The sequence below is a fragment of the Heteronotia binoei genome, chromosome 10, assembly GCF_032191835.1.
Source record: "Heteronotia binoei isolate CCM8104 ecotype False Entrance Well chromosome 10, APGP_CSIRO_Hbin_v1, whole genome shotgun sequence".
Taxonomy (NCBI): Eukaryota; Metazoa; Chordata; class Lepidosauria; order Squamata; family Gekkonidae; genus Heteronotia; species Heteronotia binoei.
The window spans coordinates 76,150,736-76,439,093 of record NC_083232.1 but is presented as its reverse complement, the minus strand read 5'-3'; the positions used below and the strand labels follow the sequence as shown (position 1 = coordinate 76,439,093).

The 288,358-nt window shown below is 40.9% G+C and overlaps 1 protein-coding gene across 5 annotated transcripts; it reads right to left on the bottom strand.

The window, feature by feature from the left end:
* Nucleotides 1–73,710: 73,710 nt before the first annotated feature.
* ARPP21 (cAMP regulated phosphoprotein 21) lies at nucleotides 73,711–226,968 on the bottom strand. Of its 5 annotated transcripts, none has more exons than XM_060247596.1 (20): nucleotides 226,640–226,968; nucleotides 224,818–224,981; nucleotides 224,073–224,114; nucleotides 223,307–223,390; nucleotides 219,531–219,675; nucleotides 217,055–217,133; nucleotides 214,640–214,699; nucleotides 213,292–213,432; nucleotides 181,850–181,958; nucleotides 179,381–179,482; nucleotides 167,002–167,039; nucleotides 165,294–165,347; nucleotides 161,108–161,340; nucleotides 151,913–152,143; nucleotides 148,797–148,960; nucleotides 145,151–145,255; nucleotides 136,780–137,043; nucleotides 118,796–118,922; nucleotides 81,307–81,458; nucleotides 73,711–74,502 (listed from the first exon to the last, which is right to left on the bottom strand). In XM_060247596.1, exons 2-20 carry the CDS (start codon nucleotides 224,941–224,943, stop codon nucleotides 74,245–74,247), a joined length of 2,514 nt encoding a protein of 837 aa, XP_060103579.1. In that variant the 5' UTR covers nucleotides 224,944–224,981; nucleotides 226,640–226,968; the 3' UTR covers nucleotides 73,711–74,244. The 5 variants fall into 5 exon arrangements, with proteins under 5 accessions (XP_060103579.1, XP_060103582.1, XP_060103581.1 ...); XM_060247599.1 differs by having other exon boundaries at nucleotides 118,796–118,924; nucleotides 136,785–137,043; XM_060247598.1 differs by having other exon boundaries at nucleotides 161,111–161,340.
* Nucleotides 226,969–288,358: the final 61,390 nt, after the last annotated feature.

Below are 288,358 nucleotides of genomic sequence, written 5' to 3'. Positions count from 1 at the left end.
AGCTTTAACATTATATTGCTGTGTACAGAGCCAGTGCCAGTGTGATACAGTGCTTAGAGTATGAGACTAGTGTCTGGGAGACCCAAGTTTGCTAGGGATGCCAGTCCCCAGGTGGGGGCAGGGAATTTCCTGATTGGGGGGGGGGGACTGCAGGGCCCCAACAGTCACCACTTAAAAAGAGTGGGTGCTATGTGCGCCTACCCCACAAGCCATATATTTGCCACAAGCCTGTAAGCCAAAATGCCCTCAAAACAAGGTTGGGGAATTGACAGGTGGGCACCTGGCTTAAAAAGGATCTTTTAATCTATGTATATAGGATACATGTCCAGAAATTATTGCTTAAAATTACCAGGGACACTAATTAAGTAAAACAATTAAAATTTACTCCAGAAAAATATAGACACACATACTCATAAAACATACATACAGTCCTAAGAAAAATAGAGAGAGATTCAAAGACAACACAAGGATGGACAAACAAGGTGATAATTACTGATCGTAGTCTTCAAGGAAGGCTCCAATGGCGATGAACGAGGACTAGGGAGAGGGGACTCTCAACTGGCCAAGAATCGGGGATGTATCTAGACAGCAGAACTGGGGTACTGCTAGATGCATACCTGTGGGGAGCTGGGTCACAGGTTATAAGGACTACCTTGAGCCCTTAGGGGATGGGAGGTACAGGGGCGGATGACAGTGGTCAGCTGGCACATGACCTCAGAAAAAGGGGAGGCTCTGCAGTGACCATAAGGGCTGGACTTCTGCAGTAGCTGATAGCCAGTTAATTGGCATTCCCTGATTGGATGCTCATAGCTAGCCAATGAGCAGACTTGGCCTTAGTTACCTGATTGGACTTCCAGGTAACAATGGGCCAAGGGGGAGGCTCCAGGATGAACGTTAAGGGAAAGAATGGGAAAAATTATTAAGGTGGGGGAGTACTTAAGTCTATCAAACTTATCTGAAGAGATGACAATAGATGGCTAAATTGCTACCTAGGTAACACCAGGTCTATACAAAGAAACTTGGCTCTGGGTGAAGATGTTCTTCCTCCTCTTCGATCTTCTACTGGCACCAATCTTTGTCTTGAGTTCCGTTGGACAAAGGCTTAGGTGGTCTGACAGGATCCACGCCTAAAATAAGCTTGATGGTTTTATGCATAGGGGGCATCTGTTGAGTACGTGAGCCTCCCGCTTTGCTGTTATGGAGTCTGGCACTGCAGGAAGATAGCTGCTGGTGGTTTTAGCCTTCCAAGATGGATTCTATGGTTGAGGCTGGAGATCGCTTGCCTGAACAGTTCCTGGCGGCGCACCTCAGAGGTCTGAGAGGAGCAGAACAGAGCACAGCAGCTCTCATAGCTGAGACAGCTGGAGAAGTTGCTAAGAATTTGAGTTTTGAAAGACTTCATTCTGAGGTTTGTGGGACTGCCTAAAATTCTGAGTTGTGATAGCTGGGGAACTGCTCTTTGTTTGGTTGAGTGGGCTAAAGGTGAAAGAGATTGAGAGTGATTGCTGCTGATTGCTTAGGAGTGCCTCTGCTCCACCCTCTTTGCATTTTAAGCTGCGCCTTGCCAAAGGGCGAGAGCTAAAGGGCTCTTGGCCTGTGGCTCTTGGCCTAAAGGCTCTCTAAGGACCAGGAACCCAGATCCCTGATTTCCTTGTTCTCCCAATAAGGTAAGTTGACCCTTTAGAAGGGGAGCCACTTAAACAAACAGCATTTAAAGAGGACTGTATATATATATATATATATATATATATATATATATATATATATATATATATATATATATATATATATATATATATAATGAAGATAGAATGCCAGCAGGGGGGTGGGGGCTTTCCAGTGTTTTGCACTGAGTGTCACATGTACGACTATCTGCCCAAAGGACAGAAGTCTTGGGTGTGTGCTCAATGCAAGGAGCTCCTGGTCCTCAGGGAACGAGTTCGTACCCTTGAGGCCGAGGTGACTGCCCTGGAGAAGCAGAGATGGTCAGTTAAGCACTTGGGGAAGACTCTCGGGGGCGTATTAGATGAGCCCCGCTCTGAACGTAGCAGCCCCGTTGCTGCCAGAGAGCAAGAGGGTCGAGAGGGAACAGGGCACCGTGCTGAGGATAAGGGGAATGCGCCCTCAGAAGGGACCTCTTCTTCGGTTGGTGAGTGGGAATCCTTTTGCGCCAAGGAACCATCCCTGGGCAGGGGGACGGGGGGGGGGGTTGGTAGTTGGTGATTCGATCTTTAGGCAAGTAGACAGCTCGTGGCGAAACCGCGTACTGACCGTATGGTGACTTGCCTGCCTGGTGCGAAGGTAGCGGACATTACCCTGTTGGCACCAATGATGTGGGGAAATGCAGTCGTGAGGTCCTGGAGAAAAAATTTAGGCTGCTAGGCGGGAGACTTAAGGCCAGGACCTCCAAGGTAGCCTTCTCGGAAGTCCTACCTGTTCCACGTGCAGGGCTGGAGAGACAGGCACAAATTAGAAGTCTCAATGTGTGGATGAGACGATGGTGTAAGGAGGAAGGGTTTAAGTTTGTTAGGCACTGGGATGCTTTCTGGAACAAGCAGGAGCTGTACAAAAGAGACGGTCTCCACTTGTCCCCAGATGGAACCAGAGATGGTCTCCACTTGTCCCCAGATGGAACCAGGCTGCTGGCGCTTAAAATCAAAAAGGTGGCAGAGCAGTTTTTAAACTAAATCTTGGGGGAAAGCTGACAGGAGATTAAATGTCTCTGGTTCGGGAGGACTCATCTCAAAGAGATGAAGGGTTGGCTGCTATTTTTCTACCGGGTAATGGATCAGAGTTGTCCACTGTGATGGTGACAAGCAGTATGGACTGTCTGACAGAGTCCCAAGATGGCAGGAGGAAGGTGGCGGGCCTAGCTTGCCTGGGAAATTATAGATGTTTGTATGCAAATGCTAGAGGTGTTTGAAGTAAAATTGGTGAATTGGAATGCTTAGTGTTGGGAGAAAACATAGACATTGTGGGAATTTCAGAAACTTGGAGGAATGAGGATAATCAGTGGGACACGGTGATTCCTGGATATAAGTTATATCGGAAGGATAGGGTTGGAGGTGGGGTGGCTCTGTATGTTAGAGAGGATATACAATCCAGTAAGACTGAGGTCAGAGAATTAGATTCCCTTTTAGAAATGCTTTGGGCTGAAATAGAGGGCCCAAAAGGAAATTTAACTATGGGAGTTTGTTATCGCCTACCAAATCAAAAGAGAGAGGATGATTATAATGTGATGGAAGGCTTAAAGATAGCGGCAAAACATAAAAACTGTGTTGTAGTAGGTGATTTTAACTACCCGCAGATTGATTGGGTCAATATGTGTGCTGGTCGAGAGAAAGAGATTGAGTTTCTTGATGCTCTCAATGACTGTGCTATGGAGCAGATGGTCTCAGAACCTACCAGGGGTGGGGCGATCCTGGATTTGGTCCTAAGTAATGCCCAAGACTTGGTGAGAGATGTAAAAGTGATTGCGCGGCTGGGGAGCAGTGACCATAATGTTATTGATTTCACCGTTTGTATAAATAGGGAGTTGCCCAAAAAGACCGCCACAACCACGTTTAACTTTAAAAGGGGTAAATTCTCTGAGATGAGGAGGCATGTGAGGAGGAAACTGAAAGGAAAGGTAAATATGGTCAAAACCCTTGGGGAAGCTTGGAGACTATTTAAAACTATAATCCTAGAAGCTCAGATAAAATACATACCACAAGTTAGGAAAGGCACAAACAGGCATAAGAAAAGGCCTGCATGGTTAACAAACAAAGTAATGGAAGCTGTAAAGTGAGATTAGTAAAAGGGAACACAGGCTGTGGCAAATCAAATGCAAGACTGTGATCAGGCAGGCAAAAAGGGACTATGAGGAGCATATTGCAAAAAACAAAAAGACCAACAATAAAAAATTCTTCAAATATATTAGAAGTAGGAAACCAGCCAGGGAGGCAGTGGGGCCGTTGGATGACCATGGGGTAAAAGGATTACTGAAGGAGGATAGGGAAATGGCTGAGAAGCTGAATGCATTTTTTGCCTCCGTCTTCACTGTGGAAGATGAGAACTTTTTGCCCGCCCCAAAACCACTAATTTTGGAAGGGGTGTTGAAAGACCTGAGTCAGATTGAGGTGACAAAAGAGGAGGTCCTACAACTGATAGACAAATTAAAAACTAATAAATCACCGGGTCCAGATTGCATACATCCAAGAGTTCTGAAAGAACTCAAAGTTGAACTTGTGGATCTTTTGACAAAAATCTGTAATCTTTCATTGAAATCTGCCTCCGTTCCTGAGGACTGGAAGGTAGCAAATGTCACCCCCATCTTTAAAAAGGGTTCCAGAGGAGATCCGGGAAATTACAGGCCAGTCAGTCTGACTTCAATACCGGGAAAGTTGGTAGAAAGCATTATCAAGGACAGAATGAGTAGGCACATTTATGAACATGGGTTATTGAGGAAGACTCAGCATGGGTTCTGTAAGGGAAGATCTTGCCTCACTAACCTGTTACATTTCTTTGAGGGGGTGAACAAACATGTGGACAAAGGAGACCTGATAGATATTGTTTACCTTGACTTCCAGAAAGCTTTTGATAAAGTTCCTCATCAAAGGCTCCTTAGTAAGCTTGAGAGTCATGGAGTAAAAGAACAGGTCCTCTTGTGGATCAAAAACTGGCTGAGTAATAGGAAGCAGAGAGTGAGTATAAATGGGCAGTCTTCGCAATGGAGGACGGTAAGCAGTGGGGTGCCACAGGGCTCGGTACTGGGTCCCATGCTCTTTAACTTGTTCAGAAATGATTTAGAGTTGGGAGTGAGCAGTGAAGTGGCCAAGTTTGCAGATGACACTAAATTATTCAGGGTAGTGAGAACCAGAGAGGATTGTGAGGAACTCCAAAGGGACCTGTTGAGGCTGGGTGAGTGGGCGTCAACGTGGCAGATGCAGTTCAGTGTGGCCAAGTGCAAAGTAATGCACATTGGGGCCAAGAATCCCAGCTACAAATACAAGTTGATGGGGTGTGAATTGGCAGAGACTGACCAAGAGAAAGATCTTGGGGTCATGGTAGATAACTCACTGAAAATGTCAAGGTAGTGTGCGTTTGCAATAAAAAAGGCCAATGCCATGCTGGGAATTATTAGGAAGGGAATTGAAAACAAATCAGCCAGTATCATAATGCCCCTGTATAAATCGATGGTGCGGTCTCATTTGGAGTACTGTGTGCAGTTCTGGTTGCCACACCTCAAAAAGGATATTATAGCATTGGAGAAAGTCCAGGAAAGGTCAACTAGAATGATTAAAGGGCTGGAACACTTTTTCTAAGAAGAAAGGTTGAAACGCTTGGGACTCGTTAGCTTGGAGAAACGTTGACTGCGGGGTGACATGATAGAGGTTTACAAGATAATGCATGGGATGGAGAAAGTAGAGAAAGAGGTACTTTTCTCCCTTTCTCACAATACAAGAACTCGTGGGCATTCGATGAAATTGCTGAGCAGGCAGGTTAAAATGGATAAAAGGAAGTACTTCTTCACCCAAAGGGTGATTAACATGTGGAATTCACTGCCACAGGAGGTGGTGGCGGCCACAAGCATGGCCACCTTCAAGAGGGGTTTAGATAAAAATATGGAGCAGAGGTCCATCAGTGGCTATTAGCCACAATGTGTGTATATATAAAAAAATTTTTGGCCACTGTGTGACACAGAGTGTTGGAATTGATGGGCCATTAGCCTGATCCAACATGGCTTCTCTTATATTCTTATGTTCTTACCTTCTTCCGCTTCCAAGGCCAAGATTGGGATCGCACGGAGCGACTGGAAACTATCTGTTCTGGTTAGCCCTCCTTGAGAGACACGGAGAGCTGCTGCAATGTTGTGGCTGTTAGTACTCATAAGTCCAGTTTGGTAGACAAAACCCACATTATCCTGGCAGATGTGTGTGAATTGAGTCTCCAGGCACCTTGGCAACCAAGCGGGTCACTACGATGTTCTGGAATTAGGGGTATTTTTCTCACAAGCCTGCCAATGTCTCCTCAGATGAGGACAAGATGGAGGAGGCTTGTGCCCTGACTTATGCTTTTCAGTTTCCCCCTACTGGCGTTGACACTTGGACTACTGGATACCAGCCATTTGACCCCCAGACTGTGTTTTGACTTTGTGCTTCATCTTTCCCTTGGTTACCTGCCTGAACCCGGACAGCGGTCAGTGGAGAAAAGAGGATTCCATCAACATTTAGGATACAGCTGTGAGAACGAGTCTAGTGTCATGGCTGCCCATCTACAAAATGCCACCCCATGTTGTACTTCACAGGCAGATGGTGAGGTGCGTAGTTGCCCCATCTGCATCGGCCACAGACACAGAAACACACACAGTTAAGCAAAATAGCCTTGCCCCAAGCGTTTTTCACCACAAGTATTACTGTGGGATTTTTGTTCAAGGAAGATTGGCAAAATTGGACTCAGAAGAGGGGTTCAGTTTTTGTTAAGATTTATACGAAGCATAACTTTTTAAGATGCAAGTGTCTATTGGTCAAATTATGCCTTAGATCACATTTATTGCAGCGGCTTGCTAGCTGAGATAACAAGATTATTAGGCACATGAGAAACTTCAGTCAGAGAGGGTCATTTCCAGTAGTGCTCAGCTCTGCACTAGTACGGGTTTAATTTAGCACTGCAAAATTGCCATGAAATGTAAACAGTCCCAGACACAAAGTCCACTTTATTTGCCTACGCTCCTGGGCTTGACAGGAAGAATGAAATAAATTAATGATATTTTATTCACCTGTCAAAAGGAAATTGCTCAGCCCAGCTGGGTGAGCAAGCAGAGGTTTGTTAACGCTGCTTTCACGGATGAGCTGCAGACCCTCAGCATGGCGTGATACTCTTCCAGCATTCCCATCCACAGATTGACCATAATCAACAGTCTGTGTTGCTTGTTCTTGTTGTCTTCAAGCCTAAGATAACTGGATGGATCCAAAATTGTGTATGGCTTTCAATGTAAGGTATCAAGTGCCTGCACAGATCAAACGGAACTTGGAATGAGATTTATCTATGTGAAAATGAGATTATTCCTGCCCATTTCCTTTGAGCAATAGAGACCAAGATACATGTAGACAGGTAGGTAGACAGGCAGCTCACACAATACATCTAATATTTTTTTTTTTACAAAGAACTGTCTGAAATTTGGTCTGCTAGTTTGAAGTAGCATGGATTTAACTTAAACAGTGCAATCCTCCTCCTTGTCCTTTATTACATCATTTGACCAATCATGTAACACATTTACATGTAAAAAGTTCAAGGCATAAATAACCAGATAAAACAATTTAAAATTAAGATCTAATTAAAAAAAAAAGTTTCCAAGATCTAAACATTACCAAACAGAATCTGGCTACTTGATGAGTAATCTTAGTATTTTTATCGGATAAAAGATAATCAAGTGTATCTTTTTAATGAAAACAGAGATTTTATCAAAGAATAGAATAATAATCTCATCACATGCCTTCTCCTAAAATTGGCAGCTAAAAACATGGGCTCAGTGGGTTCAAGGCCTCTTAGCAAACAAACAGCTCAAACCTAAACGGGGTAGGGGTGTGTGTTTGCTTGCCATCATTGCAGCCAATTTATGGAAACCCTGAAGCGTTTTCAAGGTAAGAGATGTTCAGAGGTGGTTTGCCATTGCCTACCTCTGTGTCACAAGCTTGGTGTTCCTTGGTGGTCTCCCATCCAAATACTGGCCAAGGTTGACCCTGTTTAGCTTCAGAGATCTGACAAGATTGGGGGAGCCTGGACTATCCAGGTTAGGGCAAATACTCACCCCCTGCTAATTTATTTTTGTTTACATATTTATACCCCATTTTCCTGCCTAATGGCAACTCAACATCTGTCACAGCATCATTCTTCCCTCCTCCATTTTATCTTCACAACCCCTCTGTGAAGTAGGGTCAGGTTCAGAGAGACTGGCCAAGGTCACCTAGCAAGTTTCCAATACAAAACAGGAAACCGAATTAGTGTCTCCCAGGTCATAGTTTGTAACTCCGACTTCTACACTGTGCTGGCTTGACTCCACTGGACTTAGAAGGGTGTTACCATGCTGAGGATCACACTGAAAAATTCCCATCTCTTATCACAACTTTTTTTGATCTGAGCCCCATGGTGCAGTGTGGTAAGCTGCAGTACTGCAGTTCAAGCTCTGCTCAGGACCTGAGTTTGATCCCGGCAGAAGCTGGGTTCAGGTAGCCGGCTCAAGGTTGACTCAGTCTTCCATCCTTCTGAGGTCGGTAAAATGAGTGCCCAGCTTGCTGGGGGCAAAGTGTAGATGACTGGGGAAGGCAATGGCAAACCACCCCATAAAAAAGTCTGCCAAGAAAACATTGTGATGCGACGTCACCCCTGAGTCGGAAATGACTGGTGCTTGCACTGGAGAATACCTTAAAAAAAAAACAAAACCCTTTTATTACAACTTTTAAAAAATTGGTCACCCTGTAAATTTTAAAACACTGTGAACACTGGCAAAAGTGCCCTTCATGATTCCATCCTCTCCATCAAGGATCCCCATAACCCTGCCTGACATGGAGCTAAAAATAAGCCCCCACCCCTGATTTTATAATGCCCTTCTATTTCCCAGTACTGCTGCCCTAAATATGTCACCACTATCAATTAGGGAGTTTCTGACATCCAGCCCTCCCTTCTCTACTCCCAGATCATTTGCATGCTCGAAGTCAATTGGGCAGAAAGATTAATCAGAAGTCTTCAGAATAGTTATATTATGATTTTTAACAATCGCACTGAAGAAATATTCAGCAGCTGTCATGGTAGCCATTCATTAAAATTAGGGAAGCAGATCGGTAACAGATAATCAATGCTGATTAGGAACTGCCACCTAGAATCAGAAAATGTTTGCTCGTTATTTCCTAGCCTTATCTGATCCTTTGTCTCATCAACATTCAGCTGCACAGCCAGAGTATAGAGAGAAATTCTGAAAACACAGATGAGACAGGAAAGGAACATTATTCTTATCTAAATGGGAGCTAAATAGGAGTCAATTGCACCTTTAAGACCAATGGGTTTAGCATATGTAATGAGATAAAAAAACAAAACAACATCTCTGTTCAGTCCTGGGAACGTGTTTGTTCCAAGTTTCATAATAGTTTGTAATTCAGCAATTCCTCTCTCCATTCTGTTCTTGAAGTTCTGAGAGTGGGTTTAGCATCTGTAATGAGATATAAAACCAATATCCCTGTTCAGTCCTGGGGAGGTGTTTTTTCCAAGTTTCATAATAATTTGTAATTCAGAAATTTCTCTCTCCATTCTGTTCTTGAAGTTCCTTTGCTGTAAAATAAAGCTACTTTGAGGTCACCCATTGAATGCTTTGGAAGGTTAAAGTGTTCCCCCACAGGTTTCTCAGTTCTGTAATTCCTGATGTCAGATTTGTGTCTGTTTATCCTTTGGCGGAGAGTTTGTCCTGTTTGCCCTACGTAGAGAACTGAAGGGCATTGTTGGCATTTAATGGCATATATAATGTTGGAAGATGAGCAAGTGAATGAGCCTGAGATGGTGTAGTTAATGCTGTTAGGTCCAGTGATTGTGTTTGTGGCAGCAAAGTTGGCACTTGGGTTTACTGCAAGCTCTGGTACCAGTGTCCATGCTCAGATGAGATGATGTATTGTTGTGGGTGAGGAGTTGTTTGAGATTAGAGGGCTGTCTGTGTGCAAGAAAAGGTTTACCCCCCAGTACTTTTGAAAGAGAGCTGTCACTATTCAATAGAGGTTGTAAGTTATTGATGATACATTGAACTGTTTTCAGTTGAGAGTTGTGTGTGACCACTAGTGGTGTTCTGTTATTGACTTTTTCGGGTTTGTCTTGTAACAGGTTTTCTCTGGGTATCATTCTGGCTTTGTTAATCTGTTTCCTGATTTTATCAGGTGGGTACTTTAGTTCCAAAAAGGTTTGTTGTAGATCCCTCAGGTGAGAATCTCTGTCAGCTGGATTGGAGCAAATGCGGCTGTAGCGTAGAGCCTGGCTGTATACAATGGATCATTTGATATGTTTGGGATGGTAGCTGGAGGCATGCAGGTATGACTCCTTTTCCTAAAATCCTCAGCCTGAGGTAACTACTTCACTTGTCCTTATAGCAGGGCTTGACTGCTTATATATTTTTAAACTAGAAAAACTATGTTGTAGTGCAACTATTAGAAAAAATATTAAAGGACCTATAAATGATGCGAGAAGTATGCCAGCACAAATAGAACTGAGAGTAATTTGTATATCCAGAACTTTTAAACTGATTTAAAAACAATGAAGCCTATTCAAGCATTCTTTTGTTAAGTTGAAAGCTGGTTTATGGTGTATAACACTGGTACTTGCATACTTCTAAAGGCAGGTTTGTTGTCTTGTTATTTAAGTCATAACAAAAAACCAATTTCCAAAGCCAAATTCACCACTTCTTTATTAATGTCAATACAGGTAGCACTGGGAAATCTAAGTCAATGTCTTAAACATTTTATAATCTGTAAATCCTATGAAATGAAGAACTTCTGAAGAGTTTTCTCACAGAGGTAAATGAAACCTAGATGAGTCATATTAAAACCAAATTTAATACCTGAGACACAGAAAAAATATACAGAAATATAAACAGGAAAAGATTTACGTAATTCAGAGTTATGATTGTTGATTGGGCAGAACTGCAATAATATAAACTTACAAGATCAATATTCACCTTTACCCTTTTTTTATTCATTGCACACAGAAGAAAGAGTATTCTAGCTTTTAGAAGTCCTCATTATTATAGTGCTCAAGTAATTCCATTATTATCTGCACAGCTGACAGTTTCAGATGGTTGCCATATTGGTCTGTAGTAGATTCAAGTCCAGTAGCACTTTGAGAGACCAAGATTTGTTAGGTATAAGCTTTTGATGAAGGAAGCTTTGACTAGAGTTGACAGGTCCAACTTAGGAAATATCTGGGGGCTTTGGGGCTGAAGCTGGGAAACTTTCCCATTCCAAATAAATGGGAAATACAGCAGTGCAGTTCCCCTGATACAGTCTTCATTTCCTCCTCCTTTTTTTGCCTTCAAAGGGTTCCCCAGCAGTTGCACTTCCACTAAATGAAGTGATTGGCAAGAGGGAAGGAGTCAGGAAAGGGGGAAAGGCTATGAGGACTTTCAAGGAAGGGAAAGAGGAAACTGTAGGGAGAGAGAAATAAAATTTCCTCTGCAAGTCTTTATGGGTTCCCACTTGTATATTGTAATAGCCAAGCGGCCAAATCAGAGGATACCTAAATCTGGAAAATAGACGTAAATGGACAAGGCAGATCTCTCTATAAACCTGAAAAACACCCCAGGTTTGCAGCATGAAAAATAATCATATGAGAAGTTTAAAAAAAATATTCCCTCTGTGGCTATTGCTAGACAGCCACAACCAGGATAGGACCCTTGTACTATCTGTCATGCTTAGTTTTACCATGTAAGCATGTAACTGCTTTTGCTTAATTTAAACAGATAGATCAAACACTTTTCCTACCAAAGCAATGCTAGGTTGAGTCTCCTGCTAATTACTTTGCCACATTGTCAATAAATCAGTTGCCAGGTTAAAAAGAAAATTAATGTGGTCAAGTGTAAGCATTCAAGCCTGAATGGGCAAACAGCACTTCCCCTTATGGTCTTCATCTCTTCAATGAAAACAAGTGGACATCCATAGCTTTGCTGATAAGTGATTGATACAACAGATTAACTACGCCATTTTAACAAGTCAGTTGCCCAACATTAGTTTTTGTAAAGTGTCTGATTTCAAGATACACTGGGTTAATATATTTGATAGATAATTGTCTTTTTACTTTAACAAATGCCATAGTTTAACAAATATGTTTTGAAGAGGATTGAAGGATTTTGAAGCATACTGCCTGTTAGAAAATACACTATTCTCTACATGTATCTGCTTATTGCAGAGACTTGGTTATTGGACCCTGCTCCAAAAAACCATTTTCTACAATCACAGAGAGATGTTGTATCAACAAATGTCACTTCATGCACAAGGACAGATAGATGGGGTTCTTAGAGGCTCAGAAAACATTCTAACATAGCACTGACTACTAATATAAATTATCATGCATTGACAACCAGGGATACAGTTTCCTGCCCCACCCATACGAGCATGATGGGGCATTTCTTTCAACTTTTCTGACTAAAACCCACTGTATTAAATTTTAAGGGTCCAGCTGATAGAAATGGTGCAGCACAATGCTTAAAAGGAGGGCTTTTTTTGAACAGGAATGCACAGGAATGCAGTTCCAACTGACTTTGTGTTAGGGGTGTGTGGCCTAATATGCAAATAAGCTCTGGGCTTTTCCTACCCAAAAAACCCTAGTTAGAAGTGCAAAGCTATGACCTGAGTCCTCTAATTAAAATGCATGCTTAGAGTTTGTGCTTCTGATTTCCCCCACCTTGCTCTTAGTTTTTTAAATCAATCCAAGTGATATTTTGTTCTACTTTATGACACTTCTTGTGAGAAGCTGGAGTATAAATCTCTTCTGTGTCAGTACTGTCCAATTCTCACTTCCAGGGATTTTGTTGTGCTCTCTGAAGCCATGTAATTGTGAGGGGATGTGGCTGTAAGCAGCAGAGTCAGTGGGCACACAGAAGGAAAAGGCACAGGTGTGTTGTAATGGTATGCCAGCTGCAATCACATAACACTGTGCAGTTCCACCCCCCCCCCTTTAAAAATGCCATGGATTGAATGTGCTTATGATCAGGCTCCTATCTTTCTTTCATCCTGAAACTCATGGTGGTGGAAGCAGGCATTGAAGAGGCACAGACTTGCTTATCTTCAGCAAGGCACCAGTGTTATGCATCTTCCTCTGGAACCTTTTTCCTGGCATCTTGTTGCAAGCCTGGCATCAAAACATGGCCTACTCAGTCAGTTGCTGACCAATAAGAGCTGCCAAGGGGCCCACTCCCAATTGCAGCTTCTGCCAATGAGAGAGGGAGTCTTCCTCCCTCCTTCTCATGCGTCTTCCTCTGGAACCTTTTTCCTGGCATCTTGTTGCAGACCTGGCATCAAAACATGGCCTACTCAGTCAGTTGCTGACCAATAAGAGCTGCCAGGGGGCCCACTCCCAATTGCAGCTTCTGCCAATGAGAGAGGGAGTCTTCCTCCCTCCTTCTCCCCCACCCCAGCTTTGCCAATGATGGAGCCCAGGCTAGCCCAGTCTTATCAAATCTTGGAAGTTAAGCAAGGTTGGCCCTGGCTAGTATTTGGAATATCTTCAAGGAATACCGGGGGTATGACACAGAGGCAGGCAACGTAGCTATCTTTGAGTATTGGTATAGCAAGTTACTTGAAGCCAAACCAGAACAGTGCTTTGGGCTTTGTGTGGAGAGGTCAGGGTAAGTTCAGTGGAAGGTGGTATGAATCAAAGGGGCTAGCCATCCAAAAAGATTATACACTCTTCTGTGAGCAAAACCTATTTCATGCTCAGAAGAAGAAACAGATGCTTTTATAGTGATACATTGGTGGGAGGAGATTCCCATTTGCCATACTGCAACCCAGGAAAGTGCAAGTGAGGATAAATAATAGGGGGAGGGGGATCTGCATGCACTTACAAGACTTGTGAGAAGGACTGCAGGCTAGAAATATATATTTTCTTTTACATTGTTTGTCAGAGAATAAATGGCTTTTCAAGGCATTTTGTAATCTTTAAAGACTGTCCAATAATATAGAAATGCCAGATAAAATGGGTAGTAGAGATGCCCCCTTCAGTTCTAATACACCAGAGAAATAACACACGATCTCTGTAACTAAGGTATTGTATATCCAAACAAGGAGAAAGATGGATAAGCAGTGGCAGTAGAGAAGAAAGGGACTGTTCCAAAAGGAAAAGGGGCCCACAGTCATAGTTGTTTTTTTGGCCAGGGCCCACAAAAACCTGCAAACAGCCTTGGTTATTTAGTAAGATTTTTGCCCCCTTTGGAAGTACATAATTATGTCAGCCTAAATTGATGCCGCTCTAAACAGGTTCACTCTCTCATTGAGAATGAGCCATTCTCAAAGTCTAGCAGCTTGAGGCCCCTCACTCTGATGGATTTGTTGTGGACCTCTAAACCCTCCTCTCCTTCCTCATTGGTCCATATCACACAGAAAGTCCCTTTGCATGTGCCCAGTGGAGGCTTTCATCATCTTGCATATGTATATGCTGTCAAGTCACAACCAACTTATGACAACCCCAGCAAGAGCTTTCAAGGCAGGTGAGAAGAAGAGATTGTTTGCCATTGTGTTCCTCTGTAGAGTTTTCCTTGGTTGTCTCCCCTCCAAGTACCAACCCGTCTTAGCTTTCAAGATCTGATGATATGTGGCTATACAATACTATTCCACATCCCTTAAACAGCAACCCTTTAAAGGCAAGGTTAACCAAAACATATTGTCCAAGCATTTGGCTTTGGCCATCGCTCAGCAGGCCAATTTGGCACCCAGACTTGCAAGTGAGGGATGGAGATACCAGTAGAACCTTTCCTTTGTTCAGCAAGCTGCAGTGGGAGTGGTCAGCTCCTTAACACTGTGAGCTCTATGAACTCCTTTCTTTCAGTGAGGGGGAACCTGATTTTTCTTCTTCTTCCTGTCAGGCAGTCCCTGTCCCTGTTTCCCATTACTGTTTTCACATTAGCCAAATAGCATGAGAAGAACCCACGATCTGCCCTCATAAAGGACTCACAGACCCTCAGAAGTACCAAAGCAGATTCCAGGGGTTCCTGAACTGCAGTGTGAGAAACATTCTGAAATTCACAGATTTAACCTATTTTTTTAAAAAAGAGTCAGCTGTATGAAACTGTCCCCCCCCCCAAAAAAAGTTAGCATGTGGCTGAATTAAGAGGACACTGTTCACTATAACAGAACTCTAGCAATGGGCTGGCCACATATTCTTTATAGAACTCAATTGAATTAGTTTTGCTTCTTTTCTTCAGCAAGTAGTTTTTTCTGGAAGTATTCTGTGATGGCCCTGTTGACTTTGTGCATTGTCTTTGACAGAAACATTTCACAATGATATATGAAATGAAACACATCAAAAATGCATTCAGGTCTCTCAAAAATGAGGGTTTATTTTTTTTAAAAAAGTATATATCAACTAGAAGTTTGAAGTTTCTTCCTCTTCATATCTCTTCTTATCCACTTTTCCAAAACCTGCTAATTTGCTGCTTGGGAAAAAGAAAATAGTAGCAGGAGACAAGCAAGTATTTTTATTTGGGTTTTAAAAATATTCATATACAGAAATCAGTAATAAGCAATTTTAGAAGAACGCAGTGGGTGGCAGCTGGCTGGTAACCTAGGCAACCAAGAGAAGTAACTAATAAGGAGCTGAGAAAGGATGGGGAGGGTACACTGATGTAACATGAGGAAAGAGAAGTGGATTTCTGCTGAAGATACGCAACCTCATGTCAGAGGCAAAATAAGCCTTTATAGGGGCTTGCTGAGTAAGTCCAGCCTCCAGTATAAAGCTGGAATTGTGTGAAGCCAAGAGAAGAAAGAGCCCTATCATCTTAGGAGGAATGGGCACAAACTGGGAAAATGTGATTTGGTTTGTGGTATGTGGCATGCCTGATTCATGAACCACAAACTCACAAACCTTAGAGACTAAATGAACTGGTTTGGTTTGTGAGGTTTGTGATATAGTACAACCCCCCCGCCCCCGTCAAGTGCTAGAGACACCAAACATGCAGGGAATTTCTGGCTGACTTTCCTCTACCTGCCTTCCAAGTTTGGTGAGGACTGGATTTCTGAGTTACGGGTTCCCAAAGATGGTGCCCCATTCTCTATTGTTCCCAGTAGATGAAGGTCAAACCAGATAATCTCTTACTAGAAACAAAAGGTGGGGGCATTTTTACAAGTCCAGTAGAGCCAGTGCAATGTGCCCAGCAGAACTAGTGCCACTGTTGCAGTGCAAACCCAACAGGACTAAGGTCAAGTGGAATGGCAGCCCCTAGGAGTAGCAGAAGTGTTCTGGAAGTGGAATGATGGCCCCTGGGAGTAGGAGAAGTGTTCCGGGGTTGAAGTGACCCCCCCACAACTGGAATGGCAGCTCCTGGGAGTAGCAGAACTGTTTTGGAATAGGAGTGAAAGCTTCCTGTTCTCTGTGACTCCAGAGTGGAATGACTGCCCCTGGGAGGAGCAAAGTGTTCTGGGACTGAAATGACAGCCTCCTGGGTGGATTTACAGCTCCTGAGAGGAGCTTCTGCTGTTTTCTGGGGCTGTAATAACAGCCCCCCAGAATGGAATAATGGCTCCTGAGATTAGAATTCGTGCTCTGCATCTGTAATCACAAACCATAGTGTGAATTGAAATCCCTTACATTTTAATTGATGTTTCTTAAAGGTGTGTAGTTAATCCCCCATCAGCTCCACCTAAATACTGGCCCTGCCTGTCAGCTGCTCTGTTTCCTTGAGGTCATGATACTAGTGTCAGTCATCTCCTCTGTTGACAACTATAAATCTTGGCCCTGTCCCCTTTCCAGTTCCAGTGTCCAGTTCTGCTTCCTTCCTGTCCTGGTACAATGTGAATCACAGAATCACACAAGCAGGAGATTCCAAGCCCAGCAGAACCAGTGCAATGTACTAGTACCTAGCAGAACCCAGTGACACTGGCAATGTAAGCAAAAGGAGAACTAATGTCAAACCAATGAATCCCTGGAGTTACAATGTGCAGAGTACCCAATATAACTCAGTGCCACTGCCATTCCATCTTAAAAGGTCTGCTCTCAAAGCACAGAGTCACACACACACAAAATCCAACCAGTGGGGTGGGGTGGGGTGGTTTTTTTTTTTTGGCAAGCTCTGTGCAAGAAAATGGGAAGGGAACACAGGAACCAGGGCAATGGGGAGGGGGAAGCTTTTGAACCTGACATGACAAGTTTGAAACTGACCAGAGTGTTTCCAAGGCTGGAGAACTCCAACTCTTCTCATTGATCTGAAGTTTGGTAAGCATTTTGATGGAGTCGAGACTGTCTGGAAATGTATTCATTCACAAACCCACACAAACCTCCACAAACAGCTTGAAGTTCATGGAAAGTTCATGCCGGTTGACATGCCACAAACGTCACTTTGTGAACCATGAACTGTCCAAAATTTGTCACATTCGTCAGCTGGTTTGTGCCTATCTCTCTTCATGTGACAGAACTGAGAGTATGAGCTGGCCTTGTTAGCTAAGAAGGAACAGAAAGGTTGTTGCGAGGCATACTTCAAACAAAATGATTGTGAGGAAACACCAACAAAAATGGGAGGCAGGAATGTTCTGGGGAAATGGATTATTTCCCTTGTCCCTTTTCCTTTGCCTTTGTTGGTCCATTGACTTGCAACTTTGATATCAATTGTTGCATCAACTGTTTGACACTCAGTGAGTGGGTGGGAGAAGGGTGTGTTACACCTCAAACAACTTTTTATTGGGGAATATTAATATTTCTTAGCTCAAAATGGTAGGCCTACGAGAGGTGAGGTGTATGGGATCTATGTCTTTGTCTACGGAGATAGACCACTGAAAATCCTTTGGCTAATAATGGATTTTATTATAGCATAGGGTTTCAAATAGTTACATCCCAATCAAACAATTTCAAGCATACAAGAGGAATACAAGAGGTTAGCTGAATAAGCAGGATGGGGGAGGGTGATACAATACCTAGATCTTGCAGGGTAGACTCAGTCAGAGGAAATGCAAGGCTTCTGGAGGGAGATTTCTCTTGAGAGGAAGGGGGGGTGAGGGTAGGAAGGGGGTGGAGGAAGGAGAGGATGAAGGGATTCCCTTTTTCCCTTTCTTCCCGTGCTTCCCTCGCTTCTTGCTGCGCTGCCCCTTTTTCCTGTGCTAAACCTGACAGGTTGGTTTGTCTGTTTTCTAGGGTAAATTACGTCACATCACTCAATTAACCTACCCAATGAGGGGGCAGAGTGTCACACCAATGGAAAGTTGGAGTGTCATATGTGTAATATCCAATCAGAGACCATTCGTATCATAGATCCATACCCCAACATAGGCATTTTAATTACACTGGCCAAATGACTTTATGGCCTTGTTTTTCCCAAAACTGGTTCCTTTGAAGCTTCCCAGAAGTGATAGATTTCTCTCTTAGTGTCAACCATGGATGGGCATCCATCAAGTGGTCAGGGGACTGGCTGACTTTGATGGCCTTAGCAATTAATTAAAGAAAAATAGAAACTTTGTTAAGAGTCAAAATTGTGAGATCAGTTTACAGGTTATACCACACATTCACAACAAGAGGCACTAACCTTTAACCTTCCTGTTTCTGCCATCTTGTCCTGAGGATTACCAGATACAAGCCATTTATTTGTGTTGGAGGTTTCTTGGGTCATTCTTATTTCCTTATGCTTTGATAACAGGACTTTTTAAAGGTTGCCAAAAGTGAAGGAATTTTTATGGCACTGCCCACCAGTCTCTCTGAGCCTGAAACTTTTTCATTCCCAGGAGCAGAAAGATGGACGCTTCTCAACCTTTCAGCTGGCCACATGTTGTTCTGGCTTGTGAACCAGAATCACATTACAGACCTGCTTTGGGTCAAGAAGGAACTGGATTTGTCTCCCTTATGTGCAAGAAAGACCATTCCAATTCAAATGGGCATTGCTGTATCCAATTAATATTCTAGGGTTACATTGCAATATCACATTCCAGGGGTGCATGGCTTGGGAATAAGTACAGGGGTGTCTTCCTGGGTATCAGGTGAGCAGGGGTGCAATAGGAAGAGGGTGAAAGTGAGTGAGGGTAAGGAAGGGGGTGATAGAGGGCAGCAGTGGTGAACGGTAGCAGTAGGCCTTGCCAGAAGCCCTGAGCCTCAGCTGTTGCTGTCCTCTCAGGATATGCAGCTGCTGACCCTGATAAAGCTGCTGCAGTGTCAAACAGCTAACATAGTACTGAAATGGTATGAGAATCCAGAAATTAGTGTTACAGATACTTACAGTCCCTAGAGGTGTTTGGCACTAGCCAGAACACAGCGTACTTTAGAATCCTGTTAGTGCTGCCTCTGGGATGACCCACCTGGATGATTAGACTAAATAACCAAATTGAACATTGGACTAAATCCCACCTTTACTTAGCCAATAGCACCTATTACACACATTTTAGTCAAACCCACTGAACCTCTGCCAATTCTGCTTGATTAGCTTGACACTTCCAACAGTTGTTCATCAACCTTCAGGGGTCAGTTCGCTTAATTAATGAGCTGGAGAAGCTGTTTCATCAATTTGCTTGCAACTGACAGCAATACAAAGAACAACTCTTTGTGAATTCAACTTGATTCCTTTCATTCTCAGTGCAAATTACGAATGAGCTAATTTATACCAGCTGTTTCAGATAGCACATCTGTTTAGCTAACTGATCTGGCAATGATATATTTCAGCATGGAGGTATGGAAAAGGAAGTAAGAACCATTTCCAGGTCTTCATCTGAATTTGGCTTGCTCTCCTTTAATGCTGCCATTAGCCTGGAACAATATTCACTTGCAACCCCTTGTAGAAAAGCAATCAAGCCCTACAAAATTATGTGTCCCTATAAGTGCCAGCCTATTGTAATCACCTTTAAAGGCCTTGAATCTTCCCAATTCAATTTCCCCTCACAATAGGAAGTAGTGAGTTCCATAGAAAGCTCAACAAAGTGACAAGCATTAAAAATGACTTTGGCAAAATTGACGATGGTTGCATTCCAGCACCACCGTGAATGGATTTTTCTTCCTGGCTGTTGTGCATTCAATTGGGCAGGTATCCTCTTGGAACTGGTGGCCTTTATTTCCTATCAAATAAATGAGAACAATGACACAGCGAAGGCTTTTATGTGTTCCTACTGCACTTGTGCCATGCAGGATTTCTACAAAGCAGGCCTTCTCAACAGGCCACAGTCGGACAAGATGGCTTTCTCATAATGTATTACCTCTTGAACACCAACAGGGGATGTTATTGATGGTCCCACAGCCTGCTTTTCCCCCACGGTTTTGCAAATTGTTCTATTGTCCACAATGCTCTCTTCCATCCTTTTCAAACTCAAGGACTTGCTCAGCATCACTCCATCCTTAGAGACTCATGTTGAGATAGAAATATTTTGGTCCTTCAGAGACTCATAAACAATTTGCTTTTTTAGTTATGCACACTTACAGTACTGTAGAGTTCAAGACATCATGTTTCCAATTAAGACCTGTTTTGCATTATCAGATTTTCATTTATGGATATTCCTCCCCAGCCCTGCTCTACCACTGAAAATTCAGAGCTAAGATTAGAAAGAGATTAGAACTGTAGTCAAGTGAATAGCCCCAGAGGACACCTTTAGTCCACTGAGATTATTCTTGTAGGTATCACCTGCTTTTATTGCACTGTTTTTACCTGGTAATTTACTTTCTGTATTATTCATAGTTGACTTGCCTTAGATAGTTTGTAGTTCACATTGTAATCCTTGTCCCATTGCATTGTTCATTCCTAGCCCCATTGTAGTCATGTTGCAATCCTAGTCCCTTAGCATTGCTCATTGGCTGTTTTATGTTGTTTGATTGAACTGTTTATATCCTGTGTTCTGCCTAGCATCTCAGCAAAAAAGGCAGGCTTAGAAATATCTATCTATTTATTTATGCTTTAAGAACATAAGAGCATAAGAGAAGCCATGTTGGATCAGGCCAATGGCCCATCCAGTCCAACACTCTGTGTCACACAGTGGCCAAAAAAAAATTATACACACACACTGTGGCTAATAGCCACTGATGGACCTCTGCTCCATATTTTTATCCAAATCCCTCTTGAAGCTGGCTATGCTTGTAGCTGCCACCACCTCCTGTGGCAGTGAATTCCACATGTTAATCACCCTTTGGGTGAAGAAGTACTTCCTTTTATCCATTTTAACCCGACTGCTCAGCAATTTCATCGAATGCCCACGAGTTCTTGTATTGTGAGAAAGTACTATACTTCTTTCTCTACTTTCTCCATCCCATGCATTATCTTGTAAACCTCTATCATGTCACCCCACAGGCGACGTTTCTCCAAGCTAAAGAGCCCCAAGCGTTTCAACCTTTTTTCATGGGGAGAGTGTTCCAACTAGGGATGTGCATTCGGTTCGGCCGAACCGTATTTACAGCCGAATCAGCACTGATTCGGCTGTATGCGGAATAGGCTGAAGCCGATCCCCATAGGCGCCCATTATACGGAAGCCGAATACGGCTCGCCGCATACTTACGAATAGCTATTCATAAGTATGCGGCTGTCAATTCAAAAGGCGGCAATTTGCCCATATCTTAATTTTGTGAGAGGACTTTTAAAAGTGCAGTGTCCTTTTACTTCTCCTGATTTGGGTGGCTTGGATTTCTTGGGGTTAGGGTGAAGGGTTTTTTTTGGGGGGAGGGGGTGGCAAAGTTCCTGTATTGTTAAAAGTTAATTTTTTACTGTTTTAAAAGTATTCAGTGTTTGATTTGTTGCTGCTGTGTTGTGCTGCTGCTGTTACTCTTTTCTTTGGGTTCTTGGGGGGGTGCTGTTTGGCCTAATTTCCATTGTTTAAAAGGCCACTTTTGTCCCCTTTTTCCTGGTTCTGGTTTTAGGGGGGGGGGTGTTGTTGACTTATTTGGCCTGAGCTTTCTTGTTGGTGAAAAGGCCACTTTTTTAACACTTGGCCTTTTGTGATTCTGCTGGTTTTGTTTTGGTTTTTTTAAATTGCCTCTGGTTGGTGTGGGGGTTGGTGAGGGTGTGTGTGGGCTGGGTCACTTTCTTGTTTTTATAGAGTAGATTGTGTGTTCTGTGGCAGGAAAGCTGGCACCTGGGTGAGAGACCCAGAACCAGCAGGTTTTTTGTGGTTGGCCAGCTCTCCCCATGTTGTTTGGGGCAGGGCTGGAGAGCTGGCATCTGTAGATTGTGTGTTCTGTGGCAGGGAAGCTGGCACCTGGGTGAGAGACCCAGAACCAGCAGGTTTGTTGTGGCTGGCCAGCTCTCCCCGTGTTGTTTGGGGCAGGGCTGGAGAGCTGGCATCTGGGTTTGCTTCAGCCAGGTCTGCAGAGCAGACCTTGAGCAGATTGTGTTTTGTGTGGCAGTGACATTGGCAACTGGGTTTTATATTGCTTCCAGGCCTGCCCTGCAGGGTTAGAGTAGATAGAGGGATGTAGTGCATTTGGGTCCTATAGAGATTCTCTGATGTGGTTAGGTTTGGCTTTGGGTGCCCCTGGTCCAATTTTTTTTGGCCTTGTGGGTTTTGTGTGGGACAGTGCCCTGAAGCTGCACAGCAGTTTGGGGGTCTCTCCTCAAAACCCCCTGCTCCCCAGAGCCACTTTTCCCACGACAATTACAGTGAGGAAGTGGCTAATTGGGCTTTCCCCATCATTGTTAGCAATGGGCCTTTTGGGGAGCCCAAAGACAGGGACCCCCTGGCCCAATCTTTTTGGGACTTGGGGGGCTTGGAGGGGAGAGTCCCCTGAAGGTCCCCTGCAAATTTGGGGGCTCTATCTCAAACCCCCTCCCCTCCATGCGGCTTCAAATATACCCTATTTGCCATTGATTTCAATGGCCCATAGGGTATAATAGGGCCATATATTCGGTAATAGCCGTGCATCTACCGTATATGCGGCTATTCCGAATGCGGTATTCAGGAGTATACGGGGATTCCGAATTCCCCCCCCCCCCCCCATATACTTCCGAATCCGTGTCAATCCGAATTTTTTTTTTTTTTGCACATCCCTAGTTCCAACCCTTTAATCATTCTAGTTGCCCTTTTCTGGACTTTCTCCAATGCTATAATATCCTTTTTGAGGTGCGGCAACCAGAACTGCACACAGTACTCCAAATGAGACCGCACCATCGATTTATACAGGGGCATTATGATACTGGCTGATTTGTTATCAATTCCCTTCCTAATAATTCCCAGCATGGCGTTGACCTTTTTTATTGCAATCGCACACTGTCTTGGCATTTTCAGTGAGTTATCTACCATGACCCCAAGATCTCTCTTGTGGTCAGTCTCTGCCAGTTCACACCCCATCAACTTGTTTTTGTAGCTGGGATTCTTGGCCCCAATGTGCATTACTTTGCACTTGGCCACACTGAACTGCATCTGCCACGTTGACGCCCACTCACCCAGCCTCAGCAGATCCCTTTGGAGTGCCTCACAATCCTCTCTGGTTCTTACCACCCTGAACAATTTAGTGTCATCTGCAAACTTGGCCACTTCACTGCTCACTCCCAACTCCAAATCATTTATGAACAAGTTAAAGAGCATGGGACCCAGTACTGAGCCCTGCGGCACCCCACTGCTTACCGTCCTCCATTGCGAAGACTGCCCATTTATACTCACTCTCTGCTTCCTATTAATCAGCCAGTTTTTGATCCATAAGAGGACCTGTCCTTTTACTCCATGACTAAGGAACCTTTGATGTGGAACTTTATCAAATGCTTTCTGGAAGTCAAGGTAAACAACATCTATTGGGTCTCCTTTGTCCACATGTTTGTTCACCCCCTCAAAGAAATGTAACAGGTTAGTGAGGCAAGATCTTCCCTTACAGAACCCATGCTGAGTCTTCCTCAATAACTCGTGTTCATCAATGTGCCTACTCATTCTGTCCTTGATAATGGTTTCTACCAACTTTCCTGGTATTGAAGTCATTTATTTAAAGCATTTATTAGCAATCTTTCTTCCTTGTGGAACTCAAGGCAGTTTATAGTATAAGTAAATACATACATGAATAAAACTGAATGTAAATAATGCAGGCTGTATTTTTGCATCATATGCTATAAGCAGAAATCTTTTACCACACTACCTTTTATTAGATAAATTGTGCTTACTTGGAGAGAAAGGGAGAAAATACAGCCAACCCTATCAAGTTGGGTGGGATAGAAACATCATTCTCAGAGCTTAGTTTTACCACAACCTAATGGTGTCTACTAGCTCCAGAACTGAAGTGGTGTAGTGATTAATAGCTATGAGCCAGTAAATCCATGGTTCAAATGTCAGTTCATCCATAATCTCTCCAGATAGTTTAAGACAAGTGACCTTTACTCATCTATAATATGGGAATAATGATACTGGTCTGCTGTACATAGCTTTTAAAAAGATCACTGGGATTGTAGGAGTGCGGCCATGACTCAATGGTACAGCATCTGCTTGGCATGCAGATGTCATAGGTCCAATTCCTGGCATCTCCATTTTAGAAGATCAGGTCGTAGGTTAAAACAGCTGCATCTGAGACCCTTGGGAACTGCTGCCAGTCAGAATAGACAGTATTGACCTTGATAGATCAAGGGTCAATAATAAGGCAGCTTTATGTGTTCATGTATTCCGTATAGGTACAAAGATGATGATACATGAAGGAAAGGTGGCATGGCAAATGAACTTACAATCTAGAACTTACATGGCCCATTATCACGTGACTTAAAACTGTTTCAGTATATGCAGGCTAACTCAAGATATGTATTTATCTGAGCATAGACCTCCTACCTCCATTTATGGTTTGGATATACACTTGCCTACATCACACCAGCAGCACATGTGAAACAAAGGCTTAAGCAAAATTTTGAACTCCCTATTAACTCCTTCTTGCCTTTCTCTTGACTATCTCTGCATGTTGCTTTAAGCAGCAGTTTCTATTCTGATTATAACTTTGCCAGACATTCATACAGATGAACCCCCAAGAATAAACTTCTGAATTCTGACCAGTTTAATCACAAATTGCTTGACATTCAGATAATTTAGCAGAGGTTACCATCTCTGTCTTGATTAATTACAATTTAGCAAAGCTTTTGAGCCTCTATAGTGAGAAATTTATGGGTTGGGGTTTTTTGGACCCTTAAATTCTGAAGTCACAATGCTATAGTGAGCAGGGAATGGGTTTTGACAAGATGTCTGGATGCATCTGAATGGTGTCAGAGGGGTCTGTTTGCATAACTGCATTGTTTTCTTGCAAGATTAGACTTGTTTTCTTCTTTTAACCCCAAGTGGTGTCTGCCACTGCCTACATCAGCAGTATTTAAAAAGACACATAGTTTAAAAAAAAATATTAAATTCAGCATAACGTTTTGAAGTTGAGACTTACTGCTTCAGTGTTTCCTTATGATCTCAGCCAGTCCTTCAATGAGTCCTTGTGATGGCATTTGGTTGAGGACAGCTATGCTTTACATCTGGCACTCCCACACCCACTCTCACTTCCCCACAAGATAGCAGCGCCACAGACATGATGCTATCTTGTTTTTAGAAAACGGAATGTTTTTACAGTTTTTTAAAATTGATTTTATCTGTTTCTGAAATGTAAATGACTGTGAACCACCCTGGACTTGGCCATTGGGAAGGGTGGTAACATTTTTAAACTAACAAACATGCTCATGACAAGCTTCACCAGGGAACAGGAAAGCCATCCAAACAGGGGCTCGCCTTGCATGCACTTGAGGGAGTTTGATCGAGTTAAGTCCACTTAGCAAGCATGCTTGATACAAAGTTTTTTGAATGCCCAAATTATATCCTACCAAGGGGGGGGGGGTCAAGCAGAGTGCCAATTAATAATCAGAAATGAAGCAAAAGTGCCAATTAAATTCATCTGTCTTTAGTTTGAACATTAGAATAAATCTTTGGCTAATATGTCCATTTTTATGGCTGTACCAGACATCTTTATAAAACCCAAATATTCATCTCTAATCTTGAGGCATGAAATAGGCTTGATCCATTTTTTATTTTGCTCTTTACTTTCCATTAATGAATCTTTAATCACACAGATGGGGAAAGTTAATAGAAAAATTAATGAAAGTATAACATCAGAACAAGTGAGATGGAATGAATAGCAATAGGGAGGATACCAGCTGCAGCCTTTTTGTTGATGGCCCACAGTTTATGGTTCATAATGTCTGATCACAGACGCTCATTTTCTACAAAGGGCTCACATTACACGGCATATAAATAATCTAGTAGCATGTTTGTAATATACTGGAAATCTAATAAGGGATATTAATAAAAAGTGTTTAGTGCATCACAGAGCCTGCCAGACTTTGATCCATTCTGCTTCTTGCCACTTTTGTCCTGGCTAGCTTTCCCATCCTCTCAATAGCTCATTTTACAAGTTCACTTACCCACATTGGAGGACTTTATTAATTCCTGCGGATACTTTCTTCATGTTTGGAATAGGGCCGCTCAACAACCATTCAAAACTTAACTCTTCCACGATGTGATTTTTCTATAGGTTTTGTTGGCAAAATAGAAAGATCAGCCAGGGACACATTATGGGATCAGCAACAGAAAACAAGTATTCTGCCAAGATAAAGATCCTGCCCCCAGACCAACTGTTGTCTGATGTAATCTGTTGTACAAAAATGATGAGGCAGATGCAGATGAGCCTCTCCATTTGAAGTATAAGAGTGTTCAATGAAAGTTGGCTGGACATTGCCATGAAGAAGGGATGCAAACCGGATGCATATCCACATATGTATGAACAATATGCATGGATTCTTTCTAGATAGATCCAGGTGGGCAGCTGTGTTGGTTTGAAGCAATAGAACAGGCAATCATCAGACAATGATGAAGCGTGCATGCACACGAACGCTTACATTCTGCATAAAACTTTGTTGGTCTTAAAGGTGATACTGGACTCCAACTTTGTTCCATGGATTCTCTCTTGATTGATAAGGATGACTAAGTGGCCAAAAACATAATTTCAAGGATTTGAGGGAGATATGTCAGACCTACACAAATGTATCCATTCATTCAGTTACAGCCATTCTGAATAAACAGTTTAAAGAAACTGTCATAAAATTGGCTTCAATCAAAATGTCAATATAATTTTCTAGTATTGCTGGGTGAAAAATGTTCAGAGTGAGTCACTGAAATCTATTTTCAGGATCTGAATGTCTGATGTCAGTGTGGTGAAAAGCCGAAAAACGTTAACTCCTCTGAAATGGAAATGCTCTTTTCCAGTGGGTGTTGCTATGAGCTTTGCAGTTACAAATCTGAAGGGTCTGCCAGTTGCAATACAATAATTAAACATTGCTCACCTCCTTAATAGAAATAAAGAAAAAGCCTTGAATGAATCAGGTGTCATTTCCCTGTTTTTTCTATTCTAGATTTTTTTTGAGGTTGTTACCATTTTGTATGCAGTAAAATCAGGGCTACCTCTTATCAGTAGCTTGACCAACTAATGCTTAGTTGATTCATCAGTGGTGTCCAGTATTAACTGATGAGGGCAAATTTTAATTAGTGGTGTTGAAAATAAGGATATTTTTGTTTTGTTTCTAAGCTCCTCTCCTTCTTTGGTCTGGGTATTTTACTTTAATAAGGAACGAACAATACTGTAAATGAATTTTTTTTTCACAAGCACAGTCGTTAGGATTATATATACATGTATATATTCCTAGTGAGTTCTGAAGGGTAGGGGGTGGGACTTTGCCTTCCATTCTCCTCCCAATTCCTGCCCTGGTGTGCCAAACTTCCCTTGCTGTCTGCATTCCCCTGCTTGCCTGTTGCACTCCAAACTTCATCCCCTATTCAATTCAGTCTACCTGTCAGAACTTGGACGAACTTCAGACGAGTCCAATACTTGTTACAAGTTAGGATCTTTATTGAAGAACTACAGTACTAGAGCGACTAAATAACAGTAATGACAACTACTGGCAGTTGGTTACATTTTATGCCATCAGCAAAGCACAATAAAGCAATCATTCACACGGTTTCAAACAAGCATTTCTTCTTCCCAGACTCTGTTATCAGAAAGGAGGATGCCCCCCTGTTGTGAAGGCCAAACGGCCTGTCTTCAAAGGGCACCTGTGGATGTTAAGCAGAGACTATCTGTCGCCTGCTCTACTGCCCTAAATATTTGGCATAGCACAGGGGCCAGGGTTAATTGCAGTGGTCGGGCACTTTCTGTTATTACTAAGGTACAGCATGGAGTCGGTTTGGCTAAGCTACATAAAGCAAAAGTTACAAGTTCTGACATACTGCCCCCCCTAAGCTCTTCGGCTTGGGCTTGTGTGGGTACAGTAGGTGAAACCTTTTCAGTAGTTTCTGGGCAGACACATCGCTAGCTTTCACCCATTCATCACAGCTCGGGGGGAAGTATTTCCACCTGATAAGGTAGTACAGCACACCCCGTTGGACTTTGGAGTCCAGAATTTCCTGCACTTCATGGTGACTCTGACCCTTCACTATTGTCGGAGGCGGCTCCGGGGGGCGAGGATGGAATGACGTAGCTCCAGGGTCTTTGCGAAGAAGGCTGCAATGAAAAACAGGATGGATCTTACTCAAGGATTTGGGCAGCTCTAACTCCACAGTCACTTTGTTGATAACCTTTTTTATTTTGAATGGACCCAGATACTTCAGAGCGAGTTTGCGACACCCCTGCGGGAGGGGCAGGTTCTTTGTGGATAGGAACACTGTCTCTCCCTCTTTCAATTCCCATTGGGGGGCACGCTTTTTGTCAAAGTGCTTTTTGTATTCCTTTTTTGCCTCCTCCAGGTTTTCTTGAATCACCCTCCACCCCTCTCGTATTCCTTCCCACCATTGTTGGCATGAAGTGGGCTCCGGGGACCCGGATGGTAAAGGGAGATTAGGGAACGGCTTCCCTTCATAGCCATTGACTATTTGGAAAGGGGATGTTTTGGTGGAACTATGAAGGCTGTTATTGTACCCATATTCTGCAAAGGGGAGTAGTTCCACCCAATTCGTTTGCTGGTAGTTGATATAGCATCGCAGGTACTGCTCGAGAAGCCCGTTCACCCTCTCCGTCTGTCCGTCTGCGGATGGTACGCGGAGCTAAGTCCCTGCTCAATTCCTGCCAATTTGCAAAACTCCCGCCAGAAGTTGGCAACGAACTGTGGCCCGCGGTCACTAATGACCTTCTCTGGGAATGAGTGTAGGCGGACCACGTGATTAAAAAACAGCTGGGCCAATTTCTTGGCTGTGGGGAGTTTCTTGCAGGGGATGAAGTGGGCTTGTTTAGAGAACGTATCCACTACTACCAGTATCACTGTCTTCCCTTGCGATGGAGGAAGTTCCACTATGAAGTCCATCGACACTACGGCCCAGGGGCGGCTCGCGGTGGGGAGTGGAACCAAGTGGCCCGGTGGTTTCCCCCCCCTCCGTTTAGACATGATGCAAGTGGGGCAGGCGAGCACGAATTCAGAGACATCCCTTTTTAGCTTGGGCCACCAGAATTGTCGGGTGATTAAATTGAGGGTCTTAACATACCCGAAGTGGCCGGCTAGGCGGCCGGAGTGACTTCGCTCCAGGACCTCTTTTCTTAAGGACTTAGGCACGTAGATTTTCCCTTGGTGAAACCAAAGCCCTCCTTCTCCCTTTTCGAGCCCCTCTGGTCTCTCTGTTCCCTCTAATTCGGCTTCTGTAGCGAAGCGGTCCTTTTGTGGTAGGTCGGGGGCCCCGGTCTGCTTTCCTGAACGGGTGGTGACCCCCCCCCCCCGCGATGGCGGAGGGAGGGATGAGGGAATCGATCACTTCCTCCCTCTGGCTCTCGTGCTGGGGCATGCGCGATAGTGCGTCAGCCAAAAAGTTTTTTGTGCCGGGGATGTGTTTCAGCACGAAGTCGAATTTGGCAAAGAATCCCGCCCACTGGATTTGTTTTGCAGTCAGTTTGCGGCGGCCGGTGAGGGCCTCCAGGTTTTTATGATCGGTCCAAATTTCGAAAGGGACTCGGGCTCCCTCCAACCAGGATCTCCATGTTTTGAGGGCAAACATTACTGCAAAAGCTTCCTTGTCCCAGACCGACCAGTTCCTCTGTTCATTTGAGAATTTGTGTGAGATGTAGGCACAGGGACGGAGTTCCCCCTCCTCGTTCCTCTGCATCAATATGGCTCCCACGGCGACGTCGGAGGCGTCGCATTGCACCACGAAGGGTTTTAATTCGTTAGGGTGAGCCAGTATTGGTTCAGAGGTGAAGAGTTGTTTGAGCTCTTTGAAAGCTCGGTGGCACTCCGGCGTCCATGTTAGGCACGCGCCGGGTTTTTTCGCCTCATCTCCTTTCCCCTTTGTTTTGAGGAGTTCCGTGAGGGGGAGCATTACCCGGGCGAATCCCTTAATGAATCCGCGGTAAAAATTTGCGAACCCGAGAAATGATTGTAGCTCCCAATCTAGAACCGCTTGAATTTTGGCGGGATCCATTGCTAGTCCCTCCCCCGACACTCGAAATCCCAGGTAATCAAGCTCTGTCTGATGGAACTCACACTTCGACAGTTTAGCATACAGTTTGTTTTTGCATAAGGTGGTCAACACTTTTCTCACCAGGGGCACATGCAATTCAAGATCTTTAGAATAGATAATGATGTCATCAAGGTACACTACCACCCCCTTGTACAAAAATTCCCTCAGTACTTCGTTAATGAAATTCATGAAAACCCCCGGCGCCCCCTGAAGCCCAAAAGGCATCACCAAATATTCAAATTGTCCCATGGGTGTGTTGAACGCCGTTTTCCACTCGTCTCCTTCTTTAATCCGCACGCGAAAGTACGCGTCTCGGAGATCGAGTTTGGTGAATATTTTACCCTTGGCCACAGTGTTCAATAGGTCTCTTATCAGCGGGATCGGATAAGCATTAGACATGGAAATCCCGTTTATCCCGCAAAAATCTGTGCAAAGTCTAAGCCCCCCATCCTTTTTCTTGCGGAATAGGACCGGGGCGGCGTGTGGGGCTGTGGCCGGTCGGATGAAACCCCGCTTCAAATTTTTGTCAATGAATTTTCTCAGTTCGGCCTTTTCCGCCCACCCCATGGAATACAGCTTTGCTTTGGGTAGTGCCTGCCCAGGGATCAGTTCGATAGCACAGTCTGTAGGGCGGTGTGGGGGGAGTTCGTCTGCTTCCCTCTCACTAAAGGCTTTCCTCAAGTCCCTGTACTCTTTGGGGATCGACCCTATTTCCTCCAGGGTGAGGCAGAGTCTCTCGTTCTGGGGAGGTGCCTTCAGGCCCCATTCAGTTCTCCAGTGGTGGTGTTCGCACCGCCAGTCCGGGAATCGTACAATTTGCTCGGCCCATCGAATGTCCGGTTGATGCCTGGCCAGCCACCCTGCTCCCACCACCATGTCAAAGGAGGAAGACGGGGCTATGACGAATGTTTCTATTCCCCAGTGCTCCTCCGTCCCTACAGGGGTAGCTTGGGTTTCTAAGGTACAGGGTTCCCCCCTCATAGTTGACCCGTCCATCTGTTCAAACTGGATGGGGTGGGGAAGCGGGGATGTGGCCAGTCCCAGCGCTTCCACTAGGCGCGGGGTGATAATGTCTCGGGTGCACCCAGAGTCAATCAGGGCGCGGGCGTGCATAAATCTCTTGAGGTTGGGGTTCAGGAGGGTGACTGCCATGAACAATAACCCCCCGGTAACTCTCACCGTTAGTAGTGCCGGCGTTTCTTGGACCTGCTTTGCGGCACCGATTAAAGCAGGTCGCTGTCGTTTCCCGCCGTCTCTTGGTCCCAGGACTCCTCGCTGGACTCCTCTATGGTGGTAACATCCTCGTCAATCGCCAGGGAAGTGGCGACGGCGCCCCGACTGGGCTCCTTCGAGCGACCGCCTTTCTTCTTCTGTGCGGTGGGTGCCGGCTTGGGTTGAGTCGGGGTCGGCGTTGGTCTCACCGGGCAGTTGGCAGCTAAATGATTCGGGTCCCCACATCTGAAGCACTTCCGCGCCGTGGCAGTGGGGGTCGAGGTCGCGGGGGCCTGCTTCCCTTCCGTTTTACTGGGAGAGGGACTCGGCTTCCCCCCTTTCTTGCCTCTCACCAGGGGCACTGTTATAATGTCAGAACTTGGACGAACTTCAGACGAGTCCAATACTTGTTACAAGTTAGGATCTTTATTGAAGAACTACAGTACTAGAGCGACTAAATAACAGTAATGACAACTACTGGCAGTTGGTTACATTTTATGCCATCAGCAAAGCACAATAAAGCAATCATTCACACGGTTTCAAACAAGCATTTCTTCTTCCCAGACTCCGTTATCAGAAAGGAGGATGCCCCCCTGTTGTGAAGGCCAAACGGCCTGTCTTCAAAGGGCACCTGTGGATGTTAAGCAGAGACTATCTGTCGCCTGCTCTTCTCTTCTCTCGGCTTGGCTTCGCGAACGAAGATTTAAGAAGGGTGCAATAGTCCACGTTTGCTGCAGGCTCACTGGTGGCTGACAAGACCAATGTGGGACAGGAAGGTCCGGCCACAGCGGCTGCAGGGAAAACTCTGATTTAGGGTTGGTCCTGTAGCAGTGCGATTCTTCCTCAATCTCGTTCAGGGTGCTGCCGAAAGATGCTTTCGTCTCCGGGTTAGCATCAGGCGACCAATATCCTGAACCGCCTACATGCAGGATCGGGACTGCGGCTTCCAGTGGCACCTTCCACCTGCCGTTTCGCCCCTTGCCTATCGCTGCAGGACTTGATGCGTTGTGGGTTGTGTGTGGCACTTTCTGTTATTACTAAGGTACAGCATGGAGTCGGTTTGGCTAAGCTACATAAAGCAAAAGTTACAAGTTCTGACACTACCTCAAGGCCCTCCTGCTACTGCCTGACTTCCCACAAGCCTTACCTTCCTTGCACCACCAAATGCCCTTGCCTTGTCAGTCTGCCTTATCCTCGTGTTGCTTATTCTTCAAGCAAAACTGCTGCAGTGCCGTCTGGATTACTGTTTGGAAACTTTCACATCAAATTCTCCCATAGACTTTAATGTTAAACATGGCTGTCTTTCATTGCCTTAAAGGGAGAAGGGCTTATTCTGTGTTTGAAATTTGGGAGTCTAGATGTTCCCTGGGAAATCGGCCCCTTCCCAGCCGCACTGACAACGTTATAGGCTGGGGGGAGCAAAGTGCGGGAGGGAGGCTGAATCCAGCTTCCCGGCCATCTGGGTGTTAGAGGAGGGGGCCTGGTGTTGGGGCTACAAAGCCCCGGCCCCCGCCTGTGTGTCTCAGTTCGCTCGTGGCTCTCGGCCTACCCACCCTCCCTGTGCAGTACAGGTTTCACCGGTCGCCTTATTAGGGGCCAGGTAGGATTTTTTTCATTTTCACAGAATTGGCCTGTGTGAATTTGTTTTTTGCCTACCTTGTACTGCTTGACAGTGTAGGGAGTTTGGGAGAAGTTTGGTCGATTTGGTCGCTTGGCAGGATGAGGTATTGGCTACAGTCTTTTCAGGGGAGCACCTATGGCTCTGCTCCAGTGGGTGCAGGTGGTCTGTATGAACGGTAGATGGGCTTTACGGCTCAACGCTGGGAGTGCAGATCACGACAAAGCCTCACCAGGGCGGATCTTTCCTGAGTGATTGATGCCGATAAGGGTGGAGGTGGAGTTTGGGCCTGGCTGCTCAGCACCAGTCAGACGATATTGGCCTCGTGCTGGGGCAGGGTGGCTCGCCCTTCTAGGACAAGGCGGGGTCCTGTGTTTTGACCCCAGTGCTTGTTCTTGTAGGCCTATACCTCTTGCCATCCTTATTCGTTCAAGTTATGTTTTAATAAAGCGGTTTTTTATCCAACACACTGTGTCAGCCTCTTCATTCTGACTGGGGGGGGGGGGGCAAATAATTCGGTCACCATGAGTTCTGTCCAGTTTGGATGAAAAACCATAGAGGTAGAGACCTAAGAAAGGCCTAGTTCCAAAGGCCAAAAGTTTTCTTACTATTTTAAACATTAGAAGATTTAATAGTAATGGAACTTCATTTGTTCAGGGTCTTCCTATAAGAATAAGTTGTACTATTTTATTTATTTATAGTTCATATTTATTGTTGTTTTTGGTCTTTTGCTTTAGTCCTGCCATGTGCTCTCTCCCTCCCCTCCCTCCCTCCCTCCCTCCTTCCTTCCTTCCTTCCTTCCTTCCTTCCTTCCTTCCTTCCTTCCTTCCTTCCTTCCTTCCTTCCTTCCTTCCTTCCTTCCTTCCTTCCTTCCTTCCTTCCTTCCTTCCCTTTTAATTGCAGCTATTTCATTTTATGGTTCTGAATTACCATAGATTATTCTCTTGGGCATACTGAAATGCACTCCATTTGCAGAATGTCATGGCAGGTTTGTGGAGATTCCTTGTGAGTAGAGACAGTGGGTGCGTTCACACACAATAATGTGTTTTGCAATTGAATTTTTACTGTGTAAGAATAGCGAAAACCATTTGCAAATAGTTGCTGTGTGAAAGCACTCAGTGCTTATGTGGAATCCATTACCCATTTTGAGAGGTTAGTTTTATACTAAGCCAACAGCCTCTATTTTTGCTCCTGTCCTGGCTGCTTTCCCATTTGTTTTGCAAATTCTCACCTTCTAAGTATTCTTGTGGGTAATGATCTGAAGTATCATCAAAGTTACTGTTAAATATATTTCAGAAGCTGTGAAAATTCACGCTAAAGTTCTGAAGTCTCTTAGTTTTGGATTGTGAATTTTAATTATATTTTTTAAAAATGTTTTTCTCTAATGCTTGTTTGCTTTGCAGGTTATAATTCCACTAATTTTATTCAGATGAAAAACACATGAAGTCTTTTATGTAATGGCTAAACTTTACCTCCTTTAGTGTTACAGAGGAATATTTTCCTGTAACAGTTAAGTTCAACAGCCACCGGGCTTTTTGGATGGGTCCTGTACAAAACATATCTATATCTGAAGTCATATGAAGTGACATGTGACTTAGTATGAGTAGTTATAGGTTTCCCTTTCCAGTGGTAACTGTGGAGCTTATATTGTTTAGTTACAATTTACACAGCCATTGATTGTCATAACTGACAGTTATAACAGTGTGTTCCTTCCTCAGTGGTTTACATCTATGGAGCTGAGAACCAGCCCTTAGTCTCTAAGCACCAGTGGACATTCCTTGTAAGTAGAGACAGTGTTTATGTGGAACCCATTAACCATTTTTTTGCAATTTTTACACTAAGCCATTCTCTATTCTTGCTCCTGTCCTGGCTACTTTTCCATTTGTTTTGCAAATTATCACCTTCTAAGTCAGGGGTGTCGAACTCATTTGTTATGAGGGCCAAATGTGATATAAACGAGACCTTGTTGGGCTGGGCCATGTCAGGTTGGGCCAGGCTTGTCAGGCCAGGCCATGTGTATAACTATTTAAGATCAGGTAGCAGAGATAAAAACTTTATAAAGCACACAGACGAACACAATTTTTTAAAAAGACCCTTAACACATGCTTAAAATATTAGCACTTGTTGGTATTAAAGGTGCTTTCTTTGTATCTCTTCCATGGGATCCAGGGAACTGGGCAAAGGAAGCTCTGGCTCTTTCCTTTCTTTCTCAGGGGACGAGAGAAGAAGAGGCTTGGCTCAGTACCTCTGCTGTGCAATTGAGAGAGCCTGGAAAAACAAGCTCTGCCTTTCCCCCTCCCCAAGGGAGGAACCTCAGTCAATGGAGAAAATAGAGGTTTTGCTTTATAGTTCCTGCGCAATTGAGCAAGGCTTGCAAAGCAAGCTGTTATGTAAGGAAACAAGAGATAGGGAGAAGAAAGCAGATGACAACCAGTTGCTCAGGGACCTGATAGGAGCCCTCCGGGGCCTGATTTGGCCCCCAGATCATATGTTTGACACCCCTGTTCTAAGTATTCTTGTGGTAATGACCTGAAGAATCAAACCAGTGGCAGTTTCGGACTACTCCTCTACAATTAGTCAAATAATTGCATTTCCAAGGATAATATACAGAGTATATTAGAGGTGCAGTTTGTTGGTAGACCAGAGTGGGTGATAGAATATTCACTTTTTGTAGAAGGTGTGTTCAAAATGGCTGAACAAACAAGCTGTTGTTCTGTTATTGAGGCCTTGTGGCACAGACTTCTTTGTGAAAGACCAGATACTTAACACATAACACTAAGTTTTGAAGTCCCTTTGGTTTTACTTTCTTGATTCATTATATATAATTGGAGGCTTCAGTCTGAGAATAATACCTTTGGTCATTTCCTTCTTGTTTTGGAAATAGTATTCATTTTCTGTAATAATGAAATAGCACCTGTACTAAACTTAAATATAACTTGCTTAATATGTGGGATAATAAGGCTTTACTGGAGTGAACACATTCCATAATGGCATAATATATCCTGTCAATTATGTCTTTCATGACATGAATCATGAAAGCAATAAGCCACGATCTTGAGTTCCAGTGGGTGGCCTCTGTGACAGCAGGTGTAGTTTTTCCTTCAATCCCTGTCTTTTAGGACTCTGATTTTGCTCATCAAGAGAATGCGTCATGCAGCTTAGGTTGAATCTATCTGCACATCACATTTCCATTTTTGAAATTTTCGGAACCTGCTCTCTGTGGGGAAGTTTGAGGGAAGAGACTTGAAAATTATATGTCACAAAGTTGATACTATTTTAGCCCATCTTTTATCTGAAGTGACAGGGTATTTTTTAAAATCTGTAGTTTTAAGCAAAATGTATGGCCTCACAAGAGCTGGGAAATAAGGGCAAGTTCATATAGGCATTGTCTTCACTCAGTAGCTATAGGGAGCAATCCTAAACAGGTCTACTCAGAAGCAAGTCCTATTTAATCCCAAGAGGGAATGGGTTAGGAAATTTTTGGAGTATAGAAACCTTTCCTTGGACTCTCATTCCTACCAGGTTCAGTAAAGAGTTGGGAAATGACTGGCATGAACCCCATAATTTGAGAGAGAGAGAGAGAGAGAAACGTGTTCCAAAGTGAAAACCATTTATTAAAATTAAAACCATAATGCAAAAATCTTCCAAACATATAAGAATCTGGTATGCAGCATACATTAATCCATATTCAATACTTAAACATGGTGCACAAATCTTTATAAAAGGATATTCTTTGGTGTTTCTGACTCAAAATCCATAATGAGGTTCATAACAACAAAGAAACAAGAATAAAATCACATATTAAATACCTTTTTCCATCCATAATGTGATGAGTATCTGACATATCTGATAAAACCCAACCCCCATCATACAGTAAGACATAAACTTACAAGTGGTTTCTGCTTGCTGCGGGAGAGCAGTGCGCCAACTCGTGGCTCCACAGCAGCTTGTGCGAAAATGAAGAGAAGCACAGGGGGCAAAAGGGCTTTCCACCCAGAACAAGCCCTAGTGTGAAATCGGTATTAGTTAAAACAGTACTACGAGGGTCAGACTATTCTGCCATTTTCTGTACCAGTGGGTTGGGAAGCTCTTAGACAAATATCACTTCTTGAGTTCCTGAGGAGCCTGGCAATCTAGTGTTTAGGCTTTGGAGCTAGTACCATTGATACAGAAAATATAAACTATTTTCTAGGACATGGGCCACTTGCTTAGAGACAGTGCACCACATCTGTGCTACAGAGGGTCATGGGAGAGAACCAAAGTTTCTAACAGTGAACAAATGTGAACAAAATGGATGTATTATACATGTCTTCAAGTCTCCTCATTAAAATTCCGCTATAGAATGCTTATTACATTTGCAGAAGCTACTAAATTGGGAGGGATAGCAAATACAGTAGAAGACAGAATCAAAATACAGAATGATCTTGATAGGCTAGAAAATTGGGCTAAAACAAATAAATTGAATTTCAGCAGGGATAAATGTAAAGTTCTGCATTTAAGTAGGAAAAATCAAATACATCATTATAGGATGGAAGAGGCTTGTCAGTAGTTTGTGAAAAAAGGATCTAGGGGTCTTTGTGCACCGTACACTGAACATGAGTCAGCAGTGTAATGAGGTGGGTAAAAAGGCAAACATGATTTTGTCCAGATCATGTGAAGTGATGGTATTGCTTTACTCTGCTCTGGTGAGAGCTCACCTGGAGTATTGTGTTCAGTTTTTGGGCACCACAATTTGAGAAGGATATAGACAAACTGGAACATGTCCAGTGGAGGGCAACGAAGATGGTAAGGGACCTGGAGACCAAGTCCTATGAGGAAAGGTTGAGTGAGTTGGGTATGTTTAGCCTGGAGAGGAGACGACTGAGAGGTGTCATATAGAGGATGGTGCAGAGTTGTTTTAAATTGCCCCAGAAGGTCAGACCAGAACCAATGGGTTGAAAATAAATCAAAACAGTTTCTGGCTGAACATTAGAAATAACTTCCTGACAGAGCAGTTCCTCAGTGGAACAGGCTTCTTTGGGAGATGGTGGGTTCTCCTTCTTTGGAGGTTTTTAAACAGAGGCTAGATCTGACAGCAATGCTGACTCTGTGAATTTAGGCAGATCTTGAGAAGGAGGGCAGAGAGAGGTACTTTTCCTGCATTGTGCAAGGGATTGAACTCTATGATTCTATGTTAGTCAATAGGGTTTACTCCCAGGAAAACATCCTCAGAATTGCAGTCCAGCCTATTAAATGATGGCTTATATCCATTAATTGACTGTCACAGGGGTGGGTGACCACCATCCATTCCCCTAGTTCCAGAATGGGTTATGGTTTTCTGAGGCTATCTATCATTTCTTTCAGTGAGGTTACCACAGAATGAGCTGAGTGTGGCCTCCTTCTGTTCCCATTGACATCAACAGAGCTCAAGTAACACAAAGGAGTTGCCATTCATTCTGTTCCCTCATCCAGGGCAAGGGGGGGACACAGGAGGCCAGTTTTTCCAGGCCTCCATCAGACTTGGCCTGGCTTCATAGCCCACAAATCTTCTCACCATCAGGCACTGAATTTTTCTGCAGATTTCTTTGAGGACAAGTGTTCCTCTGTGCAAAACTTATGCATTATTTTGTATTATCAGTCTGTCTATGTTGATCTGCCTCTTGGAAGATAACGAAAAGTCCTGATCAAATGCTGAGAAAAACATGAGCTAATTTATTCTTAAATTGCCTGCAGCAGTGGAGCTTAATTTACACTGGTCACAAGCATGCTAGTAAGAATAACAGATATAATTGGGGAGCGGAACTGTCACATTTCTTTACTCTAATTCTCAAGTAGACTCCATCTCTTTCCTAAGAGCATTTCTCAGCCTTCCTTCCAATGTGCAACTGATATCCTTTAATTAACATGGGGCTGAGATATCATCCTGGAGTTTCATGATTGCAAATCTCTAGAAACTGGGGGGCTGGGAAAAGTATACCTTATAAGAGATGCAAAGTTGGAGCTTTTTTCTTGTGTGTTTCATTCAACATGTCATTTTGAATTAGAGCAATGGAATCCAAATTCAAAACATTGCCTAGACTACTTTTTAAAAAGTAACTGAAATCTGTAAAGCCCCTGCCATATATGAATGTCAAGTATTTTTTAAAACTACAGCTTTGCAAACAATACTCCCTCTAAGCTGTAGAGTCCTGTGAGCTACTGCATAAATTAGTTCACTCCGGGGCCATTTTTCCTGAGCCAAGACAAAAATTTATGAACTGGAGGCTAAAAAACTGTGAGCTAGCTCACACTAATTCACACTAATAGAGAGAACACTGTTTACAAATATGCTGAAGGTCCAATGGAAGATGGCAACAAAGGGGACACACCAAGGTAGAGTAAGGGGAGGAAAACAGCACCAAAGCTCTTCCCTTCATGCCCTATTCTTGGCTGCCTAAAGTAGGGTAGGAAAGAGGGACAGAGAAGGCACACACATGTATGCACACACGGGTGCAAAGCATAGCATGCCAGAAGCATACATATATACACCAGTCTTGAGTTACCATTGGGACTGTGATTGCACTGGCTGTGATCAGAGCTGCTCACTCTCACCATTGGATAGACACTCCCTTTCCACCCTATTGTGGCACAGTGCACAGGATTTCCTGTTGGACAGACTTTTTAAACAGGGGGCTTGAGACAGGGCTGCCACTTTAATAGTCAGTTTTCAGTTTCAGGGAGAACAGCCAACAGGAAGTAATTAGTTTTGGAGAAGAACATGTGTGCATTTTCACACCTCCACAGAGATGCCATTAGCTGGAGATCTGAACCAAAAAAGAAGGATCCTGGCTAAATGAACTCAGCATCTCTGGGGAGCTCCCTCACAGAAAGTAAAATCACATTAGGAGGGTATGCAAAAAGTAAACAAAATTGTTGGGAGTATGATGATGATAATAAAGCAAAGACAACACTCTGTTTGTGTCAGAGATGCCTGCCGTTCCACCGAGTTGTTGTTTCTGGCTCTCGCTACTGAAACATCTGAAAAACTTCCCAGTCAAGTTTTCCTGTGTGTTTTCAAGGTGGGTTTTGCACACAATAAAGTTAACCTTGTAAAATGAATTAAAGGTTTATTATTTTACTAAAACAATAATCTGCTATCCAGTACAGTCTCATCAGGTTAATAACAAGAAAATAAGAAAGCTTTCTAAAGCTTTCATGCCTGCCTTACAGATGGCAAATCCCTTACAACATTAAAGCTTTCCATCCATTGCAGCCAGTCATAACAAAGTATAGCATAACCCTTACTAACCTGCAACCCTTACTAACCTGTAGCTCTTAGCCCCATAGAGTCAGGTGGTCTTTCTCATCCAACCAAAGATCTTATTCTCAGGAACCTTCCCAAAGATGGTAGTTTCTGTTCCTAACTTCCCCCTCCAATCATGTTACACAGTTAAGTACATCCCACAATGTACCACATTCCTCTGTCCTGCCTTGAGGGAGATAACAGTGATGGTAATGCACAAATCTGTAGGCTGTGTGTCCCTTTCCAATTAGGAATGCACAGGTGAAGTCCAAGTGAGTGGGAGAAATTCTAATTTTTTTTATAATAAGCAGAGAGAACAGCACTAAAGCAAACAAATTCCAGAATACTGGGGAGCTCTCTAAAAGAAACAGGGAATACAGAGAGTTTTATACCCGAATTGATATAAACAAAGGGGGAAAAAATACAAAATCACAAAATTGGTCAGCAAGTCTAGAAACCCATTTGACCTGGCACAGCCCCATGGCCAGAATTGGAAGAATTGGGGGGGGGGGGTGATTTTTTTCAGGGGGCACATAGTGGCCCCAACCTCCATGGCCTTCTCTCCTACCACCGCTGAGGAGGAAAGCTGCCAGCTCGCTGCCATACAGTCTCCCCCCTCCCCACAGCTGCCCCAAGGTGATCCCTTTCCACCCCTCTTCCAGCAGCTCTGGTAGGGAGCCACTCAGAGGTTTAGATACGTGCCGCACAGTCTCCTGTCCTTACTTGTAGCATGATCCAGCTAGGAAGCCCGGCGGGACAAGGGAGGTGTGTGTGTGGAAGGCACCACCAAGTTGCAACTGACTTCTGGGGCTTCAAGACCTCCAATTTGGATTTCTTCCTGTCGGAGAGCGAGCTGAGGCTGCCCAAATGCAGCTCCCACTCATACCATACCATACCAAACCTTTAATGGCATAATAGATTCAGATAAAAATACACAGAATATAAAAATTTAAACATTGGAGATAAAATCAAAATAAAACCGAGCTTACAGATACATTCAAACATGGTCAGAATTAAATTTAAGGATGTCAGCCAGAAATTTTGCCACAGCCTCACTAACCACCCCCTCAGTATCACTCAATAAATAATAACAGGGTGGCAGAATAGACAAATCTGGAGAAAAAGAAAGCTTGCCAAATAAATCTTTACGGAGGTTATGGTAAAAAGAACAATCAAGCAATATATGCTGGATTGAGTCAGGGGTATTCGCTCCACAGGAGCAAAGTCTGTCGGCTAAAGGGACTCGCTGATATCTCCCTTGTAAAACTTTGGAGGGAAACGCGTTTAGTCTGGCCAACATAAATGCCCTGCGATGACAGCTCCCACTCTCACTTGGGTGGCCAGCGAGACCAGGCCAGAAAACCCCTGCAGGCAAACAAAACCTCTCCACTGATCCCCAGCCCCGGACTGCAGCCGGGACCTCCATTTGTGTGCGCCAGCCTACCCTACCCTGCCCTGTCTGCAGTGGAGCCATCCGCCCCCTACCCCTGCCGTCCCACTTGAGGGCCAGAACAACCTCTTCTTGCAGGCGCCCTCTAGCCCAACGTCAGCCCAATGTGGAGATTAACTTTCAGTTCTGCTTGCTGAGGGTTCAGAGATTTCTTCCAGCCCCTAAGCAAGCAGAAGCAACACGGAGTTTAACTTTTAGTCCTGGGGGCTGAAAGTGCCCTGTTGTTTCTGCTTGCTGAGGGATCAGAGATTTCTTCCAGCCCCTAAGCAAGCAGAAGCAACAGGAAGCTTAACTTTCAGTCCTGGGGGCTGAAAGTGCTCCGTTGTTTCTGCTTGCTGAGGGGTCAGAGATTTCTTCCAGCCCCTAAGCAAGCAGAAGCAAGGTGAAGCTTAACTTTCAGTCCTGGGCTCCGAAAGTGCCCTGTTGTTTCTGCTTGCTGAGGGGTCAGAGAATTCTTCCAGCCCCTAAGCAAGCAGAAACAAGGTGGAACTTAACTTTCAGTCCTGGGCGCTGAAAATGCCCCGTTGTTTCTGCTTGCTGAGGTTTCTTCCAGCCCCTAAGCAAGCAGAAGCAACAGTGTATGATGACGGCAAGAGATTTCTTCCAGCCCCTAAGCAAGCAGAAGCAACAGTGTATGATGACGGCAGAATGGAGAAGGATGCAGCCGAGGCACTGGAGGCTGTTTAGGAGCCCCAAGTCAGGGGGCCCCGCCTAGCAGTCAGAGGGCTGTGCCCCCACAGGCCCCCTTGTAGCTACGGGGCTGACCTGGCATTTTTCCATTGGGTACCCTAAATTCAGATTGGATTCCACTCCTTTGCAATTGTTCATACATTAAAGAAGACGTGGAATCATCAACCTAAACACTGAGACCACACGCTGCCATACATTTCCTTTGGCTGATTGTAGCAAGCGTGTACCTCAAAGGGATAGCATCCTCTCTTGGTCTAGGGCTTGCTCAGCATTTGGCCATTATCACAGCTCAAAGGCCTTGAATGGCTAATTGCTTTAACAAGTTGTGCTAAACAAACTCTTCTGCAGAACTGGCCAGATAGGGAAAAGAATGCAGTTTCGATTTCAGGCAGAGGTCCAAAGAGGCTAAGGCTAACTCTAAGGCTGTGTGGAACTCTTTCCATAAGCCATATAAAATATACTAAGAGCCTAGAAAATGACTATATAAGAATATATTTAAAAGCCGGGGTGTCCCCCAAGTCCCCCCTCTTGGTGCAGGAGCCATTTATAACACACCAAATCTATCCTGCTGATGTTCTGCACACCGTCGAGCAACCCATCTTTTTCTTACCTGGAGTTCAAGACTTTGGGGTATAAATTCTACATAAAGCTAAATGCAACAGGAAAGCATTGAATACAGAAGCATAAGCCAAAAAGAATGAAAATGATCAAAACTATAAATACTGACAAAGCTTTAATGCCTACTCCTAATCCCCTTTAATATGTCCCTCTGAAGCTGGCACATGTCTGTGCCACAAATGCAAGTTTACTTGATGCCATGTTCTCTGTGAAGCCTTTGGTATGGGGTGTAAATCTGTATAGTGAGTACAGAATATTATAACATTCTTCAGATCTGAAGGGACTCTCCATAACTGTGAGGCACTGAGATCACAGACACCTGTGAAGTCAACTAGGCCTTGGAATCTTCATGTTAAACCTTGTGAGGAAATTAGGGTGCTTAGCATCAGAGTTTGCATTCTTTAATAAACTCTTTTTACTTTATAGGAAATTCAGACTTAGTAATGTTGCTGTTTACAAGCAACTTCTCTGCCTCCATTCCTCATTTTCCTTAATGTATTTTCTGAAAGAGCACACTGGAGCAAAACCTGGTCCGTGTACATAAACAGTTTATTTTCAGTGTCTCTTTTCTTTTTGCTTATTATTGGGGTCAGAGCTGCTCAGCAGAGCACAGGGAATCAGTGAGAATTTGTTCAAATCCTGAGTGGTGAATTTTCCATCAGGAGACATTTGTGTTTGTGTGGGTTTCATGTGCTAACTTTGTTATCTTATACATTGCTGAAGATTCCCTCCTGCTGGCCAAACCTTTCATCCTGATACTAACTCTGTTTTCATGCTGTTAGCTCAGAGGCTTCCATTATGGTTAAAGTCAAAAGTCCACAAATATGGTTACCAGCTTGCCAGTGTGTCAACCAGAAATTTAATTCTGGAGATCAGCAGGAAAGCCTTTAGGATGCTGTAGATGAGCCATAAATTAAAGCTGCCAGCAACACGGGGATCCTGGTGACTGTTTCAACATGGTGCTTGTTGATCTGGAATGCAGCTATGTCGGAGACATTTGCTACTCATATATACATCACCTTGTCCCCTGTGAAGATCTGTTAGGCAGTGGTTGCAATGTGGAGGAACACTGAAAGGAAAGCAGTAAGTCCCACCAAGTTTAAACCAAGTGGATAACTACCTAGCCCAGTCTAAATCTTGGCTTCCATCCTTATAGATTAAAGCTCTTTTTCTAGCAGGAGTTCCTTTGCATATTAGGCCACGCCACCTAATGTAGCCATTCCTCCTGGAGCTTACAGTAGGCCCTGTACTAAGAGCCCTCTAAGCTCTTGGAGGATTGGCTACACCAGGGAGGCATGGCCTAATATGCAAAGGAGCTCCTGCTAGAAAAAGAACCCTGCATAGTTACAACACAGTCAGACTGTCTTTGCATTTTGAACCTGTAACAATTGTGGTCTTTGGGCTGTTCAGAGTAACAATGACCTGCTATGTTTTGTGAACCTATACCTAGCTCCCATTTGAAACTTTGATCTAGTGATTTAGTTCAAAGTTTGCTGTATCACCTTAAATGATATCAACTGAATGATACAACCAGGACTTTTTAAAATAGAAAAATCCCAACAGGAACTCATTTGCATATTACACCCCCTGACATCATCATTGTTTTGCACAGTTTTTCCCCCCAGAAATAGCCCAGCAGGAACTTATTTGGCCACACCCCCTCATGCCAAGACAGCTGGAACTGCATTCCTGTGCATTCCTGCTCAAAAAAGCCCTGGATACAACTGATATTGAATATATATAGAAATATCAATATATAGACATATCTGCTGAAGAGAAGTGTATGTGTATAAAGACTTGTGTGTTTCTTTTTTAATAATTATAATGACTAAAAATGAGGGTGTCAATTTTTTTTTGTAATGAATATAAACATAGAACAAATTCCACATCTAAACAGCCTATAATGTTTACACCTATGATTTTAATTCATCTTTTATTCTTTCACTCTTACCTCTCTGTGACTCCTGGTTTCAGGAGCCAGTCTTTTCCTAATAAAGGCATAAGTTGTGTTCCTTAAGGAGTGAGAGAAACCCTGGGTTTTCTTGATTGGCTGTAAACTGCAGCTGCTAGCATTACATACATGTGTGAGGTACTCCAATCCTGAATGATATGGGATAGGACTTTGTGTTCTGCTCTCCTCTCAATGTCTGCCCTGTCTTGCTATATTTTGCCCTGCAGGGTGTGTTCCCTTGCTTTACTGCTGGTTAAGTCTTGTCCAAGCAAATCTGCTTCCAGGTCCTCCTGCTACTGCCTGCCTGCCTGTTTGCCCAACTTCTGCCACCAAATGCCCTTGCCTTGCCAGTTGGCCTTTTGCTCATGCTACTGTCCTTCAAGCTGAGTGGCTGCAGTGCCAGCTTCCCTCACTGCACACTGCTGCTGTTGTATCTCTGTGTCTGAAATCTGTTCCATTTCCCCATAGTTTTATTTAAAACATGGGTGCTTTCAGTGTCTAAACAAGGGGGAATCCTTTATAGTATCTGTCTGAAATCTAGAAGAGTATGTCCTAGGGGAGTGCTACAATTCTCCTGAGCAAATCTCAGTGTATCTTCCGTTGAAACCAGTGGAAAGTAATCATGAAATAGATTTACAGAAAGGAAACAACAATAGCAAAAGAAATAACAATAAAACAAAACCATACAAAATAATCCAATAATGTAACATTCCCTTTTGGAATTCATAACAAGAAACAAAAGAAACAAAGCAAACAGCCATGAACACAGGTAGTATATATGGAACAAATATACTCTATAATTGGTAAATCCTGACCTGACACTCCAAGGTTAAAAAACCCAAACACCTGGGGATGTGCACTGTCAGCAACCAGCTTTTCTACCAGTGAAAAAGAAAGCATGCATCTTCATAGATTGCCTGGAAATGTTATGCTGAGAATAATGGAACTGTCGAGAGAGCCTGCTGATGCCTCCTGGAAGATCTGTGCTTTGACCCTGGACTGTGTTTGGACTATTCTTATTGCTTCTCCCCCACCCCAAGTGCCTGCCTGAACCTGAACAGGAATCTACATATATGAATGCCTGTGAAAATAGGGGTGATAAGATGGATGAGAACTAAATGAGAAAGAAAGAAAAAGCTGGCTGGATCCAACCCAAATGTTTCTAGTCATGTTAAAACTGTTTCATTCAACTTTAGGCAAAATCTGGTAACCAAAGAGGAAACCCTTTGTGGATTTCCTAAGCAAGCCATGAATATTTTGCCACAGGAAGAATCTTCCAATTGGCTTTGGATTTTAGCTTTAGACAAAAGCTGTGGCAAGGAAGACCTTACCTGCAGTCACTGTTTGCAGCCCTGAGGTGGGGAGCACAGTAGAAGATGGCACTAACTGCTTTGGGCCAGCTGTGTAGTCTGCTGCTCTGGGAGAGGGAGCTATCAGGCAGCCTAGGATTGGCTGCCCAGGCCTTGCTGACCAGCTGCTGAAAGAATGGGGCCATAACCCCAGAGCTGTTGGTCATTGCGCTGCCCCCTCCCCCATTTATGCAGCTGCCAAGAGAAAGAGTTTGCCAGTATTCAGTAAAGTTGTGGCCTTTCTTTTCTAGCTGGGTTGGTATCCTGTGTAGTTCCTTCTGCACATTTCACACCCCTTCCTTTGCCTAGCCCATGTGCCTGCAATCCAGTGCCAATTCTATGCAAACAGCTTTCAGTCTCTACAGTAATTGGTTCATCTCCTAATAAATGCATTCAATATATATTCATGGCTGAAGTAAAAAAAACCAGAGCCCTCTGCTGAAGAAACGTCTGTCTTCTTGGCTGCTGAGTTGATTAAAGAAACAAGGGAGAGATCCCCATAGGATGAAGTTTTTTCTCCCAATGGAGAAAAGAACTGCCAACAAAGAAATTTCCTTTATTTTCTGCCCCAGGAGAATTGCAGCAGATTGGGAATGCCAACCCAGCAGGTGTTCACGTTATGAATAAAATTGGGGAGCAGTACCTGGATAAATGTCCATTCATCTGTAACAGAATTTCTCAAGTGCATATGAAGAATAATCAAATGTACATAGATTATATCTGTGTTCACTTTCACATAGGAACAGGGCTGTTAACAATCCAGTTCTTTGAAAGGAACATATTTTTGTGGGTAAAGAGGCATAACTACATCTTTCTTGCTGAATGAAAAACTGTCTTGCCTGGAACCTTCCTCTTTCTCTTTACACTTGCTGAGTCACAATGTATGTTTTCACCTGGGGTGAAACTTTCTACAGCACCCAAAATCTGATTTTAAAGCAACGCTAGCAAGATCTCAGACTGCTGAGGGCCACAGTCATAAGACAAGCTCAAATTAAGCAGAGGAAAATTTTCTTAGATGTCCTTCGACTGCTAAATGTTCAGAGATTCTGCCAGAAAGGAAATGAAAGGGCTGCTTTTTTTTGTTTAGCAGGAATGCATAGTTCTGGCTGGCTTGGTGTCAGGGGGTATGGCCTAATATGCAAATGAGTTCCTGCTGGGCTTTTTCTACAAAAAACCCCTGTGTGAAATAATAGTGACATCAGGGGGTGTGGCCATATATGAAAATGAGTTCATGCTGAGCTTTTTCTACAAAAAAAGCTCTGGTAATAAATAAGTGCCTAAACAAACATTTCCTTCCAGTGTTAGGGAGAAACACTTATTGGAAAACCATCTTTCTATCTAGTGTCCTCATACTGGAATTCATGGCAATTCTTTCTTCTGTCTGAAAAGATTTATGTATAGTTTCCAATCCAGCTAAGATTTTCATTCAAACATTTTGAAGTGATTCTATGATATCTCGCACCAAGTATGAGTCTGGTGTGTGTGTACTCCAAAGGGAGTTCTGGCCATCACATTCCTTTTAAATGCCATCGTATTGGAAATAATGGAGGATAGGGGCACCTTCTTTGGGGGCTCATAGAATTGGATCCCCGGTCCAATCTTTTTGGACTGGCAGCACTTACTCATGGTGGCAGCATCAGGGCCTTACAGACACCCAACCACATCATGCCCTTCTCCCACACTAGGCAGAAGTAACAAGGAGGGTTCAGCGTTGGGCCTGACTTTAGAGCGGACCCCAATCCCAGACAGTGAAAATGGCTTCACAAGATCATTCACTAGTGTGTATTCTCAGTTGGGTGTAGAATGGATGGTCGTATGAGAAACTAGATGAATACTTCAGATCATTTTTTCATCCCACTGGATCTATGGGGAATCCATGCAGTAATTCTAAAAGCAGAACACCAGCTCAGCTAACAATGTACACATTACACCTAGGCATCATGCACATAAAAGCACTCGTCAAAATCCATGTGTGGTGACTTGGAATGAACAATGGTATAAGAAAGAGTCATGAGAAAGTCAGATACCTGCCATAACATCTCCAAAGGAACCAGATTTCTCCTGCAAAATGCCATAATATATAACAGTCAGGGCTGGCGCTGCCACTAAGCAAAATAGGTGATTGCCAGTCTTTTTTTTTTTTTTTGCCAGTCTTTTGGAGGTGCCAAATTGGGTACTCTCCCATGTGACTTGGTGGCATTCTTAGTGCAGGGGGGTGCCAGAAGTTAGCCTTAACTAGAGTGCCAGACAGTCCTGAGTGCAGTATAAAACAACTCTATCAAATCAAGATACAAGTGGCAGTGACCTTGATTGCCACCAGATGAAGATGTCATCTCAACTACAGATTCTGTGGGGGAGTTTTCACAATAGCCTTTCTTGTGAAGTGAATTACTAATGGTTCCTGCAGTCTCTTATTTGCCTTTCATTACCTATAAAAGACTCTGATTTTGAAGAAGGCCTTTTCCAAAGACGCTGAGCTCTCTAATTTTCAAGGTTCAAACCAGAGAGAAGAAAAATGAAATAGATAAAACCAGCTGACAAATACTTAGCATTTTGATCTCTCTCTCAGAAAATCAGTAGAAGATTTCTGAAAACAGGGGAAAGGAAAAATAAGAATGTTCAGCTGGGAAAGTTTGAAAGCGGCATTTGATTTGTTCCTTCAGGGTTATCGTAGGACTTGAAAGAAGACTTCCTGCTGTCTATTTCAAGAATTCTGGGCCTGCCTTGGTTTTCTTCTTCAGTCAACTTGTAACCTGCCAAGGTCTGGGGGGAAAAGGCTGATGCTATGAAAAGTAACTTTTTACAAAGGAACATTGAAGGATCTTTCTTGTTGTGCAGAATTTCAACCTCAGTGTCCAGGGAGGCCTGTTAGGCACCTTTAAAGAGAACGAAGTGTGGTAAAAAATGTATGAAGTAACCAGCAGGTGCCAAGTATAAATCACACAGATTTTTGTTTTTAGCGTTTGAACAGATATGTCCAGGTCCTGAACTTCTGATTCATATTAAAGGACCATGGAATTCTCAGATGAGTTGGGAAATGATAGCATTGTTCCTATGTTTAAATGGTAGAAACAATACTATCTGTACTGGCTCATACCCATCATTTAATGTGTAGGATCAAGTGTTGTCTTCTATCTCAGAATAAACCTTTATAGATGAGCATACAAGCTTCATTACTTCTAATGGAGAACAATTATGGTGTAGTGGTTATGAGCACAGACTCTAATCTCCTCCACATGCACCTGCCGATGTGACCTTGCATCACCCACAAGTTCTCATAAAGCTGTTCTGCTCAAGAGCAGCTCTGGGAGAGCTCTCTCAGTCCCACCTACCTCACAAGGTGTCTGTTGTGGCAAGGGGAAGAGGAAGAAAATTGTAAGCCACTCTGAGACTCTGAGTGAAGGGCAGGGTATAAATCCAATCTCTTCTTCTTCTGATATAAAATTCTTCAATTGGGGTCATTCTATAGATTCAATTGTGAATCATCAAATGTTGTTAATTTGATTGCTGATGGGTGTTATTGATTAGAAAACTGTGAGTTGTGGTAAGCAGGTCATTTTCTGCCAGATTGTATTATATTAAGTTTCAGATGAACAGCAATCTAAGGATACACATAAATTCAAAAATGATGGCCATGTAAAAATGATATCCTTTAATTGCTTTGAATATTTAAATGTTTTCATATGATACATGAGACAGCCTATAGCAGGAGTGGCCAACGGTAGCTCTCCTGATGTTTTTTGCCTACAACTCCCATCAGTCCCAGTCATTGGCCATGCTGGCTGGGACTGATGGGAGTTGTAGGCAAAAAACATCTGGAGAACTACCATTGGCCACCCCTGGCCTATAGTGTTTCTATGATTTTTGAGGCTGAGGAACTCTCATGAACACTAAAATCTGCTCTGAGTAAATTAGAAGTAAATTTACTGATGTCTATTCCATTTCTGGGAGGGAAAGTGGCATGGTATAGCCCAGTCTTGCCAGATTTTGGAAGTGAGGTGGGGTCAATACTTGCACAGGAGACCACCAAGGAAGACTCTGCTGATGAAAGCCATGGCAAACCATCTCTGCTTAATATCTTGACAAGGAAACCCTTTGTTGGGGTTGGTATAATTTGGTTCTGCCTTGACAGCACTTGCGCAAGTATTCTATTACTACACACCAGTGCCACAGCCAGTTTGGTGCAGTGGTTAAGGGTTTAGACTCTAATCTGGGAGAACCATGTTTGAGTCCCCATTCTTCCACTTGCAGCTGCTGGTATGATCTTGGGTCAGTCATAACTCTCTCAGAGCTGTTGCTCTCAAGAGCAGTTCTCTGAGACCTCTCTCATCCCCATCTACTTCACATGGTGTTTGTTGCAGAAAGCGGAAGGGAAAGAAAACTGTAAGCCACTCTGTGAAGGATGAGGTATAAATCCTATCTTCTCTTGTCCTACACTTATATAAAATTGACTGAACTACATAAAGCAAAAAAATGGGATATGAAAATAGTTTATACAAGTAAATAAATTTGGGCTGAGGAAGACTTTTTAAATTAAAGGCATTAAAATGTAATCTTTGATATATTCAATACATTTTATGTATAAAACATAGCTTACTGGCATTAGGATTTAATATGCAGTAATAAGCAGATTTTTTAAAAAATGATTTTTTATACAAATTGTATACAATTATAAAAGCTAGCAGACTAGAGATTATTTACGAATAGTTAATATAAGAAATAGAAACATTAAACCATGTTTGGAAAAGTTACAGCATAAAAACAATTATGTTAAATACAGTAAGGTAGCTTATAACATCAAAACCCAATTAAGTGGGGGAAAGCCAATTAGAATGAGAATAGAATTATTAGAAATTATTAAATGTTAAAAAAGGGCTAGGATAACAAACAAACATTTAGAGCTCAAATACAGAGCTCTAAATATATTTCCCTAAATATATCATTTGGGAAAATATTATTTTTAAGCAATTCCAAATTTTTTAAGCACCAGTGTGATGTAGTAGTTAGAATGCTGGACTGGAAGCAGGGAGAGCTACTCTCTGTCCTAAACCATACAGGGTGACCTTGGGCCAGTTCATTTCTCTCATTTCGACCTCACTTGCATGGTGGTAAAGATAAAACAATGGAGATTGTGCATATTGCCCTAAACTCTATTGGGAAAGAACAGGATAGAAATGTACAAATGAAATATTTGGAGACATTGTAAAGCTAGCCAGCATAGTTAACTAGAAAACAGCTCAAGCCAAGGAAAAGTATTGTCTTTCTTCTTCCAGTATTGCCCTCCCCCGCAAAATGTCTCTAATGACCTCCTCCTATATATATATATATATATACACTATATATATATATACTATATACTATATATATATATATATATATATATATATATATATATATATATATATATATATATATATATATATATATACTATGCATAACATTCAGATCCTTGAAGATGGACCAAATTTTAATTTGCAATTGATCATTCCTCTTCCCCCACCAGCAATAAGCAGATTTTTTTTTTAAAAAAAAAATACAATAGCATCAAATCAATAGGATGCCATTCCTGAAATGTTTCTCCTAGACATAGTATAATTTTGTTTATGAATAGGATATAGGACTATTTGCACAAATCAAATTTACCTTTGCAATGTAAAAAACAAATCTGGTATGAAGTAGTTGCAACCACAAACTTTCATGGTGCCCCTTTTAAGATGAAGCACATTTCAGCTGCTTGCAGCAGGCACCATTCATTTCCAGAAGCTATGAATACCACAGTTACCATGGCTTGTCATCAAAACACCATTGCCAATAATTGACAGGGGGGACCACAAAGAATGTATTTACATGCTGTTCCTCATAGACGGCTGCCAGTCAGATATATAATAAGTTTAATGAGGTCTGTTGCATGCCTTATAGTAGCTACTGAAGATGAGCCTCTGGAAAGGAAAGCAGAAAGTGATTTATTGCTTGCAAAGTCTATGAGAATTGTTGAGGTGCTGGTGTAATACCTTTCTTAGACTGTGAACACGTGAAAATCTTGTTCGTTTTATCTGTTCTTTCTTCAGAGGCTTCATGGGTCTTAACATGCTTCCTGTTCTCATTGGTGAGCAGTTAAGTAAGTGGGTTCTTTAGGTGGGATCTATCCAGCTTTTTCACTCCCATTCCACTCTCTTCTCAGGTTTCATGCTTACCAGCAAAGGGGACTCTTCTTCCCTTGTTATCCTCAGAAAACTTATTTGTATCCAACCCTTTCAGTTTTATAACTGTTGTTCTTACTACACATGTTTAGGTAGGACTTATGGATGGTGACCAGTTCTGTCACATGACATTATGGACAATGGCTTGGATCCTAAGTGCCGTGTTTGCTTCTAAGAGGCATCTGTGCTCATCGAAAAGGAGAAGGGTGGTTTTTGTCATTTTCCTGCTCTCACCTCAGTGTCCCACTTTGATGTTCCTGGGGGGTACACTGACCCATAGGGGCACAATTTCAGGGAAGACTACAATGGGTGGCATAAAAATTACCATTTATGGTGTGAAGCTCTGCTAACGCTACATGTAATCCAAACCAATCTCTTCAGTTCCTGAAAAATCAAATATTTCTGCCACAAAGACTTTTTAAATGGATTCCTTGCTATACAAACTCATTTTTTCCACAAACTGAAGATTTCCACAGTGAAAATGAGACTCCTAACATGCACATCTTATGATATGGATAAGTTCAAGGCAGTGTTCCCTGTAAGCTGAGTTAGTGTGAGCTAGCTCACAGTTTTTTTAGCTTCTCACCCACACACTTTTGACTTAGCTCAGGAAGGATGGCCCCATAGCAAACTTATTTATACAGTAGCCTAATATCTCCCTCACAACTTTAATTACAGTAGTTCATGAAGTAGAATATTTGCTCACAAGATTCCACAGTTTACAGGAAGCATTGGCCCAAGATTATGTAATAGTTTCATAATTTCCTTTTTTTCTATATATATTTTTTCATATGTGGCAACTCTCAAATATACTGGCAAAGGAATTCCTCTGTTTATCTGGTTTCTCACTATGCTTCCAGTTGGCTTATAACATTGTTTGCAAAAGAAAGAGAGAAAGAGAGAGAGAGAGAGAGAGAAGCTGTGATATTGTGAGACTAGGTTTGATGATAATGCCGTCATTTTTTATGCATAATCTATAAAAGAATCATAATCACAATAACAAACAGTGCTTGGGGAACAGACTTAATTTTACAGTTCTCAAATTGCCCATAAAAATGCTGGGGTGTTCAGCCATTTCCTGTAAAATCATTTTAGCAGTTTGAAGCACAGCTTGGGCATCTTCATCGTAATCTCCACAAACTTGACTCATTACCAACATATTCAACCCATTCTATCCTTTCTTTGCAAGTTTTGTTGTCACCTGCAGAGTGGGAGAATTTGTTATGCAGCCTAGAGGCATTTTATATTGGGTTGGATCTAGTCAGCTTTTAAAACTGAATTTCACCCAATTTTCCTAACTACTACAGCCCTCATCTTGCATGGCTTTTGTCCATGCAGGTCCCATGATTCCCACTGTAGACTTTTTTTTTGGTGGTCAAAGGGGATTTTTCTTTTCTTTTTCTCCAACAGAAAAGCACGCAAGATCCAACCCATTATTCTAAGGGTCTTCACTGGTTCTCTTTTGCAGTTATGGGATCTAAACATTTTAGTCAAGTTCCTTGTTTAGTGTGTTTCATCTCTCTTCTTTATACTCTCTTCCACATAATTTTATTAAATCAGGCAAAACTACTGCATCACATGGCTGAATGGTGTGGATCTCTACTTCCAAGTCCCTTGCCTTGTTACAGTAACAACCCAACATTTTGCTTCCAGTGTTATCATGTCATCAGAGATACTTTGTTGTTCAGTCATACTATATTGGACATTCTCCTTTACAGAGAGAACTGTAGCATTAAATAATGGATTATTATGAATTGAAGTAAAATATCTGAAACTCCACCCCCACCCCCATTGTTTTTATTACATGGTTCTGGCCAACACTCATGGTGGTTTGTCAAAATTAAATGTTGGTTAACTTTCTTTTTTGCCATCTTTTTGCCATTTCTAATGGGGTACTACTACATCCATATTCATGTCAGCTGCATACTGTAGAAATGTGGCAAGCCCCCCCCCTCCCATCACAATCTTCATAAAAGTTCTGTGGGTCAATTTTGGAGCAGTAGGTAACACATCAATATTTCTGAATTCTCTAAGATGACTGGCTAGTGAAACATAACTTGCATTAAATTACATATCAATGGGGTTATTATCTGAGCAGCACAGATCATTGTCATTGAAATCCTGAGAAAAGATGTATAATGTCCCACATGTAGATATTGGCTATTATCACCCAGAATTAGTTCACTGACTTGTTTAAAGAGTTTGGGAATTCTATTTACATACTTTGTGTGATGGAATCGGCCCATTTTGACCTTCAGACCCAGTCCCGTAAACTCCCTTTTGGGTTGCCAACTCCTGGAGGGAGATAATCATCTTCTTGCCACTTGGGCACACTGCCATCACCTGCTCAATTTAGGGGTTCCTGACTGAGAGGAACAGGTCTCCCAATCCCTCTTGCCAGTTCTGAGGCCTGGCCTCAAGGTCCTCTGCCAACCCAGCACCTGGTTATCACAGAGACCAAAGTCCTTCTTTGGGAGACCCCTGGAGGATTGGCACCCTTGCCAACTTCATGCCTTTCCCCCTTCCCTAGACTCCCTTCTTACAGTAGCATGGTCTAAGGTGGTTGGGGAAACTATGTGGTACAGAGGGACTCCTTTAAACAAACATAACATTTATTTATAACATACAACCATTTATAGGCATTTTTAAAAAGTGAACAGAAGCAACAAACCATAGTAGGAAGAAAAAATATGCTCCTTCTCTCCCTATTATACTACTTGCCCTGACCATATGTTCTCATCTAACTGATCTCTAAGACTGAACTCAAACTGACTGTTTTCAACTTACTGTTTCTCACCCCAAATCTCTAATATATATTGCAGTTCCCGCCCAGGAACTGGTCTACTCTCCTGCAGCCTTCTGGGAGACCAGCCTGAAAGACTTCCTGTCTCTCTAAGAGGCCTCCTCAGAATTGCTGCTTCCAGACAGGAGGGGAGGGGGAAGGAGGAGGAGACTAGGCCCCAAAGCCTGCCTCCAGTTAAATACAGGCCTAAAATGCCATTTCTCCACACTAACCCAATCCAATCTAATCACACTTTTATTGGCATAAAGAAAAGAGATATACAGAGACTTGTCAACCAAACAACAATCAGATATGTCTGTTCAAAGCATAAAAGGCTAAACTAAGATTAAGATCACAATAAAACCCACTTAGAATAATTTTTAAAAATTTAAGCCAAGAATTTGGCAACAGCTTTTGTGATATCAATTATATTGTCATTTAATAGGAAACGGCAATCAATCCTATTTTCTTGAATGTAGGACGGTAAGAAAAGACTATCTAACTGAATCCAAAGATGTTATTTTGCTAAATAACTCCTCTGTCAAAGGAAGCCTTCCTTTGTCAGAGAAAGAGCTGTTTTTGGTGAGAGAAACTTTCTTGTATTGGAGAAAGCATTTTATTTAGTAGAAAGTAGTCTTTGGGTCCAATCCTATGCTTTATAATGGATCCAATTCTGTTGGAGACAAAAACCTGCATTCTAGAGTTCAGATGGGACTTAGAAAGCATGGGAGAGATGTCCAGACCACGAAGTCCAACTGCATATTATTTAGCTATACAAAACAAGGACCACAAACCTACTCAAGATGACTGCAGTTACCAATATAGAATGCTCTAAGCCAGAGTGCTTGATGGTGGCCTACCTTCCACTCTTTAGGAAGAAGCAAGACCTGGACTTTTTCAAATCAGTCCAAGGCAAACCTTTTCTAATGGAATAAGCAAGATTCCTAATGTTGACATGTAATAACAGAGAAAACTCCTTCAGTCCATGCGTTGCTACATGCCCTCATAGTTAATATCTCATTTCACAGCCATCTTTACAAACTCTCATCCTTTCATTCTAACCCTGGATCCCTCCTTCAGTCCTGCTAGTCCAGGATGCAAAGTTACGTTGTAGATATAAACACTTCTTCAAATCTGTGGCATATACATTTGTCTGGACAACACAACCAACAACGCGGAAACCTACTTCAGAGGCACTAGTGCAAGGCAAAAGTCTCCCTCCAATATTCAGCCCTGACCCGAACCCAATATTAATACCTCTGTCAGCTTGTTGTTAACTCTTGCTCCAAACCTAACTCTTCTCATATGACCTCCATGCATGGTATAGCTTTCCTTAGTAAATCACATCCACCCAGTATTGCTTTCAGATTTAGTAATATCTGCTGGTGAAAGACAGATAAGACAGGCCAATGACCCAGCAATTTCTGATGCCAACTTCTGCAGACTGCAGCTGTAAATACTTTCAACTAGGTCCTCGGTTCTCATTGTTCTCACATGCCAGCCATCAAGTGTAGAGAAATTAAGATATGTGCATGCCTTGATGTCTGGAAATTAACATTGCCAGCTGACTAAAAAAAATTTACTTGACTGATCCTGTGTTTTTAATAGTAGCTTGATAAACAGCTATTGGCAGAGATTGCTTTTTGGCAGCATGGAGATTGAAGTCACATGCTAATGCCTGCATATTGAAAGCACAGATTCTATGCTCCACTGAAAAAAATTGGCAAATTTACTAGCAGCTAAACCTGTGACAGACTCCACTGAAAGGTATTCCATACAAGAGTGATAGGAAAGTCCAAACTCTCCAGGGCGGTGGCAGCCCTACTGTCTCCATAGCCCTACTCTGCATTTTTGGTTGGATCCAGCCAGCTTTTCTACTGGTGAAAAAGGAAGAAGTGTGTCCTCTTTGACCACCCAAAGAAGCTGTATTGAGAACCATGGGACCTGCATGTACAAAACCCACGTAGGATGGAGGGGATGTAGGATGGAGGGGAAGGCGAGATGGAGTGAAAAAGATGGCTGGATCCAACTCATTGCTTACATACCACTGACAAGCCACTAGCAGGGATGCAGAAATGCCTTCTTTAGATTCAGCAGCTAATGTCTCACCAGACTGGTTAACTGGTTATGATCCAAAAAACCCAAAAGAACACCTTGCTCAAGAAAACATGAACGTGTACCCCCCCCCCCTTCCAGCAGCTCCACAACATAAATCAATTTTTTTGTTCTCAATGAATTCCCTGGTCTGGTTTGTATTTAATTTGAAAAAAACTGAATTAATTAATTAGATTTCCACTGGGTGTCTGAAAATTAATCCAGCTTTCCTGGATTAATTATGAGAACCCTGTGTGCACCTAGGTATTTGAAAAAGGTCTTTCTGGCCTCCTGCACTCTTTCCTTCTCAACAAATACACCCCCCCTCCCCTCCAGCAAGCATAAAATAGAATCCTCACAAGCCAACATTTCAGTAAATGCCACATCAGGTCTTTCTTTTTTTTAACAAAGGACCAAGAATAGTGGCACTGATATCAACTGTATTTGTATATGTTGCAGTCCAGAGTGTATTCCTTCTATAAAATGTGGGTTAGAATGCACATTTGTTGAGCCAATGAGTTTTAAAAATTTTTGTGAATATGATTTCATGAAAACAAATATGTAATGTGAAAATCACAGGGAAAAATTTGTCCTAGACTTTAATCTGGATACCAAGTCTTCCAGAAAAAAGAAAAGGGCAAAGTGCACGGGAGCAATGAAGATAATTGAAAACCTTTCCAGCAATTGTCATCTAAAAATACAGAGATCCTCAAACTTGCTTATCTTTGGGCACCCCTGGAAGTGAGGCAGCAGGGTGACTGACAGCAGGAGGAGTGAGGAGAATATTTTCCCAGGCAGAACATGCCAGGAAAATGCTCCATTCACCTTCCTCAAACATGGGTGGCTGTCGGAAGCTCTGGTGGGTGCACCAGTGCTCACAGGCTCCAAATTGGGGAAGTCATCGTGTTAGGCCTTTGCAGGGCTTTTTTTTCTGGAAAAAGAGGTGCCAGAACTCTCAAGAGGGAGATGAAGGATGTGCCTCATATAGAGCTACCAACCCCCCCGATCCGGGCGGGGGAACCTCCCTCTGCCTCACTGGCGCAATGACATCACCTGAAAGTGACGTTCAAAATTGCGGTGCCCATGCGGAGCCGCTCTAGGCGTTTCCAGGAAAATTCTATGGTTTTCCCGGACGCTCTAGCCATTTGGGAGGTAAAACTCCATGGTGCAATAGGTGCCATAGAGTTTTAACCTCCCAAATGGCTAGAGCATCCTGGAAAACCATAGAGTTTCCCCGGAATCGCCTAGTGCGGCCCTGCATGGGCACTGATATTTTGATGATGTCACTTCTGGGCGACGTAATTTCGTCACGCAGCTCATGTCATGTGCACAACTGTCTCCCGCTGGGGGATGAAGAGGACTTGGCAACCCTAGCCTCATGAACTTTTAAACATTTTTTTTTATAATTTTGTTTCCACAAAGAGGTTCTGGAAGTCTATTCCACCATGTTCTCCCAGAAAAAAAGCCTTGGGCCTTTACTATTTTCATTTCTGAGATAACCACTTCCTTCCCTGAGTGTGTTTTCCAGCACTTGAAAAGGTTGGGGGAAGAATGAAAGCATCTTGTCCCAACATGCTGTGGACCTTTTTTAGACTTTACAATGATGCTGTTGTTCTTGGAAGGTAATGAAAATACCATCCACAGCTAGTTGGTCCATAGTGGTAAACAGGGGTCATTTTGTAGAAAAATAGGTGGTGGAGCTCATTAGCATAACTCATTAGCATATGCCACCCCTCCCCCCACCAGCCAAAAGCAACCTGATTCAAGAAAGGCGAGCCCTGGGTGAGCGAGTCCTGCTTGGGCTGGCTAGAGATCCAGCCAGCCCAAGTAGGTCTCATTCACCTGGGGCTTTCCTTGGCCACCCACCCTCCCCAGTCAAAAGACAAGCAAGCCACCCACCACCCAAAATCGCATAAAGTGATGTGGACTTCTCCAGGAGTTAAGGAGGGCTGCTGGGGGGTATGGCAAAATTCCTGGTGCCTGGCTGGCTGTCCACTCTCCTAATCCAGGGATTGATATGCAGCTGCACCTACTATTCAATAAACAAGGTAGGTGGGGAGGAGGAGGGGGAACCCTCAGAAAGGTTCAAGAGTTGCGCTCCTGTGAGCTCCTGCTGAATTCAAGGCCTGGTGGTAAGTAATATTTGAAACCTAAAACAATTAAGCTCGGATTCCTATGCAGCTCTGACTCTCAGTGGTGAACTTGGCCCAATTACATTTGGAGTTCTTTCTTTCTTTATGTTATAGCCTGCTTTTCTCTTTGCAACATGGATTACCAAAATAACCCAATACAATCAACAGCACAGGACATCCAATACCCTGTGCGATAGGCTCTAATTTATAGAAATCTGGAACCAACCCAATAAAATGGGAATACGGGACAGGAGACTCATGTATGCCACACTTGTATTCTTGGGGAAAGGGTGGAATAAAAATATGAGAAAGATAGTTGGAGCTAGGTCAAATTACCATCTTCTGACTGACTTTCTTTCACTTACATATGAAAGAGAATAAGTACCACAGATTACATCTACATGAAAATCCCTCCAGAATCTCTGGTTTCACATGCTTTGCATACTGGAAATTCCCAGTGTGGGTGGGTTAGTTGTATGTATTCTAGGATGTTCTAACCTCCTTTGGGGCATTTGAAGAACTGTTATAGGATACAGAAAACAAGACCATAACACTGATGTCCCACATACATACATGGGAAGCTTTTATCACCTCAAAGAGGAGCTGTGTACATTATAGTTATAGTCATCATCTAATAGTTATTGTGCTGGAAGAAGTCCAAATAATTTTCCACAACTGGTTGGTCCAATGCTGCCTCCTCAAATATATTGCTCTGCATTCCCTTCGCAAGAAGAACAAGCTTCCCGAATACGCTTGACCTCCGAACAAATGGTGGATCAAGTATCGGCCTGGAACTCTGCAGAGCAGCCGGCTGATTTTATTCTGGCTGGATATGTGACAGATGCTCTCATGCGCTGGCTTCTGTGACTGGCTGCAAGGTCACAGAGCTGTCTGTCTCAGACTGTCAGTGCACAGCACCATTTGCAAACTCAGGGAGAATGTAAACAAAAATTGACTGACAGGAATGTACATCTGTTCAGTCAGTCACTGGCGGCAAATAACATTTTCTGGCACCTGGGAGCCATTGACAACACTGAGGCAGGCCTATGAGTCAGGCCAGTTAGAGAGACAGAGAGACTGACCTGGTGAGGCTGTGCCTACTGCTTCTTTTTTTAAAAAAAATTATTTGAATGATTTATATTCCATCCCCTCCCCCCCAAAAAAAGGCATACACAGATAAAAAATCCACACATAATTAAGAGGAGCAAAATGAAAGTAAGAAGCAACAATGTTAAGGAGAATATCAGTACAAAGCCTATGTGTAAAAAAAGGAGAACTTCAGTATAATTAACTTCCATTTACAGCTCAATTACCATTAATCAATATCAAGCTATGCCAATTTTAACTGGCGCCTACGGGCTGAGTTAGAAGAGAACGAGAGACCTGCTCACAAGTTTCAGCGAATGCACGTACAATATCTGTGCGGTGTACACTAGTTTTTTACTATATGCATTAAGCAATTCTCATTTTAACATTCAATGCAATGTATGATCGTGTGGTTTAAGAATTGTTCCCCATTTGCATTTGTACATTGAATGTGTTGATGTTTTGTTACATATAGGATATCAAAGATAGAGTTGTTAGGCACATAGAGGGACAAAACCTGCTGAGGAAAAATCAGCATGGCTTCTGCAGAGGGAAAGGATTCTGTAAAGTGAAAGACTTCTGCAAAGGGGACTCCTGGAGATCTTCTGGAGTTCTTTGAGAAAGTGCACAAGCTTGTAGACAAGTTCAGTGTTGGTGTGAAGTGATGCACATTGGGGCAAATCCCAACTTCAAATATAGGCTAATGGGGTCTGAAGTTGTTGATTTGAAGAGGGAAAGGGATCTTGGGATTGCAGGGAATAGCCTTATGAAAGCCTCAGCCCAGTGTGCTGCCACAGTGAAAAAGGCAAACTCTCTGTTAGGCATTATTAGGAAAGGGATTGAGAATAAAATGGCCAATATTGTAGTGCCCTGTATGGATCTATGGTGAAGCCTCACTTGGAATACTGTGTATAGTTTTGGTTACTGTATCTTGAAAAAGGACACTGCAGAGCTGGGAAAGCTACAGAAGAGGCAACCAAGATGATTAGGGGCTTGGAGCATCTTCCCTATGAGGAAAGGCTGAAGAGTCTGGGACTTCTCTTTTTAGAAAAGAGATGACTAAAGGGGGGGAATACAATAAAGGTTTATAAAATTATGCACAGGGTGTAGAGTTGACAAAAGAGAATCTTTTTCTCCTTCTCCCAGAATATTAGAATTTGAGGGCATCCAATGAAACTGATAGTACATTCAGGATGGGAAAAGAAAATACTATTTTAGAGAGTGATTAAAATGTGGAATTTGCTATCAAAGAATATAGTGATGGCCACAGGAATAAACAGTCTGAGTGAATGTAAAAGTGATGTGAATGTAAGAGAATGCTGGTGAAAAATCTGTTGGCCAGGTTGCTCCGACTGGATGAGAATGACCAACTCATTCTGTTGTCATACTGTCTTGGAAACTGGTGAAATAGACATAATTTGTAATCTAGCATTGGAAATAGTTAGCATTAATGTGCTAGAAATTATTGAGATTTCTTTTTGGGAGAGTTTGTCCTCTTGGGTTGAGAGGAACTAGTGGAAAATTTCTGTTTAGGAGGAGGAAAATATCCTTGTGGGTTGAAAGGAACAGTGAAGTTAACGTTTGGAATTTTGTTCTTCTTTGGAGACATTTTTTTAATGTGTACAGCATTTGTCCTCTTGGGTTGAGAAATCTGTAATAAGCCAAAATGGAGTAAACTGTGTTGCCTTAAAATCTTCTTTTTGTAGCTGAAATAAAAGTAGTTAATATCTGGATTCCATGGTGTTCCATGCTTCCTTTATGCTAAAAATAAAAGATTCCTTGTAATTCAACATTAGCCTGGGAGATCACAGGTTAACAGAGAGATATAAAATAATTGTGTTTGGGGTCATAAAAAGCTGTGTGACATTATATCTGTAACATCTCACTCATACATGCAAGACACATGTGTTGACCTGCCTGTGGAAAAGGAAATTGCTTTTTTATGGCAAACAGTTTCTGATCATTCTGGAAGCTGACATACAGTGGAATTTAACAGAAGTTTTTTGAACCTGTAATATGGAAAGTTTGGCACACAATTGCTTGCAATAAATTGTCATAGACATAATAGGGGAAACAACATTGCATACAGGGATGCGCAGCCAGAGGCTATGTTTGGAGAAAATGAGCAGGAAAGAATGCTTTATTCTTATCCCACCATTTAATCTGATACTCAGCCAGGCCACATTGACAACAGCATTATTTTCAAACATTTCCAGATTTGGGCTTTTCTGCCATTCCTTTCCCAGACTGAGCAATCATGCAGTTGATGAATTCCTTCACATTATCTGGTCCTGTGTAGCCTGAGGTTTCATTATGATGAAAGGGCATTGCTAGTACATGATACTGATTTTTGACACAGTTGCTCTTTCTTCCAGTCTTCACTGTGCTTTCATATTTCCTCTATCTTGGATACCTATTGATTCTTGAGGGACTAACGGTTCAAATATGACAGAGGAAGTTCTCTAAAATATGCAGAAACTGTGCTGTTATTTGGAAGCACCTTGAATGGGTCCTGTAAATTAACTGGCAACTGGTGAAGGAGGAGCCAACACTGATTGGGGCGTTCTCTTCTACCTGAGCTGTTCACTAAGAGATGGGCTGTCAAAACTGGGTAACAACAAGAGAAGCCCCTCCCCTGCTCAGCTCAGGCAGTCACTAGAACTGTATATGTGGAAGAGGGAAGAGGTGGGAACCCACACTGATGTATTTGGACAAATATAACGAATAAATGTCATAATATAATGAAAACAAAAGAATTCTCAGCATCTCTCTAATTACAGATTACCAAGGCAAGAGGTATGAAAAGCAAACATTTTGTTTGCATTAGCTGGGAGTCAATTACAGAAGCAGAGGGAAAGGGTCAGACTCAGGAACATAGGGTAAGGCTCCCCCCACCCATATAAAGCTCATGAGAAAAATGCAAAGGCTGCTCACTACCGACCATAGAACTATAGGAACACCTTCAGAGAAGGTGCATGACTTTGTTTATGGAGGAAGGATTGAATTATCCAGGGGGGGTTTTTTGTAGAAAAAGCCCAGCAGGAACTCACTTGCATATTAGGCCACCCCCCTGACATTACCATTGTATCCATCCCTGGACCAAGTGAGGCCAGATTATGCTTTACACGGATGAAGGCCTTCTCTGTGGCAGCCCCTAATTTATGGAATGCACTTCCAGAGGCCATGAGAGCCCTGTGGATCTCTCCCAATTCCGCAGGGGCTGTAAAACTGATCTTTTCTGGCAGGCCTACAGTAACTAGTGCATGAGGAGCTGCCACTAGTATGTCGCTGAATATTACCATTCATCAATCAGACACCTAATAGAGCAATGCAGAGAATTTAGAACTATAATGAAGCTAGACCGCCTTTGTAAGAAATTTTATAGCACCATTTTTAAGTTTTAAATTTATAAATCGTTTATATGTGTATCTGCTTTTAAAATCATAAGGTATTGTTATTGTTGTGTTATGATTGTGAGCCGTCCAGAGTTCGTGTGTGGAGAGGGCGGCATACAAATTTAAGGTAAATAAATAAATAAATTTCACACAGGGCTTTTTATAGAAAAAGCCCCGCAGAAACTGATTTGCAGATTAGGCCACACTCCCTGACACCAAGCCAGCCGGAACTGCATTCCTGTGTGTTCCTGCTAAAAAAAAGCCCTGGAATTATCTATGTGAGAGACAACCTCTCAATCCCCTTTATTTCCTGTAAAAACATGAAATGACTGCTCCATTCCCCTGATCCAAATTGCTTTCTTCCACTGCTATGCTGGACTGTACTGGTTGTTAGATATGGGCTGCCCTAGGGCAATTTTATTTATTTATTATTTAAAACATTTATTAGCTGCTATAGGTTAAAATACATAAAATCAGGGCTTTTTTGAGCAGGAACACACAGGAATGCAATCCTTGCTGGCTTGGCATCAGGGGTGTGTGGCCTAATATGTAAATGAGTTCCTGCTGGGCTTTTTCTCCCAGCAAAGCCCTGCATAAAATAAAATACTAAAAAAAAAGCCAACCCAATTTGAAAATCACAATTTAAGATTGCTGGACAGTGTAACCAAAGGAAGTCACAACGACTTCCTAAAGATTGAAAGTGAAGGGCCTAGGTGCTCTTCCCTGGGGAGGTTGTTCCATAATCATGAGGGTCACTGAATAGGCTCTCTCTCATGATTGATGGGATGGTCAGGAGGGCCTCTCCTAGTGACCATAATTCCCAGGCAGGAACATATGGGAGTAGATTGGCCTTCAGATACCATGGCCTCAAGCCATGTAGGGCTTTGAAGGACAACATCAACTCCTTGAATGGGGCTTGAGAGTGGATTGGTAGCCAGTGTAAGGGCTGTGATATTGGGATCACATGCTGCTGATAGCACTGACTAGCAATCTAGCCTCAGTGTTCTGCACTAACTGTAGCCTCCAAGCACTCTTGAAGGGTAGCCCCAAGTAACATGGATCACTGTGGCTAGATCTGACTGAACCAGGAATGGGCACAGCTGATGCACTAGCTGAAGCTGGGAAAAAGCACTTTGAACTACCACCACGGCCTGTTTTTCTAGGGTAAATACTTTGTTGAGTAGCATTCCCAAGCTGCAAATTCAATCCAAGACAGAATAGAACTGAAGTCCCTGGTTTGCCTTTCTAATACCCTAGAGATCTCTTCCAGAGACTTCATGTAGATACTAAATAGCATGGGAGATGCAAGCAGCTTTGGTCCCCACTGAGAACAAGAGTGGGGTATAAATTAAATAAATAACTAATCACCCCTGTGGAATCCCACAGGCCAATGGCCATAGGGCAGAGCAGGAATCCCCCAGTGCTATCTTCTCAGACTGACCCTCAAGATGGGACTCAAACCACCATAACATGGTACCCCCCCCCCAGTCCCAGTGCTGAGAAGTGCCTCAGTAGGATACTATGATCAATAGTATCAAAAGTTGCTGAGAGATCCAGCAGAACTAGCAGGGTCATAATGCACATCTAGTTTTCAGTAGAGGTCATTAGCCATCATACCAAACCTTTAAGGGCATAATAGATTCAAATAAAAATACACAGAATATAAAAATTTAAACATTGGAGATAAAATCAAAATGAAACAGAGCTTACAGATGCATTCAAACATGGTCAGAATTAAATTTAAGGATGTCAGCCAGAAATTTTGCCACAGCCTCACTAACCACCCCCTCAGTATCACTCAATAAATAATAACAGGGTGGCAGAATAGACAAATCTGGGGAAAAAGAAAGCTTGCCAAATAAATCTTTACGGAGGTTGTAGTAAAAAGAACAATCAAGCAATATATGCTGGATTGAGTCAGGAGTATTCGCTCCACAGGAGCAAAGTCTGTCGGCTAAAGGGACTCGCTGATATCTCCCTTGTAAAACTTTGGAGGGAAACACATTTAATCTAGCCAACATAAATGCCCTGCGATTACTTGGAATGGTTAAGTCTGATAGATAATTGGGCATTTTGCCACAGAAAGCATAGAGACCTAAGAAAGCTGGAGAGCAAATATAAGGGTCAGTTGGCCGTAATTTCGTTTCCTCCAATTCCCACAGTCTCAATTTAATACATCTGAAGATATATGACTCATCAGAGGTAGAAAAATCATCTACCTCTAACCCCAATTGATTGAGTTTGGACAGAAGCACTGCTGTCCAGGATGAAATATATGGGTCTCTTTTCATACAATCAAGAAGGCTGTTAGGATCTGTTCTAAAGTGTTATCAAAGATTTCAGGTTTTCACGGCTGGTAACATCATTAGGGTTTGTAGAATCTTTCGGGATCAAGTGCCATGTTCTACTGGAGAAAGTTTTCCTTCCAGACGTTTCGTTCTCAGCTGCGGAGAACATCCTCAGTGGCGTTGCAGCCGGAGCAGGCGCTCAGACCTTCTTGGCTGCTGTGCATTGAGTGGAGCCAGGGCTGCTGGAGAGCTGCTATTTCTAGGCTGGAGGGGGTGTGATGAAAGGGCAATTGGTTTGTGGATGTGCCCATTGTTTGGTGGGGCTTCCTGGAAGGGTAGTGATAAGGAAACTGGCTGTTGAATGTGACCATTGTTCTGTGTTAATTGCTGGGAGGGTTGGAAGGGGTTTGAAGATAAGGAAGATGGTTGTTGACTGTGCTGATTGTTCTGTGGAATTTGCTGGTTGTTCTGAGACTTTCTGCAATTTATAGTCTGTAGGGTGTTTTGCAGAGCTGGGTACCAAGATTGGTGGATGAAAATGCCTTCTTCCTTTCTGTTAAAATTGTGCTGGTGTTTGTAAATCTCAATAGCTTCTCTGTTCAGGCGGGTATGATAATGTGAGACCGCAGAAAGGACTTCAGTTCTTTCAAAGTGGATGACGTGGTCTCCTTCTTGAAGTGCATGTTCAGCTACAGCTGATTTTTCTGGCTGAAACAAGCGACAGTGTCTCTTGTGTTCGGTGAGACGGGTGTTGATACTGCGTTGGGTGGTGCCAATGTAGACTGCACCACAGGAGCAGGGTATTTTGTAGACTCCAGGGGTTGAAAGTGGATCTCTCATATCTTTGGCCAAGCGCAGCATGTGGCAGATCTGTTGTGTGGGCTTGAAGACTGTGTCAACATTATGGCGTTTGAGAATTTTGCCAATGCGGTCGGTGACAGATTTTATGTAGGGCAGGAAGGCTGTACCTACATTTGTGTGTGGCTCGGGATTATCATACCTGCCTGAACAGAGAAGCTATTGAGATTTACAAAACGGGTCTAATCACTGCCTCCTTAACCATGGGTGGTATGACCCCTGCTCCCTACCAAGCATCTACCACTTTCCTTGCTCACTTGGCCAGCTCATCCAGCAGCTTTTATCAGCCAGGAACATCAAGGGTTGAGAGCACAGGTGGTAGGTCACACCTTTCCAAGGCCGAGTAATGTGATATCATGGTAATCTGAGTGCTGTTGAGTCGTCTGTTTATAAAATGTTTTTATTGTATTTTATTGTTTTATTATATGTTGTACTCCGCCCTGAGCCCTACGGGGAATGGGCGGAAAAGAAATTTTCTAAAATAAATAAGTAGCAAACTGAGCACAGTAAGCCAGCATGTGGCCAGAATCCAGTTCCTTGAACCTATGATGTAAAATCCACAAATGGTGGCCCTGCTCATGCCTTACTAAAGAATCATTTTTCTCACAGCCAGGCTCAGTTTCCAAAAGCCAGTCAGGTAGGGAACAAATTTACTGGCATTGGTCAAGCACAGTTTTTTTTTTTTTTAAGCATGTGGTAATTGGGTTTAGGTCATGTTGTCCATGAAGCATCTATTTATTTAAAATAGAAGTCCCACCAGCCTTGAGGCTCCCAGGGCTGGTGGAAAGGCATGCAGGCCAACCTGAACCTGCTTGTGTATTGTGCAAGAACTGAAATGAAATGATTTCTTCTGCCTGCAAGGAGATTGATTAGAAGGACAGATTAAGTGACAGTTTCAGACTCTTGAGAATTTCATCCCAGTTGGGTAGAGAACAAAAGGGTTTCAGGCAGAAATGCATTTCCCACTTTAACAGATGGAAAGAAATCTAGAACAAAGAATCTAAACAGGAGCAAGAAATCTTGTTTAAAAACTTAAAGAGATGACCCAACCACAACTGGAACGAAATGTTCAAAACATCCCTACATCTTCACTTTAATGCTTTTCAGAAATAGTTAGCTCTTGCTTCAAGTGCTCGTTTTTACTTGGTACTAAAATTATGCAAAAATTACAAACTAAGTTATTGCAGGTTCTGCTCATTTTATGATCATAGCAATTCACAGTGTTTTAAAAATAATGCAAATGTTGGTGACTTTAGAGCTGGCCTATTATTTTTGAAGGGAAGAGCCATATTTGTGAGAAACTTTCTAAAGTGGGTCTCAGGAGTCTTATTTTGCAAAATTCAATGTAGATTCTTTATAAGCTGTTAGCTTGGTTATCAGAGAGCCTGCAGTTTTTATTGCTATTTTACTGTCCTGCTGTAGGAAGCTTTATGCTGCCTTTGCAGTTTTGAAGAGGCCATTTCACCCTAGGTGTTTAATTCCCCCGAGCTGCTCTTCTTTTCACTGACATGTGCAATTTGTTACCTTGAGTAACGGGGAAGGAGGCTTCAGACTTAGAAATACAATGGCCTTGGGCATAACTGGTGGAAAAACAGTCCATAAATCTACAGCAATTTGTGTTTAGGAAAAAAAACCTAAAAAGAAAGTTGTTAAATAATAATTCCTTGAACAAAACTTTGGGCATCATATTCTACTGCCAGCTTAGAGCCAAACTATACATTACATGCAAACACATCTAATGGTACCTCAATGGTTTATTTTTATACTGGGAAACCTGCTTTGCAAGAGAGTGATTCTGAGCCAAAAAACTATGGAATGTATGCCTAACCTTTTCCCTATACATTATATTATTTCTTATCTTAAAATAATCACAAAATAGTTCTACTCCCCTCCCCCCATTTGTTTTGGGTTTGCAAGACAAACAAACAAGCAAGCAAACAAAACTCCTGAGGTTGAACACCTCTGTTTTTTTTTTTTTTTAATGGGTTGAGCGCTCATGCACACAAGCACTCTCACTGGCCTGTAAAGAAAAAAAGCCAGAAATGGCTTGGGGCGGCTTGGCACTTCCACACCACCAAGTCACTTCGTGTGCACCCTTCTCCTTCTGGATGTCGAGGAGGTGACTGGCCCAAACATTTGCTACTGCTTCTGAAGTGGTAGCTTTTTGAGCCAGCTGGATGGAGGATGGAGTGAGTACGGGACAGGGACAGGCAGCAGATCTTGCCATCTGGAGGGGTTTTTGGGGTCGATTTCAGAGGCATCTCTGAGTCGACTCAAAGTGCCAGTCTGCTATTAGCCTATGTGTGCCTAACTTTTCCATGCCCACCATTTCTCCAAGTCACCCCCCAGTGGATTTCTTCTAGCTGTGTTTTAAGAGCATTTTTGTAACAGAAATATGATTAAAACTCTGGTAAGGGGGAAAGCCTTTTGGAGGATGATACTTTGGAAAGCTAACTACTGGGCCAAGAAAGACTTAAGGACCCCTGCAGTTTCTTTGTTTACAATCACCATAAGGTAGTTTTTCCTGTACAGAAAAAGGCAGTCATTTTATTCTTTCCAGGGCTTTTTTTTGCAGAAAAAGCCCAGCAGGAACTTATTTGCATATTAGACCCCACCTCCTGATGTCACCATTGTTTCGCACAGGGCTTTTATTGTTGAAAAAAGCCCAGCAGGAAGTCATCTGCATATTAGATCACACCCCCTGATGCCAACTGCGTTCCTGTGCATTCCTGCTCAGAAAAAGCCCCGATTCTTTCTGAATAGATATTAGGGGCAATGCCATGACCCAGTGCAGGAAAACAGAGAGTATCTATTCAGCCATTGTAACCATTTTTAGACCCTTTGTACCCCCTCCCAAATGCTACATTTTGGGCAGACATGAAACTTCTGTGAAAACTGCACACCCCCATTTTGGATCTAATTTTAACATTGTCACACACATTCATAGGGTGGGAAAAAAACCTGAATCAAATCTCATTATTCTCACATTCTTGCCGCTTACCTAGATTGACTTTACTATCTGATTCATTATAAAATAAAATAAAAATGCTCATTTAAGAGCTCTCTTGTCTGCTACAATCTAGAGGAATTTTTTTATGCTGGGAACATTTCAAGAATTAATACAATACAAATAATACCAACAGGACTATTTTAGGTCAGTGACAATGACTAGAATATAAATTATTTTTTCACATATGTGCCCCATCCTCCTTCAAAGAATTCAAATTGATTTCAGATTTTTTAAAAGATGATGATTATTATTTAGGTTTATATCCCGCCCTCCCACCGAAGCAGGCTCAGGGCAGCTCACAAGGAATAAAATTGCAATAAAATAATCATAATACAATTAAAATATACAACATTCAACATTTAATAAATAACAATTAAAACAATTTGGTGCTAATGATGTTAATGTCTGATGGTGTTTAGCACTCTAGGTATCCTTTAGTCAAAAACTAGCCAGAATAGAGCTGTCTTACACGCCTTGCGGAACTGGGAGAGGTCTCACAAGGCTCTAATCTCTTCCGCAGGTGGTTCCACCAGTAGGGGGCTGCAATTGAGAAGGCTCTCTCCCTAGTAGATTTTAATCTTTCCTCCCTCAGCCCAGGGATCGATAACAGATTTTGTGATCCAGTTCTAAGTACTGTCTGGGGAACATGTGGGTCCCTAAGTAAGCAGGTCCTTGGCCATGTAGGGCTTTGTAGGTAATAACTATTACCGTAAAGTGAATCTGGTAGACTATTGGCAGCCAGTGCAGTTCCCGTAGCTCCGGCTGTATGTGCTCCCACATAGAGAGCCCCAATAGCAGCCTGGCCGCTGCGTTCTGCACCAGTTGTAGTTTCCAGATTTGTGATAAGGGTATCCCCATGTAGAGGTCATTACAGTAGACCCGTCTCGAGATGACTAAAGAACCCTGAAGGTATTTCCTGGTGAGAAATCCCTGCATGTTGCAGAAGATTCTGTAACATGTTCTAGGGTGACCAGTCTGTTCACACAGAAAATGGCCAGGCCTATTTGAGCCTCATAGATTCTCCACATGGTCTAAGAGTATGCCTGGGGTCCCCAACCCCAACCTTTGGAATTCTGACACAGCATGATGGATGCAGTCACCACAGCTTACTTCAGTCACACAGTGAAGATCCTTGTGCCGTGGTAAGCCTCCATCTGACCCCAACCACTTTCTAAGATAAGAAGAATCTCCTTTTCCTCCCCCCCCCTTCCATAACAGACACCTCATGAGGTTGGTGAGGCTGAGAGTTCTGACAGAAACTGCTCTTTCCAGAACAGCCTCTGACAGAGTTATGACTGACCCAAGGTCACTCTAGCAGTTGCATGTGGAGGAGTAGGGCATCAAACCCAGTTCTCTCAGATAAGAGTCTGTGCACTTAACCACTATACCAAACTGGCACTTCACCATAGGCACCACTTTGGGGATCCTGGAATAGGCCCTTAAGTGGTCCCCTATTGCTAATCTTCTCATTGAGGAATACCACTGACCTTCCAAGAAACCTCTGGTTCCCCCAGAACACTGCATTGAGGATAATGTAAAGTTCAACTATCAAACTTGTGTGTGTGAAATTCGCAGAACCCCTACTCACAATTAGCTGCTTTTGTGTTGTGTGCTTTCAAGCATTCTCCCAGAGTAGGTGTTGACATGTACATGGTAGGTTGCAACTAGTGTTTTCGAATGAACAACTGGCCAACTTGGAAAACTGTAGGAAAAGTAGTTTGGTAAAGCATTTGGTAAACATACACCCACTTGGAATGTCCCAGTATTGTACTCAACCTACAACTTTTACCTGGACACATGCTCCATGCATAAATTATATTTGCTAGGGAATGAGTTGCCAATTTTTTTCATTCTTTGTGTCATTCTGTGCCAAAATAATGGTTGCTCTTTATGCTACCCTTGACATCATGCTTTCACTAGGTTCTAGAGTTGTCTAGTTCGACTCAGGAATTATCTAGGGACTTTGGGGGTGGAACCAGGAGACTTTTTGTGATGTCACGTCCTGCGCTGTCACTTCCAGGTCAAAGGTCAAGTGATGTCACTTCCCACTGTTGTATATCACTTCCCAACTTCACCTTTCCCCATCTGGATATGGGGATGCTACTCTCCATCACCTGTCACTGGCAACCCTGTTTTATTCCAGTTTTCCATTGTCAAGTACCTGACGATTCCCTGCTCTCTTAAACAATTCTATTTGTTCACTTTTAACTCTTCTTATGCCTACAACTCTCCCTCAGAAACTTAAACAATGCCTCTTGTTTCTCTGCTTTCCAAGCTGCCTCTTTTGTGAAAACTTGGGCCTAATGGCTATTAAAACTATGTCCAAATACACCTAACTACATTTGTATATATTATTCTCTTATCTTTAATGTGATCTTTCTTCCCCTCCCCTGTTGAAATTTAGACTATGACTTCCAAAGGCAGAGTCTGTCACTTTGCCAAAGTTACTCTCTAAACACCATCTAAAATTCCCTGTCTTCAGGCAAAAATTCTAAAAATGTCTAAACCACATCCCTGACAACATATACCAAATCGAATATGCTTCTAGATTTTCAAAAATGATTATTGGCAGGAAGCTACCTCACTTTGTGTTTAACTGATTTTAATCAAAATGCACACATTAACATAACTAACTATATATATAAAAAAATAACTTTCCAAAATCTGCAAGTTTTTTCTCTGAAAAATCCCAAACTTCATTACTTTGTATTGAATCATACTCAAATAAGGGATCATTACTTTGTATTGACATACTCAAATAAGGGATATTGGCTGTTTATCTCATTACATATACTAACCCATCTTCCACTATATTTTAATGTATTCTTTTTGGGAGGTGGGAAGGGCCATGGGGGAAGAGTGGCTCAGAAGTTATATGCCTGAAGATATGCTGCCCAACCAGAACTCTAAGCCAATTTTCCTACAATTATTTCCATCCCAGGGCTCTTTTCTGTGTACTTTGCCACTTCCTCCCAATCACTGCAAGGACAGAGAAAAAACTCTAGTTTGTTCACACTCCAATGTTCATACTTTCCTGTGAGTGAACTGCAAAGGAGAATTTTAGTTGCTTCTAAAATGCAGTTATTGGATTAGCAAATATGGCAGGCTTAAAATCCAGTTTTCAAGTTTCTTATTGGCCGTTTTCCCACTCACGTTTTACTGGCGCCACGACCATCCTGACGCCGGCGAATCTGCCTGGATTTCGCATCAGAAGCTCCGGCGCTCCCAGAAGCGCCGGCTACTTCCGTCGCTAAGCCAGCGCAAACGGAAATCGCAAAGATGCAGGAAAACGTTTGCGCTGGCTTAGCGACGGAAAGCGCCGGCGCTTCTGGGAGCGCCGGCGCTTCTGTTGCGAAATCCAGGCAGATTCGCCGGCGTCAGGATGGTTGTGGCGCCAGTAAAACGTGAGTGGGAAAACGGCCATTGTGACAAAAGCCAAATCAGAATTCTTTATGTACAACTCTAGAAGACTAGGGTCCATTCTTACTAAATGAGATCAATTAACTAGAGATGCCAGGAACTCAATTTGGGACCTTACAGGTGCAAAGCTCATTACCCTACTCTATCTACTCCTCTCAAAATGAAAAGACACCAGAAAGAATGAAGAGGCCAAGCAGATACTAGAAAGCTGACCTTTCCTCATGAGGTCAAGTAACTTTATTGTGATTTAACACTACAATACAGTAGATATCCATAAAAAACTCTATAGTGTATATAAATTATTCGTTCCATTCATCAGGTTTTTAAAATGTCCATTACAACTTTGGTACAATGTAGTTTTATTATATTTTTAAATACCTTTAGCTTCACAAACTCAACACAAAGTACAAAACTAATCTGAATCAGGGATATTATAATCTACACAGTGGTGTTTAGTGGTAGGAAAAAATCTTACCTCAATGATTTCATGTCACTAGCTAAGCTATAAAGGCATACCTAGCAGACATGACAAAAATATGCACCATTAACCAGCAAACAACTTATTACGTTTTGTTGTTATTTTTATACATATTTCCAGCAGCAAGGTCTCCCTTTATGCCCTTTAATCAATTACTCGTGTTGTGTTCCTCTTTTCAGTTGAAGGCCATGAGATAGTTGTCATTACAAAAAATGCACAGCTATCTTTAGGTATCTGACTATAAATTCACAGTTTCAGTACTTGACTTGCCATCCGCTATTGTTCATATTTGCACAGTTTGTCCTGCAGTTGGCAGAAATAACTGGAACGTTATTAGAGGGACAATGTGGCGCAATCAACCGGAGATTGTTCTGTGGGGAAGGAGGTATGACATTACAGTAAACGGGCATTCCGGTGGCTGTAAGTGTTCCTTGACCTGATTGATTAGGTAGCATGATTGGCTGTTGATATGACTGTTGCGGCAGTCCTTGAGAACCCTGGGTCATTGGCACCTGGAGGAGAGCACACAAGAACACTGTTAAAAGAATCAAGTAAGGTATGAAGGCTTCATATTTCATATGTTGAAATTATTTTCTTTCTTTCTTTGTTACTGTGTTGGGCCCTGCATATTACTGGCCTCTCTACACTGTAGGTCTTCAACTTGTTTGGGAAACTTTTCATGTGACAAAAAGCTGTGCATTTAATGAGAAGTGTGGGGTATGAACTTGCCTTCCATCTTCCTTTTCCTCCCCTGATTTTTGCTTGCTAGGTGTTGACATCAGCAGGTGGTAGTAACTGCAGAATTTAACAACAAGCTATGCTTATTTTAAAAAGACAACCTCATTGTATTTAAGAACTGGTTGTGTTTCCATTTGTATGTGTATGCATACGTATCTGTATTTGGAATATGAGATAATGCATACGAAGCAAATGGAACAATGCAGGTGCAACACAAATCAAATGTATGATTACTTCCATATCATTGATGTAATAATTCACATCTGTTAGCACACATGTTCCTTCTTGAGCCAATTACTCCTGGATGAGCACTTATCTTCCTAATACATGTGAATATGGAAAAAGGGGTTTAATGTTGTAAACATTTCAAAATTAGATGCTGGATTGGCAGAGGCTTTTGGGGGGAGGTAGCAATACAGGTGGACTTCTGCATGTTCTAAGCTGAATGGATTCAATGCTTAAAAGTTGCATGAGTGAGCATAAGTCATGCAGGTAATTAGTATGGCTTTAAGAACGTGTCTTTTTATTGGGTTAGGAAACTAAAACTGCAGCTGACTGAAATCAATTATTTCTTTGGATCTCTTGCACTGCAACATGTTATGTTGCTGTTTCCACATGGAAGACTTTCTCTGCCTTTCACTTCCAAACTGGATCACTTGTTTTAGAGTTTACACACATCATACTCTTTCCATGTATTCTTCATCCAGAGTATGCTCTTTCACAAACCTACTTAACTCCCATCTTTTTTGGAAAGAACATGGTCCAAGCACATGATCAAGTCATCTGGAAGAAACAGTAAATATTTCCCACCCCTGCAAAGGTCCTACCCACATGGCAGCATTTTTCCACCATTTGCCCCTTGTGGGCACCATTCCTCCCCTCCCCCGCACTGCCACTTCAGGGCTTTGTGTATGTGTGTGTTTCTTTTAGACAACTGGGAGTCACAACTACATTATAGCATGATGTTATACTGAGCTACTGGCAATTTGCATTTCCTCTGAATTCTCAACTTCTATTTAAAAGAAAACCAATGATGCCTCCATCCCTTTTGTTCCAGAGATATAGGGGGGAAAGGTGCAAGCAGTTTTTGTTTAGATTGCTTTGAAAAGAATGGAGGGAGGAGTTGCAAGATTGCTGGGGTGGGAATGTACAGCTCAGCTGCAGAAAACTCCTGTGGGTGGAAGTTCCATCAGCAATGCACATGGCTTTGCATCTATAGTTTAGTGAAGAATCCTCACATTATGGAAGCAGCCTTGGATCCTTTCCCTCTTTGGCTTATCATGTTATTGTGAATGATTTAATGGAGAAGCTGCTTGAGTTCAGGGAGGTATTGTGCTGGCACAGCAGCATGAAAATAAATGCTAGAAAGGTGGAGAGGAGCATGTACCTGGCCTTTAGAGGTGTTCTTACCATACAATCAAAATTACTTTGTAATACTTCAGTCTCAGTTCTTTCACATTTAAGTGGGACCCATGAAAACCAGAGCAATCAGGAAATTAAATCGGGACTACTTCTACCATTTAAATGCTGAATAATAGTAGAGTTCCTAAGAAGAGAGACTCTATCTCTTCCTCACTTGATCTCTTTGGTTTGCTATTCGATGTGCAGACTGATACAATAAACAGCACGGCAAAATCCACTTATGTCTCCCCCCCCGCCCCACTCACATACAATAGAAAACAGAAAAAGGAGTGGTGAATATTCTCTCCCTCAAGAGAGGCACAAGGGAATAAGGTTTTTTTAATCTGATGGGAAGCATTTTTGTAGCTCCCAGTCAAATGTTAAATGAAATGGTGCCATTGCTGGCATATTTCTAAAGGGAGCTGAAAAGCCATCGAAATAAGCAATTTTCAAATGTTGGCATTAAAACCACTAGCCATGTAAGTTCTTAGGATAAGTAGTTTCAACCCAGCCTTTGGTTTTATTGGGCTTGGGGATCTGGATTTTCACATGACATTTTAGTTCTTTGTTTATTTTGGAAAAGTTATATCCAATAGTGAAAAAGTTCATAATTGAATGGCAACAAGCAATTGTTTGGTAAGCAATTTAGAGATATTGTTTCAAATTACTACTGCTTACTGTGATGATTTTATAAACTGTATTTTATGTTTGACACTCAAAATGTTTATTTCTATATTTATTTTGTATATACATACATACATACTGCCTTTTGGCCAGTTTGGTGTAGTGGTTAAGTGTATGGATTCTTATCTGGGAGACACGGGTTTGATTCCCCACTCCTCCACTTGCACCTGCTGGGATGGCCTTGGGTCAGCCATAGCTCTGGCAGAGGTTGTCCTTGAAAGGGCAGCTGCTGTGAGAGTCCTCTCAGCCCCACCCACCTCACAGAGTGTCTGGTGTGGGGGGAGAAAGATAAAGGAGATTGTGAGCCACTCTGAGACTCTGAGATTTGGAGTGCAAGATGGGATATAAATCCAATATCTGCTTCTTTTAAAATGATATTTTGTGATACTGGGGGGCATATTGGCTGTATCAATTCTAATTTGTTATTTAACCGTATTAAAATGTGATAATAAACTTTGACCCCATATATTCAGCTTTATACAGCCAACTTAGGAACCTGCCTGAACAAACCCCAGACTAGGGGTTAGATCCAACCAGCTTGTCTCACCCAATTCCCCTCCATAGTATAGCCTCCACCTCATGTGGCTTTTGATTTTGCCAGACACAACCTCTTTGGGTAATAAGCTGGTGTCAAGGGAATAAGCTTTCTTCATGCAAAATTCCACCTTTAAGATTTTTTTCTTCTGTTCTCAACTCAGTGAATACCAGGTGTCAGCAACTAATGAGGTTAGCCCTCCCTGCACTGACTGTTTGCAACTCAAAGCCATTTCACAGGCATCTAACAGCTCTGTTAATAATTCACTGGTCACAGCCATATTGGGGTGGGGAAATTTTGCTCATCTTTTAGAAAGCTGTCTCTGGACAGTATCTTCATCAATTGTAGGAGACCAGTATATCAGTGGCCTATAAAAGTAGACTGTTCTTTCTTACCTATGCCCAATTCCCCACTAGGTTTGTTCCAGCGTGGGAGCTCTCCCCCACCAATGCTTCCGTCCGATTTTGCACAAGCTGCTGCAGGGTTGCAACTTGCCTTGCCTTTTTCCTGCAGCAAGCAAGATCCTCTGAAAACTGGTTTCTGCTTGCCATGGGAAAGAGGCGAGGCAAGTTGCAACCCCACGGCAGCTTGTGTGAAATCAGATGGAAGCGTTGGGAAAAAAAGAGCTCCCACGCTGGAACAAGCCTAGTGGGGAATCAGTCTATGTTTTTTGCCTCTGCTGTGTTACCTTGCCATTGCAGTTCTGGTTTATACAGCTTGAATCTAAATTGTGTCTACCAATTCCTCAGAAACTTAATATCTGTGTTGTGAGAACCTTCAGTAAGTGTATCTAGGAACTTAGCTTTGTTGTTTTTATGTGCTTTGAACTGTATTTTTAAACATTTTTCTTTACAATAAAGCATATTTAAAAGAAGGAGAAGATACTGGATTTATACCCCACCTACCACTCTGAATGTCAGAGTCTCAGAGTGGCTCACAATTTCCTTTACATCACCCCCCCCCACAACAACCCTGTGAGATAGGTGGGGCTGAGAGAGCTCTCACAGAAGCTGCCGTTTCAAGGACAGCTTTGCAAGATCTATGGCTGACCTAAGGCCATTCCAGCAGCTGCAAGTGGAGGAGTGGGGAATCAAAGCTGGTTTTCCCAGATAAGAGTCTGCACACTTAACCAATATACTATTTAGCTTTACAGTGTTTTGTTACTGTATATCGACTGTTCCTAATTCAGGGTAATCTTAGTTATCATAGAAGCATTTTGTTCCAGAATCTTGGGCTGGAGACAGGGGAACAATTCACTAAGAACAAGGCTGAGCAGCCTTGACAGATGGGATGTGTCTTTTCTTTTTTGCTGGTAGAAAAGTTGATCAGTTTTGCATATTACATTTCTAGCACACAATCAAATTCCCAGTTCACTGTGAATAATTAATTCAACTTCAAAGAGATGTGGAGGAAGTAGCATGTCACTGCATGTAGTAGAGAGCCTCCTTTGCAAACAGCTGGTACAGAAGGAATGAGGGATACTGCAAAAAATACTGTAGAATGACATCCTACCTCCTTTTTCCCAATAGGAAAAGATTACAGATTGTAGGTAAACGCGAAGGATTATAACTGCCCCCACATGCATACTTTTCATAAGAACACACCATTTTTACCAGAGGAAACTAGTCTCTCCTTCCAGCAAACAATACCCACATCCAGCCCTCATAGAGGGGAGGAGAGATGGAATTTTTTTTGGGGGGGGGGGAATGCAAAGGAAGTGCTTATCAAACCTACATGCTTACACAAAGCCCTAGAGATTGGATTGGAACATCTCTTTGATTCAGTGAGCAGAAATCGGTGCAGTGAGCAGACTGAATTTGTACACTGGCAGTGCAACCTTAAAGATACTTTCCTGGAAGTAAGGGCCACGGAGTGGACTTTAGGATTGCACTCTGTTATTTGCCAGACTGCAAGCTTTGTTTGCAACAGTTTTCCACAGTAACGGTCAAAATGTGTATTAAGAGGCAACTAGTTTTTCCTGGCAACTAACCTCTCCCTCGCTATCTATATGTAATGGTTGAGGAAATTCTGTTTCACTGTATCTGAAAAAGTGTGTTTGCTCACAAAAGCTTATACCTTGAATAAAATGTTGTTGGTCTTAAAGGTGCACTCTAAATAAGATCTAATTGTTAAGTCTAAAGTAAGATGTAATTAGGAATAAATGCAGGACATGATTTCACTGTTGGTGATACCCCCTCTCTAGCTGCTGTTTTATAGGATGGTGGTAGAAATGGTAAAACGATAAAAACCACATTCCCACCCCCCAGTACAATCTGGAAGAAGTGAATTGGCAGGGGCAGGGGTCTGTAACGTGTAGTCTGGAACTCAGATTTCTAATGCTACTAAGGGAGTTATGGATGAGCAAGCTGTCACACATTTCACGATTCCAAATCATATGCTGATGACACAGCTAAGAGATAATGATCCTCAAACAGCTATCTGGTAGCTGCTTTACTACCTAAAATGTTATAGCTAATAATTAAGGTACTCTGTATTTAGATATAATGTGGCACTGTGTGTGTGAAGTGCTATCAAGCTGCAGCCAACTGCATCAGGTTTTCAAGGCATGAGATGAACAGAGGTGGTTTTCATGATTAAGGTTTTTTTTAAAAAAAAAAATTCTCAAGAGAGAAGGTAAAAAAGGGATGATTTTCTATTCTGTGTACTTCCTTGATGGTCTCCTATCCAAGTACTATCCAGGGCTGACTATACTTAGCTTCTGAGATTGAGATAGCCTGGGCCATTCATGTCAGGGCACTGTGGGCATTAGGTACCAAGATGTTTCTGTGGTAAATCTACCCCATTCCTTTGGATCTGAGAAGACTTTTGTGTGTATGTGTGTGTGTGTGTGTGTGTGTGATAAAGGCATACTGCATTTTCCTGCTTATGTTAGACCTATATTTTTTTATTTTCGTGGAAAAAACTGAAGCAGGCAGTGGAATATGTATTAGACAAATGGAATGCTTTACAACACAAGCTGAGTTTTATTTGGTTTCTTATCTGTTTCTATAAAGGGACAAATGGAGTAGCTTGACATCATATTTTACAACGTATTAGGTATGAATTTAGGAAGTACGATAAATCAAGTTATCTTCTTTTTTGCTGACAATAGACCCAATCTCACACAGCTAGTTTTCTGTTTTCAGTACTTAAGAGAAACAGCTAGTTGGGTGTAAGATTCCCATAGCTTAAAACAGTGTTAGATACCTCTACAGTTGAGAAACTGATAACTAGAGGAGGCAGTTTCAGAGGGCAGCTGTATTGGACTGCAATAGAAGAGCTAGATTTCAGTCCAGTAGCACTTTAGAGACCAATGAGATTTTTTTGAGGTACAAGCTTTCAGGGGTCAAAGCTCTGTATCTGATGAAGGGAGCTCTTCTAGACTAGACAGAATACTTCCAGATGCATTGTTCGAAATTATACTCCATAGGATACAAATCAAGCAAGTGAAACATTTGTTTTTCTGATTTGGTCAGGGATTCTGGAGGTTGTTTGCCATCTTCTGGGTATCGAGCAGAGGAAACTGGGCGTTTGTGTGTGTGTGTGGGGGGGGGGATTTGTGAATTTCATTCCTTGTGTAGGGAGTTGGACTAGATGAAGGAGGTATCTTCCAACTCTATGATATTATGACTTGCTACAATAGTAGGTCTATAAACATTTAGAATAAATGAATCAACACTTGGGATCAACAACACTTGAGATCAATGGCAAGGGGATCATTTCCAGCAGTGTTTGGGGAGAACACTTTGTCTCTTTTCACCTCTCCCTCCCCCAAAGCCATTGAAGAGCTCATGACCCTGCATACTGTGAGCAAGTCTGGAAAACTGTGGGAACAGACACATATCAGCTCAGCCTGGGTTTGTAGTGACCACATATATATAAGCATGGACACATGGTGACATGTTAGTGACTTTCCCCTTTTTTGAACAATGTAGATGTCCAAATAGTTGTTTGGTACCTGATAAGACGACATGGCTGGGTACTGAACCATCATGCCTTGCACCTGATTTCCCTGTTGATTATTCATCAGGTTCTGACTTTGGGGAGGCTGTTGCATTCCGAGGAGTCCTTGGAACCCTTGTTGTTGATTGGTCAAAACAGACTGGTAACCTGGAAGAAAAATAGGTGGATATTTCAGACACAAAGTGCTTGGGGAAAGCCCAGGCCTTGACAAAAACATTCATATACACTCCCTTCAGAGGTTTTACATTTGCTGCGTTAATCAAAATAAAACTATTAATGAGGAAAAATATAATTAGCTGAAGGTAGCTCTGCAACAAACAAACTTTTTTGTTTCTTTCCTGTTTGTACCTCTTTCTTACAAAGAAGGTGAGAATGAACAGGGTGGGTGTGGTGAGTGCCTCTGCATTCAGGAAGGTCTGTAAGATTGCTTTGTTCCAGATGAACTGGAACAGACTTGTTTTGGCTGTGTTTTCACTGCATATTTTCACTGTATACTGGTTTTAATTTGTTGCTTATGATGTTTTTGTATTTGTAGGTTTTGCTGTTTTGTGAGCCACCTTGAATTTATGAAGCACATAATAAAATAATAAAAACCCAGGGGAAATAAAATGATTGAGAAAGGAAAAGAAATGGTTAGGCACAAAACTATCAAACAGGTGCAATGCTATCTCCGTGGACCTTTCAATAGAAGCTGTCAATCAAGATAGGTTATTTTGGGTGGGGAGGGGGAGGAATCAATCTTACAATATCAATCAGAAAGACATTTTTAATATGAAGCAACCCAGTGCTCCTGTCCACATGGGCTGTACATTTCTCCCCATGCACAAGACTTCAGACGAAAGTTATTAGCTCTTGGTGGATTGACATTTGTGGTGATGTTGTTTGCTTTCTATTTCCTTGCACAATTGAGAGGTACCTAGCTGATGATCTCAGAGTCGTGAGGTGTATTGAACAACAAACTACTCATGAATACAAATTGAGCCTCTATAGTACTCATACACTTTTGTATGGAAATAACACAGTATTTGCTTGCTGGAGGAATGCTTATTTGCCTGAAGCATGTTTATGGTCTCATTGTTGCCAGAAAAACTGATAGCATGATGCTACACATAATTGAATTAAAGGAAAGACCTTACCAGATATTAAAGGATAAATGGTATTTATGTGAAAATAGCTTCGGATTTATGCTGTCCTTGGCTTTATGGCTGATTCATATTTTACACTGTTTCACATTCCTCAGTTGCTTTGCATTTTACTCAGACCTCTTGTATTTATTATGGTGATAACATTAAATATATATATGGAACAAAGTCTGAGTCTCGTAGTCTCTTTAGACCAACAACATTTTCCAGGATATAACCTTTTAAAAGTCAAAGATCACTTTGTCAATATCTGATAAAATACATGGAAGTTTATATCCTGGAAAATGTTGTTTGTCTTGAAGGGCTTGCTGGACTTGAATTTTGCTCTACTACTACAGACTAACATGGCCACCCATCGGATATTAAATATATATTTGTTTCATATGAACAACAAAGTGAATCTTTGTTTCTCAAAACCAGCAAAATTTCTTCCAGCACATTAAAAAAAAATCTACACAGGTGAGATCTAGCCTGAACTGTCCCTAGAATCTAAAATGACCAAACTGAGACTATTGTACTTTGGTTACATTATTAACTCTCTAGAAATGATTCTAATGCAAGAAAAGGTAGCAGGAAAAGAAGACCCAACATGAGATGGATTGATTCAATAACTGAGCAAGGCTGTTAATTATAGGATGTTTTGGAGGTCATTAATTCATACGTTGTCATAAGTCAGAAGCAACTTGATTTTACTTAACATACAAATACCATGATCACTCATGATTTTTCACGTACAGCACATTGACATGACTTCTCTACATAAATAGTAATATAGGATTACATTGGAATGGATGGGAATGAGATGCTGTATGGGGATCCTGATTTAGGACAGCTGCTGGACTAGATGATCTTCACAATCCCAGTATACCAACCTAAGCATCTGTCTCTGCACAATTTCCAATTTTATTGTAATTCCTTTGCAAAATCACTTTAATGACATGTTATTCGTCCCATATGATACTAAATGGTATCATGGAAAGTCAAATGGTTCCCATTAGGGTATCAGAATGCTCCAAGCTTTGGCTTGTGTCTGATCTTTCTTGCCTTGCTCTTTTATCTCCACCTCCAGCCCTTCTTTTGCCCTGTCACTAGCTGTCCCTGCCTCCTGTAACTAGGGTGGGTGGGGTGTCCAATAGCTGTGGCTGCCCCCAGTGGACAGTACTGGATAATACATACAACTGATTTCCTTCGATTGCTGAGTTGAACCAATGTCTTATTTGCAAAGTGGGCCAAGCATTTCATAGAAGGTAGAAGACAGATGAAGATTAAACTCAAGTGGTTCTGCAGCATCCAGAGACTTGTCAGTCATTTGCTTGATGCTAATGCAGTTGCACTTTTTATAAGACTGTTGAATTATGCTGTTTCTTCTCAGACTTTTTCAAAGTTGCAGCATCAAAAGTCACTATGGCTTCCTTCTGGGGACTATTTCTAGGAAGCTTGGAAAACCTGCCTATTGTGATAAGAAAATGATGAGGATTAATTTACTGTATCCGAACAGGAATGGAACGCTACACTGCAAAGCAGAATGAAACCTACTAATCATTCAGGGAAAAAAATCTAGTGAAGGGGAAGAAGGGGGAACTGTGTATTAGTTCTCCTTCATACTTGCTCTCCAGCACATTAGCTTTCATACAACGTAAAGTGTAATCCTTGAGAGCCTCTTTACTATCCCAGAGAACACACATACATGGCTTTCCCCTCCCCAAACAGCAGTACATATCAGATGAACCATCCTATTACTGCCAGCTCTGGGGCCTCTTTACTGCAATTATATCACCCTGCTCCATGTTATCTCTACTGCGAAGACAGAGGGCTTTGCCAGGGCATATATGAGACACAATGTTCCTCGGCCAGAACTGTGCACGGATTTTCAATGAGTCCCTCTGAGGAAAAGGAAGCCTCGAATTTCACCTGTAAACAGACTGTCATCTTACTGAGTTAATACTTTGAACTTTTATGATCCATGTCACTGTGGAGACAGTCAAGATAACTCAAACCATTCCCTGAGGGGGGAGTCACTGTACAAAAGGCCCACCAATGTTTTAATTTCTTAATGAGTCTATGGGGTTAAAAGCAAGCAGAACAATTGCTCAGCTTCACCAGCAATGTAACCCAGGAGTGCCATTAAAGCAGGCTTGGTTCTTTATCTTTACTCTAGTCACTTTTACAAATAGGTAGTCTTGTTTTTGAATGACTGGGTCTTCCCCTCTCTTAGGTCCTTTTTACACTGGACTTTAATCCTGGCTCAACTCTGTCCCTGAACTGACATTCTACACTACACTCAAGACCACCCTGTTCTTATCTCATATTTTTTGTTTGTTTGTTTCTACACTACACTGAGTTTATCCCAGTTTTGCCCCACCATTGACCCTGGATATATGGGTACTGTTTTGTCCAGGGTTTTCCTGCAAGATAAATGAACGTGAGTCAAACTCAGAGAAAACTCGGGTGTAGGTCCTAGTGTAGAAAGAACCTTTGAGTATGATTGGAGGCGTTCAGGATCTTCAACCCTGAGGTATGTTTTCTGCTCCACTAATTTTTTAAAATTGTGAGGTTTTATTGTAAGCCATCTCTGAAGAGGCAGCACAGAAAAAATCCTAAATAGATACTGACGAATTCTGTAGACAAAAAATTTAACAGCAGACCCAGCTCTGCCTTTACCATATTTTAAGACTCTTTAATCTGCTAGTATAAATGTACAAACCACAAAAGGGGAAGAATTCCCCCAAAGCCTAAGTGGCTTAGGAAAAGAAATCCTTTTGCTAAGAGAGACTTTACATATGTTAGAGAATCTGACATAATTGTGTCTTTCAGAAACCCTTTAGGCATCAAGACACAACAGTGGATCAGAATCATTTTACTTCCGTGGTATTTGTGTCAATGGCATTTTAAGACACTTTAAACCAATGAAATATATTTGCAGCAGAATCAATGGCTGCTGATGTTTATGTCCAGAGGCACCTTAAAGACCAATGAAGTTTTATTCATGGTATAAGCTTTCATATACAAGCTTGAACATGACAGAGTTGCTACTAAAATTTTATTTTTCATTTCCCTTACTTTCCCTGACCAACATTTGTCTATTTCCCTGGCCACCACTAAAATATAATCACAAGTTAAAAAATGAATAGGTCATGTTGCATTACTGCAAAGCTTAATGAAATGTTCCACTCTACAACTACACAAGTCTCAACTGCAAAAATATTTGTCAAAGTAAAAGATTTAATATCAGCTTCTTTCAACATTAAGTGCAGGAACATCTGTTTTGCAACTGAACCAAAAATTACACCAAGATACAAACTTCAAGTAAACTCCCAAAGCTGGGAAAGTTTCACTTTCACTTTCTGGTTCCAGATGGTCTAATGAGCAGATCAGCAGCAAAAAAGGAGGCAATCTAGAGAAGCAGACAACCCTAATTTGCAACCCTTATGCATGGGAAAAGTCAGGAAAGAGGCCGAGAGAGCTAGTACTCTGTAATCTCCAGCAGGAACAAACAACCACATTGGAAGATTTACTTTGCATGGTGCAGAGTAGAAAGTGCTAGTTGTCTGTGAAAAACAACAGTGGCATAAGTCATTTGCAACTCTGTGCTGGGTTTTAGCAGGAGACAAAATGTTCATTCCATACACAAGCATGACCAAAAATGCTACAGGCAGACCTTGGAAATTATGCAGGGACAGAGCTCAAAAAACAAATTAGGCTAGTTGAGGTGTGTGTGTGTGGCGGAACTGAGAAAGGGCATCATTAAGTTTTACTTGTATTCTGCTACTTCTATATTCCAGTGCCTACAAGAACAGATCATGCTCTTGCAGCAGCAGGTCAGAAATTCACTGCTTGAATATATTTTAATCACAATTTCCCTGACTTCAGACCAAGTTCCCTGACCAATTTCTATTTCCAGAAAGTGACAACCCTGCATGAAAACGTATACCTTGAATAAAACTTTGCTGGTTTTAAAGGTGCCACTGGTCTCAAACTTTGTTCTGCTGCTTCAGACCAACACAGCTATCCACCTGAATACTATTTATGGCAGCTGTATATTCCTAACTCCTCTTTCCTTGAAATAGGCATGATCAGTGACAAGCAAACCACTCCACTTCAGTTGGATTTCAGATGCTAATTTTAAGCTTCCATACTAAACACTATGTTAGAAAAAAGTTCTAATAATATTTAACGAATGAATATTCTTGTAAAAGCTGGTTGGGAACTTCAGTGTGGTTCCAGGCAGGTGGTAGCATGTTGCCTATACAGCTGTGCAACATACTCCTTTCCTTTTAAATATGTCATTTGTCAGAACAGCCTGGCCCTTGACTGGCTTGTTTAGGAGGATCCCCCCTGCCAAACTGGCCATAAGTCTTTTCTCCCTTCAGTCCAGATACATTTGCTTTTCTAAAGATCACATTTACATGATGCATGCCCTGCCCTTCGGGTGTACATGGCTTTCTCCGTTTCCTGATGATGATGGATTGCTGGACTGTAGATGGAGCCAAGTCATTTTTCTGTAAATTGCTGTGCCATTTGAAAAACAAAAATAATAAAAAACCACCAACTCAAGTCAATTTAAGTGACCAAGAAGGGAAGTACTGTTACTTTCTCATCAAGACCAAGTATGGAATTAAAATAATCAAGTAAGAACTAACAGCTGTTCCTGATCTCAGCAGCCTGGCCTGATAAATGCCAACTCTGCAGGCTCAACAGCAAAGACGTCAACTTGAAGTACATTTCAATATAAGTTATGAACGAGGGGTGAGGGTTTCAGGACAAGGGAGACAAAATCATAACAAAAATTAATATTATCAGGAATTAAAATTTATATGGTCAGGCCTATTATGTGTGAACTTTGCTAGGTATCACAATTCTGTTGTGAATTGGACTCTTTCAGGCCTCATATAGACTATAAATGAAATTGCAGATTAATACATTAAAGCATCCAAACAACATATTTATGAAATCCAATGCAGGACAGTGGAAGTTGTGTTAGTTTTAGATTTAAGAAATCTGGAGTTCTGTTACCTGCTTGGTTGAAATTTCATTCTTGGCTCTGAGATAATCCCTGCGATTAAGTATAAGCACTTCATCAGTAAAATGAACAGAGTTGTCTATTTAATAGTATGAATGAAAGGTTCAAGGAGGAAAAAAAAGTGAGGATTGTAGCATGGTTCAAACTACTATACAAGCCATATTTCCATCATTCAAAGGCTCTGTTTTGTATTGCTAAGCAAAGAGGCATTCCACAAATGGAATCTGTTCCTCTACCCCCTCAAAGAGATGTGCCTAATAGAAGATTGATCCAGCCAAATAAAGTGAATTTATGCATGATTGCCCTTCAGAAGGTTAAGGTATACAGCCTGCACAACTAGTCATTAAGATGGTCTATTGTTCTAAAAGGCTATCTTCTTCCCTAGAAGAATGACAAACAAGTGATAACTCTAGTGGGTGTATCTGTGTTTCATCTTATTTTGATCTTGTTGAGTTTTATTAAGTTGATCTTGAGTTTATGCTCAGAATCATTCTTATAATAATAATGGTCCATGATTGGTATCCAAGCAACTGCATATCAAGTCATGCACATCCAAGGAGCTTTTTGCTTGAGATTCTAATATGCCATACTCACACACATGTTCTATATAGCAAACCATTGTCGAAACGGAAGAATTTTTCAAAAGTAGTCCATGATGTAGTACAAGGAAAAGATCCATCCTGGACAGTTTTGGCACACTCACAGGAGCTAACTGGATCCTGATCTGGTGCAGTCTCCTTTCAGGAAAGAACACTACTTTGCCTTCCTCCTATTTTCCCTGCTCCAATATATCATACCTTTCTTTTCCTTTCTGCTATCCCTTTCATAGCCAATTTTAAAAAATCTGTTTGAGGCTCCTCCCATAAAATTGGTATGTCACACAACTATGGTATATTGATGTGACTAGTTATATTTTATTCATTCACACAGTGGAGTGGCCATTATCTGTTCTTCACTTCCTTTGTCTTGCTGGTTCCTTCTTATCCTGTGCCATCTAATATACAAGTTCCTAAATACATAATGCTCTGTCCTAGCTAGCCCCAATTGTGTCAGATCTCAGAAGCTAAGTATGGTCAGCCACGGCTAGAATTTGGATGGGAGACCTCCAAGGAAAACCAGGGTTGTGATTTGGAGACAGGCAATGACAAACCATTTCTGAACATTTCTTGCTTTGAATACTGTACAGGGTTACCATAAGTCAGCTGTGACTAGACGGCACACACATGCACATATACTAAGGGTGTGCAATTCTTTGTGGTTTTTTTTCTTCAGTTTGGGTATATTGTACCAAAAAAATAAAATTCAGGTTTCCTTAAAAAGCCCAGATTTTTCAGAAATCCCACCTAATTTCAAGCCATTGTGCTGTTTTGGTGATCAGTGTAACAGCATTGCCTACACCTTGTTTTGCTTCTAGGAGGAAAGGTTCTGAACTCTGGCTCCCAGCACAAATCAACAACTGGATTGTCTTCCTAGAGGACCTTTGGCAACAATTAATCTTTCAGGGAGTCTTGGGATTTCTTGCCCTTTCTACTTGTTGGGCTTATGAATGAACTGTCTCCGCCTTCCTGTACTTCCTTGTACTTTGGTCTCTGAAGTTTGATCCTGCAATATCTGGCATGCGCAAAGGAATGCACTGAACACCATGAATATTCAGCTGGCAGTCATTATCATTTTACAGCAAGGCCCTGGGTTTTAGCAATCCCTGTCATTCTTTTATCATCTGGCATACCACAGAGGGTTGGAGAAAGTTGGCCCCATGTGAGCCGTATGAGTGCAAGCCTATTACTATGCACATGTTGGAAAAATTCATGCAACGGCTCCCCCAAATATGTTTTTTGACCTTTGAAGCTGCCCTATTTAGGGCAGGCTTTTCTTTAGGATTCTTTGGTGCATTTCACAGCAGTGAATTGCTGTCTGCATCATGTAGTGATACCTTTCCCTCCAAAATATTTCCATTAGTGATTCAGAGCTGCAGATTCAACTGCATAGGTCCAGGACAGATCAGCAGTCCCAGGCAACTCATATCTTGCTTTATTTCACTCCCAGAGTTGTTACAGCTCTACATAACTTTCTATTTGGCCTGATATTGCTGAGGCTTTTCTGGTGCACGCTGACAGTTCCTGTCTGTCACACTTTCAGTTCATTAGTGCGTGGCATATATGCATTGCAAAACAAGGCCTGCCCTCCGGGGACTCTGGAGTGTACTCATTTTGGATTGATGAGTCCATGCTCACATCTGAATGTGGTTTCACACTGGATCAGAGAAGGGGCCATAGGCCGCTGGTGTGCCTCTGTGTACAAGTTGCATGTATCCCCAGGTTTGCTATACTGATCTGCTTGTTTTTCTAGTCTCCTTAGACACAAGCAAGACAGTTCTGATTGTGAGACACAGTATCATGTTTTGGCAGCTTCATCAGAATGGGATTCCAACTTGGATCTTGGCGAACAACTTCACATCAGCTAGTTGAGACACAGAGGAATGAAGTGGCCATCTCTACTTTCCACCGTATCAGCAGAGGCTTTTTGTCATAGCACACCTCAGGCTGTCATTTGTTGTAGCCCACCTCGAGCTTCAGTGGGGGGCAAAGATCTGCTGGCTCAGAAAGGCATTCATCCCATTCTGTCATTGCTGACCTCCAGATTCTGCTTCAGACTCCCTGGGACAGTGTTGTTTGCTAGAAGGCCATGAATGAAAGGGAGCACTGGTGCCAGAGTAACCTGGTTTAAACCAGGCTGCAAGAGAAATCAATGCCAAGCTGAAGTAGAGGGCAGCTCTCATCCCCCACTGCCCTGGCTGATCCTTTGCTGACTTCTCTTGCAGCTTAGTTTAAATTGAGCTGCAAGAGGAGCCAGCCCCATCTGAAGCTGCATAGAGCTCTCATCTCTCACCACACCACCTGATCCTCTCTTGCAGCACAGTTTAAACCTGGCTGATCCTGAGCTGACTTCTGTTGCAGCTCAGTTTAAACTGAGGTAGCATGGAGCTCTCAGCTCCCACTGCCCCAGCTGATACTCTCTTGCAGTTCAGTTTAAATTGATTTCTCTTTGCAAGCTGCTCCTGCCTCTCACTGCTTTCAGATCTACCAGTAATTCCCGAATATACTCGGGATTTTCTCAGGATTTTCTTTCCCCTTGGCTATATCCAGGATTTTCTTGGGTGGATCTGAACACACACCCCTAGCAGGAACCCACCCACCCCACTAAAAAACTCTTTCTGTTTACTTCCCTTCCTTCCAAGTCCCAGCTCAAGATCCATTTTAGTAAATCTATTCCTTTAGAGTTGCTTGTACTTTCACAGCCATCAAACCTGCTGGGTGCCATTATCACTTTACAGCACTCGCAAATGTTCTGCTCTTTCTTTGGACTAGTCAGACAAGGACTTTAACAACAACAACAAAAAGTAGCCATGCTCCTGTCATATATAGAGACTTTGGCCAGAGCATTGGTTTTCTGATATATAAATGGGAGGGAAAACCAGAGAGCTTGCCTGGTCACTGTGGCTTTCATGTAGACTTTTCCATTTATGAGGCAACCAGACTTCCTTGAGATTTTTGCAGACTCCATTATATGTGTGGCTAACCATTCAGGCCTGGAAGGAGCTTGTCCCAGATCCTGTTTGCCAACTGCTATTGCAATGCATGCAATCATTTTTCTCCTGTGGGAAGTGAAGAAGCACAAGCTGAGCTTCCTCCCTCTGCTTGTTTTAGTTTCGGATCCTGTGTAAAAAGATGTGTTCCAACTAGGGTTTCCAGACTTCCAGTCTGGGTGGGGTTTCCCCTGATTTTTGGGGCTTCAGCCCAACACTGGCCAGCTGGCTGGCAGAAGAAGCCTATTCCCCAACTGCCTCATGTGGCAATGTCACCAAAGTGATGTCATCATGCCACAGGGATGTCACATGGTGATGCTCTAGCATTTTGGGCAAAACTCTTGACCTGACAATCATAGTCCCAACATTCAAAATACATTTTTTTTTAAAGTAAAGGACAGTTCCTATTGCTTAACATTACAAGAAAGGGATTCTTCCAACTTATCACATTAGCTATCATTCTTGTGACCTGACAATTAGATCTCTGTTCAGTTTGACTTACATTAAATTACTGAGCATTGCTAAATGTGCATCCAAAATGAGGCAGGAGGCCCAGCTCCTGTGGTGGTATCAGTGTGTCCTGTGTGTCCATTTTCCTGAGTATGGGGATCCCTTTAAGAGATCTTGGGCTAAGGGAGTCAAGGAGTGTGCCCTGAATGTCAGCTGCCAAGGGCTTCCCTCATGTTCAGATGGCAGGGGAGATCACTCAGTCGTGGTTGTCCTTGTGGTATCCAGCGACTTGTCATCTTATGGTTCTCATGGCCCCAGCCAGTGGGCTGGTGTGGGCAGATCATCAACTCACTGGCAGGGCAGTCAATGTCCAGGATCTGTTCCCTATGCTGTACCAAGGCTTCTTACAGCTGTAATCAATAAAGTTGTGGCTAATTTATTCCAAGTCAGGTTGTATATGTGTGTTATTCAAACCTTGGTCATAAAATGGGTTAATGGGGCAAAATCTTTGGCAACCTTCCCCACATCCTCCCCTTGGTGCTGGAGCAACAAGCAATTTGTTGTTGGTGTAGAATTTATAGGTGAAAAAGTGCCAGCAGGAAAAGGGTTTACCATCCAGTTTCTGCTCAAAATCTCTCTTCCAAGCTGTTTTTCTTAAACATACACACAGAAAATCCACACCAACAGATGTTAGGAACCCATTACATTATTTGCCTAATATGTACTTCTCCATAGTTCTTCTCTAGTATCCCTATCATAACACAAACCCTGGGCAAATTTTGGGCTTATCTGAATAAAAAGATCATCTTCTGTCTTAAAAAGATACCACACCCTGCAATGCTCTTTGCAGCTAATGTAGGATTTTTGTTAATTTTCTTTGCCATTAATGGTTATCAGTTATCTCAAATTGTGTAAGGTCAAAACCATTTGTAACTAGTTGCACTCTTGCTATTTTCACTGAAGATCTCAACTGTGGCAAACGGTCTGATAAACTTGATCACAACAGCAGCAGCAATATTAACCATCCTCCCATTTTGTTACATTACAACAGAACTTTGAACTAGAATCTTCTGCAGATAATTGTCAGTATATCATCCACCCAGTAGTTTAATCTTAAAACACCCTTTAATTCTGCCATTCATAGTTAAATTCCCCAGACCTGTTTTCCTTTGAGCAGTGGCAGCATATTTAATACAACAGATTGTAACTAAAACGGCTGCATTCATCTGCATTTACTGAGCCAAACATGTGTCTGTATCTCGGAGAATGTAAGCTAGAGTGCATAATATTGCAGTGTAATGAATACAGGGGCTTAAGAAGGGCATATTTCCTTAACACCATTTTGCCTCTAGCTGAACAAGTGAGGTTTAACAACAACAATCAACATAATACACTGTTATTCTAATTCATGCAGCCTTAAGTGAAATCTAATTTGAATAATGATTGCAGTTCTGAGTTCTGTTCGAGCAGCCCTTTTTATCAGGCTTTGGTGGGGGGGTGGGGAGGGAAAAGAAACAATGGAGAGTTTTGGATTATGGTTTTGCCTGAAGCCTCAAGCTGCTAAAACATTGCAGTGATGAGGGTGGAGAGGGGGCAGATTGCCTCTCTTGTCAACTGCCAGCTTAATATTTTTGAGGAGCACCTGCATTTCTGCTTATCGATCTTAAACTACACAGCATTTGTAATAAACCATGTAATCACAAACTACTTGAGGAACAGGCTTTCAAAGTCTTGACCTGTTCCCTACTGAAATATCTCCCTCCTATACCCCTGGCGCAGCGCTAATGGAAAGTCCTGCGGTCATCCTGGAGGACTGCCATGATTCTGCCACTCCCCTGCATTGCACACTGAACTGCATGCGAGCCAGATATAATGACAGAGTACTTTTGCCCCTGTCACGAAAGTGGATGCTATTAAAATGAACAGGATTTGCTACCAACTAGGAACATTATAGAGGATGTCTCCTGCTTGGCAAACACCTTCCCCAGACAAAGGCTAAAGATGACCATCCCAAGAGGAAAACTATTCTTTAGCAAATGAATGCCAGCCATGGTTAGGTTGCCATCTATCTAAAATGGCCTCCCTTTCTGTATGTCATTATCTGATTTAATCTGAAAAACATATAGCCAAAAGTGGTTTGGAAAAAAAGTTGAATAAAGGACAGAACTGTCCTTTGAAATTTGTTAGCTGCAGGTTGGGGATGAGATTTTGAAGTAGAACATCCATTCTGCTAACCATGTCCTTCAACCTGACAAGCCAATCACATGAGTAGCACCCAGTTTTAAACTGCCAACATATTTCACACTAAAGGACTAGGGATGTGTGAAATCTCTGCTTTTATTTAATTAGAATTTTCTGCCCCATGTAGCCTCTTGCACATGCCTTGCAATGCACCCACAGTTTAGGAAACAACTTCATTTTCTAAACTGTGGATGCATCAGAAAGCATATGCAGATGCTGTGCTTGTTTTCAATAGGAAGACTGCAGATTTATACTCTGCCCTTCTCTCTGAATCAGAGACTCAGAACGGCTTCCAATCTCCTATATCTTCTCCCCTCACAACAGACAACCTGTGAGGTAGGTGGGGCTGATAGAGCTCTCACAGCAGCTGCCCTTTCAAGGACACATACTCAGATATCTGTTTGGCCACAATTCATTACTTTCATGATGGGCAGTAAATAAGAATTCGATGGAAGATTGGTTTGAGATAATCAGCATTAGCAAAACTACAATCTCCACACTGAAATCTGAATCTACTCGATTCTCTACCCAGAATACAACCGTACAGAAACCTTTTCCCTTTCTTTTTTCATCACAGATGAATATATAACATTCACCTTTATTAGCTTTGTGGGAAGGATTCAGATTTTCATTTACTTATACTAAAGATGGGTGTGCGTAATACCATTTCAAACAGTTCTTTTTCCTTATTTTAAGAATAAAACTTTTGATCTATTTTACTTTTTGTCAAATACAGACTAGCAAAGCTAACTATGGCAGAAAGAAAAATCTTCCTACACAGAAGGAACAGTAAACCTTTTATAGTAAGACCTGGAAACCTTAATAGCCTACCAATCTCACTCCATCTCAGTCACTTTCAAAGGGCATGAAATCATTATTTTGACTGTTACCCTATCAATGAAGGAACATAAGCAGAATGCCGGGTGTCAGGATAGGATGTTTACACTTCACCAAAAGGGAAAAGCATAAACTGATTTATGATAAACCAGTTTGAATTAGCTCTCCTGTCTCTATTCCTACTGATGAAACGAGGCCCAGACAATACATAGCCATGATTAAGTGCTTTCATTATTTTCTTAAATGTACATCTTTGCATCCTTCTGATCACTGATGTAACTTGAAAACCAATTTTTTTAATTAAGGTAGGTTGGCATTTCAGCTTTTCCTTTTCTCTTTTTTTTCTCAAGGGAGCAGCAGGTAAGGTCATCCCCATGGCTTATGGGAGGAAATTGAATGAGAGATGGCTCCTTGGAGACATGGCATTATTAACAAGAACACTAAGCAGGGCATAGTTGAACAATTTAAAGATAAATGATCATGCCTGGATTTTTTTTACCCCCCTCTTCTGCCCTAAGAATGGAGAACCTGAGAGCTTTCTTTTGACACAATTGTATCTGAATAGGTATTTAAATGGGAAATAAATGAATGGAGGAATATGGATTCAAGCTAGGGACCACTTCCTCACTGCAAGAAAGCACCTCATCTATTCTTTTCCTAACACAAAAAGCATTTTCAAAACTCAGCACAGCTTTGTGAATGAATTGATATTGGAAAAATGGTTTCCTACTGGAATATAACCTTGCCCCTGCTGTTTCCTGGCTTTGTACTCCTCCAGGTATCCTTCTGGGTTTTTTGTGCTTCAAGATACTTTTGCCTTTTTCAAAATGACATTTTTGTATTAAGTCAAACCCAGCAGTGGTACCTTGATATAGCATGAAAATCAAAAAGGCTACATGCTTTTGAAAAGAAACAGTCATGATTTTAATATTCAAGCCCTTTCAGGGGAAAATATGCAGCACAAACTACCAGCTGCAAATAATTTTGCTTTCAAGCTGGCAAATCAGATGGCCCAGATTCTTGGACTTTGTCCACAGCTGTAAGCCAGACATAAATCATTATGCCTACAATCCTGTACATATTTACTTGGGAGTAAGTTCAATTGAATCTAGCATGGCTTACTTCTGACTGCAACTGGGCTATTACTCTGACAATACTGGGGCAGCTGTGTTCAGTTACTGGAATCCTTGAATTTCATTGGGGACTCCCCAAAAATCCACTCAACCAGTAAATGAGCTAGTTGATACCCAGAAAGAAAATAAGGAAAGAAAAGTATTTTGTGCTGCTGAGCTTGCTAAAGCTACTAATTCAAAAGGACAGGCTGTAGCTACAAGGAGATGAGGCTAGAAAAGGCATTTGTGCAGAAGCCAGGACTACAGAAAGGCCAGTCCTTTTGGACTGTTTGTAAATGCAATGCTTATTGTATGGTGACTTTTTTTCCTTCAAAAGACCCCAAAATATAACTTTTTTTACGAGATGGGAACTAACCACTCTTTTAATCATATATATATGATATATATACACATGCCTCTGCAGGGTGATGTTTCTCTCTAAAATTAATCTAATCAATGTATCCCCTACACAGTAATGCTAAGTCTATTTGCATGTGAAATCAATGGAACAATTTCTGATATGTGTACTTTGACTGTGATAGGGCCAATGGGTGATGTCTGAGTGTAGTAATAGCAACAAACCTGCTGAAATTAGCTTTTAAAAGCACAGTGGCACATCACCATTTATTATATTAACTTAAAAAATCCCTTTGACTAAATATTTCAAGGAGTCTACACACGATTGCTTAAAACTATTTAGGGTGGATCTATATAAATCACAGGAGAGGGAAATGCTGTGGCTCAGTGGTAGAACATCTGCTTGGCATGCAGAAGGTCCCCAAACATCTGTAATTAAGAACCAGGTAGTAATTGATGTGAAAGACTTCTGCCTGAGGCCCTGTCTGAGTAGATAATACTGACCTTGTCTGAATTGGTATAAGGCAGCTTCATGTGTTCATGAGTGATGGAGCCACTGATAAATGGCTACCCCATGTCAGCTTTTTACCCTCTTCTTTCCTAGCATTCATGGCTGGAAAATGCTGTTACATCTGGATACTGGTCTATTTTACTATATTTTCAAAGGAACAGTGAGGTGGCAGGGAGTGAATGCTTTAGGTAGCAGCAACCAATGCACTGTAATCTATTGTTCAACTGTAAACCAGTGCAACTTCTTGTAAAAGACAGGCAACAAGGCTTTCTTTTGCAAACTAACCCCCAACACATAATTTCTCCAGAAGCAACAGTACAGTCTGGTGTAGGTGTAACTGCCAGGGATCCATTTCTAAGGCTACGCAAAATCCATTTTAAAAAAAGTTCTTTCAAAAGGCTTTGAGAGGCTTCACACAAATGTTCTATTCTATATGTGGCACAGCTGCTTGTCGGATTGGTTGAGGGGGCGTAGCCACCAACTGTGCTGAACCAACAGTTTGCAGGGCTAGATCCTCTGCCACAGAGAAAACCAGCACACTTCTCCCAATATTCCCTTTGCAATGGAGACAGGAGAATTTAATTCAAAACTAATTTTTTAACAATAATTGGAGTAAATTCACTATTCTTCCTAAGTGGCTCACACTGCACAGCCCTTTCTGATGTATTAAATCAGATGGACACGGGTCTATTGTCTTAACTGCACTCGTTCTCTAGATACAGTCCTGGAAAGCATTTCTCAAAGTGGTCTGATGCTGTATGCAAATATATATGAACTGGAAGAAGGGTAATTTTGAGGTAATTTTGGCACAAGAAAGGGATCAGAGCATGAGGTTTCAGACCTCTCCTAAAAGCACAGAGGAAAACTGGAACAAAGCAACAGCTCTTTCCAAAGTTGGTGGCGATAAAAGAGCAATTGGGAAAGCACCACTTCCACAAATCCAATAAGAATCAAAACAGATGCTTGGTTAGAGGGCATTCAACTCACGTCCTGTCTTCACCGGTTCTTATCCCTTCCTGGAACTTTGTTTGGATGTTCCACTCCTTCCATCAAAGGAGAGTTGTACCACAGGTTTAGAATTACTGTAGCAAAGAAGACTTGTTCTAGCAAAAGATGTCTCTATGTTCAGAATTAGACCACCAGCTTTATGAATGCTGTGGCAGGATATCAGGCCTCAATTAAGCTGTTCCTTTCAGAACCTGGCTTGGCCTTGCCTCAGGGATAACCAGACAGTGGTCAAAGGCACAACCTGTCAACCCCCATAACAGTTTCAGCACCATTTACTGTCATAATTCTATCAACAATATATTTTCAGGAAAAGAAAACCTGGACAATTGAAAACCCTGAGGGTGCTATTTTAGAGATGAATGGATTAATATCTAGAAAACCAAGATTTTTGCATTTCTGTCAATGAAGGCAACAATAAAGACATAAGAAACCTTTGACTCAGCAGCACTTTGCAGTCATCCTAGAACAGTGATGAATCCATCAGCCTTGAGATACAGCAATCATATTTTAAAAGTCTGTTCAGCCCCCGAATGTAGTCCATTCCTATTCCTCGCAACAAAATTGTCAGATAACAGCAACGAGAACAAAGCTAAATATAAACAGCTAAAATAAACCCCAACCTCCCTGAATATATGAATCTGCTTTATCCTTATCCAGTGCATCTCTAATATCCCAGGCAGAGCTCTTCCAAGCTCCCCTATCTGAAATCTTTAGTTGGATATTTCAGGGACTAACTTTTTAAATTGTGCACATGTGCAGGTTGGGCTATCCTTGATTCCACTCAGTAGATGTACAAGGAACCTAATAACTTATAAAACAACAGCAATGGTTTGAATTCAATTTTAAAAGTTTCTAAGAGTAATTACTACAAAAAGTGCTTTGGGTTGGGTAAAAATTATTGTATGAATCAATCTCTGAAGCATATGAATTACCTCTAACCCCCGAACCTAACCCAAACTCTACCACCTGTAATTAAATTGTAGCTAATCCTTAAATTATCACTAATGGTAGAGAATATATTATGTACTGCAAACTGTTCCTTATGGTTACAGCCATTGTCCTGTTTTGTGATTAGTGTAATTTGTTAAAGCAAAAGGATAAGGCAACTTAATCCACACATTTACATAACTCTACAGCGTACAATTATTTTCTGGTTTTAAAAATGAGCATTACAGAGCTTGTTTTGCAAAATCAATTAAAACAAGAACTTTTGTCCTGTAAGTCATGTAGGCAAATTAGGCTGTAAATAACAAACAATGTTCAATAAAGCAAAAACTGTATTGATTAGTCTGCACACTCTAAACTATAGCATGAGTTTGCGTTCTTTCTTTCAAGCACAGGAACATCACCCTGGTCCACGTGGATATAAATTCTAGATGTTTAATTATTCTTCTGCCCCTACTTTCCCTTCCGCTACCTCATCTTCTCTTTTTGGTTTCTAAGCCTGTATCTTGATTGGGAGACAATGATCTGAAAGGTAGGATATAAATATTATTAATAATTAAGGCTCCTGATTTCCCTCCTGTGCCATTATCCTGAGCTGAAACAGCCCAGGGGATGGAGTTATTTGTCCCATTTTGGAGCTCCATATGCAAAGAATACTGCCAGTGTAATTCCAGTAATGGGGCAAATAATTACCCAGTGGAGCCATTCCAGCAGGAGCTCTACCCCTCCCTGCCATGGTTCTGAGATGTGCCACTGTGGACTTTCAGAATTCCATTCTGTACAGCTGCTGTGTTGCTGCAGGGAAAGGAAGGAGTTACAAAACACAATACATAGCTTAACTATGTATTATAACTGAAGGCCTTTGCGTCTCAGTCCTTATCTCATATTTGCAATGCAGACAGAACATTTAACTGTATATGCTCCTCATAATTAAGTGTAAAGACAGAGAAATAGTGTAGTGCAGTGGTTAGAGTGCTGGGCTATGACCTTGGATGCCCAAGTTTAAATCCCCTCTTAGCTATGAGGCTTCCTGGTTGACATTGGGCCAATCTTAGTCCAATCTACCTCACAGGGTTATTGTGAGGTTAACACAGAGAAGAGAGAACTATATATGCCACCCTGAGTTTCTTGAAGCAAAGATGGGTTAAGTTTAAAAATGCACTACACACACAAATATTTAAGCATCACATCTTAACAACTATGGTTAAGGAATGGTTACCAAGATGATGCCATGGATGGCTTGAAGTGGGTTTGCAAACTATGGCTTTGTGTTAACCTTTATCCAGCATTTCATGTACATCACGGCTAACACATAATTCTTTCTGCTTGCAGAGTGTCACTGGTATTCTTCTCTCAGGAAAGGTCTTAATCATATTCTAATACTAAATTTCAAACAAAATAAACCTAGTTACCAGTTACTGATTAAGTCACTGACCCTCTACATTAAAAAAAAGTTATATAACTGTGTCAAAAATGCTGAAAATGTGGCTTCTTTTTTCAAAGAACAACTTGCCATGCTGGTCAGTAGTTTTCTTATCCTCACATTCATGCAGAAGATAACTGCTACTGGGGGGTAGAGCCAGGACCGGATCTACATGTTTTTTGAGGGGGGGGGGAATTAAAAACCGGTGTCCCCTTATGGGCCCATTCTACCTTGTGGGCTCATAGAATAGAATGGACTCCATACCCAATTTGGCGCTCCCCATCCGGTGATGCCCGGGGCAAGCACCCCGCTCTAGATCCAGCCCTGGGTAGAGCCACATACTGTGCAATGGTCCTGTTAATAGGATGAGCTTAATGGTGAAAGTAGTGAAAAGACTGATACATTACAGATCAAACGGCATTCTGTATTTTGATGGACACTAGGAATGGGCATGAACTGGGAAAATGTGGTTCAGTTTGTGGTTCGTTGTGTGCTCCATTCATGAAGCACAAACGATCATGAACTTTTAGCAGCCAAATGAACCACTTCAGTTTGCGACCCAGATCCTTTGCAAGCTAGAGACATCAAACTCGCAGGGGGTCCAGCTGAATCTCCTCTACCTGCTCTCCGAGTTTGGCGAGGATTGGATTTACAGGGTTCGATGAACCGATGGTCTGATTCAGTATAAGACAGCTTCATATGTGTTCAAGCAGAGATTGTCATTGCCTTCCTTCACTTACAAATTCAGTTTTCCTTGGTAGTCACCCAAGCTAAAGTGGACTACATGAGTTGTTATGGAAGGTATCTACAAAACTGTATGTTTTATATTAGGGGTTTGCAAGGCTTTTTTGTAGCAGAAACTTCTTTGCATATTAAGCCACACACTCTGATATAGCCAATCCTCCAAGAGCTTACAAGGCTCTTTGTACAGGGCCTACTGTAAGCTCCAGGAGGTGTGCATTTGGTTCAGCCAAAAGGAATACAGCCCTGAAAACCAGCTGATTCAGCTGCATTTGGCACCAAATGGAGCTGAATCAGAATCAGTGATATTTGAAAACCAGATACAGCTGCTGAATAAGGATTCAGCGATATATGGGGCTGCTGAATAGCAGCAGGAAAGGGGGTTTAAGGGAGTGCACTTACATCCTTTCCCTCCGTTTCTGGCCTTTTCCTTTGCTTCCCTGGGATCAGGAGGGAGAGGAAGGGGGAGAGGGATCCCCAACAGCTAATTACAGCCATGCATGTGCACTTCTGAAAGGCTAGTGTTGCTGCTGGTCTATGCCAGCCAGCTTGACAAGTTCAATAGCAACTTGCAGAGATTGCTTCAGAGGTTAAAGGTCTAGCAGTCCCAACAACAGCACTCCAGTGCACAGGGGCTTTCCCTGCCCCTGTGATCTTAGGAGTGGGGGGTCCTGCAAGGCCACAACCAAGGGGATTGAGTAGGGGATCCCCTGGAGCAGCAGGCACCCAAAGGGGGTGTCACAGCCACAGGGGGTGCTAGAGATGCAACAAGATAGGGAAAAAAATACAAAAATGTCTCTAGCAGGAGTGGGAGGGGGGCTGCCAGAACAGACTCAGTTGGAACCCACAGCAGAAGGTTGGGGGGTTTGGGGGAGACCATCAGCCCACCCCAGGGACCCCATAATCCAGAAGAGAGAGAAGGGGGAAAGCAGAGAATGGAGGTGTGATAGATCCATAGCCCTCTCACAACCTCTGGGCAGACTTCCTCAGTTTGGGAGAAGCCCCCTGGGGATATCAGGCCATCCCAGTGCTGTGGGCTCTCCCCCCCCCCCAAAAAAACAGGAATCCACAGTATGGAAGGTACCAGGGTAAGTGGGCAAAAGGGAAACAAAGCACCCACTTTCAAGGAGCTGGAGGGCGTGCAGAGGGAGGGGACTTACTCAGCTTGGTAGAGTACCCCCAAGCTTTTCAGAGACATTTCCACTTAAAGCCCAGCACTCCGAAACCCCAAGGATCCACGCAGAACACAGTGAAGCTGGCAGATTCAGTAGCAAAGGGTGGCTATCTGAAGGGGTTCCTCAGGAGCAGTAAGTACAGTGCCAGGGAACATGATAGAGGGTGACCCGGAGGCGAACCCCACAAAAGAACAGAGTCTGGAAACCACCCCCAGGAATGGGCAGTGCCTTGGAAGGAGCTAGTTTTTTTTCGCTTCATAGGGAACAATGATGGGGTGGGGATGCTCTCTTTGGGTACCCCTAAAATTCACCCCCCTGGTCCAATTTTTTTTAAACTTGGGGGTTCTTGGGGGGAGATACTCATACAGCTACACTGCAAATTTGGTGCCTCTCCCTCAAACTGCCTCCCCCCCCCCCCCCAGCCAGAGATTATACACTATGTTTTGCCAATGACTTCAATATGGTATAATGGAACAGTATATTTGGAAATAGAGTATCTTATGAATCAGATTCGGACACCAAATCTGATATTCAGAGATATATGCCCCCTCCCCTGAATATCTTAGCTCTGAATTCCCCCAAATCCAAAATTTACCAGATTTTTTTGCACACCCCTATTGTGTATCACAGACCCAGTCTGATTTTCCTTTCCTTCTCCACTCTCCCAGTCACATCATGGTACACAGTTTTGCCATCTTTTCAGCAGGCCTCCTGTACCTTTCACAACTTGCAAGAGAGGCAAAAATTCAGCACCTGAGCCCCTTCCATGTGTGTAGTAATGAGCAAACATCATCTGATAAATTTCTGCCTGTTGTGACGCTTTTAAAAATATAGGTGATCAGCCAAAAATATTGGCAGTGCTGGCTGCACTAACCTAATGCACCACCTTTGGAATGCCTTGTTGGAAAAGAAGTAATTTACACATTATTTAGGAACACAGCAGGGAGCTGGGATGCCTGATAGCACATTTAAAATTAAGGGTATGTTTACATGGCCACTTGACACAAGGGAAAAAATATCACTGCATTATGAGTATTCTTCATTCATTTATGGTTATGCTTCCTTGCAAAGAAGCCCAGCTCATCAGATTTCAGTTTCACTGAATTTTAAGTATTCACTTTTGAGGTTTGAGGTTTGGAGAAATAGTTGATATGAGCATGTGGGGACAAAATCACAAGATAGTTAAGCTCCGGGAGAACCAATAGGGAAAACCGCTATAAATGGCTTTTTCTGTTTTACAAATATTGATGTAAATTTACCCTAATTCATTCTTGCTTTAGTCAAAGTTGTGAAAATATGAAAAGGCAAAATATCTCTGTCTAGTACACCCTCTTCATACTTAATGAAGCCGGTTTGGTGTAGTGGTTAAGTGTGCGGACTCTTATCTGGGAGAACCGGGTTTGATTCCCCACTCCTCCACTTGCACCTGCTAGCATGGCCCTGGGTCAGCCATAGCTCTGGCAGAGGTTGTCCTTGAAAGGGCAGCTGCTGGGAGAGCCCTCTCCAGCCCTACCCACCTCACAGGGTGTCTGTTGTGGGGGAGGAAGGTAAAGGAGATTGTGAGCCGCTCTGAGACTCTTCAGAGTGGAGGGCGGGATATAAATCCAATATCTTCTTCTTCTTCTTCTAATCCCACCATATTATATGGCACAAGTCCAACTAAATTTTACTTTATGGGTGACATACACTTAGCTGTGGCTCTGAAAGTTACTTGCTTTTTAATGACCAGCCATTTGATTAGTATGGAATATTATATTTCTCCAGGCATCCTGAGCTGGGTTAAATAAATCACTCAACACTTGAAATATGCTTTTGAGCAGCAAAATATAAGCCCTGCCTCAAGATTATTGCCAGAGATGGCTATCCTGAGTTGACAGTGGTTAGAGTGGTTACAGAGGGCTCTGCTATAAATCTCACTGGGTGACCTTGGAGTTCATGTCTCTTACAGGGTTACTGAACAATAAAATTGGGGAATGGATAACTGTATATGTCACTTTGACCTCACTGGAGGAAGGGGATGGAAGGCAGCATGGTATGCCCTGATCTTGTCAGCTCTTGGAAGCTAAGCAGCGTCAGTACTTGGATGGAAGACCATCAAGGAAGATTTTGCAGACAAAATCAATGGCAAACCACCTTTGCTTCTCACTTGCCTTGGAGAGCCCTTTGATGGGGTAACCATAAATTGGTTGCAACTTGATGGCAAGTAGGAAGATGACTTAATAGAATATTGTTTATACAGTTGCTAATAGAACTAAAGTTGTTAGGGACCAGTTAGGGGCAAGATGTGTCATGATTCCTTGCATCCCCTTTTCATGTAAAAAGTGACACACAGGATTCTCAGATTCTAAATGAAAAATATGGCCTGCAACATAAACTATTTAAGAGGATGAAAATTAACACATTAAACTAGGCTTCAACCATTTTTATAGTCAACTAATAACAATAAAAAACCTAATTACTATCATAAAACAAACCCCATAAAAGTGCCTTCTTTTTAAGGTGAAGCAAACTTTCCATCTGAAAATGAAATAATAAAACAAGCCATCAGAATGTGCTTTTGCTTAATTTCATGTTAGGATGCGCTACAATTTAAGCAAATAAAAATCCCAAAAGGCACCTAAACTAAAAAGCGTGAAGATAACGTATTGTCCTGGCAAATGATCAAAATGCTGACAGTGACAGCTGTGATTTATTGAGGCAATTCAAATACACTTTGAAAGTATATTAGCTTTGCCTCTGCCCACAAAGGGCACATTTTAGCAGGGTAGACCACTCCAGTGATAAATTACCTACCCGAACCCAGTGAAGGCAACTGCCACATCAGATGCCCAAAGGCCCCAAATTATTGTGATAATGTGGTTTTCATGATAATGCCTCACATGTAGCGGCATCCAGAGCACACAAGGAAAAATCTCTGGTGTACTGTGAAGGCAGGAAAAGAGATAACATTATGACAGTAACTGTGTCTCTATAGTCACATTTCCACATTTACAATGGTTTACAAATGGCCTCTGGAATTAAACCTGGCCTGTAGGTCATAGCTTGGTTGTGTCTTTAAAACCAAAGAGAGAGGGAGAGGGTGGGGAAAAAAGCCATTGCTATCACTGGGCTTCATGAATATACTATTAAAAGTAGTCCTACAAGCAAGGACTATGTGCACGTGCATGTAATTATACAGACAATCTCAGACAGACTACACTAGATTTATAGCAGAATAATCAAGAACATAGTTCAGCTCCTTATCTTTAGAATTATAAATTCTTAGCCTGCAAATCTTGCCTGAAGCTGCATCCAAAGTGAGTATCACTGAAGAGGAGGGATGGGCATGGTCCAGAAAAAAAAAACATGGACTGTGGAGTTCCGAGGTCCGTACAATATATGGACCCCCAGACCATGAACCTCCATGTTTAATTAACTGGGTCATGGTCCAATTCAGTCAGTGCAAAAGCCATTTAAAATGTAAATGGCTTTTGTGCAAAGCCACATGGCACAGGCGTGAAGATGAGTGGCGACTTCACCCAATTCACTTCCATGCTGTGCAGCTTTACAAAAGCCATTTAAAATTTATATGGCCTCTTCCAGGAGGGTGAAGTCACTGCCGACCTTCATGCTTGTGCTGCATGGCTTTACAAGAGCCAATTAAAGAGAAGCCATTTTTGCAAGCCCTGCCAATGCTGACTTTACAAACCTCCTGGGAGGGTTGTGGGAGGTCCATGTCAGTGGGATGGCTCACAGACCATAAACTCGGCCCCAGCCCATGGAACAATAGGTCCATGGTCTGGTTTGTGCCCATCCCTACCAACAAGTGGAATTGTGCAACTACAGAATGTTTTGTCTATGAACTTGAAACAGTAAACTGCGACATCACCCCAGAAGTGCAAAACATTTTCTGCCAAGGTGGTCTGCTTCCCTGACTATCTGTGCTTCCTTGAGAGGTCCAGGTTCTTCAAGAATTTCCCTTCTATCAGAGGTGGTGGTGGGGGAAGAGTTATGTGAATAGGACACGTTAACCTTCTGTCTTCCTTGCCATGAGGCCAGGGCCTTTTAAGGTGCACAAATTTTCTTATCAGTGGTGTTATTGTCTAACAAGCTTATAATATTCTCAATGACCCTGTTGCTCATACTTTATTCATCTTCAAGAATAAAGAACCTCACTAGGCAAGTCTGCCTATTTTATCTGTATCATCAAGTACTCACAGAAGACAAGAGCAGGTTTATTAAGTATGAACGAAAAAATGGAACCAATTGTCATGTACCACATTTTCAACAAAAATGCATTCATTTAAGGTACTCCACTTGGACCTGATAAACTAGATTGGACAGACTCCTCAGTTAAAACATCTCTTTAAACCACCATGGACTTCAGTGGACTTCAGCAGGTGTAAATTTGTTTAAGATTGTACTAAATCAACAGGCTTAAAAAAGTGTAACCATTTAGGACTCTAATCTTAAACATGAAGTAATGCCCTCAGGGCTAATGTCCCAGTAACATGCTAAGAACTGTGGGCAGATGCATTTGATTCCAAATTCAACTTTTTGATGGTTCTGATCAATTTATTAGAATGAGAAAGCATGCTTTGCTTGTGTTAAGATCCATGTCTACAGAGGTCTTACAGCAATATATTGCTTGCTATCAAGCTGCATTTATTTAATGCTATAAAGCATCATTTAGTTTTCAGATGTGTTTTCAAGAATGTAATTGATTACATGTAAAGTGTAATTTTAATAGACTTTTTATTGCTAGCTAATGAAAACTGAATGGATACAACATTACTTTAAGCCCAATGTAGTGTAAAAATGAATTAACTTTTGCATACTGTAATTGTGATGAACATTACAACAGCTTTTCTAGAAAAAAATACAATAGAATGAATATGCAATGTCTTAATATTATGGATAATCTAACGAGCTACTTCTCATGATGATTCTTTTTGTACATAAGTACAAACGAAGACCAAAATCTAAAATATTTATGTATTGTGCCATGTATAAATGGCCCACCATTATTTCAAAGGCATATTTTTCTTTCAAGATATCCACAAGTGTGACTCCCAGGTCACTGGTTGATAATTGCAAGCATCAGAAAGGGAAAGCCAAATTTGCATGTTCCTTTCAAAACTGAGAGGACATGGGTGTAATGACTTAAAGGGTGGAATAGATCTTGGGGTCGTGGTAGGTAACCCACTGAAAATGTCAAGACAGTGTGCGATTGCAATAAAAAAGGCCAACACCATGCTGGGAATTATTAGGAAGGGAATTGAAAAAAAAATCAGCCAGTATCATAATGCCCCTGTATAAATCGATGGTGCAGCCTCATTTGGAGTACTGTGTACAATTCTGGTTACCGCACCTCAAAAAAGATATTATAGCATTGGAAAAAGTGCAAAAAAGGGCAACTAGAATGATTAAAGGGTTGGAACACTTTCCCTATGAAGAAAGGTTAAAACGCTTGGGGCTCTTCAGCTTGGAGAAACGTTGACTGCGGGGTGACATGATAGAGGTTTACAAGATTATGCATGGGATGGAGAAGGTAGAGAAAAGAAGTACTTTTCACCCTTTCTCACAATACAAGAACTCGTGGGCATTCAATGAAATTGTTGAGTAGTCGGATTAGAACGGATAAAAGGAAGTACTTCTTCCTTCCAGATTAACATGTGGAATTCACTGCCACAGGAGGTGGTGGCGACTACAAGCATAGCCAGCTTCAAGAGGGGACTGGATAAAAATATGGAGCAGAGGTCCATCAGTGACTAATAGCCACGGCTTATTGTTGGAACTCTCTGTCTGGGGCAGTGATGCTCTGTATTCTTGTGCTTGGGGGAGCACAGTGGAAGGGCTTCTAGCCCCACTGGTGGACCTCTTGATGACATTTGGTTTTTTTGGCCACTGTGTGACACAGAGTGTTGGACTGGATGGCCCATTGGCTTGATCCAACATGGCTTCTCTTATGTTCTTATATGAAAAAATGGCCTTGGAAAAAGGCCCTGCCCCCCCCCCCCCAAGAAACAGCCTGCCTGCCCAGCCAGTTCCAGTTCTTTTTAGGTTTACAAAAACACAGTATGGACATATTTCTAAGAGTTGCATCACATCAGTGCTGTTGTTTCACTGATGTCTTAAGTAAGCCCACTAGATAAACTTGAATGAAGACTAGAGAGTAACTGTCCTACAGCTTCATTACCCAATTGTCTTCTAGCATTGTGTTTTTATTTTACTATGCACATTGGTTTGCTGTTTTTTGATTTGTTCACATATTAAAATGCTTGTTATGTTTTGTGCACATAACTGAATTGATTCATTTGCATATTGCAGCATACATTGTTTCTTTTTTGGATTTTAGTTTGTTTTGGTTTACCCTTTTTTGGCTGGAAATTTTTCCCTCTTTTGAGGAATACTCAGTCTAAGCCTTCTGTGCTCAAAATCCATTTTAACACTCACATCCTGCTCTTTTGTAGATCAAAGAATCAGCCTGGCTGCAAGAGGGACCACAGGTGATAACTGCCCAGGTCATACCAGAATTTCAGAGATTCATCTAGCTTATTAATACAACACATACGATTTGCATAAAACAACAAATTCCTGCCAACAGTACCTATGCTACATCCAGAGAGATCCAGTTGGGCAGCCATGTTGGTCTAAAGCGATAGAACAAAGTTGGAGTCCAGTAGCACCTTTAAGACCAATAAAGTTTTATTCAGAATGTAAGCTTTTGTGTGCATGCATACTTCATGAGACGATGAAAGGGAGTACACAATGAGCTGCTATACAACCAGCTATATGTAGCACTGCTTATTGTACCCCATTTCATTGTCTGAAGAAGTGTGCATGAACAAGAAAGCTTACATTCTGAATAAAACTTTGTTGGTCTTAAAGGTCCTACTGAACTACAACTTTGTTCTATGCTACATTATAGTGAACAAATTCATTTCTGACTGTCTTTGTTAAATGGCTTTAATAATTTTCTCCATACATTGCATTATTCTTTTTCAATGCCCATTACAATGTAAAAGCCTGTAAGATTTAGGAGACAAAGAATCCCACCCCCTCAGGGATCGATACATTTGCACAATCAAGTTCAATTACTTCTTCTCTTTGGTATAAAGATATATTGTAAGCACACATTGATAAGATCATACAACACGCCACTACACCAATGGAAAAGCACTGTGTTTTCATGTAAACATTTCAACACCATTGTAGGGCTGTCAGAAGATTTTTCTTTTTTCAGCAGAGTCCTTCTGCAACAAACATCATGTATCTGATTCTTCACAACTACGGTAAATACAGCAGTAGTCTACCAAGTGGCAATGCAGTAGATTGTACAAATAAAATACAGTAAACTGATCATTGACATAATCTGGCAAGCGAGAAAAATTTTACCTCATATCCACATGCAATCACAAATCCAGAGAAGAATTTACCTGAGCACTGGCAAGATATTACCGATGAACATTGACCACATTTTCTCCTCACAAGACACACTCTCCTGTTCCCTCAACCAGAACTTTAAAGAACAGTGTGTTTATTTGGTGTAAGTGCTTTCAAAACACACAATATGAAGGAAAATAGTATGGTAGCATTATCCAGACATTAAAAATTTAACTAACAAAGCCCTTTATACTCAGGAACATTTACTCAGGAGTTTAAAGATGATGCCATTCACAAGAGAAATCTTCTATGGGAGATACTCATGTTCCCTTTGTTCCCTTTGAAGTTTTGACTTATGCACAAAACTCAATGAAAGGAACACAGATGATAAGTTTAAAAATGCAATGTTAAAATGAACTAGCTAAACTAGCATTTTTGTAATATGTTTGCTTTTTTGTTTCTGTGGGCCTTCAAAATCAAACAAACAAAACCCCCTATGGGTCCACAAATGTAGTTGCCAGGTGGCCCAGCTGTGACCATACATCTCTATTTCTGTACTGCCTACCCAGCACAAAATGAGAGACCACCTCTCCCAAGTTCTCTGTACATTACAAAACTTGGACAGGGAATGGTCTCTAACTTCATGCTGCATGGCAGAGACAGAATCTACTCCTCTCTGGAGATCTGTGACACATGCCCTCCCTGGTAAAAAATTATAGACTACTCTTCCATCTTTCTTAATCTCAGCACAAAGTGAAAGATGGACTCCCCACAATTGCTTGCATATATTTTCTGACAACAGCAGGTTGTCAGAAAACATCAAAGATGGCCAAAGCTTCTGCTGTCCCCAGGCTTTTTTCCTGGGAAAAGAGGTGCCAGAATGCTCAAGAGAGGGAAATGAAGGAGAAATACATGGGTGCCCCTCATGAACTTTTAAACATTTTTTGAGAATTTTGTTTCTATGAAGAGGTTCTGGAACTCTGTTCTGGGGGAACCCAGAAAAAAAAGCCATGCCTGAAGATATCTTTGTCAGTCAGTAGATACTACCACATTATCAACACATGAAAAAAGACACCAACTTGACACAGTCACAGCAGTCCTGCTATTTGCTGGAATAAATCCAGGATGCTGATCTGCTGTAATGGGGATAGGGTAGGCCACTGCATGAAAGGGGAAAGGGAAAGGATAAAATGGGTAGATCCTCAACCATTACTCCTTTGCCTTTGCCTGGGTACCATGCATGCTACAGTCAGCATGAATTTCCTACTTGTGCTCACAGTTCCCTATATTAAGGTGAATGAATAGTTGCACTTAAATTCACTGTCACAAAATTACAGTAACTGAATCCGTTGGGAACAACATTGTCCCCTACAGACTTGATGCTTTTTTATTCCCATATTTATTCAAGCCCCATCAGCTGGATGCTGAGTCTGTTCCTTGCTTTCTCTCTGAAAATGAAGCAAATACTGCTTGATGAATTGCAACCTGCCTGGAAACAGCAACATATGCCATTTCGCTAGTCAATTACAAGCAGCTCTCTGAGGCAAGCCATTCTTTTAACATGCTCACACCTGTTTCCTCAATAAATCATACCAGCCTATATTTACCCAGTGGGCCATATTATGGAACAAATGAGTAGCTTGATGTATTTCCAACTCCACAGTACCTTGCATTACATAAGAATCAAGAATAAACAGCAGGAATGAATATGCGAGCAAGTTCTTTGCATTTTTTCTCCAGAGTTTGAAATGGCTGTACAGAGAAAGAAGAAGCCATGGGCCACAAAACTTAAATGAACAAAGAAAGCTATGGCCCCTACAAACTCTAATTCATTATCAAGCTTATTGGGATAATTGAACAAAAACCAGGAGTTCCCAACTGAACTTCCTCTTCTGAGAGGAAAAAGAGGGCATTTGCTTTATCTTCTAAATGTTTTGGTCTCTACTGTACCTTTTGTAAAGGATAACATGTACCTTAAAATACCTAAGTGCTGGTACACTGCTGAACAAATGGTAACATCTATTATTCCCTATTATTAAAACAGGGCAGTTTTGCCATTATGATTTAAGAGTCATCAAAAATGCATTTTCATAAATGACACTAATCTGAGTACTTTTTGGCTTATGAATATCAATGCAGGATAAAAATGATCAAATGAGTACCTTGACTAATAGAGATTTATGATGACCTAAAGGAAATTCCATCACAAGAAGCCTAACAGGAAAAAAATTACAATGCAGAAACAAAATGTATTGCAGACTTGTGGAATTCAGTCTGAAATCAAGGACCCACCCATTCGTGGTAGATTGTGACCTGGCAGTAGCATGGGAGAGAACCTCTCCAGGCCATTTTTGGCTTCACTGTGCATTGCTAGAGCTATTACAGACTCCTCATCTCACTTGAAGTTTGTTGGACCACCATGGACTAATTATGGAATTCACCAAAGTTTTACAGAATTAAATTCAGTAGTTCCTTTTATCCATATTTTAAATTCACTCTGTCTGCTTTCAGCAGGTTGTAAACCAGCAACTGACAGACAACTATCATCTGTAGGACTATCACAAGTAAACGTTTAGTGTATCATAATCTGTATACTAATTCATATTTTGGAAATATACTTACCAATGCCTACCCTTCTCCATTTAACACCATGGAAACAGAAACCCCCTCCCCGGTACTTTACATGGAGGGGGGGGGAAATCATTTGTTTGAACACATGTTTCATTTGTGCCATGATAACTACAATGCAGATCACAAATCTGTTTTTTGGCAAAGTAAGCAAAATTTGTATAGCTTTTTATAGTTTATTAGCTTCAAGAAAGCCACCGCTTTATTTATTAATATTCTTGAGAAAATGAAATAACATAATTCAAACAAGATGGTTGCACAGATACCATCATACCATGCTAAAAAACAAGGAAAGTTATCATTTTTTCCATACTGAAACTGAGCCAAGGCTCATTGCTGTTGCGCCTGTCATGGCTCAGTCTTGGGAGCTCTAAAGAGGAGAATGCTTGCGGTACAGGCATATAGTTCTTCGCCACTGAGTAACCATACACCACTGAATAACCAGAGCGCGTCTGCTACACAGGAGATTAAACAGGAGGAAAGCAGACAGTTCGACAGCAAAAAAGAAAAAAAGGGGGAGGGGCTTGTCTTTTGCAACACTTCTCACATTTAAAATTAAGCACTGATGACCATAAACACATAAACAGCAGAAACAACTAAAGATTATTTTTAAAGCCCAGCCCAATTGCAATGTAAACACTTTAGTTACAGAGACATAAAAATGCTTAAGGTAAAGATTTTGTGGTTAGCTTGTTTCTATCATTCTACTTAAGGTCATTTATAGACTTTATTAAGGTACCTTTTGCCTTTTTGAAAGCTTGTTTCCAAGCAACAGTATTGAAGGAATAACCTTTTTTTTTCCTGAATAGTGGCTATAAAACACTAATAGTACAATATTACACCAGATATATTGCCCTCCATTTGAGACAAATGTTTGGTGTTTGTAGAATACCCACAAATGCTTATAATGAAAGGAACTATATGCATTTTAAATATGTATCTGCCTTGGGTAATTGCAGCCTATTGACAGAGGTGCTATTGTATGCAGTCAATTGTTCTTTCCTCTCAGAAGGGAAAAAAGGCAGAGATTATTTAAAAAGAGAGCAAGAGCAAGAGAGATAATGTGTTTGAGTAACACAGACATGTTTGAATAAGAATAACCTATTTTAGGTCTTAGGAACACTGAAATGAATTATAATGCCAACATTTTATGCTTGTGAATGTGTAAGAAATCCAAGGGCTGTCCCATTAAGGAAGAAATCTTGAACAGAAAACCAAAGGCACCAAATCCTGTATATAATTTCTGAACACCTTAGCTCTTGTAAGAGGTTGGAACATCAAGGCAGTTCAAACTACTCAGTATAGGATGGTTAAGGCTTTGTTCAATGATTGTTTTCTAAATCAGTTTCTGCAGCATTTTATTGCTTTGGAATTGGATACAATCCAGTCTTCATATGCAGGGGCTAGGAAGTGCAGTTGAGCATCAGCATACAGATGTGAAGGCCTAGAAAAAAAAGTACTCCCCCTGTTTACTCTCTAAGGACTCCCCCTCAGTTTTTCCAACAGGAAGTTTTTAGGGAGCACTGGAGGTGGAGGAACAACCTCTGATGAAATATTTTCTTTTTTGGAATAATTAATGTTTTTAAAAATGCTTTGAACTCACTTAAAATCTGTAGGATGAAGATTTTTAATGTAATCATTAGAGAATGATAATCCCAGCGTTAATGATAGTCATACACAAAGTATTTTCAAGAATATGTTCAAAATGTGACTTATTTTGACCACAAAGAATATGCTAAGGCATATGATGAAATACAGTACTGAATTCACTGTTCTCAATGTTATAATATTTACCAATATCTAAATATGATGCCAGTTCTGTTGAAATAACATGATGATTTCTGTCTAAATTACACATTTTCTTTTGTTTATTACAAAATATTACATGTGGAGAGAATGTGGAAAGGCCGCTGTATTCACCTTTTCATAAACACAAAAACCAATGCTGTGTAGTGGTCAGAATGTCTGACTAGTGTATCGGAGACCCAAGTGACAATCCCTAATCTGTCAGGGAAGCTTGCTGGGTGATCTTGGCCCAGTCAAATACTGTCAGCCTAACCTACCCTACAGGTTAGTTGAGAGGATAAAATGGAGTTCTTTATTGGGGAGAAAAGTGGGATATAAATAATGGAAATAAAAAAGGATTATCACCCAAGATTGCATTTCAAATGGCACAATAAACCCAGATTGTTGCCCAAATTAGAATCACATACACACGCAACACTTATCCACCAGTCCACTTCATCTCCATTCCAAGATAACTTCATCTAGGCTAACAAGCCCCATCTTCTCTTTAAGCAGTCTCAATAGGGCCATGACCAATATTGGTGGAACTCTAAGTGGAACTCAAATCAGGCACATCATACACTGGTATCTCATGCTTCCTAACAAAAATGAAATTGTAATCCAAAAAGCGTATGTATATAAATTTCTATCATGCAATAGAAATGTTTGTACCAGAGATGTTAAATGACTTATCCATTTCCAGGCTGTTGTTGTTGGGTTTTTTTTACCATTTGGGAATGAACACAATAATACTTACCTAATACAAATGGGTTTTGAGAGGCTCCAACAGTAGTAAACATTCAGAAGATACAATCTTTTATAAATTACAAGTACTATTATATCAGGGCTGATTTCATCTATGGTGAGGTTTTAATTTTTTTTTTTAATTTTGGCTGGGGAAAAACAATCACCACCACAATCAGATCTTAATTTCCTCAAGCAGATAGAAGTGCCAGATTCTTATAGTTTCAAACTACTCAAAAAGAAAAGTCAAAGTTCAAAAATAAAATACTGGGTAGTGGCAGAAATGTAATTTGTACAATGCAGCTTGACAAGAATATAGAAATATTGTTTTTATCTCTCCTCTTCAAGAAACCTGGCATTGCCTGAGAGATTTATTTGCTTAAGTGGAAGGCATTCTTTATACTGGAATGCTGGAGAAATCAAATCAAATCATCAACAAGCAGGGAACTGAGATGAATGCCACAGTTCAAGGGATTATTTGTAAATATTACAGAAAGTCAATACCACATGTAATCATCAAAATAAATGGAGCAATATAATTGTAGTTATCTGAGACTCCTGATTATTCATTTATCTTCCATTGCAGCCTTATGCTAATGTAAAATTATGTAAAGTGCATTCTCAATTATCAGATTTTTATTTCCAAAAAACATATGAAATATTCTTGCATGCTGTTTTTAAATTTACATATGAATGTATGAATCACCTTTCTAAACGAATATTCAAGGCAACAGATTGGGGGAGACAGATTTAAAACACCCACATACAAAATAAAAACTGGTGAATATTCTGAATGATCTTACACAATGAACAAGAAACAGGAGCAGAGACAACCGAAAAGCACAATTAAACAATGAGACACACAAGGGTATATCTGCAGACTGTGAGGTACCAGGAGGTTTACATTTTTTTGTTCTCAGTTTTGAAAGAGATATATGTTTGGGGGAAATGAATGCTTTAATTCTGCCAACAATTATAAATAAATGTATTTAACTAAACATCTCAACTAGTAACCATGGCAGGTAGGTTTTAACTTTATCTTTAAATCCCATTGATTTTGAGAGCTTCCACTGAAATATGATTTAAAAAGTGGGTATTATTTGACTGGATCTTGCCCACAATTTACTCTGCAAGCATTATGTATTTTAGAAATAACCTGATGCCCTAGCTACCATATAGTCAACAGGAACTGGATGTGATTTTGGTGGAAGCAATTATGTTGGTGCAGCACACTCTGGAACTCTATTTCCTGTAGTTTTTCCTGAAGGCCCATGCCTGAATATGAAAACATGACCAACCACACTGCCTATTACCTGTATGCTAGATGACATTCCTGCTAATCAAAAGGTAACTGGAAAAGAAAATCCTCAAAGGATCTGAATTATGCAGATTACACAGTGGGCAAGAAAACGTTTGGTCCAATATTGTTGCAATCAATTATTTCAAGGGCTAAAACATTAAATTATGTTGTAACATATATGGTCTTTTCCTGGATTAGCCAATTTAAATGGGGAGACGTCCTAGGTGAATCTTTTGTGAAGCAAGGATCTTGTGGGAAATCTCTTTATAAAGAGCTATACTCTTTATAAGCACACACACACACCAGTTCTCATCTCTCTTGCAAAATGATTTATTGCTGTCAGATAGTAATCTAATTTGAGGTGAGCTCATCTTTTCTCTCTGCCCTGGAGCCATTTTAGCTTCATATTGCTCTTGTTCCACAGCTATGAGAAAATACATACTCCCTCAGCCATTAACGATACTACACTGACATTTTGCTTCAGCCAATTGCTGTAGAACACATCAATATTGCTCCACTCATAGCCAGACCTTTTTTGAAAACACAAACAAATTGCTGGTATCAGAGCTTGCCTTGACCTCTATATTCTACAGTGGAAAACTATGCACACTCACAAGCTTGCCGAGGAGATGAAAGCTTTCAAGACCCCATTGGGCAGGGAAAGCTTCTTTTTATAACACAGCCTGTAAGTTCTTAAGGCTCAGAACTTTCATTGCATTTACTATTCTGCTGGTAGGCACTGCTTCCATTCCCCTGGGCTTTGCCATACTGCTTCAGTGTTCTCATAGATTCCCACTTTCCGTCAGCAAAAGGGAAAGTGGTGCTATGTCTTCAGGGAAGCTGCTTCAGGACCTGTCATGACATCTACCTAGCTCTGCAATCATCTCTTCTTACCCAGCATGCTTCTCACTATCTAGCATGCATCTCATATGTATTATTTAAGTCTTTGCTCACATGCTTCACTTTGTCTTTGAGATGACCTTCAAACAATTGTCACTTTTGTTGATTTGTAATCTACCCCGAGAACTGAAGATATCTCTCCTTCTCTCTCTCACACACACACCCAAGCTGAAGCCTCATTCAAATCCTTATACTGAGAAAACTTCCAGTTCCCCCCATTGAATGTATAGCTTTTATCAGTATTTTACCATGGCTGTATAGGCTGTTCCTCATTTAACATAACTTCTTTCTGAATGCACAAGAGCAACTCTATAGCTCTTTTTGTTTTTAAGGTGAATGTTCTGGGCCCTGAGCATATGGATTCCGGCACTTACATGTCCCTTACACACTACATGCCTTAGTACTATGAAAGACATTTCTTCCTCTTACTACCCTCTTAAAAGATACAGATTCACTATACAGAAGCTCCTATGAAGCAATTCATCTGGAAATCAGGAACAGGCAATTAAATATGGAAAAAATACTAAAATGTACCCACAGATCATGTATACACAGTCAAACAGCAACAGAGAAGCCAACAAGCACAGCATGGTACACAAAATTCTTCAACATTTGACTTTCTGAGGGCTCACATTTGTAAAGAGTCCTAGAAACACAAAAGGACACTGGAAGTCTCTCAACCTCATAAATAATCGTTACAGCTCATATTCTAATTAAAACTTCCCTGAACTCTACAGTAGAGAGGTGGGGAAAAATGTGACAAATACATTGTATTAGGTAAATGAGGAATGAGAAAGGTTTATCATAAAATACTTCTTAAAATGCAGCTGATATAGTTCAGAGAATACCATATATGATTTCTTTAATGTAATTTCCATATTACTAATGCACAATTTAACTGATAGGTTAAGTAAGGATTCAGAAGCACAGAGCAGAAGAAGGTAATTTCATACAATATATTTTGCATTTAAAATGAAAGACTTAATGTAAATCAGTAATAAATATGGAATGGCATTGTTAAGACAGGTGAAGCAAAATGAACCACTGTTTTTGAGTGTACGAACTCCTTTGTCTTGCTCGCTCTGTCCTTTTGAAACATTTGATAAAAGATATGAAATGAGGAAAAGGTGCTATTAATACTAATTAGTTATTCCTATCTAAACCAAATACACCAGAGCACTGGAGTTATTAAAAAATGAAAAGACTGGGAAAACACTCTTGAAGATCATGATTAAAAAACAATTATCACTATAAGTTGGGCTGGTTTAATGTGATTTTTTTTGTGATGAAAGACCAACATTTCCAATCACATGTGTGTGCAGTTCTTTTCCATCTCTGAACATTTTACAGGTTGTGTGTATTAAAACTTCTTTTTCAATAATGGAGAGAAAAACTTCATATCCAAGAATCCACATAATGAAAACCATTCCACAATAGCCTGATAGACATCATGTATTGTTATTCTTTCCACTGAGACAGCAACTTGCTTGAATCATGGAACAGGACAGCTTTATACTGGGGCACTGGAAAAACAGTGATTCTTCTTTCTCTCAGTAGCAACTCAACGAACCACACACCTAGTGCAAACAAGCTAACATTCATCTGCAGCTTTTTGTCTTAACAGCATTTATTAGGAGCAACAAGACACAGTAGAAAAAGAGACCGGTTCACTGTGAGACCTGCTACTCACTCTCTTACAGTGTAACGGCCCCCCTTCCAGCTGCACAGTGTAACAGCCCCCCTTCCAGCTCCTTTTATGAAGGAGAGAAATAATATGGACTTAGAAGACTATCCAAGAGCATCAAAAATAAGAAACAGATAAAAAGTTCCATGTAAGACAAGGAACATACTGTTTTGCACCCCCAATCAAGGTAGGGCAGAGAATATACCTTCCATCACTACAAACCTCTGATTTTGCACCTTCTCTCCCCCTATCTCGCCATGTAAACCTAAGCACATTTCAGTTGGTCAGCTCAGAAGATTTTGTGAACATGGCTTAGACTGAAAACAGAAGGGTTTCTCAGAATCAGAATTTTGTTTTTAGGAATAAGATGGTTTTTAGCTTTGGATGAGTAAAAGTAGAGCAATGACACTTTGGGAGCCACAAACATTTTCTCTCATTTACACATAGATTGGACTGCTGTGCCTATGAGTTCATCCAGAAAGAGAACTTTGAAGGATATAGCTGAAGAATAAAGTAACAGGAACAAATACCTGCTTGCTGAGCAGTCTGTGGTATTTGGGAACTCCGCTGCGCATTGTATTGAACTGAGGCCATGGGCCTGTACTGCTGAGTTGCTGAGGTAGGGTATTGACCAGATGGGTAGTAATACACAGGCATCTGTGGAAAGTAAGAAAGCAAAAGAATGTATTGTAAAACTTCTAAAGCTGTATACACACACACAAATCAATCCACAGTACCTCAAAAAAGTTCAAACTGTTTATGAAATGTAAGTTGTTTGAGTAGGCTTGCCAATTCCCAGATCCCAGTGGGGGATCCCCCAGTTTTGCAGACTCCTTCCCACCCCCAGACAGCTGTCCAGTGTGTGTGTGTGGGGGGGAACAGCCACCATTTGCCTTTCCACTCCAGAAGGCTAGCTAGAACAAGCCCAGAAACTGCTTGCTTTTTGGAAGGTGTGAATTTTCAGGAGCCAGGCTGAATGGGGGTGGGGCGAGCTGGCAGAACAATAGTGACTGCACCCAGTGTGCTGAGAAGCTGTGAATAAGAAAGGGAAAATAGCCCAGTCCCTCAGTTTGTTTTATATTTCTTTCAGAAGTCATTTGCACAGTAAAAGAAAGTAAATAGTATACTAGAACCTTTGGTTTCCCTGTGTTAGTCTGAAGAACTTGGTTGAATATACAGCAGATAGTTACATTCAACAGCTCAGTGAGTAAATTGCCCTAGTAAGATCATAAAAGTGTGTGCTTGCAAACTTTTGGCTGCTTTGTGTGTGTGTGAAGGAGGGGGGGGAGGTGGAGAAGACATGCAACTGCTGGGGGATGAGGAAATGAAGACTGTTTTCAGGGGAACTGCACTGCTATATATTTATTTATTTATTTTAGAAAATGTGAAAGTCTCCTGGCTCCACCCCCAAAGTCCCCAGATATTTTCTGAGTTAGACTTGGCAACTTTATGTTTGAGTATGGCTGCTTAAACAACCTTTTGAAAATGTAGCAGCATAAAAACTGAATTTCCCCTTTTTAGCTTAAAATGTGGAATCTTATACAATGAAAATTTATTTATTTATATATTAGGCCTCTAGACAGCACTCCCCTGTAAAATTCCAGAGAACCTCCCCCTCACCCCCGTAACTAAGAAATCTCTCTGCAAGGCATTATTAGAAACACACAATTTTCTGTTCTCTAAAAGTATGCTATGACTTCAGAATGCCATTCCTCTGGTACTGTAAATCACCAAAATGAACAGATGAAAATGGTACAGAAAAGGACAGAACGTCATAGATAAAACTGCAAGATGGAAACTGCATCATGAAATAGGGATGATTACAAAGAAAAAGGCAACAGGAGAACCCTGATGAGGAGATGGAGTGCAGCCCCTCAAATAACTCATGCCAGAAGTGAGGGAAGGGACTGAAAAGACTCCTTAGAAAGATGTGTCCCCAGGTCCAGGAAAATTACCACAAAACAGGTGACTGATAAAAGGAAAGATCTCATCAGATAGACAGGCCTTCTGACCATTTGTGATGATTTCTTTCCCCCACTTTCTTTTTCAAAGCCTTTCATGCTCTTTTCTTAAACTGTGTGGAAGCATGGATTATTAGAGTTTATGTCACAGGCTACTGTTTGGTGTGGTGCTAAAGGCACATTAAGAAAGGCACAGGGGAGTGCATGGGACCCATTATGTACTCAGCATACAGCTTTTGGCAAGGGTGAAATTACATTCAATGTCTAAGGAAAGGACTTTTTTCTTAGCAATATGCACTACTTCATTATCTCTGGTTTCATGTCTGGAATTGGCCCTAGCCTTGAGGGGAGAAACACGACACTTAGTTCCAAGGATTGAGATTTAGCTTAATTTAAATCCTCTTTAAGAACACAAGTATCGCTTTTATCTTATCAGATATCACATCAATCCATCATTAATGCCTACAGTAACAACAGTAAAGAATAACAGCACCCAGCCTCATGAATTCTCAAAATGGGCTCCTAAGATTTAAGTAGATACAGTGAATTCAGAGATCAGGGGGAGACCTTAACAATGGGAGACAGGAACCAATCCTAGATTAAAAGCAATCCAAGTGCATTCAATGGTTGCAGTATTTCATTTATAGACTAGAAGGGTACATGTGTATCTACGAGAATCATCTTGGGCAAAAGAAAATTTGCAGTCTTTAAATTATCAAACATTTACCCTGGATCACTGCTTAGTGCTATAGCACCTAGCTGAGAAATATAGTCATTTAGGCAGCTATCTTTTTGTTGGGCTTATGGATCTTAATGAGATTTGTGATCTGTAGAGCTAGACTAATGGCTAAATTAGCAAATACAGATTATTTCTGTGCCTAATTCAGAAATTTCACATTGGCCTCATTGCTCAGGTTCACTGTGGCTTCAATTATCTGCATTATTTAAACTGGACAAAGGGGTGAGGCAAAGATGCCTCTTGCCCCCATCTTGTTTATGTATAAATGGTCTGTCCACAAGATTTTTTGAAGCTTATTCATCTGTTTAAACTGGCCAAGTTTAGCAGTCCTGTTCTCCTTTATGCTTATGATGCTTTCCATCTTTCCCATACTCCAAAGATCACAAAGGATTTTCTCACAGTACTGCTCTAAGGATGGATTACAAATTAATCATAAAGAAGTCAAAGGGAATAGTTTATTTGGCTCTCTGATTGTATTACACTTGACCAAGTTAAAAAATTCAGATATCCAGGCATTTTGGTTGCATCAAATTTGTCTAGGAGAATTCACCATAATTTGACACTTAATAAAGCCAAACTGTGCACAGGAGCAATTCTAAATTTCTTCCATTCTCTAAGATATATACTCAGTGCCACTCTGGTCTTTAATTTAAAAGTTATTCCTCTTTCAAGTAACCAAGCCTGAGCTTCTTTGAGCCACTACCCCTTAGGCAAGAAGTTTCACTCAGACCTGTGAGTCCTCCAGATTATCTGCTCACAAGAAACCAGACCTTGGAAAAACATATGAAGACTTATTAAATACTTTAAGAAATAAAATGTCAAGGAACACAGTCTCTACAGACCTGAAGCAAAAAGAGAAAGAAAGAAAGAAAGAAAGAAAGAAAGAAAGAAAGAAAGAAAGAAAGAAAGAAAGAAAGAAAGAAAGAAAGAAAGAAAGAAAGAAAGAAAGAAAGAAAGAAAGACAGACTTCTCTGATATATTTATACCTGGTATTAGAATATCAGAGTCCAAGTTAGAGACTTAAGTGTCGTCTGTGTAGCAGTTCATTGCAATGGGGCTTGGCATAGTCAGAGCCACTGCCCAGTCGAATTATGAAGTTAGCATGCCTTCCCTCTTGTCTATGGCTTAATTATTGTCTTTTGCCTTCCGGCACCAGGTGGTCTCCCCAATCAGGGAGCTCACCTGTTGGAACCTTCCAGAAGATTGCAACACCCCATCCTGCTTCCCCCCTTCCATCTAGTTACAGAATTGAACATAGGCTTTCATGATAACAAATTACCACATTCTTTAATTCAGCCTTGAAGGTTGGTGTAGGTAGGGAAGCCCAATTACAGAAACCTGTAAGCCAGTGCGTGCCTGCGAATATTCATGTTAACCCTTGTGTGTGTGTGTGTGGGGGATATTTTCTTTGCCTTACTTCCTCTCTTTGTGATTTGCCTCACATCCTCTTTTTTTAATTTGGTGCCTCTTCTTCAATTTCTTCAGACACTTGTAAATGCCCTCATTGGGAATCACTCTTTGCATGGAATTTGACCAAAAACAATTGGAAGCCTGGGCTAGGCTTTGTGTACTTAATGTAATACTTAAGCTGATCTTTAATGAGGAGTGTCTGCATGTGCTGGGATTGGATTTTTGTAGACCTTCTTGGATGACACTCGCTGATGGCCCTTGCTATAACATCAGATTTGATGAAAAGTCATGGGGAACAAGGAATTTATGCTCTGGTTAAGAAACATATTATGAACCTTGACCATCAAAGGACCAAATTCAGAGCATGTTGCATTTGCTCCTCTCAGTATTTTGGTATTTCTTCCCAAAAAAATCTTCCATCATATGCATGTTACTTGACTATTCCTTGATATACAAAGGCCTTCTATTTGACTAGGTTAAATGCTAATCATTCTCAGATTTCCCAGGGTAGATTTATGAATATTCCATATTCTGAACGACTCTGTCCATGCCCTTCAGGTAAGACTGATATTCTTTTCATATCCTTCTCAAATGTCCACTTTATGAGGATCTCAGAGCTCTTTTAATTATCCCCTTTTAGCTTGTCACTTTGAATTTTCAGTCATCAGGTGCTTCAGTTTTTTTACTTTTGAGAAAACCCCTGAAACAAGTCAATCCCCTCCCCCCCATATTTTCATCCTTTATGTTATAACTATTTCCACAGTTCAAGAGCATTGTACCACAGAGCTTTGAAGGGAGAAAGGAATGAATCAGCAAACACAACCAACTGCCATTCAATAAGGATGAACACTTGCCAGATCCTGCAGTATATTTGAGCTGTGAAACGGCAAGCACCTGAGTACAAATCACAACATAAGGACAAACAATTGGGACTGAAACTTGAACCTAGATCTAGGGCTGTTGTTTGTCCTGAGTTTTAGATATGGTAGCCATAGTAGTATACACATGACATAGACTTGTTCATGTCTATCATTATTAGTTACAATAATTACAGAAATTGGGTATTTTATAATAATCATAATTCATAAAAACAAATTACCAATCTAAACATGATTTTCTTTTATTTTGCTCTGTTTCTTTCATTAGTCTCTGACTCTCTGCCGATTCTGTTCATTTCAGCTGTGCAAGCCGTAATTTTTTAATAAACACATAATAAGCTGTGTTCCTTGTGACGGAGAGGCCCTAGGTTTCCTTGACTGACTGCAAACTGTTGCAATTAGCATTAGACACATATGTGAGGTATTCTAATCCTGAAAAATTTGGGCTAAGACACTGAATCAAACTAATCTGATGTGCGAGAAGATGGGTAGTTAGCTGTGGCAGTCTCTCAGCTTTTAAAAAAGCTGATCCTAGTTTAGACATGCCATGGTGATCAGATTAAGTCTGCCCAGCTGGTGGCTGACCCATGGGGTCACACACACACAGGGTGGGGCAATCACACCACTCCTGCACATGCATGGCACACAGGCTGATCAGACAGTTAGGAATGCTCCATGGAAGCACCAGAAGGGCATTGCCACTGAGAAGTTCCTGGTGGCTATTTACTTCATCCCAGGCCATCCTATGAGAGTAAAGATGAGCAGGCTGCAGGGAACAGATGTGCTAATGTGATCACACACATTAAATCTGGGTGTGGCTATGGTAGGCCAAAATGCCCATTTGATCACACCCATACTGGAGCTCATCTATTGCCTAGGGATCTAGGAGCCAGAGTGGAAGAGAAAGAACATTTGCAATTTCTTGTGTCAATCAGAGCATCCTCTATAGCTATCTATTATTTCTTAAATATTATTCCTTAAATTCCTTTGCTCTTGAATATACTTTATATTCTCTCTGTGTTCGAAACTCTGAATCTTTCTGAAACATCTTATTGTCTTTATTTTGGGCTTGCTTCCTTCCCCAACCCCTAATTCTCCAGTGCTTTAAATATTATTTGTTTGTAGCTTTCTTTCTTTTTCTTGCATCCTCTCAACATTTTGGTATTCCCCTCAAAAAATCTTCCATCAAATGAATATTACTTGACTATCCCTCAATTACTGGACTATCTCTTTGGAGCCCAGTTTTTAATTGAAGAAGAAGAAGATGATGATATTGGATTTATACACCACCCTTCACTCTGAATCTCCCTCCCCCCAGCCTTATTTACTATATTAGTCAATCTTCTTTACTATTTCAGTGTTGGACTCATTATGATTATGTGTTTCCTCAGTGTGCCCTTGTTGTTTATTTACACTAAACCTTTTTAATTTTAAATTACTCCTCTCCCCAGATGTTGTTGGAAGTCACTTGAATACGTAGCAGTTTGTGTTATATGTTTGAGTGAAGTGTAACCCAAGCAAAACAAACAAACAAACAAACAAACATATAAAATGAACATGTGCTTTTTAAATTGCCTCAAGAAAGGCAATTCTATGTGCTTATTCTATATGCTTGAAATCTGACCCTGTGGGAGTAATATAATCTCCCTGATGTTTGTCCAGTTTGGATGGAAAGCCATGAAGGTACAAACCAAGAAGGGGTGGGAGTCTTCCAAGCAGAAGCAGCAATGAAATAGAATTATGAAAATGAAATAATTATAATGAAAGAAACAAAACCATACAAAACAGCCCAATTATGAAACAGTCCCTTTGGGAATTATTGTCAAAAATGAAAGACCTAGAACAAATTCCCATACATACGTCTAATATAGAGTCTGTTCTATAACATAACAGAGAATGGTTTCAAAATAATCATGTCAGGATCGAACCAGCCATGAGACATTTTTTCATATATCATCATAAATGAACAGCTCACATATAGTAATTTGTATTTACGAACTACTATACAAATGTAAATCAATTTATCTCTGTAGAATTTAGATACTCTTATTCAGAGTTAACCACAGGGAAATTATTTTTAAATTGACTGGAAGAGAATACATTTTTTATATACTTCATTTAGTAGCTTATCAGAGCATCCATTGATCATTGTGAAAACTGCTGTTTGCTGGATGGAATACTAGGTGGAAAAAATATAATTCAGGGTGATTAATATATAGCTTTGACAGTAACAAAGCATTCATGTCTTCCCCAAGAACACACATCTTTATCTAAATAAGAAAAACTCAAACTGCAACCTAAAGACCCCCATCTTGATTAAAAATTGTGCACAGTCCCAAGCCCTATCATCCTCCCTTGCACTTATATACACGACAGCCATTTTTAAAGTGCCTGTGAGAAGCCAGATCTGATTCATCTTCCTTAAACCAATACAGTGACCCATACTTTACAACCAAATTTAAGAAAAATGTTATTAAATGCCAGGGCTCAAAGAGCAGTCGATTCTACAGGGCCATAACCAAAGAGAGCCTGACACAAGTTCCAATCAATCTCAACCCTTGGGTGGAAGGGACTTTGCACAAGAGGTAGTTACTAATTTCTAAGTAGAAGGCAGCTGGACAGAGATGTGAAGGGGTCTGCAAAAACTTTTACAGTTTTACAGAAATAGAAAAAGACAAAACATCAAGCATACCTGAACTTTTGATATCCAAGCAAAAATTACCACTGGCTATTATAGGAGAGCCCTGTGGTGCAGAATGGTAAAGCTGCAGTACTGCAGTCAAACTCTTTACTCATGACCCGAGTTTGATCCCAGCGGAAGATGGGTTCAGGTAGCCGGCTCCAGGTTGACTCAGCCTTCCATCCTCCCAGATTGCTGGGAGGAAAGTGTAGATGACTGGGGAAGGCAGTGGCAAACCACCCCATAAAAAGTCTGCCGTGAAAACATCATGATGCGACATCACCCCAGAGTTGGAAATGACTGGTGTTTGCACAGGGGACTACCTTTACCTTTTTATTATAGATTACGGATGAGGAGTGGCATGTATGGATGTCTCTGCTGCAACCCTTTTTCAGTATACAGCAGAGCATATATTGGCAGCAACTATGTTGACTTAATTAGCACTGTTTGTCCTTGGGGCCACTTAACCAATGAGTTAGGACTGAGTTATTGGTTCGCAGCAACTAATCAGCTTGTTTTTTGGACTGAACTTTGAGGTATCTTTAGCTGGGCAGATCATGGTTGACAGCAGCGCTATGAGCTCCCACCGTTCATAAGGGGTATCCTCTTCCCTTGAAATGGAGAGTCCTCTTTACCCCTATTCCTTCATTTCAGCATCTTCTGTTTTTATAAAAGACTGTGAACACATTAAGGGTATCTTTCTGGACCCTTATGGGTCCCTGAATCCCAGAATGAAATACTGTTTTGAATAATAAAATTCCATTAATCCCTCTGATCCAGACCCCAGTCATGAACTTTTAATGAGGGCTTGCAGAAACTCTTTTGTGAAACTCCAGTGTAACCAGCTATTGGAATCTCTGGCTAGATTCACACTGGCAGCTTGCAGCAGCAGCCTCCTGGCTCAGGAAAAAGCTAGAATAGTTTGAGGTGACCTGGGGCACTCAGGCAGTGCACGCCTGGCTGCTGGAAGAGGGACAGGCTGCATGCTCCCCGGAGGAGTGGTCACAACACTTGTGTGCTTGGGAGGCACTTCCCTGGTGAGTCTCTGCTGTTCAGACAGCTGGGGAAAGTGACAGGGAAGCACTTCAGAAATTTGCCACCAGTTAGTACCCGGTGGTTTTTTGAAGTGGCAGTGAACAATGAGGGGCATGAGTGTGTCTGAATCTGCCATTTTGATCCATATGTGGGGGGTGCCTGTGTTGGCCCAAATTGACTGTCTGTATCCAGCCTCTGTGTTTTCATACTGTGAGTTGGTGAGCTAACAACAGCTACTACATGAAAAACGTTGTATGGAGAACGGTGAACATTTTCTGGTTTACTGGTGAGCTGCTGCAAAGGAATAGTTTACTGTATGGGCAGGATCTGTTAAGACCCATGTTTTGTATGCCATCACCCAGGCTTAAAATATACTAGTACTAGAGCCAAGTGATGGCTACATATTCTTGTCCCACCAAAAAAGTACACTCTCCATGCTCTGATATCTAATAATTTCACTGGGCTTACTTTGGGAGCTCTGCAAAGCTGATGTCTTTTATCTGTCTCTTCATTCAAGAACCTCCCACTCAGAGGCATTATTAAAGCTTTCTGCAAGAAGCCACTGGAGCTCAAGTTGACACATAAAACCATTAGTATCTGATGTATTGCAAAGAAGATGTGTGGCATTGCTGCTTGCAAAACCTAATGCCTCCCCCTCCAACAGAAAGAGTCTACGGAAAAATGTGGAACAACTTTTTCAGAGGAGGTTTAACTCTCTCCCTTAACTGTTTGTTTACTGATGGTAATTTTCATCCTCTAATGTAAATAAGACACTACGGTTATGGGTCATATACTTCAAATATCCAGACTGGTTATTTATGATCACTAAAACACATGAGAGAAGAGAAGGACAAGATAAGAATGTATACAGTACACGTTTCTGCAAGGGAGGCAGAGGGAATTTGCTCCTGGAGGAGAGAAAATAAGACTAGACTGCTCTAGGCATTTTCTCTGTGGCTTGCCACTGTCACAAAACAATCAGATAAGAGTCTGGACAGCAGAGGGGAAAAATCCTGTTAAGCTTCTAAAAGACTATCTGAGTCAGAACAAGACAATGGAGGGCAGACGGAAACAGCAAGCGAAGAACAAATGCATTCCACCTCTCTTAGATGTTGGAACTTTAAAAATCTATCTGCTTCGCCTTTGATGCAAAATAGGAAACTGGGCTTTAGAAAGCAGCCTTATAGGGAACTTTAATTAAACTTCAATATATTAATGCAAGATATCTTTAGACATCCAGGCTCAGCCAACTTCCATCCTTTTCCTTCAAAGATAATCCCACACTGACTGGACATGCTCAGAAAATTGCCTATTGTTGCCTTCCTTCCATGACACTGGATCTGGCAGAAGAAAGACTTCTGCAATTAAAGAAACTAATTAATAGACATTAACCCACAAATGTCTCCACTAGCCCAAATCTAATAGCCAGGTCCCATGAAATGAAAAAAAAAAGAGAGAGTGAGAACAGTTTCATTATGCAGATGACTGTATTCACAGTATTTTGGAAGACAAAGTACTGTAAGTCCATTGAAGTCACCCTGTCTGTCTGATTGCCTACTCTCTCTCTGTCTGTCTACTTTGATGACAATCAACTCGATGATCCCTGGATTATTATTAAGGTCAACTTTTTAAAAATGTCCAAGATCATTTAAAACAGTTACATATTATTCCACCGGTCAAATAAAACACTGAAGACATAATGGCATTGGTTCATCCATTATAAACTTCTCCTTTTCTCTAGTTTTGCATCACAGTAGCAATCTTTGGTGCTGTAGTAGCAATTTCTGGTACTGTAGTTGCCAAAATCCCACTTTGTTCCAGAAGCAGCTGCTGCAATAATGTACGAAGCCTGAAATTATGAATATTATATCTTTCCATGATTGCTAGGAGAATCAGTACTTCCTTCTAGCAAGTCCTTACTTTGAAAAACAGGTATTCCAAATAGTGTGCCTGCAATTTTTTTTTTTAAAAGCTAATTAGCAACCCCATATAGGGGCTTTGAAGATCATGGGGAAGGGGTTGTTTAATCCTTTTCTTCTGTGTCTCTGTAATGATTTAAATTGCCCCTCCCACACTGTAGTTCTCTCTGAGATGCTGTACCTGTCTTCTCTGCAGGTGGGAGGGGGTTCACTTCAAATCATGGAAGAGGCACTAAGGTCCTAGATACTATATCACCAGAAACCATTCCCCAGTCTTTGAAAGCAGCAAAGTGAAATTGCTTATTAGCTTTACAATTTGTTTAATCCTAATTATGGATAAAATGCAGAAGAGGAGAGCAATGTAAGCCACTTTGGGTCTCCACTGGGGACTGTGGAAGAAAGGCGGAGTACAAATCATGCAAATAAATAAACATCTCATTTCATGTCTAGTTTAGTCATAACTATGAGATCCAACAAAGGCATCTGTCTTCCATATACAGGCAAAAATATATGTAATCACAAAGAACCAATTGATCAGGCCTGGGAATCTCTACTTTGTGTGGAAAGTGAACTGTAACATTTCTTGAAAACTCAGGAAAACCACTGAAATGTTTTCCAAAAGGGTAGAAGTTGAGTTGACCTTATTGCAAGGCCAAAGGTTACACTTTTGTTCATATTATAAATGTACCAATGACTAAAGGGGAAGTAAATATTTTTTTAAAAAATACTTCCAAAAAATCAACTACTTTTGCTCCAGTCTTCAAAAATCTACTGTAAATTTTGCTGCTCTGTATGTGACCTATTTCTCTTGAGTGGATAACAGACAAACAGCTTTGGTCAAATCATCTGCCACCAACAATTTCTCTTTACATTTCTTTCTAGATCCATTATATAGGCCACAATGAAGCACATGGCAAACATTTTCAATTGACAGGGCATTATAAACACTTAAGCATTATTATCTTGGATTTTCAAATAATGCCTTTCAAGATATGACATAGGTTAGCCTGGAATGTTAATGAAAAAAGGCCTTGTGCAAGTCGTAGTATATCTAGTCATGAAAATAACTCTTGAGAGCACAATTTGATTTAAATAAATAGAAATATGGTAGGAATGAGAAACTCCAAACTGAGTTTAAATCCTTCAGTCCAAAAGAAGTCGTTGAGCTTGTTTTTATTAGCTTTTCTTTTTCACTTGGAAAAAGATGTCGTTTCTTAAATTTTCTGTTTATTTTATTGCATGAGCAAATTGATCTAAGAGACATTTTCTTGGCAATGTTTTATTTACTGCAGAAAGATGACAATAATGTTAAAACAATTAAGAAAAAGAAGTTGATAAACATAAATCCTACCACCACATTGCTAATTGCTACAAAATTACTGGGCACAGTAACAATAATTGACATTTTCAATGCTCTTGGAAATTGTTTCTCGATATTACCAGATGTTCTATCCATCCCCCAAGTCCCCCCATAACACAGCTGAGAAAGACTCGGCTGCAAAAATTCTGATAGAAAAACTGCATCCAACTCCATTCTCACCCTCTGCATTTCTTTCAAAGAGAAAAACTGGTCATTCGATTCCAAAGCTTATAATTTTGGTGCATTTAAGTGACAAACCCACTTGTCTTTCTCAGAAAACACAACCCAAGAACCCTATGTGAAATTGTTCAGTTGTCTTGTCATGATGTGTAGGATAATGTCTTCCTCCAATCATTCTTCTGCTTTATATTGGAGATCACTCTGTAGAGTGTCAAACATGCAGCCCGGGGGCCAAATCAAGCCCCCGCAGGGCTCCTATCAGGCCCCTGAGCAACTGGCTGTCATCTGCATAACAGCTTGCTTTGCCAGGCTTGCTCAATCACACAGAAGCTACAGAGCGAAACCTCTATTTTCTTCATTGGCTGAGGCTTCTCCCTTGGGGAGAAAGGGGGGGGGGGCAGAGCTTGCTTCGCCAGACTCTTTCAATTGCACACCAGAGCTACTGAGTCAAGCCTCTCTTCCTTCTACTGGCTGAGGCTCCTCCCCCTCCTGGTCCCTTGGCAAGGAAAGGAAAGAGCCTGAGCTTCCTTTGACCAGTTGCCTGGATCTCATGGGGCAGATACAAAGAAAGCACCTTTAAGACCAATGAGTGCTAATATTTTAAGCATGTCTGATTTTAAGATTTTTTTAAAAAATATTTAATTGTGTTTGTCTGTGTCTTTATAAAATTTATATCTCTGCTGACTAATCTTAAATAGGTACACATGTGGCCTGGCTTGACATGGCCTGGACCAACTAGGTCTCATTTATGTCAGATCTGGCCCTCATAACAAATGAGTTTGACACCCCTGCGTAAACAATCACATTTGTGTAGATGACAACTACAGCATGCCATCAACAATGACTTAAAATTTTACTACTGTTTTGGAACTGTGGGATGAGATCATAAAAGATGGAGCTAACAGACATTCCTGTTTATCCTGCTTCATTGTAAGGGTACATAAAGTGAGCTGGTGAAATGTAACTACTCTAATTCTCTGTGTGCTATCAATATGGAATATCCAGATCAATGAACAGGTATTCTTCAATATCTGTTCTCCATAGTATCAACAAAAGATTATTGTGTTTGATTTTGTCTGAGGTGTGCAAGATTAACAAAAATTTCAAATCATTATCTCCTTGAGCCAATGAACAAAATTTAGTGTGTCACAGCCAATTCTGAAAATCCCAAGAAAACAAATTCTGCTTCTAATGTATGCTTGAAGTACAAATCTGAAGCAGAACTCTAATATCAGTATACAGTCAACTCCACACTTTACCAAAATGCATGACACAGAGTGTTGTACCATAAACAAATTTTAAAAGATCTCCCTCAATACAGTTCAAATATTTCTTCAACATTTCTTCAATATCTGTAAGAACTTCAGATACAACATCCAAACAAAACTGATGTAAGAAAAAGTATAAAAATTGACACCAATTTAGGCAACAAAAGTTTGCAGATTTCTGACTGATAGCAAAAGATTTGCTTTGAACTATGAAAATAACCTGAGAAATTACTTAGCAACCAATACTCATGATTATAAAGGATTTGCTGTAATTGCTCTTTGTTCTCCTGCTTGCTCTCTAATCCTGCCAACTACAGCTTAGTAACTTAGACATTTATAAAGGGCATATACTAGTTATTATCATTAGTCATTCTAAGGAAAATGTAGGATATTGGGCAGGTATAGCTAAGATGAATTTGTTAGGAATGTTAGCACTTAACCCTTCCTTCCTTCACTCTTATGCTGATTTATATCTGTGTCAGATCTTCATCAGGTCCAAAGACGAATGAATAAATATATCGTTTTGGTATCACTTTGAAATGTGACTAACCTGGACTTCAGAGAGCTTATAATCTTAGTAATTGTTATCACTTTTGGAGTGGGGCCAAAGCAGGCTCCAAAGAGCTTGTAATCTTACAAACAAGAACTTGTTTTTGTATAGGAATCACCGCGGACATTCAAACGTCGGCAAAGCTTACACCAATTACACAAGGAAAGATTATCCTCATTTGATTTGAAATGGTGCACTTTGGATCGACCCAGTGTTGTCCATATATGTTTGGAATTCATTTATGGAATTTGTGTATCCATATATTTGGAATGTATATTTGGAATTAGTGTTTTGTTGTTGTGCCTGAAAGCAGGGTGATTAACATGTGGAATTCACTGCCACAGGAGGTGGTGGCGGCCACAAGCATAGCCACCTTCAAGAGGGGTTTAGATAAAAATATAGAGCAGAGGTCCATCAGTGGCTATTAGCCACTGTGTGTGTGTGTGTGTGTGTGTGTATATATATATATATAAATATAAATTTTTTTTGCCACTGTGTGACACAGAGTGTTGGACTGGATGGGCCATTGGCCTGATCTAACATGGCTTCTCTTATGTTCTTAGTGTATTCTTGATTTGCACTGTCAGGGTTGGGCAGCGATCACACATCCTCCAGACCCTCATTGTGAGAGCCTTTATAAGCTTCAGACTGGAGAGGGGAGGGGGTTAAGAGCATCCTAGGTCTCTGTCTCTCTCCTGCCCTTGCCTGTAGTTGGTTAACTGGTGGGAGGACTGACATGTCCCCCTGGCCTGAGTTTCTGGGTCTGAAGAGAGAGGCTTTCTGGGGTATGGTCACCCCTTCCTCTCCATGCCTCCCTGACAGTTGCCCCACTCTACCAGGTTAATGAGTAGGAACTACTACCAATCAAGTATGGCTGGGCTAACCTCCAGACTCACACCACCCTCTTTAAATGGCTGCTCCACCTCCCCCAAGCCAGCTGGTGCCAGCACACTAAGGCTCAGGACCATCACATGTGGTGGCTGATCCTTACGCATCCAGCCATGCTGGATCAGGAGTGCCAGCAGCCTCTTGGGCAACTTTTTTGGGCTACCATATGCAGGGATGAAGAGGGACCCCTGAATAATTATGAACACCCCTAAAATAATAATAATTGAAAATATGGTTTTGCCTTTAACAGCAAAGAGAATGTCTGATGCAATATTTGAAGAGCTGTAATTGTTAGAAAAGCAGGCAGCTCAAATGGGTGTAAGACACAGATGGGTACTGATAAAGAGGCCCTCTGAGGAAGCTCCTTGCTAAATAGAGATAAGCAGACATGCTGGAATAAGCAGGGAGAAAAGGGGAGGGGAGAAGTGAATCAAATAACATGTAAGGCGGCAGGCTGCAGGTTCGCTTTTGCTTAAAGCTGATGTTTTGAGAAGGGACCGGGGTTCATTATTTTTGGGAGCCTTGATGCGCAAATGAACCTGCTTTGATGTCAAAGTAAAATACCTCGTTTTTCAATCAGTAAGTGTGCGCCTTGCTTATTCCTCTGCTACAGGGTGAACTGTCTTTTCTTGTTGTCTGGCAGAGACAGGGACAAATTCTGATCTAGCTAGTCCTCTGCCTTTGGTAAGTATGAACGTGCTGGGGCTCCCCTTAGACTAAGATGGGTAGTCCAGTAGCACCTTAACATTTAACAGGATTTGTCACATGGTATGAGCCACAACAAATTTTGTTAGTCTTTAAGGTTCTACTGGACTCTTACTCTTTTCTACTGCCCCAGACAGACTGTTATTTCTAAAGGCACTTGTGTTCTCTTCCCACCCTAATGGGGCTACTAGAATAGGAAGAGTACAATTAGGATAAATAGCTCCAATATAAAAGGTTAAATATAACCTCTGCTCAGCATCATTTTCTGAAAGCAGCTGTGAAGAACTGTTAATTTAAAGAAAAAGTACTGAGACATCTGATTAAGAATTGATCTCATGTGTCACTTTTTTATTTTGCTTCAGCACTGCCATCACAGGCTGGAATGGCTGCGGGGGTGGGGCTCCACTTTGTGTGGTCCTTCTTGTACAACAGCTGTGGAAACATGGAGTATATGTTGCCTGACGATGCCTACCGAAATGTCAGTATACCAAATGTCTGCACTTTGACCTCAAAGTTAAAAGGCACTGGGGACCATGGTACATCTAGAAGAACAAATGGAAGCAAAACACAGGGCCTAATGTGGCAGCAATAGGAATTTGTTTTCTTCTTGGAAACTACCAGGCAAGATCACTCTATACTTAGGGACCTTCCTGTAAAAGAACTATAAGTATTGGTTGATGGCTGCCAGTGCGGAAGCCAGAAATGCTAGTTCCCTAAGTCAAACAATGTGGTATAGTAGAACTAGGGCTTTTTGTGTAGAAAAAGCCCAGCAGGAATTCATTTGCACATTAGGACACCCCCCTTGATGTCACCATTGTTTCGCTCAGGGCCTTTTTGTAGAAAAAGCCCAGCGGGAACTCATTTGCATATTAGGCCACACACCCTGATGCAAAGCCAGCTGGAACTGCATTCCTGCTCAATAAAAGCCCTGAGTAGAACTATGCCACTGCTGGAAAATCCAACAGTATAAACCCAAGATGTAACCCAAATGATTATAGTACAAGATGAAAGAGACACTTTCCAAGGTATTTTTCTGTATATTATTTGTCTGTATATTATTATCACAATATACAGACAAAGTGGTTTGTGACATTCCACCACTACTTAGGAGACAGAATCCAAGGTGATGCTATGTGGATTGACATGATCATGGCTCTCTAGAGAATTCACTGGCTGAACTCACTGAGGCAGAGAGCTCGCTGAGCTTGGGGGGCATAATTTACTCATCGCTAGGTTCCTGATCCTCACTGATGGAGCTACAATATACAAACCTTTCACTACATGCACTTCATGTACTCCATCTGTCATCATGTAATTTGCTGCTACTTTAAAATCCCACTGAATTTTTATCTGTGTTGTTCTAATTTCAAATGTCAAGACCTTATGTTCAAACAGAAAACCAGCTAAAATAAATGTCAGCAACAGACACAATAAAAAAACCCCTTAAAGATTACTGACCGTCATTTTACCTACTGTGTCTTGAGTAAGCGTGAATTACCAAGTTTTTTTGGGGGGAGGGGGGGTGTATAATAATTCAAACATCAGACAAACTCTCCAAATTGTCTGAAAAAGCCTCGGAAGCTGTTACTGAGCAGAGAAGTGCAACTGTCCTAGCTATAAGAAATAATGAACAAATTCTGATTAAATCTAAGGGAATAATTGGTAAGATTTAAGAGGTTAAAATGAAAAAAAAGTGTGTGAGAATGACGTCACTAACTAGAGGTGCTCATTTATCTGGAGTTACTTATAATTACTTTTAGCCATTTTTAACAAAACTGTGAAAGTTGGCTACAAAATCATCTAGGCACTTTTGGTCCTTGACAATAATCATATTCTCTATTCTGTCAGGAGATTCAGGAGACATCCATGGACATTTGGTGGCAAACAGTAAAGCCTAATCCGTCTTTAGGAAGACAGTATACATTATAGTCCTGTCTTGTTGTACATGTTCAAGTCAATTAAATATGATGAATGGCTGCTACAGGTAGCTCTTTTTGCACACTCAGAAAAAAGGATTGTCAATCTACTGAAATGTATGTGTCATCATCCACTGTAATATATGCATACAGTTATATCCAGAAGTACACTAGTGTGTTCAGAGCATTGAACTTAAAGGGCTGGTTCACAAATGTTCATACATCCACTTGACCTGTCATCACTTATGGCACCAATAATTGATATCTCTCAGCTGAATGTGTGGATGGTCTCCACGTAACATCACAGGGTTTGTGCAGATTACTTTGCAGCAGGGTTGTTTTTTTTTTTTTGAGCAGGAAAGCACAGGAATGCAGTTCTGGCTGGCTTGGCATCAGGAAATGTGGCCTAACATGCAAATGAGCTCCTGCTGTTTTTTTTTTTTTTGCAGTATTGTATACATACATGAGTTTTTATACAGGATTGCACAGAGGGTCACATTAGAGCTAGGCAAGCCATCTGAATGTTTGCATTACAATATTTCCTTGCGTAGGTTTGGGTCTATTTTGTCCTGTGGGTATACAATAGCTCTCAGCATCCCTATCTGTGTGTGGTGCCATAGTCAACAGGTAATGAACTGACAAAAAAAAATTGTCCTAATGAAGGTAATTTGAGAACATACCAAGAGAACACTCATATAAGCTAGATAATGCATATACGTCTTCATATGAAACAATTATCTGCTTCCTCCTTCTAGACCAAAACGATATGCAAATACCCTATTTTAAAAAAACATAAACACCATGTGACACATTTTCAAAAAAAGAAAAGACCAATCCAATTAAATTTAATGCGTGTTTTGGTCCTATGGAAATCCTGTAACAATGTTTTGCATTTTAGTGGCGATGACCTCTGAAAATGTCCCCTTGGATGTCAGATTATTATTGTGCTACTGATATCCTATAAATTAATAGAAAACAAAATATATGGGAGTAGGGGGAAGAAGCAATTGAAATTATATACTTACCTGAGCAGGTGGTGGTGGTGGTTGTATGTAACTCTGTGGAGGAGGTGGGGGTTGCAGGACTTGTTGGGAAACTGGCGGACCTGAACCTGTAAAACCTCCAGGGGGGAGCTGCTGGCTTGGGGGTGCCATGACGTAACCAGTCTGCGGGGCAGACTGCTGTATAATAGGTGATGGATAGACAGGACCAGAAGGCGAATCGGGATTGTCTCCTGAGGACTGGCGACTTAAGCTCATCTGGCTAAACTGTGTTGTCATGTCATCTCGCTGTGAGGCAAAAGTCAGTTGAAAATGATCAACAGAGATCTCTGCAGTAAATATTTGGAAAACAAAAAAATGGGTTCAAAGAAGCACACACAAGAAGCAGCAGAAAATATACATTCAAGCTCACAAATGAACAAACACCCACCCGTCGGAGCTTGGAACTGTGAGAAAACCCTTCACTATTTAAATTAAATTAATCAAACCAACCAACTTCCCCTCTACCAAGGAATCTAACTGTCCTACCCTGAGCAAAATTTTACCCTTCTAAGGCCACTGAAGTCAATAGGCTGAAGTCAAGTCAATGCATTTCACTGCATTGATTTGACCCCCTTCCACATATATATGAACACAAAAGGAAATGTGAGAAGCCTTTCCAGCCGTCCTAAAGCCATTTAAGATTTGCAAGCACAAATTATGCAGAAGATATAAAAAGGAGTTTCTACTTATTTCAACAGTCAGGATCTTCACTGTTGATACAGAAACACCAGGTCCTCTAGATGTATTTTATACCTAGAGAAAAGCATGTGTGATTTCTCCATTGCTGCTGCTGCTGATATAATGCAGTGGCAAGTGGCTTTCACAGGATAAGTTTCCATGTATTTTGCCTGACTGATGCCCCAACAATGGCTACCATTTCCCCATGCAAGCAGAGATTTTTCAATTCTTAAAAAAGTCAGCAACTGACTATCATTATAATGGTATAACAATCTGAATTCTCAGCTTTCATTTTTTTAAAAAAGTAAGTTATTATTATTTATTAGATTTGATTAATTGCCCAATCCAGGCAAACTGGGCTCTGAGCCATGTACATAGTATAAGCTAAAACAATATACAGGCTAAAACAGCACAACACATTAACATTAAAACTTCTCAGAAAAATTCCAGATGGTGCCCTGTGAGTTATTTTGTGCACATTCTGGACTACCAGGGCATTTTACCAGGGGGAAAAAAGAAAACTTACAAAGCATCTGGGGGGAGTGGAGAATAGAGGAAAGATGCCAGTCAGCAGTAAACCCCTTCTGCCTCAAGCAAAGGCCCAGCGGAACATCTCTGCCTCATAGGCCCTGTGGAACCCCTTTCACTGCAGAACCATGCCCTTCCCCTTAAATCAGGGGTGTCAAACTCATTTGTTATGAGGGCTGGATCTGACATAAATGAGACTTTGCCAGGCCATGTGTGTCCTAAAATTTGTAACTTCAGGTAGCAGAGATATAAACTTTATAAATGACCCAGACAAATGCAATTAAAGATTTTTTTTAAAAAAACCATAAAACATGCTTAAAAGATTAGCATTTTTGCAATATTTTGTTTATTTTTTCTCTGATAATTGATAACTCTTGCTTTGAATTATTGTATCAAAATCTGGAGGCACAATGTCTGTGCTGTAGCAATCCTGAGTATGCTGTTCAGGTGTCTGTAAGTTGGAAATCTACTTTTGATTTACTGACATTCATTACAGAAATATCATGCTTTGATCCTAAGACCCAGAGCTCTCTCATTTCAAAATATGAAATGGCTGGGCACTGTGAAATTTTGTACAAAGTTGCTTTATGTGCTGGTCAGCCAATGGAGAATATAGAGGTTTTTCTCTGTAGCTTGGTTAAGCAAGCCTAGCAAAGCAAGCTATAATACAGAAGGAAGCAAGAGAGGAAGAAGGAAGCAAACAACAGTGAGTTGCTTGTGGGCTTGATAGGAGTCCTCCTGGGGCCTGATCCAGCCCCTAGGCTGCATGTTTAACACCCCTGCTTAAATCTCCACAACTAAGGAGTCTTTAAAAAAAAGAAGCTGAGAATTCAAAGAACCCAATACACAGATTTGTATGCAGTGGGGACATGGCAGCTATCCAGAATATTCTATGAACCTTGCTTCAATACAGTTTTGAAAAAGATTGGAGAAAACTGGGGAGAACCTAGGAGGAACACAAATGCACCGTGATGTTGTGGGGAAGCAAGAAAAAAGCATCAAATCTGGGGCAAATAACCTGTGCAGAAAATGTTTAACTTTGTCAGTTTCTTTAAAGTCAGGTGACAGATATAATTCTCAAACAAAAACCAACAAAAAATCAAGGGGAAATTATAGCTTGATATTGCTGAAGGTGAGTTAATTCACAACTTCATAACAATGGACCCCTCCCAAAGACTGAACAGAGACACAGGATTCTCATCACACTACAGATACTTACAGTGTAATCTCACAAACACTTTCCTGGGAGTAAGCCCCATTGAATAAAAACCTTAGTGGAATTCAGAACAGACCTGTTTAGGATTGTTCTCTAATTTTCTGTCCCCAAGATCTTCCCCTCTGCTCTAATCAAGCTGATTACGATATGCATTGTCTTTTACATGCATTTTTTACAAGCATTTTTATGACATCCCTCCCACCTTCTGATTGCGATATAAAAGAGATCTCCATTCGTACTTGTGCCTGACGAAGGGAGATCTGGTACTCGAAATCTTATACCCTGACAATCATATTGGTCTCTACTGGGCTGAAATCTAACAGCTCTCATCCTGAGATATTCCTTGTGCAGATTATTTCATTACATTTCTATACCGCCCTGCCTGCAAGCAGACTCAGAGTGGTGTACAACAAATTCATACAAAATATATCAGAACATTTTAAAATACAACATCGTGAAACCTACATGGTGCCATAGTGCAAAATTCTTTCTGATCTTCTGTTTAAATTAAGAGGGGGGAGGGGTGGAAGAACAGTTAATAGACCAGTTGCTGTCCTCAACCATATGCTTGGTGAAACATTTCTGCCTTGCAGACCCCCACACTTCCAGGACCAGTTTAAGATTTTTATGTTTACTCAGGTTTTTTTGTGCCCTTTTTATCCATTTATCTAAGGATGTGCATTTGGCTTATTTCAGTCCAAATAAAAAGAAAGGTTAAAACGCTTGGGGCTCTTTAGCTTGGAGAAACATCGGCTGTGGGGTGACATGATAGTGTCAGGCTCTGTTCATTTACAACATTGATAAAAGCTGTTATTAACTATATTGATCAATGCCTAGAAACTCTCACTAACATAGAGGCTGGGGTAGCAAGGAGGGAGGGGGGAGAAGTAGAGAGTAACTTCCCATGAATATCAAAGGTTGCCAAGGTCTCTTTGAAGTAGACAGTATGTGCCAGATTCTCACCTCCTCTCCAGAGGCACCAAGGACATTGCCTCCGGGAAATGTAACCACCAAATGAAGGGATAAGGAGGGGGGGGGGGAAGCGTTGGGAAAATTCTCACATGCAAAAAGCAACCTTTTGTTTTGGGAAATGAAGGGTAGGAAAGATTGCTTTGATGTAGAATATTAAATGCCAATGATTCGAGCTGATCTCCATCAGTTCCAATACCTTTCTAGCTGGAGTAACTCTGAAGTATCCAATAAATGCAAGTTTGTTTCAAATACTAAGTCTGCTTACTTGTGAGCTTCAATGAACCCTCGCCTGACAGATAGAGGTTTACAAGATTATGCATGGGATGGAGAAAGTAGAGAAAGAAGTACTTTTCTCCCTTTCTCATAATACAAGAACTCGTGGGCATTCAATGAAATTGCTGAGCAGCAGGGTTAGAATTGATAAAAGGAAGTACTTCTTCATCCAAAGGGTGATTAACATGTGGAATTCACTGCCACAGGAGGTGGTGGTGGCTACAAGCATAGCCAGCTTCAAGAGGGGTTTGGATAAAAATATGGAGCAGAGGTCCATAAGTGGCTATTAGCCACAGCATATTATTGGAACTGTCTGGGGCAGTGATGCTCTGTATTCTTGGTGCTTGGGGGGCAAAGTGGAAGGGCTTCAAGCCTCACTTGTGAACCTTCTTTCTTTTTTGGCCACTGTGTGACACAGGGTATTGGATTGGATGGGCCATTGGCCTGATCTAACATGGCTTCTCTTATGTTCTTATGCTCTTGAGAGGAACAGTTCTGTGAGAACTTATGACCTGACTCGAGGTCTCAAGGTCACATCAGCAGGTTCATGTGAGGAATCAAACCCGGTTCTTCCAGATAAGAGCCTGTGCACTTAACCACTACACTAAACTGAGTCTCTTTGCCTTTTCTTAACTTTTGAGGAACCCAGTTCAAAGTGTCAAGCCTCTAACGTGTGGCATTTCATTGATCCAGAATTAAATTTTGTTGGCATTAATGGTGCCACTGAACTCAAACTTAGTTCTCACATCTATTTGTAAACTCTTTTATTTGTATGCTAATTTACATTCATATTCAAAGGTCTCACAAACTGCTTTAAATTGCTCAGTTACATATGCTAACTAACTCTTCCTGGCAACTAACTCCCCTACCCGCTCTTTACCTATATATAAGACTTGAGGAAGTCTGTTTCAATGTATCTGAAGAAGTGTGTATGCACACAAAAGCTTATACCCAGAATTAAGCTTTGTTGATCTTAAAGGTGCCACTGGAATCAAACTTTGTTGTACAATTTTACAGTGTCCCATGTTTTACCCTAAGCCACTGCTTGGATAGGATTCCTAGACAGAAAATGCCAAGGTGTGGTTGAATGTCTAGTCCAATAATGCAAGATCTGGGGAAGTTACTGAACCTGACAGAAAGCAAAATACATGCTGGCAAAGGATAAAGATAAATCTAGGAAAGGATAAAGAGATAATCCCTATCTGCAGAAATTGGTCAAGGGCATATTATGTAGTCCTAAGAAAGTCTGTCTTTTTCATGCAAGAATGAATCCCCACTTTGGACAGATTTCTCAAGAATCTTTCACATTATTCCAGCTTGCTCATTATCACTTTGACATGACAGTGTAAGCTCTCTGCTACCACATAAACATCCCTTTGTTATAAATTTTGTGGGTGTTTATACCAGCTGTTTGTCCCAGAACACACTGCAATGAACTGTCTTCAATACTAGTCTTTATTTCAATTGCATGATTTTTGGTGGAAAAACTGATGGCATACATATGACACACACTTCCCCTTGTTTCTGATAATTTTTCAGTGCCCCTCTATATACCATCTTTCCTTTACTCTTAAATGTACGATAAGGCAGATTTACACATGACTCTTCACTACGGAAACTAAGTACATGTAGGCATTTCAGTTCCCACCTTAAGTGTTGTTCACTTTAACCTGGCTGCCAAACATCTTGTTTCCCCTTTTAAAAATTTATAATAATTCATGAGATTTGTGCAAAAGCACCTTTGGACACATCCAAAAGGATACCTCATTGATTCCTACAATTTAGTCCAAGATATAAAGAAATCCTCCCTAACTATTCCTAATCTGTGCATATGCACTGGAAACATACAAAACATAGTTGGAAAATGAGGAGCAACAGACTGAAGTGCTGTTGATTAATACTATGCAGTCATAAACATGTCCAAGCATGCCCAGTTTTGTTAAATGGGGATTACTCCCAAGAAAGTGTTCTTAGAATTGCAGTCTTAACTAGTTATTGAAGAGTAGGCCTGTTCTGGAAAGAGTTGCTCTCCTTCCCATGGAGTGTAAGTTCACTGAATGGATATTGCTGAGGCTGTGCCTACAAGGGGAAGTTCAGGATTCCATTGTAGCTCCTTCAGTAAATTCATCTGCTGCAACTTATTATTGAGAAAACTGGCTGTGGTTATGTATGCTCTAATCATATCTCTGTTAAACTACTGCAGGGCACTGTGTGTGGCATACTTAAAAGCTTTGACTGTACACAAAAAATACAGTGGCAAGATTTCAGGCCAGTGAAAACTATGAGGTACATCATTTGCCAGCATTAAAAGACTTGACTGCCAATTAGCTTCTGGGCACAAATCAATTCTGCTGGTTATTACATTTAAAGCACAACATGGCCTGGAACTAGAATCCCTGAAGGACTGCCTGCTCCCTTGCTTACTTATTTAATTAAAACTTCACACACTGCTTTTCTCTGAGCACTCAAGGTGGCTAAGAAACACTAACAAAAATTTACAGTAGAACAATAAAATGACACCAATATTATCAACATTATCATAAAACAGTCAAAAATAATGATGGTGCTTCTCAACTAAATTTCTGCCGGCTCCAACAGCAACCCAAGAAAACTGACTGAAAAGAGTTATTGATATTATTACTTTCCCAGTTTCCTAAGATCATCTTCAGAGGCCTGACTTTGTGCAGTGTCACTTTCTGAAGTAAGATGGATGGCCACTAAAGACATGGCTTTTCTCTGTTATAGTATTTTAATGGTGAAACACTTTTTGCACAACTGGCATCAAACTTATCACACTTCCAGGACCAGTTTAAGATTTTTATGTTTACTCAGGTTTTTTTGTGCCCTTTTTATCCATTTATCTAAGGATGTGCATTTGGCTTATTTCAGTCCAAATAAAAACCTTATCAGTATATTCCACTTATATCTGGGTATCTGAAGTGACACCCAGATTTTTTAGAATACTGATAACTGAGTCCCCCCAAAATTCTGAAATTATTCTGGAATATTCGAGGTCAGCATTTTAAGGCTCCCAGGCCTTTTTATTTTGCTTGGTTGGACTTGAAACAATGTTTAAGCTGGTTTGTCTTGGATTTTCTTGGCTGTGGGGGGCAGCTCTGCTAGGATTGTCTAATTTGACATTGCTTTTGTTGGGCTTGTTGGTTCTGTCTGCATCTGGAGGCTTTTGGCCAGTAACTGCACTTGTGTGTCTAGCTACTGGCTTCTTTGCCCTGGCGAAAGCATGGGATCCCACCCCTGCAGGGGTGAAAACAATAGAGGCAAGTAGGGCAGCAGTCCCCAACCTTTTTGCCACCAGGGTCCCCAACCTTTTTGTGGAAGACTATTTTCCCATGGATCGGAGGGGGCGGGGCACGTGATGGTTTCGAATAATACAATTGTGCACTTTATTTCTATTAGTTTGGTGTGGTGGTTAAGTGTGCACACTCTTATCTGGGAGAACCAGGTTTGATTCCCCACTCCTCCACTTGCACCTGCTGGAATGGCCTTGGGTCAGCCATAGCTGTCATAGGAGTTGTCCTTGAAAGGGCAGCTTCTGGGGAGAGCTCTGTCAGCCCCACCTACCTCACAGGGTGTCTGTTGTGGGGAAGGAAGGGAAAGGAGATTGTAAGCTGCTCTGAGGCTCTGAAATTCGGAGTGGAGGGCTGAATATAAATCCAATATCATCTTACTATTATTACTACATTGTAATATATAATGAAATAATTATACAACTCACGGACCGGTTGCTAAAAGGCCACGGACTGGTACTGGTCTCTGGCCCGGGGGTTGGGGACCCCTGAAGTAGGGGACACCTATTCAGGAGCCCACAGAACTGGATCCCTTGATTCCATTCACTTGAAACTTGGGAATTATAGGTTTCCTATCATTTTAATGCCATTTTTTTTTAAAGCCACTCCAGTTCCCTGGAAAAGTGTCGCCCATGGAGAAAAATGGACCTGAAAATATTGGAATTCTGAAAATGAAAAGGGAAAAAACCTTGAATGTGAGTTCCAAAAAAAGTACTGGGGACTAGAATAATCTGGACAATCAATATGGAAACACTTCCTCAAGTCTGAATCTGAAAAATTCCAAATTCTTTGCTGCTTGCTTCATATTTTGTACTGTGTTCATTTATACAGTTAACTTAAACAACCAGTTTTTTATAATCATTGATGCTTGGAATTTTTAGTTGTTCTTTATGTTAAAAACATAAAATAAATTATTTTTTTAAATCTGTTTTTATGTGTGTGATAAGCCAGATTTGGCCAAGAGAGCAGGTCAAAATTCAGATAAATAAACCCCAAAATTTTAAAAAAGGCACTAGTGGAGCTAGTTTGGACATAGCCTCTGTGGTCTAATAGCACCCATAGAACCCAGCAAGTTCAACAAATGGCCGGTATTAAAATAATGCCTATCAATCATTAATTTGGGAAGGCACACATACACAGAAACAGAGACACCAATTCACATGCATGTTCAAATGCTGGAGATGTAGCTTGTGCTACTTTCAAAAGATTTGCTCAGGCTGTTGTGTGGGCCATGACAAGTTATTCCAGGGTTGCCGAACTGGATCAGACATTTATAGCAATTATATTTTCCTTCTCTGGACAGCAGCGCCCTCAAACACAGAGTGTGCTCAGACAATGTAATCAATCCACATAAAAAAGTAATAAAAATCTGTAGTACCATGGGAAACTGCTGTGTTGGAGACATTGCCAGGAGATGCTGAGGTGGATAGGACACTGCTGGGTACTGGACTGATTGGGAAGAAGGCTGCAGAGCCTGAACAGGCTGAGGTGGGAAGGAAACAGAACAGAACAAAAAAGAGATTCAATTATTGCCCTTAGAGCAAGGCACACATCTCTTAATTTGAGCTAAGGGTGAAACAATAACCTGAAATATAGAAAACATTCTCAGCTTACCCAGTGCAGGTTACAATCGGTCATACAGAGTTGCTGGAAGACTGCAATTTTTCCTGTGTGTCTGCAATCCTAATCTTGTTAAATCCACTGGCAGAAAGCCCAATTGATTCTTTTAGTCCTTTTACTCCCCGAAACCCAATACTAGTTCTACTGTTGCAATGCTGCTATAATACCACAGTGGTACTTGAATATGGTGAGAGCCGGTGAATTTACAATGGCACCAGAGATTGATTTATTGCTGGTCCAGCAACTCTGGGTCTCTGAAGAGGGAATATCTTTATTGCTTTTGTTACAACACAGTTCTAAACCAGAATGCCACCAGTGAATCTAAGAAGCATAACTAGTAAAATGCATCCCTAGATACAAGTGGGGAGATAACTCACCCATATTCACAGAGTGCTACAAGCAAAGGTTCAGCTAAATGCAATGCTATCTTGTGCAAAGGGGCAGGGCAATTGTAAGAATGTGCTGGAGGCAGTAATTATCAGGCTCATTTGAAGGAAACAGGGAAGAGAAGGAAGGGTTCTGCATAAACAACACAGAGATCACTATCCCAACTAAATGACTCCCTCAGTGTCTGAAAGATGCATTGAAATAACTTGTATATCTCCTAGGTATTATTTGCATCATAAATGCTGCATATTGATATTACAATTAGCAACATTACAGGACAAATCCTGTCACAATTAAAATTCAAAAAGCATGCTTAGTTTCAGCTAAGGGTGCCATAATTTTAAAAAATTATCATTCAGCAACCTTTATGAGCTGCACTAGAGAAAGAGATTTAATGGGTAAATCTTTTCCCGGCATGAAGATGCAGTGAATTTCTGCCAGTCATAAAGGAGCCTGCTGGGACAAAAAAAAAAATGATGGGAAGTCTATTTCAACAATAGAGTGTTGAACTTAGACTTGGTCTTGAACCTAAAATGAATTATGGATTTGCTGAAGGGTCCTTTGGCTAGGCACCATCTCTTGGTTCCCATTGCCTGTTTGCAGAAGGAGTATTAATCCCAGAAGGGAACCGCGTTAGTCTGAAGTAACTCAATAAAACACAAGGCCTGTTTTATTCTACAGTAAAAGTGTGATTAGGAATGGACACAAACTGCAAGAATGTGGTGTGCCTGAATGACAAACAAGCTTCCCTTTAGTGTGCACTGGACTGCTGGACTGTGTGTGTGTGTTTTGGGGTGTAGGGGATGTATGTGTGTGTGTGTGTTTGGGGTGTTGGGGATGAACCTAGGGGACATAACTTGGAGGTGGGGCTTTCCTCAGTCGCTTCTCACTTATTCAGAAGCCCTTCCACCTTTTCAGAAGTGAGCAGTGACTCATGAAAGCTCATACCCTGCTACAAATTTTGTTAGTCCTCAGGGTGCTACTGACTACTTGCTTTGAAAGAGGTATATCTGATGATGCTGTTATTCTCTGTACCAAGAGTGTCAAACTCATTTGTTATGAGGGCTGGATCTGACATGAATGAGATCTTGTCGGGCCAGGCCATGTTGGGCTGGGCCATGTGCATTCCTATTTAAGATTAGGTAGCAGAAATATAAACTTTACAAAGGACACAGACAAACACAGTTAAATATATTTTAAGAAAACTTAAAAATAAAACATGCTTAAAACATTAGCACTCATTGGCCTTAAAGGTGCCTTCTTTGGAGAGAATAGAGGTTTTGCTCTGTAGCTCCTGTGAGACTGAGCAAGCCTTGCAAAGCAAGCTGTGATGCAGAAGGAAGCAAGAGAGATGGAGAAGGAAGCAGATGACAGCCAGTTGCTCGGGGGCCTGATTGGAACCCTCCGTGGGCCTGATTCAGTGCTTGGGATGCATGTTTGACACCCCTGCTCTAGACCCTTCTGCTCACAGTTTTAAAGCTAGCACTATTTTTGGCTCACAGGAAAAAAATTCTGCTCACAAGGCTGCAGACCTTGACCACAAACCAAATTGAATTGGGAGGTTTCTCCACCAATTGAACCAGTTTGTGCCTCATGGCCTGACAAACCCTATTGCAGCGGTGGCCAACGGTAGCTCTCCAGATGTTTTTTGCCTACAACCCCCATCAGCCCCAGTCAGCATGGAGAACTACTGTTGGCCACCCCTGCCCTAATGGAAGGTATGGGAGTCCCTTTAAATGGAGTTTGCAGAAAGCCTGAAAAACAGCAGAGTGATAGGAGCAGCATGGTCCCCCATGCTTAGCCATTTGGGCTTTTCTTGTGAAGTCCCTTTAAACTTTAAAGAGACTGCACACCAAGCAGCTGCAAAAACAGCTGGGCAGTGGGACTCAGGCTGCTCCTCATTGCTCAGCTTCTTCTCTCTTTTTTTTGCGGCTTTTGCAGGGAACAGAAAGCAGGGGTTTAAAGAGACTTGCAGTCCCTTTAATCCCTGCTTTCTACTCTATCCATGAACTGCTTTAAAAGTTCATGATGGTAGACTTGTCATGAATTTCAGTTTATGAACTATGAACAGGGCAGAATTTATGACAAATTTTGCTTCATCACCATTCCTAGGTGTGTTCTGGCTTTTTTCACTGGCCTCTGATAGGCTTGCACCAGGGATAATTTTGTGGTTTCTCCAATCACTTTGCAGAACTTTGCTTAGAAAATCATAGTTGATGAACTTGTATCCTTAAAAAATAACCTTTCTTGGGATGTAACAACCTAGTTTCACTGGATTTATGCAGACTTTACACCTTAATTTGGAGCTTTAGACTTCATGTTGATGGGAAGCAGAGATCAGAAAGCACTAATGTCTTTCATTTCTATTTTCTGTGCTAGTCCATTTAACTAAAAACAGAATTTCTGCATCTCCCTTGATGGAAAGATGTTCATATCCCTAATACAGAAAAAGCTTGCACAAAGTGGAAAAGCTGCTTGTTGGATGAGATCAAGAAATAGTTCACACTAGCATGTGACCTCCCACAACTAGCTTGGGAATGCTTAGAGACACTGTGAAGCATTCACACAAGAGGTATTGCTTATATTTACCTTCACATGACAGCTGTTCATGCAGCTCATGCAATTTGCATGACTGCAACAGCTGGAAATATTTCCATGCTAGTGCAAATGATAGTAACGACAAACACAGACTTCAAAAGGAAGTGTCAGATGGATATGCAGGACAGCAAGGCCACAGATATTTTGCTAGCCCCCATGATCTTGTGCACTTCTACAGTGTTGCCTGAGGTGCAGAACTCTTTGATTTTGTGCACAATCTGAAAAGTATGGTCCAGCATCCTTAATACCTTGTAAGGTAATATAGGGCACACTCCTTATATGGCTCATTAGCACGCTTTTGCTGCCCTAAATGACCACTCAAATAGTTTTTGCAGTTTGGACCACCCCTCCAGGTATAGCAATATTAGCTGCTACTAACTCAGACTAAGTTAACCTTTCTTCTTTTTTTGTAATCCTACCTGTGTAACAAGGTGACTTGCAATCTGTTGCTGTGGTTGCTGCACAGGCTGCTGTGATGAAGGTGGTTGCTGAGACTGCCCAACTATCTGGTTCCTAAGAGGCTGCTGACTGCTGGGTGGGTTGTATATTGCAGGTGTACCATCGGGATTTACAAACGGCTGACCTGGAACAAATTACATTTTTTTTCAGAGGGCAGCCTCCATCAAAGGAAGTTATGAAACAGAATCTTGCCTATCTAGACCATGTGATTTGGAATACAGTATTCCAAATTGCGACATGCAGTATTCCAGTTAAATCATCAAATTCTGCTAGGTATCAATTACTGGCAGAGTTCCAAGTTACAAACAATCAGCTTTCTGTTTTTTTGTTGCTGAACCAATAAAACTTGTTAGTCCTGGGACAACATATTTTTTTCCCTTTAAAAAATCTTAAATATCTTCAGAGAAGCCTGAGCTACCCTGCAGAGGCCCAATCTTCATCCAACCATAGTTTTCTTGCTTTCATCTACACAATATGTAACCTTTAGCAGCAAGTTTTGCATGCTATACACACAGCATAGAAATGGCACACCAAAGAAAATATTATCTAAGGATTGCAACTGAATTCTAATTACAAGCACACTGAAGGCTTGTATGCTTTGAATCCTCAAGATGGCACGAAGACTCCAGAAAGCAAGTGGTACAGACAGGCTATTGGGGAAGCAAAAGGATTTCTTTCATTAGTTTCCTTATCATACAAAACTGGACTAGGAAAGTAAATTATACAGTACATTTTAATATTTGTAACATTTTAAGCTCAGCGTTCTTGTTTTTCTTCAGTACAAATATTTTATTCTAAAAAGACATAGGGCGTTTTCGCACTCACCTTCAAGTGGTGCGACCACCCTCCTCACGCCGGCGGATCTGCAGGGATTTCGCACCAGAAGCGCCGGCGCACCCAAAAGAGCCGGCGACTTCCGTCGCGAAACCAGCTCAAACGTTTTCCTGCTTCTTGGCGGTTTCCGTTTGAGCTGGTTTCGCGACGGAAGTCGCCGGCTCTTTTGGGTGCGCCGGCGCTTCTGGTGCGAAATCCCTGCAGATCCGCCGGCGTGAGGAGGGTGGTCGCACCACTTGAAGGTCAGTGCGAAAACGCCCTTTGTGTCTCCTGTGGCACTCTGTATAGGGATGAAAACAACAGTTAATGTAATGGACTGATTTATACATTAATTCCAGATTTTAAATGTTGTTCAACTGTTTTTTGGGCTTTCTTCTGCAGTCCCTTTAAACAGGGCACATTTAAAGGGACTGCACAGAACAGCTGAGCTCAGCTTTGGGCTCTTTTATGCAGCCCCATTTAAAGGGACTGCACAAGAGAGCTGGAAAACACCTGAGCCAGCAGGAAGCAGTCTTCCTGTCAGCTCAGCTTCAGGTTCTCTTGTGCAGTCCCTTTAAACAACCCCCCCCCACCCCAGCTGAGCAGCAAGAGCAATGTGCTCCTGCCTTCAGCTGTTTTTTTGCACTTTGCCACTGTTTCCCCCCCTTTGGGTTTTTTTCTTCTAAGATCTATTGGATCTGGGGGGGGAAACGGGATTTCCAAAAAAAATCTGGCTCTGAATACTTTCCCAGTACTGGGATCCAGGGTTTTTTTTGGGAATCCTGAAATTTTTTGGGTCCAACAGACACAAGCTGAAAAATATTAAGAAGAAAAACTGCACATGCCTTCAAGCCATATCTTTGGGATTTGTTGGATTCAGGAGGTGACAGTGCAAGTCTGGAAAAAAAATGGTTGCCTCGTCCTGTAATATTGGCCCGTAGTGCTGTCAGTGCCTCTATTTGTGTACTTCTCTCTCTATGTGTGCTAGGAGTTCCCCACCCCTGTACCAGGGGTCCAGATTTCAGGAGCCCTGGTCACTCTGCAGGACCACAAAACTAGATAGGTCGTATGGTTTGATATGCAGAATATTTTCATTTGTGTCTGGGTGGCATGAAGGGCTCAAAGAGAATCTCTGTTGGTGGGGTGGAGGTATAATGGCTCTCCAAAACCCTGAAAGTACAGTCTTTGCTTAATTGATATTCCCAGAACTAAGTCCTAGAACAATATGATGTCTCTGATTGCACGAAAATACTACCTTCTATGCAACTTTTTATGTCACTGAGGCTTTGTAATATACAGTGCATTTCTTAATCTGTTTTTTCTTTGTCAGTTCCTTTTCGCTCAGCTATAGTTCATAGTCAATATAGTAGAATTAACAGTGAAGTGCAGGTGGGACTGTTGGAAAGAACTGGAGTGTGGAGTGGAGATCTGAACTCTTCAGATTTTAGTGAGCTGCAGCCATCCCTTTTGCTGAGCTTTTCAATTACTTAAAAATCAAAATACTCACAATGTGAAAGAACTGTGATCATAGTCTGCTGTGTCACTGGTTTGGTTTTAACATTAAAAGATGGCATGCTGTGGCAGCTATTTTTTTCTTATTCTCTTTTTCTAAAGCTCACCCCACCTTTCCCTCTGGTTGCCAGTGAGAGGGCGACGGGCACAGAATTGTGGTAGAATCTTTTTTTACTGAAGATTTGTACTTACAGGAATTTTTTTTTACCAGGAGGGTAGTTCTAGGAATTGCCAGGAAGTCTATGGTAACACCATAAAGCTACCTTTTGACGCTTTCAGTAAGAACGTCTAGTAAGTTCACAAGGCTGCATTAAAAAAAAAATTCTCTTGCTTGTGTAATAGGACATGGGGATGGGGATCCCCTGCCCACACTGGGGGCTGGCAGTCCTACCTCCTCCATATTTCTCTTGTGGGAGAAGAGATACATGGACTATCTGGATACATGCACACAGTCCTGAATGCTTCCGGGTTTGCATGGATGTCAAATAGCTAATATCAATTCCTGTATTCACAGCTGGCTGGGAAAAAAGTGTTTCCATAGAAATAGCTGCTAGTTCTACTTGCAACAGCCCAATTCACAATATGTTTGTCCACATGACCAGATCCTCACACAAAGGTAGGATCACTCACACGAAACAGCTTTCACACAGAACCTATAATTTTTATTTCTTGAGTGTCCAGCCTCAAAATTTTATACAGGCTGTAATACAACTAAAATAATAAGTAAAATGGAAAATACTATCCAACTGACCTGTGTGTGGATTGAGCAGGATACTTCCTGGTGGTATCCCTGCAGCTTCAAGTGGAAGTATGATGTAGCTGGTGTTGCTCGGTACAACTGGGCCATTCATCCCAGTCTCTGTGTAGGAAATGCTGCTTGAAGATGGGGCTGTCGCTCCAGGGACAACGGGTGCACTTTGGAGAGGTTGATGTGTTCGTGACAGAGATCCTGAGGATCCAGCACTGCTGGAAGACTCTGAACCTGCAAAAAGATGGTAGATTTCTATAAAAGATGGCTATTCTTTTCAGACATCACATCTTCAGGATAAAATGAAACTATGGACAACTCACCCCTCTCCATCTATACTACCATAGGATTATCAGGGGATTTTGCAAGATCATCCAAATTTTTACCAGTTTAATGGACTGCAAATTTGGGATTTGATTCAAAACTTGCATATGCTGTCTGAGGACCATGCACTTCCTCAGAGGACAGCAGAATATAGAAAACTACAGAAAAGTGAAAATGATATGGCACTTCTCTTGCTGCATGCCCTAAATAAGATGAAAACTCAAACAGTTACAAGTCAGAACAAATATTAAAGGAGCAACCCTTAGCAGGTCTGCTCAGAAGATCCTACTGAAATGTATTCAGTGGGACTTACTTCTCGGAAAGTATACAGTTGTATGCCCTACATAAGATGAAAACTCAAATAGTTACAAGTCAGAATGAATACTAAAGGAGCAATCCTTAGTGGGTTAGATCAGAATAGCCTACTGAAATATTTTATTATTTATTTATTTCATTCGATTTATATCCCGCCCTACCCCACAGAAGCGGGCACAACGGAGCTCACTCCTAGGAGAGTATGCTTAGGATTGCTGTGTGAAGGCCAACACTAAATGTAACAGTGTCCTCATGGCTTCCTCAAGAGTGGCAGTGCCATTTTAAAGATATTTTAAAATGTCATGAGGGCTTGATCTAGCTTGCAGTGTGGTGTGTTTCCCCCCCTGCACCTTTTCAAGTGCTGAAACAGCCATGACTGTTTCAGCATTTGAAAAAGTGCAGGAATAGTACAGAACGAAAAAGAAAAAGAAATACTATGAACGTTTTTCTTTCCAACCATGGTTGCTTTTGTTTATTCAACTCTATATTGTCTTACAATTTCTTCAGTATCTCACACTGACGTTTTGGTAACACAGTAATGAATTTAAATGTAATTGATCAATTAATGATTAATTAGTTGGAAGAGAGGTGATTAATCAACTAAAAGATCATTAAACAACTGGCAGCCCTAATTACGATTACCCTGAAACCCTAATCATGTTCCCTTTTTTATATCACTGTTCTTACTTAAAATTAGTCCATATCCATTGAATCTATATTGTTGATACACCACTGGATGGAATATATATGTTGATAAATGTATGTGTATTTTAACTTTGGTTTTAATGATTTTTGTTTGGTTTTAATGGTTTTCAAGGTGTGTTTTCATTACACATTTTTAATCTGTTAGCCACACTGGGGGCCCTGATGAGGCCAGAAAGGCAGGGTATACATTTTTAAATGAATGAATGAATGAAAACAGTATATATTCCTTCCTATTTCAAAGACAATACAAAGATTTAACCTTAAAAACAAATCTGTTTATGCTCTTTTATTTTCAAATACTAATCTATATATCTAACCAGTAGTTGTTCTGCCTTCTTTTCATATCATCTTTCCATTCTTCTCCTCTAAGTTAAGCAATGTTTTTTCTTTTGCTCCTAATGCTCTCACAAAATCATTTTTGTGCCTCTTGTGCTGGATTCTCTGATGCTGGCTCAAATTCACTTACCTGTGCCAGATTCCCTTTTTTGTTTTCTAAGTCATTAAAAAGTACCCTACACAGCCACATTGGCCCTCTGTGGGTTTTTCCCCTACCTTCTTTTTCTTTGTACAGGAAATGGATTGAAATTGTGCTTATACTATGACATCTATCCAAAATGCCAGCCCTCTTTTTTCATTTAAGCAGGATACAGCTTATTTACTTTCTTGCCATTTATACTCTTTTTCTGTCACCAAATTTCAGTCTGTACCACCTAACCCATGGGTCACCATTTCCCCAACAATTTTCAACATTTCTCACCAAGTTCAGTAGGGATCCTAGCCTGTTATTTTTTTCATCTTGAGAAATCAAAGACTACCAGTGGCCTCTTAGGGCTGCCAAGTTGCAAATAAATCAGAAGTGAGAGAAGTCAGAAACAGGATTTTCATCATCAAGAAGAAACACCCAGTGAGTTTTTGGTGCATCAGACAGTTCAAAGCCTACCATATCAGGCTATGTGATCAACATAGAAATGTTTAGTAGGCACCTTCACCATTTATGTTATGTTTTCAGTGCAGATATAAGCAAATTCTCTGCTGGCTACATCAACTTCAGTTCAGCAGTCTCCCACAGGTAAATTCATAAGGTAAATGATACTCAACTTTTCATTCATTCTTTATTTGAAACATAAACACTACGAAATAGCTTAATACAAGCACATAGCCATGTTCAAAGATGGTTTAACAGAGTAGATAACTGTTTACAAAGAATGGGGGGGAAAGCCAATTATTTCAGAGATCATTAGTGTTCTCCTTACAAATGATGCCGACATTGCAATTCTATAGATGTATTACATTACAGAATTCTAATTGAATATTTTGATGATGTCATAAATTGCAGGAGGGTAGTTCGAGTGATTTGTTAAATTATTAACTCTCCATTCCAGCCTTAGTATTGATTTATAGCTTTAATAATGCAGCTCTCTAGATCCATTATAGCTCATAATATGGGAGCAACAAGTAGTATATTATTGGCAAGAGACAAATTTGTGCTTTTAAATTAAAATGGATTGGGGGAGGGGTAATGTGATAAGTTGAAAGGTAGCTAAGTAATGTAGATGTAGCCCAATCCTCTGCATATTTGGTCAGATGTAAGCTTCAATGGGGTGGACCCTACTGCTACTCTATCACTCCACTGAGCAAAGTTTGAAGCCTTCTTCTATCCTTTCCCCCCTTCTAAGGGTAACTTAAGTGGCTGTTCTGCTGGAGTTGGAATAAGTTAGAAGTTGTCTTCTTAGTTGGAAGAAGTCTTCTTAGGCCAAAAGGAGGTTCCTTGGAGGATTGTCGGATCCATCCAGCTAAATTCAATAGAGCTCACTGCCCAGAAAGCATGCATAGAACTTCAGCCTTCATTCATTTAATTCCAGTGGAGTTTTGGTTTTTGTTGGTTATTTTGTGAGAAGCAAACTTTAGAAAATGGAAAAAAAAGCTAACATAGAAGATTCAGTTGAGTATATAATTACAGGAATGATCTGCAACCTGTGTTCCCTTTGAGTGGAATTCAAATCTCTCACTGTTGTATTCCACCTGAGTTCTTTTTCCAGCGGTGTGTTTAGAAAATAACACAAATGCCTCTGAAAAGGTTCTTTTGTTGCTCTCGTAGCGTCTGTGTGCCCACTTGCCTTCCAAAAGCTGTCCCTCAGAGCATTTTCCCCAGACCTGAATCCTTGCCTGGGAGAGGCCATGATCTTTCTGTGAGGTTTTTCTCTGCCAGGTGAGCTGCAGAGTTAGTATGGCTGGAGTTTTCATGCTTTCTTCCATTAGTGTCAGCTTGTCAAAATGGTATATATTTACATAATTTATTTTAAAAAAATTAACCCTGCCATCTGAAGAGTTCCCTGAAAAGTGGTTCTCAGGGCTTTTTTTGTAGAAAAAACCCATCAGGAATTCATTTGCATATTAAGCCACACCCCAGTCCAACACCAAACCTGCTGGAACTGCATTCCTCTGCATTCTTGCTCAAAACAACAAAACAACAAACCACTTGAGGCTTCTACTGTGCATAACATAATCCTCCGTTCAAGCAGAAAGTGCTGTTACCTATGTCCCCTTCCATTCCTTGTTGTGTTGTGTATGAGGGTAGGATGCACTGGTCCTAGTGGATGGTGGTTGGATGTTTTGACACATGACTGGCATGAGGCCAATGTCAGCATGTTGCTCTGTAATTTGTGGGTATGGGTGGTGTTGCAATGAACCCCGGTGAAATAGATTAGCTCTTAGCTTATTGGAGCAATATCTTTTTGGCACTTCCTTACAGAGAGAAGTGCCTTACAGAAGAGCCCCATGGTGCAGAGTGTTAAAGCTGCTGTACTGCAGTCCTAAGCTCTGCTCATGACCTGAGTTCGATCCCCAGCGGAAGCTGAGTTTTCAGGTAGCCGGCTCCAAGTTGACTTAGTCTTCCATCCTTCCGAAGGTCAGTAAAATGAGTACCCAGCTTGCTGGGGGGAAAGTGTAGATGACTGGAGAAGGCAATGGCAAACCACCCCGTAAAAAGTCTGCTGTGAAAACATTGTGAAAGCAACATCACCCCAGAGTCAGAAATGACTGGTGCTTGCACAGGGGACCTTTCCTTTCCCTACAGATAGAACATAGGATACTGACAAGTTGCTACAGTGCCAAAAAAGGTGATGCAATGGTGTCCAGAATTTAGGATTGCTCAGTATGTCTGACAGCTCTAAAAAAAGAAAGAAAAGAGTACTTCATAAAAAATGATATCAAATTGAAAACTAAATAAGGGGACTGAAGTCTGTAAATTATCTATGACTCTGAACACTAGATTTCATTCATGGTATTATATGTAACTAAAAACCTATACTGACTTACTTCTTTATTCATATGCTGTTTAGATTGTGATGATATCAAGAAGGAAGAAATATTGATTTTTGCTCAAGGGCAGATGATAATATTATCTGAGTTTAAAATTATCTCCTATATTACAATCAAAGTTGTTACAATATGCTGCAGTATGAACTAAAAATGCTTGTGAAATTTGAATGCAAATTTCTTCCTAGATTTTAAAGTTCTGGATTATCTTGTTTACAAAGGGAACATGCACGTGCAATTCTTCACTCAATGCACAGCAGCTAAGAAGGTCAGAGCGCCTGCTCCGGCTGCAACGCCACTGAGGATGTTCTCCGCAGCTGAGAACGAAACGTCTGGAAGGAAAACTTTCTACAGTAGAACACGGCACTTGTTCTACAAACCCCAATTCTTCACTGTTTGATTTTTCTAATCTCCAAATTTTGTTCAAAGTGATGGAGATGAGCAGGTTGCCCCAACTTTCAGTTCCTTTATGTCTTTTGCCTTCCTCTGTATTACTAATGTGCACATATGCAATGATAGAACATGAGGGAAAGCAATCTTCTTGTGACTTTAGGTGTGGCAGGTATCAAAATTCTTTCCATATGATTGTTACCTTTCCAAAGGAGTGCATGTCTCTCAATAGGACACCACAAAAAAAAAATCACATATGGCATTACATCAAAATTGCTTTTAGTCATGATAAATCCACGTGCACACAGTGGTAGCATAAGGATGCAAATGAATTAAGAGAAAGTTGTAGCAAACTGTGAATTATCTCTTTACAAAATTAATTAAACGTGTATTAAAGAAGATTGGAATGCAATGTAGAGTGAACTTCTGGAACAAGAGAGGGTTGGCTCTAACCAGTTTTTTTTCCTATGAAAAAGGAAGGAGACATCCTCGCTGCCACCAAAAAGAGCGATGCTGAGAATTATGTCACCTGCATGTACAAAATCCATATAGTGGGGGTTATAGTATAGAGAAGTGGGAGACTTAATGGAAAGGTGGCTGGAGGAATGGAACTGAGGAAATCCCTGAGAAATGGAACTGAGGAAATCTGCTCATGAAGAACATAGCTTCATTGATATGTCAGACCAAAGACCCATCCAGTGGGGCATTCTATTCCCAACACTGGTTAAGACACAGTCACCAGAAAATTCATGCACATGAACGAACAGAAAGGCAACAGATCTCTCCTGGTTGTCTGTTCCTAGAATTAGTGCTCAGAAGTATACTGCCTCTGAGTTCCATTGTGCTGTGGCTTGAGAGACAGTCATTTATACATTTGTCTAATCGTTTTTAGCAAATTCAATACTATTAAGAAACAAAACGTAACAATTATATCCTATATAACTAAGAAAACTGTCAGATGGCTTAAGCTGCTGTAAAAATGCATAATTTGAGGAGGATGCATTTTTGGTTACTTTGAATAATCATTCTTTTCAGTTGGTAATCATTTCTGAATCTCCCCACCCTCAGCATTATTTCGTCAGACGTTCTCAGGCTGACTGACAGCTTTGCTTTATGTCCCTGCACTAGGAAGTATGAATTTGTTTTGACAACCTGTTCTCCTCCCCACCTTGCTTTATTGAGTTTCTGCAGCCTTTTTCTTCCCTGGGCCTTGACAACCTTTAAAAATTAAAACAGATTTTTTTAAAAAGAAAAACACCCAAAGTACTCAAAAATTTCTAATCACTCTAGAATGCACACAATGTTTTAATATCATGGAAGCAGCTTTGAATGTTATCATATGAGATTTCATTTGAGGGTGATTGACGGTTAAGGGTTATATAGGGTAGAAAAACTTGAATTACTGAAGCTTTTCAGAGTAAGAGGTTTCTTTTTTTAATATAAATGTATAATTTGCAGTGCTTCATTTTAGCACCAAAAAGATTATGTAAGTTTTAATATAAAAGCTTTTGCTAGAATCCTTTTATGTGAGGAGGGCAGAAGCAGTGGGCTGGGAAGCCAGAAGAGAGAAAGGGATGGGTGCTTAGAATGTGGACAAGGCCAGGAGGAATAGGCTTGGCAACTATGACTTATTCCCCCATGAATATTCCTTCCTCTCCTGCCGATCATTTGTGATACCTGATGAATTGCTTCTTCCCTGGGATCAATCAGTGACCAAAGCCCACCAACTGAGCTCTTCCTGTTGATGCTTTCCCCCTTTTCTTTGTTAGCTCTTGTTCTCTGCATATAAAGTCCTTTTGTAATAAATTTTGTCATTCTGTGCCACACCTATGGGCCAATGATCGTTACAGGGGCCAATTCACTGTTCTTGAGCATCCTCCAAAATGCATGCCACTGCGCACACACATACATGTTCTTGCATTTACTTTTCCCCTTTCTGTGGAATCACAGACAGAATACATGTTTTTGGATTCAATTTCCCCCTTTTTGTGGAATTACAGACAGAATTGTGAGTGTACTGCACTGTGGTATTGGGTCCAGCTAAATGAACTTGTTTGCTGTATTTATTGGTGGGGGGCCCTTTTCATTTCCCTTTTTGATCCCTTATCAAAAGCTGCACAGGTATCTAGGGTAGAGAGTATGGACACCAAACAACACATCAGTCACAGAGACAAAGCTCAATCTTGTTAAAGTTTAAAAGCTTTCCTCAGGTTCCACAAGTTGCCCTACCCACCCAAAGGAACAGATTCATAGTACCAACTTGCCCTGAATATCTAGAATGTTTGGTCTGAAATGGGGCTGGAGGCAATTCACCAAGGTGTTCCTTCCAGCTTACAGACCTACAACTGAATGGAGAGAGAACTCATTTTCAGATTTAGTCTCTGCATTACATTTGAACTTATGTAGGCATTCAAGAGAGGGCTCTTCTAAAGTTTTCAGCTTCCAGGTAGGGCCTGGAGTTCTCCTGCTTTTACAACTGATCTCCAGCTGGCAGAGATCAGCTCCCCTGGAGAAAATGGCTGCTTTGAAGGGTGTACTCTATGGCATTGTACCATACTGAGGCCCCACCCCTCGCCAAATTCCACTCTCTCCCAGATCCACCTCCAAAGTCTCCAGGTATTTTCCAACACAGACTTGGCAACTCTATCTGAATCTTGTATCTTAGAAGGCAGTCATCATGTACTGTTCTCCTAAATTTGCTGACATTTCTCCGGCTAATGAAACCTCAAGCACTACCTAGAACATACTGCAACCTGAATGACATTACTGAGATTTGGCTAACAATTATTAGTAATTTGAGGTTAATTTAGTTTCTGTTAAACATTTGGAAGGTGAAAAGCATTGATTATACTAAATAGTGATTATACTAAACTCTCCCTGTAAGAATCCAAACTGATGTGAGGTTTATTCAACCCATTTACATTCAAAATATGAACCTCAAAGGCTTGCAACAATTTAGACTAAGCAGCACCCTTATATTTACCAAGTTCTTAAGTATTAATGCAAACAGTATTTAATGTCTAAGACAACTGAATTGGGCTTCTACAGCAGAAAGCATTCCTGTAGCTGAAATGTGTCATTATATAAGTGTACATATGTAAAGGACTGATCTGTGGATTTTTAGTACTGAAAACCAGTCAATGTCATAATGACTTGAGTCCTATATATCCCTGAGACCACCCTCTTTTCCTGAGTCCCATCATGATTTCTAAAACCTACCTAGAACATATATTTCTGGGGCCAAGAGAGTAAAGATTTCAAAGTATACTGCTTTAGTCCAGTTTTAATTGTAACAGACATTTCCTTTAGGATATTCCCTTAGGGAATTTAAATAAAAATATCAGAGCTTAAGATACAAATGTTGGGTTGGATCCAACCAGCTTTTCTGCTTGTGAGAAAGTAAGAGATCCCTTTGAATACAACCCCCCAGGGGTCTCATTTGGAAATCAAGGGACTTGCATATACTAAAGCATGGCTTTACACAATAAATTTTTGACTGACTGACAAGATATACTAAAGCCACGTGGAATGGGGGCTGAAGAATGGAGGGGTATTAGTGAAAAGCTGGGTGTTTTATGTTTACAAAATTATTGGCTGAGTCTTCACAAACTTGGAGAAAAACAAAGCTACATTATTTTTAGTCTGCATTTGCAAAATTAAAAAATGAAATTAGTATGTGGATAGCAAACTCGAACTTTAAAAAAACAGAATAATCTCCTCACCATTCCCCATCGTTACATTTTAGCATTTGCTTTCTTTCCTTTCTAGTTCACATTGCACCATTCTGTATTATCTCATGCTGAACCCGGCAGACCCTAGGGGTTTGAATGGGTTTTGCCTACAAACAATATAAGCTTTTCAGGATCACTGCATATACTACAATTTTTCCATGCTGAATTGTGCACAGAATGAAAAAATCTTGGAAGCTACACACCCAATACCATTTTGTCCCAATTTCTTAATTTCATTGTACCAATTTAATTATGAAAATCTGGAGAAAGCAACAGCATCATTGTAATAGCATCATATGCAAGCATATGAGAAACATAGCACGAGTGCTATAAGCCTAGTCCTGCAGCCCGGCTTACATGTGTCAATGCTCACATTAGGCAAAGAAATACATGGTAAACCCAATACAGTACTAGCTACCTGTTTTAGACAGTTTGCCGGTACTCCTGTTACTTGATGAGCTATCTCCTCTTGTCAGAACAGTGATTCCACCAAAACTTGCAGTCTTAGTTATGGCTGGCTTCAGATTGCGACTGGAGCTGTCCGAGTCTGTGCTGCTCCATGGCCTCTGGTGGTCTGTCCATTTCAATTCATTATCTGTACTACTTTGCCGACTGCCAGATGCCTTCCCTGTGCTGTCTCTGTTACCCCTGCAGTATCACCAAGGAAACAAAGGAACATGGAAAATAAATCTGTAAGGCCAAAAATCACTCCTGCTTGCATTACTGTAAACATACCATTGGGAGGTACATAGGTGTTATCAATCACAACTGACTATACTTATGTAAATGACATTCATAACAATGTAATCTATATCACTTCTGCATAACTAGAAACCCACCAACCAAGATATATCCCCATTGCCTTGCTTTGTTAATGGCAGTACGGTTTTCAGTTTCCCTTAACGGTTTCGGCAATTCCAGGTAGGCAGCTCAACTGGAATATGCATCAGACCCAGGGCAGAAAGCTGGCACACTGTATTCCAGCTGGTAAATTACAGACTGGAGAGGCCTCCTTTATAGCAGTAGAAGCACAAAAGATTAATTTCTTGTCAAATATTATGTATGTTCTTACAAGTGGGGACCAATGGTACTCCTGGAGGGACCCTTCCCCCTCCAACCTTTATTCTCTCCATTGCTGAGAGAAGGCCCAGCATGGTTCCAAGACTCTGCTACTGGCCTCTTCCCATGGTGCAGCTCCTGGCCACTACTGGGCCTAGGTTGCTTCCCCCATCCTGGACTCTGCAAGCAAGCCCAATAGAGCTCCTGATATCCACCACGAGACATGCTGAAGTTTTTCCTCCCCTGCCAAGGCAGCAAGTAAACTTGATATGGCTCCTGGCCTCCGGTACTAGGCCCGCAGAGGCTTCCTCCTTCCTGTCTCCCTGAAGTGCTGAGTATTCTTTTTTTTAATGTAAAGTGCTTCCTCCCCAAGTGCCAGTCAGTGAGCTTGGCAGAGCTCCCAGCTTCTGCTGCCAGGCCTGCTGGGGCTCTCTGCCCTCATGGCTGCCAGTGAGTCTATTGTGGCTTCTGTCTTCCACCACCAAGCCTTCAGAGGCTTCCTCCTCCTACATTGCCTGTGAATGAGCCCACTACATGTCCTGGCTGGGCCCACTGAGCTTCCTTCTTTCTCCCCCTACCGCTGGGCCCGCTGAGCTCCCCCCCTTGAAACCTTCCAATGTCGGTCCCCCAATGTGGCCCAATGGGGGTAGCTCAAGTTTGCCGAACTATCTGTTTTCTTTCTGGGGTGGCCCCAGATCTGCAGATTTAGATATCTGTGGATCAGCCCACAGATTAGTTATTAAAACATAGGATTACAAAACCCACACATTAACTCCCTTCACATGTTTGGAAATGCATAAGAAAACACAATATCATTTTTATTTAGACAAGATACAAGATGTTGAAATACCATAATGGGGTAACTTCATTGCTGCCTTTTTATTTAAAATGTATATAGGACAGAACCAAAGTTGCATTGCATCTTCACCCCACAGTTCAACATGCCACCAGCTAAGAACCCAAACATATAAAGAGAGAGGCTACAGGATGTTTTTTTTTCCTTTACAAGGGCACTCTAGTTATTTAGTCTGGAATTGTTATGATCTGTTTGATCAATTGTAATGTAGAATTCAGGCAATGTCATGAACAACTTTTGTCATTCCAGTAGTTGGGTCAATTGTTCTCTGATCTTTTTCACACTTGATTTATGGTATTAAAAACAACAGCAAGCTCAATTTCAGTACTAGGTTACAGACAGTCAAAGTGTTTATTAGGTTTCTCAGAGCTACTCTCCCTGATATTTTCCTTCTTTCCTTCTGTTTCCAGTTCAATAACTTCCTAGATTCTAGTACAGCTGGCTGTGGTATTCCTGCATCCATGGTTAATCTTCTCATTAAGGAAAAATAACATTAAAAACTGATTCAGGTGGGTAGCTGTGTTGATCTGAAACAACAGAACGAAGTTTGAGTCCAGTGTCACTATTAAGACCAGCAAAGTTTAATTCTGGGTATAAGTTTTCATGTGCATGCACAAGGAAGAAGTATCTGAAGAAGTGTGCATGCATGCAAAAACATGTACCCAGAATTAAACTTTTGTTGGTCTTAAGAGAGCCAGTTTGGTGTGGTGGTTAAGTGTGCGGACTCTTATCTGGGAGAACCGGGTTTGATTCCCCACTCTTCCACTTGCACCTGCTGGAATGGCCTTGGGTCAGCAATAGCTCTGGCAGAGGTTGTCCTTGAAAGGGCAGCTGCTGTGAGAGCCCACTCCAGCCCCACCCACCTCACAGGGTGTCTGTTGTGGGGGAGGAAGGTAAAGGAGATTGTGAGCCGCTCTGAGACTCTTCGGAGTGGAGGGCGGGATATAAATCCAATATCTTCTTCTTCTTCCACTGGACTCCAACTTTGTTATAAAAGCTGCCACTGGACTCCAACTTTGTTATAAAAAAACTGAGTGGAGGCTTTGCCTGCAGAGTGCAAACAGTACTTAATTTCCACTCCCTCCCCCTAGCAAGAGCTGATAATTAACAATTAATTCATGAATACTATAGCTGGTAACAAAGAGAAGAAATTAATTAGGCTGTAAAAGGGAGCAACAAAGGGAAAATTACAGAGAAAAGAAGGACCTTTGCTGAACCAGACTTTCTTCCAAGTGAACATATAATAGGATCTTGTCCCTAGGGACAGGCATAGCTGGATTTTTATGGGGGAGATGGTGCAAGACTAAGCATCCTGTGGAACTCAGCTTCAAATCTGCTCGCAGCTAATAAGAGAAAAACAGTGACTGAGCAGTGTAAAATCATCCTACTGGGCAGCAGACGTAATAGTCAACAACTCCTCAGTGCCTCCTAGGAAACAATAAATGACACCAGATTCAGCTAAGAAACCTTATATTTGTCCATGTATAGGGGTTTTTTTGAGGGGGAGAAGAACTAGTGTGGTACAGTGGTTAGAGTATTGGATTAGGATCTCAGAGACCTAGCTTCAAATCTCCAATCTGCCATGGAAACTTGCTAGACAATTTTGGGCCATTCAAACTCAAACTAATCTACTTCATAGGGTTGTTGTGAGGATAAAAAAGAAGAGAAAAGAAGCCCAACAGCATCCTAGAAATCAACAAGATTTAGGGTATAAGCTTTTGAGAGTCATGGCTCTTTGTCAAATATACTTTGTCAGATTGCACAAAGGAAGATTTGTCTTGTGAAAGCTTATACCCTGACAATCTTGTTGGCTTCTAAGGTGCCATGTGGTATCGTGGAAAGTGCCATCAAGTCACTGCTAACTTATGGCAACCCCACAGGATTTTCAAGGCAAGAGCCATTCAGAGGTGATTTGCCATTACTTTCCATAGTATCATGACTAGGGGTGTGCATTTGGGTTTTAACATGCCTCCTCTTTCTCCATTTGCTTCCCAAGCCACCAGATTGTAGAAGCAAAAGGGAGACATATAAACATGCCTCCCTTTTCACCCTTTGCTTCCCCAGCCACCCTGAGCACATGGGAAGGGAAGGGAGAGTGAGAATACATCTTTAAATGCCTTCCCTCCCCAAGCTGCCTGGTCAAAGCCACTGGTCAGTTTCACTTCCCACCACCGCTCAGATGTTAGCTGACTATCAGGATATGAAATTGACCAAGTTGAAGCGGTGGGGGCTTGGGGAGTGAAGGGAAAGCATTTAAACATGCCTTCTTGCTCTTTCCCTGAGTATAACAGACCCTAATGTATTCAGAACTACCAAATACCAAAAATACTGTATTTCCTGAAATTCAGGAAATGCTTGGGAAATTCGGCATTTATCAATATTTTTCAGGTCTGATATATCCAAAACAGAAATATACTGATTTTTTTTTTCCTTTCACATCCGTAGCCCACTATGAACTTACATCTCTTTTGGAAGCTGTGTGAGAGTTTAGAATATTTTGATATGCAGGGGAGGAAGGAACTTGAGATGGTATTAGTTTTGAACATTCTGAAGTTTTACCAAGGTATTTTCATTGAATATTAGATTTCTTTTTACTGTAATCCAACTGTGAAAATTTGGAATAAGGATAAACATACAAATACAACTAAATTGCAAACATATCTTTAAGGATGAGTATTATACACACCTGAACAGCTGTCTCTTCTTAAGGGTTTCATTGCATATACTATCCTCCAAGAGCCTGGAGAAAATTTAAAAAGCAAAACAACAACAGCACAAAACTATTTTTCCCAATACAACTGTAACATTAGCAGTTAACAACATATATTCACAATATTTTTCTTTTATTAAACACAATTCATTAAAAATACATCACACCTTAATTGCAGTGCTCATAAAGATGATAAAGGGGTCCATAACAATTCTTTAATATTGATCTGTGAATTAGGGGTGATAGTTTGTGGCCTTTTTTTTACACTCTCATAAAACAAATTATTTCTGCATTAGTAGCAACATGATTTCTATAAAACATTTATGGGACTGCATCACCCACTAATGTGACTTAAGAGTAGGTTTGATAACATTAAGATAGACATTATTTTTAGTAATAAAATTATAGCAAGCAGGGCTTTTTTGAGCGGGAATGCACCAGAACAGAGTTCCAGCTGGCTTGGTATCAGGGGGTGTGGCCAAATATGCAAATTAGCATGTGCTGGGCTTTTTCTATGAAAAAGCTCTGTGTGAAACAATGGTGACATCAGGGGTGTGTGGCCTAATATGCAATATGCAAAACCTGCAAAACCTTCCTCTTCCGACTGGCTTTCGCTGACGAAGAAAGAAATTGCTAATGATTACCGCCATTATAAAAGCACAATTAGCATTAGCACTTTTATCAATTTAATTAAGTGATTTTAAACTTATCAGAATTTTTTAATGTTTAATGTTAATGTAACCTTGTCTTTTGTATAAGGGAAATTGAATGATGTTGTTAGCCGCCCTGAGCCTGCTCCGGCGGGGAGGGCGGGATATAAATAAAATTATCTATCTATCTATCTATCTATCTATCTATCTATCTATCTATCTATCTATCTATCTATCTATCTATCTAAATGAGTTCCTGCTGGGCTTTTTCTACAAAAAAAGTTCTGTTAGCAAGAATAATTCCATTTTCTACAATAAGATCCATATATATGAAAAAAAGACAGCACTGCTGTTTAGGATCTCTAAAATTCAGAATAGGCACAGAGGTGGTTTTATCATAAGTCAGACAAGTTGGCTACAACAGTTGGTATATGGTATATTTTTAAGAGGAACTCAGTGGGAAAGAAAATAATTTGTCTTAATGAGCCCAAGATGATGTACACGCCCCATCCACTTCAGCATGAATGAATTGTGCTCCATCACTGTAAAAGGGAAAGGACAATCCAGAATGTCTCCCTCAGGTATTACAATATTTCAGCCAGCTTTGGATGTTCAATAAGAACCAAAATATTCTCTGTCATTAAGAATAATCACAAGCATCATATCTCATAACATAATAAAAATAAATGATCTGAAATTATTTTTTCATGTTAGTATTCAAAAAGGTTTATCCAGAGGCATTTTTCTGTTCCTAGAACGAGCCTTTCTGTGAAAGAAAGACTTTGTCTGTGAATCCTACCCACTGGATGCAATTCATTGTCTTTAATAATCTGGTTAACTTTAAACCTCTTTGAAATGCCATGCAATCTTATGCATTTAAATCCTTATGTACTTCAAGTGTTCATTTCTTTGTTTTGACACTCTCACTTTAATGATTATCACAAAATAAGTGATCTCCCCAAAGCAATACAGTTTATGAAAACTAAACATTATACAAAAATATTCAGTGAGTGCGCATACATATACATATGTACCTGTTATCCACAAAAAGGTTTTCTTGAGAGCAAACTGACTGAAAAATAAACAAAACAAAAATAATGCTTTATATTAATTGCTCTTCATAAATCTCATCAACCCCCCCCAATAAATAAATAAATAAAAACAACCACCAGAACCACTTTTAATATCCAGGCCAAGAGCTTGCAGTTCATGCATTGTTGAGACAAGAAATGCTGGAGCATAAGCAATTCATAATATATTGTGTTGATGAAAACAGATCTGATAGATTAAAATATACAATCCTATACAGAGATGTCTTCTTGCAGAAGAAGTCAGCTTAATATAAATTATATTTAAAAAAACAATGCACATTCCCTGTGCATTGTCGAGTTATCATATTTAGAAATAAGGGCTCTGGTCCAGAGAAATTTAAACCAATGCTTAAAATCCACTGATATTAATAGCACAAGTATATTTTAACAAGTGTATGTCCCATTGAGTTCAGCGGAGATAAGCATGACTTATGGGCTCAAACACAAGATACACTCCATAGGTCTTGCATCACAGGTGTGTTACAGGATTTGCAGTAAGATATACACTGGAGGATCTCAGAGTAAATAGGGTTTGTTCACTTGGTGCTTCAAAGGAGGGCTGCAAAGGAATTTTGCCCCCTTCCCTTTTTTTACGAGCTGATACATGCAGACATATCCTGTATTTGAGCCCTAGCTCTCTTTGGTCCAGCTCCATGAATTGGAAGGGAAACATAAATGAAAGGAAAAATATTCAGTACTGATAAAACTCAGAAGGGAAGCAAAAATGGATGTAAAAGTTTTGATCTCTTGTGATTTAATAAGAAGAAATAACTGTAAGAAACTGCAAAAAAAAAGTTTGCTTCTGAAAAGTGACATACAAAAATAAGCTGGAATAAGTTCTGTTAGCAAGAACATTCCACTTTAACAATGGTTAAATTTTCATGCAGCAAAATGAGCCCGTGCCAGTATTCCATGAATAATTCTCATTCCCTTTGATTTTTTTCCTCCATTTCCATTCTGTTTCATGTTCATTTAGAGTATAGAGGTCCGTTTAGAAGATTCCCTCCCCAGCTCATATTTTCACTGAATTTAAACAAAAAGGAGGGGGAAGAGAAGCAGGAAAGCAATCAGGTAGAATGCTTCCATAAGCACGGAACTACAGAATAATAGAATGGAATAAACAGGAATGTTGAATTCTAGTTCTACAGAAGTACATTCACTCCTCAAGTTCCTATTTATCAGGATGAATGGGAAAGGGGACTGAAAGAGCAGTGATAAACCATGAAACACATTCACATCTATCTCTAGTGCTCTCTTGCAAAATACATAAGGCTAAAGCCTTGGTTTATAAAAACACAGCTCCTTTACTTAAAATTACTCTTTTATCATTATAGCTAATTCTGAACAGTGTCCTAGAACTTAGGTTTAAAAAAAATCCACACAGTGAGGCCAAGACAGGCAGGGGATTATCCCATAAGGCAACTGCCATTTTGCATTAAAATCTGAAATCTTTAAAAAATACATTGGAGGTAGAAGCAAAAACCATAAAATAATAGAAGAAACAAATGCAATTTTAATGAAAGCACATTGATATCTCATGAGGATATGTTCTGAGATCTTGATGGCCATTTTGAGAGTTGCTAGGAAAGACTGACACTATTACTGAGTCCTCCTAGCCCTTTTTGCAGTCAGTCAAAAAGATGGGATGGGGGAGAAAAAAGGGAATGGGAGGGAGATAAGGAAACAGGAAAGAGGAAACAGTGTGAGGAGTGCAATACAAGGAGAAAGAGAAATGCTCCACATGAGTCCTGATGGGTCCCCCACTTTAAAGAAGTTATATACAGTCTCTCCATGCCCAAGTCTTCAGCCAAGGAAGCTACAGTTTACAAAGATAAATACCAATATTAAACCAATAACAAATGCACAAATGTTAGCATAAAACTGAAAGCTAGCACAGGGGGGAGAAGATAAGCAAACAGCAGCATAAAGGCAGTTTAAAAAAAGCTTATTCAGGGATATGTCAAAGGAAAGGTTTTCACCTAATGCTAAAGGATTAGAGCCAAACTAGACATATGTCTTACACAGTCAGGTCATTTTTGCAGACGTAACTGATGCTGGTTTCACAAGTCGGGTCACTTTATCAGACATAAAAGATGCCAGGGAACTAATGTTTTCAAGTGCTCTGGAGTCCAATTGTGCTCAAGAGCACAACACAGGGGAAGCTTCACCCTTCCCCTGTGCTATTTTCCCCAGCTGAAATGGCCATAGGAGCCCTATTTTCCCTGCTATGGGTTTCCATATGGGCTACCACTTGGGAATGTTAGTTCCCAGACATCCCATCTGTCTGTAAAATGTGGCAGATGAAACAGCCAGTTTGGCCCTCAATACTAGCATCAAGCAAATCAATGCAGGAAGGCAATTTCCCAGGTGGAATACTGTGACAAGGAAGGGGCTGTGGCTCAGTGGCATGCAGAAGGTCCCAGTTCAATCCCCAGCATCCCCAGTTAAAAAGAACCAGGCAGTCAGTCACATGAAAGACGTCTGCCTGAGACCCTGGTGAGCCCAGTCAGTCTGAATAGACAATACTGATTTTGATGGACTGATGGTCTCATTCAGTAAAAAGCAGCTTCATGCGACAGAAAAAGTCCTCCTTCCCCAATTTTATTTCTGAGGATAAGACATGCAGTAGAGCATCAATAGCTGATGTCAATTATGGGCAAACTTATATGGGAAAGTAATTCTAATAAGTTCTACTTTGAAAGCCAGTCCCATTTTATTTCCAGGGACAAAGTCCCAAGAAAGTGTTAGGATTGCAGCCTGCCAAAGAAGCTGGTTTGTAATGTGTATATTGGGATGGATCCTAGCTCCCAATTACTGCAGTGTTCCATAGACTGAGTACATCCAGCACACTCACAGTTTCTGCCTGGTATTGATAATGTGACTTTATAATTGCATTGGTTCATAGGGCCATGCCTTTTGGAAACATGGCTTAAAGCAACAATGGATTCATGATGGGGGAAATTCCAAATATATTTTGTATAACCACTTGTTTTTTGTTGCTCACTTTAAGCAGCCCATTTTAGTTGATTTATTAACTCCATTCCTTTTCTAGGATGCTAAATGAAGTTCTCAATGAAGTTTTAAAAATGGCAATAGGCAAAAGGATAGGTGGGGATATCACTGGCTACTACTCATGACAGATATCTACTCCCTCCAATACCAGAGGCAGTATGCCTCTTTTTATCAGTTGCTAGGGAGAATGGGCAGGAGAGGATGCTATTGAAGTCTTCCTATTTGTGAGATTCCTAACAGCAGCTGGTTTGTCACAGTGTGAACAGAATGCTGGACTATATGGGACCTTTGGTCTTTTCAAGTATGGCTCTTCTTATGTTCTTATATTCTTAAATGTGTTCTTCAACACTGATGGCAATATTTCCTTTCTTGTCAACTCTGGATATGTATTGTGTTGTTTTCTATGGTACATGCTGGCAATGCACAAGTTTGCAAATCTGTGACTACAAGAGTGGAAATGTGCAAGCAAAGGCCAAGGTTTTGGGGGGCGGGGAATAACAGCTCATGAGTTTAAGTCAAACATAAGGCTACATAAGCATTATGGAGTCATATTGTATTCAAAAATGCGAGATGTCTGTTACCTCTTCAGTATCTTGAAGAGTATCACTGTAATCAGCATTACAGCCTTATGGACAGACTCAATAATAGCCCCGTTCATCTTCCATGCCGCAGAAGCTGGCACAAGGCCATGCCATCTCCTGGAATATCAATTTGTCAGAGCTGATGCAGGTCTCAGTGGCACAGAAGACAGACATATTTTATTATATTACCCTTTTTTTCCTTTTTTTTTAAAAGAAGAAGAACAGGAAAGATCCAAGAAGCTTAAGGGGAAGCAAGTTAGCTATTATCATACTGAGATTCACTTTGCTCTTTTATATGCAACGCTCCATTTGCTTAATGCTTCTGCTATCATAGCATAGCAATTGCTAACTCTACCTTTAAATTCCTTGCTTGCCCGCCAGTCACAAATTTAAGGGAATGTAGGACAAAAAAGCTGAATATATTTATGCGTAAATGCATTTGCTCAAGGGCCTACTGTACAATTCTTGCATGTTCTGAACTTCCTACAAAATTCCAAGAGTGGCTTTCTCTTCTGTCACTAATTTTCTGTTGTACATCCACAGCATTCCCATTTTTAGATAAGATACTGTGTAATCTATTTTAATCAGGTGCCTTCTTAGACCCAAGATCTCTTGTCAAATATTTAAACAGCCCACCCTAACCTGGATAAGCCCAGGCAAGCCCAATCTCATCAAATCTTGGAAGTTAAGCATGGGGACCTCCAAGAAATACCATGACAGGGATGCAGAAGCAGACATTAGCAAGCCACCTCTTCAAACATCCATGCCCCAGTAGGGGTCACCAGAAGTCAGCCATTACTTCAGGGTACACATGCACAAACACACAAATAATCACACACACACCCTCCCCCCAATTTAAACAGCCCAAGAAGAGCTAGGAAAAAAAATCTCAAGGAGCTATAATGAGAACAGTGTGGCTTGGAAGTATATATTTTTTTAAATTTAGACATGGAATTCTTATTCCCTAGACTTGTCTTGTTATGTAGTTGAGTAAATATATTGTGAAACATAAAGCTACCTACTTGTAACCATAAAAATTCAAAATATAATAATAATGATACCAATAACAACCTCCTCACACAGAGCAACAATATTTAAAAAACAAAACAAAACACAGGACAAGATTTATGACAGAATGGTCTGAACGTCTTAACATAATTAGATGCTGTTTCACAAACCAACAGACAACTCACTCACAAATACATGCCCTCACTTGCATTGCCTTCACAGTGCTCTCCCTGTGCCCTTTGTTGCTTTTCTCTCTTTGGCTTAAGGCATCCATTTCCCATGACCCTACTCAAGAGTTCTCAAAACCACTTTGACTTAGTGTTACTGCTGCCATTACTCTCATCATGGAGAAAGTGCCCTGGGTTATGGATTATTCCCTCTTTGCAGGGCTGATAAAACACCCAAACTAATCCAGTACCATTACTTGAGAGAGGTAATGAGAACGTTTTGCCAAGTTTATTCCTGGATAGGCTGGATGAGTATCAGACAAATACTCCGCCTGGCCAGGTTGTGGAATGCTAAAGCAATGGAGAAATGCAGATTGTATGAAGAAAAACGATGGTAATGAAATCAATATGACTAGAGTAGTTTGTTTGTTTGTTTTAAGAATAAGACTGGATGGTCAGCATGTACTGGTTTGTTCTTTAGAAAAAACATATTTTTTGCTACCCACTGAAAGCATGGTATTTTCTTCAGAACCTGATAACATGCCAGATCCATTTGTTAAATACGTTTTGTGAAGGTACCAGCCCTACATTCTTGTATTATATTGGTGATTGCCCTGACCCAAAAGGCCTAGGCTAGCCTGATTTTATCAGATTGTGGAAGGTAAACAGGATTAGCCCTGGTTAGTACTTGGATGGGAGGCAACCAAGGTTGTTACACAGAGGGAGGAAATGGCAAACCACCATTTCTCACCTTGAAAATTCTACAGGGTTGCCATAAATTTGCTCTGATGTTATATTTTCCACTACCATGCAGTGATTGCTAAAAATCCGAATGCATTGTGGGTAGATTCAGGACAGACAAAAAGCAGCATTTCTTTACTAACATTATAACTAAATTATAGAATTCACCTATGTGTGTTTGTGTGTGTATATATGTGTATCAATGGATCTAAGACATAAGCAAGCAAAATAGACCTTTCATGATTAATGGTGGCTGGATCCTAGGGTTAAATGTAAGAATCTGGAACAATGAACTCTGCTTGCAACTTTTCCACTGCATATCGTTGGTGACAGAATGTCACAGTGTTGATGACAGAATGTTTGACTGGCTATATCTTGGTTTATCTCAGCAAGGTTCTTACTGGAAAACTGAGCTTTGAGTGTGTTTAGTTCTTTAGTTCTTCTAGAATTTATTCTAGAACATGCTGAGGAGATTTACAATGGCTGAGGAATGATAATGATGCTGCTTAGTGAAAAAGGAAATAATCACAGATTCTACTACTCTTAATTAGATCATCTTTAATTAAGAACAGGGGTGTAGTTTTTCTTCAAAAGACATTTAAGACAAACACATTTATGTAATAAAATTACATGTTACAGTAATAGCACATCAAAGAGAAGAACATATGTTTAACGACAGCTGAAGATTTTGTGGTCTTGTTTCCACATCACACAATCAATTAATCCCAAGAAATCTTTGCTCAGTAACTGGATTGTTGCTTTTCTGTTTTGTTTGTTTTTTGTTAAATAAGCCAAGTCTTTTTTAAGTGAAAAGCCAACCAAATGATGTAACATAGTCTTTGTATCAGCTCCAGTTTATTTGCCTGCCTCTGCTGCTATAACAATAATAATAATAATGTATTATTATGTATCATTTTTGATATAACACGACCTAAGTACTGTTCTGATGGTGCATTTAAGTCTTTGGACTGGGCTGGATATTTACCAGAATGCACACAAAAAAGATTGCAAATATGATGAGGAAATTGTGAATTATCTGGTTTTCTTTTGGCAAAACAGTGTGCCTGATGTATTCTTATGGAGTTATATATCACTCACTTCTAGATGATCTGTTAAGTAACCACAGCCTTGGCTTACCCAGCTGACAAATTAATCAATTTTCTCCCAATGGCATCTGCTTGTTGTCATGCCCAAGCCGGAATCTGTGACATAGCAGAAGTGCAGGGACAGTATAAATTAAACACAGTTTGTAACTGAAGATACCTAAGGATTGTATCATTCATGTTCATATTCTATTAACTTAGTTTCCAATTTACATGAAATAAAGAAGCCATAAATAATTTCTGCTGCTCAAGCACATCAAAGGGTTTTTTTTTGCCCATTTTAGGGTCCATCTCACTGAAAGCAACATGTGTCCCTCTCATTTTCATAGCAAACATGCATTATAACATAACATTTCTATTGGTTATTGCCTCATACTGCTATAATAACATTTTACATTTATATCCTGAAACATGACTTCTTGTAATAACTATTGACTGGAATCAAGGAGAGTTGCATATTACAAATACTCTGCAGATGCTTGGCCAGGACAACAGCTAACTCTGATTTTTATTTTGTATGGAAAAGGTAGTTTCTATACTTTATTGCAGCTACAATATACAATGTGCATCTCAGTATAGGCTCATATTCATGAGACAACAATAAGTTACCTTTTCACAGGTTTGTGTAGACTGATGAGTGTGTCAGTTTTAAGAGGGAACCTTTGAAATGTAAATCAGTCTGTGGTCATGGCTAGCCAATTAGAATAAGATTTGCAGCCATATGTAATTATTTGTGCCATGCTTTTTAACAAATCTTTGCTGTTACAGCATCAAGTGCTGTATTTCCTTGAAATACTTTGATTTCTTAAGAAGCTGTTAATACCTTCATGAGAGTGAGAGAAGGGGAATAAGAGAAAAACACTTATGCTGAATGTATATGACAAAGAGGAGAAATACCTACATAACTAGTCTTGAAAAATACTTGTTCACCATGCTTTTATCCAATAGCATCCTTTCCACACATGCCAAAACAGACCTATTTACCCTCCCCATACAGCTAGTTGGAAAATGTCAAAGTTTACTAACTTTAACTGTCTCTTTCTGATTACTACTAAAATCTTCAGTACATTCCTGTCTCTTCAAAGCTGAGAACTAAACAAAAACACCTATTCTGTACAGAAATTCAGAGTGGAAATCTTTATGCTTGTCTCCTTAATATTGCATACTGTTAAGTCTCAAGATGCAATAATTTAGCACTGCTAAAAAACTAACTGAAGCAACCATCATGGAGCAGAAACCCTTCTAACTTCTCCTCTAATGTACAAATTGCACCATTTTAGCAATAGGATGTAGCCAGGCCTGATATCTTCTAAACACCTATAATTGCAAACAGGGAAAAAGAAAGACTCTTACAGTGACAGAAAATACATATTGGCAGTAGAACAACATAGAAAGCTATGCTAAGAAAAGACATCTAGGGTGCGGCCAGACGGACCACTTAAAGCGAGACGAAAGAGCCTTTTTCTGGACCGGGGCAGAAAAATCCAACGTGGCGGCATTCACATGAACGGTCGTATAAAGAGTTGGTCCCGTTAGTGAAAAGCAGTTGATCGATCACATGGTGATGGTGATTTCTGGGAGGGGGGGGTCCATTGAACATGCGCCCAACTGCTTGGAGCTGGGAAATCAAACATTGCTTCAGCGGCAGGGGGGAAGGGGGAAAGTTTCCGGAATTAACGTTGCCGATCCAAACCAAGGCACTGGCAGGAATTATTTTCCTAGAAATTGGCAGTGACAATGATATCTTGAAATCCTCACATTGAAAAGAAAGATTTTTTCCTGTTCTGAAAAGTGGGATAACGTTTCCCGCCCCCCCCCTCCAATCCTGTGTTGATTGGAGAAGCAGAAGCGTCATCTCAGATTCCCGGATGATCTGGCAATGCGCATGTCTGCTGGGGCTTTTTTTCAAGAACAAGGTGGGAGGAAGTATCGCACGTGAGCTGTCCAAACAACAAAAAGCCGATCTTGTGTCGCTGTTTTGAAAAAGGGCTGGATTTTCTGTGGTGTCAAATTAATGTGGCACTGATCTGCAGCAAGTCGGAATGACGCTGGATCACGCTCGATTGCCAGATGTGGATGTCTGAATGAACACATTTAATCCGTCAGCGAGACGGAGCTGTGTCGCCACTAATGGTACATCTGGCCGCACCCCTAGCATTTTTGTGTGTGTACTAGTCAGTGGCTACTGCAGGGAGAAAAGCAGCTGGAGGGATGTGATTTGGAAGGAAGGAAGGGATGGCAGGCCTGCTTTTGCTATGCCTCTGCTCAGTCTGGCAGCCTCCCATGGATGTTCTTCATTTAAAGAAAAAAGCACACACAGTGGGACACCATTCATGCATCTCCCTTCAGCTGCCCTTCTGAGAGGACAAAAGCCACCAAATTCTGAAAGCAGAAGGAAATCTGGACCGATCTTCTGTGAAAATCCCATCCTAAAAAAACCTGTGGATTAAGGCACTATCAGAACACAAGATCTTAATGTGACAAAGCAAGTCCAAGCCAAACAAAAGAAAAATCCCAATATTCACCATGCATTTGAAAGCTCATGGCTAATCTGAGCCCAGGAGGTTAAAACTAAAATAATAATTACAATGATAACAGTCACAAAATAAGAAATACTCTTGATACCATTAAAAATTAAATACTAAGGAACTCTTCGCGTGAAATCTGTAGTGCAGATATTCAGTGAATATGGACCAGATAGGATATGAAGCCCAACGTACATCTGGGAGCACAGTAGACAGTAAGAACATGCCTTACCTTCCCATCCAGTTTGCCTGCTCTATTGCTTCCATGTGTGCTTTGAAACATTTCCCATACAGAACCTGGGAACTGAGGATGAGATCTGAGCCTATCTATGCTACATGTGGCACCATGGAACATTATGCTATAGCCGTGACAGCCTCTGGCATCAGTGGTGAGGAAGGAATGCTAGGTCAGCAGGGATATAAGGTGCTGTCCTGCTCTTTCCTTCATGTCTCACACTAGGTAGCATTTTATAGCACCCTATCTGGACCTTTGTTGTACCCATTAAGAAGGGTACAACAAAGGTCTATTAATAAAGGTTTTATTAATTACTCTATAAACTACCTGCGGACAGGATGAGTGCAATCAGATCAGCAGGTTGTTGCAGCAACATCTCATGGTTGGAAAAGCTGCTTGGTTTTACATCACCTCTTGCTGAACAGATGGTGGCCACTAAGCTGGCATCAAAGCAGCATTGCTAATGTGCCACAAGCACAGACACATGACGAATGGGTTTGGGTTTTTTAACACGTCCACTCTGCATGCACAGGAGCAGATGAGAGCATGAGCGCTCCTTGGAGTGAGGGGAGAAGGATACACCGGAAATGGAGTGATGGAATCACACCACTCATGCATTTCCATTGCATGCCAGGGCAATCAGGAACTGCTTGTCTGATCACACCTAAAGTCAAAAACTGTTTCCAAAATATAACTTTCCCTATATGAATGCAAAGAAATGGCATATCTACTGAGATAGAGATATGTTAAAACCACACAGGGTATCCAGCTTCAAGTTAGGAAATACCCGCAGATTTGGGGGATGGAGGCTGAGGAAGGCAGGGTTCAGGGAAGGAAGGGACTTCAATGAGGTATTATGCCATAGAGGTCACCTTGCAAAGCAGTCACTTTCTCCAGATGAACTGATCTCTTTCACCTGGAGATCAATTCTAATCCCAGGAGATCTCCAGCTATCCCCTGGAAGCCGGCAATCCTAAAACGGCATGAATGTGTAAAAATGGGTTGGGGTGCCTATGTGTAGATTTATATCCCTGCAAAAATAATGTCCTATTAGAAGCAATTTCAGATGAGTCTGTTGCAACCAAATGAAACAGGATTGCAGTGGTATCTCACAAATGCACACAAAAGCTTATACCCAGAATCAAACTTTCTCGGTCTTAAAGGTTCCACTGGACTCAGACTTTGTTCTAATGTTTCAAATCAACATGGCTACCCACCTGAACACTTCTTGCTGTACAAATCTTAAGCCAAAGTTTACTTTATCAGATGGTCATATCATATCTGTCACATATTCATGTGCCAGTTGATTAGGTTAGAAATAAAGGTGGAATGCTATACATAATCCAGATTGTTTAAGTATTTATTCTACTAATCTATCTGTATTTATCCTCAGCAATCATAGCAGAGGATGATTCTTCCTGATGTATGTGGGGGAGACCACAGAACTGCATGAAGTATTAATATCAGATTTCTTTTTTACAGTCAAAATTATGTCCAGTTTACACAGTGGGATCATAGTAAATCCAAGCTTTGTGCTTTGTGTAACAGCAGAAGGTGATCTAGATCTTTTTGCACATCAATAATAATTATACAAATTTATTTTCTGAAAGTAAGTGGTGAATTGATGGCTCTTTTAATGCCTCCAGGAATCCCCAATTTTATTTTGTTGCATATTTGTTAATGATAAACAGCAATTAGAGACAGGATGACACAGGAGGAAATGAGCTCTTAATGAGGCATTCAGTATCATCCAGCTTCACAAAGTACTCACCTTCCACAAAAATGCATTTACTGGGGTGGATCCAGCCAGCTTTTCATATGATGAGAATGGGAAGGAGTCCTCCTCTTTGGCCACCAAAACAACAGCTCATGGGATCTGTATGTACTAAAGTAATGTGGGGTGGGGGCCATATTAAGGAGGTGAATTGGATGAAATGGCATGAAAAAGGTGGCTGGATCCAATGCAGTAGTTACTTTTATTAAACATCTACTCTCCTGTGCTTATGTCTGGAATTAATTATCCAATATACTAAATGTTATATTCAATCAAGGTGCATACAATTATGCAGCAAGCAGGAGCTTGGAGAGGGTTTTGTTCTCTCCTCTAGTAGCAACCTTTGCTTCTCCCTGCCTTTGCACTGCAACTGGCAAGCATAGTGGCCTCTGCTTTAAATGCAGAGTTGGTTGCTGCTTTGTCTCTCCCTCTGTGCCTCAGGTGCGCTGTCTGCCTTTTAAAGTGTCACTTGCATGTTTGCGTGATTAAAAGCTCACAAGGCACCTTTAAAAAAAAAAAGTTGCAAAACTGCTCATGAAGTGAGGGTCGGATTGCAAACTCTAAGTTGATCTGCCTTGCACACAGCCAGCTTCTGAATCCACAGAACTGGCTTTCTCTGAGCTCAGCCCTTATAAAAGAAGAGGGTACATCTGACTGATAACATGCTGAATGCACTTCTAGAGCACAGTGGTCATTGTTTTTAGATACAGAAGCATGTACCCTAGCAAATGACCTGCTCAGAAATAAAGGACTACCACACATGTTTTAAAGTAGTTTTCCTCATTCAGGTACTTGGAAGCAATGAAAAAAAAAATCAATATTCCTATCTATGGCTGTAATTATATCACACCATGCAGATGTCCATTTAAATCAATGTTTGATGTGAAAATTACACCTATGCCACCCAGAATAGGGAGGTTTGCAAAAGCGAGGTATCCATATCTACCCTGTCAGACGTAGACTTTATTTTCCTCACAACTCCCAGCCTCTGTCTTCTCCAAAAACAAGCAACACGCAAAAATTCAAGCTGGCTTTTCTCCATCTAGTTCAAATCATATCCCTTCCACTGTCTCCTGCCACAAAGTGCGATCTTGCCACAGTGTCAGAGGGGAGAGTATACTGGCTGACTACTGATAAAGATATGGCACTAAAGAGGCAATTAAAACAACTACTCACATCTTGTGCAAATATTCTCTCCCTCACCCTCTGATACTCCTCTTCTCTCTCTTCAATTGATTTACTTCGTCTGTCATCTCTAAATGGATGAATTCTGTTTTGCTGAGCATAAAAAAAACCAGGAGGATTACATAAGTTGAGCTGCTAAAAACTGCAGTTAAATAACTGTCAGTGGAGAATAATAAATGTTCACTTAAACAAATGAGGCATGAAAATGAGAGTGTTGTCCTCTTCCTAAGGTGGCATGTAAATCACGGCATTCTGCTATGTACTTGATAGCATTAAAATGCTTGATGCTGCAAATGTCTAGTTTAAATAGGTATTTTTTTTTAGTCACCTGTGATTGTATGAAACTGTCTTACAGACCTTTGGTCTACGTATTGTTGGCTATCAATGGCAGCAGTTTTCCAGTCTCCAGTCCTAACCCAAGACCTTAATGGGAACTGAACCTTTGATCATCTTCTTAACAGGTCCAAAGCCAGGATTTCAAAAGTCGAGGGTTATAAATAATAGTGGGGGCATTTAGCAGACCCCCTACCCCTGCTGCCGCTGCTTGCAGAACTCAGGGTACTCAACTCAGAGTGTCTGTTCTTCTCTTTCCTCCTTTTAATCACATGGGAGGCTGGCAGCAGCTCCTGCCACCCTACCTGCGCAATTTAAATAGCTCTCCCCCCTGCTGCCACCTCCTGAGGGGCCACGGGGGTGAAAGCTAAGAGGCTGGGGCCACCCCCTCCATCCTATGTGGCAGTGGGGGGAGAGGGCCCTGAGTAGGACCACCCCAACAGGCAGTCGGGGGCAGGGCCCCCACAGGCCTCTCTGTCGCTACAGGCCTGCTTCTTAAACACATTGTGTTCAATCACTTAACTATGGCCTCCAAGTGGAGTCAGGAGAAGGGTGTTGTGGTGGTGGCTAAAACTCACAGAATTTAAAAATGCATGTCCCTTGCATCTAAGTTGCCTTGCACCTGGCTTGTCAGGGGAAGAACAGATTTGCCCAATTTTCCTGTGCAATGCTGAGATACTAATGGTATATCTGATAATGAAGTGAACAGAGAGACTCTGGAAAATGAAGTGGGACTTAAAACTGGGGGTGGGGAGACAGCCTTAAAAGATTCAAATACAAGGAAGATATATGCTTTTGAGAATATTCTGCACAAGAGTTTTAATTATTTCAGGAGTGGCCCCTATACTGTTACTACATACAAGAGACAAAATACAAACTTCGAATACTTCATGCAGTCCAGAAAGCAACAAAACATGTACAAAGGTGCTTAATGGGGAAGAAAACCCCATCTACAAAGCTTTCTATTTGCAGCTAGCCTCTAGCTACAATGCTTTATCTGCAATATGGTTTGTTCACACTCCTTATTCCTTCCTCACATTCTTAACAACATAAACATTTCTCTTTTTGAAAACCAGCTGTGATGCCAAGTGCCTAGGAAAACATCTATGCAACTGTAGAGGATGCAACTGTAGAAGAAAAGGGCGAGGGGGTAAAAAAGACTCTTGCTAAACATATGCAACAGCAAGGCACTCTGGTGTAGACAGACTCACTAGAAAGCATCATAGTGCCAAAACCCCAGGTGAGAATATATGCATTATCTTACCTTCAGGAATTTTCTTACAAAAGCTCTTCCAGAACCAAAAAAAAACCTTTTCCAAGTTCTTTTTCTTAGTTTTGAATGACTGCACGTATTTTTGTGGATTTAAAACATTCTTTAAAGCAAAATGTTTGCTTTTCAACAGTTTTTAAAAGGCTGTTAACTTAGTCATCTCCTGACACATTCCTATATTGGCATGTCTCACATTGATAACTTTAATAATGCAGAATTACATGACAAGCAGCACACAGAGGGGAGAGGTTTCGGGCACATGCATGCAACAACAACAACAACAAAACCCCAAGCAAGTAAGTTACATGAACAATTAAACATGGTGGTGGTGGTGGTGGTGGTGGAAACTGAAATTTTAGGCTATTATCTCTGTGCAAACTCACTTGTAGATAAAAGAATAAAACAGCAACACAATTTGGCCTCATTGTAATATTTCCCCATTTACAGCTCAGATTAGTATACATTAGTCTCCAACCAGCTTAATAGAGCAGTAGAAGTTGGTCCAAGTGTTCATAGAGTCACAAAAGACATTTGCAAAAAAAAAAAAAAAATAGCAGAAAAGAACTTTCCCGCAGCTCAGGAGTCTTCTGAACATTCCAAATCGCCCTTCTGCATGCAGCATTTCCTGCACCAAGCAAAACCACTCATGCAAAACTGCCACTGCTGAAAGAAACACACTTGTGGCTGGATGCTATCCACTGAGCACCAAAAACCGGGGAACAAGAGCAGGAGAGAGAGATGGAGCAGGAGCAGGAAGGGAAGCAGCAGCAACAGAATAACAACAAGAACATCAGCCAACCCCACTTCCAAAAAGCAACAATAACAAAAGTTCAGCAACTCTCGAACCGAGAACCAACCTGATTGTCTTCTTTATCAATACTAGAGTTATCTCGCTTCAAGATAAATCGCTTCTGGGATTCTTCACCTTTTTCATCTTTTAAATGTTCAGAAAACCTTTGCTCTGGTCTGCCAGCAAAGTAAAACATATCAATAAAAATCTTTTTTTCCCTTTTGTTTTTAAGTTGTCAGTACTCTTTTCGTTTTATTGGGATTGGGTATTTAAAGGCAAAATAAGACCACCATTTTGGGTTGTTGATGTCGGAACTGATGTATGGTGTCTGTTCTAAGATTAAAATTATTGCCATAAATAACTTTTGTTGTCATGCATGGGGCAAGTTGAATCTGAATAACTGGCCACTGTGATGAAGGGTTTCTTTAAAATGACTCAGAGATGAGAAAGCAAAGCAAGGTTAGGTTAATTTGCTTTCCCAGCCATTATGACCTGAAGCTATACGGCACTTAAGCAAAACTTAAACAGATTGATCAGCAAGCTACATTGGAGTCTTTTATAGAACTTTTCACTCTAACTACAGTGAATTGGTAACTTCAGGGGGAGGTTGTAGCAGTATTTCCTTTAAACAAATAATTACCCAACAGGAGGTAAATTGGGGAAAAAATTTCAAAATTGTCACACAATATTGATTTTCCAATTGATTTAAAACCCATCCAGATGGTTATTAAATGGCCAGACTTTGCTGACCTACGACTTCACATTTCTAGGGTTCAGAGGCTGAGATAAATTGCTTGGTGCTCTTCTATGACCTTGTTTGAAAAGGATGCAGAGAACAGTGTCTTACATCGAGCTAACAATTGATGTAATTGCAAGCTTGGGGAACATTTTAATCTCCAGGACACAGTGCATTTTAGGCTGTTATTAGCATCCCAGATTTTGCATTCTCTCTGCCAAAGCTTCATTAAGCTGTGAGTTGGTTCAAAAAGTACAGAATCACATGTTGTCACATAGTGTCTGTTTTATTAATTCAAGAGCATTCATAAGTTGGAAGGGGGAGGGGAGTGCGAACAGAAGGCTTCTTTTCTCTACTCAGCATACATGTGTTACTTCCACAAGCATTCACAGGAGACAGACAGGATTGTCAAGGGAAGCACTGAGAACCTGAGGATCATATGGAGCACAGTAACACGTTCAATCTGTGCACAAAAACTCCTGTCAACATGAATAGCTTGAGAAAAGCGAAAACAGGAGTAACTGTTTTTGAAACCTTTTCTTTGCCAAAATATGAAAACTCAGATCTCACAACTTTCAAAGAAAAATCTTCCTTTCTCCTCCACTACAAGCACACATGAATGATTGGTAATTCCAAGGCGGATAGAATGCAACGCCTGGCATTGAAGCAGAATATCTTCCCCCCACCCCATAATCTCCACAGGGATAATAAACTAGGTATCTTACGGAACTCTACAGCACTACTTACACCAACCCACTATACAAATAATTAACACTATTACTAACAACCACCACAACAACTCAACATTCCACAAATCGTACTGGCTTAGAGTCACTACAACAAAAAGACAAATGCAAAATGAAAGAATTAGCACACACACATACCCTTTTGACATCTCAAATCAGCCCAAAATCCATAGGGCTTCAAACCTTAACATTTTGTCCAGCGCAATTACTGTTCATAGCAATTCACTTCAGATGTACATTAAAGACACCTGATCCTATATTAAAAGACATTTAACATCCACTTTTATTTATTCTTCACCAGAGCAGCCTTTCACCTTCATTTAGATCGTTGCTTGCATTTTCAATTTGTAAAAGTTAACATATACTGTTGTTTAAACACCAACAGTCAACTTCTATGATGAAAATAAATTATAAATAAGCCCGTTTAATGGCAGCAATGGATGCTTGACTCTAGAAAGTCTCTAATAAGGAAAATGGATCAGTTTTAAAGTTTCTATTCCCTTAACAGTGGAATCTTGCTCCAATGTAAGGAGCTTTTGGCCTTTCTGCAGCAACAGAAGCTCTTTTGGATCCAAACATCTCTTTAGACACTGGTATTTAGTTCTGACTCCTCCAAAAAGCTCCCAGAGATGGTAATATTGTATAGTTGTCACACTCTCTGAATCTAACTCACCTATATGCACTAGGCATAACTTATAATGCATTCAAATGTAGAGTCCAATACATCTAGACCTGATACCACCCAGCCCTTAACGGTCAAAATTGGTTGTTAGGCTTATTTGCAATGGACTCTCTACATGAGCAGGAGCCTCCACATTCCAATACATTTACGAGCACTAGACCTTGTTGACATAGTTAGGTGGAGACTTCCCACTATATACTCAGTATACACTTTTACAGATGTATGAAAGAGCTCCTCTTAACACATTTCAAGCCATGGTTTAAAGCCCTCTGACTGGGAAATGGGCTATGTGAACTTCAGAAATAAATATTCTCTTGAGCAGATATAGTATCTAACTTGAAGAGTATGTAATATTCAAACATGCCTCTTAAAATTAACAAGGGAAGAAATCCAGTAATTAAAAATAACTCCTTAAAAGAGGAATAATTCAATTGACAAGCTGATGGAAACAGTATTGCACACTAGCAGCTAACCTAACAGATCAGAGACGGCTTTAGAACTGAGGTGAGAAAAAGCAAGTTGGGTTGGTGGTTCACTCATACTCAAAGACGCATACTGTTGAATCCAGCAGTCTAAGATCCCCATATGTGCAGATAGCAATCATCTTTGTAGACAGAGGAGAATATAATATTATTTTGTGGTCAACTAAAAAGGAACAGGCCACAGCTGAATTTCCAGACACGTTAAGGGGAACATAAGCAATGGTTCTTTTCCAGTTTAACAAAACAGAAAAAACAGAAGAGCGGAGGGGGCATTTAGGATTACAGTTTTAGAGAGCAATGCAAAGGGAACTTTCCTGAAATTTGAAATATGCCTTATTTTTGAGTGGACCTACTCAGGATTGTTTCTTTAACAATCCTAAATGTTATGCCAATAAAGGTTTTTGGAACTGGAATCGGTAACAATCCTAAATATGTCTACGTAGAATCTACTAAGTTCTATTCAACAGAGCTTACTCTCATGAAGATGTTCTTAGTATTGCACTGTTAAGCTCATAATGGCATTCAAAATGCAGTCCAGCGTAGGAATATGTCATGTTATGTACTAAACTCTCTTCTGGATATTTAATTTTTTCAAAGATTTTTCAAGCATGATAAATATCAATATTACTTTGCCAGGCAGTCACAGGTGAAAGGCACAACATTAGGAATAAGAAAGCAAGAAATAATTAAAAATACGGTTTGGATCTGTCTTTAACAAAAGGCTCATACCCAAGGAAGAAACACTAGCTAACAGCTGTAATCTGCTTCTGGTCAAGCATATCACTCAAGTAATGAGAACTGAAAGGCCATCTAATGAGAACTGATTTTTTTTAAATGATCAAACAATAGACTGGCCAGGAAAGACAGAAACTAGTTTAGTCCCATATGATGTAAATGGGGAAGTTCACTGAATGACCCTGAATCAAACAGAACCACCTCAGATAAAAGTGAACTCTCTCAGTAGGGATTCACTGTAATAATTTTGCTTTAGAAGGTAAACCTATTATTTTTGCTCCAAAAACACAGCAAGCCCCTCTTCTTCATTTGTTGACTGACCCTAAATCCAATTTGCCAGGCACTACACAAGCCCTTAACATCAAGGTGTTTCCTTCCTGAAAGAAATTAAAAGCTAAAGTGGCCACAGACAGCACCAAAGCAGAATCCTTTAACCCCTCTTCAAAGGGGAGATGTCACTGAAATCTAAAGAGTTTTCTGTTCTGGCTCTACACTGCAGTGCTTGCTACATGGTCCTATGTGCCACTTTTAAGAAGTTCTGAATCTGTTTGTTTATTGTTGCATTTTGCCATTACAGAGGACAACAGTAAGAGCTCTTGAAACACCATCATCAGTGTAACAAGCAGTTTACACTAAACTGAGTGGCAGACTTGAACAAGGTATTTAACCAAGGCACTTTAAAAATTGACATTTGTTTTTCATACAGGCAGAAACCTGCTAGAATTTTCAGATGAATTGACTGTACAAAATAAACACATAGCATAACACCTGGCACAAAATCATACCCAGTTATCACCCATTCACTGGAACTTATAAAGCACCTTTCCATAAGATTTACATTTCACCTTTTGTGCTATACTTTCTGGATTTGGGGGTTACTTCTAATGTCCAATTTGAAAGAATGCATCCTGGGAAAAATGTGGATTTGTTTTCAGTTTTGCCCTACCTCAAGAGGACTGTCATTTGTATTTCAAAGTCGGTATTTAGTTATGATTCATCACATCTGACAATATGGCACAGTTACTCGCACACATAAAATATTAAAATGTACACGTGACTGTGCTTTCCTGTAAGACAGAATCTTGTGTAAAAACAAAACACATTCAGCACAGAGAAAATGCAACATAATGAAATGGTAGAGACCTCTGAAGCAGTATACTTTACTACTTCACGTTGCAAGTACAGAATAGCATTTTTAATTCCCTTTGCTCAGACACATTATGCCGGAGAGCTGTCACCTTTTCAATGCCCCTCCATGTGAAAAGGTCATTTGGAGAACAAGCTACATTTGCAGTGCCCCCCTAAGCACATTTTACCTAGGGTTGCTAGCCTCCAGGTGGGGCCTGGAGATCTCCCACTTTTACAACTGATCTCCAGCTGACAGAGACCAGCTCCCCTGGAGAAATGGCTGCTTTGGAGGGTGGGCTCTATGGCATTGTACCATGCTGAGGCCCCTCCCCTTCCCAAACCCTGCCTTCTACCAGACCCACCCCGAAGTTTCCAAGTATTTTCCAGTCTAGACATGGGAACCCTAGTTTTACCTTCAGTGGACTTAAGCAAAGTATAAATTTACTTAGGATGGCACTGTAAATCTTTCTTCACTGTGTACAGTTTTTCTAGTTGAGAATGTAAGAAGAGCTTGCTGGATCAGAGCAGTGGTCCATCTAGTCCAGCATCCTGTTTCACACAGTGGTCAACCATTTCCTCTGGACAGCCAATAAGAGGGCAAAGAGGCCAAGGCCTTCCCATGATGTTGCCTCCTAGTGATTGTATTCTCTGCATATGGACCTTCCCTTTAGTCACTGTGTCTAGAAGCCACTGAATCTGTCTAACCCCTCCCCTTTCTAAAGGCATCTGCATTCATAGTCATGGCTATATTCTGTGTTCCTGCAGCTTAAAAACTGCAGAATGTTTTTATTGTTTTATGTGTAATTTTAATCTGCTGTGAGCCACCCTGACCCTGCATGCAAGGGAGGGTGGGATAGAATAAATAAATAATGTGAGGCAGCATTCAAAGATATATCCTGCTATATGCAGTGTGAAGTGATGCAATCCCAAATCTTACCAGCTCATTCTCTATTACTGTATAGATTGAATCTAAAATTCTTCCCCGACTCCTTCAGATTAACAAAGCAATAATGAGTGATTCTCTCTGTAGCACAGGAGATAGGTTTTATTTTTAGCTCCTTGACCTTCAAGTCTGTCTATTACAGCATGTAAACAAAAAAATCATTTCCACTCTAAGGGATAGGTCTGCTTAACCACGAAACCAAAAGACTTTTTTGCAGAAATTCAGTAGTTAAGAACCTGTAGCATTGCTGTATTTTAAAACACAACTAAATCCCTCCCCTACATTTAAAACTAGGCTCAAATTAAAATTGTGTCGCTTACAAGAAAGTTCAAATATACATTACCACATGAAACACACCTATTTACGCAGCACCCTTATGAACTCATAGACATGGAGTTTTTAACATTCTAACTACAATTGTAAAACTGCAAAACAAAAGGGCTTGTTCCACATGTGGAAACTGGCTTATATATATGGTGTCTCCTCCCCCACCAAAGACCATATACGTAAGAAAATCAAACTATCCTTAACACTGTTCTTCCTCTGCACATACAGCTACTTGCACCTGTATGGATTTCATTTAGTACAACTGCTTGTGGAAAAGCTTGCACACAGAGCTGGATTAACAATTAGGCCAAGTAGGCACTGGCCTATGGAGCCCCATGCCTTTAGGGGCCTTGCACCAGCTTTCCCCCCACCCAGGTTTCCCCCTGCTTGCAGCTCTCCCAGTCTGCACATGCAGCCAGCGACTGAGCTGCTCTTTGCCCAACTTACCTGGTGCAGCTGCTGCTAGCATTGCCAAGTTTGCCTCTCCCTGCAGCTTAGTAAAAGGGGCTTTTAAGAAGGTGCCTGCAGGCTGCAGTGGGGGACATGGGAGGTGGGGCAGGTGCTCAGACTCTGAGAAAATTTGCAAGGGGCATCCCAAGATTTCGACTGCCTAGGGGCTTCCACACCATGTATAAGAAAGCACCCAGAATTTATAAAAGCCAGTATTTCCTAGAACTCACCTAATGAAATACAAGCTTGTATACTGATTTCAGTTTCCATTTAACACAGAGGCTCTCAAACCTGGCCTTAATGAGCCAGCTACATGAGCCTCTCTGATTGTAACAATGTCCCACATCACATATTATTTATTTTATTCAACCTTTGATGATTTACAGGTGAGGCACATAAACTGATGGAAAGTATTCTTGCGATGCTTTGAAATGATATGAAAACTGAAGCTGAACCTGTGAAGCTTGCTCTGTGATATTTGCTTCACATGTGCAATTATCAGTTGATGCTACTGTCATCAAGAGACAAGTGTGTCTGTGTAATTCACCCTAAGGCAAATCAAGAACAAACAGTTCTTCCATAGAACAGAAATTCACAGGAAGTGAGACTATGTTTAAATTCTCTAGGGAGGGAGTCTATGGAAACAAGAAGCTTGATAGTAAAGTTTTTCCCTTTGATTTGATGAGATCAACACAAGACAGCAGAGCTTTTTTTTTTTAGCAGAAACGCACAGGAACGCAGTTCTGGCGGGCTTGGCACCAGGGGATGTGGCCTAATATGGAAATATGTTCCAGCTGGGCTTTTCCTACAAAAAAGCCCTGTGTGAAACAATGGTGAGATCACGGGGTGTGGCCTAATATGCAAATGAGTTTAAGCTGGGCTTTTTCTAAAAAAAAAAAAAGCCCTGCAAGACAGACTGCATTGCATATACCACTGACTAGGAACAAAAGCATTAACACAGAGAGCGGAATCTGATAATCATGACCCAAGTTGTAGCCTTTTAAAAACATAGCATGCAGCAGTTTCAACTGCCAGAACAGCTCCTGGCCATTTGTAACCCTCTCTTTCCTGGATGCTCAAGTCATTGCCGATGGCTAGTAATGCCTGTGTGCCATATAGCTAGAGGTCACAGACAACAACTTCACCCTCCATGTAATCAAAGCTACCATATGCTGCTAAGCTGCTACCTTGTAGTTAATGGCCATCCATTTTTATGCTCCCTGCTAGTCAAAGCAGCTAACACACGAAGGGCATGACAGGAAGGCTTAGGAAAAGATCCAATTCCTATTAGTAGGTCCCACCTCAGAACTGAATACTCATGTTAATGTAATTAAATCTTAGATTATATATCAGGCAGTTTTGTGCATTCTCATTATTACTCTGCAAAGGAAGTGGAGCTTTATGGAGCAAGTGAAGGAACAGCTCAAATGTGTTCATAATACAACTATGCCTCAGAGTGCAGGTCAAAAAATCCACATAATGGGGGCACATGCAGAAAGAGATGTTTCTACAAATCAAGGCAACATCCCAGGTTTGCAGGAAAATCCCAAAAGTAACAAAGGAAAATTTGAAAAAAAAAAAAGGAGAAGCTTAAAACTTTTTTAAGTTTTAAGTTGCCATGGCAGCATCTCAGCTTTAAATAAGATGTGTGAGTTTGAGGCACTTTATGTTGATCAATCAGTGCCCCCTAAACTGGGATCGTAGTACAGTGGGCCTGTTGTTGGTTATCCACATTGCTAATGCGCCTACAGCTGAGTTGGGTGGTTTTTTCCTAAGTCTTACTATGCATTGCACAGAAGCAGACAAGGAGACACAGAAGCAGCACACATGCTCCTGGCCAGTTCTATGGGGGCACTGAAGCACATATCGGAGTGGGGTTAGGAGGAAAAGGATGTGCTAGAAACAGAGTGAAATGATCACACCACTCATGAATTTCCATGGGCACTGGGGTGATCGGATGACTGGAAACCTGCTATGGAAACACTTTGCTGGTGAAGTCACCTGAACTTGCCAGTGGCTATTTAATCTGTGTGGGAGTTCTTTTAGCACAAGGAAGGGCAAGTGGGGCATGGAAGCCAGATGTGCACACGTGATCACCCACATTTAATCCAGAGGGAGGGGTGGCTCCCCTCATCTACTCACATCCAGTGGGAGATACAAGAAGAAAGAAGCAAAAACATTCAAGAGGGACAACAATTCAGACCAATTTCGCATTAGACCTTAAATCCTGGTTTAACCCCGTCTCCAAACTGACATTCTACACTAGAATCGTAGAATTAGATAAACCAACTCTATGACTTTCAGGCACGCTAAATAATACTTTCACACATGCTAAATAATGCAGTTTCAATCCACTTTCAGTGCATTTTCCAACTGGATTTTACTGTGCAAACTGGCAAAATCCAGTTTGAAAGTGCACTGAAAGTGGATTGAAACTACATTATTTAGCATGTGTGATCACAGTCCCAGATTCTATTTTTTTAGTGTAGAATGTCAGTTTAGGGACAGGCTAAACCAGGATTAAAGGTCTAGTGTGAAACTGGTCAGTTTCCTGCTCACTGATGTTCAGTATATGACTAGATAAATAGCCACTAGGTACCCATTTGAAGAACAGAAGATATGGTGCAATATGGAATGCAAAATGGAAGATATCATTTTTACATCATGATCAAATTAAAGAAATAAGAAGAAAATATTAAAGAAAACAAAGATTTGTTCAACAAAGACCAGAAGCAGACTGAAAAGGTCAAGAATAGAGATAACTGAAAGGTACACAGGAAACAAAAAAAGAGAAAAGATAACAGGAGAAAAAAATAAAAGCTATAAAGGAACCAACAATCCAAAAATTATCTTTGAATAAAAGAGATTACAGGTAATTTAAGAACAGATGGAACAGAAAGATTAAGAAAATAGATTAAGTTTAAAAGGAAATGATAGGAGAGGGCCAACAGGATTTTAACAAATTTATAAAAAGTATCAATATTTGAGTATGGAATATGTGCAAAATAAGGGAAGAGAAGCAGAAGAGAGAGGAGTACTAGTCATTCCTGACTAGTCATTTCTTGATTATGAAATAGAAGATTATTCAAGATTTTTTAAAAAAAGTATGCAGCTGAAATCTGAAGAACAGTATACAAAAAAAAGGGAAGTGGGAAAGAAAGGTAAACATTAAATGCAGCAAAATAAGGTACAGTTGCAAGATTTTAGAATATAAGTCTCTTCAGTGGAACAGCAGATAGTCTCTAAACTGTACAGTGAAAGGTAGCCTTTTCATTTTGCAATGGGAGTTCATTTTGGAACACCATTTTTATAAAATAATGGAAGCAGGCAAAAACAAAATTTTGGATTTGTACCAGAGTTGTTTGACTGCTTTGACCCATAGGTGAAAGTTAAAAAAAGAAAAGAAAACCATATGAAATGAAAAGAAGAAAGAGACAGTCAAGTAGAATGTAGGGGGTATTTCTCATGAAATTCTTTCCAAACCTCTCCTGCTGCTATACTTGTGGCATTTCTTAATGCTGGCAATTAAATTCTAGGTATGGAAGGACCCACCAAAATAAAAATTGGCTGAAACAGTGAAGCTACAAGGTCCATTTGTATACCATTGTGCTGTCTATTTTGAATGCATTTACCTTGACATTGTCTATACCCAGAGGGCATCAAGGCTGTGTTGTGATGGGTACACAAGTGCCAAATTCTATGAAGCTCATGAAGAGATGTATTCCCTTGTTGGATTATATAAAACGTTCTTGTATGTTATCTATAATATTCTGAGGAATCGTGCAACAAGGGAATCAAAAACAAGAGCAGAAAGTGGATATTCTGTGTTCGTGTCTGACTATGATGAGGAAGGAGGCACACTATAGCAATACAGAAATGAAATACACATCATAATTTTGCCTCTGGTTTGCAGTATGATTATTCTGATTTTTTTTTGTTTGTAAACCACCTCAGAATCAAGCAACTTTCATTTTATTGAAAAGCCTTTATCCTGCCTTTCTCTGGATTGTAAAACAAGAGGAACAGAATTCCCCACGTAATATACTAACTGTGAGACTGGTTCTATGGGCCTTTTGTGAAATGGAGACTGGACCTCTTCAGACAGAGTACAAGATATGAAAAAGAAGGAAGTATGGGAAGGTGTTGAACTTAATGGCACTTCTGATGTGAATGCTAGCAACAACCTAGATAATGGTGGTGACATGGGGAGGAAAGATCTGAATCTCATTCCTAGTAATAGGATAAAAGGGTAGATTGACAAAAGAAAGATACATCTCTTCCTTTCATGCATGCATATAGCTGCACATACCCTTTATCCAGAAAGCAGAAAGCTTCTTTCCTTCCTCTCACTATGTTGCTAACATTTGAGATTATCTAGTTTGGAATATCATTTTGTTTAGATTGTAATGTATTTCAAGAAAAGCATGAATTTTCTCAAGTTCAGTATATAAAATCTGCATTTGGTTGACCAGGCTGCTTGGTGGATACATATGTATAAGCTCTTTAATGGAAATCCTTTTCAGAAAAGCATGATCTTTTTCATCTGCACTGTTGCACTACTGGAGAAGAGCAAAAATATACACAGAAAGGGAAAAAAAAGGTTTTCTCCACAGGAAAAGGGGGCTTTATGGTGTTTTCATTTTCTGTTTGTAATTTCCTAACCAAAACTCTGCACTGATTTATTCATTTATTTATCATATGGCAGGAAGTATTTAATAATATAAAATATGTAAACAAGTCGATACAACAAGTATGCAGACCAATTGGGCAATCCCCGAAATACTAATATCTAGCTTTTCAGTCCACTCAGTCGCAGCTGGGGAGAGTTCAAAGAGCTTCGTCATATCTTCTTGGAAAGCACAACGCTCACATTCTTGTGACACAATCACATTCAGGTCCTGGTATTCTGCACCATTTAAACAACAGGTCTACACAACTACCAAAGAATGTTTGGCATTCCATTAGCTGTCTTCCATACTTTACATTTCAAGTCAAATCCTGAGGACCTGAATAGAAGTCAGGATGCAGGATGATCTTTGCAAGCTGGAAAACTGGGCTAAAACCAATAAAATGAATTTTTAACAGGGGTAAATGTAAAGGTCTGCATTTAGGTAGGAAAAATCCAATGCATCATTATAGGATGGGGGAGACTTGGCAGTAGTATGAGTGAAAAAGATCTAGGGGTCTTAGTGGGCCATACACTGAACATGAGTCAGCAGTGTGATGTGGTAGCTAAAAAGGTCAATGCAAAGATCATCTTGTATCCTGACTTCTACTGTATTTTCTACCCCTCCCAATTTAGTATCATCTGCAAATTTAATAAGCATTCCTTCTATTCCTTCATTCAAATCATTTATAAAGATAATGAACAGAACAGGTTCTAGGACAGATTCTTGAAGCACTCCACTTATCACTACTCTCCAAGAGGATGAGGAACCATTCTCAAGCACTCATTGGGTGCGATCTGTCACCCAGATTCAGATCCACCTAATAGTAATAGGATCCAAACCACATTTTACCAACTTGTCAACAAGAATATTTTGGAACCTTATCTAAAGCCCACCTCGGCAAGGAGGGCAGGATATAAGTGGAACAAAATAAAATAAATATAAATAAATAAATAAGATAAACTATGTCTACAGCATTTCCCTGATCCAGCAAGATAGTGACTTTTTACAAAAAAGAGATGTTTAGTCTGACATGACTTGTTCTTAAGAAACCCATGCTGGCTCTTAGCAATCACAGTCATCTTTTCTAAATGTTAAAGGACTGACTGTTTGATGATTTGTTCTAAAACTTTTCCAGGTATAGACATCAAGTTGACCAGTCAGTAGTTACTTGGATCCTCCTTTTCTGCCTACTTAAAGATGGGGACAATATTTGCCCACCTCCACTTTTCTGGCACCTCACCTGTTCTCCAAGAATTCTAAAAAATGACCAGAGACTCAGAAATTATGTCCACAAGTTCTTTTAGTACTCTTGGATGTAGTTCATCTGGCCCCGAGGAGTTAGTTTCATTTAAAGAAACTAGGTGTTTATGTACTATGCTGATCCTAGGCTGCAACTCCCTTCCCTCACCATGTGTTCTGTTTTTGCCATGTTGAACACCTTTTCCTTCACAAAAGAAGACTGAGGAAAACTAGAAAGTGCCAGTTCTGTCCTCTCTTCATCACCTGTTACAATTTCATTTTTCTGTCCCTGTAATGGATCTACAACATTCTTGTTCTTTTTCTTACTTTGAACATTTAAAAAGAACCCTTTTTGATTGTTTTTAACATCTCTCACTAGCCTTAAGCTAATGCCTAACTTTCTCTTTACAAGCACTGATTATTTATTTATATCCATCCTTGCTTATAAGGCCCTATTTCCAGTTCTTAAATGAGTCTTTTTAAAAATTTCTCAAGTCCTTGGAAAGCTGTTTATGGAGCCATGTTGGCTCCTTTAGGTTCCTCCCATTTTTCCTTCTCATAGGAATCATTTGTGATTGTGTATTCAATATTTCAATTTTAAGAAATTCCCAGTCCTCTTGAACTTCCTTTTCTTTAAGTATTTCTAGCCATGGGGTTCTACCCAGCATCACTTTGAGTTTGTTAAAATTTGCTTTCCCAAAGTTCGAGCTATATGTCCAGCTTTTCCCTTCCCCAAGACTGTAAATTTCAAAATCACATGGTCAGTACTACCCAGGGTGCCCACTACTTTCACTTCATCAATCAGTTCTTCCCTGTGGGTGAGAAGCAAGTCCAAGATCACAGATCTCTTTGTTTTCCTTTCCACTTTCTGGAAAATGAAATTTCTAGCAGAACAAGTCAGGAATTTGTTTGACGTTTTGTTTTTAGCAGAATTGGACTTCCAACAGAGATTATGATGATGGTGATGATGACGATGATATGTTAATTGCCATATCCCACCTCACACTGGGCTCTGGGCAATGTATAATGTATATATCATAAAAGCAGTATTCAAGTTAAAAACTAACACAATAAATTAAAACTCTTCCAAAAGTCCAAGATGGTGCTCTATGAGTTTTTTGTACACATTCTGGATTACCAGGGTGTCATGGGGGGGGGGGGGGACTTACAAAGCATGTGAGGGAAGTGGAAAAGGGATGTTCCAGCCAATGACAAATCACTGCTGTCCTAAGCTAAAGGCCTCGCAAAACATCTCTGCCTTGCAGACCCAGCAGAACTGCATAAGGCCTGATGGCATTCAGCAGAGAGTTCCACCAGGTTGGGGCCAGGACCAAAAAGGCCCCATCCCTGGTTGAGGACAGCTGGATTTCTCAAGGGCCAGGGATTGCCAGTAAGTTATCAGTGGAGCATAATGCTCTTCCAGGGATATACCAGAGGAGATGGACCCACAGATACTTTGGTCTCAGACTGCTAATGGTCTTAAAGTTCAAAACCAAAACCTTGAACCTGACTCAGTACTCTACCATAAGCCAGTGCAGCTGGCACAGCACTGGTTGGATATGTGCTGCCTGTGGCATTTCTGTCAGGATTGGCACTGTTGCATTCTGGATCCACTGGAATTTCTGGATCAGTCTCAAGGGTAGGCCAGCATATAGTAAATTACAGCAGTCTAATCTGGAGGTGACCATTGCATGGATTACACCATTGCTAGGTCAGGGCATGACAGGAAAGGAGCCAATTGCTGGGCTTGGTGAAAATGAAAAAAATGACAATTTGACAATATGTATTACCTCAACAGAAAGAGTCATGCCCAGAGTCTTGACAGACAGTACTGGTGTCAGTGGTGCCCCCATCAAGAGCCAAGAGCCTGCTCTCCAATCTTGGTTCCACCCCCACACCCCCAGCCACAGAACCTCCATTTTTGATGGATTCAGCTTTGATATTCAGGGTAACTGAAATCTCTCATGACCACCATGTCCTGTATCTTTGAGGACTTTGTAATTTGTTCTAGGAGTATCATATGCAAGCCTGCAGCAAAATAGATTGCAGTCCTCTAAACATGGTGCCTCTCATTTGAGCACAGTTTTCATTGACTAAGCAGCAATGGTGGAGGCAGTGGAAGTTAGCCTCTGAGACAGCACTCATGAACTGAACTTCCACTGATAGTGAGCATAAATAACTGTAAATACAAACCAGAAATGAATAGCAAAAATGAGAACAATATGAAGAGAAGTAAGACATAAAATTGAATAGTATTTCAGTTATAATATTTTACTGTCTGATATTGCTGATAATGCCTAAATGAATTTCAATAATATGCTGGCTGATATGAGATCTTTTGTTCCTCTTTCATGTATTTGGTCAATGACTGTAGAAATAAACTATGTATGACATAAAAGAAGAAAGACTGTAGCTTGGATTCCACTAAAAATCTCTGCCAATGGAAGGATTTCTATGAGCAGAGTGTGAATTTTCTCCCTCGCATTCCTGATAAGACCAGAAATACTCCTTGAGGGTCAGTGTACCTCCAAGAACAACATGCGTGATGAGGAGCCTGCCACAGAGGGGGAAATGCTGAAAATCACCTGTCTTCCCTCAGTGAGAACGATCACTAAGAGCCAACCTTGTGACTCAAAATTTAAAATCATTTGTGAAATGCTTTTGAAGCAGTGCTACTGGGTTCAAGTTAATAATAAATTATTCACACATTTGAAGGGACCTTCAAATCCTCCTCTAAGAAGTCTCAAAAAGCTTAAAGCACAACTTCATGTTAAAATGCACTTGATGTGGTAGAACATGTCAAATCTTTTCAAGTGAACAGGAAAACTATTAAAAAGTAACATTACTCAAAGAGGACAATGATTGCACCAACCAAATGGAAACATAATTGTAAACATATGCCATAAGGAAGCTAATTTAGTTGATATATGTTCCTCCCTCGGGAGACAGGGGGAAAATGCTGTAACGACAAATATTCAAATGAGGTGAACAGATTTAGGGCAGGCCTATGCAGGTTTTCAACCGAATTTGCTACATTCGGCTGTTTCTCACCTCACAGCATTTCTGTCTGAGTTTAATTCAAGGTAGCTTTGAGGGATAACTTACTGTTTTTGGCTTAGAAGGACCAGTGCAAACTTTATTTTCATGTTAAAACTTGTAGTTTTAATATTTTTTTCCAAGCAAGGAAAAAGACCAGCACCCCTTGACATCACCGTTGTTTTACAAAGGGTTTTTTTTGGTAGAAAAAGCCCAGCAGGATCTCATTTGCATGTTAGGCCACACCCCCAATGCCAAGCTAGCCGTGACTGCATTTCTGTGCGTTCCTGCTCAAAAAAAGTCCTGAATGGCAGGCATCTTTTAAGGGGGTGGTGGGAAGGAATGACTTGGGGGTTTGTTATTTTAACTGGAAATTGCTATAGCAAGCCATTTAAAGAAATCCAACAATAGAAAACAGTAGACTTATTAGAACCAACAAAACATCACATGCATTGAGCACTTCAAACTAGATGCTTATCTATACAAAAACAACTACCACCACCACCAACAAACAAACAAAAACACCCTTTCTGTGCGAAAATCTGGGTGTTGGAGAAAGTGTTATAGTCTAGCTTCCTTTCCAGTGTACTAATTTTCTATGTGGAAGGCGACTTGAGGGGGTATGGAACATGATGAAATAATGTGAGCCCCACTTTCCAATTTGAAGTGGCACTTTTGTCAGTAAGCTCATATTTTTATGCCCAAATAAGAATACCAATTTTCTGAAAAAGCAATTAAAAACTCCAGCAATAATATAAGCCAATCTGAAATACCTGGAAGGTGGCAACCCTCGAAAAGTGTTCCCAGAGCATCAGGGCTACTTTAATATTGTCACATAAAAATAATAGCATTTAGATATATTTTCAAATAATATTTTACAACATACATCATTTTCTTTGATAGCCTTTCATCCACCAAGGGCAGACTTCAGTTTCTAATCATTTTAATTTTATTTATGGCAAGATTAAATGCATGAGTTTTGAAACTGCAGTGACTGATGAATGTTTAACAAGTGCTTTATTTTAAAGTGTAACAGCTATAAAGGATGTGGGTCATCTTAATTTCAAACAAATTTGTTTAGATGCATTACAGTATACTTTAAAATAATAATAGCACCAATAGAGGTACTTCTAATTTCTCATCTACAATATAAATTCTGTTCTTGCAAACCTGCATATGCCTGGGCTGGGGGTGGCTCTATATGAAACTCTGCAGAGAGGAATAAACCATTCAGATACCCATGAAATGGACAAAACCAAAATGGCTACTACCATGTACATAATAACCACCAAGTGTAGCCTTTTCTCCCTTCCTTTTTAAAGGCCTTTGCTAAGTTGACCACCTCCAGTTGGTGGCTTGAAATCTCCTGGGGTTACAAATGATCTCCAGGTACAAAGATCAGTTTGGTGTAGTGGTTAAGTGTGTGGACTCTTATCTGGGAGAACCGGGTTTGATTCCCCACTCCTCCACTTGCAGCTGCTGGAATGGACTCAAGTCAGCCATAGCTCTTGTAGGAGTTGTCCTTGAAAGGGTAGCTGCTGTAAGAGCTCTCTCAGCCCCACCTACCTCAGAGGATGTCTGTTGTGGGGGGAGGCAGGTAAAGGAGATTGTGACCACTCTGAGATTCAGAGTATAGAGTGGGATATAAATCCAATATCTTCTTCTTCATCTTCTTCTTTGTCTGGAGAAAACGGCCACTCACAAAGGTGGACTCAATGGTATTATAACCCACTTAAGTCCCTTCCCTCCCCAAGCCACATCCTCCTCGGACTTCACCTCCAAAATATCCAGGTATTTCCTAGCCTGGACCTGGTGGTAACCCTAACTTTTGCCAACCTATATGTCTACAACAAATCTTTCCTTGCCCATTCTATAACAGATGAAGAGCTGATAAAGACCAAACGCAGGTGCTGAATAAATCCTTAAAATCAATACACTGCATATTACAAAAACTGAACTAAAATAAACATCTCTTCCACATAATTCAGGATGGACTCATGCAGCTGTTTGTTTCTTCGAGAGAGAAATTTGTGCATTCATATTCAGATGGAGGTTAACCTGTAACTTAGTCTTGGAGTTCTGCAGATGTTCAAGGAACTCATTACCATGTTTACAGTCAAGCCTAATTTTGAGGTAATCACTGCCATACTACTGAAACAATGACCAGGTTAATTAGGAAAGTTAATAAAATTAATAAACTCCATGTATGTTAGGGTTCCCAGCCTCCTGCAGGGGCAGGGTTTCCCCTGATTACAGGGCCTCCAATCTGCTGGCACAGGATTGGCCAGTGGGGGGGGAGTCCTGCCTCGAAGAGCTCCATCAGTGCCCGACATGATTATGTCACATGGAAGTGATGTAATTGTGCTGGGCACTCTGCATGGGGACTCTCTAGCATTTTGGTTAATCCCCCCCCCCTCTATGGCAACATAGAGTTTTATACCAAAATGCTAGAGCATCCCCATTACCGTGCCTGGTGATGTAATCACACCAGGCATGTAAGGCGCCATTGGAGCTCTTCAGCAACCAGTAACCCCCCTGCTGGCAGCCAGGTAATGCACATGAAGCATTTGAAAAAGCTCAAACGTTCCTGTATCCCACTGTCTCAAATGTAAACAAGACTCACGACTGATTCCATTATAGGCAAATGTGTTTAATATTCATGGACTAACGTAGTACCTACTCTAAATCCATATACTCCAGATTATTTATTATACAGTTCTATCTAGGGGGCTGACTATGATGCTGTAGTTCTGCAACCCTGAAAAGCAGTCAGTGAAAAGGGTGAATCTAGACCAAAAGTTTGCCACTGGAGAAGGGAAGTTAACCCTTTCATCATGCCATTTTCCTAACTGAAAATGGTGCCACATACTGATTTAAAATCTGGCAGGGGAAAGGAAATACATGTGACTTTATTTTCTTCTCAACTGGAGCTTAAAGCATTTCTGGAGGCAATTTTTTAAAAAAATAATAATTTAATAAAGTTTTTCAATACATAAACAGGCAAAACAGGCAGAATAGTAAACATAAATCAAACAGCAATACAATATATAATGAAGAAGAAGATGATGATACTGAATTTATATCCCACCCTATATCACAATCTCCTTCACCTTCCCCCCCCCCAAAAAAACACACCCTGTGAGGTAGGTGGGGCCGAATGAACTCTTACAGCAGCTGCCCTTTCAAGGACAATTCCTATGAGAGCTATAGCTGATGAGGCCATTCCAGCAGCTGCAAGTGGAGGAGTGGGGAATCAAACCTGGTTATCCCAGATAACGGAGCCTCCTGGAGCCCGCCGCATCGCGGCATGGCTGAAGGGGAAATTTTGCCCCCCCCCGGAGGGAGAGCAGACGCTTTGGCGTGCTTTTGAGCGCGTCTTGAGGGGGCGGGGCTTCAGCGCTGCTGTTGAAGTCCCGTTTGTCGTTGCGGCAGTCCTCTCGGCGTCTTTGGCCCATTCGCCCGCCCTGTTTGTTATGTAGGCAATTGCTGGTCGCTTCCGTTTGGAGGGGCTGGGTAGGAATTTTTTACTCCCAGGCTATTTGACATGTGACTGGGGGGGGGGTGTTTTTTGCCTACCCTGCATAGTATATCAGTGGATTGAGGAATTGGCTTTGGGTTGGTGCCTTGGTAGAGTCTGGTCACTTTTTAGGGCAGGTTTTACGGGGTTTATGGCACCATGCGGCCTGGGGAGGACCTGTTAGCCTCCCCCTTTTGGGGAGTTAGGGGTCTGGCAGGATCAATCTTTGGTGTGGCCCGAGGTGTGTGAATGCAGACTGTCCTGGAGACTCGATTGGATGGGTGCCTTTCGCTGAGACTCGCGTCTGGTGTTTGGGCCCTCCGGTGCGAGCCTCCCTGCTGGGCCTGCCTAACGGGAGCTGTGGCTCACAGCTCCGGCTGGGGGGCCGGGTCTCTCGCCTGCTGAAAAAGGCAGGGGAGCAGTCTGAAGAGACCCCTGGCCCTGACCTGGCCACAGTTCGGTTGCCCTTGCCGTTGCTGTGTTATTTAATAAAGTGGCCCATAGTTTCACCAATCTAATTGTGTCCGTCTCTTTATTCCGACTTGGGGGGGCAAGAGTCAGACTACTTAATCACTACACCAAACTGGCTCTTTCAGAAGAATATATATGAATATTACATATTGGAGAAAAAAGGAATCATTGTAAGAACTGTAGTTTCTAAGAGAACAGTTAAAGGAGGCATTTTTATTGGCATAGTGACACAAAGGGGAAGAACTACTGTTCCTCTTCCCAACATTATGACCCTACTCACACTTCCCCCCCACATTAGCTTTTAGAGTCATACAACATGTTGGTAATTCCATGTAGTATGGCACTAAGGAAATATACCAAAGTCTCTAAGCAAGTCTTTTGTGGTACTTTGCCACTCTGAATATGCCTATGAGTGATCTATCATGAAAACATTGATTTCTAATAAAAATGGCACAGAGACATTTTCAGCAATTGTAAGTTCAGACTTGGCTGCTGTCTTCTTGTTGGCTATACCCAAGAGGCTCTCTCTAATCATTAATTGAGTTGCTGTGATGTGGAATGTTCATACTCAGATATTCTAATTGCTAAAGGGAAAGTTGTAAATGTCAATAAATAATGACAGAAGTGTGAGAAAAGTGAAAGGTCAGTTGGCCTGGGAATAGTTTCAAACAGACATGAGTGCAGAGGCACTGAGTGCCAAGAAGAAAGAGAGGGATGAAGACAAATATATCCTAGAGCCTGGGTGACTGAAGGAAAGGAGTTAGATAGGTGATTGGATGAATACCAGGGATTTGAGAAATATGTGTTAGAGTCAGAGAACTGAGGGAAAGATGTATAGAAGAGGCAGAGGACTACAGAAAGCTGGGAGTGAGAAAAACATGGAAATTAGGGAAAAATTTGCAAAAGGCGCAACCTGGACTGTTCTGGAGAAGGACGTATTTATTCAGATGTAAGAAGGCTGACAGCCGTGAAGCTGAGCAGGCAGGCAACCCATATGTAAGATGGTGTAAAAGTGCAAGACAAAGTGGGCAGTTGGCTGAGAAGCAAGAAAATGAAAGATGGATGATGCACAGAAGTCAAAGGTTTGAATGGAAAAGAGGGCAGGCAAGGCAATGAACTCAGGAAAAAAGGGTGTAAGGAGAAACATGAGACTCATGGGAAATCTCATAGAGTCCAAGAATAGTTGGTGGCATGCACAGCCTTGGTAGGAACTTTAGAGATGTGTGATAGAGAAACAAGGAGGCAAAGAAGATAGAAGCAGAGCAGGACTGAGTTTAGCACTAAACTAGTCAGCCAAATCTTAAATCTACTACGTAAAGCTACAGAACTTAATTTTACAATTTGGCTAGTTAATTCAAAGCTAACTCAGCATCTCCCTGCTTCTATCTTCTCTGCCTCCTCCTTCCCTGCCAGACATCTCTGAAGTTCACTTTTCTTCCCACACTTACCTGGCAAGATCTTTCATTTTATTATTTATTTATTTATTACATTCGACTTATATCCCACCCTTTCCGCAAGTGGATTTTAAGGGTAGTGGTGGTAATGACAATTTAGTTTGCTCTCTCTTTATAATGGCATTTTATTAATAACATTATTATCGCACCTTTTTCGTACATGTTCTTAACTCCTTTAATTTTTCATTTAATTTTCAAATAATTTGTGTTCCATATGAAACCCAAAATGCATCAACTTTGGGGGAGAAAGGGAGTGATCCTAAGCAGCTCTACTCAGAAGTAACTTCCTGGAAAGTGTTTTAGGATTGCAGACTATAAATGCAGTCACATAAGCAAAGTTACCCCATTGTAAGGCCAAGGGAGTAATTCCACTTAGAATTTCACTGTACACAGTAAGGGATCATTCTCCAGTTGTGATCCACTATATGTGACATCCTTTTTAAAAATTCTGTCAAGATAATTATCCACCACTGCAAATTGCACACTTCATTAAATTGAAGCTGCAATCCAAAATTAATTCGAAATAAGTACAACTGAAATAAGCAAGACTTATTTCTGGATAAATAAGCACAGATCAAGTTGTAAATGTAATACATCATATTTGTCTCTGCCACATTTCATGTTATTGTTTTTTCCAACTCTGTTCTCTGTTAAAATCATTTTAAATTCTAATGTGTTCTTTTCAACGCCTCGCAGCTTTGTTTAATCTGAAGGTCTGGTAACCATTCTTCTACTCTTCCTTCTAAATCATTAATAAAAATGTCAAATCCCATGACACAGACCTAAGGAATTCCAGTTGCTACTACCTACTAGATTGACACAATTTTGTGTTAGATTTTGTGTTATGAATAATTACTCTTGGACATCTTTAAGCATCTAATGGAAGATGAGTCCCACATTATTCAGCCTACATCATTCCAGATTATTCATAACACAAAAATTGCTGTTTCATCTTCAAAATGCTCATGCATTTGTGATTCATTCTTTTGATGACATCATACTTACACAAAAAATTACTTGCTCTCTTTTTAAGCACAGCATGTGAACCTAAAGAGGTTGGCCACAGTAACTTTGTTGTGTTCCAGTATGCGCTGATGAATTTAAAATGGGCTTTAGTTACGCCATAATTTATTAGGAATGCAACTGCTTAGTCAATTTTCATCAAGATTTATATTATCCAAGTATTCCCAGAGCAAACATAACAGAAAGGTAATAATGTGCAAGCCATGTCATTTGTTATTGAAGTTTGTAAGGAATTCTTTGAATTGATATATTTAAAAACACATTGGACAACCCTTTATTTATTTACTTCCCAGTGCAGACCCAAAATTGCTTACATTAGAAGAAGAAGACGATGACCTTGGATTTATATTCCGCCCTCCACTCAAGAGTCTCAGAGTGGCTCACAATCTCCTTTATCTCCCTCCCCCACAACAGACACCCTGTGAGGTGGGTGGGGCTGAGAGGACTCTCACGGCAGCTGCCCTTTCAAGGACAACCTCTGCCAGAGCTATGACTGACCCAAGGCCATGCCAGCAGGTGCAAGTGGAGGAGTGGGGAATCAAACCTGGTTCTCCCAGATAAGAGTCCGCACACTTAACCACTACACCAAACTGGCTCTCCTCATTATTCTCCTCTCCATCATTTTATCCTCACAACAACCCTGCAGTTTTTCCTCCTTGCAGTTAGCAGAAGTGCATCAAGCTGCTGTGTTACTGACACAAGATATAACAGATTCAGCATGAGCAGTACTGCCTGCAATATATTTTATCAATGATATATTTGACATAATACAATATATATCATCTTGCTGACAAATCTTCCATATTTCTTTGGTTCACATTCTTGAGGAACATCAAAGACACCAACAAACTATGTGACTGTATACCACAGAGTCACAGAAAAGTCTTTGCATGCATGTGAGTGCACACAAATACTTCCATACATGAAGAGTAAAAGGGGTGAGCTGAGCTGGAAAAATACCCAATAAATATAACCCCTAAATCCAAGAATATTTGGGATTTTGGGGGCTGCCTAATAGTCACAGTTACAGGGCATTTAAAGGGCTCTCAGTCACTTTGGAATGAACTCTGGCATTTAAAGGGACTGTGGTCCCTTTAAATGCCTTTGGAATTCACTTGATGCAGGGAAAAGGCATTTAAAGGTACCCTCCAGAACCATGGAATCCCTCCCCTTCAGAACCATGGGCCTAGAGAATTGGACCCCCTTGTCCAATCTTTTTAAAACCTGGGGGGGAGGCACCAGCAACTAAGCTGCAAATTTGGTGCCTCAAAAACAGCCCCCCAGAGCCCCAAATACCCCCAATCCGTGGTAGACCATTGTCTATAATGTCGAGTGTAGGGAGTCTGGGTGTGATCCTGCATGCCTTCCTGACAATTGAGGCCTAGGCCACAAATATTGCCATATTGGATTTTTTTCACCTATGCCAGGTCAGGCAACTGATCCCCTTCCTGTCCCACCCCGATCTAGCCACAGTGATCAATGCAACAGTCACCTCCAGACTAGACTGCTGTAACTCGCTCTATGCAGGGCTAGCCTTGAAACTAACTTGGTAGTTACAACTGGTCCAGAATGCAGCAGTGCATCTCCGTATAGGAACACCATCTAGAGCCCACATAAAACTGGTGCTCTGCCAACTACACTGGCATGAAGTTGAAGACTGCAGCAGATTCAAGGTTTTGGTTTTGACTTTTAAAGCCCTACATGATCTGAGACCAACATATCTTCAGGACAGTGTCTCCTGGTATATCCTCCAAAGAGCACTGCATTCAGTGATTAACAATCTCCTGGCGGTTCCTGGCCTGAAATGCATTCATCTGCCCTCAACTCAATCTAGGGTATTCTCAGCTTTAGCCCTAGTCTGGTGGAATGGTCTGCCAGATGACATTTGAGCCCTGAGGTCTGATTGCAGTGCCACAGAGTCTGTAAAACCAAGATGTTACACCATGGAGTACAGATAAGTATACTAATCCCCCATCAGTTTTATCACAATTTCATCTTCTGTGAAGTAAACTGGGCTGGCTCATGGTCCCCCAGTGGTCTTGCTGGGCCTCTAGTCTGCTATTTTAATCTCTAAAGTACACTGTCGTTGTGAGTGCAGAATAGACAGAAGGTGTGCTTCACCTGCAGTTCTGTATGTTAGATGTATGCAGCAGAATGAAACTGTTTTAATTTTACACAGTTTTTATCAGACTGAATAAAAGTTGAATGTTCTCAAAAGGTTCACTTAAAAAATAAAGAATTCAAAGAAAAGATTTATTTATTTATTCTATGACTTATATCCCGTTCTTCCCATAAAATGGCTCAGGGCGTCTCACAACAAACGATAAAACAATAAACAGAGTGCAAAGTTATTACATTTTAAAAAGTCGAAGTGTTTAAAAACCTAAAAACCTTAAAATCTTAACGTTAAAACTATACAGTATATTTCACTGAAGTCTGATAAGCTACATTTATCTAGTCAGGCGTAGGCTAACCGGAAGAGGCTTGTCTTACAGGGCCTGCGGAACTGAGTAAGATCCCGCAGGGCCCTCACCTCTTCCGGCAGCTGGTTCCACCCTGTGGGGGCCATTGTAGAAAAGGCCCTGTCTCTGGTTGTCTTGAGACGGACTTCTTTGGGCCCGGGGATGGTGAGAAGGTTTTGCATCCCAGACCTCAGTACTCTCTGGGGAACGTGTGGGGAGAGACAGTCCTTCAGGTAGGCAGGTCCCAGGCCATATAGGGCTTTAAAGGTAATGACCAGCACCTTGTACCGGACTCGGTATATTATTGGAAGCCAGTGCAGAGCCCGAAGACCCGGCCGAATGTGCCCCCACCTTGGGAGGCCCAATAACAGCCGGGCCGCGGCATTCTGCACCAGCTGCAATTTCCGGGTCCGGCACAGGGGCAGCCCCATGTAGAGGGCATTGCAGTAATCCAACCTCGAGGTGACCGTAGCATGGATCACTGTTGCTAGGTCGTCGCGGTCCAGGAAGGGGGCCAACTGCCTTGCCCGTCTAAGATGAAAAAACGTGGACTTGGCAGTGGTTGCTATCTGAGCCTCCATCTTTAGGGACGGCTCCAGTAGCACCCCCAGGCTTTTGACCCTGTCCGCCACCATCAGCGGCGCACCGTCAAAAACCGGCAGGGGGATTTCCCCCCCCCGGTCCACGACGGCCCAAACAAAGGACCTCTGTCTTCGCAGGATTCAGTCTCAGTCCACTCAGTCTGAGCCACTCAGCCACGGCCTATAATGCCCGATCTAGGTTTTCTGGGGCGCAGACCGGTTGACCGTCCATTAAGTAGATAGAGCTGGGTGTCATCAGCATACTGGTGACACCCCAGCCCATACCTTCGGGCAATCTGGGCAAGAGGTCGCATATAGATGTTAAATAACATCGGGGAGAGAACCGCTCCCTGGGGCACTCCACAATTAAGTGTGTGCCTCCAGGATAGCTCCCCCCCAATTGTGACCCTTTGTCCCCGACCTTCGAGGAAAGAGGAAAGCCACTGCAGGGCCAGCCCCTGAATCCCCGCGTCGGCGAGGCGGCAAGTCAGTAACCGATGGTCGACCGTATCGAACGCCGCCGATAGGTCCAACAGCATCAGCACTGCCGAGCCACCCCGATCCAGATGCCTTAAAAGATGCATTTAAAATATTAATTTAAAATTTAAAAAGATTCCTTTCAGGTCCAGTTTAAAGATCTCTACTCAGGATTATGCCAGATATGATAGTAGTAAATAGTTTGTTGATTTTTATATGAATGAATAGGTATCACACAGCCTTCATAAATTCAAATGATTTCATGTATATGTACAGATTATTGGGATTTTTCATAAAAACCAATATGTAGCAAATTCCATCTACATGTGGTTTTAGATGTCATAAATGTGTATAACTATTTATGCTGCTTGGAATCCAATTGGTACTAAATAATTATAAACAATTAAGTACATCAAGTACACCATGCTGTTTAGTATCGAATTTGAGATGTATAATTATTCACTCAATATGCATATTCAGTTTCATTGCATTATCATCGTAATGTTCAATATGAAATTATAAAAACAAACAGCACACACAACACATGTGAGTTAATCTAATCCCTTTCTTTGCTTGAACAACAAGACATGAGGAATATCATTAACAATTAACCTTTTCAAGTTGCTTGGAAATGTAAAGTACTTGCAGATTTTGAACAACAATGGCAATGGCAAAGATAACAATAATTAAAAGTCATGTAGAGAAATTGTGCTTGTGGCACTAAAGCCTCTGATACTGATTAGCTGAGCAGGTGTGTACACAAAATGCTCATCTGTTCATGGAAATAAGCTTCTTCTATGAGGGAAGGTACAACTGTCAGTTTGACTCGGATTAAAACCTCATATAGCAGCAAGCTAACAGCTGAGAAAAGGTCCCAAGATGTACAGAAGCTAAAATGAAGAAATAAAATTGATGCTGAAGAGTGAAAATAATGGGCTCAAATATTAATTTTTCCAGTTCACAATACTTGATTGTGTTTTGAATTGATTTCCCTTTCCCTGAAAGTATTAATCAATTCATTATTAAAATCAAGATACATTATGACTTATGTGGCTGTGTCTTTTGGTCCTGCATAGCTATCTGGCATTCATCAGGCTAGACATCCAACGTCAGTAGCCACTGTTGCCACATGACTGGAAGATTAATGTAAGGATTTATTCAGTTTTCATGCAACTGTTCTAGACTGCTGAAATTAATTAGAAACCATATCTTGATGCTGGACTGAAACAATCAATATGACCAGGAATTTCCAAGTTAGAAAGAAAAAAAAACACCCATGTGCACCGGAAGGCCACAGCATGTACAATATAAATTAACCAAAGCAATCTGCATTTCCAGTTGGCAATGCACACTTCTCAAATGTCAATGCAAAAAAAAAAAAATGCACAGAATGTGAGCCAATTTAAAACTCTAAAACGTTATATTTTTCACAGATGATGCTTGCAATAGCTGATCTGATTATAATTCACAGTATTGCTTGAAGGAACGAAGGTCACAGACTAGGAAATGGAGTGACTGGATGCAGGCTTTAGAGAAAGGGAAGAGGAGCTAGGAATTTGGAAAAAACCTGGAAGTGCTTTAAATCTTGTGAAGATTGTGGAAACAGATTTGCTTGGGAAAGTCAAGAGATGCTGTGGTGGCTACAGGAAACAGTTCCTAGGTCTAAGAGACTAGGACATGACTGAACAATTCTTCCAGTTGCAGCTTCTGCAGTTTCTGTAGCATTATGAACAGGTGATATTTAACTGGCCACAAGGTCCACAAAAGAATAAAGGTAAAGAAAGAATTTCACAGACATTTGAAGTAACCTCCAATGAAGTTTCCATTTTGCACTAAACCAGATAGCGAGGAATATATAATAATTCGCCATACCCACATGGCCATACCTTGAGGCCTGTTAATAGTGTACTGTAAAGAATTCACTCCACTTAAATTGCCATCATCACAGCATATGTAATTGCATGCATCATACAAAAATAAACAACCACTGATATTGACTAGGGGTCAAACTACATGTACATGCAAACTCATGTAATGAAACCTAGCGAAAATAACTTCAAAAAGGGAAGAAGAGTTAGTTTTATACCCTGCCCTTCACTATACAAAGGAGTCTCAGAGCAGCTGACAATGAACCTTCCCTTTCTTTCTCTACACCAGACACCCTGTGAAGTAGGTGGGGCTGAGAGAACTCTGGGAGAACTGTGACTGGCCCAAGGTCACCCAGCTGGCTGCATGTGAAGGAGTGGGAAATCAAACTCATTTCTCCAGATTAGAGTCTGGAATAGGGAGGCAGACTCTAATCCAGAGAACTGTGTTTTATTCCTCACTTCTCCATATGCAGCTGCTGGGTGATCTTGGGTCAGTCACAGTTCTCCTTCACAGAGTGTCTGTTGTGGGGAGAGGAAGGGAAGGAGATTGTAAGCCACTCTGAGATTCTGAATGAAGGACAGGGTATTAATCCAACTCCTCTTCATAATCGCTACACCACAAACTGGCTGGGATAATATTTAGCGATGAAGCACTCATATGGTGATGGTCTTCCTTGTTTCAGCACTTCCCATTGCCACCATTCTAGCTTTCCTCCTCTAAATTGGGCTGCACATCTCCCCCCACCCCTCTCCCCACATCTTTTGCTTCTCTATGGGAACATACTTTCTTCCCAAACTATTTTGCCTAGAAGAAGCTGCTGTATGATGCTTATAGGCAAGGTGATGCTTATAGAAAACATCTATGTTGCATTATAATCATGGTAGTGAAGGCTCAGGCAATGATTGGCTGAGCTGGCGTTCATAAACATTCCAAGGGCTAGGGAATCAAGGTATTAGAATTTTTGTACTCCAGTTTCTGTAAGTGAAGGGAAAGTTGTTAGTGTGACTAAGATTAAAACCTCGCACAGGCCCTGGGAACAGGAAAGGTTTGTAGGACAGGTAGAGAATGGAAAACAAGTACTAGAACTTTAAAAGGTTGCAAAGTTGGTTGTTCTTGGGCCTTATTGGATGGTAGGTTGTGAGGAGCAGGAGGTGATGCCAAGAGTGTCAGACTTTTTTGTTGTTGTTGTTTTTGTTGTTCTCTGGTTAGGTTTTCGTTCCTTCTGGCTTTGTGGTATGCACACTGTAGTTTTTTTGTATTTGCTGTTTGGGCCTTGTTTCTGTTGCTGTGCATTAGTAGGTGGGCATGGGGTTCTGCTCCTGGGCACTATATACTGCACTATATACTATATACTCTCCCTGCAGAAGTGGCCCCCCCTCAGTTTCTACTTCAGAGATTCTCAGGTTTGACCTTAGTCCTGTTGGGGTATGACACTGCCACAGTGGCGCTGGTTCTGCTGGACACATTGCACTGGTTCTGCAGCAGGTCTTGTAAAAATCCCTCCCCAGTCAGTAAGAAGGAAAACACACTTCATTTTCTGCAGAGATTCTCTGGGATATTTTGCTGGCCTTGTATCACCTTGCTATTTTTCCCCATTGGAAACAATGGAGGATGGGGGTACCTTCTTTGGGTGCCCATAGACTTGTACCCCCTTGTCCAATCTATTTGAAACTTGGGGGTTCTTTTGAGAAGAGGCTCCAGCAGCTACACTGCAAATTTGGTGTCTCTACTTCAGCTCTCCCCCAGACCACTGAATATACTCAGGCAAGGATTGCCATTGCCATTGATGTTAATAGTCTCCATAGGGCAGGGATGGCCAAAGTTGCTTAATGTAAAAGCCACACAGAATAAACATCAGATGTTTGAGAGCTACAAGACATCAAATGCTTGAGAGCCGCAAGGGAGGGAGGGAGGGAGGGAGGGAAGGAAGGAAGGAAGGAAGGAAGGAAGGAAGGAAGGAAGGAAGGAAGGAAGGAAGGAAGGAAGGAAGGAAGGAAGGATTTTCTGGGACATTCTGTGGGAGGGAGGAGGGGGAGGGAAATGAGGAAGGGAGGAGGGAGAGATAGGTGAAAAGCAAACAACTTTTAACTTTGATGCATTATCCAAGCCATTGGTTGGTTTGGATTGGAAAAGTGATTTAAAGAAAGAAATGCCTTCTCCAAGCCAGCCGACAGGGTGATTGGGGCTTCGAGAGCCACACAATATGTATGAAAAAGCCACATATGGCTCAGGAGCCACAGTATGGCCACCCCTGCCATAGAGTATAATGGACCTGAATAAATTTGGGTCTCCCAAATATTTACTGAATTCAAATACCATGCCTGTATTGGTATTCAGGAATATCAGGAAATACTGATATTTTGGGAGTTCAATATACCCAAATTGGAAAAAAAAATGATTTTTTTTCTTGCACACCCCTAATACACATCCAATTATTTGCTCCCATTCAGTAATTTCTTACAGAAGCAAGTGTCCCAAACCATCCTAAGAATTACTTAGCGTACATAGGCAACTGATTCATTTCATTGAACAAAGATCTGTTGCCAATACTGAGAAATTAACAGGGCTGTCTTCGCCCACACCAGTCCATGTGAAGAAAAGAATGAATGCAAATCTCTTTATCAGACAGTGTCTGGCAAAAAGAGAGTTCACTCTGTACAACTAGGCTTCATATACTGGGGGAGTAATCCTACACAGATTGACTCAGTCCCAATTCATTCCATAGGGCTTACTTTCAGGAAAGTGTCATTAGGAGAGGGTATTAGTTCCTGTCTACCTAATGATATAAGCATCAGCTCTGCATTTTCTACTTCTGGTTTTCTATATACAAGTTGCTGTAGCTCAACTATGCAAAAAAATATTTCCAAGTGAGATGAAAGAGGGATACATGTTGAAAAACTTTGCATTAAAATAACAAAGATGGCCACTACATAAGCACACAATGGTCCATTCTGCATACACAGCTTGGTTTTTGATTTTCATTGAAGTTGAACCAATTGAACCAATTGAGGTTTACTTTGAATGCTGTGCCTGTATTCTGCATCTTTTTCTCTCTCTCTGATTTCTATTAAGAATTGCAGTGTATCCATTCTGCTTACCAATGGGTAGTGTTCTGGGGTTGGTTTCTCCTGATTGGTTAGTTTCACACTGTGCGTGCCTTTTGAAATAGGAGATTCTTCCAGTTGAATTTACTGTGGGGTCACCATTAGTGTCCCCCCCCCCCTTTATCAGTAGTCAAGAAGTTTGCTGGAGAGAAAAAAAAACACTGGCAGGCACTGCTTTAAAAATGTAGTGAGAGTTAATGCTGACAACTTGGCTGAAGAGGAAGCAGTTCATGAGGGGGGAGGTGGAGATGGCAGTGCTTGGCAGCCTGAGTTCCCGCTCATTGTTATTTAGAAATGAGATGTTGCGATGGACCAGATTTTTTTAAACAAACAAACTAAAACAGGCTGCTGCTGCCACAAAGTAGGTTCCACAACATTATTTTCATGTTTGATATGTTTGTGGTCAGAGTCAATTTAAAAGAAATTTTAAAATTTTCTTTTTTTCTTTTAAAATTTTACGATTTTAAACCTTTTTTTAAATTACAAAATTGCCTGAAAGAGGAATCAAACTCCAAAACCTTGCATGCAATAGCTCAGCATCTTAACCAACCAAATGAACATGATGTTCCTGAAAATGAGTCAAGACAATGGCAATTACTTTCCTAATCTATTTCAAAAAACATGCATAGTATGAAACTGACCAATATGAACAGACCAATCAGCCTGCCAGGGGAGGGAGGAGGAAAGTCTGACGAAATGTTTCTGCTTTTAAAGGCTTGGAAGCGAATTAACAGGAGGAGGAGAAAATACTCCTCTGAAAATCCACTCTTAGAAACTTCAGAGATAAAGTGTAGTGACAGCAGAATGCTGGGAAAACAATGTGGAAGGAATTAAAAAATCTGATGGGAGAGTGAGGCGAGTGTGCAAATGAATATGGAAGCAGGTTTTTGAAGCGACGGAGGTGGGAGGCAAGAGCCATAGTAAACACAAAAGCAGAAAGGCCCATTGTTTACAGGTGGACCCCTATAAAAAGGGAATAGAAAGGGCACCATGATGCAGTTGTCTGTGCAGCATTACTCCAGGAAGCATTTCTCCATGTAAAAATAATAGGAAACAATTAACTTTCCTTCCAACTTTATAGTGAAAATAAGGAACCAGGAGAAGTAATGTTCCATTTTAGAGGCATTATATAGCTGTCTTATCAACAAACAACAGTTAGATCGTTATGCTTCAACATATTTCACGTACCAAACATTTCTTCCAAGGACAAGCTTAATGACACTCCACATGAGAATGAATGGTTAAAAAAAATAGTAAGAAAGGAAAACAGAACAAAAGAACAAAGAAAACACCTGAGGTATGATAAACAGAATGTACCCATGATACCAACTGGTTCTAAGAATGGGGATTAGAAAGGAAAAATGAGGTGGCACTTACATTCTCATATTGCTGGTCTTGTTGATAATTACAGATTTCCCAGTCTGATCTACATTGTGATCCATACCGAAATAAGCTGCCACTCTGTGCACCAGCATCCGCTGATAAGATGACATCTGGGGGAACTTTTTATAATGATTACTGGAACAAAAATATCAAACGTTTCAATAGGATGCAACTCTGATATAACGGAACAATAGCACTCAACTTCAGGGGGAAAACACTCAATAACTGATGTGCCAAATTACAGAGCATCTTGTTATTTTTATTCACTGAAAGAATACTCTGGTCATCATACTAACATTCTGCATGTACCTGGCCAATGATTTACTTTCTAATTTTACACAATTTGAATTAGTAAGCAGTTGAGTCTTTTTTTTTTTTTACATTGCTATTATAATTGATGTCAAGTAGAAATAAAGTGGAATGGTGCACTATTGGATTATATTTGCTCATTTATACAGAAGCAGGTGTTATATGAGAGCCAAGCTAGACATGATGTGGGAAACTGGGAAGGATAATGCCACATCTCTGTGGTCTCCTTGAAGGAAGGGCAGGATACAAAAGTAATAAATAAATATTTAAATAAATATGCCTTCTCCCTGCATCTGTAGTGTACACTGTATTGTGCTGCGAGCATTTATTTCAAAAGAGGTTATGTAGGTCTTTTGAAATGAAAGAAGGATGCATAGGGATCATGAAAGGGAAGACCATACTAAATATGAAATAGGAGATGTGCTATTAGGATTTATCACATTTCTCTTTTTATCCCAAAGCAGCTGGAGGGGGAATAAACTCCACCAGAGGTTCTAGTGTTGGAGAGGAGGTTTTAATTCTTTTACCCAGTGCCATTTTTCCAGTTTAAATTGTGCTCCAAAGCAGGTATTTTCTCCACAGGACAAGAGAAAAGTATTTTACCTATTTGCTTCCAGAACAAACAGAAGTTAGGGGGTAGCAGTGGGAACCAGGAAAAATGGAATGGATGAATCTGTCCAGCTGATTTGGTATTTTAAAAACCTGTGCAAAATCTTTAGGATGGATTTCCTGTGCCACAAATGATAATTTCCTATATCCTATGAAAGTACAGGAGCATTTGGGGGCATTTATCAGTGAAGCTGGTTTGACATAAGGAACTGCGCTAACTTAACTTAGCTCTTGATACAATTGCTTGTTGAATAATTTCTAATGAAACACATTTTGTCAATATTTGGACTCTGCATATTGCAATGGACTGAACCATTGTGTTTCAGGTGTTTGCAAGAACATAATGTCAAAACATACTACTACACTGAAGGCCATGATTATCTGATACTCCATCCCAACCTACCAATTCTGAAAAAAGCCTTACCTGTTATCACTAATAAAATCGATAATTTCCTGCTCCATTTTCAACAGTATCATTCTATCCCTGTTAATACAAAACAAAATAATTCAGTTTTACCACCAGTTTAGGCTACAACCATGAGAATAATTCTGTCCAGAAATTCTGACCTAAATTAGAATTCTAAGGGAAGGGGGATAAAGATTTTTGTTTTACAAGTGTTCTCTGCCTGTGATTCTAAAAACTGAGTTGGGAATGTTTCTCCCATTAGCAACTGATATTTGAATAGGATTTTAAGTAGCCACTCTAGAATCAAATTTTGGCAGAAATGCAGATACAAGTATAATAAACAAATTCTATTTAATGATACGTTTTAAATATGTATGACTGTACAGAAGAAATATGGTCCAGACTGCAAACACAGCCATGAAATGTCTGCTTGGTCATTATTTTAAAAATAAGGGATGCTGTAATGTCCAGTAAGTTAACTTCTGCATTGGTATAGGGAGTGATGAGTGATTTGTACCTATGTGATTGTCTATGATGGTCTAGAATAAAGATTTATTTTTCAGCAAAAAGAGAAAGGCCATCTGACTGCTTTGTGGCAGTGATTATGTATTCATCTCTGGTTGCCAATCAAAAGAGCATCAATGGTGTAGAGGTTAGGTCAGGGTTGCCAACTCCAGGTTGGGAAATTCCTGGACATTTTTTTGGGGGGGAGTCTGGGGAGGGAAGAGGTTGTGGATGGGAGGTAGTCCAGCAAGGTCTACCTTCCAAGGCAGCCTTTTCCTCTGGGGAAACTGATTTCTGTATGGAGATTAGTGGTAATGCTGGGCAATCTATAGGCCTCATCTGGAGGTTGGCAACCCAGGGTTAGGAGCATGAGCTGTGACTTGGGTATCCCCAGCTGAAATCCTAGTTCAGCCAGCAGCCGACTTTACAGAACTATTGTAACATGTGCCAATATAATGTACGTGAAACACTTTGTGAAAATTTGTACATCAACACAATATTGTTCAAACATTATGATTACTATAATAAAAGCTATAATCATTATAACATACCGCACTGCTGGCCAAAATGCAGAATAATATAGACAGCTGTGCTTAATCACAGTGACACAATCTAGAATGAACCAGAGAACTCCCCCCCCCACCATGCTCCTCACTCCCTTTCCATTTTGCTGTGCAAATTCTCCCAGCCAAACATGGTTGCCATCCATCCATTAAATCAACCAACCAACCAACAATAACAACAAATATTGAGGGTTTTTTTAAAAAAACAACAATTTATGAGCCAGTTTAGAGAAAAGAAAGGAACAAAGCTCAAACTCCTCATCTGGTTTTATTTTTAGGTACACCTGTTAGGCCAATTGATCACGTTTTACTTTAGCCTTGGACCTGTCAAAAATGACTGTACTCTGACTGACCTATCAAAAATACTGGACTCTGGCTCTGATGTTGCCCATAATCACATGTCCTGGCCAGGGCTTTTTAAAAAGCCAGAACGCACAGGAACACAGTTCTGATTGGCTTGCTGTCAGGGGTGTGGCCTAATAAGCAACTGAGTTCCTGCTGGGCTTTTTCTACAAAAAAAGCTCTGTGTGAAACAATGGTGATGTCAAAAAGTATGGCCTAATATGCAAATGAATTCCTGCTGGTTTTTTTCTTCAAAAAAAGCCCTGGTCCTGGCTATACCACAGTTCCTTCTTTGGTCTCTACCACCAGGACCTACCAAGGTACCAGAATTTTTGCCTCCAAGAGTTGGAAACCCTATAGCTGAGCCTAACAACCATTAAACATTGTACTGCCAGCAGTACAATGTTCCTTAATGTTCATAATTAAGCAATTGGCAGCATGACACCTGCGTCAGCCCTCTGAATTCTAAACAAAAGAGAAACAAAAATTCCCAAAGCAAATGCACAAACCAACTGAATTGGAAGCCATAAAACAGAAAGGAAATATACAAGCCTTGAATAACTCTATGAATGACTCTCTGCTTGAGGTCCTGGTCTATAATACTCTATTTATGTTACGAAGGATACTAGCATGATTGTAACGAGTATTCATGTAGGGTGGAGTTGATGGGAGTGGATTCAGAGAGGGCTGTACAGCACACAATTCAAAGCTGATAACTGTCTATGCTTCAGAAACACTGATGTTGCCTGTTTTGAGTCATCAGATGCTGTTTTACAAAGGAGGGTATGTGTGCGTGTGCATGTCTGCATTGAGCCTGGGTCTCCAAGAAAGTAATTATGCTATGGGAAACTGAAAAGGCTACGGAATACATGCTGATTTTTATAGCAGCTATTGCTAAAATCAATATGCTTTCATAGAACCATAATTATTATTTCCCACCCCATGACCACCACATTTTCCAGAACGAACACTGCACTGCTCCCAGTTGCTAAGATCTCAAGCTATACAGAAGTGTGATACTTACCTGGGATTATTCTTTAATGTGTTAACCAGAAATTCGTGCAAATCTATGCCTGTTGAGTCTGTATATTCTTGGCTGCAGTCTGAAAAACACACATTACTAATAGTTTCATTTCTTAAAAGGTACAAAAAATTAAAGCCATTGTGTGAAGTAATTTTTTTTCCCTTCCTCCCCAGGTGCCTGATAAGAGCACCTGGTGCATGCAGGCTGTGACTTACATTAGCAAAACGACCCCAATGTATGGTGGGAGGAGATCTATTCTTTCAATTTACTTTACCAGCAGCTAAAGCCACCATGTATAACTGGATATTAATACAAAATGCTCTGCTTTAGAAAAACACAACGGATGCATAAATCTTCTTTAAGTCTTTCCAGTACTTTCAATAGTCAACTACAAAGTTTAATGATCATGTGTGCATGTTATTAATTAGTGAGTGAATTCTAAATTTTAAACACATCCATGTTTGCCTGGGCAAATGTGAAACAGTTACAGAAATTTTAAGCAAAATAATGCAGAGGACCAAACAACCAGAAGGATTAATTTTGGTATTTGACCATCTGCAATTTGTTTTGCTAAGACCATTTCAGGAAAATGTCTTGTTACTGGACTTGCCATCAAGCTTCACCTAGAGCCAAGTTTCAAGGGAAATTTGTAGGTTTCTGCTCTAGAGCAACATCTGAGAACTTTCTCAGAGGAAGTGGGGTCTGCATGCCCCTAGATGCCTGAAGACAGAAAGTATTCTTGAGTCAATCCAGTTGCAACCAGGATGATAACTTTTTCTGCATTCACCCATAGCACAGACATCCTCTTGGCCAATTTAACAAAAGAACACAGTCAGTAAAGACTGGCAGAGCACCATGCAGATTCAGTTCCAGGCCCAAACTGTCAGATGTTGAAAGAATGATCTATTGTATTAACAAAAGCCCATAACTCATGACATACTGGGAAGTGGCAAGGTGTGAATGTGTGTAGGAAGCAATGACTCCTAAAGTCATTATTCAGTGTGGGTTTCCTGAACAGCCAATAGTCTAAAATTCCATAAAGAAAATCCTATCTGCATGATACTGCATTCACATATTATCATTTGACAGTTGAATAATTATACATCTATGAACTATCTGTTGATAGTTTGACTGTGACTTATGCCACTTATTTTATATGTGGGAGTCAAATTGGGGCTGAAACCATATCCAAGGGGTCATTTTCATTCTCCATCTCTTATAAAAAAAATTACAGAGACCATCCCTCCATCAAATAAAGGGGATCCATATTTGGCAACACAGTTGTAATTGCAGCATCAGGTGTCTGTGTTTAGATCTCATTGACTAGGCATGTATGAGTCTGCAAGAGCAGGAAGTAATCTTCCCAACCCAGCAGCTCTGCTTGTGTATAGAGATCCAGAAATCTACATGTTCATCCACTTTGATCCTTCTCCACTCCTTTCTCCATATAAGCAAGAAAGGACTCATTGGTACCTTCCATTCCAGCCACCTTCTGATAGTCATCAGTGTTTCTGGATCATGGTTGAAAGCACCTGTGAAGTTTTTAAACTACACTAAGCCACTATCAATGAGGTCTATGGCAGAGCATAACTGAGTGGCAAATTTTGCACCTGTAGTTTTTATGCAGTATTTTAAGTGGGCTTTTCACAGTAACATATGTATCTGTGTCCTGAGCATACTCATGCATACACAGGTACACACATATGCCATATGAAAGATTTCACCAAAAGTGTATGGTCCCTAAATACCAAACTGAGCCTGTTCATTCATTATTTAATGCTTGAGACTATATACAGGCTGAAATATGATCTGGAAGAGCTTTCCTTATTAAGGGGAAAAATAAATGAGAGAATCAGGAAAGTCTGATTTTGCCTGAATGTGGGATATTGCAGATCACTTGTTACCTTTCCCCTGTAATAAGATAAGCAGTGAACAGAATACACAAGCCAGTTTTACCTCAGAGACAAAAGCAGGACCCCAGTAATGAACATATGGATCCACTGTGTTCTTAAAGACAATAACAACTCTTCTTTCTTCATATAATTCTTTATTCTAATTTAGCTCTGAGATGAGTGCTTACCAAGACTGCTCACTTGTGACCCACCAAACTGAACCCAACCAACCCCCCACACATCGGAGTGTTCCAGGTTCACGATAGTTCCCCTTGTTTTGCAGATCCAGGCAGCCAGCCAAAACAAGAGTTCAGCTGTATCTCTGCCATATGTGGCAGAGCCTTACTTGAAGGAGTGGGTCAGAAATGGTGCAGGCTTGGTTTAGCTAAATGCGTATGGCAGATGTGTCATCAATTTTGTGTCAACAGATACATATACTACAACTCCACAAACACATACAGGCTATATAATATCTGTGCACAAACCAACTGAAATACATATACAAGCATAGAAGCACACTCACATTCAAATTAATATGTGACTATGATAAATGACTAAACAATTATTTAAATATTTTTGTTCACCTTTTGATAACATTCTTATCTTGGGTTTTTCACTGTTTCTATCTTTGTTTTTATCCTTCTCTTTTTCTTTCTCAGATTCATCTTTACTAGATTTATCCTCTTCTTGTAGGCTGGGGAAACTTGAAAGCTGTAGCTGTATAGATTCCTGTTGAAAAAAATATAATAATTTAGGGCCAGATTTAGGAAACTTGGCATGGCTTCCAAACTGCATTATGAAGTGCACGCTTAGAAAAGCTGAAGCCAAACATCATTTGGGTTTTGTTTTGTTTTTTAAAAAACCCTTTATCTTAAAAAAAAAAAGAATAGTGTATTCTTAGGGACAAATTTTACTTCTTGATACATATTTTAAATGATGGCAGTAAGAATGTGAATTTAGTTCTGAATAGATGAGCATTCTGAACCTAACAAACTTGCTTCAAAATTATTCTCATTGCCTTGCAGCAGTAAGTCAACTGAAAGCACTCTTGTTTAGCAATGATCAGTGCAATCCTATGTAGTTATTCCAGTCTAATATTGATTTCAGCTGGCTTAAACGGGACTACTTCTGCATAGGGTAGCACTGTTAAGAGTTGCAGCTAAAATCTGTGGGTCTCAATAAATTCCACTCAATGGATACATTTTGAATTTTATTGGGAAAAACCAGCAACTTCTCTGCTTACATAGGCTGAAGTAAATTCAACTTAAACCCAAGTTTGGAATGAGTGGGACTAGCTTCTACTAGCATGCACTTAGCATTAGAAAGTTAGAATAGGTCACTTTTTAGTTTGAATAGTTAATATTTTATTCTGGGAGGAACATATATTATTATGTGTGTTCTTTTAATTTTACATCTAAAACAGATGGCATATAAACAGAGGAAGACATGTGACTTTGTTAAGCCTAATTTCTTCAATTTTAAAAATGTAAATTTATTTAAGATTCCCAAAATTCATATTCTGATCCTAAATATTTACTCAGAAATTTGTTGCACTTTCTACAGAGCACAGAACTTCAGTTTTAAAAACATTGTTAATTACATTACTTTATTAGTATCTTTTAAAGATTTGATTTAAGAATTGTTAATGAGCAAATAGCTCAAATGTCCACACTTCCTAGAAAATATATATATATATATATAGAGAGAGAGAGAGAGCTCTAATGAAGTTAACATACTATAGCTATCAACAAACTCATTAAATAAATATACCAGAAATTTTAGTTCTCAAGAGAAAATATTTTAAAATGTAAATGCTAGGAAAAAATGTATTAACTGTTTTTCTCCACTGCGAATGAACACATAGACATATCCTAGGAAACAACAATGTATGCTTAAGTCTCACTGAAATCAATGGGGCTTAAGTGCACATAACTCTGTGTTAGGTTGTGGCCCTTGACTTTCAAATTTCAGTCAATGAATGAAAGTCATGATGAATATACCCTGTGAAAATGTACAGAATCATTATCTTAAAACCTTTCCAAATAATCAAACTGAATGATATAGTGCAACCATCTGTTATTTCTTCAAATGACAGTGAGCACTCTAAAAGGAGGCTTCGCCACTTTGAGAAGTTTACTCTGAAGCCATAGTCTGTTATAGTGCACTTGCATTTTTATAGGAAATGGAAGACAGACTTTACATACATTCTAAAACAAACATATAAGCATCCAGTATATTTGTTGTGCCATACATATAACAAACCACTTCTACATATTCATTGTAATTGAAATAAAGAACACACAGAGAAGTTCTGCAGAGTCGTAAAAACAATCTATATTTTGGTTCTTATATTCATTTTTATTTATTTTTTCTCAATAGTTAAATTACAACATTGATAAATACATTAATACAAGGTAAGTGTAGCGAACAACAAGAGATGTTCAATTTTGCAATAGTACACTGATAAAACCAATCATATATAACATTAGAGGCAACATTCCTTTTGAAGTAAGGACAGAGTGTGCAATCAGGTAAACTTTCAAGATCAAGTAATACAGGTAACAAGATTTTTCCTACACAGGAAAATCAAGGCAAATTTTCAAATATAATACAAACATTAGGTTTGTAGTACAATCCATACTCTGTTGTACTGGCAGTGTACCATACATTCTGATAAACCCTGTAGTTTGTAAACAGCTATGAAACTCATGAAGAAAACCCCAACTTAACTCAAAAAAGTAAACAATTCCCATGGGCACAATGTTTCCAATATCCTTCAGCCAGTTCAAGGAAGAAGACATGGGTCTAGCTTTCCCAATGCAAAATGTATCCACGTTCAAGGATGTTTTCCTATCTAATTTTATGATATTAAGCCAATCATCCTTAAGAAGCAGGACTGGACTGCAGAGAATATTTCAGTCTGCACAATACTGTCAGAGAATTCTCCCAGGTATTTCACCAAACAATTGCAGGTATCCACAATAGTAAAATCCCAACCCTCCTCTGTCTAGCACTAGGGGCAGTTTGGAAGAAATATTTGCCCTCAAACTTGCTAGTTTTTGTAAAGTATGACATTTTCTTCTCCTTTGCAGAAAGTACATTAGAAACTGCCATGCAACATTTATACAATCTGTTATTTATAGTATTCTCCTTTTCAGTCTCATTTAAAACAATAGAAAACACAAATAAAATGCAGAACAAAAGCCACACGTTTCTAATAATGCAAGTTGAGCCAAAGCTTAGGGACTTTTTTTTTCAAAATGTCTACCTACATGGACAAAATAACCTGTCTATTGTCCTACTGCATAAATGTCAATGTAGAGCAGCAAGAAAGTACAAAAACCCCACAGCTTAATAAGATATGGGGTGGTGGTTTTTTTGGTCTTTCAAAAAAATAAAACTCTCCATGGTAAAATGTTAAAAAAGGAGAGTTTAATTTGCTTCAGTTCAAGTTAATAGAACAAAGTCCTAGAAAGTACACTTAAATGCAATATTTGTGCTAACAGAAGTTAAATATTTCATTCTCTATTGCCTCTCTCTGGCTGATCTCATTCTCCAATAATATATCTGAGTCTCTAAGTAAGAAATACCGGCAGAAAGCTTGAAACAGCTTGAGGATTTTGTTTGTTTGTGATGTTGTTAAAAGTTGGTTTGCTAAGCAAATGGAATGAGAATGTGAGCCTTTCGCAATAGGTGTTACAAGAAGGTTTTGCAAAATTCAGAAATCTGTTGGATCAAATTTTCACGATTTGATCAAAAAATGCTTCTTTGGAATAAATGGTATACAACACCAGTACAGACTAATTCAACTACATGCGTTGCAATATTTGAAAATCGGCACCAAGAATCAGAAAAATGAACCATATGGAATACAATGCACTTCCCCCCACCCCGATCACTATGATTTAGGTTGTCAAGAATTTAGCTATTACTAAAAAATATGTTCAGGGAAACTGATACATAATGGACCTTGCATGACCTAGAAGCCAGAGTGGACTCAGTACTATGCCTGGTGTAGTCTTAAAAGAGATAGCCTTAGAGAAAATAACAATTCTATCTTTTTAATTTTTTAAAAATAATTAATCTGAATTCTTTTAAATTCTTTTCCATTTGTTGAAATTTTCAGGGGCTCTGGAAAAAAAAGAGAGCAAATAACACCCTGTAACATACTGTAGAGCTACTCATTGATTTCAAAATAAGTACACACTAAATTCCAGAAAACTTCATCAAAAGCAAGTGCACTCTCATGTAAGGTGATTTTGGCTTCCCAAAATCAAGAAACACCTTTAAAGCCCAAATATGCCATGTAGTCATGCAAGTGTAAGTTAACCATGCAGCTAATTGCAAATAGTTTAGATACCTGATTGTCAATCTCTGTTTCCAGACGAGGGCATGATTCTTCACATACAGCGAGACTCCGCACCAGTTTCCCCTTCCCTCCTGACTGAAATATATTAAAAATAAATAAATCACTTCTGAATGCTGATGTTCATATATATATACTAGCTTTCTATACTGCATTTCAAATATATAAGTAGAGACCTTATAGTAGAAAAAAAATTGTTTGACTGACATGCATGATTTGTTTACAGATAGGGCTGGGCAGACATGACCAAAGGTAACAGACTTAGGAAACATTGAAAGTAAGTTGTTTTCTATGCATGATTTAATATAATTCAATCAGAGCAGTCAATATGCAAATGCTAATCCAATGAAAAAAGGAATAAAATTTGTTACAATGAATTGTAACTAGTTTACTAAACTTTTGAATTGGATAAAACATGCCACTATTGGTGGGGGGAGCTCCTTGATTGACCATCTCATTCTACTTTGGGGCTTGTTTTCTGAGCTTTGGGAACTATCCATCCATATAGATAAACCATAGCATGCAAAACTAAATGCATGAAAAGATCAGCCACTTAAATAGTGGCAGAAGTATAAGAGGAAAATGGTAGTTAATAACTCATGGAAGCGCAATGATCTTAACGATCTTCTGCCAATAAAGAGCAGCTTGTTCAACATGAATAGGCATGGGTTTTTTTTTAACATAAGCTTTTCATGATATACATTAATTTTATCACAAACTCAGTTCCTCATCACTCTGAAGAAACAGTGGGAAACTCTACCTTGGGTCTCCTTTTCTGCTGGTTCTGGTTAGTGCCTCGTTTCTGTGAACAGCAAGTGAAAAATTATGCATGACTGTGGGTGGAATACATGCATAAGAAGAATAACAGTATCTTACTAACAGTAAAATAACAGATTTTTACATGATAAAGTACCAGATCCATGTGATAAATGTCAAATGACTTGCCAATTTCCACTGGTAAAAACCAAACTGAATTTTTCAAGAGGTAAAGAAAACCGCTCTCCCCCCTCCAAGATCATTCCAATTTTATCTTCTTACCATATTTTAATTTTTTAAAAAATTAATGTGTTTGAAAATATTTAGCATCACAAAAAGTTATTGTTAGAGATAACTGGGATCACTACAAAAGTTCTATACGTTAGTAACGCAGAGCATAGTCTGTGTCTACCTCTCTGCTGGTAAGCATTCCCAAAGGGGTTCCCTGTGATCTATACACTGATCTGATATAGACATTTTTAAATTTTAAAGCAAGCTTCATATAATATGGTCATTCAACAATTCTAATGATATAATGATGTAATATGAATGTAACCGATAGAAAGGCATGCCTCTCAGAATGAAAAAAGAAAAGCAAAGACATGCAAACAGCAAAAGAAAATGAGAGAAAGGGGTACAGTGAAACTAAATTAAAAAATAAAAGTCATCTGCTTCCTCACAAAAACAAACATGCCCATCCATACCCTATATCTTAACAGAAAATTAATTTCCTATTTTCTTATTCTTACCTGGCCATTCTCATCTTTTTCATCTGTCTCTGAGCTTTCAGTTTTATTATGGATGCAGTTCTCTTGCTGAGAGATGGATGAGTCTTGCTCATTTCCAGCTTCCTCTGCTTTCCCTTGCTCAGACATTCTCCCCGACACAAATTAAAAGAACACAATTTGATGACCTGGAAGGTCAAGACATTGAAAAAACAAAAACAAAATAGTGAGTAAAATTTGCTGTTTTATTCCCATGAGAGGTATTTTTATTTCCTTCATGATGAACTAACAAAGCTCAAGAATTTAGGGCAATACGAATCAGCAGAAACATAATGGACTGAAGTACTCTTGTGAAAATACTCTTGAGCAAATATGAATAAGTAAAGCATCTTGCTTTTCATATCAGAGAATATACGTATATCGATGTCACTGCAGTGCTTTACAGTATCCTTTCCCAACCCTCAGCTGCAGAACTTGGGACAGAGAGATATTACTTTCTTAAGAAGCTGTTGGTACAAATAAATAACCTACTCATGCTTTCTAGGTTAGAGGGTCATCATGTAGACTAGAACCTCCATTAGAACATCAATCTAGCCTTATTTTAAAAAATGCTGCATACTCCTATCAATTAGGCATTCCTCTGTATACACATGAAAAGGTTATAGCATTCTATGTAAGAAAGAAAAAAACCCCCTAAATTTGGCTGAAAAGGTAATAATTCAATCTAAACATCAGTTCTAAATTTGGCAATAAAGCCTTTATGGTCAACATTTCTAGGCATCAAAGTGACAGCTCCATTATAAAAATCATAAGCCTCTTCCAAGCCCCATGTCACTCTCTCCAGCACTGTGGAAATCCTCCTGGAAGCCCCTGGCAGGGTGGCTCTGATGAAGATATCTTAACTGCGCGGCATTGCTCTCAGCTTACAATAGTCTGTTGTACAGAAGCTCAAAATGGCTTTTCAAAGTTAAAGCCTATTATTATTTCCCCCCCTCTACCCATAAAATACCCCTCTGACACTTCCCCTACTGATTAGTTGTCAAATGTATCTCATGAATAATTTAGCACTTTTTATTCTCCCCCCTGCTTTTTTTTTTAAAGTGAAGTAGCACAAAGGAGTTATTTCAAAACAGTTTTCGATATTTGCCCTTTTCAGAATTGAATGGCTGTTAGACAAAACTGCATTTGGTTGTATTTCTTTTTACAGGTGGCAATTAATATTGCACAGATCTTTACTAAAGCCTCTCTTCTTTGCTTATTTTAAAGGAAAATGCAAAGTATATTGAAGGCACACATTCGCATTGTAGCATTTATTTGGGGAACTTAACAGAGATCACAAGTGGTCCTGTTTCATAATTAAATTTTCAAATGGAACATGATTTTGCAAAGGACTTAGAACAATGATTTCTTTTAAAACTGTGGATTTTATATTTCCTTGTATGTGAAAATTGGGGGTAAAAGTTGCATGATTCAAAGATCAAATTCATAGCAATCAAATGAAACACTTATTTCTGTGAGGTATTCTGTTATACTGTCAAAACATTCAATTTTTTCCTACCATAACACTTCTGTCTCCAATTAATTCTTCAGGTCACAGGGCATTTATATCTGAAATTAAGCCATTCCTTTTCACAAACCAAAATATAATTAGTATGGATTCTATGTCTGAATCTAGCTTAACCCCTAACCCTCTTGTTTGGCGTGTATTCAAGCTACGTCTACGCATGCAACCCCTTGCAGACCTGATGTGGACTTATGAATGTCTTATTTTAGGATCCAGTTCACATACACACACACAAACCCCGCCACTTTCCACAATTAGGTATGTAACAAAGAAGCCATTTACCTTCAGTGCTGCGTTAATTCTTGATGCCTTTCTATCAGTTTCTGCTGCTCCTCACTGGTTAAATCCACACAAGTGATCAATGACAACGTGAGTCCCATGACCCCATTAACAGTTCAGAATGCCAATCTCCATGCTGTTGCTTCAGAGAGTTTGACAGATCATCATCATCAACCTGGCGGGAAGGGGGGGGGAAAAGACAAAAAGTAAATACCAATCATAGTTGTTATAATCAAGGTAGGGTTAAAAGATAAAATAAATAGAGACCAGATTTCTAACACTAATGACCAGTTTCAAGCAAATCACTTTCACAGCTTGATGCGGCTCCACCTGTCTCAAAAACTGTGTGCCTCTTCTCTAATGAAGGCTAGAGCCGGCTGTTCAAGTCATAACAGCTCCTACGCACGGAGCTAAAATTAACAATTGCATATTATGTGTTGAAGATTACTCACTTCAATTTTAACCTTTTTAGAGAATTCTGGCACTTTACATTTTTTCAAAAAGGCTCATCTGTTTGCTTCAATGGGAATCAATATTGTCGCTAAGAAAATATAAATGTCTACTCCATAACTAAACCTTCGTTTCAGTTTTGAGAATAAATGTGTGCATGCGTGTGTGTTTTAATTGGCATCAATAGCAGGTATAAATGAGCTGAGTTCAGAAGGTAGAACCGCTAAAATGGCAAAGAGGGAGTTAACAATTTTGAGCAATAGAAATTAGGGAGAATTTAGAATAATGTGAGAGGGGGAAGGATTGCTTTGGGAGAGAGACAGAAGGAACGATTGCTTCAAAAATGCATTACGTTATGTTTGCAGCTCATGTTGGTACCAGATGGGCATTTGGTTAAAAGAGAAGTGAGAGGTTAAAAGAAAAATAGAAACATTTACAAAGTACTGAAATTCCATGACTGCCTTTTGGAGATCTAGTGTTGGCAGTTGCCTGCTGAGCCCATAAACCAGCCACCAAAAGCACCATTTAGGAAAGTAAATGCCATGTTCCATCTAATTCTATCATACAACAGGTTCCAATGAGCTTGGGGATTACATGATGAACAGTTGCAACAACTGCAAATTGTATTAATTCTTATCCTTAGTATAAACAAACAAGCACTACAATATATTACAATAAATGTTACAAGCAAGACTTTTTTTATGCTTGTTTTAACAATAGCCCATGTTCTCAGTACGTGCAATTTGTGCAGACTTATACTGCAAATATACAATAACCAGGAGGTAAATATACCTCTCTTAAATTCTATTGTTTCATGTGTAACAATAAATGCATCTTTCTCCTTTGAGCTCATTAATAGCAACAGAATAATTGTCCTCTGAGACAATACCCAGCACAAGCAATAGGAGTGGTCAAAATGCTCCATAGACGAGCCAACTGCAGACACAGGTTATCCTTTCACATTACAGATTCCTTTAAATAGCAAGAAAATAAATTAGATGCCTTTTAAGTTCCAAAGAAAGCAAAATACTTTCATTGTCTCATTCTATGCTATGATAAGAGGCAACAAGCAGAGAAAAATCATTTCAAAAATGTATAATGCATAGTAATCACGGAATAGAGGAAATTTTGTCAAAAGCTTCACAATCAGTTAGCATGCCACTACAGATTTCAACGATCTTTTTTTTGATGCTACATCACAACTGCTTGAAAAACACTGACAAGTCTGAAGATCCTTTGCTGCAATGGACTAGACGTAATTCTGTTTGACCTACGGTGCCCCAAATGAAGACATGAAACACCACGTGTGAGTTCAACTAATTTATTTATTTAACTGTATTCAACTTGTGTATATGGCAGCTCTATGTCAATGCTTGTTCCAACAAGCTAAAGATTTTGAGGGCCTGCTGCGCTAGGCATCCACATGGTCTGCACTCTGGACTCCAAACTCAAATGGCATTTCCTCTCTATGTGGAGATAGATACCCAGCTTCAGCCCTCTCCCCGATGTGCCACAAGGCTACTATTGGGTTCAAAAAGATGTCATTCAGCACCAAGGGTGCTCCTTTACAACACACCCAAAGGCTCAAGTCTGCTGAAACAGCTAACTTGAAGGAAAACAAAACAGAGCAAAGCAGGTTCCAAGCCAGCAAGTTTGAAAGAACAGATAGTCCTAGTATTGGCATAAAAAAAGATACAAAGCAGAATATATTTTCAGGAAAGAGATACAAGTGTAAGATCAGTCAACAGGCATAATATGGGAGAGCTTGTCTTTTGCTCCCTGATTGTCATAGCAGCTGAAAAGTATCTTGCCACAGAATTTGTGAGGACATCAATTGGATAATAGAAAAAAACTAAATTTGCATTGGGTAATCCATGATGATTGGACAGAAGAGGTCTAAGGTCCAGCACTTCCTCATAGAATAGATAGCAGATAAAAAGATAACTTAGCTCTTCATGAAGCACAACTGAACACCACTGCCTACCCATCCAGAAACCAGAAGTTCAGACAAGCCCTCCATCAAGAGGTTGGTTCAGGGTACTTGCCAATTAATGCTACCTATTCAAGGCAAATGCACTGTATTCCTGCCAGCTAGCTGTAGCCTAACCAGTTATAAAAACCAGGCCTATTTGTTTATTTATTGGATTTCTAGACTGCTCTCCCCCAGACAGGTCTCAGGGTGGTTTACAACATTCAATGAACACAACATCCCAATAGCATTTTAAAAAAAATAGTTATATAAACAGATTAAAAAATTAAAACAATAATACAATCAACTATTCTAGATGGCATTTAAACTATACATGTCCTATCGCTTGGAAGGGTGGAGAGATTAAAGAGGCCAGGCTCAATGTTAAACTGTTGCTGTCCTCAACCATAGGCCTTGCAGAACATCTCTGTCTTACCAGCCCTTTAGAACTTAGGTCCTGTAGGGCACGGATGTCATTGAGCAGAGAGTTCCACCAGGCTGGTGCCAGGACCAAAAAGGTCCTGGTTCTGGTTGAGGACAGCCGGATATCCTTTGGGCCAGGGATCACCAGGAGGTTCTTCTCTCCAGAGCTTAATGCTCTTTGGGGGGGGGGGTATACTAGGAGAGGAGGTCCTATATTGGGAAATAAACCCATCCTACAGAAGCAGCACAGAGCAGCTGAAAAAGAGGCTCCTGGCACAGCCAGTTTCCAGGAACCCCCCAGAACTCCTGCTCAGCCTTGTTTAGTGACCAGCTAATCTAATGCTGCCCTCAGAGTGTAGGTGGGCCAACTGCAGCAAGAAAGCTGAAGGTGAGAGGGAACAGCAGTGCAAAACAGCCAGCTGTCCTCATTTGACTGGCTGCTCTGTTTCTTCCCAGCCAATAGGGTCTTGCACTTCATTTGCAGCAAGCTGGGTGCCAGGGCAGATCAATTCACAGCATAATTTGCTGTGAATCTTGTTTTTCTTGAAGTAAAAGCAGGGCAATCAAATTCACACTTAAAGCAAATGTGTTTTGAAATATGAATAGATATGAATACACATGGAATACCATCACAAAGTAACCTTACTGGTGTTCCCCACCCAACAAAGGTATATAAGCACATTTCAGTCTACGGTTTGTTCCTTAAACTTGTTCTGCAGCAACAGAAATATTGTGATGATTGCTTATGATGCATCTGCAGTTACACTCTGCAAGCACGCAAATATCTATGTAAATACAAATATTTGTAACTCCTGTCCCAAGTCAATACATTAATGAAATACAGGACATTCTTGTCACAAACCAATATGGTACCATGTACATAAAGTTCATCCTTCAAAGCAGCCATTTTCTCCACAGGAGCTGATCTCTGCCAGCTGGAGATCAGTTGTAAAAGTAGGAGATCTCCAGACCGCACCTGAAAGCTGGCAACCCTACACAGGGTTCATTGGCTCTTAATTACAATTGTAGACAGCTGTAGCCTTAGTTAGCCATAAATTTCACTAAAATCAACATTTTTGTCAAGTATTGTCTTTAACCTGTGATATGAAAACTACAGAAACAGGTTTGTTAGAACCCACCCTAATCTACTCAATTTGATAGAATCCACCCGAATCTGTTCCACATAAACTAATTTACAACTTTACACAACAAAGTTTTATGGTCAAAGCAGATTCAGGGCACTTGGTGAATTAGCTTTGTGAATCTGTAGTTCAAATATCTATAAACTATTATCTGTTTTCACTCTATAAAGTGCAATTCAATATTATTTCCAGTTCAGTAGCATTACTATCAGCTGCCTTTGAATCCCTATGATCACAATTCCAAAATACAGCAAGAGTCACAAAACACATTTATATAAATAATTCTCACATTCATCTTAGCACTTTTGATATATCCCAAGTCTATTGTCTTCCGCCTCCATTTATCCTCACAACAATCCTGTGAGGTAGGTTAGGTTGGCCCAAGGTCACCCAGTAAGTTTCCATATCACAAGTGAGGATTTCTCTCTGGGTCTCCCAAATACTAGTCGCTTTACTACTACAATACACTGGCTAAAGAGCAGAAATGATTTAAAGTGCACCACAAAGAAGTTCTTGCTGGACACCTGACTCAATCAAAATATATCATATCCTACAGAAACCACTTCACTTAAAGTTTTCCCTCTCTAGAGGGAAATGATTAAATGGATGTCAGTAACTGAGAAACAATGCCAACCTACAATCCAGACTTGCCCAACAGAACACAAGAATGCTTATATCCCATCTCTAGTTTTTGTCGTTGTGAAATTCTACTGTATTCACGGGTCAAGTTTAAGACATGCCTGCCACTTCATGGAAAACAGGAGGGCCTGGCATGACTTGGTCCATGGGGTTACAAAGAGTTGTTACACCATTTGTTACACATTGGGACAGCTGCCATCCCTCATAAACAGTACTACTTATTTTAAAAGTTTCAGCTTTAAGCGCACATATGTAACATATAACCATACAAAATAATAGGTAGCCATTATTTTAATACATAGATGATCCATGCATAGGGAACGGGGGGAGGTAACTCCTCATCCTGTGGTAACCCTCCAACCCCCTCGTCTTGTTCCTGGGAGTCTCCCCACAGAAACACTATTTCAGAGGAGGAAGGAGATATGGAAATTGTACTTCAGTGCACAGGAATTATGATCCAACCCCATAATCTGCTTTACCACAGACTCAATCTCACCCCACCCCAATAGTCCTTTATTATTCTGATGTCTCATCTAACAATTCTAAAGCACTATTGTATGGTTACATAGATCAGGGATGGCCAATGGTAGCTCTCCAGATGTTTTTTGTCTACAACTCCCATCAGCCCGTCAGCATGGCCAATGGCTGGGGCTGATGGGAGTTGTAAGCAAAAAACATCTGGAGAGCTACCGTTGACCACCCCTGACATAGATTGTTCTGGCCCTTGGGAAAAAAACCCCAAAATTTATTTAGAACTGTATTTGAATAATTTAGTTTTTATTTATCAGAAGTCCTAGTGGAGATTTTAAATTGTGGTATTCTATGTGTTTTTGTGGTCATTGTTTATATTGTAAGTCACCATGAGTTCTGCAAAGTAGAAAGGCAGCTAATAAATGTTTTAAATAAATAAATGTTCTTGTTTTGTAAGCTTAAATAATAAGATGAAAGAGATCATTCTTTCTGTTTCTAGGAAGAGACAACACTCAGAAGTTCCCAAATGCATCCTATTGATTAGAGCAGCAGCATTTTAACACCTTAACTGGGTAAACATGAAATGTATTAAAGTATTATGACAGCCCTCGACGGACTGGGCCTCATACTGCTTGAGTTACATATCCCAGTATCAAATCACTTCACTCCATTCCTATGCATGAGTTGCACTCCTTGGGCTGTCTTCTCATCTTGGTACCCATGCCCAGAATGCTCCATTTGCTAGCACTGTGTTGTAGGATCTCTTTGTGGCAGGCCCAGTCCTCTGGAATAATGCACCAGAGTTATGCATTCCGAAAGCATTGTTTTTAGCTTGATGGATATTCATGATGTTTTTGTGTACTTATTTATTAATAATTTAGATTTGTATACTGCCCTTCTCTGAATTCACAGAGCTCAGGGAGGTTAGCATAAACTGCACAATTAAAAATTCAATTAGAATAACTTAAAATACTTGCCATTTTTGCAGCATTGGCAATCTGAGAATATAAAACAGGGTATACATATGTTTAAATAAATAAATTCTATACCCCTAGGTAAAGGTGTAATTATGAGTGTACTATCCATGGTTAACTGATTGGAAAAGGTACCTTACATGTATTTGCAGTAATAATACAAAATCAAATTGCCTTGAACCAAGAAGAAAGGCATGAATATACATTTTGTTTAATAAATAAATAAATAAATACATCCTGATGTGGAAAGGTGTTTCTTGTTTAAGGAAACCTTCCAATTTTGATGAGAATGCCAGAATTTTGAAGACTGACACTTTTGATCCAAGGTCCTATCAAGAATATATCTGGGCAGGGAAGGAGTGAAGTATTTTTTTAATAGGTTGTAGAATGCCAGTGACTCTTCTTGGGCAATAATTTACTAGGGCTAAGCAACACGTTACTTGAGAAACTTCATTCATATACTTTTTTCTCACTTGATTCTGTTTTGGAGTATCCACTTATTTTCTCTATGTATTCACAGCCTGACTGAATATTTGCAAATATTAAAAATTTCCAGCATTCAAATTATGAATATGAAGTTTCTGATTTTACATTTTTACATTTTACAATCTGAATACTTCTGGCTTGTTGGTATCTCTGGATTGCTTTCATGTTGGCAGGCATCAAAGATGACAACTCATAAATGCTAAAATATCAAATACTAAATACTGCTGCACGTTAGCTGTCAAACAGTGGTCAAACATTAGTTATCAAACAGCAAACATTGCAATTAAGTATTGTAAGATGTCAAATATATATCAGCTATACTGTAAACATGTTGACTAATCAGAGAAAATTCACTGTAAAAAATCCATGGGAGAATATTGAGGCAAATTTTGGGAGCAAATGAATTCCAGATTTAATTTAATTGGTACCCACTGATTAACAAACCTCCAGAGTTCAGATCTAGATTCACACTGATGAATTTCTTGCTCCATTGTCTTGTTCCCCTGAGCTGAACATGACTTGGCCTGCCTTCCAGTTTCCCCATTAGCACCTGAACTCAGTTGGATGAACTGCCTAACACTTCTGATCTGGCCTTACTTGGCTAAGCTTACTTCAAATGTTCTTGAATCCCAACAAGAATCTATAAAAATATTTTGTGTGTACGAATCCATTTCAGGGAATGCTGTCATCACTTCTGTATCTGGGTAGTCGAAGCGTTTTCACTCAGAAGACAGAAACAACTCTTTCATTCAAGAGGAATTATCTTAAATAATATCTCAAATACTTATTAGAAATAAAGAGATTCTTTTAATATTTTAATCTGTATTCAAATCAAATATATTTGAAAAAAGAGGCTGAATTTGAAACACATGGTGCATAGTAATTTCAGAACCACATTTAATCTTTTCAACCTTTCATTCGTTTTAAATTATCTTGAATGACAAGCTCATTTCAAGTCACCAGCACAACAGTAATTATTCCAAAATCATAAATAATATTGGAGGTCTGCAAATTATATGATCTCAAGTCTTAGATGCCCACCATAGATAGGGTTTTCTTCCCTTCTGTCATTCAGGGTCACAGTTTTGTCATGTGGGGCTTTGGCTCAGTGGTGGATGATCTGCTTGGCATGGAGATGATCCCAGATCCAATCCCTGGCATCTCCCATTTAAAAGACCAGGTAGTAGGTAATGTGAAAGACCTCTACCCGAGGTCCTGGAGAGTTGCTTCCAAGAAAGACCAGACAGTATTGACCTTGATGAGCCACTGGTCTGATTCAGTATAAGGCAATTTTATATGTGCATGTTAAATGTTTCTGGATCCATCTCTGAATCTGGAAGTAAGTCTGGACAAGATGACAGGAATGTCTTTTAGTGATATTGGCATACTACATCTATGAAGGGATCTGCATCTTACAAGCCAATGCATCTCAGCAGTAATGGTATTATCTGTATGCCACCTCTTGTTATGGCAATACCCCACTGTGGCTGGCAAGCCTGCAGAAGTGATTCACTGTTGCTGCTGAGAGAATGGGGCTCGACCATCCGACCACAAGATTTAAAAGTCTAGAGGTTCTAGAAGTCTAGAACAGTTGAACCTCACTGGCCAAAGACCCGTACATATTTGGGGAAGACGCTTTCCCTGAACATTGGTTTGCAAACTGTGAACTGGCCCAAGTTCAGGCTGAATTTCAGTTTGTGATCTGGTTCATGCCCAGGGCTTTTTTTGAGCAGGAGCTCACAGGAACGCAGTTTCGGCTGGCTTGGCATCAGGGGGTGTGGCCTAATATGCAGATGAGTTCCTGCTAGGCTTTTTCTATAAAACAAGCCCTGTTCCTGCCCATCCTTAGTTTGGTGTCATTTACAAACTGGGCTATTTCATTGTTTGCTTTTCCTAGATCATTTATGATCAAATTGTAAAGAAGTGCATTCTAACACTGATCCCTTTGGGACGCCACTGTTTATTTTCTTCATTGTGAGTAAATATTCATTTACTTCTACCTGTCACTTTCTGCTGTTTAACCATTTACTAATCTTTGAGAGGACCCATTCTGTAAGCCATGACTAAAGTATTTCAGTGTTAGATCACATACAAATAGGCTCAAGAAAGCCTGAGAATAGTGAAACTAAGGAAGAAAGATGGATTTTTCTCCCTTAGAACACAGTGATGTTCACTTTGTACAATACATTACAGGACTGGAAGCTAATTGATAATCAATACTAAGACATTGAAATATAATGCCATGTTTACTAACAGATGTGCCTGAGATATCAAGCAAGCACCATATAAGCACAAGAAATAAACAGACAAACAAACTTGCAGAAATAAGGGCAACTTCAAACGCACATTTATCAAATCAAAGGCTGCAATTGTTTTATATGTGAGATTTTTCCCAAGTGTAAACAAATACATATCTGATGTACATATTTCCTTCAGACTTAAAAAAGCCTTGCCAAAATTCAGAAAGAGCAAGGACAGCATGATGGAGATGTAAGACTGCTATATGAGACAAGGAATGTGACCATGAGCCTTTGGGAAAACAAATAGGCCACCAGGGCTTACTACAATTGCTTCAGCTGCTGCCTTAAGTCTAATCCTGCTATTGCTCTTGTCCAGAAGGGGCAACCCTTAGGTTCCACCACTCCAGAGTAGGTTTATTGAGCTGAGTAATAAATAAAATGCACTATCTACCTGCAAAGATGTTAGAAATACCTCTTCCCCACTTACAGTAGGAAGCCTCCTGGTGGATGGGCCATCCCTCCAACCCTTGCTCCTCTGAGCAGTGGATGAAAAAGCACAACATATAAGCAATGTATAACACCACGGCAATGTATAGCATCACATCTGGCCCAAAGCTGTGATATGATGTAAGCAAATCAGGTGATGCTCTTGCCATCCTCAAAAACTCTATGTTAAGTTTTGAAGAATGACAATAGATCACTCGCCATACTTATGTCACTCCAGGTTTTGGGGTGGATGTGATGTCATTCATTGCTGGACATCATTTCTGGTCTTGGCCCAGTAAGCTCCCAGCATTGTCAACTAGAAGATGGTTGTATCCTGACAAACAGAATAAAGGGAGAGGAAAAGGTGAAAGTTGTGCTGGCTTCCGGCATGACTACACTTGAAGTAGAATTGCCAAGTTGGCCCCCTGCTGATTGCTTCTGTACTAGTATTTCACTTGTGGGTACAACCTGGAAGTCACAATGAGTAGCTCAAGAAACCACTGGAAACTTTATAGTAAAAGAGAATTCACTGCCTTTCCTTGAACTACCCAGCACCCATCTGACAAGTAAGGTCTGAGAAAAAGCCATCTCACCTTCCTACACATTTAGATGAATTTGTCAGCTTCAAAGGATGACATATAATGACTTCTGTTTATCATGTCACCTTTCCCATTCTCTCTAGGTTTCTTAAGAAGTCCTGGTGCCAAAAAAGAAACTTCCTGAGGCTGCAATTGCAATTTCCAGATTTTGCTTTCTGGAGAGTGATGCCATAAAGTCTTAATGGTTTCAACAGGGCTTACTGAAGGTTCACAACTAAAATGTTGATTAATGCATTAGATTATATTATGGGAAATATGTATGATTGCCAGCTGATTTTCCCCCATGATTCTCTCATCATTTTGCGCTTATGAATATTAACAAATAAAATAAAAACATATTACTATGAACAGTATTTTAGTGGGTGTTTAGATATCCCATATGTTGGTTTAAAGGAAAAAATGCCCAGTATCTGAGAATCTAATACAGTGCCAATTCTAGAAGCCAACACAACCTTCACCTTTTCCTTTCCCTTTATTCTGTTCATCAGGATACTAACCACTATCTTCTAGGGATGACTGGTCACCAGCTGACAGTGCTGGGAGCTTACTGGGCCAGGGCCAGAAATGACTCTTTAGTAGACTTTCTCTTATTATGGACTATATTCGGATGATTGTAGAGGTGCTGAATTTGAATGTCAAATCTTACAGTTTATCTAATATAAATAAAAATGTATTTGCTATCACAATTTTAATAATTTGAATAGATAAATGGTTTCCTCCATTCAGAAAAAAATGAATATAAAAATGTTTTCCCAGATTCATGTTGTGCAGTTTTACAACATAAAAATAACACTAAAGAAAACTCCAACTGCAGGAAGGGTCATTTAGATCTGAGCTGTTTTCCACAATAACAGCACCTTCTTTAGCAAAGTTATACCCTTCTAAGTCCACCGGAGGCAGTCCGTTTAGAAAGGGGCTATGATAGTGCTAGGATAAAACTGTAAGATTACCACTGTAATTCTAACCAGAGACAAATCTTTCTTTATCTGATGAAGTTAATAGGCTTAGAAGAGTCTAACTCTGTTTAGGACTGCACTGAGTTAAAGCAGACATGAAAATAGGATGGAACCCATGATGGGGTTGAATATTCCTTTGAAAACTTACTTAGCACATGGGGCATGATTTTGAGATGAAGTACTAATCAGTGGTTGAGCCCTGAGGTCTTAGCATGGAAAGCACCAATTCAAGCAGCAAGCATTTGTCAAAAATGACAAGCAGACAGAAAACTGGTACAGCAGCCAAAGAGAGGAGGGCAGAACCTTGCTTCCTGCTGTGCTAGTTTTCTCCTTCCGGGGTGCTTTTTATTTAGAACATTCCAACTCAAAACCCACCACTTGTAGTCTGAAATGGTGCAGTTCAACCTGTTCTGCCACCTCATTGCCACCTCCTTCTTCTACATGTGAGAACCTGGACCTAGATAAAAATCAGGGACTGATTCAGCACCTCTCACAATTATAGCCTATGCCACCATTAGCCATATGTATCCCCCTCCCCCGCAATGACACAGAAGATGCACTATGTGATCTTGTGGGTAATACTAGCAGTTTGGATAGCAAACACATGTGCAAGTGTGTTGCGGGGAGGATGAGTGAGAAAGAGAAAACTGTTCCCTGGAGCCTTATCTGGAGAATCAAATCCTTTAATTGATAGTATGCACCCTGCCAACAAAAGTCTGTATAGTCAACGCGATGGTATTCCCAGTAGTAATGTATGGCTGTGAGAACTGGTGCTGGAGAAGACTCCTGAGAGTCCCTTGGACTGCAAGAAGATCAAATCAGTCAGTCCTAAGGGAAATCAACCCTGACTGTTCTCTGGAAGGTCAGATGCTGAAGCTGAAGCTTAAATACTTTGGACACCAAATGAGAAGGGAGCACTCACTGTATAAGACCCTGATACTGGGAAAGACAGACGGCAAAAGAGTAAGGGGACAGCAAAAGATGAGATCGCTGGACAGCGTTTCTCATATAACTAACATGAATTTGAGCAGACTTCGGAGGATGGTGGAAGACAGGAAGGCCTGGCATGACTGTCCGTAGGGTCGCAAAGAGTTGGACTCGACTGTGTGACTGAACTACTACAACAAAAGACCAAGACACATGAAAGTCTTGGAAAGTAAAAAATGTGGGAGTGGACAGGACTCTTTTCCTGATTTCCAAAGACTCCCCTCCCCCCCATTCTTCCTGAAGAGAAATTGGACATCTGGGAATATAAACAAAAGCAGGAAAATAACACCTTCTTATGAAATGCTTTCATTTCTAAGATTATGAGCAAAATTATTTTTTAAGATGAGGATGCAGAATATTGTTTTAGAGACAGAGAGAGAGAGAATACATATACCCCTCCCCAAAGAAGCTTGTTTCAGTCCATGGAAGTCTTCAATTCCCTGAAGAAAACATGGAGTTAAAAATAAAATTTGATATTTCAGAAACTGATTCTGATTAGAGAAAGAAACATGATGGTAGGAATTAGCAATAATAATTAAATTGTGCACATTATCCTTTATAAAGGACAAAAAAGATAATAGGTTTGATTGGATTACTTTTGTTCATGGTTCAATAATGACAGGCTACTGAATAGATCAACATTATGCTAAAATTTAATTCAATATCCAAACTTACTGTCAACCTTTAATACCATCACCTATTCAGCTGAAGTAAGACACTAGGGTCCTTCCCCCTCAAATTTGGAGACATTTTGCAAGAGGGGTTGTTGCTTGTTTTATGTGTAGCATACTTACTATTCTCTAATAATCAGGCATTGCAAATTTTTCTCTTGTCTGTGCATAATGCTGGCTGCATGAAGAAGAGTGTTTTTAAGAGCTCATAATAAAAAATCTCCTTTACTATGATGTTGAAGTTTCTCCTTTTATTATTACCTATTCTTTAATCTCCTTTACCAATAGTACAAATATATAAATACAATTTCCTGGACAATCTTTAATTCTTTGGTTTAATTGTAATGAAGTAGAGTTTTATATATTCAATACATTACATACATTTTATATTCTGAAAGCAGCAATGCATATTCAGTTCTGATAAGAAAATACGGCAATCAAACCTAACAGAGAGTGAGTCCCATTGAGCAACTCAAGGCTTTCTTCTGGCTAGGCATGCACTAGATCTTATGCTAATTTTTTAGTCTGTAGCTAGACCACATGAACTGGCAAATAGACTTTGCAAAATCATGTAGCTGGAAAACACTTCAAGGGCATGAAATCCAAACCTTGTCTAAGTACAGGACCATTATGTCATTAATATCCAAGCACTCAATGTATATAACCCAGACTACTGTGTCTCACAGACAGAAAGCGCACTATGCATTTCGATGCTGTGTGGCCAGCCCTTTCTATGCCTCAGATGTTTATACTGTATGCTTTTATGATGTTTATATATTTTAATCTGTGTGTTACATTTTTGTTGTAAGCTGCCCTGAGCCTGCTTGCGGGAAAGGGCGGGATATATACCTAAACATTAAATTAAAACTAAATTAGATGGCTTATAGTCCAATCCTATACAGCAGGGGTGGCCAACGGTAGCTCTCCAGATGTTTCTTGCCTACAACTCCCATCAGCCCCAGCCAGCATGGCCACCCCTGCTATACAGAGTAACTCCAGTATAAACCCATTTCAGTCAACAGGGTTAAGCTGGAGTAACTCTTCACAGATTTGCACTGTTAAGCAATAATATTAAGATGCTATTGAAAAAGTTCCTATTCCTGTATTTCACTAATGTCTGCCAAAGCTCAAATAATAGCAGTACCAATAACAGCATTAATTTTATTTATTTACTTACTTCATAACAATAGTACTAGGACTGCCAGCTTTGGGTTGGGAAATATATGGAGATTTTGGGTGTGGAGCCTGAGAACGGCTAAAGTTTGGGGGAGGGGAAGGACCACAGCAGGGTATAATGTTGTACAACCCACCCTTCAAAGCAGCCATTTTTTCCCAGAGGATCCTGGTCTTCTGGAAATCAAGTGGAATAGCAGGGTATCTCCAGACGCCACCTGCAAGTCGGCAACCCTAAATAGCAATAACAACTAAATTAAAAACCACTAACAGACAAAAGAGATTGAAAAGACAAAGAGAATTCTAAAACTGTCACTCAGATTTCAGCTACTGAATTTGCAGAAATCTGTTACTGGCCAGATTTAGGAAAGTGGCAAATTTTCAGTATTTAATTTATTTTGTGCTGTATTGTTTCTTTTGCTTTTATGTAATGCAACAATTGATAAACATTACCAACTACAAACAGAAGCCTAAAGAATTATTCAGAAACTAGGGATATTAACTTTCTGAGTTTTTCTAATAAGGAAACAAGAGAGTTGTGCTCAAGTACTTGATAGAGCGCAATTGCCATTCATACAAACTAGCAGATGAATTCTGTTAGCATAACAGGTGTGTTTAATCTGCAGCTGCCAAACTATAAGAACTGCTTTAAAAAGAACCATATAAACCTATTTATACAGCAATACTTAATCCATGATGTTGTGGTAATCCTTCTACAAGGAATTATTCAGAATAAATTCAGAATATGCTGGTAAAGTTTCTCAGTGACCAGCAAGTTAATTGTAGAATCTAATTTGTACTGGGCTTGTGGCAGTGAAATCAAATAGTCACAGGTTTAGTTGTTTTGATGACACAGAACAGGGGTGGGCCCCAGCATTCCAGCACACCAGGCCATAGTGCTCAGCATGCAAGGTTGGTTCTCCTCCCAAGCTATTAAAATGAATCCCTCAGGTGCAGCCAGGTTCACAGGCTGTGGTTGAATGTGATGGACAAGACCACAAACACTTTTGTGGTGAATTCTTCAGGTGCAGCCATGATCACATGCTGTGGGAGAACATGATAGACAAGACCACAAGCACTTTTGTCTATCAGACCCAGGGGTGGAATTCTAGCAGGAGCTCCTTTGTATAGTAAGCCACACATCTCTGATGTAGCCAATCTTCCAAGAGCTTACAAAAAAGAGCCTTGTAAGCTCTTGGAGGATTGGCTACATCAGGGGTGTGTGGCCTAATATGCAAAGGAGCTCCTGCTAGAATTCCACCCCTGACCGGACCCAGGCAGCCATCAACCAGGTCTGAGATCAGCCCCTGAACTGCTGGCAGTACAACTGCAGATCAAATTGTTCCCAGTATGTCAGACTAACTATGCCTTTGCCCTTTGCCTCTGCCTCCTTTTCATTTTCTGCCACAGCTTCACAGATACTGAAGGTCTTTTTGTCAGTCAGGCTAAATGCTAGGAAACACAGCTGCTGGAATGTCTGTAGCCCTAGTTTCTATATAGGCAATAGCCTGCAGTCGGCTGAAGCAATAGTTTTATATTGCTAGAAGGACAGAATCTGGACCCCTGCCTCTATTTTTCCTCTGTCTCTGCAGACCTAATTGAGTGACCATGTGTAAAACAAAACTTTTTGCCTTGCTGCAGCGGGCTTTCTGTCACCAGAGAAGGGAAGGCAAAGATATCATCGAGCCAAGTTCCTGTCTCTATCCCCTCCACCTGCCCTGTGTTATAGCCTGTGGAGGCAAAGCCTTTGCCCCTGCGTACAGCTGCTAGGTGTTGAATCATTCCATGAAATAACCAATCAAAAGCACAGGACTCTTGTTTACACTGAATCAGAAAACCTTCCTAAAGATGATGTAATAATCGGTAAAAAGCAGACACATTGCACATCGAAAAACCAATCAGTATGATCCTCTTTGAAGGGAAGATGAGTTTTGGTCAGGCTCATATGTACAGAGTATTTCCCCCCAGAGCTGGATTAACAATTAGGCCAAGTAGGCACTGGTCTATTGGCCCCCACACCTTTAGGAACCTCGGGCCAGCTCCTCCGCCTGCTTTCCCCCTGTTTGCAGCCCTCCCAACCTGCATGCGCAGCCAGCATCTGAACTGCTCTTTGCCCGACTTGCCTGGTGCAGCTGCTGTTGGCATCACCAAGTTTGCCTCTCTCTGCCTCTCCCCTGAAGCTTAGTAAAAGAGACTTTTAAGAAGGTGCCTGCAGGCTGCAGCGGGGTCATGGGCAGTGGGGCAGGTGCTCAGACTCTGAGATAATTTGTGAGGGCCCCCCCCACAAGATTTCAACTACCTAGGGGCCTCCACAAGGTTTAATCCAGCACTGCTCTCCCCTCCCCACTACCCCTACCATTCCTGGGGAAAATTAAACCAGACAGTGAGGCACAAGAATATATGTCAGATTGGAAAGTTTCTGGCCCTTCCAAATGAGATAAATAATTATGTATGGATTTGAAGTATTTAAAATATTTATAAAAGGCCATTGTTCATATCACAAATTGATCAGTACATTTCTGATGGTACATCCTACAAGAAGCAGAAGTGAATTAGACAGAAAGAAGGACTAATAAAATGGTGGGTTAAATTTCCCATATTGATTTGAAATAGTCGAGGGAGAGGGGTGCAAGGAAGCTTCTGGCAGACACCCATCCCAACATCTTTTTTTCATATACTAGTCAAGTAGTCAGCATGGAAAATTTACTTATATTGAAGCATACTACAATAAAAGGACTTGTCAGTAGAGAAATGAAAACAAACATCCTTTTATCACTCCTTTGGAGACTTTAGCCCCGCTGAAAACTTATACTGCATGACTGAGACTCCAGTTAAAAAAAATGGATCTATGGGGTTTTTTTACACAGGTAAGATTTTTCAGATTGTCATTTTATGCATTTGTCATTTGCTGACTGCAAGGCTCAGAGACAATTAAGGCTCTCAGCGGAAAGATTTTATCAGTGGTCAAGTATCCCAATGCTCAAACAAATGCTCATATCTCCTATTCAAAGCAAAGGCCAGCTAACCATGATGCATTAATTAGTCTAACTAATGCCCATCAGAGAACACAGGCTGGCTAGTAATCCATCCACTAGTATTCACCCTTTTTCCCATTCAAAAAAGGGGACTAGCTATTGTTCATAGACTCTATGCTTCCTGAGAAAGTTCTGTATTTTGGTCATCTCTGCGTACTAGAGATGACTATATCATTTACATCATCAGTTTTCTCAGGTGAAATGGATCTTCAGCTAGACCTTTTGTTTTTATTTGGACTACTTTAACTTTTAGGCCGTTACAGACATACTACTTAAATGTGTAAAAGAAGCACAGTTAAAATCTGGTCATAATGACGTAAGGCCTTCAGAAAAGATAAAAGTCTATGGAACAAAAGTTTTAACTAGAGACTAGTTCCTAAGCAGTCCAAGCAGAATCAGGCAAATGGAAAGCAACTTTCTCACCTGTCCCCACTCCCTCACTGAAGCCTTCTGACCCTCTTGAAATTGGGCCACTGCAAGAAATGAGACTCAAAGAGACAGGGTAGGGAGCAAACTGGCAGTTTGCAGCAGCAACGGGGAATCAGCAAAAATCTCCCTTCCAGGGGTAGATTGGCCATTATGACTACTAGGATTTTCCCCCAGTGGGTCAGCAGCCTCCCTTACGAACACCTGGACTGAGCCAGTTTAGGCAGAATGTCAGTACCTGGCCCACCTGAACCTTGCATGGAGAGGGAGAGGCAGAAATACCCTACCCAGTGGGCAGGCAGTCTGCCTTTCCCCCCTTTCCTTTGGGTGGGGAGGGCCAGGTCTATTTCCCAGGGTCATTGTCCTCTCCCAGACTGCCCTTGCTCCTTTCCCTCCTCTGCAGATATAGAAGCCATTGTATCAGGGTTGCTGCTGCAGCACCAATAAAACAGCATTGTAGGATTAAAGCTCTAGAATAAGTGTCTGGTGTGGTTATACCTTCAAAATGCCTATTTCATATGACTGAGATTCAGTTACAGTTTGCCAAAAGTATGTGAGCTTCTTATTGTGAAATAGGTTTGCAGTTTTCCTTATCTAATCTCTATATATCTCTGACAAATGGACATACCGTAATCTTGAATCAGCATTAAAAAAAATAAAGTTAACAAACTGGGTTAGATATTCAGTTGGAAGGCCTCTTGAAACCTGGACACAACTGAAAATATGGAAATCAAATAAGTATCCCATAGGCACTAGTTCTATCTGGCCCACTGAAAATTTAACACAGAGAAATTCAGTCTACAGGAGAAGAATGAAAACATTTTAAAAATATTTTAAATCTTATTACCTGGATGGAAACCTCAAAAGCTTTAGATATGGTCTCAAAATACAGGGATTTCATAATATCTAAAATGCTGTTTGCTTTCTGTGAAGCCTTCTATCTTGTTTGAAACATGATTACTGCATCAATGCACTCAAAATACTAAGATTTAAAGTGTAAAAACAATATATGGAAAAGAAGTTAGGTAATCCATAACATCCCATTTTTCTAAATAACCACATCACATCAACTTTTTATTGCAGTTCTAAGTACATCAGATCAAACAATAATCTGATTACAAACTGCACCTCTGCAAAAAGTACTAAAACAAAGTTAATATAACAAAGCTCAAGAAAAAGTAGTGTTGTTAACTTGGCAGGTCAACCAAAGCACATCCATAATACAAGTTGCCTGAAAGAATCTGTAATATAAGACTGTAATTGAGGCTGTCTGAATTGCCCTAAAACCTAACTCTCCAATCAAATTCTGTGACTCGTAATCTGAACGTTTAGGTTTTACAATATGCTTTGAACTTGGATACAGGTACCAGAGTACAAAATATACACATATATCAATGGCACAAACCTTTCAATTTATAATATATATAACTGGTGACCGTCAGTAAGAAATCCATTCAAATTTATCTTAAAAGAGGAGGAAATAACAGTGATTTATGCATGTGTGTGCCATTTATAACCAGTGCAATATGCATGTGTTTTGTACATGGTAATGAATATGCAAGCTCTATATGTTTTGTAAGAAGCACTCTTGAGAATGCATCAAGTTACTGTTTGTTTGCTTGTCTTCTAAAAAACCTCTTAAAAATTAGACCAAGTGGCACCAAGCCTTTAACATGACAGGAAAACAATCATATTAGAAAATGATCTTACTGAGCATATTCAGCCACATTTAATGCAATCCATTAAATCAAGCAAATATGTTTCTGAGTTCTTGGATGTAGCTACATGAGCACCATGACTAATGTACAGGGTGCATGTTTTGCCCAGCACTTGTTTTACCCACTAAAGTCAAGAGAATATTTTGAGATGCTTATTCTAGTCAGACGCTCTGCCAAAACCTACAGCATCCTCCTGCAAATTTTTAGAGCCAAATTACACAAGATCAAGATCTTCAATCAGATCTCCCAACGTTTTTATTGTTACTTCACAGCAATAGTGTGTGTATGGTTGGGGAGTATACTGGATTGGAGTAGCAGTTCTGGAGGATTAACCCTTTTCCTAATATCTAAACCCTGCCCTAGTAACTGTTTGCATCCTGGAGAAAATATGCAGATAAGAAAACACATAGATATTTGTATGGTTTCTTCAGTGGAGCAGTTTCTGTGAAATAACTCAAGTCAGGAAAACTGCATGGGTGAGGAAGAAGTAGTCCTCATCTGCCCCTAGTACCATGTCCCTGATGCAGTCCAGAACTTCCATGTTTTACTTTTAAGTAAAACATGAAAATGTGCATAGTATGATGTTTGGTCCTTAGTGCTAAGAGTTTCCAAACCGTCTTTACTCTGCAGAATAGATTCATAGAACAGAAATTAGATAATAATAATAATAATAATAATAATAATAATAATAATAATAATAATAATAATAATAATAATAATAATAATAATAATAATAATAAATTTTATTTATATCCTGCCCTCCCCGCCTAGGCAGGCTCAGGGCGGCTAACAACAGTTCAATAAAATTATACAATATACAATATAAGGTGATTTAAAACAACATTTAAATTATACATTGATTTAAAACAACAATCTAAAACCAGTTCCAAATGTCTAGGTCATTCCATAGTTTAAACGGCGGTGATCTTCCTGATGTTATTCTGAACACTTATATTATGGCAGGGGTCACTAGATAAATCGTTGGTGGATTAACCAGCCATCCTATCAACGTCTACAAAAGCCTGTTTGAAAAGGATGGTCTTACAGGCCCTGTGGAATTGGTCCAAATTCCGCAGGGCCCGTACCTCCTCCGGAAGTTGATTCCAAAGGCACGGGGCTATAACAGAGAAGGCCCGTGCCCGTGTACTCTGTAATTTTGCCTCCTTTAGCCCAGGGATAGTCAGTGTGTTCTTCCCTGCTGACCTCAGTGCTCTTTGGGGCTCATATGGGGAGAGACGGTCCCTCAGGTAGGCAGGTCCTCGGCCATATAGGGCTTTAAAGGTGATAACCAGCACTTTGTATCGGACCCGGTATGTAACTGGCAGCCAGTGCAGTTCACGCAGCCCCGGCTGTATATGCTCCCATTTCGGGAGTCCTAATAACAGCCTGGCCGCTGCGTTCTGCACTAGCTGCAGCTTCCGGGTTCGACACAAAGGCAGCCCCATGTAGAGGGCATTGCAGTAATCTAGTCTTGAGGTGACCGTCGCATGGATCACTGTGGCCAGGTCCCGGCGCTCCAGGAAAGGAGCCAGCTGCCTTGCCCGCTTCAGGTGGAAAAATGCCGACTTGGCAGTGGCCGCTACCTGGGCCTCCATTGATAGTGAAGGCTCCAGTAGGACTCCCAGGCTCTTGACCCGGCCCGCCGCTTTCAGCGGCGCACCGTCAAAAACCGGGAGAGGTATTTCCCTTCCCAGAGCGCCGCGCCCTACACAAAGGACCTCTGTCTTCGTCGGGTTCAGCTTCAACCCACTCAGCCTAAGCCAAGTTGCCACAGCCTGCAGTGCCCGGTCTAAATTCACTGGGACACAGTCAGGCCGGCCATCCATTAGCAGATAGAGCTGGGTGTCATCCGCATATTGATGACAACCCAGTCCAAAACTCCGGGCAATCTGGGCAAGGGGGCGCATGTAGATGTTACATAACATCGGGGAAAGAACTGCTCCCTGAGGCACCCCACAATCTAGTGTGCGCCTCCGGGAGAGCTCAGCCCCGATTGCCACCCTTTGTCCCCGACCTTTGAGGAAGGAGGAAAGCCATTGTAAGGCCAGCCCCCTGACCCCTACGTCGGCGAGGCGGCGGGTCAGTAGCCAATGGTCGACCGTGTTGAACGCTGCCGACAGGTCTAACAACATCAGCACCGCCACGCCACCTCGATCCAGTTGCCGCTGGAGGTCATCTGCCAAGGCGACCAGCACTGTCTCCGTCCCGTGGCCCGGGCGAAAGATGTTTATCTGATGTGCATGTTCATCGGGCTACTTTATACCACCTTTTAAATCAACAGTTTTGTTTCTGTTCCTTTCATGTATCTGTTTAAAGCATGATCAGTTTACACTATCTTGATGATAACATAATGGTTTGATAATATTACACACTTCCCACTTCTCTTAGTGGCCATGGATTCTGGGGGAGTACTGAATTGGTTTCCTTTGCAGGAATGAATAGTTTTATTAACAAATATATAAATATGGAGGCAGAGGTGTTCCTAGAGGGTAGCAGATCAAGGAATGCCACATCACATCAGCAGCAAGAGAGATTCTGCACCCTCAAGGGGGTATTTTTGCCTACTCGCAGCAGTGTCTGTCTGCTTCTCTGTCTTCCTCTGCCAGAACCAGACTGCTCTTTGTCACAGATATACACCTACAACCTCCCTTTAACTAGGAAGTGACATCCCCTACAAGATCTGATAGATTATTGAAATTTTCACTGAGAAATTGTCCTCAAAAAAGTAAGAAAATATCATTGGAAAACATCAGCATTCTGAGTCAATAACTTCGTCAGCACCTGCATATTTTACTGACAATGAATACCTTTCTCCATGCTGCAGGTTAAGCCTCCCTACTCCCTTTTCCTCCCCCCTTCATCTTAGCCACAGTTCGGGTTGCCAGTCTCCAGTTGGGGCATGGAGACCTCCCACTTTTACAACTGATCTCCAGAGACCCCCCCACAGATGAATTTTAAAAATGATCAAAAATATCAAAGATATAATAAGATCAGACTTTAATAGTCCTAAAAATGAACAAGAAGCACTAGTTCGAAATTATAAATGTGGGGCATGTGCAGCATGTAAGTTTTGTATGTAAATAAAAAAAAATTGTACCACTATAGGGTACACTGTGAAGTTGAAAAATCATACTTCATGCTCAACAAAACAGGCCATCTATGACATATTATGTCCATGTTCATTAATCCACATTAGAAGTTCTATAAGAACTGTCAGAACAAGAATCTTAGGGAAACCAGAACCAGAAAAATTTTGTGAAAGAAGCTCCATTTACAGAACATTTTATGAAAATTAAACATGATCCTGAGTCACTGATTTTTTTTGTATTATTTGTTATTTTTTGTATTATTTGTTATTTTTTGTATTATTTGTTATAATAATGCTTATTATAACAAGAAAAAAGATGGATATTTTGTCTGAATACTTTAACACCAACAGTCTAAATAGTGAATGGGACCTGTCATGCTTTTTATGAATGTAACAATAACAGTGGTTGATATATAGCTTTGAGTAGCTACCTCTTTAAATGGAATTCTGTAGTAGCAAATTGCATGCACCTACAAGGTGAGTGTATTTTTGTGAGCTTTGTAGAATGTTTTGCAATAGAATTCTATCGCGATATAGAAGACTGCAGAACTTAAAGAAATTATGTTGAAGAATTATTCTATTATCTGTTAAGGTATGTGTTTGATACACTGCTCCTCTTTTTTTTAATACATATATTTGTAGAAATATTAAATATGACTTTGATATTTATAGCTTTGATAAAGTGCCAGTGAAATGAGGTTGGAGACTGGTACAACTCGTAAGCTGAGCCTGAACTTTGTGTACTTAAAAACGGACTGTGAAACTGACACTTTTGGAAACCTGCATCTTCGAGTTTAATCCAGAATGGAGAACACCACTAAAAATGGGACTGGTTCCCTTTATGTAAAGTTTCACTTACCTGTTCCTCATATAGGGTTGCCAAGTCCTCTTCAACCCCCGTCGGCGGACATTCGCACATGTGACACGCGTGATGAATGATGTCACCCAGAAGTGACGTCATCAAAATGGCGTCAAAGTACCATAGAGTTTTAACCTCCCAAGTGGCTAGAATGTCTGGGAAACCATAGAGTTTTCCCAGAAACAACTAGAAAGGCCCCGCACAGGGTGGAGTGCCATTTTGATGACATCACTTCCAGGTGATGTCATCGCAGAGAGAGGTTCCCCCTCCCAGCCCAATGTGGGCCGGTGGATTGAGAACCTCCTGGGCGGGAGATTCCCCGCCCGGACCGGGGGATTGGCAGCCCTATCCTCATATGTGTATTCCATTTTATAATCAAAATACCTATATATGAATGCCATAATTGTTATCTGGAGAGATTTCATAAATAGCACTGCTTTTTTGTAAATCATGGATTTGAGATCTTGTTGAGCACAGAGGCTGCTTGCCTTCTTTTCTTCATCCTCCCTGTGCTTCTCACTTGGTTAGTCAGCCTCTGGGTGGGGCCTGGAGACCTCCCGCTTTTACAACTGATCTCCCACTGGTAGAGATCAGTTCCCCTGGAGAAAATGGCTACTTTGAAGGGTGGACTCTATAGCATTGTACAATGCTGAGGACTCTCCCCTTCCCTCCCTTTCCCAAACCCTGCCCTCTCCAGGATCCGTTTCTAAAGTCTCCAAGCATTTTCCAGCACAAACCTGACAACCCTAGTCTCAGCTGAGCTTGGGAGGGCAGAACACAGGAAAAGTTCATCCAGTTGCAGGAACTCCTAATGCCCACCCCTGCAGCCCTCAGTTTTGCAGATGAGTGGCCCTGCTCCTGGAGGCCAGGAGCCACCCAAGCCACTCACTGCTAGATCTGTGCCTTCCAGGAGTTAGCAGTCGTAGTCACATCCTTTCTTCCTTATAATGCCTTTATGCAGTCCACAAAGGCAGATGAACCAACTTATGAGGAAGTAACCCCATAACTTCTCTATGGGTGTGGGTGTAGATTTGAGAAGTTCATTATCTGCTTAGTCAAAAACATCCATCAGTATGTTTACTCACAAAAAACCCCCAGAAAGTGTTTATACCAGGATTGCACATTGAACACTATCTAACAGTCAAGTACTGTGGCCCATCCAAATGCCCAATAATCCAGTCCTGAGTACACAACCCATCCACATGTTTAGTCAGTGCACAGAGAGGGACAGAAGGCATGAGTGTGTGGTCTTCACAGAACTGCTGGCTTGTTTGCATGCTGGCAAACTGTGAAGTAAGTATGCATGTATATGCTCCATCCATGTGATCAGGAATACTACTTTCCTACTGGAAAAGGAAAGGAACATACATAAGGCAGGAGGAACATACATATGGCTACTTCCTTCACACATAAGCATCATACAAATGATCTGGCATGGGGCATAGCTAGCACACATGCCCACTCTCCCCCTCTGTGCACTGGTTGAACACGTAGAGGCACTGTGTGTCTGGCATCTATCTCCCTAGCTTGAATCTGGAGGAGCGTTTCCCTGGGTTTAAAGATTTCCACCCATGAAGTGCAAATTTCCCACGTTCCCCTTCTCATAGCAGCCCCAAAGACCCCAGGAACAAGTTTTTGAGAGACATTTCAGGCTAACACAGGAAGAAGGGAGACAGGAAAAATTGCAATCCATGGTAGAAATCCTTGCTTCTTCAGAAAAGTTAGTCTGGATCTAAGCCCCAAACAAAAAACAAAAACAGGACTTTATGGTTGGCTGCAGAAGTAGCCTGATGAGTAGGCAGGTTGAGTCCATGTCAGGTTGCAGGTTTCAGGATATTGTAAAAGGAAAGCAACTATCAGCTTCATCAGAGCTTTGACTCTTGAAAAGTCATACCCCTGAAATATTGTTGGTCTCTGAGGTGCCACTGGACTCAAATCTAGCTGTTGTACTGCACACTAATAACAGCCACCCTCTGCAAATGTCAGGTATTTATCATTACATTTTTGCAGCGCAACACTTCTCTGGTGGGTCATCATACATGGCAAAAGGTTTGCATTAGACATGGTGGGTCACAAATGTACAGCCTGGCTGACACCTTTGGCTGTACTTCTGGTAGTATTTAAAATAAAATAATAATTCCTGTGAAATAATTTCCCAGGAAACTTGCAAAAAGGACATTAAACTAGTTATGGTTCCTAACACAGAAATTTCCTGGTGAAATGTGTGCGGTCTATTATACATAACTTACCAAGAAAATCTAGATTTGAGTCCAGCAGCACCTTAGAGGCCAACATGATTTTGGGGTATAAACTTTCAAGAGTGAAAACTCCTTGTTGGATACAATATAGCTACCTTTGAAAGTACCAACAAAATGTTTCTGTATGCTGATTCCCAATGGCAAACCAAAAGAACTAAACAGGACAAATAGTGCTTGGATATTATAAGTAATAAGATAGTAAGGTGAGAGTTATTTGCAGAATATTTTAACTACATACTTTGGGATGTAGTTGTATAAATGATTACATAGTTACTCTAATTCAGCAATAATTCACAAAAGTAATCATAAACTTGCAACTCAGAGATTCATTGAGCTGTAATGACACCTCTTGATTGAACAAATATTTCAGTTTGTCACTAACTCCTTATCTAATGTAACAGATTTTTCTTTTGTTTAAAATGCTCTAAGAATGAGTGATAAGGCTGACAGAGAATTATTACATCGTAGCTTCACGAAGCAAAGTCAGGACTTTTAGTGACAGATCTTCTGTAAAAGTAATAAGAATCTTTGCAAAGGCTTAACTTATTTTTGAAGTATCTGTAGTATTCAATATAACAAATTGTTGCATCTTTTGTAGTGCAGGGGTGGAATTCTAGCAGGAGCTTCTTTGCATATTAGTACAACTGCAGATCAAATTGTTCCCAGTATGTCAGACTATTGCATATTAGGCTACACACCCCTAATGTAGCCAATCCTCCAAGAGCTTACAAGGCTCTTTTTTGTAAGCTCTTGGAGGATTGGCTGTATCAGGTGTGTGCAGCCTAGGGTTGCCAATCCCCAGGTGGGAGCAGGGGATCCCCCAGTTTGGAGACCCTCCCCCCGCTTCTAGGTCATCAGAAAGTGGGAGGAGGGGAGGGAAATGTCTGCTGGGAGCTCTATTATTCCCTATGGAGATTTATTCCCATAGAAAATCATGAATTGATCTGCGGTTAATCTGAGGCTCTGGGGGAGCTATTTTTTGGGGTAGAGGCACTAAATTTTCAGTATAGCATCTAGTGCCTCTCCCCAAAATACCCCCCAAGTTTCAAAAAGTTTGGACCAGGGGATCCAATTCTGTGAGCCGCAAAAGAAGGTGCCCCTATCCTTCATTATTTCATATGGAAGAAAGGAATTGAAAAGGTGTGCCGTCCCTTTAAATGTGATGACCAGAACTCCCTTTGGAGTTCAGTTATGCTTGTCACACAGCCTTGATCTTGGCTCCACCCCTAATGTCTCCTGGCTCCACCCCCATAGTCTCCTGGCTCCACCCCCAAAGTCCCCAGATATTTCTTGAATTGGACTTGGAAACCCTAGTGCAGCCTAATATGCAAAGGAGCTCGTGCTAGAATTCCACTCCTGTTGTGGTGTAAGGGAGATTACTGGAATGCAGTGGAAACCTTTCCAAGTAGGGTTGCCATTTCCAGATTGAGAAATTCTTTGAGATACTGGAATGGAGTTTTGGGATTGGGGAGGGATCTTAGTCAGGTGTGAAGCCATACAGTCCAACTGCCAAAGCAACCATTTTCTTCAGGGGAACGGATTTCTGTAGTTTGGAGATCAGGGGTAATTCCAGATATCTCCAGGTCCCAACTGGATGTTGGCAAGCATATTTTCAAGCTAAACAATATTACAGTGCTTGTTGATGGTTCTAACCTCTCTCTCTTCCCACCCCAGAACTCACAAATGATTTTGAAAAGTTGCTTGAGCCAAACTATATCCTTTTTGTTTAATGAAAACTTGGTAAGTTTTAGATGTTGATCTTCAGCTAGGCAACAAACAAAAAATGTAAACCTACTTTTTGTTTGAGCACATACTGCCATAAGGAGACAGGAATTAGGCTAAAAACTGCATTAACCCAGATATTTATTTACAGGGCAAAAACGGAACCAGAAGTGAAAAGGTGTATTCTGAATTTGCTGTTCAGAATCCACTGTTTTGATGAGAACTACTATCAGGTCAAATGATTCAGAACACTTAGCTCTCTGTTTTCCAGACATCTAAGACAGGCATATTTGCTTAATTAAAATTAGAGGCAGACTCTAATAGTATAACTAAAGCAGTTGCTATTAGAATGTGTTTCCTCTGAGGGTGAATAATACTGCAGCATTTCAACATTGGAAGTGACTGAATGACCCAATCACACCTCTCACTCCCAATGGGGGTTGAATGAGTGGAAATACAGCTGGATCTGCACAGGCAATGAAGCATCCATACAGAAGTTTTGTGCGTACTTTTCTCCCTCAGCTGACAATTGCCCTGCGTTATTTTCCCTGGCCCTTTCCACAATAGGATCTCATCTTGGGTTTTCCCCTGAGTTTGACTTGCAGTTATTTACCAACTTTTATCTCAAGTTAATTGTTGTTCTCTGTATTAAGGTTATCCTGCTCCAAGCTTATTGCCTGTCCATTTTTAGGGCTTTAAAAAGAAAAGAGTAACTGTTACTGCACTGTAGCACAGCAGCATTCTAATAAAGAGTTTCCTCTTATATTAAGCCTTAAAAAAAAGGTAAAGGCATTCCCCTGTGCGAGCACCAGTTGTTTCTGACTCTGGGGTGACATTGCTTTCACAATGTTTTCACGGCAGACTTTTTATGGGGTGGTTTGCCACTGCCTTCCCTAGTCATCTACACTTCCCCCCCAGCAAGCTGGGTACTCATTTTACCGACCTTGAAAGGATGGAAGGCTGAGTCAACCTTGAGCCGGCTACCTGAACCCAGCTTCCACCGGGATCTAACTCAAGTCATGAACAGAGGTTAGAACTGTGGTACTGCAGCTTTATCACTCTGAGCCACGGGGCTCCTATATTAAGCCTAGAGACTTGCTTTTTATAAAACAAACAAAAAAAGAAAGCTGGGCTTTCAGAGGAACATAAGAACATAAGAGAAGCCATGTTGGATCAGGCCAATGGCCCATCCAGTCCAACACTCTGTGTTACACAGTGGCCAAAAAAATTATATACACACACACACACACACTGGCTAATAGCCACTGATGGACCTCTGCTCCCTATTTTTATCTAACCCCCTCTTGAAGCTGGCTATGCTTGTAGCTGCTACCACCTCCTGTGGCAGTGAGTTCCACATGTTAATCACCCTTTGGGTGAAGAAGTACCTCCTTTTATCCATTAGAACCCGACTGCTCAGCAATTTCATTGAATGCCCATGAGTTCTTGCATTGTGAGAAAGGGAGAAAAGTACTTCTTTCTCTACCTTCTCCATCCCATGCATAATCTTGTAAACCTCTATCATGTCACCCCGCAGTCGACATTTCTCCAAGCAAAAGAGCCCCAAGCGTTTTAACCTTTCTTCATAGCGAAAGTGTTCCAAACCTTTAATCATTCTAGTTGCCCTTTTCTGCACTTTTTCCAATGCTATAATATCCTTTTTGAGGTGCGGTGACTAGAATTGCACACAGTATTCCAAATGAGACCGCACCATCGATTTATACAGGGACATTATGATACTGGCTGATTTGTTTTCAGTTCCCTTCCTAATAATTCCCAGCATGGCGTTGGCCTTTTTTATTGCACTCGCACACTGTCTTGACATTTTCAGTGAGTTATCTACCACGACCCCAAGATCTCTCTCTTGGTCAGTCTCTGTCAGTTCACATCCCATCAACTTGTATTTGTAGCTGGGGTTCTTGGCCCCAATATGCATTACTTTGCACTTGGCCACATTGAACCTCATCTGCCACGTTGACGCCCACTCACCCAGCCTCAACAGATCCCTTTGGAGTGCCTCACAATTCTCTCTGGTTCTCATCACCCTGAACAATTTAGTATCATCTGCAAACTTGGCCACTTCACTGCTTACTTTCAACTCCAAATCATTTATTAACAAGTTAAAAAGCATGGGATCCAGTACTGAGCCCTGCAGCTCTCCACTGCTTACCGTCCTCCACTGCGAAGACTGCCCATTTATACTCACTCTCTGATTCCTATTAATTAGCCAGTTTTTGATCCACAAGAGGACCTGTCCTTTTACTCCATGACTCTAGAGCTTACTAAGGAGCCTTTGATGAGGAACTTTATCAAAAGCTTTCTGGAAGTCAAGGTAAACAATATCTATCGGGTCTCCTTTGTCCACATGTTTGTTCACCATCTCAAAGAAATTCAACAGGTTAGTGAGGCAAGATCTTCCCTTACAGAACCCATGCTGAGTCTTCCTCAATAACTCGTGTTCATCAATGTGCCTACTCATTCTGTCCTTGATAATGGTTTCTACCAACTTTCCCAGTATTGAAGTCAGACTGACTGGCCTGTAGTTTCCTGGATCTCCTCTGGAACCCTTTTTAAAGATGGGGGTGACATTTGCTACCTTCCAGTCCTCAGGAACGGAGGCAGATTTCAATGAAAGATTACATATTTTTGTCAGACGATCCCCCCGTGATGTGCCCTGCACGATAACATCACTTCCAGGTGATGTCATTGGACCCCATGCTTGAAGAAGATCCCTCCTCTGAGAGTGGGGAACCCTAAAAATGATGCTCACATAGGCAGGAACTACAACACTATCGGAATAGATTATGACATTATTGGACAATAGTAAAATAACAATTACCATTTTTTTAAAGTCCATTGCTACAGCAAGAAAAATAGCAGCCAAGAAGGGCAGACAGAAGGAAAATGATTAGGATTCCCAGCCTCCTACAGGGGGTTGGAGTTCCTCCAGGCCTCCAACCTGCTGTCACAGAATTGGCCGGCAGGGGAGACCCACCCTGAAGAGCACTAGCACGTTGTGAGGGGATGCTCTAGCATTTGAGAAAAACTCTATGGTAATCATACTCTATGATAATCAGGGCTCTTTTTCTAGCAAGAGCTCCTCTGCATATTAGGTCACACTCCCCTGATGCAGCCAATCCTCCTGGAGCTTACAGCAGGCCCTGTACAAACAGCCCTCTAAGCTCTTGGAGGATTGGCTACATCAGAGGGGCATGGTCTAATATGCAGAGGAACTCCTGCTAGAAAAAGAGCCCTCATGGTAATCACAGCGTTTCCCCCAAAGTGCTAGAGCATCCCCCTGTGATGTGCCCTGCACGATAACATCACTTCCAGGTGATGTCATTGGACCCCATGCCTGAAGAAGATCCCTCCTGTGAGAGTGGGCAACCCTAAAAATGATGCTCACATAGGCAGGACCTTTCTAAATGTGCAGCTTCCCATCCAGACAGTTTACTTACACACTTGGACTGTGTTCATCCAGGAATCATCATACAAAACCGAATTTCAGAAAGAATATACTGAGGATGGAGAAAGCCAGGAGTGGGATGATTAGAAGATGTTGATTGGATGCTCCAGCAAAACCTGCTATGGTTTAGAAGCCAAGGTGGACAAAAACCTCCATGAATATGCTGCCCAACATTCAACAGTAGCATATAGTCTCACCAGAAAACCTCCTCTATGAGTGGATACTCTGAGCTCACAGGAGACTATTTAATAATTTAAGTAATATGCTATAGTCTGGGAATTTACATGTCTAGCCTGATAAATATGAATCCCATTTGAGGCAATTCTGCTTGTTTCACTGGTGATTAACATTTATGTACCATTATAGAATGTAGGCCATGATCTAAACTAAATCACTATAGGAAGTTGTCATTTTCAAGTGCTAATAACAGAACACCTTGACCTGAATAGCCCAGGCTAAGATAATCTTGTCAGACCTTGGAAGCTCAGTGGGGGTCAGCCTTGATTTATTAGCATTTGTTTGGGAGGCTACTAAGGAAGTCCAGGGTTGCAACTCAGAAGCAGGCACTGGCAAACCACCTCTGAATGTTCTTACCTTGAAAACATTATGGGGTTGCCAAAAATTGGCTGCAATTTGGTAACCAAAAAAATGTAATATAAACCTGAAAAACTGTAAGGAAAAATGACAAGGATCAGTTGTAAGGATATTATTTATAAACCTGGGATTATTCTGAGTTTCTTTAGGGACATAGTATGAAAGGAAAAACATCTCCATGAGCCAGCTGTGAGCCAACTCTACTTCTTGTCAGAATTCAATAATAAAAAAAACTCTCTGCTTTAGTTACTAGTCTCCACTGTTTCAAAAGTCTGAATATGTAATTGCAGAAACAACAACAAAAGAAATGCAAAAGTTCTTAAAGTATTGATTTATTTTATATATCTAGCCTTTCAACCGAATAGCTTCACAGGGTGATTAACAAAAGTTCAGAGTCCTAGAACAAGGTATCTTCTGATGGCTCTGCAACATAGTGAACCGCTAAAGACTAGTTCTCTTCTGCCTCATTAGCACTCTCCTCACTGAAACAGGCAAAAAGCTAATGGTGTATTAGTTATTGCTACCTGGTGCCAGAGGAATAGGCAAGTGCCTGTTGTAGCAAAATCAAACAAGTCTCATGGCACTTTAAAGATGAACATTTATTCCATCACTAGCTTTTGTGAGTCTGAGCTCACTTCTTCAGAGGATATGGAAGGTAATAATTTTGCGTATTTTCCCTGCTGCTGACACCATGTCATGGGCCCTTCTACTCTTTACTTCCCCCAGCTGCCAACTTCCCTTCTGTGCTGGGTTAGCCAAGTGCCAAGCAGTCTGTCTTAAAAATAAAACACAAACAAATAAAATCTTTTCTCTTTCCATAGGGATATTCTTGACTAACTTCTGCCACTAAAGAAACTTGGGAATCATAATCCTTATCTATTCTGCTCTGCCTCCCCTTTACCTTCTGGCCACCTGGTGATGTGCATGTAGAACCAAAATGGATTTAGCTTATCCCCAGTCCTTGTTCGTATGTTACAGTAAATGTATATACATCCTGCACGTACATGCAAACATCTGTACGAAAGAGCCAATGTATGTCCAATTTACAAATGAGACCAGGGACCAGCTCCTAGGTAATACTTTTCCGACCTGTGATGCACTTTCTTTATTGTTTTATTGTTCTTATTTTGTTCAATTTCAATGCATTGTTTTTAGCTCTGAATTGTAGGTTTTTATTGTTGTCAGTGCTGATTACTCCTTGCGGTCTATGGATTGTTTTCCACAGGCCATGGTTTAACAAGTTTCTTTTTGAAGTAGTAGCAATTCTATTTATTTATTAATAAATAAATGAGTTTTCTCAGACCAAGTAAAAGAGGATAGATGTCAAGAAGAAGAAGACGATGACATTGGATTTATATTCCGCCCTCCACTCAAGAGTCTCAGAGCGGCTCACAATCTCCTTAATCTCCCTCCCCCACAACAAACACCCTGTGAGGTGGGTGGGGCTGAGAGAGCTCTCCCAGAAGCTGCCCTATTCGACAAGCTCTGTGATAATTATGGCTGACCCAAGGCCATTCCAGCAGCTGCAAGTGGAGGAGTGGGGAATCAAACCTGGTTCTCCCAGATAAGAGTCCACACACTTAACCACTACCAAACTGGCTCTCAAATAGAAGAAGATGAAGATATTGGATTTTTATCCCGCCCTCCACTCTGAAGTGGATTTTTATCTCGCCCTCCACTCCGAAGAGTCTCAGAGCGGCTCACAATCTCCTTTACCTTCCTCCCCCAAAACAGACACCCTGTGAGGTGGGTGGGGCTGGAGACGGCTCTCACAGCAGCTGCCCTTTCAAGGACAACCTCTGCCAGAGCTATGGCTGACCCAAGGCCATGCTAGCAGGTGCAAGTGGAGGAGTGGGGAATCAAACCCAGTTCTCCCAGATAAGAGTCTGCACACTTAACCACTACACCAAACCGGCTCTCCGGTGTAGGGAAGGCTTTTTTGAGCAGGAAAACACAGGAACGCAGTTCTGGTTGGCTTGGCACCAGGGGTGTGGCCTACAAAAAAAAAAAAAAGCCCTGTGGGTAGTTTCTAGGATTCCCAAGCACTTCCAGAGTTATACATCTGTTGAAGAAGAAAATAAAAAGAACTCTTGAGCTGATAACAGCCAGCCAGTTTGGGGCAGATAGGTGGTGTCCCAAATCTGGCAGGCTCAAAAAGAAGCATCCTAAAGCATCCAAAAGCTCCCCTGCAAGCTGTTCTCATCCCATCCACGGGGTGACTTGACATGATCAGACAGCTCTTGCACACCATTCCCAGTAGCTTGGTTTGGGCTTATTTTTCCTCATTCATTTTTTGGTCATGCACATGTACGCTCATGCACCATGCGCCTATACACTTGAAAGCAATTTTTTTTTTTAAAGCCAGAAGCAGCTAGGGGTGGCTTGACGGGTTCACACCACCAAGGCACTTTGTTTGGTGCTTCTGTATCCAGATGCAGAAGAAGCAATTGGTGTGCAGCTCAGAAATTTACTACCACTTCAAACATGGTAGCTGGGGTGAGTACAGGATGGGGGCGGGTGGCAGATGTACTCGTTTGGATGGATTTTTCAAGTCAGTTTCTGAGGTGTCTCTGGGTCACCTCAAACTGCCAGTATGTTATCAGCCTTGTATTACCTTTAAGATAAATACAAACAAAAACAAAACTAGCATAAGCTTTCAGTTTGGCACAAATGATAAAGTGGGCTCTAGTACATAAAAGCTTGTGGTAGAATAAGAACCTATTAGTCTTTAAATCACCACAAGACTCCTAGTTATTTCCCCCCCAAGCACTTTCCTGATGTTTGTGCTTGTGCCCTCACAATTAATCATAATTTACACAGCACTTTATAGAACAGACTTGGGGCTGTGGTTTGTCAGAACCAGTAGGAGGAACTAAAATTGAAAGGAGAAAGGGAGCAAGGCTTGAGAGTTTCATTAACTTTCCATCCATAATTCAAGTACTGGTAAGGAGATAAAAATGAGTGCCAATTGTATGTTATGCATTAGATATTTCCAGAAATTTCCTGTCTGTCAGTTAGCAGTAGCAAGCAATGAACTAAAATTGCATGGAAATAATCAATGTTCTACAGTAGAAAGCAAAGGAAGCCTGGAATAGTACCTCCGTATATAAAGTGCTGCACTAAAGGAGATTAATAGATTTGGGAGTCTGGCAAACCAATCCAAGTTTCTTGATACACTTCTTAGGTGGACATTTCTAAGAAGGTAATTTTTCATTTTAAATGGGTCTGGAAAAAATGGATAATCCTACCATGAAAGCTCACTTGAGTAGAGAAATAGAAGCTTGCCCACTTTTATCTGAAGTACTTTAGAGAACTTCTTGACTAAAAGTATTTCTCTGTGTGCATATCACTTTGAGACTTCAGAAGCTACTTTCCAATCTGGCATCTCTCATTTCCCTTATGAGGAGACTTAGGGCTGTTTTCACCCATTGCATTTTTAGTGTGCCATAACAAATGTGGACTTCTAAAAAGGTAATAGGTGAATTTGATATATTCAGCAGGGATGTTTGCTGGCACTATCTAAATGAAGATGTAGAGAGCACACTGTTCTGGTGAGAGGGTAATTTCCCTTTGTTCACATTTTCTCTTTTTCTTCCCATTATCCTACACTTCTTTGCTTCAAGACTGAATGAAAAAGTGCAATAAAACACAAAGCCTGTTTTTATTACTTTTCCACTGAATTTTTTTTTCTGAAAAAACCTATCTTCCTGGTTTCCTTTCCTTTATCTAGGGCAGAGAAGGCCAAGGCTTGAGAAAAGATGTTAGAATTAAGGGATTTGTGCCACACAGCAAGAACGTTGACAGCTGAGTAGCCGAAGATCCTTAGTGTTTCCTTTTAAGAGCAAACAAGCATATAGATGTAGCCTGATTTCATTTTAGTAACCAGAATAGAAGCATAGATCACAGCATATCACATATTTTGGCAACTCAATCATGAATTCACTTTGGGGGGATTTCTCTTAGAATAAGCAGCCCTGTGGCGCAGAGTGGCAAAGCTGCAGTACTGCAGCCCAAGCTCTCTGCTCACGATCTGAGTTCGATCCTGGCAGAAGCTGGGTTCAGGTAGCCGGCTCAAGGTTGACTCAGCTTTCCATCCTTCCGAGGTCGGTAAAATGAGTACCCAGCTTGCTAGGGGGGAAGTGTAGATGACTGGGGAAGGCAATGGCAAACCACCCCGGAAAAAGTCTGCCATGAAAACGTCATGATGCAACGTCACCCCAGAGTCGGAAACTTCTGTTGCTTGCACAGGGGACTACATTTACCTCTTAGAACAAGTAGCCTGACTCATTTACACCACTTCAATTATTTTAGTGAGCATAACTTCACCCAGAGTAGCAATGCCTAAATTTCTCCATGGGATCATATATTCCAGGAGCATGACTTACGTTGTTAAGTACAAACCTACACAGAGATACTTGAGAGTAGTTAAGCTGCTTTATGTAGCATCACAGACTTTTTAACACAGCAGGCATTTGTTGCATGGACACCTTTCCTTCTGCTTCTGATAACACTCTAATTAAGATATCTGGTGATGTGACTGGGAGAAAAATGCACAAATGCACAGTGAGGATGCAGTTAAAAACACAGAGCAAATGTATATAACTTGTGCCCTTCCATGCTGTACACAGCCCATCATGCACAGTGAAGCTCCTCTTTTCCACTGCCTGCCTCAAAAGGCAAAAAGATGAGGGGGCTTTCAAACACCTGGCATGACAATACATGGTTTATGAACTGCATTCATCTTGGTGAGTCGCAGGTTGTACAAGCCTGGGCAGACGATACTTGCCTGGGGACGGGAACCCATGTTCTTTATGTTATGAATTAGCCATATAAAACTAGGAAACAGTGGATTCAGGAGCTCATTTGCACACTAGGCCATGCCCCCTGATGTCACCATTGTTTCACACAAGGCTTTTTTATAGAATAAGCCCAGCAGGAACATTTGCGTATTAGGTCACCCCCAATGCCAAGTCAGCCAGAACTGCATTCCTGTGCATTCCTGCTAAAAAAACAAACCCTGGATTGGACTCAACCAGCTTTTCTGTTGGTAAAAAAAGAGAGGAAGTGTCATCTTTATTACCAAAATGGCTATGCTGGAAATAATGGATATGTCTGCAAAAAAGCCATGTGGGATAGGGGCTGTAATAAGAAGGAGAATGAAGTAAGATTGAGTAAAAATGTTGGCTGGATCAACCCATTAAGTACAGCCACAGAGAAATCATGACAAACTATAAAGCTTCTGTTCTGCTCTGTTAAACTGCCCATCATATCTACATAATAGAGGGCTTTTTAGCACCATTTTTAGTAGAAAAATCCAAACAGTCCTTTCCAGGAAACCTATGCTTCCACTTGCATGTTCCACTAGCAAAAGAAACAAACCGGACCCTGTAGCACTAATCCAAAACTGACATCAGTCACAACAATTTTGTTCCAACATTATTTGAAATAAATCATATAGACCAAGAAGGCAAAGAAACAGTCTCAGCCATTTGCAATGCACATTTTTCCTTACATGAAATCAGCTTTTGATAACACTCTAATTAAGAGTAGAATGCCCAAGTAGAAAGTCACTCTCCATTCTACTGAAATTAATTTGTGTTTTGCTTCAAAGGCAATCAATATACTGAAGTAGTGCCTTGCAGGCTTAAACAGTGTCTTGACAGTCAGAAGTTGTTCTCTTCTATCACATTTACTTAAAACCTTAGGGAGAGGTTGCACACAACATTTGTTAAACTAAATACTGTAAGGAGTTGTGGAAGCCTAGAAAAGAGCACTGGACCTCCAACAGATTAATAGAACTTTTTTCAGAGAAAGATAAAACTGCTTGATCAGACTTAAAAATAACAAATAGGTTTGCTAAAAGGGACAAAATTACACACAAAAAACTGTATCAAACAGATTGCCTGCATGATGGCACTTCAGCATCAGGATAGGTTTTCCATCATAAGCATTTGAAAGTATGTATTTTGCTAGAACAACAGCTGCAGCTCTTCTGGATATGATTTAATAGTTTACCAAGAGTCAAACCAGATGAGAAGCTCTGTAAAAAGACCTTCAGTGCTATTGGAGCTGAGAAATAACAAGGTCTGCACAGACTTACTGGTTTGAAGCTAGGTTTACTTTATGGTACCATAAGCAGAAACCAGTCGGATATGGGCCCCCGAAATGACTGAGTTAAAATCATTCTACATACAGACAGTTTTATTCACACCGAAAACAAGCAGGCAGGCACACAAGCTTATCTGATTTCAAAGGGTCCCGCCTCCACTAAGTTCCCCCTGGTAAAATTTCATGATTAAGTTTCCTTTCTTATCTATATACAGCAAGTCGCCTGTAGGAGCCTGTTCCCTTATCTAATCTTACAGCTGGAGTTCACACCTGCTGGGCGGTAGAGTCAGTTTCTAATGGCAGTTTCACAACAGACCCCTTAGTTTGAAGACAAAGCATATTTTACTCAATATGACAAATATTATTATTGGGGGTATTAATTAGTTATTCAGGGGCTGACCCTTCATTTCCCCCCTTTCAGTCTTCTGAAAACTTATTTAGTCTGAAGGAAACTGACCATTCTCAAACAAACTAATTCTGTATGACCACTCAGAAAAGGCAGCTAGGTGACAATTTGGTTTTGACATTCCCAGGAAAGACTGAAATGACACTGCAATGGGGTAAAAAAAATAGTATATTGAATAGTATATTTGCTAGAACAACAGCTGCAGCTCTTCTGGATATGATTTAATAGTTTACCAAGAGTCAAACAGAGATGGGGTATAGATGGGTGATGGGAGGAGGACAGTCAGTGATGGGATTATCCATTCACACTGGCACATCCTAGTATTTTTCCATCTAGAGAAGATGTGTGTGTGAGGGGGGGGGGGAGAGGTCACTCAGAGGCATGCCTTTTAATATGGAGTTTTCCTGGTCTCCATCATGGTGCCTTTCTGGGCACACAGGCTAGCTTGAGTGGGCCCTCCATGTCTTTTAAGGGTACCCATTCGGCAGCACTCTGGTATCAATTTCCCCCTTTGGCACCGCCCAATCCTTGGAGGGTATGTGCCACATTTCATGATGCGCCGCCGATCAGACTTCAAACAACCAGGGTTGAGACACAGTTGGGACAAAGGGGAAGGGTTTAGGAATGTCAACTACAAAAAAAATAGGCTATACGAGAGTTAAAATTTAAAAAAAGCAATCTAACCAGGGAAAAGGGGACTATGTGTCTTGACTGTCACTGAAATTTGGGACGATCTTGAGGAGGAGGTAGAGGAAAGAGGAGGCTAGAGATACATTTCATTTTTGAGATAATCACTTGAACAGGGAAATCCATTCATGGTATATGCATTGAATAATTACATATGTCCAGTCTAAATTTGTGAACATAAATTGTGGAAGGATCCTAGGGAACTTATTTCTTTATCAATAAAACATTACTAGCTATGATGCAAGAATACAAGAACTCATCTCAGTTTCTAAAATGCATAAGCAATAAGAAGAAACATATGCAAGTGACATGCTATAAACTGGATCAACTCATGCGCCTTTATGGCAAACACCTTGTTGTAGCCTGGGTGATTAAGATACACACATTCAGACATACTTGGAAACATTGCCAGTTGCGGGCAGTCCACATTTGGCCACATTATCTACAATAGAAAAACCATTTCCTGACTAATTCCTTGTTCCCCTCCCCCCTTAGTCCAACAAAAGGTCTTCTTTCTTGAGTTCATGGAGGGTTTGCGTGCTCTATGCATGACAGTCTTTTCATAGGGAAATCTGTTTTTATTGCAGCCAAAAGGAATTCTTTTTCTGGAAACACAACTTGGAAGTGGCAGTGGGGCTGCTGCTGTGATCAGCTGGGGCAACTAGCCTTTTGCTAGGCAGAGGAATTTCCCTGGAAATGAGTTTTCTCCACAACTCAGTTTGGATGGGGTTCTGGGGGAGGCCTTCCTTCCAACATCAATGAGGTATGGCCAGGCAGGTTTCAGGACCTCTGGGTAGATATGGAAGAGCCTGGAAAACATACTTGGAGAAACAAACAAACAAAACAAAACTGAGGCCTCAACAGAACAATGCCAGCTTTAACATACATGTATGTGAGGGATCAGACCCAAAATGATTAGAGAACTGGGTCAGAGAATTTAAACCATTGGAAATCAGTGGGGTGATCAAGTCCCACTGAAGCCCATTTTTCTCTGTGCAAGCTCATCCAAAAATTGTTTTGTGGGTCTCACATAGGTGTGAGAGTGGGTTTCAACAAACTTTAACAAAATCCTAAAAGTAAATAATAGTTAATCCTTAAACAAACAATTCTTAGCAGACATACCATCAATTCTTAAAACTACCATATAATGATGAGCATGCACTAAACTTGAATTGCAGGTCCGGGTTTCCCGCATATATAACAAAACAATCCTGGAAAGCAAATTCTGGTTAATACACCTTGACAAACATCCAAAACAATATATGAACTTAAGAGAAAACCTAGTAAGGAGCTTGCACAGCCAAGGAGATGTGTGGGGCAGTGCAAAGATATAATTCAAAACTGATGCATAAAGCAGGGTGCTAAAACATGCACCTTGACAAAGAAGGTTGAAATAATGGAGAGGCAGAAACTTAAAACAAGCAAATGGAAATGTGTTATCCACTAGCAAGCTTGGCCAGAACTGGAGACTGGATTGAAACACAAAATCAAGCAGAATTGGAGTCCTACCATAGTAAGAACATGAGACATAGAAAGGATTTTCGAAACAAAACCCTCAGAAAATGTCAAGCTCTAACAAGATACTATAGATGGAGGCATAAAATAAGATAGATAAGCATGCGGATGCGTCTTTCCACAGGTAAGAGGTTCACCAAATAGCAAAATAGGAAGATTGATATGCACAGTTCATAGATGGAAAATAACTATAAATGACGTTAAGAGAGCAAATTAAGATAGACATTTGAGGAATGCAGAACGTTATTAAAGTCCAGATTTCTAATGAAGACCAAGAATTTTCAGAAATTCTGCCTAGTGAATTACCAACAATCTAGAACAGGTATTTCTATGGGAAACACGACACTGAGAATGACTGGGTCACTGGTAAAAACTAAGTATTAGTTTCTCAAGACTTAAGAGAGACGATGCAAAGTCAGAGGGTAGTTTTACCCAAGGAAGGGTACAGATATTCTTCTATAACACATACTATAACTTCAAATGAAAAGAGGTCTTGTAGGAACCAAAATTTGTGAGGTAGAATTTTAAAACACTGTTCTTATCAGAAAATAAAAAAAAAAAATCAGTAACAACAACAACAACAAAAGGAATTTTCAGATTTAAATGAACGAAAAATTGGGAAGCAGTTCAAAGTAAGATAGAAAACTGTGTTAGATGTAACACTTGAAGATCACATGCTCCTGGTATGAGATGTAATTAACAAAAATCACAAGAGAAATAAAATTTCCAAAAGGTTTGATACTGTATTGCTTTAGCAGAAAAAGATGTTCCATGTAAACCCAAAATTGCAAATATAAACTTTTAACCCATTGTCTCAGATTAAAAAAAAATTAATAAAAGATTTTCTATTAGGTGCACCATTTCTTTAAAATAAAGGAGATCACAAGCTGAATGTTAAAAGTATTCCCCTTTAAATTAAAGCTACAAAATCTAAATAAGGGGAAACTGATAACAGCCACTAGAAAAATATTTTCAGACTCAAAAGGTAAAGCAAAAAAATAAATTATCAGAAGAAAAGCTTCTAATCTAGGAGAACTCTTAGCTTCAGGGCAATTTACAGGCAGGGCCTTTTCTCTAGCAGAGAAGGATTAGCTGTAAGTGGAACTTTGGGATGCCAGCTCCCAGGCTGGAGATTTCTGAATATTTGGATTAAATTTGAAGATTTCAAGGCGTGCAGTTCATTTCCATGGACACTTTCTCTCCCAGAGGCACTGGCCTTAATGTTCTGGGCATTACATTATATTTTTAGGAGTGATCTCCAAGTTCCACCTGGAGACTGGCACCCTTGCAAAAGTGTTTTGAGCAAGCCAAGGAGCTTTCAAACTGGCTTGCTTCTTTCAACATATGCACATCTTCCCTCCAGGCATCTTCCTGGCTGGGAATGGTCTTCTAGAACTACTCATTTTGTTTGTGGAGACATTCTTAAATAATTTCAAAAGTTTGAATTTGTATCTTTAGACCCAAAATCAGGAGAAGATGAGAATTCAGAAAAATATCTCAATTGTGCTTCCCCCCTTAGATACCGTGGGGCATATATATACAAGATCCTTCTCTCTCTAAGGCTGGGAGAGAGAAAATTGGTTTAACAAAAGTTAGAAAGAGAAGATAATAAACCTTGCTGGGCAGTTAATCCCACTATTCTCTTATCTGATCTTGATAAATTTTCCAGGATACCGTTGGTTTTTTTTCAGGTTAAGCAACTTTTAAACACAAGATGGGGAAGGTGATGAGATATCTGCCTGGTGGGGGCTCAGATTTTACACTTTATTTCTACAATTAAGACTAAATTCGGCTAAGTGTCTTTTCTTTCCTAAAACAGCTAAAGAGGGTCTGCAAAAGTTTTCCTAGCCAAAATCCAGTGAAAGATGCTAAGACAAAAGTTCTTTGCAAAAGAGAAAACTTTGACTCTTTGCAAAGATGTTGGCAATTTACGTCTCTTAACTGCCCAGCAAAGATTAACTTTGTATCAGAGACAAGGTTTTCTTTCTGATCATGAGAGAAGAAAATTCAAGCTCTGGGTGTTTTCTTATTTGCATGTGAAAAGGGTGATACCTGGAGTTTTCCATCAACTTAGTCACATAGTTAAGATTTTCAAATGACCAAATTTCTTCTTCCCTGGCTAGTTATGGATTTGATTTATAAAAGAAGACGGTCTCTTTCTCTAAAGACACCTGATTGCTTGTGCTTTAAGAGACTTGAGGTGAAAATTTTCTTTCCTTAATGTCTCAGGGCACTGAATTCTCAAAAAAAATATATTCCTTTTGCCTTTTCAGGTTCTGTTAAAGATTTCAGATTGAGTAAGGAGGAGAGGATAGCATTCCTTCCCTAATGGGGGAAGGGCAGGAGGACTGCAAATTTGCAATCTTTAACTTCTCTAGGCCAGGCTCCAATTTGGGCTGATCTTAGGCACTCTCTGTACATGCTCAGAGGCCTTTCCTTGAGCCTGGAATTTATAGAACTGAAGCAGTAAACAGTTAACAAAACTAGTTTAATCTCTCTTTCTCAGAGGTATTTGGTTCTGGCATTTTAAAAGTGAAAATAAAGGTACAACTCTCTGAATCTCATTCTCAATCATGGCAATAAATTGTATTTGTTTAGTTTGCATCCTGGCTGCATTTTAAAAGGGCTGAACCTAAGTTCTTTTGGGCTACAGAGACCTGATCTTTTGGGCAAAGCCACATTCTCTGTAGTTAGTTTTATTTCCTGAATGGGGTTGCCACATCCAGGCAGGACAGATTGCTAGAGATCTAGAATGGAGATCTAGAAAGATGAGATCCCAAGGGAACCAGGCTCTGAGCTCTCACTCACACCAAACTTTCACTATCCTGTAGAGAAAACTGAGTCTGCAGCTTGGAACTTTGTGCTGTGATTCCAGGAGATCTCCGGGCCTCACCCTTGAGAACTGGCCTCGCCTAATTTTAGTCCAAATCATTGATTTTCTGTTTCTTTATTTTGTTAAGGGGAGAGAGGTCTTTGTTACAAAGCCAGGTTTCTCTATTCTAAGAGACATTCAAATTTAAAAGTTAGATTTTTCTTGGGGGGGGGGAGGTTTAGGGACAAAGGAGCCTTGCCTGCCCATGTGAAACTACCATTCTCTGACATTCCCCAGAATTCTGGCTTTTAAGTTCCCCAAGTGGAATGAATTAAGGGCAGGAAGTTTCTTGCAAGAATAAGTGATATTTGGTCATGTAGAAGTGCCTGGAGCAAGTTTTTGCTAAAAGGAATACCTTGTGGCACAAGTGTGGAACTCTGTGTAGGCTCAGAGACCACATTTTCTCCATGATTTTGAGATGAGAGAACTGAAACAGGGACTGTGTTCTCATTTTCATGAGGAGGAGAGGAAGGCTGAGGCTGAACTTCTACATTTGTTCTATTATATTTCCTCTTACCCAGTACTTCTAGAATTTCTAGCCTCTTCTCTGTGGATTTGTAAGATTCTAGGATAGTTTGCAAAAGTTTGGCAGTTTCCTTTTCTTTAATACTAGCTTCTAACTTTTGCTGGAGTTCCTGATTTTTCTTAGTAAGCTGTTTGATTTCACAGAAATGTTCCTTGAAGTTTTTTTTAAAACTAGCAGGGTTTTTGACTAGCCACCCATGGCACCAGACGTTTAGACAAGACACTTCTAGGGAAAACAGAAAACAGCAGCTGCCAGTAAGGGGTCTGGCAGCTAGGGAGCCCTGGGGGTTTTCACTTCCTCTCTCTCGTGACCCAGTGAGGTCACCCTACTGGGAACTCCACAAGAGAAAGTCCCTCTCGCTTAGAGGCTTCATCTCCTCTCATTCACACATGCACACACACCACAGAAATCCTCCCAGATCCTAGCTTCTGTGCTTCAGCTCCAAAGTGGAGCCTAATAGACAGAGCGTAAGGGGTGATCAGACCCTTCGTATCTCCTAAGGAGAGGTAATCAGAATTCCCAGACAGTTCATACTGCAATCCTGGACATCTTCCGATTCCCTGGACACATCGGTTCAACCAGGCGCGGGATCTTGGTTGGCAAACCGGACACCTTCTCCCACCGGGGCGGAGAGAGCTGGACTCATACAAAAATGTGACCGTGGCGCCTAGTCCAGTCTTCCCACCACGAGGGTGGATGGCAGACAGTTATGCAGCCACCCCAAGGGGAAGGAAATGTCCTACCCCATTATTTTCCTGGAAAATTGCACAAAAATGAAGCAGAGAAATAACAAGGTCCGCACAGTCTTACTGGTTTGATGCGAGGTTTATTTTATGGTACCATCAGCAGAACCCAGTCGGGCATGGGCCCCCAAAATGACTGAGTTAAAATCATTCTACATACAGACAGTTTTATTCACACCAAAAACAAGCAGGCAGGCACATAAGCTTATCTTATTTCAAAGGGTCCCGCCTCCACTAAGTTCCCCCTGGTAAAATTCCATTACTAAGTTTCCTTACTTATCTATATACAGCAAGTCGCCTGTAGGAGGCTGTTCCCTTATCTAATCTTACAGCTGGAGTTCACACCAGCTGGGCGGTAGAGTCAGTTTCTAACAGCAGTTTTACAACAGACCCCTTAGTTTGAAGACAAAGCATACCTTACTCAATATGACAAATATTATTATTATTGGGGGTATTAATTAATTATTCAGGGGCTGCCCCTTCACTATTCCTGAGCAAAGGAATCCATAGCAGTTACCAGATGTTCCGATACAGATCAGGACCAACTGCAGGTGTAGGGGATAGGATTCTTTCCCCTAACAGTAGTTTTCCAAGCATCAAACAGCCTCTCATATTTGCTATTTGCCTTATCAGAAGAAACACATAGGTACCTATATAGTCCATCCAACAGGGCAAATATCAGCTTTGGTAACAACTGAAATATGGCACTGAATTGCTCCTTATATCAAACCCCATCAGAATTAGACTCATGTGGCTTCTACATATTTAAATGCATTGGAAATCAGATCAGAGAGCCTGAGGGTCCAATCCAGTTTAGTCTTAATATAGCTTTGTTTATTATGGAACAGGCTAGTTCAGCTGCCTCTAATGAAGAACACAGAAAACCATATCCCAGGGATATACATTTACAGCAGCATCAAAGCTGAAACCTCAAAGAAGCACCTTACAGACGATACCTTCCTATACGAAAAGCTTCAAGTAGGGCTGCCAGGTTCCCAGGACAGGCGGGGGTTCTCCTGCCCTGGAGGTTCCCAACCTGCCGGCCCACATTGGCAAGATGACATCACTTAGAAGTGATGTCCAGGAAAACTCTATGAAAACTCTAGGAGTGTCCAGGAAAACTATGGTTTTCCTGGACACTCTAGCAATTTGGAAGAAAACTTGGCAACCCTAGCTTCAAGCAACTGTGCAACATTAGCTGTGCTGCTTATTTTAACTCTGTGAGTTTGAGAGCAGGAGGAAGATGACCTGATATAATGCCAATCACCATTTTGGTTCTGATCCAGCTAAATTTCAACTAATTACCACTGAAAGCAATGGGATATAGCCTTCTGTGTGATAGCAGAAGAGACATTTTACTTAATTCTGATCCATTTGCACAAACCATTGTGCACAAACTATTGGGTGCATTCACACACACTAAATAACAATCTTTGTGACTGGATTTCACTGTATAAAAATAGCAAAATCCACAGTGCAAAAACTCACTGTGTGAAATCACCCATAGCAAGATCACTCATTTTTCACTTTTGCTCAATACTGCTCTCAGGGCTTTTTTTGAGCAAGAATACACAGGAACGAGTTCCGACTGGCTTGGAATTAGGGGTATGGAAAATATGCAAATGAGTTCCTGCTGGGCTTTTTTCTACAAAAAAGCTTGATTGCTGTGTATAAAATACAGAGCCAAAGGGCATTTAAGGTAGTCATTACAAGCCAGTTTGAAAGGATGACATTATTTTAGTGAAAGTCATTATAGGGGGACAAGGATTGCTGATATACACCTTGCAGTATGTTTCATACAAAAGGAAATGCAAGACAGAATTTATTTATTTATTTAAACATCTATATCTACCCTTCCTCTTCATTTAAGGCAATTTGCAATAATCGTTAAAACATCCCCAGCTAAAATCAAAGATAAAATAAAGTCCTCCCTTTTAAAAGATGTCTAATGTTTAAACTCTCTCAAAAGCCCTCGCAAACAAGCAGGACTTGTACCTCCTCCTGAAGACCTCCAAGGAGTGTGGGTGGATTTCACCTCTTCAAAGAGTCCATTTCATAGAGCCAAGGCCATGATAGAAATAAGCAAATCTAACAGTAGGTTAGAGTTGGAATAGGTTACCAATAATAATTGTTAATTTTTACAGCTACTTTGACATTATAAATATTATAATTCTGCATCTCTCTAAAACAGCTTCTCTCTAAAACGGAGTAGTGTGAGAATATCTTGGATTGCAGCCCTGACAGTGGTTAACATAGCAGCTGCTGCCAACAAGAAATGGCCGGCTCAGGGATTCCAGTGCTCCTGGGGAGGGGGAGGTATGGCGGTGGGAGCAGATGTTATAAGGGAGGAGGACAGAGACATGACAGAGCTCGGTCCTCCTACAATCTGCATCCCATCCCAAGGGTGACAGGTAGTAGGGCCAGGCTGAATAACCCGCCTCCGTCATTGGTGTTATGCAATGCCAGGTCCATTAATAATAAGACCTCAATCCTTCGAGATTTCCTGCTCGAACAGAACATGGACCTGGTTTGCGTGACTGAGACCTGGATCCGGGAGGGTGATACAGTAGCCCTCTTGCAAACAGCTCCTCCGGGTTACTCAGTCTTTCACCAATTGCGGACTAGCGGGCGGGGGGGAGGGGTGGCACTATTTGTACGGGAGGCTTACTCCTTCAGGGCGCTCCCAGCCCCAAAGACTGAGGGTATTGAATGTGCCGGTCTGGCGTGGGAGGCTAGAGAGGGGTTGGCGATCTGGCTGGTGTACCGTACGCCTAACGCACCAGCCAGCGCCTTACCGTCCCTGCTTGAGGCGGCGACGGGCTGGGCGCTGGAGCACCCAAGGCTGATAATCCTGTGTGACTTCAACATCCATGCTGACGACCTGTCCTCCAGTCAGGCAACGGACCTAGTGTCTTCCATGGTGGCACTGGGACTCTCTCAACTTGTTGCAACCCCCACTCACCAGGCTGGACACATGTTGGACTTGATCTTTGCGGCCAGAGTTGCAGTGAGCGATATAACCGCAGAGGCGGTGCCATGGTCGGATCACTTCGCCCTCAAGGCCCGTATAGATATGCCTCCCCAAACCTGTTTAGGCGAGGAGCCTATTATGGCTCGCCCGCGGAGCCAAATGGATCCGGAACGGTTCCAAATGGCCCTGCGGGATCCCTGGCCCTCTGGCGATTCTCTCGATGGCCTGGTTGAGACCTGGAATAGCCGGTTCTCTGGGGCCATCGAAGAGATCGCCCCTCGATGCCCTCTGCGACCTCGGACTAGGCTGACTCCGTGGTATACCCCGGAATTACGCCAGCTGAAACAAGGTCTTAGACGGCTAGAGAGGCAATGGCGGCGTACCCGCGACGAAGCGACTAGAACATCTTATAGGAAGTTTATGAAGTCCTATGAGATGGCAATCAAGACCGCAAAGAAAACATACTTTGCGGCTAAGATTGCATCTGCAAATTCGCACCCGGCTCAACTATTTAGAATAATCTGGAATCTTACTACATTGCCACAGGGCAATTCAAAGGCTAAGGAATTGGAAATAGGCTGTGAGGCTTTTGCGAAATTTTTTGCAGAGAAGATCCAATCGCTCGGCCACGACTGCCCTGCCAACTTAGATGAAGTACGTGAACTCAAGGCCCAATGCGTGTCTTCTGATTTAACTCTGGATTGCTTCGACCCGCTCAGCTTGGAGGAAGTTGACAGAATTCTTGGCACTGCTCGATCCACAACTTGCGATCTGGACCCATGTCCCTCCTGGCTAATTAAGGCCTGCCAGGAGGAACTAAGATGTCCTATATGGGACATCATAAATCGATCCCTTTCAGAGGGTGCTTTTCCAACACCCCTGAAAGAGGCAGTGGTCCACCCTCTCCTGAAAAAGGCTACATCAGACCCGGCCGAATTGGCACATTACCGACCAGTCTCAAATTTGCCCTTTTTGGGCAAAATTATTGAGAGGGCTGTGGCGTTGCAGTTACAGGACTTTTTGGAGGACGCTTCCACCCTGGGCCCATGCCAGTCCGGCTTCCGCCCGGGCCATGGGACAGAAACAGTCTTGGTCGCCCTCATGGATGACCTCCGGCGACAACTGGACCGAGGCGGCTCGGCAGTACTGCTGCTGCTAGACCTATCGGCCGCGTTCGATATGGTCGATCATCGGCTGCTGACCCGCCGCCTTGCCGACGCAGGAATTCGGGGGCTAGCCTTACAGTGGCTCTCCTCCTTCCTTGAAGGTCGGGGACAAAGGGTGGCAATTGGGGGGGAACTGTCTCAGAGACACCCACTTTACTGTGGGGTGCCTCAGGGGGCAGTTCTCTCCCCGATGTTATTCAACATCTACATGCGCCCCCTTGCCCAGACTGCATGGAGGTACGGGCTTGGCTGTCATCAGTACGCTGATGATACCCAGCTCTATCTAATGATGGACGGCCGGACTGGCGATGTCCCTATAAATCTGGACCAGGCGTTACAAGCCGTGGCTGACTGGCTCAGGCTGAGCGGGCTGAAGTTGAATCCGGCGAAGACTGAGGTCCTTTGCGTGGGCCGCGGCGGACCAGGAGGGGAGATCACCCTACCGGCTTTTGACGGTGCGCCACTGATACCAGTGCGCAGGGTCAAGAGCCTGGGAGTGCTACTGGAATCCTCTTTATCAATGGAGGCCCAGATAGCCGCCACTGCGAGATCCGCCTTCTTCCACCTTAAGAAGGCAAGGCAGTTGGCTCCCTTCTTGGAACGCAGCGACCTAGCAACTGTGATCCACGCAACGGTCACCTCGAGATTGGACTACTGCAATGGCCTCTACATGGGGCTGCCCTTGTACCGAACACGGAAACTCCAGTTAGTGCAGAACGCGGCGGCCAGGCTGTTGGTGGGACTACCTCGGTGGGAACATGTACAGCCTGGGCTGCGGGACCTGCACTGGCTGCCGGTTGTGTACCGTGTTCGCTGCAAGGTGCTGGTTATTACCTTTAAAGCCCTATATGGCCGAGGACCTGCCTACCTTAGGGACCGCCTCTCCCCATATGTTCCCCAGAGAGCGCTGAGATCTAGCTCTCAAAATCTTTTAAAAATCCCTGGGCCAAGACAGGCTAGACTGAAGACAACCAGGGAGCAAGCCTTTTCAGCAATGGCCCCTCGATGGTGGAACCAACTTCCAGAGATGGTGCGAGCCCTGCGGGACCTGAATCAATTCTGCAGGGCTTGCAAAACCTTTCTCTTTCAGCTTGCTTTTAAGTTAGAACCTGGCTAAACCGACCTGTAACCATCTAGTCATCTTATGCATGATTGTGATCTATAGCACCTTAAAGTACCTGTTTTATCTATTTTAATTAACTTATGTAGTTGAATTGTATTTTTAAAACTCCTGTTTACATTGTATTTTATCCAAATCATGGTATTCCATGTCTGTGAGCCGCCCTGAGCCCGCCTTTGGCGGGGGAGGGTGGGATAGAAAAATAAATTTACTTACTTACTTACTGCTAAGTAATGGATAAATGCAGGGGTGGAATTCTAGCAGGAGCTCCTTTGCATATTAGACTACACACCCCTGATGCAGCCAATCCTCTAAGAGCTTACAAGGCTCTGTTTGGTAAGCTCTTGGAGGATTGGCTACATCAGTGGGTTGTGGTCTAATATGCAAAGGAGCTCCTGCTAGAATTCCACCCTTGCATATATGCATAGCGTACCATAAATTTATGAGCAAAATCAGGGGGGGGGGGGGGTTGAGCAGGAACGCAGTTCTAGCTGGCTTGGCATCAGGGGGTGTGGTCTAATATGCAAATGAATTCCTGCTGGGCTTTTTCTACAAAGAAAGCCCTGAGAAAAATACTACCAACTACAATGTCAGTGCAGTGCAGTTGAGAGTTTTAAGTTGTGGTTAATAAAGAACATTGAGTTACTGAAACAAGCCCTTGTTTATCTTATTTGAAAAATATTCAATATACACAGAGAGAATACACATGTGGAAAATACAGGGAGGCTTGCTATCTGTGCAAATGGTTTTGGAACTGTCTGTTGTTACTGTCGATATTCCATGCCTAGTTGGTGGTAGAGAATTAATTCTTCTGTTACCTCTAAGCTGTGCCACACTGTTCTGACATTACTTTGTGGTTTGTTACAAATGAAGATGGTTTATTTGTTTAAATATTCATACCTCTCCTTTCCCTATGGTTTAAGACAGCTTACAAATTTCATATCTGAAACAAACTGATGTTTTAAAAATACATCACTATCATGTATCATTTTAAATATCCATGTTTATTATCAACATTCATTCTTTACTCATGTTGATTTTGCTTCTCCCTTTAAAATGGTGATTTATTTAAAATATTTATAAATCCACATTTCTCCCACCAGAGGTCCAAGGCAGGTAAAAGATTAAATACCATATAAAACAACACCAAGAACATCTAAGAACCAAAAGACTGCTGACTGTTTTCTTGTCATCAGACTTCAAAGGCTCTCTTTAAAAGTTCTTTCATAGCTCTTATGGAACTGCAAAAGAGATGAAGCCATCCCGACTTATTCTAGAAGACAGCTCCGCAGAGTTGGCCAGAGGTGTCAGCTCCAGGGTGAGAAACTCCTGGAGATTCAGGGGTACAGACTAGGGAGGGCAGGGTTTCAGGAAGGCAGGGACCTCAGTGAAGTATAACGCTACAGAATCTACCCTCCAAACAGTATTTCTTCTAAACTGAGTTAATGTGAGCTAGCTCACACTTTTTTAGCCTCTGGCTCAATAATTTTTGTCTTAGCTCAGGAAGGATGCCCCCAGAGCAATCATTAAATTATGAGGTAGCCAAATCTCTCACTCACAATTTTAATGCCAGAAGCTCATGAAGTAGAAATTTTGCTCACAAGACTTCATAGTATAGACTGGGGGAGCATTGCCTCAAAAGCAACCATTTTCTCCAGGGAAACTGATCTCTGTAGCCTAGAAATCAATTGTAATTTCAGGAGATCTCCAGGCACTGTCTAGAGGGTCACAAACACAGCATGGATGTGGAGAAAGCTTACAAATCGGCAGCAAGCAACACACCTTCACAGGGTTGGGTGATAATCAGCAAGTGCTGCTGTGCTGGTTATTGAGTGAAATTGCTACAGGGGCTCATATAAAATAAGTGGTCTTTCACGTATGTCAGTCACCAGTCTATGAAGGGTTTCAAAAGGTAAGAACTAGCACCTTGAAATTGATTTGGTTATCAACAGGCAACCAATGCAAAGATAGCAAGATTCCTGTGATATGATCAATACCTCTCCCAAAATCAGCAGTTCTGGAGTGGGCAAGAACTACCCATTTTCCAGAGTGAAGACAGAGGCCAAAAAATGAATTCAACTTCTCAGCCATTTCCCTATTGTCCTTCAGTAATCCTTTTACCCCTTGGTCATCCAAGGGCCCTACTGCCTCCCTGGTTGGTTTCCTGCTTCTAATGTATTTTAAGAAATTTTTATTGTTGGTCTTTATGTTTTTTGCAATATGCTTCTCATAGTCCCTTTTTGCCTGCCTGATCACAGACTTGCATTTTATTTGCCACAGCCTGTGTTCTCTTTTATTAACCTCACTCAGACTAGCTTTCCATTGCTTAAAGGAATCCTTCTAACCTTTTACAGCTTCCATTGCTTTGTCTGTTAACCATGAAGACTTTTTTCTATACCTATCTGTGCCTTTCTTAACCTGTGGTACATATTTTATCTGAGCTTCTAGAACTGTAGTTTTAAATAGTCCCCAAGCTTCCGCAAGGGTTTTGACCCTTTTTATCTTTCTTTTCCGTTTTTTTTTCACATGCCCCCTAATCTCAGAGAAGTTACCCCTTTTAAAGTTAAAAGTGGTTGTGTTAGACTTTTTGGGCAACTCCCTATTTATACAAATGTTGAACTCAATAACATTATGGTCACTGTTCCCAAGTGGTGTGATCACTTTTACATTTCTCACCAGGTCTTAGACATTACTTAAGACCAAGTTCAGGATCACCTCTCTCCTGGTAGGTTCTGTGACCATCTGCACCATAGCATAGTCATTGTGTCTAGAAACTCAATTTCCCTGATCCAATCAATGTGTGGGTAGTGAAAACCACCTATTATCATCTAGCCACTATCTTTAATGCCTTTGTCATTTTACAGTCATCATCCATCTTTTGATCTGGTGGGCAATAACAAACTCCCAGAGTTAAGCTTCCTCTTGGGCCCACTATTTCAACCCAAAGCATTTTCACAAGCGAATTTAATTATCTTACCTTCCTCAATCTTACTGGACTGTACACCCTCTCTGACATACAGAGCTAGCCCTCTAATCCTTCTTCCCACTATCCTTTTGTTACAATTTATATCCAGGAATCACCATGTCCCACTGATTTTCCTCATCCCACCAAGTTTCTGAAATGCCCACAATGTCTGTTTTCCCCCAACATTAAGCATTCCAACTCTCAATTTTACCTTAGACACTTCTAGCATTTGGTTTCCTGCTTCTAATGTATCTGAACATCTATAATTTCCCAGGCATGTTAGGCCAACAACCTTCCTCTAGCTGCCTCAAGACCTTGTAATCCAACCAATGAAACCAATTGCATTTTCAGAAAAATCAAGAGTAGCCCTACAGAAATACTGTCTCTGTTATGCACATGTTGTGCTTAGGTAGATGCCCTGGCAGTTTAATTTGCTACTTCACTTCAGTTTAATTCTCATATGGTTGCGGCAGCATCCCACATCTTCTCATCCTTCTACCATAACATCTACCAGTGTGAGAGTGTGACATCATTTCATTGTGAGTTTTCCCACCCCCATTCAACTTCTGCTGTTGATCTGCAGAGGCAGGGAAATGTGATATACAATGATATAATGTAACAGGGATATGGGGGGGGGGGTCTGCTATTCTTTGAGTCATTATTCCTAAATATTATTCCTTGATAGCTTTTTCCTAAATGTTTGTTTTTGTTAAGAATGATGCCAGTGCAAGATTGCTGACAATGGTACAGCAGAATTATTGCCTGCAAACAAGTAGAATGGTACAAATGCTTACTAGAGTACTACGGCTGCAATCCCATGCATCCTTGCTTGGGAGTAAAAAAGCAGCCCCTATTGACCTCAGTGGGACTTACTTCAGATGTAAAAGTTGGTCTCATGAACATCTCTAAAAGGTCAGAAGAATAGGAAGAAAAATGCCAGAACACACACACACACATATATATAAAAGGTCAGTTGTCTCAGGTGTATCATAGTTATAAAAATGACAATTAATATATAAATGCACTAAGGGGGATTTCAAGTAACCCATTCTCCTTAGATAATGGTAAAGTAAGCATTTAATTTCTAATCATGTTTCAAATCATCCATTTTTGGAAAGGAGGAAAGTCGTTGCCTAACGGCTGCATAAAATGCATACCAGCCCTGTGATATGACAATTGCTAATGGTCCTCTAATCGCCAATTTTCTTCCCCTTCACTACAATGTGTTTTTCTCACAACCATTGAACATGAACGTTAGTAACTTATAAATACAAGTAATGCTATTTTATTTTACTTTCTTTCATACATATCTCTTCTCAGGCAAATGGCAAGATACTACGATCTGCTATTTGTTTATTTTTCTTCTTCTTACTCTATTCCAAATTGAAGGCATAACAGATTCTGACTTGCTTTTAAAATCATACTTCCTTGAACTTCAGGCACTAAAGTTTTACCAGAAATGTGCTATATACGTTATTGTATTGCTGCTGTAATGCAACAGAGATGCAAAATTTCAATTTAATTCCAGTGCAACAGCTACTGAACTCGAACCCAAATGATGATGAATTTCATTTCTTCCTCTCAACTCTCAGACCATTTATTCCCAAACTTCAAGACAAATTATCATCTACCATGCTTGAATTTCATCCTGATGGTCCACATTTATAGAGACGCCTGTGCATTACAGAAACAATTCTCCATTTTTTTCTATGTGAAAAACAGATGAGACCAACAAACCATTTCTGTTTTGAAATTAGGTGTTTTAGGCATTCTTATATCCAGTCTCATCCAGATGCTCCATGTTGCTGGAAAATGGAAAAAAAATTCTATTCCAGTTGCTTATGTGTGACCTAGCATTGCCAAAAGTTTTCATGGAGAGAAAGAAAGTCTGGGAAGAAAGATGTTCTTTATGACAGGGTTGAAAATGGAACACTGCAGATGCATTGTTAAGATCTCTTTTTATCTTCCCCATATAAAGTTCTCTTTTTTAAAAATTGTTTAGTGGGGTGCCAGGTTGAGAGCTGGTGATCTCAATTGTGGAACTCCTGACCTTTAAGGAAACACATCCTCTTTGAAGGTATTAAGGTGCTACAAGAGGAAGTGACGACCACAGCTTTTAACGTATTCACAGAGATCAAGGACTCACTCCTTGCAGGCATTCATACTGATAACCTTTCTCCTCAAGAGAATGCCAGGCAGAGGGCACACTCTTAATGGCCCTATTTCTGAAAACACCAGGAAGCATTTCTCTTGGGAAATATTCTTGCTTTTCTTCAACACCACCCCATTTTCCTTTAAGTAAAAAAGAAATATCTTTGCACTTCATATAGACAGCACTAGGACATAGTGTTTTCTTGAACTAACTCCAGCAGAAAGCCCTTTATCATTCTCATATACAAACGGGTACTTCATCTGCCACTCCAGGAGCATTTTAAATCACACAGAGTCATGAGACAAACAGCAACTTCATAAATAACGACTTCTGCAGGCTGCAATTATATTTTATTTAAGAGCAAGAAAATGCATTTAAACATATTTTTAAGAGTCTAACCGTACAGAAAGTTAATAGATTCATCAAGCAGGCAAAGAACTGCAGCCCACGCTTGTCAGGATCATTAAGACAGTGAAGTGGTCAGGGTCTCCCTTTCACATTCTAATGACCGAATGAGTTGTCAAAGGATATTTTTAAAACAATGCTTTGAATTGACTTTAGCTTATGGAGCAACCACATGTCTACAGCATGAACCAATAAAATCCCAACTTTCATATATACGGTTAACTCAGCCTTCCATTCTTCTGGGGTCAGTAAAAAATAGTACCCAGCTTGCTGGGGGTAAAGTGTAGATGACTGGGGAAGGCAATGGCAAACCACCCCATAAAAAAAACAAGTCTACAGTGAAAACGTTGTGATGTTTTCATGTCTGTGTTAAGTGCTGTCAGGTCACTTCTGACTTATACACAGGTGGGAAGCCATGTTGTTTGAAGCAACAGAACAAAGCTGGAGTCCAGTAGCAGTCCAGGAGTCAGTATACATTCTGAAAAAAAACTTTGTTGGTATTAAAGGTGCTCCAACTTTGTTCTACTTCTAAGTTATGACAACCCTAAGAATTCATGATCTCCAAAACACCCTATCGTTACCAGCCTTTCTCAAACCTTGCAAACTGAGAGCTGTGACTACCTTCATGTTAGTCAATCCATCTTATGTTAGGTCATCCTCTTTTCCTGCTCCTTTCCACTTCTCCTAACATTATTGTCATTTCCAGGGGCACTAGTCTTCTCATAATGTGACAGAATCAACTTTCTTCCTGTCAGCTGTTTTCATTGTCCATACATTCTACATCAGCAGTCCCCAACCTTTTGGCACCAGGGAATGGTTTAATGGAAGACAATTTTTCAACAGATGGAGGGAAGGGCGGCAGCAATGCTTTTGGGATGATACAATTATGCACTTTATTTCTATAATTCCATTTAATATATAATGAAATAACTATACAACTCACAACCTGGTTGCTAACAGGCCACAGACCAGTACCGGTCTATGGCCTGGAGGTTGGGGACCCCTGTTCTACATTATCAACCATCCTTTTCCATTTAATATGTGTGTGCATGTGTGCGTGTGTGTTTGTGTGTATATATATATTGTCCTTAAAAAATACAAAAAACCCTGCCTAATATACTAAAGGCACATGGGAGAAAAACTCTCCTTTAGAATTAATTCGTTTTACTTTATTTCACAACACAGTGGGGTAGGAGGAAGCAGATGTAAATGTATTTGAAAAGGCCTGAGAGCCTTCAGAGAAATAGAAGTTGTGTAATCCTGGAGCTTGTCTGACCTAGCTTTGGGAAGCTTCACAACAGCAACAGCTAATGATTTATGCAAAATCTTTATATATAGTCCATTAGCCATCCACTAACTTTTTGTTGCTGTTCTTTGCTTACCATGAGACAAAAAAATCTCCCCCAAAGTCTGTGTGAAATGTATATTTAAACCAGTCTTAAACAAAAAAGTACATTCTGCACTTGTGCATCATCTCATTTTACACTGCAAGACAATTTAGAAATGACATTTGACTCATAATGGATGCAAACGTGAACTGGGCAGATTTATATTCCAAGCCAGGTACTATAAGCATCACTACATGAAGCAGTATTCTCCCAGAAGAAAAGCACGCTTGGACACATATTAAGTGGGGGTGGGAAAATCTAGTTGTTTTGTAAAACAAAAGCAAAACACCAGAATACAGAAAATACCCTCCTCTACAATCACACCTCTCTGCACCTGGACTGTTTTTTCCCCCCCTCAGTCTGGCTCGCTTTTGCTGTAAGAGCCAGGTTAGGAGAAAAAATGCTGCTGATAAGTGAACACAGTGGGATATAAAGAAAGCAAAGGCATAGTTCAGGGTCCCTCACTTGGTGGTGGAGGAAAGTGTCATCAAGTCACAGCTGACTTAAGGCAACCCTGCAAGGGTTTCAAGGCAAGAGACAATCAGAGGTGGTTTGCCATTGCTTGCCTCAGCATTATGACCCTGGTATTCCTTTGAGATTTCCCATTCAAATACTAGTCAGAGTCAACCCTGCTTAGCTCTCAGGATAACTTTGACTATCAAGGTCAGGGATTCACCTCACTACAGTCTCTATTTTCTATGTAAATAATGGGTCTGCCTTATTTACATTTAAACAGTCCAACATAATATGCACAAAGTCACATCTCCTCTACCTCAGTACTGAGATTGAGATTTATAGACATATAGACATATATATATATATATATATATATATATATATATATATATATATATATATGGTTTCCATCAACCATTGGTCGATTAAACATCACTCAAGTGCACTTGCGTGGCTTTGACTGACTCCGCTCTGCCCCACTCCTGTGAGCCCCAGGACAGATAAGGATTGGGCCACTGGGGAAGCTGCTAGGCAACCAACCTTGGTTCTCTTAGTAAAAAGCAACCAAGCTTGGTTCTGTCAGCAAAAGGCGGGGGGATGCAGTTCTTCCCAGGCCTACTTTGGCCTTTGAGGGAGAACTCACTGGGCCCAGTCCTGTCTAGGGCTGCCAGTTCCAGGTTGGTGGGAAATTCCTGGAGATTTTGTGGTGGAGTTTGAAGAGGGCAGGACTTGGGGAGGGAAGAGGGAATATAGAGCCATAGAGTCCACCCTCCAAAGCAATTATTTTCTCCAGGGAAGAGATCTGTTGTCTGGGGTTCAGTTGTGATACACTAGGCTACACTAGGCCTGGCTGCTTGCTAGAACATGTTGTATTTTTCTCCACAATGGGCCTTATTCCTAGTTATGCCATATCTCTCTGGGGACAGCCCCCACCCTTTCTTGCTAGGCAATCATCATGCATCTCCATTGTCCTGAATGAAAATGCATCAAGATGTTCTTACCACTTCCCACCACCAGTGTTATCTCAGGATTTCAAGGTTTCACCACAACCTAGATAACAGGAAAGTTGTAAACCTTCTCCTTCACAGGGAAAAATGGAATCATGGATTTTTGTATTTTCAACTAGATTTTCTATTTTTGCTTCTTCTTCCTAGAGGACCAAAGACACAGCTTGATACAAACTCTGCCCAGCACCATTTTATCTATGTAAATCTGTGACCTACATGGGATGCTTAAAGAAGGCCCTAAGATTTTGGCCTGAGACTCCCCCCCCCCTCATTTCCATCTTTTATTTACTTTACCTCCAACCTAATAAAGACTTCTACAGAAAATTAGTACTGACACACTGTTATTTTGAGTAACCCTCATAAAGGATTTATTTTATGGCTCATGTTTTTGCTTTTGTTTTGTACCAAATTTGCTGTCTGCAATCTCTATCTTTTGTATCAGTCTTCTTATTTATTTTAAACATTTATTAGCTGGCTTTCTCCCATACGGAGCTCAAGGCTGGTTACAATATACATAAAGCTGGGTACATAAAAATACATAAAACCACAATTTGAAATCACAGGACCACTTCCTAAATAAAACTGTCTTCAGCTGCCTTCTAAAGATTGAAAACGAGGGGACCAGGAGTACCTCCCCGTTGTTCCATAATAACAGGGCTGCCATGGAAAAGGCCTTCTCTTGTTTGTCTGCCAAACAAGCTTTTTTGATTGATGGGATCTCTACCTATGGTTTTAATGCCCTGGCAGGAACATATGGGATAGGATGGTCCTTCAGATAACCCCTTTCTGAAGCCATGTAGGGTTTTAAATGCCAAAAAGCAACACATTGAATTGGACTCAGGAGCAGATTGCTAGCTAGTGCAATTGCTTTAGTATTGGGGTCATATGCTCCCAAAAGCTGGTCCTAATCAGCTATCTAGCAGCAGCCTTCTGCACAAGCTGCAGTTTCCACATATTCTTCAAGGGTAGGCCCAAGTACAGTTTATTGCAGCGGTCCCATCTAAATATAACAAACACATGGATCACTGTGGTTATTATTATCATTATTATCTGTTTATTTATATTCTGCCCATTCCCCATAGGGGCTCAGAGCAGAGCACAACATGAATAATAAAATCACAATAAAATCAACATAAAAATAAAACAGCATAACAGTAAAAACCAATTTCAATATTCAGTCCAACAGAATAGTTCAGCAGGACCAGATGGCAAAACAATACGATGCAGCAAAACACCACAGTAGGATAGTACAGTAGGAGAAGCCAACCGATCTAGTGAATAGATGCCCGTTGCCTCACCCAAAAACCTGGCGGGACAGCTACGTTTTACAGGCCCTATGAAAGGCTAGCAAGCCAGGCAGGGCCCGGATCTCCATAGGGAGCTGATTCCACCAGGTTGGGGCCAGGACTGAGAAAGTTATATCTGACTGACCCAGGAACAGATGCAGATGATGCACCAGTCAATCTAGGAAACCCGGGTTCCTGCCCCAAACTACTAGGTAATCCTGGGCCACTTCTCTCAGCCTGATTTACCTCAGACGCTGTTGTGAGGATAAAGCTGAGGAAGAGAGAGCAATGCTGTAAGCCAAGTTGGATCTTCATTAAGGAGAAAAGGGGAGTATAAATATCTACATAAATAAATACATTGAAATTACATATTGACATTTCTTTGCAATTTGCCCTTGTTAAATCTTTTGGTGAATGGAAGTCAGACACCTTGCAACTCTCTTCCATGATTACTAAAATCTCTGTCAACAGGAATTACAATAAGAGATAGCCACTTCTGTATGATCCAGTGTATTACTTGATGTATTTTTCCCAAGAGTTGATCTTTTCCCAAACAAACATTTATAACATTACATTAGAAAAAATAACCGCGTTGTTTCTTGCAACAGAGATTATTTTGTTCAGAAAACAAGAATGTTGAGAAAAAGTAATCACATCCACCTTATAATATTTCATTCATAAATTACTTGGAAAGGAACAAGTAGCACTGTGTGTCCTTTCAGTCCTATTTCTGCATTAACATTCACAGCAGGTAACAGATGTATCTGGGGGGAAACTGTGCCTCTAAAGAGAGATATGACACTGCAGCATAATTCTCCCACCTGCTTTATAGGACTCTAAGCAGAGCTGAAATGAATCTGTATAAGCAGGTGTAGGCTTGCAACTTTAAATGGATATTTTGAGAAATTCAGAAAACTGCATTTAAAGCAAATTATCTGACACAAACAGTCTTGGTGAAATTCAAACAAAAATCCAAACCATACCAGACTTTGCTTATGAAATCTGATGTCTGAAAGTGAAGTTCTTTTGTTTGAAAGTGAAGTGTCATTTCAGCAACAGTAATAGTGAGATGAAGGTGTGTAAAAGAACAGAAACCCCTGTGTGTGTGTGTATTTGTGTGTGTTTTCTATGGTTCTCCTTCTACTTTGACCACGAATACATAGTACAAATTTTGAGTCCAGTGGCACCTTTAAGCCCAACAAAAGTTTATTCGAGGTATGAGCTTCCATATGCAGGTGCACTTCCTCAGATAGAAGTGTGCCTGCACATGAAAGTTCATACCTTGAACAAACTTTTGTTGGTCTTAAAGGTGTCACTGAATTCAAAATCTGTTCTACTGCTTCAGACCAACACAGCTGCCCACCTGGATCCATGAGCACATTGACTGGGAGGATTTTTTCCTCAAGGTTTAAAGTATTGCTTATATAAGTATTTAAAATTAAATCCCAAAAGACTATACATTTTTACAGCATTTGCTGTCTGTGTTTGTTTTTGTAAATGCTGTAAAATAACTGCATTAATGTTATCAACAAAGTCAAATAGTCATCCCCATTTCAAGCTAAGGAATCTGTGCCTTTAATGCATACCTAGCTAAAATGCTCATTTTAGGGTGTTTAATTAACCCCCACAATAATGCTGCTTCTTTCCTAATGGGAAACAACTCAGTAAATTGCCCCAAATTGAAACAGCTCAGAAGAAATCTTTACATGATCTAAAAAGAAAAGGGAATACCCCTGGTATCCCTGTCAGTCCTTATGTGCATATAAATCTCTGGATTTCACTTGACGTCATTACAGCCTTTGATAGCTCAAAATCCTATGGGAACTAACTCCACTGAAAGCTCTGCATGAGAGTTATTTCTTGGTTATATGCTCAAGGTGATGGTTTTGACCTTGAAAGCCATAATGGGCCTGTGTCCAGGATGCTTTTGAAAAATGCCTCCACTATGAACTTCCTCGATTAATGAAGATTATCGAGAAAACTCCGGTTCTACTATTGGGCATGACTAACACTTGGAGTGATTTGAGCAGTGCTTTCCCATATGAGAGCCCTGTGGCACAGAGTGTTAAAGCTGCAGTACTGCAGTCCTAAACTCTGCTTACAATCTGAGTTCGATCCCCAGCAGAAGCTGGGTTTTCAGGTAGCTGGCTCGAGGTTGACTCAGCCTTCCATCCTTCAAAGGTCGGTAAAATGAGTACCCAGCTTGCTGGGGAAAGTGTAGATGACAGAGGAAGGCAATGGCAAACCACCCCTTAAAAAGTCTGTCGTGAAAACATTGTGAAAGCAACGTCACCCCAGAGTCAGAAATGACTGGTGCTTGCACAGGGGACCTTTCCTTTTTTCCTTTCCTTCCCATATGATGGAATTTCCTCCCAAGAAAGGTTTGTTAGGTCCAATCCATGGCACTTCAAGGTGACTAGTGAAAATACAACTTTTGTAAAAGCTTTCGGGTTTGTTCACTTTGTCTCAGTATTTTAGTTAGTTGTTGATTTTGTACTTTTCGGTTGTGTTTGACTTATGCTATGATTAAGTCTATTATTGTTTCATGATTGTTGTTGCTATAGGACATCTTAAGGGTCAATTTTACTGGAAAGGTAGTACATATATTTAAATGAAAGAATAATATGAAATTTCTGTCTCACACAGGGTTACCAGGTCCTTCCTGACAACTGGCAGGGGATTGTGGGGGTAGTGTTGCCAGATCCAGGTTGGGAAACTCCTGGAGATTTGAGGATGGAGTTTGGGGGTGACAGGGACCTCAGTGGGGTACAATGCCATAGAGTCCATCTTCCAAAGCATTCATTTTCTCCAGAGGAACTTTTTTCTCTGTAGTCTGGATATGAGCTGTAATTCCAGGGGATCTCCAGGTCCCACCTGGAGGCTGGCATCCCTAGACAGGGAAGGTATAAAGTAAGGAAGTAACATCTGTGCACTAGCATTAGAATCCTACAGTTCTTTAATATTCTGTAGTGTTATAATCACCATTAACAGAACAACAGTGCCACATGAACATCTTTCCTTTGCAAACTTTAGAGGATGCTGCATTGAAACCAGGCAACTGAGAGTACATATTCCAGCATACTTAATGTCAACATGCTGCTTTTTCAGAGCTTTGTG

Excerpts from the sequence above, each read along its gene's own strand:
- ARPP21 (XM_060247596.1), bottom strand. The coding sequence starts at position 224,943 with ATGTCTGAGCAAGGGAAAGCAGAGGAAGCTGGAAATGAGCAAGACTCA. Across the intron at positions 118,923-136,779 it reads CACCACCACCACCTGCTCAG|ATGCCTGTGTATTACTACCC; the intron begins GTAAGTATATAA and ends TACTTTCCACAG. Across the intron at positions 81,459-118,795 it reads ACAGACTGCTCAGCAAGCAG|GTTACCAGTCTGTTTTGACC; the intron begins GTATTTGTTCCT and ends TTTTTCTTCCAG.